We start from the raw sequence: 288,358 nt of genomic DNA, 5'->3' as shown, positions 1-288,358 counted from the left end.
AGCTCTTAAGCAAATATATTTGCTTATTTTTGTCATGGAGTATTTTGAAAAAGTGACCAGTGGAAACAAATCAGATAATTACAACTGCATCTCATTTCCCATTATTAAGAATATGTGGAAAACTTTATATTTTCTACTTTTTTTTTCATTTGGAATGCCAGTCAAACCTGAAACTTAAAAATAGTTTCTATTCCTGTGAAATGTGTTATGTATATATAAGTGACAAAAGAATTCCCCATAGCTTCTGTTGGCCATTAGGTTAAGAAGTCAGCCATTCTCTAACAGCTTTGCTAGAGAGCAGGTTTCTTGATAAGAAAAGAAAGCAAAATAATTGTATTTGCAATGCTCTGTGAGTGACATAGGAAGTGAATTTTTAAGTAGTCATTCATTTTAGCTAAAATAAATGCAATTTGAAATTTTTTGCAAGTCTCCAAATGGTTTTCACTTGTATATTGCATGACTGGTTGTGTAGCTTTTCATGTGTTTGAATTCTGTGTACCTAGAAAGCTGATCAGCTATATAGGGGTTTTTTGTTTTTCATAATGCTTGATATTATAGTAGATCTTTCCTTATGTTAGTTTTTCCATATATGTGTGTACATATACAGGTAAGGAATATACATGCAAACATATATCCATTGTGTGTGTATATTTGTATATATATGCATATCGTGTATGTACTTACATAAAAAATTTTATGGAGGTTGATCATCCAGTGATATTTCTCAGTCTTAAATAATTCAGTTTGGAAGTCATTAACGTATTAGCTATAAATCTCTAGCTATAATTTGTTATTTTCTTAATAAATTCCCAGTTAAATATTTATTATTAAAAATATAAGGATTAGTATAATTTTCCTTTTTTCCTAATTCAGTTTTCCTCTAACAGGAGCAAATTCTTATCAGTTGAATTTGAAATAATGGTAGTTTTTGAAATAAAAGTAGTTCATTATGAGAAATAATTGGCAAGCATCTAAAAAGAAAAATTGCCAGAGTGGCCAAGATGATGGTGTAGAAGGATGCTCATATCTCACCCTCTCCCATGAATACACATAGACATCCACGGATCCATCCAGCCAATCTGAGCACCCACTGAACTTTGACAGAACATTGCCTTCTTCAAAAGACAAAATTCATCACAAATCTGTTAGGAGAAAAGGAAAAAGAAAGAAGAAAAAGGAAATTAGAGTGGGACCAGTCCCATGGGGAGGGAGCAAAGGAGGAATAACGCTCCTGCTCTGGGTCTCCTGCTCTCTAATGCTGAGGTCAGTGGGACGGGGGTGAGGGGGGACTTCGAGGCTTGGATCTGTACGGAATAGCCCTTGACCGACAGAACTAAGTTAAATGGGCACAAAGTTTCCTCGCTACCCCCAGCCCTAGATGCAAACTGGCAGCGATGGGACTGGGACAGGCTGTCCAAGCCGGGCGGAGAACTCAGGCCGGCTGTACAGGGGCAACTTCAGGGGACTGCAGTGTGCTGTGCGCATGGCTGGGAGGGTGTACAGAAAAGAACAGCCTGGGTCCCCCATAAAATAAATAAAAAGAAGCAAAGCAACACTGCTGGCGTGCCCTGGGGGGAGCAGCCACCATAGCCTTTGTCCTCAGACTTCCGGTGCCACTGCTGGTACATCTTCGGGAGAAGAGAGGTGGGGCTCAGCCACAGCCACCATATTCGTGCCTGGCTCCCAGGCAGGGGCGGGGTTGAAACCTGAATCCTTACCCAGGGTCTCTACAACCTCATAGATGACGGGACTGAAATTTATTTATAGAAGGGACCATTCTGCTCTGGTGCCTGTGCCTCTAAGACAAACGAGCAAGGAGCAGAGTTTCGGCATACGGTGGGGGCAAGGGCTGGTGCAGCTGTTTTCGGGGAGCCTGCTTACCGGGCACGGACTCAGCACTGGAAGTGGCACTGTCCAGGGGTGCGAGCTGCCCACGTACCTCACGTGGACACGGCACTGGGAACACTGAATGGGGGCTCGACCCGAGGGCCTCTGTAATGAGTGAGCGGAGTTTGAGCTTGTGCAGCGAGGCGAGGACATGAACCACCACAACCACAGAACAGAAACGAGGCCCCGATCAATAGCCAGGGCAGCCTCTGGCCAACACAACACCGGCCACACCACCAACCAAAGGGATAATAGCCAAAAGGCACTGAAGGAAGACTTGGCAACCATCCATACTTAAAACAGACCTCGCGCCAAAATTATTAGGAGCTTACAGTCTATATGGGAATATATTCTCTTTTTTCCCCTCTTTTTCCTTTTTTGTTTTCTTTTTTAATTTTTAATTTTAATTTTTAATTTTTTAGCCTTTTTACTTTTAATTTAAAAATTTCTTTTCTACTTTTTAACTTAAAAATATTTTTAACTTGTTTTTTCTGTTTTGTTCTGTTATTTGTGGTATTGTTTTTAAATCCTTTTTTCTTTTTAAAACTTTTGAAAAAAATTTAAAAAATTTTAAATTTGCTTTTATCTTAATTTTTTCATTTATTTTATTTTAATTTGCTTTTTAAGTTTTTCCTCTTTTTAAACTTTAAAATAATTCTTAATTAAACATTTTTTTCATGTGTTGTTGTTGGGCTGTAGTTGTTTTGTTTTGTTTTTTGCTTTTCAGTTTTCTGCTTTTTTTTTTTTTTCCCCAGAACTCACTGTCCTGTCTGGGCCTCAGTGTCCCCAGAGGCCCCTGGGAGGGGCCAGGGTTGCTGGTCGGAGGGTCCTAGGGAAATCCAGTACTTTATGAGGCTTAAAATATTTGGGGACTGTGGCCTGGCCTTCACCTAGGGAACCTTCTCCCTTCAGCACCCCTCCACCATCCCCCACACTGTTCCCCTGGAAAAAAAGTACTTTCAAAACTACCTGAAAGTTTTGTGGGTACAGAAACCACAAATTGATTAGCAGAGGAAAGGGAAAAGTGGAAGAAGCAACCGGAAACCATTTCGGGGCCTGTCCCCCTCCAGGCCAAGGTTTCTTCTCCCATGGCAGCTGCTTGGCCCAAAGTCTGCTAGGAAACTGCTACCTGGAGCACTCAGACATGTAAGGAAACAACACAAAAACACAGAAAAACCAGAAAACCCAGATGGGGCAATGATGTGGGGAGATTGCTTGCCTGGGCACCTCAGAAGCCCGCCTCCTCCTGGTAGTAGTAGGGGTATTCTGGGGCCTCCCTTGGGCTGGGGCAGTCACCAGCAGCCGATGGCAGTGCCATTGAATGCTGGGCCTTGCGACAGAATTTGGGGTCATATAACTGTCGGCCCAGGCTGAAGACCTGGCCACTCTGGTTGGCGCCCTGCATGTAGCCCATCTGCAGGGATATGGAGGAATTGTCACGTTTGTCTGTCCCCAGCTTGGTGTCATATATGTGCTGCTGGGTCCCTGGAGCCATCATGCCCACCGGGCTGGCACACTTGTTTGTGCTCATCTGGAGGCTGATGGTTGAGTGGTCCAAGGGTGGCTGGATATGGTTCTTGGGGTCATACCGACACCTCCAGGTGCCATAAACTGTCATGCCCGACTGGCTGGCACATTTGTTGGTGCCCATCTGCAGCCCGATGACGCACTGGTCCGCCTCCAAGGTGGCATTGTTGAAGTTCCGCTCCTGCTTCCCTGAGTATTTGACACCAATGTCCACACCACCCTGCAGCCCCTTCTTCTTGGCCTTCTGGCCAGGGTGAGAAAAGACACCTGCACCTGTGTCATGCTCCTACCCTTTCGAACAGGTAGTTGGCCTCGAACAGGTCCATGGGGTCATGCTGTAGCTGACCATGGCCTTGATGAAGTTGGAGAGGCTTTCTAGCTGGCACTAGTTCTGCATGGAGCAGTTGATCTTGGGGACTGAGCCTGGCTGCAGCTTATTCATGAGTGTGCACAAGATAAGCCCATCCTTTAGACTCTTCTGGAAGTCAGGGCCTGTGAAGAGGCCTGGTGAGTCCCTCAATCCAGCTGAGGAGTTCTGCCTCCTTCTGAGGGTCAGATTTGGACAGGAGCCAGTTCTTGACCTCCTCAGAGAGTCCATAGGAGTGTCCCTTATTGAACTGCATGGAGCTCATGGCTGGCAGGCATGGTGGGCATGGGACAAAATGGGACCAGTCCTTTTTTTTTTTTTTTAGACTCTTAGATTTTTAGATTTAAAAAATGAACTTATTTAACAAGAGAAACAGACTCACAAACATAGAAAACAAATTTATGGTTAGGAAAGGGAAAAGAGGGAGTGTGGTGGGATAAATTGGGAGCTCGGAATTCTTAGATACTAACTACTATCTATAAAATAGATAAACAACAAGGTCCTACTGTATAACACAGGGAATTACATTCATTACCTTGCAATGGCCTATAATGAAAAATAATATGAAAAGGAATATATATATGTACTATTTATATATATATGAATCACTATGCTGTGCACCAGAAATTAACACAACATTGTAAATCAACAATACTTCAATAAAAAAAGAAAGTTTTCCAACATACCCAAAATTCCTAGAAGAAAAACAGTAAATTTAAAGTAAAAAGAATATTTTGAAATAAGCTCATCATCCTTAATAGCCCAAATTGAGACCATACCTTCCAAATGAAAATTTTGTCTAGCCATTATGATTTGCTTTGCTTGCTCCAGATATATTTTTGTATCACAAATTATATACGGATTGAATGTTTGTATGTCCCCACTTCCAATTCACTCAAGTGTGGGTGTATTCACTCAGAGTGGGGTGTATTGCCTATAAGGCAATATTTAGGGTTAAATGAGGTCATAAGATGCCCTAATCTGATAGGCTTGTTGACCTCAATAAAAAGAGACACCAGAGAGCTTGCTCCTTCCACACACACTGAGGAAAGGCCATGTGAGGACACAGACAGAAGGTGGCTGTCTGCGTGCCAGGAAGGACCTCATCAGAAACCAAACGGTCCAGAACCTTGGTCTTAAGACTTGGTCTCCAGAACTGTGAGAAAGTAAATTTCTATTGTTTCATACCTACCCAGTTTATGGTACTTTGTTATGGCAGTCTGAGGAGACTAAGACATATAATCTATAACATTTGCAGTTAATATTTCCCACCACTCTTTTTTTTAATTAAGGTGTAATTGACATACATTATGTTAGTTTTTAGATGTGCAAAGTAATGATTTGATATTTTTATATATTGTGAAATGATCACCACAATAAATCTAGTTAATATCTGTCACCACATGCAATTATATATATATTTTTCTTATTACCACAACACACATTCTTGTTTTGCTGGCTAAATAGTAAATCAGGGGAACAGAAACTGATTCACCTCCCTTGTTCATTTGCTTAAGCTTGTATTACTTAGAAGTAGTAAGCATTTAAATTTCTTGAGTAACATGCCACTTTTTAATAAGTAAATCAAAGTTTCTTTCCTTTTTTTCTCTTTTTATGTATGTTCTTTTGGCAGATTTAATATTGTATTCCTCATCTATTTTAATTATTATAGAAATTAGTGGGAATGTCTATGGCAGTGTGAGAACATCTCTGCCCTTGCTATTTACTAATATTTGGCTATTCCTCTTATCCCTGCTTATCCAGAGTGAGAAGTTAGAAATTCATATTACTCCAAACATAGACCATAGGCAGTGAAATATTAACAATTTTGTGTTCATGGTCCTTGTTAAGATTTTAATGAAAACTAATATCTTTTTACAATAATGGACAAGGGCAAATATATGTATAATTTTATGTGCTCATGGACATCTTGAAGCCCATTCAAAGACTGTCCTGGGTGTTCTTGAATCCCAAGTTAAGAACCTCTATTCTAGGTAATGTAATTAATTCTGTTCATCACCCTAGGTAGGACTTAACCTGAGCTGTCTCGAAAGACTTGGCAGAAGAGAGGTGGTGGGGAGTCACATAATCTGAAATAGCATTTCAATTTCAACATCAATACTTCTTAGGATAAGTGTGAGTTTCTGATATTGTAAATTTTATAGTACTGAGTAAACTAAGAATTTTGTAAGCTCCCTAAAATGGCCTGCAGCTTTCCTGATGGAATTGGCCAAGTAGGTTGCCTGTGATATTTATAAAATCATGTGGGGAATATTTCAAGGCCTGATCACAGACTACACATTAAAATGAGTCATGATGGTGACCTATACTTTGAGCCATGGAGGCAAACAGCCTCAAGGGAAGTCAGAGCTTCTGAAAAGCAGCTTGTACATTCTAATACATGTTATGTTATCCTAATAGAAGTAAGGGAAGAGGAGTGATCAGAGGACTTCTTGAGTTGCATCTCTAACTACGGGAAGACTGTCTCAAATTCTGGTAGGGAGGGATTTTATTTTTCTCATCTTCATGGGCACAACTTACACAGCATTAAAGCTGGAGACCCCTGCTGTACCATGACTTTCCCACTAACTCCGCAAGGGAAGATGAGAAAGCTTATGGTATTTAGTCTCACTTTTTTTTTCAACTAACCATACAAACTCGAATTTATTACGACTTTAGTTTGAATGTAACAAACCAATCCATATGAAAAAGAATAATAATTGAAAATTCTTTCAATGGTACTTCAATTACAGTGAAAGGTCCTAAAGAAGTCCCTCAGTAACCCTCTTTATTATTAGATACTAAAAAGCAAACCCAAACAAAATGATACTTTTCTGTTACTGAAGGGATGCTCTGATGGACAAAAAAATGCATAATGCACAGTATGGATAATAATGCTGCGTGTTTATTGATCATCAAGATATTACTACTCCTTTCAGAAGTTCATCTGATACCAATGCTTTGTAAGTGTGGTATCAGAGGTACCAAATGTTGATGATGCTCTGTGGGTGACAATGTGCTGAGGACACCTTTGATATGTAGGACAAAAGTTTTAAATGCATTCAGAATCGTGGTAAAATATACATTTTTTTTTTTTACAGAGATCAAGGATCTTCTGCTAAATCTTCAGAAATAACAACTTTGATGCTGCACAAGCTGTATTTTCTCATGTGACTGCAACAGAAATCTCAGTTTCTCCTGAGTCCTGTGATATTTATGAATGCAAATAAGAACAGAACTTTCTTTCCTTAATTGCATCCGGTAAATGGTCAGAATGATAGATTGGAAATGTTCTTAGTCAATAAATTCCTTAGACAGAGCCAAACACCATTACATACCACCATTAAACCGTCACTTCCACTTGCCACATATACAATCACCATGACTGTCATTCCTTCCACCACTAAGAAATACTTAAGATCTTCTCTCTATTCATATGTCTTTACTTCCTAGCCTCATTTTTTTCAATAAATATTTGTTGATAGATATCCTTTGGGATTTTACAGTCATGCCAGTTTTGAGATATTCCACCTGTTACTTCGGGCCAGAAATAAAATGATACGTTTCAGAATATTTTCTAAAAGTCCTTGTGAGATTGGCTTGGTGACTGATCAAAAGCGGTTTGACACTGGTTTTGAATCCTGGTTCTGCTAATTGCATGGCCTAAACAATGGAAGCTTTCTGAAACTATGTTTTCATATTTGCAAAAATGGGAGTGATAATGTTTGCAATACCTTTCTCAAAGAATTACTGTATTGACAAAAATCAAGTAACATGTGTGAAGGTACCTGGTAAACTAAAAAGATGCTTTTTAAATAATAATAATATTGTTATTATTTCCATAGATCATAACTCCTTATTTCCATTGACAAAGATTGAATTTACATCTGCCATTTGAGGCATTTTATGTTTGTACAATAGCACAAAAAGTTTCTTTTTACTTTATACTATGTGTCTTTATCTCCATGTAATTTAGCAGAAAAGCAGTGGCTAAAGCAGTCCTTGGTCTAGGGTATGGAACAAATCAGCGGAAAATCTAGGCTTAGAATAAGGCTGCTCTTTAGAGTATATATAGTAACTGTTCACTTTCAATATTTAAAAATTATTATCATATTTCATCAATCAAAATTGACCATTTAAATGAACATTTTTATCTGACCCAGGACTCAGATATTTAAAAATCTTGGTGGGTTATTATCTCTTTGTTTTCTTTCTTTGTTCTTTTGGTCAACATTTTTGGCAGAAATTCAGTTAATTTTAATAATTACTTGGTAGACATGTGTGCCTTTCTGGGTCTCAGGTCTATTATCTATGAACCGAGATTAATACTAATATTTACTTCATAGGTTTCCTGTAAAGATTCAAAGAAGTAATGGAATTAAAATGTTCAGAACTCTCCCAAGGACAAGTAAATACTGATAAAATATTATTTCTTTTGCTTTAGTATCAATCATTCATTCAGAAAATTGGCTTATCACTTGCTATGTGCAAACTGCTGTTCTATGGGTGTAGAATATAAAAATTAATACAATGGACAAGATTCCAGCTCTCATGGAGTATATATTCTAGTTTGAGGAGAGGAGAGACAGATAATAATCAATAAGCATAAAAACAAAGAGAATATGATATTGCTATGGGAAAAGTGTAGAGAAGGGGGAGGGCAATTTATGAGTGCCTCATCAGGAATGAGGGGAATTAGCAAATTTAAACAGAGTAGTCAGAGGGGGAAGGGTATAGCTCAAAGTGGTAGAGCACATGATTAGCATGCATGAGGTCCTGGGTTCAATTCCCAGTACCTCCTCTTAAAAAGTAAATAAATAAACCTAAGTATCTCCCTCCCCCACAAAACAAAATAAGTAAATAAACAGAGTAGTCAGCCTAATGGAGAAAATACAAACAAGGAACAATTTGAAGAAATGCGCTAGCCAAAACACATTTGGTGGAAGAATGTTCTAGATGGAGTGCACAGCCAGTGCAAAGGCCCTAAAAGCCTGTCACATGGAAGAATTTAAAGAGCTCAATGTGACTAGAGTAGAGTGAGTTGTGAGAACAGTGGCAGGGGATGAAGTCAGGGAGAGAACTGAAGACAGACAGTGTAAATCCCTGAAAAGACCTGCACTTTGGAGCAACCGCAAGGTTTCAAGAAAAGGAATAATGCCACCAGGCTTATGTTTTTAACCAGATCACATTGCCTGTTATGTTGAGGACATGCCCCAGGTAGGTGAAGGCAGACACAGGGAGATAAGTTACAAAGCAATCAGAACATCTAATGATGGAAGCTTGGACCAGGAGAGAGCAGCAGGAATGGTGATGAATGTTTAGGTTGTAGATAGATCCTGAAGGTAGAGCCAATAGGATCACCTTACAGAAAATAATTCTTACAATGCCTTACTTCAATTTTTATGCCACCGAAAGCTCCAAGAAGTGATCAGAGACACAAAGATTTTGAAGTTTCCTAAGAAAGGTGGGAATTAACTATAAAGATTAGTTTCAGGTCTCTACAAACAGATTCTATATTGAAAAAAGATTACCATAAAAGAAGGTTTGATTATTTTATGAAGGCTAGAGGGTACTATCATCAAATATTGATTTTATGACCCACAACTTATGCTATTCCCAGAGAGACAAAGCAGAATGTAGGTGCAAACACAAGAAAAGAGGGAAGGGTCTATAGAGCTGAGGCCGTAGATTCTTGGTTTAACTGTAGAATGTAGGAGTAAGCTACTTGGTTGTGAATTCTGTTCTGCTACTTACTAGCTGGAATTCCTTCATATGTAAAATGGAGGTGGTGATAAATTTGGTAAAGAACTCACAAGGTTGTTATAAGGATTAATGAATTATTTTAAGGAAAGGGCTTAGAGTAGTGCCTAGCAGTTAGTGTTATGTAAGTGTTAGGTGTTATGTTTGTCTGGTGGCAGGGCTGGGTTCTCTGTTCTGGTTAGCTCTCGTTGCCATTTTACGGTTCCATGACTCAGCGAGTTTGCAAAAGTGTATGTTTGTTAAGATGTGGGTGATCAGACTGTGAAGGACTGATTCAACTTCAAAAGACTCAAATCAATTCTATTCATAAACCAAAATAACCAATTAATTATTTTCTCTGAAACAGATGCCAAAGGGACCAAATAGACATGTCAGCAAGGACAAAATTCTCTTCCAGAATTTTTATTCCTCCATAGTGATCAAAAAGTAAAGTTAGCTTCTCTTTGAATCATTAAACATTCTTCCTGTATTCTGTTTTTCTCTTTATCTGTTTTAGACCCACCCGGATTTTTTTGTTTTCCTTTGGAGTGCTCCTAAGCATTTATTTTTCTCAATGCAATTAAAAATTTTTATTATGTAATCCACAGGGTTCTTCTGGATTTGGCATTGCTTTGGAAGTTTCAATTATTTTCCTGGGCCAAGAGGAACTCTGTTGAGAAGATAAAATATAGGATTTTAGCAATAATGTTATTCCCTTGGGTGGTGTAAGTAACTAAATTATGTTGCAGGAAAACACATCATTAACTTTTAATAACAGTATTTTCTGGAACAGGAACTCTGGTACACCAAGTTAATGTACTTTAAAATAAATTTAAAACAAAGATATGTGTATACATGCACACTAATAAAATTATGGGGAGTCATTGTAAAAGAAAAATCATTATAAAAGAAAAGCGAGCACCCCAAAGTAAAATTGATTATATTTCTTAGATCATGTTATTAGTACAATTTGAAATAGTGTTCATTGGATCTGATGTTCTGATCCAGTTCCATAAGTTACTCAAAGGTGTAATGTTTGTTTTAAAGACACCACACTCATATCTTACCAATTGTTGGAAATATACAATGTTAGTAACAAAATATTCTTCACACCAATACAGCAGGAAGAATATAGTTTATTATTGGGGAAGCATTGTCAGATTTACATACATGTAGGTTACTATGAAAATGACTACAAACTCTGTACAGAATTGTACAAAAATCTGTAAAGTAGAAGAAAGAACAATAAGAATGTATCTCCCTGAGAGATAAATGGATGTACCTTGGGATTGTCTCCTGTAAAGCCCATGAAAAAATAGTGAATTAAATTTGGAAGTGTGTTTTTACAGGTTCAAAGATCAGAAAGGCCCATGGCCTTGCATTATAAAATCAGAAGTTCAGGCCTCTGATTGGGCCTATTATGTTTATAAGGAGATGCTCTAAGGAGGAGAGGATAGGAAGGCAGCTGCCTTCTTCCTTTTTATCAAAGATAATTTCATCATGTTACCCTTACATGATTCAAAAGAACAACTTTAATAATATTTATTAAGAAACTGAATACCTGAGGGGACTCTATGTAAATATGTATGTATGTATATATATATGTGTATTTATGTACCTTTCTGTCTCTAGTTCTTTTTTCTGCTCATTACTGACTTTAATGACTGGATCAGGAGAAATAAATATAACTAACTTTACAGAGTTTTAATATGAGCAGTGAATATATGGCTAAAATCCCTTTCCATATATTTGAAAGTCATCTGTATGGTGATATCAACTATACCATCTACTGATTAAATTAGGCTCAAAAAAGAATATATATGTGATACCACTTAATTTGTGCAAGAATGACTTAAAATGAAAATTAAAACAAAGTCCTCAACAATTCTTTCCTAAAAGTGTGCTTAAAATTAAAGTTTTGAAATATTAGAATGAAGTAGCAGAATTATCATTATATACATATGGTATGATATTACTGAATACCTGGGAAATCTAGGATAGTTTAATAGGGTAATGAATCACTACTCAAAAATGACCAATTTTTATTAATTAAAAATAACCAGTTAGAAATTTTAATAGAAATGATGAAAAATGCTACTTAAAACAGAAGAACAACTTACTCAACAAATGCATACAAAAACATATGTAGGCCTTATGAGGGAAATATTAAGATCTATTCAGGGGCATCAATATTTGTATAAGGGAGAACTAACTATAACTTATTCTTGGCAAGGAGGGCTCAACACTGTAAAGATAGGACTTAATCCCTAAGTGCAATAAAATTTCAGTGAAAACACCAAAAAAATTTTTTTTGACTAGACAAAGTGTTTCTACAGTTCATCCAGAAATATATATTTATGAGAAGTCAGGAAATTCTGAAAAAGTGAGAAACTTGTGAGTCTTTCACTCTTTTATAATAAAATACACAGTGAAGTCTCAGAAATTAAAGTAATGTGGTACTGCAATAGACATAGATGAGATAATCAGTGGAGCAGGCTTTAAATATAAAAAGCAGTAGATTTAAATGTAAATTAAAACCAAAATTATAGGAAAAATGTATGATGAATTTTTAAGGTAGAATGAAATAAAGAATGTCTATCCAACATATCACTAAAGCCAGATAATATTGGTAGACTTAATTACAAAATATGTCAAAAAATACACCTTTAATAAAATTGCAAGACAAATTCTGAATTGAGAGAAAATAATATTTGCAGCATATCTGACAAAAGATTGATTAATATGCAAAGTGCTCTTATAAGTTGATAGAAAAAAAGAACTCAGAAGACATTCAAGCAAATTGTGGGAAATGTAATCCTAATACTATATTAAAAATCAATTTCACTAATAGAGAAAAGAAAATAAATACAAAATTGATTATCTATATTCCTGCTTACCTGATTAACCAAAATGTAATAATAAAAAATAGCAAAATGATATACAAAACCACTAAATTGTAAAATATCTTGTTGATAAGAATGTTAATACAAACTTTTGAAAAGTGATTTGGAAATATTCATGAAAATTTACATACACCATCATTCAGGAAATAATTTCAAAGAGATACTTAAAATGATTAAATATGTATAGTGTATGAATTTTTGTTGTTTTTAACAGTGAAATATTGCAAACAAGCTTAGTATTCATAAATAATGACTAGTTAAATAGCAATATTAACAATATTTTGTATTTTTGTATTTTAATTTATTTGAATAAATATATTTATCCTGGAATCCTGTGAAGAACATTTAAAGTGACGAGATATATCTGTATTGGTAGTGACATAAAAATAACTCTCTGATACATTGTTTAGCAAAAAAAAGTAACAATTTAGTATTTACAAAATAATCTCACTTACAAAAAATTTTATATGTGTGTGAGTGTAGATGTGTCTGAAGAGAGCCATTTTGAAAGATGAGAGATTTTAATATTTCTTCATTTAATTTTCTTTATTTCAATGATTATTTTTAAAAAACAAATTTAAAATTATAAATAATAATGCTTTAAATGTTTAAAGTTAATTAAGTTAAAAATTTATGTCCAATTGTATCCAGTATTGTTCAGAGTATGGACAGTGGTTACTTTATATGCTGCTTGAGGGAGTATAAACTCTTTTACAATTTTTGAGGCAATATGACAGTATACATCAAAAGTATTAAAGAAAATAAACAAATGGGACCTAATCAAACTTACAAGATTTTGCACGCAATGGAAACCATAAACAAAATTAAAAGACAACCAATGGAATGGGAGAAAATATTCACAAATAATGCAGACAAGGGCTTCATATCCAAAATATTACAAACAGCACATACAACTAAGTAACAAATAACAAACAATCCAATCAAAAACTGGGCAGAAGACATAAACAGACATTTCTCCAAAGAAAACATACAGATGGCCAACAGGCACATGAAAAGATGCTCAACATTGCTAATTATTAGAGAAATACAAATCAAAACTACAATGAGGTATCAGCTCACACCAGTCAGAATAGCCATCATCAACAAATCTACAAATAATAGATGCTGGAGAGGATGTACTGAAAAAGGAAAACTCCTGTGCTGTTGATGTGAATGTAAACTGGTGCAGCCACAATGGGGTGCAGCCACTATGGAGGACAGTATGGAGGTTCCTTAAAAAACTAAAAATATTCTTGACTCCTTTGTCATAGATTAATTGACCAAACATGCGTAGGTTTACTTCTAGACTTCCTATCCTGTTCCATTGATCTATGTATCTTTTTTGTGCAAGTACCACACTGTTTTGATTACTGTAGCTTTGTAGTATAGTCTGAAGACAGAGAGCATTATTCCCCAGTTCTGTTCTTTTTTCTCAAGATTGTGTTGGCTATTCAGGATCTTCTGTGTTTCCATACAAATTTTAACATTTCTTGTTTCAGTTCTGGGAAAAATATCACTGATAATTTGATAGGGCTTGCACTGAATCTGTAGATTGCCATGGGTAGTATGGCTATTTTAACAATATTGATTCTTCCAATCCAAGAACAGCATATATCTTTCCATTTGTGTCATCTTCAATTTCTTTCATCAGGATCTTATAGTTTTCAGAGTACAGGTCTTTTGTCTCCCTAGGTAGGTTTGTTCCTAGGTATTTTATTATTTTTGATGTGATGGTAAATTAGGATTGTTTCCTTAATTTCTTTTTCTGATATTTTGTTGCTAGTGTATAGAAATGCAATTTATTTCTGTGTATTATTTTCATATCTTGCAATCTTACTGAATTCATTGATGAACTCTAGTAGTTTTCTGGTAGTGATTTTAAGATTTTCTAAGTATGATATCATGCCATCTGCAAACAGAATATACAATGGAGGAAAAACAGTCTCTTCAATAAGTGGTACTGGGAAATTGGACAGCTTAGTGTAAAACAATGAAACTAGAACATTCTCTAATACCACATACAAAAATAAACTCAAAATGGATTAAAGACCTAACTGTAAGACCATAAAATTCCTAGAGGAAAACATGGGTATAACACTCTTTGACATAAATTGCAGCAATATTTTTTTCAAACCAGCTCTATTAATGGAAATTAAAGCAAAAATAAACAAATGGGACCTCATTAAACTTAAAAGCTTTTGCACAGCTAAGGATACCATAAACAAGAAGACAACCCACAGAATGGGAGAAAATATTTGCAAATGATGTGACCGATAAGGGACTAATTTCCACAGTATACAAACAGCTCATACAGCTTAATATCAAAAAACAAACAACTCAATCAAAAAATGGGCAGAGGACCTAAAAAGACATTTCTCCAAAGAAGACATCCAGATGGCCAACAGGCACATGAAAAGATGCTCAATATTGCTAATTACCAGAGAAATGCAAATCAAAACTACACTTAACACCAATCAGAATAACCATCATTAAAAAGTCCACAGAAGATAAATGCTGGAGAGAGTGTAGAGAAAAGGGAACTCTCCTACAGTGTTGGTGGGAATGTAGTTTGGTGCAGCCATTGTGGAAAACAGTATGGAGATTCTTTAAAAAGATAAAAATAGAGTTATCCTGTGATCCAGCAATCTCATTCCTGGCCATGGATCCAGAGAAAGCTTAATTTGAAAAGATACATGCACCCCAATGTTCATATCAGCACTATTTACAATAGCCAAGACATGGAAACAACCTAAATGTCCATTGGTAGGTGAATGGATAAAGCAACTGTGGGGTGTACATATATATAATGGAATACCACTCAGCCATAAAAAAGAATGAGATGATGCCATTTGCAGCATCATAGATGGACCTAGAGATTATCATATTAAGTAAAATAAGTCAAACAAAGAAAGACAAATATCATATGATGTCATATATGTGGAATCTAAAAAAATGTGAATTTTATTTACAAACCAGAAATAAACTCATGGACATGGAAAACAAACTGTGGTTACCAGGGGGACGAACTTTGGTTACCAGGGGGGAAAAGAGGGAAGGGATAGATTTGGAGTTTGGGATTAATAAATACACATTACTATATACAAAATAGATAAGCATGGTACTGTATAGCATAGGGAATTATATTCAATTTCTTGTAATGAGCTGTAATGGAAAAGAATCTGAAAAAATATTAATACATATGTATGTATATATATAACTGAATAACTTTGCTATACACCTATCATTGTAAATTGACTACAATTCAATAAAAAAAATAAGAATTATAAAAAGAGACTACACTTTGATAAAAAAAGAAAATGGCGGGGAAAAAAGAAAGAAATCTATAATTTCACTATCCAGAAACAACACTGTTATTTTTTCTGCCCTTTTCTTATATATAGTATTATGTAGTTAAATTTACTATATATAGAACTTGGTTACCATTATGATATAAGTATTTCCCCATATTTATAAACTCTACAAATCCTTATATATATGTGTGTGTGTATGTGTCTGTGTGTGCGTCTGTGTGTGTGTATGTGTTAATTAGAGTAGCATTATTTGTTATGATGAAAAATTATGAAGTTTGATGTATTTTAGATAGGGAATGGTTAAATAGATTATGTTCATCTTGTGGGATTTTGTAGGGCATTTAAAAATTAATGAAGTAGATCCATGTGTGGTGAGATGAAAAGATTGCCCAGAAATATTTACATGATTTACAGAGTAATATAAGTAGTGTGATAAAAAAAAAAACCCCACTAAAAATAGAGTTACCATATGATCCAACAGTCCTACTCCTGGGCATATATTCAAAAAAAGACAAAAAGTTTAATTTGAAAAGATGCATGCACACCAATGTGCATAGCAGCACTATTTACTATAGCCCAAACATAGAAACAATCTAAATGTCTGTCTACAGATTAATGGATAAAGAAGATGTGGTGTATATACAAAGGAATATTACTCAACAATAAAAAAGAATGAAATAATGCCATTTGCAGCAACATAAATGGATGTAGAGGTTATCATACTAAGTGAAGTAAGACAGACACAGAAAGATAAACATCATATGGTATCAGTTATTTGTGGAATCTTAAAAAAAAAAGATATAAATGAACTTATTTACAAAATAGAAACAGACTCAGACATAGAAAACAATCCTGTGGTTATCAAAGGGGAAAGGGCAAGGAGGGATAAATTAGTAGTTTGGGATTAACAGATACAGACTATTTAAATATAGATCAATTAGAAATAGGACCTACTGAATAGCACAGGGTGCTAATTCAGTAACTTGTAATAACCTATAATGGAAAAGAATCTGAAAAAGAATATATATGTGTGTCTATATATGTATATGTATAACTGAATCACTATGCTACATACCTGAAAGTAACAAAATATTGTAAATCCACTATACTTCAATGAATTTTTTAAAATTATTAAAACATGTAAATTCTTGACCCAACAATTCCAAATCTAGGGATTTCTTTTGCAAATAGTCATCTGAAGCTGGTGCTGTCCCTATCATGAATGAGGTTTGAACATAGTAGTGGCTGCAACTTTGAGACATGTTTTGCGCCAGGAAGTTCACCCGAGACCCTACCACATCTGTACTTAGCCCACTTCGTTTACTTTTCCCAGCCTGGCTTTTGGGTTTGCAGTTCCTGAGTTAAGGTACTTGCTAATCAACCCCCCAAAAAAGACAGTTCAATACCAGCTTTTCTACCTGCATGTCTGAGAATCACTGTACTTCTGTTTAGAAGGAGCTTTTTTTTAAAAAAAAATTATGCTTTTTTCTTGATCTCAGATCACTGACTTCTTCTCTGTTGGTTTAATAATCTTATACTGCCTAAATCAATCAGATTTCCTTTTCAGTTTAGAGCCTGGAATTCTGAAGAGAAGAAATGAGTAGCTTCAGTGTTTAGTGTAACTCTCAGTTTATCAAATGTATTGCCTCTGCATGTGGTGAAAGTTCCTGGCTCTCATCATCAGATACTTTCCTAATTACTTTTTTCCAATTCAATTTGATTTGGCTGGAGACCAGATCTATTAACTCTCAATTTCATCAGGAGCTCCAGCAAAATTTTCAGTCTGCCACCGCTTCTCCTTAAGTTATGAGTTTCTGTGCTGGGGATTTTTTCCCCTAAAATAATAACATAGCTCAATTTTTACTGGAAATCTGTCAGATTGCATTAAATAGTACTAGATTAAATTAGCAGTTTCCAATCCTCTTTCTCAAAGCTGTCACAGAGTAGAACCACACAATCTGTTCAGTTGGTTCTAGGGAAGATGTTTTGTCCTGACAAAAGTTTTTTTTTTTCCTTATTCCAGCCTGTCTGGAGATTGAAATTTTTCTTAGGAGGACTGTAAGAGGAACTTAAGGAGAAAGTTTCTTTTTTTTGTTGTTCACATCAGCAACCTCACTTTGTGTTTATTAGTTAGCCCACACTCCATGAGCTTACCTGCCTAGTAGCTCAGCAAAACCAAAACTGTGATTTCTGAACAACAGGTTGCAAAATGGGAACTAATCCAGAGCTCTAGAAAATGAGATGCTTTTAAAAGAAACATGTAAACAATAGAAAGGTCTGATATTTAACCACCAGCCCTGTGAGTTGAGAATTAAACCTTCCAGTTTGATGATGCCCATAATGATGTTTTGAGGAACATCAGATTTACGGTAAAGAATTGGATTTAATGCTGAAGGGGAATTAGAGAAAGAAATAGCTTATTTAACACATAAGGAAACTATACAAAGGAAGTTAAGGAACATGCTAATAGACACACAGGTGGCTAATGGTAGAACCAGGGTAATAATACTAATCCTGTGAATTCGGGTCACCGTGTAAAGAGTGAATCCTGTAAAGCATAAAGCTCCTGTTTTTCAGGAGCCTAAAACCAAGAAGGGATCATGGGACATGCACTGGTGCACACGGACAGGCACACCCTAGAACAAATGCCACGTGAAGACAACAGCCCTCTTTCATCTCAACAAACCTTAGCAGGAGTGTGTTAACTAACAAACTCTAATGTGTTCATCAGAAGTAACCACGGGGAAAGGCGACTAGGCCATTCAAAAGTAAGTGAAAAGCCAACAACTTTGGGAGAATGTTTATTAGCAATACAAGTGATCACTAATTGTGAGGAAAGAGGAACAAAATAACAGATTCAGCATTTGAAAAATGACAGTTTCCGCTTGTTGAGACAGGTAAGTTTGAATGTGAAGCATCCCTACAGATCAGTCTGTGGGCTGAGAGGGGCCTTGAAAGAAGGCAAATTAAGTAAAAGAATGCGGAACACAACAAAAGAAAGGAACCCATCTACAGAGATGAGATCCAGATAAAGTACCTCCAGGATTCTCAGCTGAGGTATTTTGACATTATGAGCATAAAGATGTCCCATCTGATGAACAGAGTGTGTTAGAGAGATATCCCAGTTGCATATTCTCTTCGTAATTCCAGAGAAGAGGCAGCAATGTGAGAACCGCCCCCCCACGCCCCCCCATATGTAATAGGATCCTGCCATTCAAGTGGCGGGTGTAGGACAGAGTCCAGGTCTGGGGAAACAAGGTTGGTAAGAGGAACACAGTGCAGGTTCAGTCTTATAGGAGAATTAGGGTCCTGGGGAGAAGAATTAGATCAACTGTGAATACATCCTTTGACCATATGGATAGAGGTGGACGATGGACCAATTCTAAGGAGTTAATTAGGTGATAGACTGACAATCCAGTATTGGCTCACTGCGGAACAGGTTTTATGATCTTTATATGTACGTACACTGATATATATCACTGATAAAGTCTAGTTTACATGATAATTACAAGTATTAAATAAGATATCAAATGTAAAATGCTTCATGTAGTTACTAGTCCAAAACAGACCTTCAATAAATGTTAGATTGCTCTGAAATAAGGACACATATTGGTCTTCATTAGCCCTAAATTTTAATCAACATGTGCACATTTATCTATAATAGGTTATGTATACTTACTTCTATGTTGTTATTATTAATGTAAATGATGTAGTGAGATGTTTTAGCTCATTGAGATACAAACATGAAATGATTTTACATATTTTAACTATGCAAAAATCTCTCTTTCTGGCTGAGTATTTATTCTCTCACTTAATAAAAAAGTTTGATGTGTTTGTCTTAAAGAAGGAGGTCAGAGTATGGGAAGGGAGGCGGGTTATAAAAAGTCCTGTGGGAGATCATTACTTTTCTTTACAAGCCCTTCTAAAAAAGATTTGAGGGATTACCCATGGTGGTTACCCATGTGCACATATTACTGTGTTTAAAAGGAAAAAAAAAAATTGAATGGTGGCAACTCAGCCACCCTACTCCTGATATGCTGAGCACAAGGAGGGGCTATTAAAAATATTTAACAAATCTTATGGTACTCACTAGTCAATATATGAACCAATATAAACTAAATTTTAAAAATTTTTAATTATTTTCTAGGTGAGCTAAATTCTATATTATAAACACTGTATAAATTAATTTTATTGTATATGTGCTTGTCAATGGAAGTGTTTCAGTGTTTTAACACACCATAGTCCAGCCTGTGAACTACATCATTTGACCCTCATTCAGTTGCTTACTTAGCTTTTTTTCTTGCCAACTGCCTTCTCTACTCTGCTTTCCAGGCTCATCAAAATTGCTTGCATTTCCCTCAACGTGCCATACCTTTCTGCTTTTCTCATACCATTTCCTTTGCCCAGGATAGACTCAGTCTACGTTTCCTGCCTGGGAACTGTCTCATTACCTTTCAAAAGCTCTCGTGCCATTTTATTAATGAATGTAGTCCTGGCTGTTCAGCATTGAGATCTTGGTTTATTCTTATCTTTTTTTCATTGATAACTGAGTCTGTGATATGAAATGTCAGAACACTTCTAAAATAGTTATTGTAAAGCTGGAATCCATGTGCTCAAGCGCTTGGGCACCTTCAGTATGGTTGAGTCTTCACAGCTTGTGTCACGACATGGGTGGTCGTATCAAACACTTGCTCCTTGGTGTAATTTGAGTGTTAATGAATTCTTTGTAAAATATTCAGACAGGGACTTATACTGATCTCTTAACAAAATGTAGCAGATGCTAAGCCAACGTGCAGCCAATAAAACTTCCCTCCCTCTACAGTCTCTGCTGCATGCCCTGCCCCTAACCCCAAGCTGAAAGGATAAATGAGCAAGCAGAACATCTAAGGGACATATGCAAAAAAGCATGTTAAACAAGAGAAGGGTACCACTACTTTGGAAACACAAAGAGCTTCCTTTTTTCAGGAGAAAAAAAGAAATTGTTTTCAGAATGTGACTTATTTTCTGAACAAGATTCAAGCATCTTTGAAGCTAGAAATAAGACTTGTAAAGAAAGAGCAAACTCAGATCAGAAGGCAGGTCTGGGAGATCTGTGAAATGGTGCTAAATTCTCTGACAGGTAATAATTTAACAAATATGCTACTGAGATTTTCCGTGATGACGTTTGTAACACTTCTCCCCCGGGACCTCTTTCTACCAAATGACAAAATAAATATTTCCAATAGTTCTACAACTGCAACCATTTCTAAACATTTGTTTGGGAGTGCATATTAACAATCCTCGATTATACATAATAAAATGGAGGCCAAGCCAAATGGAAGTCTATATGCAAAACACATATTTCTACCATTTTGAGTTACCAAACAAGTTCAGGATTCCTTATTCAACTTACCACAGCCCTTCCTCCATTCCCTTCTCCCCGTCTTATCCTTCACGTGGTGCCAAAGGAAAGGTCTGGAAGCATGGTGATGGAGTGGCTGTTATGGAAAAATCACTCAAGCTTTTATATAGTCTCAAGTCGTGATATCAAATCACGAACGTAAGAGGAGAATGAGTAAATAAGTTTTGTTTTATTTTATCTTCAAGGCAATATTACTTCTTCCTTCAATGCATTGTTCTTCAGAATAAGTTCATATTTTTTCAGGACACAGTTTCACTTGTCATCCTTGGAACAAATATATTCCTGGCCATATTTTGTTTGACTTTTCTAATTATTCCCCTGTAAGAGTACACCTAATTCCTTTTATTCTCTCTGGCTCTGTTGTATAGGTGAAGTATCTTATTTACTACCTTCCTTTTCAAATAACCCATTCTGTTCAGTATTTGTATTTTTTAAATATTGAGCTAAAGGGTCAGCTCATTTCCAGTCTTTCATGGGTTAATTTTGTTCAATTCATTTTCTGAAGTGAGCTTTTTGCAAAGAAGAAATTTATAGATAAGTAATGTTGAGAGGGAAGAAGATTAAATACATTTTGAAAAGTACTATTTTTTTAATGACCACATCCTCTGTGGTGCATTATCAGCATGGGCGAGAATGGCTCCATTCTGCTTCATCGATCTCACTGGAAAGCCCATGTCTCTGTGTATGATCAATCTCACACACAGGGACAGTAAGCACAACATGATAGAAGACCTGAGAGGACCACGTACTCCTCCAAAGGCTTATCTCACTAGTTCACTAACGTTGTCAATTTCTTAGCTAAAAGCTAAGCCTTTAGTTCCAGAAGAACAATTAAATTTTAAATTATAACCTGATAAAAAGAAATGAACAAGCTAAAATGCAAAGGTTAATCTCTTTCATGAGATAAAGTTTTGAGGAGGCGAGGAGAGGCACATGGGTATTCCTGAACTGCAATAATCTCAGCGGCAGCACTTAACACACAATGTAAGAAAAGGGAGTGTGAAGATGCTAGAAACATTTTCTTCACTTTACAGTTTTCTTCTTGGTATGTATGATCTTCAGGATTCATAGCTGTCAAGGCTTAGTCAAAATTCTTTTTTCTTTTTTTTTTTTTGAGTTTATTTTCCGCTTGTTTTAAAACATGTTTCTCTTCTAACCAGAAAGAAACCATGGTAGCTATCTGAGCCCACGTGTCTTTCGCTTTTTCCCCCTCTTTGTTATTTTTTCTTTCTGCCAATAAGAACTCTTTTTCTTCCCGTCAGAGACAAATATTTACCAAGCACTGTGCTAGGTGATGGAGTTTCTAGAAAAAGTAAATAATCTCTAACCACAAGGAATCTAAACAGCATTAATTTATTCAATGCACACAGAGCTTCACATCAAGATTTTCATCCCTTAGTCCTAACTATGAAATTCAGCCCCGGGCTGCCAGGCATTTGAGGAAAACTTCTAACATAAAGACATAGAATATAACAGTCACAGTCAAAGAATTAAAAAGAAAGGATTAAACAACAGAAGAAAGAGTCAACATTATAACTAATATTAACCAGTAGATATGCTACTACATTTGTAAAAAGAAATGGAGGATGACATAGCAAAAAAAAGTCAAAACAAAAACAGGAAAAGAGTGCTTCAATTAAAATTACTATAGCAAAAGTTTTAAAAGTCAATAACATTTTGGCAAATAAATTTGAGGAACACATGTAAACTAGCAGAGAGAAGGTAAGAAACAGAGCATCATCCATGAGGTCATACATCTGAGTAACAGCAATTTCCAAGAGTAAGAAAAATAAACACAGAGGGGTAAAAATTATCAGGGAAACAACACAAGATTATTTCCTAGAACGGAAAGATATGTATTCTCAGAATAGAAGAATTTACCATGGACTCAGACATCAAATGAGAAAAAGACCTATTCCCAGGCATGGCATTGTGAAATATTGAAAGAAATGAACGATTTTTCAGAACTTCCAAGAAAAATTAGGTTATAAAAAGAACAAGGAATAAGGATAGAACCAGTTGTCCTGACAACCACACTGTAAAATCTAGAAGACACTAGAGCAATGTCTTGAAATTATTTTTAAAATGACTTCAAAACCTAGACATTTATATTAAGCTAAACTATCAATCAAATATAAGGGTAGAGGTGGACTAATCAGAGTCTTCAGCAGTGCAAGTTCTCAAAAATTTACCTCTCACTCACCCTTTGTTGGACAGATAATGGAGGATGGACATCATCAAATAAAAGGTGTAAATTAATATAGAGAAAGTCAGGGGACCCATGAAATGGACTACAAAGCAGAGAAAAATAGGTAAAGGGAATTCCTAGGTATTTTGCAAAGAGAATTCCCAGAATGACAGTGGTGCCCAAAGAGCCATCAAAAAATTCGACAGGAAGAAGGCAGCCTCCAGAAGGAATGGATTCAGAATAAAAAAGAATAAGAAGAAATAAGTAGACTGAGAAGGAGCAGGAAGGAGGAGGACAAATACATAGACAGGACCCTTAGATTATCTGGAAAGTTAGGAATTAAATGTGAGTAATAGCCTATTGGAAGGTTTGGGGAGATTTAAGTCAGATATTCAAAGAAGGCTGAGCAAATGAGAAGAAGAAAAAGAAAAAGGAGGAAAAGGAGAGAGGTGGGCGGGAATGGAGGAGAAGCTGCAGCAACAATTATCTACAGGTAAACTGAAAAAAATTGTGCAAGAAAGGGAATGAAATTATACTGCACTACATAACTCAGCAATGAACAGTACTCGCAAAGTGCTACTGAATAGAAATGTAATAAGATGAGTTAAATCTTTAATGGAATGATTGTGAAAGGCAAATAAAAGTATATGTGAGGGGTGATGTACAAGAGTTAAATCCTCATTTAGTAGAGAAAGAAGTCAATAACGAATATTTAAACTTGAGCAGTTACAGAACAGTTTAAGTGTCCTTTTTTAAAATATGGAGGTAGATATCAGGGCAGCTACAAGAGTAGGGAATGGTAGTCCCTGCAGGGCAAATTGTGAAAACCTTTGGAATGCCCCCCAAAATCATCAGGTGATTTCAGTAGAGAATTCTGTATTGTTTAGAACATATTGCTTTGGGTTATGAGATTCTATAGGGTTTGTGTTTTGTTTTGTTTTCTTCTTTTAGCTATCATACAAATCTGTAAGTATAGAAAACATATGGTGATGCAAAGAATTTCTGCTGGTCTATGTATTTATCTGGCTTGGGGATGCTTCTTTATGCTGGCTTCCTCATTAATTAATTAGTTAAATAAAAATCTTTGATATAGATTCATTTTATATCTGAGTAAAAGTCATGATTTTACCACTTTTGAAAAGTATTCTTTACCATCTCTGAGGGTGGTCATTAGTGATGGGCCAGAGTGAAACAGATTTCTCATTTTCATTGCAGGCCTTTGGTACTGTCTGACTTTCTAACTAAGTACACATCATTTTGATAAAAATCACAATTAAATTTTAAAAATAATTTTCCATATCCATCATAGCAATTAAAATACTAAAAATGATAAGAATTGGGTAAAAGGTTTAGCAATCTTTAATGGAGATATTTTATATAATGGATGGAATTAATTAAGTAGAGAGTGAGGCAAGTGAATGAACTTGAGGAAGTCAGAAACATATAGATATTCAGTGCTTCTTAGGAAAAAAAGTATATACTAAGGACACAGTGCCTGATCAGCACCATCAGAAATTCTGCCAAAGTCAACGTTTCAAAACCTCTTATGCATTTTGCCCTTTAGCTTGCTCAAAAGTAAATAGTAACCTCTGAATTAACTTTTTCTTGCTTCATCCTTCTGTAAGAAAACTGTCTTCTTTTCTTCAGCTCTTCTTTGATGTTTCTTTTCCACTTTGGCAAATTGCTTTTCTCATATGCTCTAAATTATATCACCTGTGACCCAGTATCTTCCCATGTGACCCACAGACACTGTCTTAGTTTACTCTTTGTTACTCACCACACAACGTATGTCCCCAGAACACCACCTAGCAATTATCCAGCCAAGGAAACTATGGCCATGAACCACATTAAATGACAATCTCATACCACACAGTAGGATAAAGACATCAACAGGATCTGGTACGAAGTGTGTCATCATTTTGTATATCACGGTGTGTTGTGTACTTTTCAAAGTATCCAGGGCAAGAACTGTAGCTCCTCAGTGAAGCCATGTACAGCACAGCCGTGTACAATTAAGCCATGTATTGTCACATGCTGACAGTATTTGATCAATAATAACTAATTTCATTCACGGCAGAAGTATCCAACATGTTCTCAGCCAAAGGAAAGAAACAAAACAGCATGAACTTCAGTCTCAACTAAAGAATATACTTTATAAATATGGGATTTAAGATTATAATATTTGGCAAATACTACTTAAAAAAAGAGAGAATTTTAAACGTTTTATCTATGTAAAGTAGTTTGTACTTTAGAGATTTTGTTTTTTTTTTTTTAAAGAAGTTGCTTATCTGACAAGTTTGCCAAAGTCCTAGTTAAAAATGTGGATTTCACATTCACTTTCAATGACACCAAAAGATCCAAATCTTTTTCTTTCAGTGCTCAATGGCAGTCATTTTTGAGGTCGGTACTTTCCATTCCAGATAAGCCAGAGAAAGAAAACTCTTGTTTTAAACTTAGCTCTTTAACTCTTGTTAAGTAAGAACAGTCTCTGCATGGAAACTTTGTTTATTAGCAGGAAAAATAAAAGAACCCCAGCGAGAACATTTTATATGGTAAATGGCTGATCTCACAGTCTTTCTAATAGTCTAATTTAGAGTATACTTAACTTCTCTGTTAGCTGCACATCAGCAGTACAAATGAAGGCAGTTAATGAAGACGCTCGAGAAGTTATTACTGTGTAAAACACTGAAATGGAGCTGAGGGCTGGTGCTTATTCAAAAAGCCAAAACACCCTAGCAAGAAAAAAACAGGATTCCTGGAGTTCAAGTTGTGCTTTTTTTCTCCATGCGCAAAAGATTGACCAGCTATAGTAAAAATCCTTTTAACATTTTCTTCCAAAGGAAATGAGTTTTGTATTATCTGTCTAATTCTTTAAGTCCTTTTGCATCCAGAGTCTAATGACCTATTTTCAGTTACTAACCAGTGAAACCTGACATAGTCATATAACAGAAAAGAACAAATCTGACTCCACATTAGATCTGTTTCTTTGGCTCTAACTCTGTTCCCTATTTTCTAGGCTTAGTCTTGCTAGCTCTACATCTTTTGCAAAAGAATGTCGCCTTTAGCCTGAAAAATAAAAGAGAGCCTATTCTCAAGGCTCTGACCTTTAAGGATATTAATACTTTTGTACTTACATAAAGATAACACGTTGCAGAACAGAAAATAGCATTTGTTTTGTTGGAGGTTCTACAGGGGCACCATGACCTGACCCACGTGGACAGCTGCAAGAACAAAGAATTCCTACACCAAGAAGTTTGCAACAGCCAACCACACCCCCTTCCCTTTTTAGTATAAAAGGAGCCTGAATTCTGACTTGAGTAGGATGGTGCTCCAAGACAGTTAGTTTGCCATCTTCTCAGTCTGCCAGCTTTCTGAATAAAGTCACTATTCCTTGCCCCAACACCTCATCTCCCCATGTATTGGCCTATTGTGCGGCGAGCAGAATGAGTTTGGACCCGGTAATAGTCAGTCATAGTAATACCTAACTTAGAGGGTTGTGAGAATTAAATGAATTTCATTACATGAAACAGATTTACACCTGGTAAGTGTTCCATCCATTTTAGTCATCATAATCACAATTGTATTTAATACATGATGTAGTAGATAGTTTATTTTGCATTTTATAATTGTTAGGTATATGGAAAGTTGTGTGTATATATAGTTATTAAGTAGAGCCATGATCAAGGAAGCTACTTATGGCTTGTTTGTTAACATCAATAATTTCTTGCTAACATTAAGATATTGTAAATTGGGAAAATATTGCAGTAAACAAAGAATAACATAAAAGGGTTATGTAAGTTGTTAAGAAATAAAACATGAAAGCTCCAACTGTTCATCTTGGTGAGCTAAACCAAATTTATAAGAGGAAATAATAATAACAACAATAATAAAGTAATAAATGATTATATCTCACAATTAAGCATATAAATGAAGTTACATGCTTAATTTACATAACTTTAGTTAATGAGTTAATGCCTAACATTACTAAAGCCTATTTTAATGATATCCGAGATTGGCAAGGGTGCAGGCAAATTGGTATGTGGGCATTGCTACAAAGAATATAAATTGTCATGACCTTTTAAAAAATAATTTATTAATTCCATTAATGCTTTTATAACTGTTAAGTAATTATACTATAAAAATAAATATGCTAAAGAAAATCATCCAAAATAAAAGTATTTGCATGAATGTGTGTATAGATTGTTTTTAATATTAGAGAAAAATAAGTTAACAGAAATATCTAACTGGAAAATTATTAGTTCATGAAATATTTGCTTGATTTGAGGTTATGTTGTATTAAAAAGAATGATTAAGAAGATTATGTAACATCTTAGAAGTACATTTATTTTATATTATTACAGGAGCAGGTGGGTTACAAAATCATACTATACTATGATTGGAACTAAAAAAAAATACATCTGTGATTATGTAAAGATAAATCTTCTCCCCAGATGAAGCTATTTCATTAGGAAGTTGTATTTTTCAAACATTCTTTACCATTACTGTCATATTAATATTATTTTTAATTTTCACAACAAAGGATAATGAATTTGTAGAGTAGGTAAACACTTCATAAGTATTGACTAAATTTGGATTTTTGATTAAATGTTCCCAAAGTTAGGCACAACTCTAATCAGCAAAAATATTATTTAAAATTATTATTAAATGTTATTTAAAAGCTTTAATGCAGAACTTGCAAAACCAGTGTTAAGAAATATGAGCATGTCCAGGTATGAAGTGGAAATAGTTGCAATTTTGGACATTTTGGGATAAATATGAATTTCCTGACTGACTCAACATTCAGCTATTCTCTGATTCTTTTTTCTATTCAAAAACCTGTTATTGTAGTCAAAAAACCTTGAGGCAGATATTCCCAGACAGCTGAGTGTCAGTGAATTTACCCAAGAAGAGCACAAAAGAAAGATGCAGACATTACTGTTTGTCATTTTCTAGAACTTGCACTGAACAGGGAATAACAATCAATATAAAGATTTCCTATTCTGCCATTCTGGCCACTCCCTCCATATTCTTCTCTTTATAACCATTATTAGATGGCTGTTGGACCTCCTGAATTAACTCTTTATTCTCTTAACATTTTCATATTATTTCTATTTCTTTTTCTTATTTCTCTGTATTTTGGGAGACTTCCTTATCTTTATTTATCAAACACGGTTTAAACCTGAACAATGATTATTCTATTGGTATAGACATTTTAATATAGGAAATTATCTTTTTAATAAGTCTTGTAGGTCATCTGTTTTTTTTTTCACTTAGTCCTGCTCTTTCAAGCTTTTTGTTTTCCCTCCAGTCAGCCATGCTTGGTGCTTTGCATTAATAAATAGAAGACCATAGCCTGGGGTGACTTTACATAGCTTGGGGAGTTTCCTTCTGTATTTATATAGCTCTATTTCCCAAATAGGCCTCTCTTTTAAAAGGAAACTGACTGAGAATCCATATACAGGTGAATTATGTCAAAAGGTAGGCTTCCTTCCTGTAAACATAGGAGTGAAGCAGACAAGCAAGATGGGACATTCCCCTCTGCCTCGTGAGGAAAGCTTTATTATGCTAATTTCATTTTGCATAAAATTGCTTGTTTAATTATTTTTTGTGCTTGTCCAGATTCAATCTTTCATGTATCCTTTTTAGAAATTATAGTAATTTTGAATTTTCTGTTAATATACCTATTTTCTTCATAAAAAGCAATGGTTTAAATTATTTAATTTGTCCCTAAAATCCTACAGTAAAATTATCACTCTCAGAATACCTACCTTCTTATACTTCATTTATTTTTTAATACTTTATTTGTTATTGTATTATTTAATTATTATTTTTTTTAACTTTGGCAGGGGGGAAGGTGATTAGGTTTATTTAATTTTGGAGGAGGTTCATAAGGATTGAACCCAGGACCTCATGCATGCTAAGCATGCTACTCTACCACTTGAGCTATACCTTCCCCCACTACCTTCTTGAAAGAATACATTACTGCATGCAACCTTAAGGTATGAAATAATCCAGTTTGAAAGGACAAGTAGCAGAGGAGAGAGCACTACGCTAGGTTTGTAAAGTCTATATTCCAATCCTGGCTTTGCTTTCTATAGTATAATCAGGGTAAGGTGTAAGCCATTTGAGCCTCAGTGAGAATGAAAAGGAAAGAATGAGATTTGTGCTACCCACATCAGGTAGGATTTCTCTCAATGTCATAAATACAGTGGTGTGTAAGATCACTTGGTAAAGTTCTGCACATGTTTTAATCTTTTATTCAGGAAGTATTTATTCAATGCCTTTTAAGTGCCAAGTCCTCTTTTTGGTGCAATGTTAGGAGTTTCTAAAGAATGAGAGAACACTGATGGGCTAGAGAGATATGTTTTAGGGCTAACTCGAATTTTTTATTGAAAATCAGAAACCTGGACAAATTTGAATGAGAAGAGGAATGAAACTAGGGATTTCAGGTCAGGAAAAACAGAGAGCTAAAATCCCTAGGGATATGAGTGGATTTGGGTTAAGCAAGGAATTATCCAGTGCTCTTTCTCCTCAGATCCCTCTGTTAGACATGTTTTATACCTTTTAACTAAGCATATATATTTGAAGTTCCATGTTCTTCAAGCTACAGGAAAAGCAGGATTGCATATGATTTTCTTACCTAGCTACTAGGGCATTTATATCAAAGTTGATTGATTGACTTTTTTTTTTCCATTTAGAAATTGACTTCCTAATTTTAATGTAATGTAAGATACACACTTTCATTATTAAGTTCTTCATGTGTTTGTGTTCAGCGCTGGTTAACTGGTTAAATCACACTGATCCCTCAATAGCGCTTACAAATTGAAGCCAGCCAAACACTATGCTATCACACTCAAATTTGGATTCCACACTACTGTCAGTGGAGTAGTATTTCCCCAAGGAGGATTTCTATCTCTGGAACTAGCTTCCCACTTTATTTTGACAAAACCCAACACCCATCTGTTTATGCAGTCGCTTGTCTGATCACATGGAAAGGCTGACAAACCAGGCCTGGATAATAGAACTGAAAATCCTTTTTATATTCTCATCTTGGAAATCAACAATATGAACATGCCAAAATAATAAAGTGGTTAGCATATTTATTTTTTGAGTCAGACAATTGAAGTGCAGGTTTAAAATCAAGACATAATCTGTATAAGTTAAAGAGAAGCTTTAGCTTCTTTTGAGTTATAAAAATTATCTAAAAAGAGAGAGGAGGATTTCAAGGGTTGGTAATGCATAAATATGCATTAAAAACTTAAGAAAATACCTTAGCTTTGAAAACTTGTCTACATGGTAGAAACATCCTCCTTCGGCAACATACTCAAAATTTTACTAGTGTGAACTTTTTTTGGCTCTATATCCTTATTCTGTAATCCCAATCTTTTATAAACTGTGGAGTTGGCAAATCATTTTTGTCTCTGTCCCACTCTAACTTTCTCCATTTTTCTTAGTAACGTCAGGGGTGAGTATTGGGAAAAGAAGGACTCAAAAAATGTAAAAGTGGGAATGGTTTGTCAAACTCAAATGCACACTGGAAAGAATTTTAAAACACGACCCTCTTTGAAAATGCATGAAAGTTTAGTAGTGGGGAGCTGAGAGAATTTATCTCTAGATTTGTAATGGGCTATTCATTGTTGAGTAAGAAAGAGCATTTAACTTCTTTAGTCTCCTTAAATAGAAAAAATAAATATCTTTGCAGAAGAAAATTCATTTATTTAAAATATTGGCTGTGATGAGATTTACAACTACAAAGCCTGAAATTGCAATGAACCAAAATCTCTATCTGTGTTTGTCAGTCTGTGGGATATATTAATGTTGCAGTTTGATTACCTGCTCTGTTTTGTTATATATACTTTTGTAAGCTAGAGTCACCAGAGCATACAGAATCTTCTATCTTTGAAGTAAAATATTTAGCTAATGTACATGTTTGATTGAGCAGCTAAATAAACCTAAGTCTTGAGCAATCTACAAATACTCAATGATATATTTTCTACCTTCTTTTTGTTTCAATTTCTTAATTTTCATTTCTTTCAAATAGTTTATATACATATTTCAGCAAGCAGGTATCTTAGATCACAGTAATGGTAACAATTTCCAATGTTATAATGCATTTCTGTGTTATTTACTAAAAAGCTGTCATTTTTGTTTATTTTCTATTTCATGTGTTTCATTTACTTTCATGTTGAACATTTTCTTTTCAAATACAAAATTTCTTATTTTGAGTAATCTTAAAGGGGCAAAACCCACAAAGGGACCAACAAGACCTCCCAGGCAGGTCTTCCCTCTTTTGTGCTTCTGTAAAACGGCTTGCTTCTAGGAAAATGAAACTTACCCCTAAAATTCCATTGTTTCCCAAAAGCTCACTCCTGATTGGTCCATTTCTAACACCTCATTTGCATACGGCACCAACTTAATTGAAACCTAAAACCCCATAAAAGCCTGTGTAAACCTATAGACGGGGTCCAGAGCTTGGAGTGTTAACTCCTCTGAGCCCACTGGTGTAATAAACCTGAGTTCTACAACCCTCTGAGTGTCGCTTGATCTCTCGACGGGATTCAGGTTTTTGTAACAATCTCAGATATCAGCAGCTGTTGCTTTAGAAATGTACTTGGTATGTGGGACTATGAAGTTATATGCTTTCTGTGACTTTTTGATGGATTTGTTCTGGGCTGTTAACTACATGCCTGATTCTCTCCCTCAGTTCTATTAACCTTGACCAAGATAGCCAGTTTGTTAATCAACAGATTTTATTCACGAAGGGAAATCTTTAGCACAAATTCAGATATTCAATAGTCTGCCATGTTAACTCTGTTCTTCTTTAAGGTACATCTTTATGGATGCTTTTGTGAAAAATCGTACTGCGCTTATGACTTCAGTAAATTCCTGTAGTTAAGTTCCCAGAAGCTTGTAGAGCAGGTGCAGGAAAAAAGTGACGCCTCTCTGACTGAAATCGACTCATTTTTCTACATCTCTCTAGTGTAATTTCCCTTGCTATTACTCCTTAAGGAAAAAGAAAAAAATACCATACACAATAATTTCTTAAAAACAGAGGTAGCTTTCTAACGCTTTAAAATGTCTTAGCTATATTAAGTTCAATCAATTTGAACAAACAAGTCATTAGTCTTCTTCTTAATTTGGAATGAATTAAGAGTTTTATTTGTATTCCTTACAGCAGAGTACTCAGTCTGTCAGGCAGAACTCGCTGTGGTGAAAGGCTCTAAAGCTGGTGTGTCCTTTAGAATCACCTTTGGTCCAAATTGTGCTCTATGTTCCCTTAGTTTCAGGGCACAGTGCACAGTGTCTTCAACTATACAATTTACACAATGTAAATTTACTCCTTGGCTTATTCAGAATTATAAGCATTTATAATCTACCAAAGGCTTGGAAAATGGTGTATTCCATTCTTTAAGAATAATCATTATGTAAAAACTCTATACTCGTTCTATAATATAAATAGACAGTAGAACACCCCTCCCCAGCCCTCCCCCAAAGACTATCTGGCTTCAATAACCTAAATATATAAGAAGAGCATCACAAATTAAAATAAATACATCCTAAAAATTACATTGTGAAAAATGTTGTAGTAAATGAAATAATTTCTGATAGATAGCTAGATATATACGTGTATTTTCAGAAATTGTATTTACCTCTAAACTTGTCTATCAACTTAACTTGTTGACTAGGAATAGACAGAATGTTGACTTCCTGAATCAATTAGAATGCTTTTGATAGAAAAATACCTGCAAAAGTATTTAAAAAGTGTAAATTGGGCTCCCTTAATTGGGACTCCGAGACCGGGCTATTTCTGACCCTGGTGGGGCTCCAAGAAGGCATCCGCATTTGCTACCAGCATGGGCGGGGGAGCCAGGCGGGGCCTCAGCATCCAGCACCGGGGCTCCCGGTAGCCGGGAGCGGGCACCGCAGGCCAGTGGCCCGGCTCGCGCGTCCCAGCTGTCGCTCCTCCACCTGCCCTGGAGACAGGAAAGATGAGTGAGTGGAGCTTAAAGTCCAGCCAGCCCTTAGCTTTTTCCAAGCAGGAAAATGACAGCGCTGAGAAGCGAGGGTAGGGCAGGCAGCGCAAGCGGCCTCCGAAGGAGCCCAGCGAAGTGCCAACACCTAAGAGACCTCGGGGGCGACCGAAGGGGAACAAAAACAAGGGTGCTGCCAAGACCCGGAAAACCACCACAATTCCAGGGAGGAAACCAACAGGCAGACCCAAAAAACTTGAGAAGGAGAAAGAAGTGGGCATCGCCGAGGAGTCCTCAGAGGAGCAGCAGTGACCTCACCTCTGTGCCACGGGCTCCGTCGCTGAGGACCAGTTTTGTTCTGGGACTGGACAGCTCCGCTCCGCACCCACGGCCCCCACCCTTCCCCCAGGCCCACGCATCCCCGCCATCCACCTGCACCCTCACCCCCACACTACACCGCACACCAGCTGCTGGGGAGCCCCCGGGGCGGACTGGGAAGCAGCTTCCTTTGATTTCAATTCCCAGCGACCCCGCTCATCCACGCGCCACACCTGCCCCCTGGACAAAGTGGACTTCTCTCTTCACCCCTCCCTGCACTACTGATCCCCACTCCCTCAGCGGTGGGGACATTGCTGGCTGGGCTCTTGGTCTGGGGGTCCATTTTGATCCCTGACTCTTCCCTCTGGCTTCCCATTAAGGGGCCTGGGAGGTCTCCCCCAGCCTTAAAAGGGGCCCAAGCCCCATCTCCTTCTGACACGGCCCACTCCCTCTGTACTAACAGCAGCAGGTGTGGCTCACACCCATTTTTCTTTCCCACCTTGCCTAGTCCCTGCACTAGGCAGGAAGGGAGGCGGGAGGGGTCTAAGCCCCCTAAGCAGGCTCTAGCCCACCTTGCTGTCACCCCAGAGTCTACTACAGTGATGGATGCAGAGCCACCTTTATCCAGGGGAGGCCCAGGGGCCTGGGTTCCCTGTGGCAGCCACTCAAGGTGGGCTGGAGCCATGCCTCCTCCCCATCTGCTTCCACTCTGGGCCTCAGTTTCCCCTTCCCTTACATGGGGCACTAATAACAAGGAGCTAGCCTTGCCCACTCCCACCCTTCTGCTCCTCCCCACCCCCCAAGGTTCTGGTTCCATCTTTCCTCTGGTCACAGGCTACCTCTAGACAGTTGTGTTGTTTTTTGTTCAATAGTTAATTCTTAGATATCTGTCATTGCTGCCGCTACCAGCGCCAAATGTTCATCCTCATTGCATTCTGTTCTGCCCACGTTCCTCCTCCACAGTCCCCTCCTCCTCTTAGAGGAAGGGGCCTAGGGCAAAACAGGCTGGGTTACCGACTACCCCAGTCCCAGGGAAGTTGGGGCCCTGCCCCTAGGATGCTCAGCAGAGTAAGGAGGGGGCCTGTTTTGACTGGCAGGTGTAGGGGTCACCTTCTCTCTCTGTTCTGTCAGGGAGGAGGTAGCCATTATTTGTCTTAGCCTGGGCTCCCTTCTGGTTTCCTTTTTGCAGTTACTTAAATTAAAAAAAAAAAAAAAATCCTTCAAAAAAAAAGTATAAATTGAAAGGAACTAGCTAAAGCGTTTTTCCATGTTGAGAAGTGTTGCAGGCAGAAAGTTCAGAAATGGGCTTTCTAGGTCTAAATTTTGTATCTGTCATCTACTAGGAGTGAGTAAATCAAACTTAGCATATGCCTTATATGTAACAAGTACTTGATCATGCCAACATGCCTTAGATGGTATTCCAGTCAAAACATGTTTGGCATTTATAGCCATACTTATCTGAGAAAAGAGAAGGCTCATATCTTTGTAAACTGAGTACAAACGACCTATTAGATTTGAGGAGTGCTGGGAAAGGATGTCTTTTGAAGCATAATATTCTAGCTGATTTGCCACAGAATTTGAGACCTCCATTTATAGGATTAATTATTTTACACTGACATACTATCTATGAGAGTTATTCGTTAAAATACAGTTATTCCTTTGAGATGAAACACATTAAGGCACATTAATTTTCCATCAGAGAGAGCTGGCTGGCACCGATCAAATCCCTGCAGGAGTGAAAAATAAGATAGGTAAATTAGTTAGGGAAAGAATTAGCAATTGAACTGCCAAAAATCTTCCCAGAGGAAGAAGAAGGAGAAGAAAATATTGGAAGGAAAAAGTAGTGAAGATTAAGTTAAACAGAGTAACCACAACCAAGTTTCATAGAACTGTGTAAACAAAAGTGTTTTTGTGTCATTTTTCTCCTTCAGATTCATGGAAGAGTAGTTGAATTTTCAATACATTTAGAAAGCATGGTTGTATGGTATGGTCTACCTCAAAATATAGATTATATGATATACAAGAAAGTCACTTTGGGGAGCGTTGGTGGTATGGAAAAAAGATAAGACAATTTTTCATGCTCCAGAATAGCAGAACCAGGATATGTGAAGCTCATGAGTTCTATGGGCAGGAAAACAAAGCAAACAACAAACAAAACCAGAGTTGTTTCAAACATGACCTCCAATAACAAGGCACACGGGTGGATAAAATTGCAGGCATTGGTTTATAGCTGAGTTGTTACACAAACAAATCTTTGAATCATCTGCTTCATGGTGATTAATGATCTAATAATCAAGAAAAAAACAGGTTCAGGGATTATGTCAATAGTTTATAATAGATATATAGTTTAATTATATATTATGTCCAATATATACCACTAAGATAATTAATACATTGATTATTTATTTGCAACCCAGGTGCAAAACTATCTAAAGTAGCTTAAGGAAATATCTAAAATGTAATAATCTGAGACTAAGACTGTATTAATATTGCATATAGGAATGCTTAATATAAAGAAGAAAAAGAGAATGTACTTATTTATAGCTTATTAAAACAAAGATCCATGTTGCAATATTAGGCTATAATTTATATTGCATTTCCCTAGAACTTCAACGAGAAAAACAACAAATTCCCATAAAAGTGAAAAATATCAAATGTAAGACTTATAATAGCCCACTTTTGGAGTAATGATCTTTGGGGGAAAAATGTGTTCTAGACTACATCTAAGCAAAACCTCTCTGACCTTGAAATATCTACAAAGAGGAAAGAAATATCTCTTGTCTCTCTCACTGACTGAACATGGGAATGAAGACACCCCAATTCTAAGCCACTACACAGTTCATATATATCAAGCAAACGACCAGGCAAAGTAAGACGTTGGGGAGGGAGACGACTTTATTGGCAACTGAGAGAGGCTTAATAGTAGGGTAAGGTGAAAAGGGCAAACTTTTATCAGTGAGAACCATGTCAGAAATCATTGACTCCCTCAAAATGATTAGTGACAGCTGAAACAACAGACTACTTACAAAATTGTGAGTGGAATTAAGGGAAACTAACGAGAGATGATGAAAAACAGTAGGACTACCCACAGTGGGGGGTTATAGCGTCCCAGAAGGATATTTTGTGCCCCCTCCCAGTGAATAGTTACCCAACGTTCATCACTATTCTGACCTCTGATGTCATAAGTTAATTTTGCCTATTTTGAACTTAACTTAAAGGGAATCACTCAGTATTTCCTCTTGTATCTGGATTCTTTCATCCATGCTGTGTGTAGCAATAGTAATTTAAATTTTTCATCAGTGTGTAATATTTCATTGACACCACAATTTATCCATTTCTCAATTGTAGGCATATTATGAATAAAGCTGCTATAAATATTCTTGTGTATACTTTTGGTGAACTTAAGACATATTTATTCTGTTGCCTATATGCCCACCATGTATATGAGAGTTCCAATTTCCTTTTGAATATTGTTTTTGTCAATTATTTTAATTTTATGAATTCTAGAGGATGTAGTGGCATCTCAAAGTGGTTGAAATATGAATTTTGGTACCACCAAATGACTAATGATATAAAATTGTTCTCATATGCTTTTTGACCATTTGGATATCTTCTTTTGTCATGTGCCTATTCAAGTGTCTTGCCTACTTTTTTTATTGTGTTGTTATTTTTATTCTTATTGATTTGAAAGAGTTCTTTATATATTCTTGATACAAATCCTTTTGTTGGATACATTACCTGTATACGTAAATTCCAGGAAGATATTCTTCTTTTTTCTGTTGTTGTTTGTAGAAGTCTTATGATTTACATTTATGTCTATGATCAATTTCAAATTAATTTTTGATATGGTGTGAGAAAAAGGTCAAGGTTTATATTTTTCCCATACAAATATTTGGTGGTACCATTTAAATAAGACATTGTATGTTGAAGTACATTGTACTCCTTTGTACATTGAAGTGAAGTAGCAAATTTGTCACAATATGTCTGTTTTTGTGCCAATACCATGCTGCTTTTATTATTATAGCTTTGTAGTATTGTCTAAAGTCTGGGAGGGTTATGCTTACAACTTTGTTCTTTTTCCTCAGGATTGTTTTGACCATCCTGGGTCTTTTGTGATTCCATATGAATTTTAAGATTATTTGTTCAAGTTCTGTGAAAAATGTTGTGAATAATTTGATAGGGACCACATTAAATCTATACATTGCTTTGGGTAGTATGACCATTTTAACAATATTAATTCTTCCAATCCAAGAGCATGGGATATCTTTCTATTTCTTTAAATCACCTTCAAATTCCTTTATCAGTGTTTTAGAGTTCTCTGCATAAAAGTCTTTCATCTCCTTGGTCAGATTTATTCCTAAGTATTTAATTTTTTTGATGAGTTTTAAAAGGGATTTTTTTTAACTTTCCCTCTTTGATTTTTCATTGTTAATGTAAAGAAATGCAACATGTTTCTATATGTTAGTCTTGTATACTGCTACCTTGCTGAATTTGTTTATCAGGTCAATTAATCTTCAATAAAGGAGGCAAGACTATGCAATGGAGAAAAAACATTCCCTCTAGCAAAGGATGTTGGGAAAGCTGCACAGCCACATGTAAATCACTGGAGTTAGAACTCACCCTCACACCATATACAAAAATAAACACAAAATCGCCTTAAAATAAAAGACATGACACCATAAAACTCCTTGAAGAGAACATACACAAAACATTCTCTGACATAAGTCATAATAATATTTTCTTAGGTCAGTTTCTCAAGGCAATAGAAATAAAAGCAAAAATGAACAAATGGGACCTAATTAAACTTAAAAGCTTTTGCACAGTAATGGGAACCATAAACAAAATGAAAAGACCATTGATGGAATGGGAGAAAATATTCACAAACAATGTGTTTGACAAGGGTTAAGTCCAAAATATACAAATAGTTCATACAATTCAATAACAAAAAAACAAACCACCCAATCAAAAAATAGACAGAAAACCTAAAGAGACATTCCTCCAAAGAAGACATACAGATGGACAACAGGCACATAAAAAGATGCTCAACATCACTAATTATTAGAGAAATGCAAATCAAAAGTACAATGAGGTACCACCTTACACCAGTCAGAATGGCCATCATTAAAAAGTCTACAAATATCAAATGCTGGAGAGGGTGTTAAAAGAAAAGGAAACCCTCTTACACTGTTGGTAAGGGTGTAAATTGGTGCAGCCACTATGGAAAACAGTATGGAGGTTCCTTAAAAAACTCCAAAAATGGAGTTGCCATAGGATTCAGCAATCCCACTCCTGGGCATATATCCCAAGAAAACTATACTGTGAAAAGATACATGCACCCTAATGTTTATAGCAACACGGTTTACAACAGCCAAGACATGGATGTAACCTAAATGTCCAAAGACACTTAGATAGATAAAGAAGATATGGTGTATATATACACAATGGAATATTACTCAGCCATAAAAAGAATGAAATAATGCCATTTGCAGCAACATGGATGGCCCTGGAGAATGGCATTCTAAGTGAAGTAAGCCAGAAAGATAAAGAAAAATACCATATTATATCACTCATATGTGGAATCTAAAAAAAAAAAGAGAGACAAATGAACTTATTTATAAAACAGAACAGACTCACAGACATAGAAAACAAACTTACGGTTACAAGGGGGAAGGAGGTGGGAAGGGATAAATTGGGGGTTTGAGATTTGCAGATACTGACTGGTATATATAAAATAGATAAACAAGTTTATACTTTATTGCACAGGGAACTATATTCGATATCTTGTAGTAGCTTACAGTGAAAAAGAATATGAAAACGAATATATGTATTTTCATGTATGACTGAAGCATTGTGCTGTACACCAGAAATTGGCACAACTTTGTAAACTGACTATACTTTAATTTAAAAAAAAGTAAAAAAAAAAAAGGTAGATAGAGTTTTCAAAGAATGAAAAGGATGACAGTTTAAAAAGGTATAATACACTTCATTGAATAGGGAAGTTGTCAGTAAAGACTTAAAGAACATTAAGGAGTTAACCATATGCGTACCCCATCCATGCAGAGGAAACCTACCTTAGGCTAGAGTGTTTCTCATCTTTATGAGACTCAATGAAAAAGTGAGCAGTGAGACTCGGACAGAGTGGATGCTGGGGAGAATAGAAAGTAATGGGATAACAGAAGTTAGATTGAAAGCTCTCATCAATAAATGAAGCATATTTCTACAAATCCTGACTCTAAATGGGAGTTTTGAGCTTGTATTCACAATATAATGAGGCCAAGTGAAGTCATCTGATTTCTAAAGCCTCGCCTCAAGAGGCCTTGTCACTTTCACATTGGCTGTCCTGGAACCCTTCCAATGACCAGACCAGGAAAAGAAGTCCAGGCTATCCTACTGGAGAGTCCATGTGTAAAAACACCAAGCAACCCAGCCAACAATCCCGGAGAGTGTCTCCAGGTGGCCACATGAGTCATGTCCATCAAGTCCAGCAGAAAGACTTCCCAGAAGAACCAAGAGACAAGAAAAGGAAAACTGCCATAAATAACCCAATCACCTCCATGGGTTACTGTCAAGGGCCCAGCTGGGTGCTAGCCACTGAGACAGAACAAGTGACTTACCCCTTCAGGAGGTCACAGATTGTAATCTGTAGATCCATGGTCCTATTTTAAGAAAATGCATCCTCATACACTTCTTCTCTTTTTACAGCTGCTGCTGCCGCCAGGACACCTGCTGAAGGGAGAGGAGGATGCTTCTTTTCATCAGGACAGCAGAAATGCAGCATCACATGTCCAGTTGCTTCCATGCTGTTGTTTTCTTATTAACTCCCTCAGGAAACATCTGTTCAGCATTCACTGGGGACCACTCTCTGGGCTAAATGAAATGCTGTAATAAGATGACGCTCATTCTGCTTCTTGCTCTTTTATTCCTTTTCTATGGAAAAGGAATGTTAATGTAAATTCCTAATAGACTAATATTCGGTGCCCTGTGATTTATTTATCTCCTATTCATAGCTGTCAGCCAAGAACTTATTGTTGAACCCCTACTCTGTCAGGCCTATTCCAGGCCCAGCAGAAGAACAGAGAAGGACAATAGATATCACTCTCCTCCAGGGATTTAGAACACAGTTGAAGAAAAAGGATATGATCACTTAAAAGAGACCTTTATTCTTTTTTCTGCTACTCATTTCTGCAAATCCAATTTTTAAAAAGCCATTTTTTTCTCTAAGAAGCTGAGCAAGCAGCAAAAATCTAAAACATTACTTTGCTTTAATATTATTTTATTCTTTCTTGCTGATAATTTTTATTTCATTGGAATTCCAGCAGTGTCAAGTTTTTACCCCCTGCCAACTTAAATTAACCCTTTCCCTCCTCATTGCTGCCTCCTTCAACTTTCTTATTTTCATTGTTTGCTGGTTTTGCAAGCTTAAAGAACATTTTTTTTTTTTTTTTTTGAGCAAGCTGCCAACACTGAATCATACCAGTTCTGAACTTTTGAGAGCAACTGGGTCTTCGTAAATGTTTATTAACAACGGTTTCAACTGAAAAGAAGGGGCTCTTGGTTTTTATTTCTTTTCAGTCTCAGGTTTTCTCCTCATTTGTCTTTAGTCAATTAAATAAACAAGGCTTATTCATATTTATTGCTTTGCTAAGATTAGCAAGATGTTCAGTCATGGGAGTTGCCAGAATCTCACAGAGAATCGCACTTTTCACTTTAAGGCAGCATGGCTTTGTGATGGATGGGCTCCCAAGGCTCTTTTGACTCTGCTTTCTGCAGTTTCTCTTTCCCCAGCCCACTGCATGCTGCTGTTCATCTTGCAAAATGTCTGATATTTTGACAGCTGAGACAAAACGCTTAGAGAGGTGGAGCTAGGGAAAGAGCAACTAGACTGACATGTTCCTACGGATGGGATGATCTAGATACTGACTCGCACATCATTTAGTCCTCATAGTACCTAGATGAAACAGATGTATTTTACAGACGAGGAACTGAGGCTTGAGGAAGTTACATATTCTGGTCAAAGTCACACGATTTCTGGGGAGTAGAGCTTGGATTCAATGCCAGGTGAGCCTGGAATAGCTGTTGGTCCTCCATGTTGGTACAAGTTTCTGCCCACCCCATGGAGCCCTGGTCATGGTGTACCACTGCTGTCTCTCCCCTTTTCTTTCTCTCAGCTGATCTCTGAACTACTCCAGAATGCAGCTGCTGTCTTTTATCTGTCCCAAAAACCTACAATGTTCCCGACACATTGTGAGTGCTCAGTGATATGTACGGAAAGAATAAATGAACAAATGCATCTTCTTGTCCTGACTACTCCAGAGATTGCAACCTTCAAATTGAATAATGCAAAGAAGGCATTGTTAATAACGAAGTACTATACACTGCACAGATTCATGTCGATACTGGTAGCTGTTTTATCTTGTAATAAGCTAAGTAATAGAGAGATTGTATCTTTTGAAAGAAAATACTGTATTCTACTAATCTTTATATCTTCTATATTATCTAGTGGATCTTATTAGCTGGAAACATTTCATGATTCTTAGTTGATTGAATGAATTTATGATGATTTGCAATAGTGAGACATGAAAAAGCCCATCACAGGCTTTTTGTTTTTAAAATATCACTCTAGTAAAAGGGAAAAATACTTGGGAGGAGGTGGGTGTAAACATTACACAGAGACCAGATCAGAAGCTATAGCAGATAAATTATGAAGTCTTGACCCCCAAAGATGTGAAAATATGGTAAATATTCTTTCTATATATCTGTCTACTCTCCCATAGTATACAACAAAAATGTATAGAAATCAAAACAATAACCATGAACATGTCTGGAGGCACTAAATACTTTCCACTTGATCATAAGTGAATTCAGTAATATTTTTTAAATTGAATACCCTAAAAAGACTTTTTGGGAAAAAAAAATAGATACTTTTGTTTCAAAGCTTTTGCAAAAAATTGTGTATCCTAATTAGTGTTCAATTTTGCAATAGTAAGTGGAAATGGCAGATTTTACTTTTCCCTTCAGGACAAAGCTCCTCCGGGGCCCTTCCATCTGCTTCTGCTTTGGTTTAAGGCAGTTTCTCCGTTTCAGTTTGTATATGGTTCTACTTCGATTTCACGTTTCACTTGCCCTGTGTACTAAGAAAATACTAAATATTACAACTGAGAAATTAGATACCATAATGATAGTTTTGCTTCTTGTGTTATCATGGCGTTATAAATGTTGAACATGAGGATCCAGCCAAAAGTCACTTTCCAGGTATTGATGTTACTATTGCTATTAAAGACAGCGCCAAAGTGCTTAGATATCTTTCACAGCAGGCAAATAGATCACTATATGGCTTCAGAACGTCTTCTTGACTATATAACAAGAAATACAGAAGTCTTTTTTAAATACAAAAGTCCCCTAATATTTAGAAGAATTTTTAATATGAACCTGTAAAAGTGAAAAATGTGCCCAAATGCTCCAACTCTTTGCTTCTAGAAATTTGTCTTAAAGGAAAAGATACCATCATGACCAAAACTTCGAGGATAAATGTAAAAAAGAGAGTCAAACAGTAAAGATGGTGGAAAATGAGGGAAAGGGATGAGATTTGACTGTCTTCAACATACACATACTTCTATACTTTCATATAAAAATAATCATTTGTCAGACAAAATAAACTAACAAATGTGTTTGATATGAGTTGATAATTATTTATTTTGTTTCATTTTGTTTTATTCCTGTTGTCTTGCTAGTCATCCACTAGGGAAAAAAGAGGGATCTCTAATTCTTCTATTAAGAAGAATCTTAATTCTTCTTCAAAATCTTCAAAAATCCACAAATGACAAATGCTGGAGAGGCTGTGGAGAAAGGGGAACCCTCCTACACTGCTGGTGGGAATGCAGTTTGGTGCAGCCACTATGGAAAATGGTGTGGAGATTCCTCAAAAGACTAGGAATAGACTTACCATATGACCCAGGAATCCCACTCCTGGGCTTGTATCCAGAAGGAAATCTACTTCAGGATGACACCTGCACCCCAATGTTCATAGCAGCACTATTTACAATAGCCAAAACATGGAAACAGCCTAAATGTCCATCAACAGGTGACTGGATAAAGAAGGTGTGGTATATTTATACAATGGAATACTACTCAGCCATAAAAACCAACAACATAATGCCATTTGCAGCAACATGGATGCTCCTGGAGAATGTCATTCTAAGTGAAGTAAGCCAGAAAGAGAAAGAAAAATACCATATGAGATCGCTCATATGTGGAATCTAAAAAACAAAAACAAAAACAAACAAACAAACAAAAACAAAGCGTAAATAAAGGACAGAAATAGACTCAGACAGAGAATACAGACTTGTGGTTACCAGGGGGGTGGAGGGTGGGAAGGGATAGACTGGGATTTCAAAATTGTAGAATAGACTACACTGTATAGCACAGGGAAATATACACAAAATGTTATGATAACTCACAGAGAAAAAAATGTGACAATGAGTGTGTATATGTCCATGAATAACTGAAAAATTGTGCTGAACAATGGAATTTGACACAACATTGTAAAATGATTATAAATCAATAAAAAATGTTAAAAAAAATAAAGTGAGTCTCTTAAAAAAAAAAAAAAGAAGAATCTCAAAGTTCTAGCCAATATTGATTGAGTAACATTTTCATTTTATTGAAAGAAAACTGATGCTCAGAGTGTTTGAGGCCAATAGTTACACATGACCAGAGCTGGCCATTAATGTACATTTTTTATCATTCCATACATAGCTCTTTACCAAATGTATTTTGCCTTTTGCCTTAAACAGAGACAGAGTAGCATAGTAGAAAAATCACTAATATTATCGAAGATTTTTAAAAATTTAGTCTAGGAGATTGAAAAACCAGCATACACAATAACTTGTACCAAGGCTTGGTTCTCTCCCTGACTAAATGGAAAACTCTGAGAAAGTCTTTTGAATTTTCAGGACCTCAGCTTCTTTGCAGAAGGAGAATGCTTATTGTGACAAAGTACCAGATGAGAAATGAGATCATTTTAAAATGGTGACCTAACTTTAAATGGAACTTGAGATTTTCAAAGCTGACATCCTGTAATCTTCAGTGCATTTTACTATAATACAAATGTGGAGAATACCACTCTAAGTGATAAAGTGCCTGAGACTCCACAGGAATGAAAATTCTTTCTTTCTGTCTTATTTACAACTATTCACTCTTATTTTGAGTAAAAGCCTCCCTCATTTTAGCTGAAACTTGCTAAGGAAAATGTACAGTGAATATATGAAGGAGCAATCACTGGCAAGTCCGCAGCAGCTCAAATTTAACATCCTACAAAATAAACTTATCTTCAGGCCTGCTTAAGCCTTCTATTCCTACTATAATCTATTAAATGTTTTCCCAATGTTCTAAGTTAGAAACCTCAGTAATCTTTTTTTTCACACTTCCCCCACTTCTCAAACGATATACTACCACTATTTTATTAATTTAGTTTTAACTACTCTCTCATATAATAAGTGCATACTTCTCTTTAATATGTCCTCTGCCATGCCATTACCTCCACAGCCATCTAAATTCTCTTTATTTTGTCACTGAAGCTTTAAAGTTGTTCCAACCTTTCTTCTTACCCTGGGCCATTTTCACCATTATGTCCCTTATGCTCTATGCCTGACAAATTAAAATCCACTTTCTCATGATCTAAGAAGACTTTCTCAATCAGATCCTAAATATTTTTTTAGATCTTCACTCTGAAACTCTTAACTTCATCTGCTTGTCTTTCCTTTCCATCATCCACAAACACTGAGTAAATCTTGGTACACTTCTATTTCTGAAAGTCCTATTTTTCCATAACTCTCTGCCTTTGTATATGTTATTTCCATATGTAATGCTCTTCTTTCTTCCCATGTCCTAGGAAATTTTCCTTTTACTTTCCTGACACATAATTCATTTTTCAAAAATTTGAGCTATCATTTGTCTTTATCTCTTCTTTTTGTATTCCATTTCTTTTTTTTAGAGCTCTAAGTCACATTCCATACAATTCACTGTTTTAATGTGTACACTTCAGTGACCTTTAGTATATTCATTAGTTTGTGCAGCCATCACTACTGTCTCATTCCAGAACATTTTTGTCATTCCAAAGAAAAAAACTCCATATCCATTGGCAGTCACTCTCCATTTTCCTCTCTACTCAACCCCTGGCAACCACTAATCTATTTCCAGCTCTATGAATTTACTTATTCTAAACATTTCACATAAGTGAAATCACATATGGTCTTTTGTGTCTAGCTTCTTTCACTTAGCATAGTATTTTCAAGGTTCATCCATGTTGTAGTATGTACTCATACTATACTGCCTTTATGACAAAATAATTGTCATTAATAATATCCATGGATACACCACATTTTGTTTATTCATTAGCTGATGGACAGGGGGTGTTGTTTCTACTTTGCGGTTTTTATGAATAATGCTTGTAATACTGCTTTTCAAATAAATTTAATTTGTTTTATTAATATTATTACAAAGCTTTTATTCTATTCTCTGTTCTTGAGCCCCATCTCCAGAGGAAACCATTTTCAACTCCTAGCTTTTTCTCTGGATATTTACATTAATTTTCCAAAATAAGCTATTTCTTTTTTTTTTTTTTTTTCAGTTTTGGACACAATCTATTGACAGTCTATCTGAGGAGAATTCAGCACTATTCCATCTTATCCATACTTTCATTCCTTTCTCCGTCTTCCAAATTGTTATTTCACATCTTTTAGTTATTTCAGTATCCAGTGTACAAATCACTATGTCATGTAAATATTTCACATGGCCCACCCAACTGGGTTGGCACGTTATTTATGACAATATAAGACTTATCTATAGCATAGATAGCTACCCTATATTAATGTATATGTGTGTGTGTTTGTATATGTGTGTGTGTATGTTCACAGCTGACCCAGTTGGTTTACAAACTGTCTGTTGAAAACTCTCAGGTCATTATAATTCCTTTGCTTTGTTGGTTTTTATTTGTTTTGATTTTTTGTTTTGTTATTCTGTCTGTAATGTTTTTAAGAACTTCTCTATACCCGCCAGAATTCTGAGTAGAAGGTATTAGTGTTTACTTTATTATATTGGCCCCTCTATCATCTAGAAACTCATGTCCTTTAGTTACAGAAATTTTTTTTGTATTATTCCTTGATAATTTTTCTTACCTTTGTTATTCTGATTTTGGATTACTTAAAATTACTTCTTAATTATCTTTTTTTTTTAAGTAGCAAATATCTTGGTATTTGGGGCTCTACTGTCTACGAAAAATCTTTAGAAGTTTTATCAATTTTTTTGGTTTTTTTAAAAAAAGTAAGTTCCCCTCTTCTAAATTTCTTTCAAGCTTTCTTTCTTTGTTTACTTTTTCTCCCAATATTATTGAGATATAATTGACATACAGCACTGCATAAGTTTAAGGTGTACAGCATAAGGACTTAACTTATATATATTGTGAAATAATTACCACAATAATTTAGTTAATACCCATCACTTCATACAGATACAAAAATAAATTAATAAAGAATATTTTTTTCCTTAGAGAATTCTAGAACCTAGTCACTTAGACAACTTTCAGATATACAACAGTATTAACTATAGTCATCATGTTGTGCATTATTTAATTTCTAAATACTTTGTCTTAATCCTTATTCTTCCTCTTACTAGTTTTCTTAAAGAAATAAAATTATGGCTGGTTTCATGAGTGCGTTCTCTTTCTGAGACTTTCTTTTCCTACTTGTTTATCATGTCTATATTTCTGTACTTTTCTCAAATGTTTAGTAATCCTTAGCTGTCCATTCATGACTCACTAAAATAGAAGACATGGGGTAATCTTATCAGTTCCTTTTTTCTCTTGGGAACATTTCTCTTGAGTAATACCATAGTGCAGCTCTAATCTTGACTGATTTGATCTTGATTGTTCTTTGAGTCTGAGGTAGAGCTATCATCTCTGGTTTCACCATTTTCTTGATTATACTTCTTTACCACCTTTTTTGTGGTGGATCTCTTGTTTGACATGTCTTTTTCCTTCTTAGTTTATTCCTGCATGGTACAGAAACTTATGGATCATGCTTCCTGAAAAAGTTTTATGAGAAGTGATATTTTTTGTAATATTAAATGGAATGTTGCATTATGTGCAAAAGATGAAAATAGCTTTTTTTTTCCTGCGTTCACACTTGATGAGTGATTTGTCTGGCTATAAAATTCTAGCTGTTTAAAACCTTGGTTTTTTTCCTGAATCCAGAAAGCAATGATTCATTTTTCTATGAGTTTCCACTATTACTACTAAGAATTCCAAAATCATCCTAATCCTAAATTACTTTTTATGTTAACTACTCTCTCCCAACCTTTGGAAGCTTGTAGAATGATCTATTTGTCTCCTGCATTCTGAAATTTTACTGTTATGTATGTTAGTGTGAGTCTGTTTTCATCATGTGTGTTGATAAGCCTTTTATATCTGGAAAATCATGCCCTTAGATTTCATGAATTTTTCTTAAATTCCTTCATAGGTGATATCTTACCCTAGGTTCCTTCTGCTCTCACTTTCTGGAATCCCTATTGCTCAGATATTTGACATCCTGAGATAATTCTGTAATTTACTTCTATTGAGATTTTTTTTTCTGAATTTGTATTTTTTATTTATATATATATATATATATATATATATATATATATATATATATATATATATATATATATAATTGAAATATAGCCAGTTTACAATGTTGTGTCAGTTTCTGGTGTACAGCACAATACTTCAGTCATATAGGAATGTACATATATTCATTTTCATATTTTTTCACCCAAAGTTACTACAAGAGTTCCCTGTGCTATACACTATAAACTTGTTTATCTATTCTTTATATAGTAGCTAGTATCTGCAAATCTCGAACTCCCAGTTTATCCCTTCCTACCCACTTCATCGCCCTGGTAACCATAAGTTTGTTTTCTATGTCTGTCAGTCTGTTTCTGTTTTGTAAATAAGTTCTTTTTTTTTTTTTTTTTAGGAATCCACATATAAGTGATATCATATGGTATTTTTCTTTCCTTTTCTGGCTTACTTCACTTAGAATGACATTCTCCAGATCCACCCATATTGCTGCAAATGGCATTATTCTATTTTTATGGCTGAGTAGTATTCCATTGTGTAAATATACATATACCACAACTTCTTTATCCAGTATCCATCGATGGACACTTAAGTTGTTTCCATGTCTTGGTTATTGTAAATAGTGCTGCTGTGAACATTGGGGTGCATGTGTCTTTTTGAATTAAGGTTCCGTCTGGATATATGCCCAGGAGTGGGATTGCTGGATCATATGGTAAGTCTATTTTTAGTTTTTTGAGGAATCTCCAAACTGTTTTCCATAATGGCTACACCAAACTGCATTCCCACCAACAGTGTAGGAGGGTTCCTTTTTCTCCACAGCCTCTCCAGTATTTATCATTTGTGCACTTTCAAATGGTGACTAGTCTGACTGGTGTGAGGTGATACCTCATTGTAGTTTTGATTTGCATTTCTCTGATAATTAGCAGTATTAAGCATTTTTCCATGTGCCTATTGGCCTTTCATATGTCTTCATTGGAGAATTACTTGTTTAGGTCTTCTCCCCATTTTTGGATCAGGTTGTTTGTTTTTTCTTATTAAGTAGTATGAGCTGTTTATATGTTCTGGAGATTAAGCCCTTGTCAGTTTCATGTTTTGCAAATATTTTCTCCCATTCTGTAGGCTGTTTTTTTGTTTTCCTTATGGTTTCCTTTGCTGTGCAAAAGCTAGTAAGTTTAACTAGGTCCTGTTTGTTTATTTTTGCTTTTATTTCTATTGCTTGGGTAGACTGCCCTAGGAGAATATTGCTGAGATTTATCTGAATTTATATTTTTAAATTCAAGCAACAACAACAAAAAGAGAGGATATAAGAAGAGTAAAAAATGCAGAAAGGAATAAAATGGAAACCAGAAAGCTAATGGACAAATAGTAATTGATGTAACAATATCTGAGAAAGCTGATTAATAATAAGGGTTGATAAAAGGCAAATCCAATCCAATTTATACTGAATAATTCCCCCCAGGTCTTAGGAATCAGCAGCACTTGGTTTACTTAAAAAGTGAAAACAGAAAATGTGCAGTATGAAGACTATAATAAGGCAAATTGTTTGAAAATTTAAGAAATCATTAAATCCCCAGATCATGTCCCCAAAGTGATTAATGCTGTTGATTTTCACTGTTTTTTTTTTTTTCGTTTCTTTCACATGTATGAGTTCTTTCAAATCTCTCGTTTGCTTGTGTCTTTGTATTGCTTGTTACTACTTACTTGTTTTGATGTCTTTCATATTACTGCCTTCTCAAAAATCTGACGACTACTGATTATAAGCTCATATTTCAGAATGTGGGACTGAACATACTGTTTGGAGGGCTGTGAGTAATAAATGGTTGGGCTTATTATCAACTATATGTTTCACTGTAGGAAGATTAGACTGGCCTGTTTATTTATGGAATCTTGGTGTTAAAGTCTTTTCCATTGGAATGGTCATATTCCCTAAAAATGGCTTTTCTGACATTCTGTATGACAGGCAATAATCACGGCTACCGTTGTACCGGCAGATGTCAGAATCCAGTCTGCACACTTTCTCCTAATCCCACTATTTTTAGTTTCAAAACAAGACTGCTGTTGTGCTTGGTGTAACTGAGTCCAAAAACAAACAACAGGCAAAAACCCTTTACCTCAACAGAAAGAAACTATTCAGTGTTCTTCTGGATTGGGAGAAATCTCCTGGTTGTGTGGTGGTAGGAAAGAGATCTGACCTTTCAGCTGTTTCTTAAATTTTTAACTAATACACTTTATTTAACCCCTCCATTTATATCCTCTTTCAGTAGAGCCTGAGGTAACTATTTTTTAGTCTTTAGGGAATTATCAGCATAAAGCAGGTTGAATTTTAAGGAGTCAGCTTTCTCAGATGTGCTAGTCAGTTACTATTTGCGCATCTGTTTCTCTATTTTTTTTTTTCCTGCTGTCTCCCCTTTTCCTGTTCTCTGATTATAATGTATTTTTTATAAAAAACCAAAACCTTCTGTCTTGGCTTTTTTTTTGAATGGAGTAAAATTAGATTAGTGTGCTTTCAATGAGGCTGTTTATACAGAAGTCGCTGTTGGCTTCCAATATGGATTTTACTGGCTGCTGCCACTTTTCCTCATGGCTTTTCCTAGTTTTCCCTCCATCCCATCCTCTAGGCAATCTCTGAACTGCTTTCTGCCACCACATATTGGTTTGCATTTGCTAGAATTTTGTATAGAGTCACAAAATTTGCACATTCTTTTTGTCTGCGTTCTTTCACTCAACATAATTATTTTAAATTGTCTCCATGTAGTTGCCTTAACAACAGCATAGTCATTTTTAATGCAAAATAGTGTTCCATTGTGTATACTGAAAACATTGCATTCCATTGTAAAAACACAATTATTTATACACTCATTTGTGAATGGACAGTTAGGTTGTTTATAGTTTGGGGCTATTACAAATAAAGCTGCTACAATCATTCATGTACAAATCTTTTTATGGTCATATGCCTTCACATGTTTTATGTAAATTTCTAGGAGTGAAATGAACATATGGTAGGTGTATGTTTAACTTTTAACAAGCTGAAAAGCTGTTTTCCAAAGTTGCTGTATCCTTTTAAATTAGCACCAGAAACAACTTTGCATTTTTGCCAATACTTGCTGTGGTCAGTGACTTCAATTTTAGACATTCTAATATGTATATATCTTATGATGATTAACTTATATTTCCCTAAAGGTTAATGGTATTGAGCATCTTTTAATGAGTTTATCATCTGTATATCTTCTCCCATACTTGTTTGAATATTTTGCTCATTCTTTTATTGTACTGTTTATTTTTCTATTACTGATTTTTTTAAAAGGTTTTCTGAATTGGAATCACACAGTGGTTTTATTTTATTTTATCTTTTTAAATGGAGGTAATGGGGATTGAACTCAAGACTTTGTGCATGCTAAGCGCACACTGTACTGCTTGAGCTACCCCCTCCCCCCATTATTGAATTTTGGAGAGCACTTTTGGCATTCTTGATACAAAATCTTTATCAGGTATATAATTTGCAAATATTATATTTTACTGTGTGTTTTCTTTTTTTGTGTGAGTATATATTTTTTATTGAAGTATAGTCAGTTTACAATGTTGTGTTAATTTCTGGTGTACAGCACAGTGCTTCAGTCAGGCATGAACCTGTGTGCTTTCTTTTTATTCTCTTAGCAATGTCCTCCAACAGAAAAAAAAAAAACATTTTGATGACGTTTTATTCATCAGTTTTTTCCTCCATGGATCATATAATTGATATCATATCTAAAACAACCATGGTTTAACCCAACCTTCCAAAGTTTTTCTGTTTTCTCTGTAATTGTTAGTTTTTAGTCTGTAGACTTTGGTATATATCATTTTGAGTTAATTTGGTATATGTTGTAAAGTAAAAATCTTTTGTTTTTGTTTTGTTTATTGATATCTAGTTTTTCCAGCACATTTTGTTGAAAAGACAAACTTTTATCCACTGAATTGCCTCTGCATGTTTACCAGAAATCAGTTGTCCATATGTGTGGTTGTGTATCTGGAAGTTCTATTCTGTTCCATTGATATAGTTTTCTAGCATGACTACAAATACACTGTCTTGCTTGCTACAATTTTATAATACACCTTGAAATCAAGTAGAATTTGTCTTCCAGCTTACTTCTTTTTTTTTTAAGGTTCATTTTGTTATTCTCAGTGATTTACAATTCTAAATGCATTTTAGAATTATTTAGTCAATTTCTGAAAAAAATCTGATATTTGTACTGTGATTATTGAATTTATAGATCATCTAGAGAATACTGAGGTTTAAGGGACACTGTCTTTTCACCTCGATTGTGGTATATCTCTCCATTTACTTACTTTTCTTTAATTTCTCTGAGGAATATTTGTAATTTCCAGTGTACAAGTCTTTCACATTTTTTGTCAGACTTATCTCTTAGTATTCCATATTTTTAAGTTATTCTAACAGTATGTTAATTCAATTTTTGAATATTTGTCTTGACTGTTTTATTGTATGTAGAAATATGATTAATTTTGCATATTTATCCTCTCTCCTGAAACTGAGGGCTTTTTACTTTCTTCAAGGCAACAGGATGAGGCTTAGGTCTGGACTATGTAAACTGTCAATAATATGCCATTTGGTATAAAATCCTTTGTCTCAAAAAACTTGTAAAATTGTGCCTTGATTTCTAACCAGTAGAACAGTTCTCAGAGCTTTCTGAGACACTCTTCCTGGGTTTTAATCCTCAGATTTGGCTTGAATAAAATTTTCCACTTCTTTCTTAGATAGACTGATTAATTTTTCTATATTAGGGTTATTTTGCTAAAAAAGTAGATGAGATTAGATTTCTCTTGCATGGTGGGGGATATTAGGAGCAACCACTGCCACAATCTTCTTCAACTTCCATTTTATATTCCTATTCTGCTCTGTGCTCCATCCCTGCCTTTTCTTATTTCATTTATTTAAGGAATCTTTTTCCCCTCAATTATTTTCGGAGGTTTCATGTGGGTAATGAGCCATGTCACATGACCATAGTTTGCATGAGAATTGTTAAGCATATTTCTTCATAGCCAGCGAGGATAGTAGTCATGGATTTTTTTCCCCCTTTAAAAACTCCTCTCTCTTACCCTTGTTCTTGATGTTATGTTCTGTGGATTGGCTTTTATATTTCAGAGTATGTGCCTCAGTTTCTATAAGGGTATTTTTGTTAGTCCTTTCTGAAATCTATAGCCAGTGTCAACCATCCCAATGGGATCTGTTTCCTCCACGGTTTTCTTCATGTGCCCACCTGTTCTATTTCTATTCTTTTGGACATGATTTCCAGTGTGGGGAAGGAGGAATAATTTTCTCCTTATCCTTCTAGGTTCTTTGCTGAGACCCTCCCTGTCATAAAAGATTAACAGGAGAAAACCAAATAGTTTAATAACATATGTAACCTCCTATATACATTGGAGATACACAGGAAAACTGGGTAACTCTCAAAGATGTCCTTAAATATCCTTCCCAGCTAAAGACAAAAGAAAGATATTGGGAAGTAGGGGCAGAAAGACCAGTTATAAGAGGTTATCAAGAAAAGCACAGTAAAGAAATGTATAGTAGTTATGTAGTAGAGTTTTGGTCACCCTCTTCCTGGTACAGAAAGGGAGACACCCTTACAAATGGAGATTTCCCTTATAAATGTAAATATTTCATAGGGAAAAAAAAAAAAAACTTTTACTCTGCTTTCAGAGTTTCCCCTGTGTCTGCAATTTCTTAAAAATAACCAGCTTAAGATCATCTTTACACTAAAGAGACACACTTTGGAATGATAAATTCTGCACCCCCTCACCAGCTATTTGTGAATCTGGAGTTTTAGTTGATTTCTTTGTTGATCAAAAAATATAGACTTTTTGTTTGTTTCACATTTCTTTTTTTTAATTATGAATAATTTCCTGGAAGAGAAGGATAAAATGCTAGTGTTTTGTCATCAGATTCAAACTGGAGGTCTAAGCTCTTGCCTTTATAATCTGCCTTATGAAGACTTTGTTGCAGGGATAGCAAACATTTTCTAGGCTTTCGCATTGAGTTTCCCTCTTTGTTTACAGTTTTCTGTTGCCTTTTTCATTCTTTGTGATTTCTCAACTTGCTGTCATGACTCTTGAACAATCAGTTTTGCAAATGCATCCAGCAAATTAGCTTATTTTGTATTGAAACCAGATCTTTGAATTCCTTGAGAGCAGGTTTCCTTTTTGGTCCTTAGCTAATTTGGATTTCAATGTCTATTTTACACTTTTTTTTTTTTTTTTTGATTTGCATTTCTCTGATAATTAGCGATACTGGGCATTTTTCCTGTGCCTGTTGACCATTTGCATTGAAGAATTGTTTATATATATATATATATATATATATATATATATATATATATATATATATATATATTTTCAATCCAGGCAGATTTTGGGGGGGGAGGGGAGGAGGTAATTAGGTTTATTTATTTATTTTTAGAGGAGGTACTGGGGGTTCAACCCAGTACCTTGTACATGCTAGGCATGCACTCTACCACTTGAGCTATACCATCCTCCCTACAGTAGTTGTTCTGTTTTTTAAATTCTATTATATTTTTTCCAGTCTATTTTAATTTCTTTGCTAGAAATAAAGCAGAAGAAAATAAGAACAAAGAGATCCTGCTTTCTCTCTGCCATCTCTTAACACTGTTATCTTCCCCATGTATCATGCTGTCCCTGTCTGAAGAGGAAAAGAACTCTTGACTATAAAACAAGAATTGAGCTTTATTTTTTCTTTTCCTTTAACATTCTTACTTTTTTCCTAAGCACTTACAAATGAAATATACATCTTGAAATTGGCTACCCTAAGCATTTATTCACTTTTAATAAGTGCTAGAATGAATATAATGACTTAATATTTTATACAGAGGATTAAATTTCTCTCTTTATTACAACATTTTTACAGAGGACTTTTCTTTATTAATAGACTTTATTTTTTAGAGCAATTTCAGGTTTACAGCAGAATTGAGCAGAAAATACAGAGTTTGCCCATAGCCCTCCCCACCCACACATATATTCTCTCCTACCCTCAACATCCCTCATCAGCGTGGTATTTTGGTGTAATTGGTGAACCAACATAGACACATTATTATCAACCAAAGTCCATAGACTTTCAATTAGACAATTTTTATCATTCATTCTCTTTACGACATCTTTCACTGTCATCAGGCCTACATCACACTGAGATTCTTTCTGGACATCAACTCCTTAGGAAACACTCTTGAGACTGTATTTCCTGGTGTTAACCACATTTGTGTTTCTCCCTGCAATCTAAACTGTGGGTTCAGACTACCTTAGTCTGAATCATTCATTTGTATCTTTAAAAGGCTACTATGCTTGCTGCTTAATTCATGTTTCTAAAATCATCTGTTGTGTGACAGCTGGTAACATGGGTTGGTAAAAGAAATTTACCAAAGGTTAAATGTAAGAATTGAAGGGAGTTTATTGGGGTGCACTGTCATAGGCAACAGTGGACCACACAGATTGGGGGTGCCTGTGTGAGCCCTGAGGGCCAGTTGTTGGGGTCTTTTATAAGGCAGGGTCACAAGGTGCCTGACTGGCTTGTGCACAAGGCTCTGATGGGTTATAGGTGAGGTAAGAGGTTTAGGGTCCATGAAGGGCAGTGGGGGTCTATGACTCTGGTGAGGTAGGCTTTGCCTGGGGCTATCAGTTTGCTAGTGGATATATACCCAGCAAAGAATGTCAGACATCTGAGAGCCCAGGAATGGGGGTCTTTGGACTTTGAAGGACATCAGTGGGCCCAATATCATCCTTTTCTTGCTGGTAGATGTAGCCAGTGTCCAGATTCTGGTCCCGTCCCAGAAAGAATTCTGAGATGAGATGCAAGGGTTAAGAAAGTAAAGTGAGGATTTATTAAGGGATGGACAGTACACTCTCAAGGGGAGAGCGGGCAGGCGCAGGGGAGCGGCTGCCCCGAGTTTCTTTGGCAAGTTGGTTATATAGAATGTAAAAATGAATGGGAGGAATATTCACTGGGGTGGGAAGGGTTTGGGGTCGTATTCCCTGATTTTTTTCCCATCCCCACTTTCCTGAAGGGAGGAGGGATTTTTGTCCTCAGTTAGTCTGGGTCAGGATGTCATGGCATCAGTGCATGATGGGTACTTCTAATCTGCAAGGCTAATTTTATTGGAATAAGGGCATAATGAGCAAAAAGTTACATTCAGACACTGGAAATTTCTGCCTTTTCTCACCTTTCTTTGTTGGCCTCCAGGCCGCTCATCATGTCAAAAGGTGTGACCACTTATCAGCCCAGAGGTTCCTGCTTTTCTTTCTCTGCCCAATGATCCCTGCTGCTTACATGATGTGTGGCTTCTGCATTTGGCCTGTGCCCCTCTTTTCTGCCCAATTCCTGCCATTTGGTCTGTGTCCCCCTTTCTCTGCTCATATCTAGCTATCTGCCTGCTCTAACAGTTTTGACTCTCAGTCGCTCTTCCTCAAAACGTCTTAATTCTATTCACTTTTCTCTAAATCAGAATTTTAAACTGTAAACCCACCCCTTTCTTAAAACAGAAGTTTAGATGAAGGAAAAATGTGAAACAGCAATATGATATTTTATATATATATACATATATTATTTCAAATAATATTCTTCTTATCTGTGAGCTGGCTTTGACCTATTCTTTCTTTTCAATTTAAGAAAAGGGAGAGAGGATGGCTATCATCTCAACAAGGAGAGCAAAATAGCATAGACGGAAATCCTGAACAGAAAGAGAAGAAAAAGAAAAAAAAAACAAACCAATTTCTAGCCAAGTGATTTGTGATGCTATGGTAGGAAACAGAGATTATTACTGAACACAAGTTTGTGTGCCCAATGCACAGTGAGGCCAAACAAACTCAAACATCGGAGTTTGGAGCAGAGAAAGGTTTATTGCAGGGCTGAGCAAGGAGGACGTGCAGCTCATGCTTGAAAAACCCAAACTCTCCAATGGTTTTAGGGGAAAAGTATTTATAGGCTAAAAAATTTGCGGTGAGGGTTGCCTGGTTGTGTGACTTTCTTCTGATTGTTGGTGAGGTAACCAGCCAGTGTTCCAGGAAACCTTGTTCTCAGCCTGAAGTTGCCATCCTCCACGTGGGTGGTGGTCTTAGTTCCTACGGAAGAACTCAACAATACTGTCTGTTTATCCCTTGAGGAGGAACCAGGACCCTGCCTCAAGGCTGTGCTATTGTTTCTTGACTGTTCCTCCTTTGTCTCTGCATTCTGTCCCTTCCCTGATTAGCAACTGTTTGAATCTGCCCTTTGGAACTCTGAGAAGGTCAAGAAGGCTCAATGGAGCCCATTTCCTGCAAACACGGAATGAGGGATGAAAATAATTTGTGTGAGAGAGGACCCCACAGGGTGCTGCTCTGTCTCACCCTCCACAGTCCAGTGCCATCTAAAAGAGGAGCAAGGGGATAAGGGGGCTCTCTCTCAGACTGAACAGTCATTCAGAGAAAATGTTTTAAACCAGGTAGTTTATTTAAATCGTTAGATTGGATTAAATTCTAAACCTGGTTTGACTGATTTTTTGTGTGTCAAACACTTCTACCCACTAGGTAGGAGTGACTCATGAGAAAGATCAGAGAAGTTTTAGAGAAACAGAGACTATGCAAAAATATATATATAAAGTATGATTTGAATAAATTTGCAACGTCTCTAAAAAGATAATGGCAAAGGTGTTCTGATTAAATCTTTGATAAAAGGTGTATATATTTTCTACATTTTCCAATAAAATAGCTTTTAATTTATATTTAGTTTTAAATTTATATTTACTTTTAAGTATTTATGAAATATTCCAATGAAAACTGAAAAAATATAATATCAGTCTTTGTGTTTTTTACCTTTATTTCCATAACTCAACAATCCTATCTTATACAACCTTCCATCATGCTAGCTTTCTTATTGAGTCCATACTCATTCTGCTCACCACACAACAGGCCAGTAAATTGGGAGATGAAGTGTTGGGGCAAGTAATAGTGACTCTACTTGGAAAACTGGCAGCCCAAGAGGATGGCAGACTAAGGTCTTGGAGAACCATCCTACTCAAGTCAGAATCCAGGCTCCTTTTATACTGAAAAAGGGAAGGGGCTGTGGTTGGTTGTTGCAAACTTCTTGATGTAGGAATTCTTTGTTCTTGCAGCTGTCCATGTGGGTCAGATCATGGTGTCCCTGTAAACTTCCAACAAAACAAATGTTATTTTCCATTCTGCAACTTGTCATCTTTATATAAGTTGGAAAGTGTAAATATCCTTAAAGCTCAGAGCCTTGAGAATAGGCTCTCCTGTATACTTCAAGCTAAAGGTGACATTCTTTTACAAAAGGTGCAGAACTAACAAGACTAAGCCTGGAAAGCAGAGCACAGGGTTAAAGCCAAAGGAACAGATCTACTCTGGAGTCAGTAACTGTTCTTTTTATTACAGCGTTACTTAATTTTTCATTTATTTTACTTTTCAAGTGAAGTGCTGTATTTACTTTGTATTTTTGTGTGTATTAGGAATTTAAAACTGTCCTTATTAATAAGTGTCCTTTTAACTTAATATTTTCATTGAGAGAGTTTTGTTTTGGTTAGCTTACTGGTTACAATTGCACAAGTTTTGAGAAGTCTAGCCCAATCCTATTTTTTTCTTAAGTTCTGTTATTTTTAACATGTGACTTTATGGAATACATGCATGTATGTGTGTCTGTGTTTCAGGAACACTTACATTAGATTATTTGAAAACTACCCATATGTACAATTAGAAAAAGGGAACTAATTAAGTTGGTGGCCATCTCTATTCCTGTCCTCAAAATCAGGACAAAGTAGCAACTCTCCTGCTTAAATCTAGAGTCATTCCAGCTTGTGGTCCACCCCCCTCGCTGAATATTTTTTCTGTTATAAATACGGTGAGTTGTACTCTGTCCTGTCCTTCTGTTCTTTCAAATACATCAATAATTTATTTCATTCTCATTTTGATGAATTGTATTTATTCTACCATCTTCTGTAGCTTACAAAGATCATGCTTAATTATGATGCTATGACTCCACAAACATGACAAATCAAGTTTTGTTTTCTTTGTTCAAATATTTGTAAGATCTTAGCGAATACACAGAAAAAAAATGAACAGATAAAGATGACACAGATACACCTCATGGACACCATATTCCTCTTTGGTTGGCATCACCATAGTCACAGTTTGGGGGCAATAATATTACTTCCTGGTTGTGGAGTCAGACACCTGGATTCAAATACTGGCCCCACCATATCCTGGCTGGTGATTTTAGACTAATTCCTTAGCCTCTTTAACCCTCAGTCATTCTGTCTGAAAAATGGATCATCTCCCTCTTGAGATTACTGTGACATCTACTCATATTAATTGAAATAACTAACATACATAAAACCCTGTGCACATACCTAACACATGTTAAGGATGCAGGATAGCTATTATTAGCATCTTATGAGCTTTTAAATGCATAGCTGGTGGGTGAAATTTCATGAACTTCTGAAGAGTGATTTCACTCCTGGGTAAGCCCCAGAACAGAGTCCTTCTTTAATCTGACAAATAATAGAGCATAAATATATAGATTTGGGTAGTGATTTTCTTTTTGAAAACAGCATAACTTTTAAAAATGTGTTGTCATAGTCATTTAAGTGTTTCTTTCATTACATTTCTAAGAACTCAAAATAGGGTCTCTTGGCTTCATGTTTTTCCCCCTTCATGTTCAATGTTGAGAGTTGATTTCTTTTACTTACTTGCCTTTGGTTAAACATTGTTTTGCCCTCACCTTCACTCTGTCTCTTATAAGCATTTACTGTCACACAGAACGGCTTGCTGTCACACTCATATCAGCAGTCTGAACAGCACTGTGAAAGCAGGAATGGAATTTGGAAAGATTTTGCCATCTTTCACATGTGTTACCAAGGAAACCATCTGTGTGTTAGCTTACAGACAGCTTGGATTTTGTTTTGCATCTTCAGTTCATATGAGAAAAGTAGCAGGGACTCAGATTTCCCAAGAATGCGTCATGAACAGTAGTTTAGCTTTAATTAAAAAAAAAAAAAGTTAGAAATCCCATCAATACCAGAATGCAAGTAGTAGAAGGGCAAGGAGACATTTCAGTAACAACCAAAATTCATTGTTAACCTTGATAAAAATGCATTTCAGATTTCAAGTGCAGCAGTCAGTTTACAGAAAGCAGGGAGCTCATGTTACAACCAAGAGGAGGTGTGACAAATTTATTTTTATTTCCAAAGGATTGTTATCATGAAGATACCGTCAGGTGACAGATGAAAAAAGAGAAGGCTGACTCCTTACCCTGAATTCGCCCCATAGCAATCTTGGAGCCTGGGTTACCTTAGGTTTAAACTGAGCAAAGGGGTATCTTTTCTGTCTACCTCAAGTTAGAAAACGGATGTGAAATACATTGTAAACTGAAGACGCGCACATGTGTGAGGCTTATACTTTCTCAAGATGTTGGGAAAATACAAAGTCAAATTATTTTTAAAGGGGATTAAATTGGGTATTTTAATCTGTATTTTAAGAATGAGAAATAAGTAAGTAATAGGGATTTCTAAGACCAAAGATTTGGTCTTAGATATATATATATAATCTATATATATATCTATATATAATCTACAGATTATAACATTCTCCTAGCTGTAGTTAGTGATTTAATTCTTCACCTGCTATGGATTATCCTAAACACTTCTAACAGTCTCATTTTGTTATTGCCTTGATCAGTTACTCATGTTATATATCTCTTTGGTCTATCATGCCTGGTTCTTAAAATTCTCAATAATATAATCTCTGTCCCTTCAGCCTCGCATCTTTTTCTTTTCAGTATGTATCTTCTGTTCTTAGCACTGTACACTTTATTCTACTCCCAAATCAACTTACAATTATTTCTATTCTATGAACTATGGAATATTCATCTTTTAAGTTTAATATTGACTACACAAGGTAAATAAGGCTGAACATCAAAAGCATCAAAAGAATAAACACAACTAATCTTAGCATGAGGTCAGGGTGTCACAGATATTATCAATATTGGTGTTAAAGCTGATGGTCAAAAGCTGCAAGTGCTTCCTTGGATATATGTCAAGTAGAATGAGGATGGATTTTTCCCAAGTAGTACCTGTAAAAAGTGAACTATCCAAGACTGCGCCAGCCTGGACTCATGAGGAACAGGGTGGGAGAAAAGCTTTTCCAGGATAAGGGTTTATTTACCCAGATATTGCAAAAGGCAGGATTTCAGCTAGTATACTTGTTTAGAAATGTTTATGATAAACTGAAGACTTTTTAAAAACTGAGAATGACTTTTAAAACATTGGTTCAAAGATACAAAGGATATAAACCCCAAAGAAATGTTAAGAAAAGGAGGCTTTTTCTATTGCTTTTTAAATAACCATAACATATTTTGCAAATTTATTTGTAAAATAAGCATAGAAATCTGGACTCTAAAAGTTTAATGTTATTTCCAATGGAATATAATTATCAACCTTGCTTTTATAATTAATTAACAATATAACATTCAGTCTGTGGTCTTAGCACTAGCTAAGTAACAATTTGTATTTTCTTTATCATACCAAGAAAGTTATCAATTCATAGAGACTCTGCGATCTCCCTTCAGCTGATTATTAATGGCACTACTGATAATAGCAGATAATTTGTCTTAAAAATTTGCATGTGAAATTTTGCTTTTCTAGTTGATGTCCAAGAATCATTCTCTCCTTATCTGCCCTAGTTCCTCATTTTGTATTCTAAAGTAGGAACCTCCACGCTTTGAACTAAATGGAAAGAGAATTTCCACCATCCTTTCCAATTTACTCCTCCCTAAAAGAAGAGAAACTTTGGAATTGGAGAAAAACTGAATGTAGAGAATTCTGCCTGTCATTGTTTTCCTTTGCACTTGTCAGCAGGCACAGAGGATATACTTGGCTCAATTTCTGATGCTATGTGGTCAGAGCACTGATATTAAGATCCAGGAACTTCTTCTAGAAATAAATCTTGTGGAGTTTACCTTCCCTCCCTAGTATCTGGTCTATATGAGTGTAAGACATGGAGGACCCACGGTGTCCTCAAGGTATAGAATTGCCATTGTTCAGAAGCCCAATGTGGCCTCATATCTAAATCACATTAGGTATTTTATTTTTTTGTAGTTTGATATCCTTTAGTGCTTAGTTGTAAAATCAAGGATTGTAAGAATTATTCATAGTTTATTTCCCGTTTTATGTATTTAATAATACACATATTTCCCTTCTCTCATTTTTTCTCACAAATTTATACAGGATCAAGCCAGTAATGGTAAAAAAATTTTTTTGACTTTTTAAAAATTAGGTTGTTTTTCTTTATTGAAGTATAGTTGATATACAATATTGTGTTAGTTTCAGGGGTAGAGCATAGAGATTCAGCTTTTTGCAGATTATATTCAATTATAGGTTATTATAGGATAATGGGTTATAATTCCCTGTGCTAGACAGTAATCCTGTTGCTTATCTATTTTGGGTATAGTAGTTTGTATCTGTTATTCCCATACCTCAAATTTGTCCCTCCCCTCTTCTCTCTTTTGGTAACTATAAATTTGTTAATTTTTAATGTCTGTGAGACTATTTCTGCTTCATACATACATTCATTTGAATTATTTTTTAGATTCCACATGTGATATCATATAATATTTGTCTTTCTGTCTGACTTATTTCACTAAGCATAATATTCTCTAGATCCATCCACATTGCTGCAAATGGCAATAGTTTACTCTTTTTATGGCTGAATAATATTCCTTTGTATATAAATACCACATCTTCTTATAAAATGTGAGGGATTTATGATGTCACCTGTAGTGGGAGAAGTATCAATCACACCTTTTCACCTCTAGACCATAACTACAGTGTTATGATCTAGAAAACAATAGTTCTTGGAATCTCCCAGTCTTGCATCTTGCCAACCCTTCTAACATTTTGTAAGCACATTTATTCTTTCTAGTGAATTCCCTTCTGCTTGAAATACTTAACATGTTTTCTGTTTCCTGCATGTAACATGGCTTGATATACCATGACATTAGCTATATGACATTGAAGAGACCACGGTTGTTTCCTTACAGTAAAATGCTAATTGTGATACATTACAAAGGTCTGTGAGGATTACAAGGAATGTATACCAAGTGCTGAGCTCTGGTTAGTACCCAACAAATAACTGGATTTTCCCTAACACTCAATAATTCATTTTTGTTTGACTATAAAGAGCATAACTTTTATAATTGCTCTATTACATTGTAAGATACAGAAGAATACTACAGATGATTATGGTTTTTTGTATTATAGTCATTTCCACAAATTATAATTAAACAACCCTGTGGTTTCCTGGAGTATATTAAGACATTTTCTTTGGGGTTTTTGTCATAATGTCCTGTCCCTATCATGCAATCCTTCCAATTTTCAATCCGATTGAAGAGATTATAGAGCTTCTTATTTTCACAGGAATTACCATTCAACTCTTCTTTGTTTACAAGAAGGTTCTGGCTGAGAGAAAGGGGACATGAAAGCTTATTATGTTATTCATAGATTTGGAATTTTTCCCTCTGGTGATTTATGCAGCATAGATTTGTCACATTAGAGGTAAATGTCATTGAATTTATGCTTTATTTGTGTGTGCATGTGTGTGTATGTTAGATTACATAAGCAGAGAAAGTTTCTAAATATAGTCTCCTGCACTATATTAATGTCTAAAGTTTAAAAATGTAGCTTATTAATCTTTAAAATAACATCTTTGAGGACTTTGAGATCTACTTTCCTCTGTTACAAAGTAAGAAAGAAATAAATCTCACTGCATGCTGCTGTGACCTTTGACAAGTGTCTTGGCTAAATGGTCTTAACCACAGCAGGATTTATTCCCTTCACAGAGGCTTGTGTTGGGTTCACAGAAGTTTCCAGGTAGGAAAAATCACCAAAAATTAATGCCTGAGGTTTACAATAAAAAATGTTTGTCTTTTGATTGTGCTTACTCTGGCTTGTAGTCGTCTACTTGTTGGGCATCCCACCAAGTCAGAGTTAAAGACTAGAGAAATGTTTGGGGGGAAGTGAACTGTGACTAGTTCTAGACCTTGCTTGATTTACAAATTGATGTCAGCTTTATAAACAACCCACCAGAGATTTCAAGAATTTACTTGTAAATATGTTGAGAATCTTCATTTTAGGGAACAATAAAAAAGTCTGTGGCTCAGCTCTTTGAAACACACTGCTGATGAGCTCTAACACGGTACATATTATATGGTCTGAGGATATGACTTGACTCACCCCAGCAGTTACAAAACACGGGTCTCTGAAATCCTGCTCGTTAAAGAACTTATAATCTAACAAAAATTCGAATGCAGTTGAATCATTTATTCATAATAATACTTTGTTTTTGTTTTGGCAGATCTGTAGTTATCATAGTCTTTTTATAAGCATCACAATAGTAAATACAATCCTACAACCAGCATAATTGCTCCTTAAAAGTGAGGGAGTAATTAAGTCATTCCCTGGTAAACAAAAGATGAAAGAGCGTTTTCCTTTTTTAAAATTTGTTTGTTTGTTTTACCACTAGACCTGCCTTGCAAAAAAAAAATAAATAAATAAATAAATGCTGAAGGGAGTCCTGCAGGCTGCGATGAAAGGACACGAGATACCTGCTCAGAATCACATGAAGAAATTAAGATCTCAGTACAGGTATTTACCTAGGCAATGATAAAGGCCAACATTGTTGTAACTTGGCTTTGTAACTCTACTTTTGGTTTTCTACATGATTTAAGAGACTAATACATTTAGAATATGGTTGGTCTGAAAGCCAGTATTATGTAAATTTAATTTGTAACTTTGTTTTCTACAAAAAGTTACTTTTGGTTATTTGAGGCTGATGTGTTAAAATTATATTTCACGTATAGTTTGAATGATTTAATTTTATGTCATCTTCAGCAAATGTAGATTTTCTTTGTGAGAGTCTCATAAATTGTGTGCTACAGCTTCTGCTGAGACCAATGTTAATTTATTAATCTCTGGTTTCCTTCCTCAAAAGTAGTAAACATATAGAATTCACATCATGTGATTTGGGATCGGGGTTTTCATTTCTCCAATGTTATGTTTTTTTCCGTTTATGGATCTGGTAATTGGTGTGTTTCCTGATGTTTCCTTGGATATATGTTTTTTCCTAATCCAATTTCCACACACATTGTAGCCAATAGTGACATCCATTTTTTTTTTCTTTGAAGAGGGTTCAATTCCACTGAACCACCTTATTTGAAGCTGAGACCACAGTTCCTCTTCCATAAGCAAAAATACTCCAATCTATCAACTTTATTCCAGCTTGCACACCTCTTCCCTTTCATCTATAACAATGAGAAAATTCTATTTTATTTTCCTTGTGACTTTGGCTGTGTATTTCACTAATGTATTTTTCTCTTGGAATTCAGTATTTTTCTTGTAGAAATATAATATTTCTAGGCTTTTTTTTTTAAGCAGTACAAAGCAGGAGAAGATTGTAGACCAAGTTTCTCATATATCCATTCCCTTACCCATTTAGTAGTTAACATAGACATTTGTATCATTTTTACTGACTTAAGACTATTTAATTACCTGTATGTGTCCTAATTTATTCAACTAAATTTTTTATTACTTCCAATGTTTCTCTTTCATAAATTTTTTTCTTATAAAATATTTTATTATATAACTTTTTCTTACATTTGTAGAAAAAAATCAAGGGGTATTCGTAAAATAATAACAAAGCCAAAAAGAGCAAAAGGTTATGGAAACTAAGTAACAGTATTTTAAAAATCAATTAAGAAGCTTAGATTCACTGTTTCCCTCTCACTTGCTCCCAGAGACTCAGGTTACTAAAGCAAATAGAAAATATAACATTTTGGATGACCTATCAAAGACAAAGAAATCACATTTCAAATTCAAAACTTCTAGTCTACTAGTTACAGTGACCATGACATAGAATTAAAATAACAAGCTCTTGAAAATTAATCAGACTTATAAGTGTGGAATACTAGGAATTATTAAGCAACAAAGCTATGAACAATTTGAACTTTTACACAGATGTGCTATTGCCCATGGAAACAGATGCTTGATAAAGATATGCGTTCACACTGTACCAACTGAGGTTTGTATCAGCAAGCAGTCTGGCCAAAGAAGATACTTCTTCTGTTTCTGTAATCTACTGACAGAAATCATTCCAAAGTACAGGAGACAAAAGCTCTGATGTAAGCCCTCAGTTCACAAATAATGAATGACATATATCATAAAATAGGCAAATATAGACATAAAACTTGAATTTTCTTGTAGATCCAACCTACCATTCAGGACTCTTAAACTTTAAAAAATAATTAGTCTTTCATAATAGATATCATCAAACTCTACTATCTTTAACCTGATTTTTTGAGGGGTGAGGGAGTTGAATTTTAAAAAGAGAAAGAGAAAATGGAATAAGGGGAGAGTGAAATCATATAAGATATGAGCATATAAAAATGTTACTTCGATTAATGAATATTGGTATTGATATAAAGAAGACAGATAGATTAGATTAAAAGTTTATAAATGTCAATGGGAAAAGAAGAAGTATTCAAGAAATGTTGTTGGGACAAGTAGTCAGCTAATAAATAAGCCTGGTTGCCCTTGTCATCTATTATATCAAAATACATTTTACAGTATTTTAATGTTAAAAAATACAGTACTAGAGAAAGAAAGGGCAATCATCTTTGAGTGGATAAAATCCTTTCCACAGGGGGAAAAAAAAAACTTCATCTATAAAGGAATAAGTTTTTTTTTTAATTGAAAATAAATAGCCAATTACCATAAAGAAAATATTTTAATCTAGAAAAATTATCTGCAACATGTGTAGACAAAGCACAACTTTACTCTGTATATAAAGAACACTTCAAATTAATAATAGCTTCACAAGTTCACATCCAAGAATTTATCCTAGATACACAAACATGGATGTATAAATTCACTGAAACATTGTTTGCAGTAATAAAAATCTGAAATAAATCTAAATGCTGATTAATCGGTAATTATTACATTCTGGTATAGCCAAACAGCCAAGAAAATATGGTACAGGCAAATTATGGTTCACAAGATGCCATAAATGAATGAATGAATACATGAATGAATGAATGAATGATATTTACGTCTATCTATAGATAAAATGTCCAGTATATTCATTAATGAAGGCAAGTTTCAGGGAAAACAAGTATAATATTATCAAATATGTGTATATAGAGGGAAAGAATATCCAAGATGCTTATAAAGAAATAGATTTTATGAAACAATATGAAAGAAACTGCAAATAGTGGATACGCCCAGGGGAGTGCCACTTGAGGAACTGGAGATAGGAGGCAGGGATGTAATGTTCACTTTACATCTATCTGAACTATTTGATTTTATGTAAATAAAAAAAAAAGAAGTTGAAAAACTCTGAAGACTGGCTTGAATTCAAAGAACATACCGAGTTCTTCTGACATTGCTCTATGCTGAAGTCCAGATGTTTTACCTCAGTTCTCACCCCTGGTTGACCATTCTCTTTGGTGTTGGAACTGCTTGGCCATTGATACTGTTGCATTAATGTAGCGTGTTTTTGTAGAGACTGACCCTACTTTTCAAATTTCATTTCTTTATTGTTAAATGCAGCCCAGGCAAACTAATCCAATGGCCTGAGCGTGACCATAGAGTCAGGAAATTAATTCTTGGCAAGAACAGATGAATTCACCCTCAGTACTCAGTACAACCTTCCATTTGCCAGGCATATTATCACTGCTAAGGCTTTGCAAGGACTCTGGATGACAGTCTTATTCAAGGATTGCTGCCCCCTTAGCCAAACTAATAACTGCTTTGTAGCACCCCTTTTGCTGACAGTCAGAACTACAAAATGTTAGACCTGGAAAAGACTTTGAAAATAACTTAGTTCAGTCTTTTCATCTCATATATTAGACATCCAAGCCTCAGCGACAGCCTGGTCACTCAGCCAGGTGAGGACAGAGAGGAAAGATGACTCTTAGTCAAATGCTATTGACGCTGGATAAAATGGTGTTAGAAATCCGGTAATTTTCAAAGATGTAGACAGATAACTACTTTGCCTTTTCCTTCTCCTGGTCTTTATTGACACTTTAACCGAATTCTCTGGATAAAATTTTAATTTTCAGATGATGACTTATAAAAACTGCACAAGCCCCATGCCTTCAGAAAGACCCAGGAATTTCCATTGTTTTTGGCAAGGATTCCTTTGAGGCCTAACAGTCAAGACCAAGAATTCTAGCATCACAGTGTCTAATTGGGACTCTTCTTGCCATAACTGACTAGCTTAAAATCTTGGGAATATTATTTAGTCTCTTGGTACCTCTTGGTGCTTCATATGTAAAATGAGAAAAATAATAATACCTACTTTATATGGTGGTTATGAGAATTAAGTAAAATAATACATGTAAGTGTACAAAAAGTGCCTAATAAATGATTCAATAACTACTAGCTCTTTATGCTCATTAATATTATCATAACCAGTTCTTGGAATTTTTACCTGTTCTCCTATTGTGAGTGTCGGATTCAAATTTTTGTCTGGAGTATTGAAATAACTTCCCAACTTTCTTTCCTGATCACATCTTTCCTCATTTCTTTTTACCATCCCCATGGCCTTCTTGTTTGCTTAACTCTTTTCTACACAATTTTTTAAAAGTAGCCTCAGTTTTCCTCCATCTCTATTGACCCAGCTAAATTAAAAGATATTCTGTGTGCTACTAATCTTCCCATAAATACACACTTGTAATGCATATCACACTTTTCTAAAATGATCAGTTTTCTTCTATCTCCCACAGGAATATACACTCCTTGAGGGTAGGGGTCATACATGATTTATCTTTGTACTAATGCAGTCACAGTGCCTGGCATTTAGTCTGTAAAGAAATCCTAAGGTCAATGTGGCAACGGTGGCAAGAGTTAGGGAGCAATATGCAAGTGAAAGAGAAGTAGGAGCATTCCTTCACTTTAGGGGAGATGTGGGCTTTAATTTCTTAGTATTAGTATTAGTATTGATGGAGGTACTGGGGATTGAACCCAAGACCTCATGCATGTTAAATACACACTCTACCACTGAGCTATACCCTACCCCTGGATTTGATTATTTTAAGGAAGTTAGGTTTCCTTATACTGACATGTTTCCTTACATGAACACTCAAGAAATACATGTTGAGTAAATGCATGCACAGATGAATGAATGACAAAAACTGAGTGCTACTGGGAAAGCTTTGTATCTCTTCGAATACACCATCCCTTTCCCAGGCTGCATATTTCAGATGGACATCCCAGAGGAAGGGCGCAGTTCTAAATCCATTGTAATATAGACTATTATTGTGTCCATTCATAGCCTGTGGAACCAAATGATTCTGATTATCATCATGGATACCTAAAAGGGCTGCTGAATTTTCAATAGTTCCCTCCGGTGAGTGGATGATAGACACTATCTCCTATTGCAACAGTGAAGGAAAACAGCATTTTCTTAGCAGTAAGATACTGTTTTGTTGAGAGTCCTCTTGTTCCCTGTCAATTTTTGCCCCTCCCACACATAAAAATATCAAAACCTGAAAGTTTAGAGATTGTTCTCATTCACCTGAGTTATATATGTCCTATTTATCCACTAAAGAGGCTTAGTAAGATAGTACTTTGATAGAAATTAAGTCTTGCTTTAGATATACGCAGTGGCCAATATGAAGGAGAAAAAAATGACTTACCACTGAGTATGCCATCATAGGTTTTATGTGTTATTAGTACTAGTTTGAAAAAAACTGTTTCTCTTTATGGACATAAATCTCATACTCAGAAACATGAGAGAGCGATAAACATTTTGATGGATTATATTCACTTAAAGGAAAAATACATTATGCAGTTTTTTTTGTTAAAATACTAATACAAATATAATGTTCTACAACACTGACCAAAAAAATTGTAAACCTCTTTTATCTTAAGAATCTATAACTCCCAAGTGTTTGTTAAGAATATATCTGGGTAAGTTAGTTGAAACTTGCTCTCTCCTTCTCCCACCCAAATGATCTTGTTTATTCCCTTATTTTTGACAGTATAATTATCCAAACAATAATAATTATGTGTAATTGATGTTTTAAGATGGATCAAGCCAGGGGGTAGTTTTATGAACTTAATTCTTGTTCTCTGGCATTCCCACCAGGAGGTAAGTTCCATGAGAGCAGGAGAAAAATGTTTTCATTTTTTTTTCTGTTCATTGCTGAATCTCTATTACCTTCAGCAGCTTCATAAAAATAGTAGATTCTCATTAAATACTTGTTTGGTGGATAAATGGCAGCCTTTGATAAAAGGTATAGAAGCTGGGAGGGCAAGAAACAACCAATCCAATAAGGTTTTAAAAAATGCTCCATTACCTATTTAACCCATTGAACAAGGTTAAACAGAAAACAGAGCAAGCAGAGCACACATAATGCTGTTTACACTAATATCTGTACAGTTGTCATTTTATATTATTTATGTCTCTTTTTAGAATATATTATCAGTCCCATACAGGCAAGATTAAAGGAATAAAATTTCATTAAGATGTTTTTAGGAGTATTAAGCAGAATTGTCTGGGAAAATATATTTAATGAACAACCGAGAGCAAGGAATATTTTATAACAGTGGTTCCTGAGAAAAAGCATGCACTTTTGAATGTATAGGGCCTTCAGTTCAGTCTTTTCTGAGTAACTACTCTGGCATTAGACAGAGTCCGGTGTGATGCTGGGATGAACATCAAAAATTATCCTCTACCAGTCCCTTTACGGGAAATTTTTTTTCACCTTTGTTGGATCTCTTTCTTTCTTTCACTTTTCATTCTTTTTATTTCTATTTAATTTAACTTTTTATTTATTTTAGTTATTTTTATTTAATTTACTATTAAAATGATGCAGGACCTTTTGAAGGCATCCCAGAACTTCACAACATTGACGTCTGCAATCAGAGCATTATTTAGATAGATTATTGTGTTTGGAACCCTTCCAAAGCAGAGACTGCATGATAGACACGAAAAATCTCATAGAAAATTGAATTTCAAACTAAAAATATTTCAAACAGAATTATTTTTCATGAGTAATTCATACCAAATGTTAGTGGAGGCTTTTGATTTTTTCTCCCATAATAGTTTATGAGTAAGCCCTCTACGTGTGCAGATGAAAAAAATCAGTGTCACGTGGCTATAGAGGAGATAAATTTAATTGTTACACTAAATTCAGGGCACTATATAAAGTATGCCACATTGTGACAGACCACCCAACCTATGTGGATTCTGAACCTTGAATAGTATTATTCATTTTTTAAAAATTCCATAATGTCTTATTGAGTGTCCTGACTAGGCTCTGTAGCTTAGTAATAAAAAAAAAAAAAAAAAAAAAAAAAAAAAAAAGAGGATATTACAGTACTCTGGGAACACTTGGCAGGGTGTGAAGGGCCAGAGAGACTTTCTCAGCGCAAATGATATCTGAAACAGAGTAGCTAAGGCAATGGAAGAGGCAACAGAAACACGGCCCATTCAGGTAATTAAGAGGTTGAGTGGTGTGTGTGTACCTGTGTTTGAAAAGGAATTAGGGAAGAGGGAAAGGGTAGGTGTCCGCAGCCTTAAGTGAGTAGGTCCTGGGCCAAGCCGAAGTTCACAATAGCTTGCACCTGGTAAGAGGTATATGTACGCATGCGCTAGTAGTATGCGTACGCATTATGAGCACTACGCATGCGCCAGTAGCGTGAGTCGGCATTATGAGCACTACGCATGCGCCAGTAGCATGAGTCGGCATTATGAGCACTACGCATGCGCCAGTAGCATTTTAAAAGGACAAGTGCGTACACCTGAGCGTGCTCACCACCCGCTTGTGCTGCAATGAGGTGGTTGGTGTTTTGCTCCGTGTTGGCTTCTCACGGCTTTTTCCAGTTGGGCAGCTCACCTCCTCGGATTCCCTCTCCAGCCTCCCACGACTGACAGTAGGTAAGATGTGAAGCTGGAGATGTAACCTGGAGCCCACAGGCCATGATAACAAATGCAGCATTTTTTTCCTAAGGGTAGGAGGGAACCCTTGGTAGATTTAAGGAGGGAGAGCAGTATCTTCAGGTTGGTGAAGATGCCAGGCTGCAGTGTGGAGAAAGGCTTGGAGCAACTGAAACAGAAGGGAAGGAAGCAAGTTAAAATGCCGTTGTAGTCATACAAGTCAGAGATAATGATGGAGTCATATAGAGTGGGGCAGTGAAAATGAAAGAGTTGGTGGACTTACAAGGTAAGTAATACGGAATATACAGGATGGATTGAGTGACAAGATGTGGGAGAAAAGAAGGAAGTGATTTCTGGGTTTCTGGATTCAATGTTTATGGTACTGTTTATAGAGCTGATAATTATTTCCTTGATTTTGACAGTGTCAAGAACCAACTTTGTTCTAACTCAGAAAGTCACAGCTTTATGCCTCATTCAGAAGGGGGAAAAAAAAAAACAACAAAACCATGAACAGAGCAGCTTCAGAATATGCCCCTGCCTCTCTTACTAAGTCATTCCTAGAAAGATGGCAGTTCTGAACAATTCTAGTGTATAGCAAGTAAGTAACCTGCACTTTCAATGAACCAACCGGAAGTATGACGTGTATGATAAAGTGGAGTTGACTAAGACAATTAAAAATCAAAGAAAACAAGGCAAATTTTGATGTGAGTGTTTTTATGAACAGCTTTCTGTTTATCTATATATTTCAAACTGGATGTCTCTGGGGAATCTCTTGAAAGAAATTTATATTACCCAGGTATTGAAGCACAGATAAAACTGACTTGAATTTGTGGATTATGATGATTCATAATAGTCAATTAGCCTTAGTATTTCAATAAATAATGAATTATTGGCTTAGCACACAGTTACTTAACAACTTCTAGTTCATTCAAGGATTCTACAATTTGAATGTTGGATTTAAAACTGACTGTTTTCTATAGCCTGAAAAGAAAGTAGGAGAGGTAAGAGGACGGAGATTTGAGCGCAATAGAAATGGATGCATGTCTGTATCAAAAGTCACATACAATATTAGTCATAAAGCTTTTTTCATCATATTCCAAATCTTAAAATAACTCCAGTGCTTATCAGTCAAGAAAAACAAATTGTGATATATATTAATACAATGAAATACTATAAAGAATTGAAAAAAAATTGCCATGCACGAGTACTTGGATAAATCACACAAGCAAGATATTGGATGAAACTAGTAAGACAAATGAGTACAAATTGTGTAATTCCATTTATATAAAAGCCAAAAAAGTCAAGACAGTAGTTACTTTGAGGTGCAGTTTGTGATTTGTGATGGGGCAAAGAGAGGGCCTCTGGTAACATATTTTTTATCGTCATGGTGGCTACATAAATGTGTTTATCTTGTGAAAATTCATCAAGCAATGTGCTTACGATTTTGTACTTTTAAATATATTACACTTTAACTTAAAATTTACATTAAAATATACATTATGATATTTAATGTACTAAAGTGTTAACTTTAAAAATAAAATAGCAGTTTTTTTTTTTTTTTTAACAAGCAACATGAGTTTATTTGGGGATAGTGGAGGGATTATGATCTGGGACAAGCAAATTATGATGAACCATAGGGAAGTCCAGAGAACAAAGGACAGGCGCTTTCATAGAAGAAAAAGGAGGAAGTTGGGAGGGAATGTTTTCTACAAAAGTTCACTGGAAAAGAGTAAGAGTTCAGGGTAGTTGGTGGCTCTGACTGGATGAGAAGCAGTTTCCCACTGGCTGGCTGTTGCTGGGCAAGGAGAAGAATCTCTCTTTCTCCTGCTAGAGTGTGTTAGGTAAGCTGTTTCACTACTGAGATGTGCAAGCAAAGCTGAGTGGTAGTGCATGAGAGCGCCCCCTTCAGGGCTTCCTGACACCATTTTAAATGAGGTTTCCTTTATTCTGACAAAAGGAAGGAGACATTAACTTATGCAGAGATACCCAAGCAGAGCTGTGGAAGATGAGTGGGCTTGAGAATGAAAAAGGATTGGAGTGTGGAAAAGCATGGAGTATGAAATAGAATGATGCATTCTTAGAACAGCATGCACTTTAATCCAAGTTGCTTTTTATGTGGGCAGAACAAGAGGCTGGAAGGATAGGCAATTTCAGTTCAGTGTGTGTCTTGAAGGCCTTGTGTTTCATATGCCTCTGATAACCCAAGTCCCAACCCACTCTCTCAGCCTCACTTCTGATTTCAGCCATGGCTGATGACGCAGGCTTCAGCTTACATTTTGCAGACAATATCTTCCCTCGGGCACGTACTGAATGTCTTTACCTTCTCACCCTGGAAAGGCTCCAATGCCACAGATGCTGGAGTAGCCCATTCTTCAAGCATGTGTGAGCGGTGCAGAGGCATAGGCCACACTAACCAATAGTAGATGGGGGCTCACAGATACACTTCTCCTAGTTAATCCTGGGGTGGATGAAGCCTTCCTTTTGAGCTTCAGAAGTTTAGGGGGCAGGAGGGAGCCCTGTTGCCTCCACTGACTTTGATATCATAGCCTTGTAATAGATTTGCCTCTTTCCATCTCTCAAGTTCCTCACTCCCACTCTGGGAGATTATTACACACACCTCAGACATTGTCTTGGGCTCTGCTTTAGGGGAGAACAGAAACTAAGATTTGTGGATTCTGTCCTGCAAGATAGGAGGAATCCCAGTCAGGAGTGGCTGTGCAGAGCCGTGTGGGAGACTGGGTAACATTGCGGGCAGGGAACTCATTGAGAGATGGTTCGGGTCTTTTAAAAGCTGGATAAATTAGTACATTCTTCTCTAAAGAAATGAGAAATAGGACAAAGGAGTAAAGTGGATGGGTGGTAAAGCATTACCTTTATTTATGACAAAAGATATATTCAAGAACATGACTCACATCTTTAAGCAGATAGGCTTCTCGTTAATGAACCTCAGACTTCAACTGCCCCTCAGCAGTGTTACAGCAGTAAGACTCTCCATTGCAAACAAAGCCCCTCCCCTCCCACCAAGAGGCAGAGCAGGACACCCATGTACAGGTTGGAGAAAAAGAGGTATTGATTCCCAGCAATCTAGGAAATGCAGGAAAGCCAATGTTGAAAAGCAGAATTTGAGCCAAGGCCTTGTGGGTGAGCAGAATTTTGACAGATGTAGGCAGAGGTCCCATGTCAGATAGCTGCTGTATAAGCAATTAAATGCCAAATCAAAGTCATTACTGCAGTTTAGGAAATAGTTACAAGAAATAGATTATCTAATGGAGGATGCAGGTAGGATTTTGAGTAGAAAGTTAAATGGAATTCAGTCTTAACAACCAGTAGATGGAATTCTAATAACTGTAGTCCTCCATGTCTCTTCCTCACAGCCAAATCCGTATTCATTGAATCCTTCTCCCATGCTGCTAAGCAGAGAATGCAAGAATACATTAAAATTATAAGTATTAGCATAGAATTTGCAAGTCTCCTTGTCCTATTATTAATGCATTTGCAAAGTTCTAACCTTCTATGTTCTTGTCCATATTCTGTACAGGTTGGGAATACTTCCTCCAGGGTAGGTAATTAGCACCAGGAAAGGCAGTAATTGCTTGTAAAGCATTGTCATTCTTCTGTACCACAAGCCCTTGTTTACTGTCTCCACATTTACTGTTGCTTACTCACATATGCAGGTACATGAATAGGAAGGTGTATATTCACCCCCCCCCCCGCCACAGGCACAGTCCACTTGGAAATACACAAAGCATACATATAATGCAAAGGTTAGCTATATAGTATAGTCACGGTATAGCTATACAGGATACAGTATAGTTTTTCAATATCTAAAATATAAATTCTTGCCTTTTAAATTTTTAAGGTAGAATGTAGAATCTTTAATTTTGTTTTACTTTGTTTTGTTTGGCATGCTTGGTCAAAGGAAATTTCAGAGCAGAAATAAGACTCTGACATCTGGAGCACACTTTCTCTTGTGACCATTATGAGTCAGGACCTGCGGCTGTCAGATCGTGTCAGAGCTTCCTTAACCTCTTCTCTCCTGCTGCCCAACTGCCCTTTGATCATTTCACTGCTAACTAGCCCTGAATGCAGGTGGAGAGACAGAAGCTGTTGATAGCTATTCACTCCCTTTCATAGCTCTGGAGGAGGGATAAATAAATATGGAACAAGTGAGGTTTGGTGCTGTTTAAAGAACTTACTGATCTCTCTCAGTGTAGATACATTGAAAATCAGGCTTATCTTAAAATACCAAGTTACTAATGGACCATTCTTAGTGATCAGTCTTTTGATTGAACTCACTTTCAATAATTCAATTGATTAGCTACTAAGAGTGAGGTCTTGTGTTGTATGTTAGAGACAGAAGAGTGAATAAGCCTTGTCTGCTTTCTGCTGTCATGCGATTCATGGACAAACCTGAAATACAGACAACAAACAAATTAAAAATATGGTAAGTGAGATGCGTAAGAGCAGGGACACAGGCATTAGGGCACAGATAAGCTCAAAGACACAGAGCCATGGGACTTGGGCTTATTTTCCTCATCTTTCCCACATCATCTGTGTTCTCAGGCAAAGAGAAGAATATTGAGAATATTTGATTGACTTGGAGTAGTGGCTGAGCTCATAACCTTCCTTTTAAAATAGGGTTAGCTGAGAATTTTCACTTGTTGATTAATCTCTCAGAAGGCTCTTTGATAGCTCAGTACATCAAGTTCATTCAATAACCTCCTCCAATCAGGCTATTAAAGGGTCAAGCTTCAGGGTATGTTCCAATTAAAGTAACATTTTGTTGAGATGACCACAGAACAGTGTTTTAAGGACCCTTAGAAATACCATCCCTTTTATTTTAATGATAAAAATTAGGATTAGATATTTAAGCAATATTTTTTTCTAAAATCAGACAGCCGAGGTAGAACCTCAGATCTTTTGACTCAAATATATGGCATGATAATGAGTTACGCTCCTTCTGGTGAAGCGTCCAGCAGCTTTATAACCAGCTTATACAAAAGGCCAAGCACATATATAATCCTTGGGATCTGGATTTCAAATCATTGATTTAAACCTACCATGTATCATCAGAAAATAAATTTAAAAATTAAGAGTACCTATAATTTTTTACCTTTCCAGACTGCCATTTGATGACCTAACTCAGGATTTGAAAACTATGACCATAAAGATTTTGGGGGGGGGGGGTTAGGGATTTAAAACGTTTTTCTTGATGAACCCAAAAGGGTTTCAAGTAACTGTTGCTTTGTTTTCCCAGGGCTCCCCAACTCTCTTTTAAATATTCGGGTGCAGAATTGTTATGTAAGGGCCATATGCCAAATTTGCCCGTTTCTAAATTATAAAGTATGCCTTTTGCTTTTGTAGGAAATAAGATAGTGAAATAATTTTGTCAATTGTAGGTAGATTCAGACTTAAATATTTTTTAAAAGATTTGATAAATTTTTTTTTTGTTTCTTGTCAGAATCATCTTGTGGAAATTTTAAGAACTATCAAACTAGTTCTCTGTCAAAATTACTGAACCATTCTCATAACTTTTATTAATTAACTTATTTTATAAGGCAAGGAAGCTCTCTGAAAGAGGAGTTATTTTAAAGCCAACCCTGATCATATTTCTTCCTTCCACCTTCCTCTTAATTTGTGAGGTTAGTGAGATCCACACTTTAACTAATAGCAAATTTGATCTGTATGAAATCAGCCTCGCTAAATACACTAGGAATGCCCATCATTCTTGTGTCATGGAAATTCAATTAAGTGAATAACTTGTGTGATGAGAAAATCATGATGTTATGGCCACTGTTGCTTTAAAATGAAAAGAGCAAATCTTTAGCTCAGTTTACTTTTGTTCTTTCCATGGTAAGAGCTCAGTAGTCGTCTTTCTCCAGATTTCAGAGATGAGAGTTTTAGGTCTCAGAGAATCTCCAAGGCCCAGGAAGTAAAACAATAGTAGATGATGGGGTTGGAGGTGACTGAATGAAGTATAAAGCAAGCAAAACCCTACCTTCTGACGTTTGAAGGTGTTTCCTCTAAAACTGTTCAGAAGTCTGTGATGGGAATCAGAACGAGTATGTCTTTAAGAAATAATCCTAGTGCAACTATTATATTAGGAGGCTTCCGCGTACTGTGTTAGTACATTTTAATTACAAATAAGTATTTCCATATGGTAGAATAGTTAGCGGAGGTCACCTGAAATTTAACGAAAAATGATTTCATTATGGGGCATTTATCCTACTTTCTATTGGGCAAATCCTTCTGCTTGGTGCCTCCTTACTCTGGTTGTGAAACTTGAACTCTGAGTTGTGAGTGTTGTTAGAATCACATGTGTAGACATCATCTATGAAAAGTGATAAACAGCTCAGGCTTCTTTCTGTTCATTCTCGTTTCCCCTTTCATATGTGCGAAGGAAGCCCTTCTCAGCATTTGTATGCTCATGATGTACCAAGCCTTCCGGCGTCAAAATCACACCTGAAGAACTGATGAAATAAAGCTTTTCAGGAAAAAAAAAGTTCTTGGTACAAACAATTAGGTCAGTAGATTTATAAAATGTGCTCATTAATTCTTAAAGGTCTCATGTCTCTCCTCTCAGTACCTCCCTACATCTTGCAGAATGAAAGGCTTGGCTTATTGTTAAATCATTTTCAGCAGAGCAAATAGAGGAATATTTTGGTGAGAAGGTGGGGTGAGGGTCACAGTAATGGTGAGGAGGGGAAGTTATTTAGAATTGTGTTTATTTTAAGGGAAAAGAACAACTTTGAATCCCTTTGATTTTTATATTTCGATGTCTTGTGGGTCGTCAATACCTAGATTAAGAAATCCAACTCTGAGAGTGATAGAATGTTTGTTTAGGTGACTGAGAAGGCAGGAAGGTTTTCTCAGAAATTCTGTACTCAACGTAAAGAGATGTACACAATTAAGGTAAATTTGAGATTTTCATGAGGACCCTAGCAGCTAATTCTTCTGGGCCTTGCTTCCACCATAGATTGATGATGGGGTTACAGGTGAAACATCCTTTGAATTTAATTGCAGTATGAATGTATTAGGGAATATAGGTAGAACATAATCAGAGAACCTGTTACAAAGCAAAGATTGAGTAATAATCTCTGTAATGGAGGGCTTTTCTGCCTATTTAAGTCAAGATACACTTTCTTGCCTTTTAATGTCAAGAATGGAAAAAAAAAAAGATACTTGTAAAATGTCTTGAGGTTAGCCAGTAAGGATGCTGAAGCATGGGAGCCCCAACTATCCCAAGGGGTAGACCTTGCAGCCCATCTGCAAGGCATACACCTGTAAGCTACCTGTGACCCACTGAGGGCAACACTCTGCACAAGTGTCACTTCTCACAAGCAGAGTTTCATTCTTTTGATGTTTATTAAGTGATACCACATGCACTCAGAGGAAACCAATTTGATCCTCAGCTCTGTTTCTTTATGAGGAAGTGTATCTGACTTGCGCTAATGACATAAGTTAAGCTCCAAGTGAATTTTTATTAGGTATCTTGTCATTTTGTGTCAATTACTGATATAAGTAACACAAAGGCTTAAAATAGTCAAAATACACGCAAGGTGAAAGGACAAGGCATGCTCTTCAGTATGCTCTTCTTTGGCAGTTGCGGTCCTCTGAGAAACAACTACATCAACCTCATCCTTGTGAGAGAAACCTTTTTATGTCCTAAGCTGATGACAAGCCACAGTAATAATAATTTTAAAAAATACATGAGTCCCCCTAATTATTCTCACTAAGCCCAAAGAACAAAATAGCTCGGAGTCCAAAGCTCCTTCGACTGCTGTCCCCTCCCCTCCCCACAACACTCTGAATTCAGTTACCCACCTTTTCTTTTCTCCCTGTTTTATATGCTGGAAGAATTCTGAAAGCAGTGATTGAGTTACCTGATATTCTTTATCTGCAACAGTTACACATTACAGTAACCTGGGAAGTTGTGGAAATTTACCTATTCCAGGTGCCATTAAATCATATTCTCTGGTTTTGGGGAGACAAGATGCCCCAGACAAAATAAAATAGTTTATATATAATATGAGGTGTTGAATATGTTAAAATGCAATGCAAAGACTGGGTTCATAGAAGGTACTGATTATTGTTAGTTGAAGTTCTAAAAGAACATGGTTAGGAGAAGTTGGGGCTTGAGCTAGAATATAGAAAGGATATTTTAGGTGGAAGGCAGAGCCTGATGGAAGGGAAGAGTGCAAACTATGTCTGAGACTCCAGATGAACTCAGATTGGTTGAAAAAGAGTGATGAGGAAAGCCTGGATAGTTTTAGTATTTATCTGGGAAGCAATGGAAATTGGTATTATATAACTGGGTGAAACCAGGTGATGAAGATGCTTGAATAGAAGGCTGAAGGTTCAACCTGGAGTTAACATGGTTTCCGTCAGAGAGGAAGGGAATGGGATCAGAGAGAGAGGGCAGCATCCAAAGCCTCTGAGGTTCTTGGGGAGCCCGGTCATAGTTTCCGCAGCAGGTTTGATGACTTGCAGCTATCATTCTTCTCTCGATATGTATCTTTTCTCATTGCTCATTACCTACTGTCTGAATGTCCCTGGTATCTAGACTGTATGTGCCACTATTGGAATGCACTTGCATTTATGGAATACGTCTCTGGGATTTCTCATTGTACATCCTCTAACAGCAACTCACAAAAGTTAAGTAGTTATTTTTACAGTGGTAATGAGCTATACTCTAGTTACACACTCTGGGGTAAATCACCTAGCCTGTTCAGTCTTGGTTTCCTCATTTATACAACAAAGAGACAAGACTAGGTATTCTCCAATCTGATATACAGAACGAACTAACATCGTATACATTTCTGATGATTATACTCTGCCAAAGGATAAGGTTTGTAACTAAGATTGTTTCTTAACCATCTGTCCCCACTAGGTTTGGGCACACTAGTATTTAGAAAGAATAAGAAAGAATACACCTTCATTTTATCTGATCAAGTCAAAGAAAAATAATTGGTATTTGACAAAAAGGAAAGAATATTGATCTTATTTATTCTTTTTTGAACTGATGAATGAAAGTAAATTAAAAAATTGTAGGTTAATAAACTATACTGGCATGAATATTTAAGACCAGTAAAGGAAATTATCAGATCCCATGTCATTCATATATAAAATTGACAGAGCAAAGAGTTATCCTTTCAAAGATTTTAATATGTACCTAAAAATGGACAATTTAGGATTACATAACTATATAACATTGATGCTGTTAGAGATGTGAATATATATATTTTTTCTTTCAGTAAAATAGTTTCATGCTTATAAAAGTCACCCTAAGTCAACCTGGGACAAAGAGAACAACATACAATAGAAATAAACCAAGTAATAAATAGGGTATAAGTAAGGAAAAATATTATAAAGCAGTTACATTGTTGACACAAAAGAAAAAAGAAGTATAATTTTAAATTATTTAAAGGCAATTCACAATCATTTCCAGGAATTCTGAGAATTTAAGGCCATCTGTTCTAAAGAAATGCTTTAATTTAGACACAACTGTAATTCTTGTCACAAAACTGTAGTTCTTGTAAAAACCGCACATGCAAAAACTCTTTACAATTAATTGTGGACAGGCAGATCAGTATATAGGAGTGAGTTATTTCACAAATGTGTTGTGCACTAAGTCACAAGGTTGTGTATATTTAACTGGGAATTTCACAAAAAAGCCTTCCAGCTTGTGCACCCTGTGTGGCAACTTGGAAAGGTTTCCAAATCAAGAGAGTCAGTATCCCTTTGAATCAAAATATCCTAGACAAGGTATAGTGAAATAAACAGTTGAAAACATCTGCTACATGGTTCATAGCTAAATATTCTGGGTTTTAGTCTTTCTACATAATACTGTAATATAGAGTTGCGACTTTCCACACAAAGTATTTTCTATGCATTTACAGTTCACGATGTTTGACTTTTTATTAGTTCTACTTAGCATTACAAAAGATAAAAACAAACTGTAGTCTAAATTTAGAACCCAAACTTCGTGAAAAATGCGTGTTCTTCCAGGATACACATCTGCTAAGTGTAAGTTCCCATACTTAGCAAACAGCACAGAGGAACTTATTACTAAGCAGATGCAGCTTCATGAGACAGTTCACTTACTGAGAAATATGAAAGCATCCTTCCCTTCCCTTGCTTGCAATTGCATTTGTCCAGACAGTCATTCAAAGAGATATTGCTCTTGTGATTATAACTATTGCGATTTAGAAGACAAAGGATTCAATATTCAAAACTTGTGTTCTTAAGAACAGTTATAAAAGTATTGAAATTTTAAAAGTAGTAGCATGTAAACATTGATACAGAGAGACTGCTTTCCTATACACATAAGCAGTCAAGGACAAGATTTGTGTTAAAAAAGTTTGTGCTTTTTCCCAACAATACATTGGAAATTAGCTGTTTCTGTCCAAAAACATTTAAAGATTCAGAGAGGACATCCATATTTTGCTTCAAGCATTGGAACAATTTTTATGTTGCTCATGCAACAACCATATTTACAGTTTTGGCTAGGAAGATAATTAATTTTGGATCCAAGAAAGCATATTAACTGCTAAAACCAAACTGAGAAAATCATCTCATTCCCTGGTTCATTACAGAGCACCAGGAGCAAAAGCATGGACTCAGCAGTTTTAACCGAAGTGTAGGTGTGTTAGCATTTCAGGGCACAGTCATATTTGAGTCTGCAACACATGGGTAGGTGGTGTGTACGGGGGAGGTGCAGGGGATGGCTTGATTCCTCTGGCCCTCATGTAGGAGAGAAATTGCTCAGGGATCTCAGCTAGGACATCTTTAGCTAATCTAGCCATGCTTAGTATGTGGTTTCCGCTTCTGTCAATATAATCCCTGAACGGCACAAACTGAAACAGAGGAGAAAAGAAAATTACTTAACAGGCATTAGCGTGCTATTTAACAGACACGAAAACTAACACATGTAAACGTTTGGTTGTAGGAGAATCAGAGAAGCCCAGAGTAAGTGTGAGATGCGTAATAATTACTATGCATTTTAAAGAGATTTGATCCATTACAAATAGCTCTAACAGTGACCACATCTTTCTAGTATACACTTTATCTAAAATGGGATGTAACTGTTGTCTATGTTTTTCCCCACAATGATTCCCGTCTCCTGGGCCTGATACACCCATCATATTGTGACATGTGTTCCACAGTTCCGAGTTCTATACCTATGCTGATTCCTAACTGGACGGAGCATTATCCTCCCCAGGGTTCAGTTTCTTGTCCAGTGGAGTTAATACATACGCAATTCAGCTTTCAATGCAGAAATACTACTCAACGCAGGGTCAAAAAAAAAAATGGTGTTACATTGTTAGAGAGTCCTAAACAACATGTAAAGTATTTCCAATTACATTACTAGAACACCAAATCACATGGAAAATGGATATAAAATTTACACAGTTCACATTAGTAGTAACTTGAAATATTCAGTACATTGAGTCTTGCCTCAAAGTTTTTTTTTTTTTTTAATGTCTGTTATTTGAAAAGGAAACAAACAAACAAAACCCCCAAACACCTGAGCATAGGATTTTGGTATACTTCTTATGGGAATATCATCAAATATCATCATTCTTATTTTTATATCACATGAAAATGATTGCCCCATATTTATATAAGCAATCATGTGAGAATCCTTATCAGCTCAATATGGAATGCTCTGACAACAGATTGCCTGATTCCATTCTCATTTACAATGGTTACTGAAGTTAATAAGCAGTGTGCCTTTTGAGGGCATAGGTTCAATTTCCCCGTGGAGACATGATGATTCTTGAAAACAACTTGGGAATGATTGGAACTGTTAAATGTTGTGATAATTTGGAGACAGGTATTTTAGGTCTTGGAGAAAAGGCACAGTGAAGACATTTCAGGAAGTTGAACAGTTTTCAAATATAATATTTAAAGCTTTGAATTATTATTTTTTTTTCTCCAGGAAAACAGTGAGCACACTCTCGTCTTATACTGTAACATAACTTTTAAATTTACTTCGAAAGATTTACTTTTGATTTAAGCAATTACTCAAGATGTGCTTTCAGAAAACAACTGTTATTAGGAAGCAGACTAAAGCAGCCGGGTTGGAACAGATAAAGCAAGTTCAAATGTTAAGAAAGCAATTCACAAGAGTAATACCACTAACGCAGTGAAAGCAGTCTCTTTTAAGAAAAAGAGCAGAAAAGTACTCCTTTCTTTTTTTAAAAAAAAGGCACACTATAGACAGACACATATCATAATTTTACCCTGTCTTGCTACCAGGAGGAAAACTCAGCACAGCTTTTAGAAAAGTGTCAGAGAAAGGTGACAAATCTTTCTCTTACCCCAAAGGTAGCTAAGTAAGGGTGACAAAAAAGTCACAGAGTGAATATCATCTTCAGCTGAGCAGAGAAACGGGGGGCTATGAACTTTGTGAAGTCATATTATCTAACTTGGATAAGATGATGCTTTTAACAAAAAAGCAAAGAGGTGCACACAAAGTTAGGTTTATCTTCTCTCTGAAACTATAATTAGAAAAATGAGAAAATAAGAATCAACATAGTTAAGGATTAATGAGAAAAAGGCACCTGATTTCAGCTGTAGCTTATTTCATTCTTATTTTAAACGACAGTATTTCAAAAATAAACATTTAGTCATGTTGGTATGGTTCGTGTATACATAATTATCATTTAAAGTATTTTTTAGAAGGTAAGTTTTTCAAAAATCTGTAGCTAATACCTACATTTCAGGAGAATGACGGCACTTCTGATAAATAGTTGATCCTTCTTTAGGGAAAGGGGAGCTCTTGCTGTATCTTGTATATTTACTTTTATTTAGGTCTTTACTTTTCTCCTAGACCATGGAAATTAAACTGTCATCTTTTTACCCACTATTTTCACAAACCCTAGAATTAGACTTCCCAGGTTCCAACGCTGGTTCTGCTGCTTATTAGCTGTGTGATCTTACACAAGTTATTTCTACTCTGCCTCAGTTTCCTCTTCTACAAAATGAGGAAATAATAACACCTACTTCATTAGGTTGTTGTGTTAAGTAAGTTAACATATAATTGCTTAAAACAGTGCTTGACTCAATATATACTATATATGAGTTATGATTATTACTGTTCATTGGTTTATGTATTAATATATGAGATGTCAATGAGACTATTTTCTTACTAATCTTTTGTCTACATTCATATCAAACTTTAAATACAAGAAATATTCCTATAATTTAAAAATTTCTTTTAAATTTAGGTACAATATCAGTATTGTAACCTAAAACTGTAATTCCTGGCCTTTTTGTTATTTTTAAACACCTGTTTTTTCCACATTTCCAGCAAATGCTATAAGAAGTGCTAAATTTTTTTTACTGAAATAAAGAAAAATTCATTTTTAAGAATGTTACGAGACTCTGAAATGTCAAAACTAAGATTCATAACCACTGTTCTCACAATACATACAGTCCTACTCATCTTTAAAATGGGTTCATAAATAATAGGTAAGAAAGAAATCTTAGTTTTCAGCCAGGGAGGGAAGTACAGATCTCATTTAACTTACATGTGGTAAATGAGGGCACAGATTCTAATACACCCCTTGAGTATTAAGAAACTTTCCCCTGTGTTAAGAGTCACTGTCGTAGCAAGAGGTATTAACAGGAGGATGCCTCATCCCACATGTGTGTTGAGGGGAGAAAAAAAGATGTTGAGAACTTTCTGCTCACTAACCTAAATTATCTGAACCTTTTCCAAAGGGACATTTATCTCTTCAGTCATAGAACAAGATAATTCCCTAAGTGAGAGATGAAAATGATGACTGACTCTTTGCTTCCTTCACCTCTTATTAAGGTCGAATCTTACACTTTTCATGATAAAATATCCCCTCTTCCTTCTAGGACTATTGCTCACACCCAACTGCAATCACAGTTTTCCACTCAGCTTCCCAGACAACTCTGTTTATGGTCTCTGTTAATCACATCAACATCATTTCTGATCCCTGTACCTGCGGACCTCCTGTTCAAAACAGCACCCACATATTTGTGCATGGATGTTGATCACTTACTGTTACCACAAATTGGACCCTTAAAATGCTCAGGTTAGAGAAATAAACCAATTTTTCCTTTGTGCTAGTTTTATCACATTCATGTGAAGAATACTAATAAATGCATTCTGTTCAGTAGAAATATACCATATCCTTGACACTCTGTGTCTTTCTTTTGGCATCCACCCAGTACTAGGAAAGTGTTCTACACGGCGGGTCTAACAACTAGCGTTGCCTGTTTGTGAAACAAGTTGGAATCAGTTTGGGCAAATGAGCTTTTAGTTGCTGTTCTGCTCAATTCTACGTGAATCCTCCTACTGTGCAGAGCTCCGTTAGAGATTTTCAACTCTAAGCCTTCAAGGTTATTATTCTCCTTTTAATGGAAAATATGATTTAAATATAATTTTAAAGTAAATGATAGGCTGGCAGCAGCTGTATGCAGCCAGAAGAAATGATACTGGCATTATACACAATGGCCAATCTAGAGCACATGGAGGCAAATCAATAGAAAGCCTTTACATATACTGATTTAAGAAAATAACTCATTTAAGGTTTAGAATAACAGCCACAGAATCTCATCCTGTGTACTGTTTATACTACGGTCATATGAGACTGAATCTTGAGGCAATAAATATAATCACATATAAAACTGACTACAGTGTCACATGCCAAGGTACAGCTACACAATGACATAAAAATGACTTCCCAATGGACTATGCCAACATCCTAACTAATAATAATAACTGATACTGATATTAATGCATTTTTTGAGCAACTGGTAGGTGGGAGACCTTCTGTTAAGTGATTCAGTGCAATATCTCGTTTAGTTTTTACCAGCACGTTATCCATATTGTGAACATAACAGAAGAGAAAATCAAAACTTGATAGGTTTTATTAACTTACCCCAAGAACAGATAGTTATAAGTATCACGGACATTATTTGAACCCAAATGGATCTCTTATACATTTACCACTAACAGTGATATGAAAAGGAACATAGATCCTGAATTATAAAAATGGGATCCTGAAAAGGGGAATAGATCCTTAATTATAATTTGGCGTTTTAGGAGAGTTCAGGAGAGGCACCTGCATTATAACAGAAGAGCACAGGTGTTGGAATCAGAACCCTGTTGGTAATTTGGATTTACTGATTTATGACCTAAAGAACTTTGCACAAGTTGTTTAACATTCCATCTTGGGCTTCAGTGTCCTTATTTATAAACTACTATAAGACAAAAAGGCAAAACGTGGCCAGTACTTTTAGGAAGCTATAAAGGGATATGCTAATAAAGTGAAAGAAAGGAGAAATTAGTTCAAGTGCGCAGAGAGAGAGGGCTTTGTGGAAAGCTGTGTACGGTGGGAATTTCAAAATGTAGGGTTTTAATCAGGCCTGTGAGGAGGAAGAGTATTTCAAGTAAAAGCAATAAAAGAAAATAAAAGTAAGAGCTACAGAAATGGGTGATGTAAAGACAATTACTGGTCTTATGTTTGTCTAGACAGTGTGTGTGTGTGTGTGTGTGTGTGTGTGTGTGTGTGTGTGTGTGTGTGTGTGTGTGTGTGTGTGTGTAGCTTAAGAGGAAGATTGGAGTTAGGCCATGTAGACTCTTAAATGCTGTTTAGATTTTAGAATCAAAGATATACAGAATTTTTTTTAAGAATTTTAGACTAAGACATTTTAAGATTAAATCATGATGCTACTTCTTACTAGCTATGTGATTATGGACAAGAGGAATTAAAGTTCATTTTTTCTTTTATAAAATATGGCAATCAAAGTACCCTTCTCATAAAGTCAAGGTGAAGTAATGTTATAACTCTCAGCCTGCCTAGCATACGACAGAGTTAATAAATTATGATATATTATTATACAAAGAAGTTGGATGGCATTTAAGATTTGACTTAATAATGAAACCCCTCTAGTACTCCCCGCTTTTCTGTTAAAACTCAGCTACTTACTATTATTTACAGTCTTAGGCTTTTCTTTGTCCACTTAAGACATTTAGGATTTAATTTGCTGTGTGTTAACTTGATTATCAACATGTAAGAAACCAAAAATAGGGAAAAGGTAAGAGAGCTAAAAAGACCCTATTTTCTGGTAATATTTTAGCCAGCAGTGTTTACAGCTTTGATTACAACGGCTTAGATATTTTCTGGTGGTAGGAAGACTGATAATTTTATTCTTGGCGGGCCCTTGCAATGCCAATGTTATAAATATTCAAGAATATTTCTATTTTTAAAAATAACTTATTTAAAAGTGTCTTAGTGAACGGTAGAACCAGGACAACTGTGGTGGTGGAATGTTTTAAAAATTTTATTCAAGGTGAGAGAAAGTCACCTTGAAAACAATGTGATATGTAAATGATTACCTTGCTTACTATTTTTAAAAGACCAATCACCATTGAGGAAATTTTCCATGAAATTAGAGAAGGGTACATCAGATATCCTTAACTAAATACAGACATTTAAGTCAAGATGTCATTGTCATTTAGAAGGCTGCGATTTCTCTGGGAAGATTTTAGTTCCCTGTTCAGTATTGGTAAAATCTCATGGCTCTTTCAGTTCAACTTTGCATAGTAGAATCCCCTGAGTGTTTAGTTACATCCTCAGGTGTCTTCAAAATCTTTGGGGATCTCGGTGTCACTTAATCGTAGTAGACTGGCCTCAAGATTTTGACTTTCAATGAAAGGAAACATATTGTTATACATGTATATATATGTGTGTGTATGTGTATATATGTATATCATACTGATAAGTAACAAAAGTATTTTCATGTCTCTTACTTCGAGACTCACAACATCATGGAAAGAGCAAAGATAATGGAGAGTCAGGAGGTAATGAAAGAAAGGCTCACAGAGATTTACTGACTTGTTCATGATCCGAGTGACAACATTGTAATTTAACAGATCTGGATCCTATCTCAATATTCTGTCCAATGTAGCACATCCAATTAGAGACTAAATACCTTCATGATCACGAGAATTTTCATTTTATATATAAAATATCTATCAACTGTTGGTTGTCACAAACATAACATATTAGTCCTCCTAAAAGGAAACTTGATGATGTGAGCAATCTTTACCTCCTAAGGGAGAAAGCAGTAGGAGTTTACCCTAAAGCATCATTAACATGAAAGTGTAAGGCATGAAGCTGCCTCTGTTAACTTTGCAAAAATGCCTTCATTGCAGCATAACACATTCTAAAGGACTTCAAATTCATACTACCCTGCAGTAATTTGATTCTTTTGGAAACTGAACCAGACATTACAGAGAAATTTTAGATAAAGTGTAATTACTTGGACCTATAATTATGCTAATTAGGTTAAGGTGAATAATCATGTGTCTAATTATAAAAACAAAACACCATGGGATTCTTAAATAGATGACCACATCACCATGTTCCTTATCTCAGCTGCTTTTAAACTAATTATTCATGTGTGTGTGCTTTTTACTGTACCAAGAACATTAGGTTAAAAGTTTAAATCATATTTAATTATCTTCTTAAAAATTGTTACACAAGCTTCTCCTTTAAAATTTAATTTTGTTGAATGATGAACAATGCTTTTTTAGCTTTATCAAGTTAATCTTTATATTATGCTTACAGATCATTTTATATTATTTTCCCTCTCCCTTTATTTTCATTATTTTTGTTGTATTTTACTGAGTTCTATTTCAGTAATGTATTTTATATATGTTATCTGATTTAATCCTTACAACAGTGCCAGAACACTGAAATTGAGAAATCTTGTCCCAGTTATCACAATGGAAAATTCAGGATTTGAACCAAATTTTGTCAGATTTCAAATTAGATTCTCTTAATGACTGGATTATGGGTGAACATACAGGTTATTCTTTAGGAGATAATATGTAAGTCTATTGTTTGCTCCTTCAAAACTTTTTATATCATGAGCTCAAATAATACCAAGACCTTCCCTTTCCTCTTTGAAAGTATACTTCATAGCCTTTTTTTGCTTTTGCCATCCTAAAAGATACGACGACTCTAAAGTATGCAGAAATTTAGTTGATTTAATTCCTCGCTTTCAGTGATAAATTTTACCTGTATAGGTTACTGATTTTTTTCCTTTCTGTTCATTCCCAGAATAGTAGGGTTTAGTTAAGTATTTTTCTGCATTCTAGCAGAATTATGAATTGTGTGTATATAAATACATATATACACACACATACATATAATCTATTATGTTCATTTTATTGTATTATATATACTGTTACTATATTAATAGTGTTACTTATGTATTTTAGTTTATATATTTATGTATAATTCTATTTCTCTACTTTTCTAACCATAATCCACAGGAGAAATATAAAAGAATCTACATTTTTGGTTTGTTTTTACTAAGTTTACTTACTCTGAATATGTATCAGCTATCTTAAAATATATTGAAGCTTTACTGAGGACCAAATAATAAATGAATAAGCATCATTAAAAAGTCCATTATGTTTCTAGCTTCTAATTTTACGAAAGATCTCAATGATACTTTCTGGCAACAAACAAGTGGGAAGAGACATTTATTAACATCTCTATTTTACATACGGCAAACGTGAAGCATAGGGGAGAGTAACTGGGTGCTTCTTCTAGGCCCTGTTACTTAACATGCATCTCACAGAGAGTCAGCTGACTACATGAAACAGAACCCGAGACTCCTGATTTCCATTTAAGTTGTTCATTTACAAATCAGCGCTGACATGACCTCTTCATAACGAACAAAGGAAATAATTTTCATTAAATTCCTTACCTGCACAATGTCCCTTTCAGCATATTTTCCTCTGGAGGAAACTCTTACATCATCTCCATCCAATTCAACCATTGCTTGAAAATAAAATAGGGTCATTTATTCAGTCCATTTTAGCCATATACTAAAACAATGTAGGCAGTAAGTAAATCAAGAGGTATTGAGTAGCAAGACGTCTTATGTAAAGACAGGAAGCTTGTTGATCCTTTTATCTCCTCAGTGATTTCCTCCACAAAACCTGACTGAATGCACATTTTTACAAATGGAGAAAGCAAGTTAAGACCTCATGTGGCCCCTTGAAATAACAGGAGAGCTGATGCACTGTAGAAGTCTTAAGGCACATCTCCCCATTCTAAAGATTCTCAGCTCTGGGTTATATATATATATATCCATGACTGATTGAGCCAGTGATGCTAATTCATTCAATTTTAATTTTTTCTCTCTAATTTAAGAAACTTGGCCCTAGTCATTACAGAATTGCCATGAACAATCTGAACTTAATTCTCTTTGAAACTACAACAAAGCTAGATAATCATATATATTATCTATAATCTATTTATAAATAAATTTTAAAACAAAGAGGCATTTGCTCTGCCCTTATAGTGAGTGATCAGATGAAGTACAATTTTTCTACACCATTTTTTTTTGTTGTTGGTTAAAAATTTCAACATTACATAGATCAACTGGTATTTGGGAATGCTGTGATATAATGGGACAGCTGGTGATAGAGTAAAGTTATGCTGCAATTAAGAACATTTTCTAGAGTTTAATGTTTCCAGTGAGAACTCACTAAATTACCAATTACATGAGGAATGCTAATTTGTACTTAAAGTGTAATTCTATTACTAATAATTCATTTTGTATACAAATGACATTCACTAGACTCCAGAGAGCCACTTGCAATTAGGTTTGCTTTTTCACCCTCCAAAAAAATCTTAGTCATTCAGAATACAATCCTCACCTTTCCACCTTTTTCTTTAGTGCTTGGATAATGAATTTAGGTTAAAAACATTGTGCTTTTTTTTTTCTATTTTAATTTTTTTATTGAGGTATAATTGACAAATAACATTACATTATTTTTAGGTACACAACATAATGATTCGACATTTATGTATATTGTGAAAAGATCACCACAGTAAGTCTAGTTGACCATACATGGTTACAAATCTTTCTTTCTTGTGATGGGAATTTTTAAGATCTATTTTCTAAGCAGCTTTCAAATATGCAATATGGTATTATTAACTATACTCACCACACTGTACACGACATCCCCAAGACTTACTTATTTTATAACCCATATACCTTTTGATTTCCTGCACCCATTTCACCTCCAACCCTGGCAAGCCTTTGGCAACCACCAATCTGTTCTCTGTATCTATAAGCTTTTTTTTTTTTTTTTAAGACCATGTTTTAAATTCTAGTTTTCTACACATGTTCAGGAATCAATGTCTGGACTGAAACACTGTCAGTACACATAATTTATAGTGAGCCACCATCCAATATTTTTCTTAGATATACAATATATGTCATTACTTATTAAATGTGCATGTTATCAATAATAAGGTAATTAACTTACTCAAAACACAAAAAACCTATTTTTTTCTCTCCTACTTATTAAGGATCTAAATAAGAGAATTTGTAATGCTCAAATATTTTCAATAGGTAATTCCTTTTTGGGGGTCAAGTTTTGCTTTCAAAATTTTCATATTACTTTGAGACATAAATGTACATTGATGGTGACTTGCCAGCAATCACAGAAACTCCTTTAGTATCTAATCTGCTAATAACTCATCATGATTACCCTATACTTTCTCTAAAATGGGAAACAAAAATTAGATGACAATCTGGCCCTCAGCTTCCACAATCCTCTACAATCTCCACTGGTCTTTGTGAGTGTTTCAGTCCAAATAAAGAAAATGACAGTTATTCAGGTAATAATGTATTAGAATGAGATCCTACAAAACGTCTTGCATTTTCCAGCATGTCCTTTGGGTTAAAAAGCTGCAGGGAGCAAGACTGGAGGCTACACTTTTGAGAGCAAGGAGAAAAGAAATGGCATGTAAATGGTGGAAGGGAAATGTTCACCCTTGAGGTTTTCAGATCATCTGGTCCTCAAGGAGCCTGAAATTGTAAGCCCCAGGTCCCCACCAGTACCCACAGCTGGAAAAAAAGATGCATAAGAGACAGACCTGCATACTTTTCCAGCTTTGAGAGACAAAAGAATGTTAGAACCCCTCCCTATTTCTCCCCTTTTCCTGACTTGGATCAAAGTAGGTAACCAGATGCTGCTTTAATTTGACTTTTTGTCTTTTAAGGATAAAGAAATCCTGCTTTGAGAAATCTTGTTTCTTAATGAAGAGGAATGAAAAAAATCAATGAGTGAAAATTATACAGAAAGTTCTAAACTGTTCTTATCAAAATACAGAACTAAGACATTTAAATACTCACTAATCTAATAGTTTATTCATATTTCCTCTCCCTTCAAAGAATGGATGGGAAAATATTGCATTTCTACCCACACGGACTTTCTGGTTAAAAATACATAGAAGTTGGATTCATGTGGTTAACTGATTAAAATCTGAAAGTTTTATTTCAGTAATTTACATGTGTGCTATGTAAACTTATTTATGGTAGATCTGGAAGTGATGAGAAAAAGGCTTTTCTGTTAGGAGAGCAGTACTGGAATGTAAGTCAGAAATTTTCTTCCATCAAGGTGAAATCAGAAAGCAGGTATTGTAGGACCCTCATTCCCCTTTCACAGGTTTTCCAAGGGAAAGTTTCATTTTAATTCCTAGGAGAGAATTCTGTGGGAAGGTAATTTCCCTCTTTGTCTATGGTCTTCGTTCACTTTTCCACTTGAAAAGAGGAGTGATTCACAGGATACCTAAGATTGGGAGATGGAGCTGACCTTGAAGGCAATTTCTCCCTGTGGCACAGTTAATAGGCAAGGCTCCTCCCCTGTACAGAGGAGGCCTGGAAATAAAGGTGAAGTCATTTAATCCTTGCAAGGGGTGGGGGGAGGAAAGCAGTGAGAAGTCTGATTCTGTGCACAGGTTAACTCAGATTCTCCAATTCCACATTACTAGTAATAAAGCTCACATTCTGATCTCTGAGTGATTGCTGCATTTTTTTAAAGTTAATTCAAGAAGTGAGAGAGAAATGATGAATTGAATTATCATGTCTCAAAACACTGATAAACAATTCACTGGGAATAAAAGAATTGAAGAAAATAAATAGGTGTAGCAGTTGTATGAAGGTAGAACCCAAACAGCTGCGCCTACTGCTCTGAATAGAAATATATGACCAGAAATACACACCAGGAAGGGTCAGTGGCTGCGTATTCACACATTATGTGTAAGGGCTCTTGAGGAACAAGTGACTGACAGTGAACTGCCACAGACATCTGGGGGACCTGGGATGAACCTAATGAGAAGTGCATAATTGAGAGGCAAAAGCAAATTAGTAACTCAAGAAGAAATCGTGAGTTATTCTAACCTAGCGATCAGTAAAGTTTGTGAATCACAGTCTATCCCTGCTCGATGCAGATGATCAAGTAAACAAAATGTTAACAAGAAAGATGCGTCTTAGCTTTCCTGACTCCAGAGAGGTATCTCAGACTCATGCCCGATGGACAGTGCAGACAGATGTGTATTTCCAGAGACACAGCAAATATTAGCAGAAGCGGCAGCAGTCACGGCTAAATGACTCTTGCTGTAGAAACTGAAAGACTATAATGATGCAAAGGGTGACCAGCCAAGCACTGAATCAAAGGAAAGTCTCCCCAGGATCAGCAACTTAACTATGTTGTTTTACCTGAGGCTCAGAGATCTGTACTGTCCTGATGGAGAAGGCACTGGTGCTTGAAAAAGAATCACCCTAGTGATGATCATACTACAATTAGCCACCTATGTGCCTAAATTAACCTGTAGCATACCTGTTGACTGAAATTAATGCACAACATAAAAGTTGAGAGTTAAATTTTATTTGGTGAACAATTCTGAGGACTCCAACCCGGGATGACAGGCTCTCAGATGGCTTTGAGGGACTGCTCCGAAAAGGTAGGGGAGGAGCCAGGATCTATAGGAGCTTTACAACAAAGACCTGGTAGTTGGAACAATAAAAGATTACTTGTTAACTAAAGAAAATCAGACATCTCAAGTTAAAGAATTCAGTGCTTTTCTATGTACGGGAGGAAGCAAACATTTGGGCCCACTGAATTCATTCCTTTGACAAGCACCTCGCTATCTAGGGCCAGTATCCTGTCCTTTCTTATTTTGAGTCCCCTCAGAGGGCACCATTGTGAGTGGCTGCAGAGGCCGGGCTGCAGGCTTGTCTTCACTTGGGTGGCGGCAGCCACTGATGACTTGATGGCTTCAGCATTCTTTGTTTACTGATATGGTTTGCAGTATTTTTCGTTCACATACCAAAAGGTGTTTCAAGTATTCTAAAATGATTCTCATTTCTAAAGTGCCAAGCTAAATATGTCATTATCAATGTAAAAACACCTGAGCCAGGTGACTGTTACGTGGTCATGCAGCTGCTGTCTAGCATAGAGGGTCTTTTTTTTTCAAAGGAATTCATCAAGTGATGAGGAACAGACTATCCTTAGAGAAGTTTACCCAGCTCACTAGTTACCTAAACACCCGTCACTCTGCCATTTGAAGAAGGCTTGAGTCCAAATAGAAAATGACCCCCAAAATGAATTTAACATAATTATATAAAGTTTCATTAAATTTCATGTGGTCAGTTGCAGTTTCATTTTACTTTGGTCTTTCATACGACAGAACTTAAATATTTATAAAGACAATGTCTATCAACTAGCCAGGGTTTGAAAATCTATTAAAGTAACAAATTATGCTTGTGTTAATTTTTCTATTTTGCAACCTACTGGTTTATTAATTTAGTGCTCAACCTTAAAAGTTTTTAGTGAACCCAGAGTATGTTTTGCCTTGGAAACAAAAACTCCATGTATCACTCAATGTTAAGAAATATTTTGAGGTACAAACCATCTCTAATGAAATGGAAAGGTACATGTTGAATTAATCTATGCCAGAGAGATAATGTCCTACTCAGAAGACATTCTTTTAATTTGCTCACCTTAATAGACTCCAACATGAGACATCTGCATTTATATCTATATGTACATGGGCATTGTATACAAATCCATATATATGCACACTCACATTCTTCTATGCGAAAAAGAGTGACAGAAACCTAAGTATAGGATAAGTCAGCTTTAAAAGAAACTCCAAGAAATACCATTGAAATTTTGTTACTCACCATCAAATTCTGCTGGTCCAACACCTACTATAATTATTGACATTGGAAGTTTTGAAGCCTTCAAAGAGAATACATAATTAGTTCATAATTAAGAAACTGAATTAAGAAAAGAACTAAGAATTAAGAAGAAAATAATATACCCTGTTTTATTGATATTTTTCTGCAGATACCCATTAAAATGGTTTTGAACATATTTAAAATATAACATGGCTTTGGATAATGTTTTAAAAAAGTACTGAGCACCTGCTTTCACTTTCTTTTCCCAGACAAAATCTTCCTAAGCTGACTCTGGGTACCTTTGGTCTCTTTTTTTCACGTTCTCCCTCCTCTCAAAAATCTTTCAGTTGCTAAAAGGGGGAAAAGGTACTATTATTTGTGAAAAAGTAGTACCCTACTCTATCTCACTCATAGTAAATGAGTGAATGCAATGATAATTACAGAAAGTTATCATTAGTATGATTGAATAATTTTATAGTAAGAATGTGAGCCCCACCAGCAGACAGATGGGACAGGATAGCAACCACATCTTCAGCTGTGAAGGTCACTGAATTATGCATAACTGTTCCTCAGCATATGTCCTGTTAGTTTAAACCTAAATCACTAAGTTTCTATTTTAAAGAACACACTAGTTCCACTGATCAGAACATAAAGGAAATCAAGACAAATTCAATCCAAGTGTGTCTAGTTAAAAACCAATGAAGAAATAAATGTGTAAGCCTTTACCTCTCTTCCTTTTTGTGTTTGGTTTTAAGTATATGTCTATAAACACTTGATTTTTTCCCCACATTTAGCTATTTTTTCTCACACCAAACAGCTAATTATATTTTCCCTGTGCTATTAATAATTATGAGGTATGATAATTCATTCATGTAACCCATTTTTACTAATATCTATCTTGTACCAAACATTGCTAAACCCAAATATAGAAAGGTGAATGGAAACAGATTATAGATTAATTTTTATGGATTATAGTTTAGTAAATATAGATTTTTATAGGGTATAGTCTAATAAAGACAATCAATTAATCATAGAAATAACACATAATTAGGAATTATAATGAAAAGAATGTTTTTTGAATGAATGCTAGTCCCTATCTAGTTCTATAAAAATAGAAATTAGCACAGTTCTGCAACTGAAATGTAAATATTAAATATTATGTACAAATTGTAAGATTGTATCTAAGTACATCAAACTAATAGAGGTAAACAGACTCATGCACATGAAAGTGATGCTATTATCTTATTTATTTTTATTTTTTGAAATAATTTTGTTACAACCTACTTATTTACACTCCTCAGCTTGGCCCTTATGGAGGAGTGGCATAAACGTGTGTGAGTTCCTGGATATGGCTAATAATACAGTCGGCTTCAAAGACATGAGTGTTGTAGTTCACTGTTAAGTCAACTGAAGTAGACTCTGGTCCCTTAAGTAGCACCACGCATACATTTAGCCAGCTGAAGACGGAATGATTCCTACTCACATTAACTATAGACTCCTTAGTTTGAGCCATGTCCGAGATAACCCCATCAGTCACAATCAGGAGCACAAAATACTGGGAGCCATCCTTTACGGAAGCAGCATATCTGAAAGGCAGCAAAAAGGTAAAAAATACCACAGAAAACAAAACAGTTCCTCTCTACATGATAGTTGCAAAACATAACTTTGGTCAACAAACTTTTTAATCATAAGAAAATATTTAAACATATGTTGGGAGACTGTATTATACAAATTCTCAACTACACATTTTTCTGAAACAGCGGATTAGAGTAACAGCAACGTTACTGCACGCTGGCACACAGAAACACCTGGCTGCCTTAGAAATTCATTCACTGCTAAGAGGTGAGCTGGATGGTATGTTAGCACACAGGAATGGACAGAGCTTTGGAATAAACATCTTGACTAAGCAACACATTATGTGTATGATAAATTACATACTTCAGTATAAATTATGTAAGCTATCTGAACTGTATTTTCTCACGTTTAAAATCAAGGTAAGCCAGCTTTGTACTGTTAAAAAAATTGCATGTATGGTACTAAATATATATATACCTAACTGGTAGATTATATGTATAGTAGAGCATATAAAGGATTGATTTTTGTTTTGGAACTAGATACTGTGATGGTTGCACAATATTGTGAACACGCTGAATATCGCTGAACCGTACATTTTAATACGTTTAGGTTTATGTCATGTGAATTTCACCTGAAAAAAAAAAACACAACAGAAGAAACATTCTGGCCTATCTATAGTTCAAGTTCCTACATGTTAAACTGATGAAAGATGAGAAGAAAAATTATAGCAAACAAAAACAAAAACTAGGGATGTAATAAGAACATGTTCCAGTACTTGTTTTCTATCCTCTATTGCAAAATTATCACCAAAGAATACTCAGAAATTTAGAGGGGAATTTTATAACTATGTTATATTTATCTGTTTTTCTATCGCATTCTACATGCTGGCTACCTAGATTATATTCTCAATAGGATCACTTTTTATGACTTCTAGTACATAACTGGCATGCCAGTCATATCTAGTAATGAGCAAGCATTATGGTGCTCTTAGGAGACAGATAGTTAACAAGAAGACTTTGGTCTGCTTTCTGTAAAAATCGAGTAAATCATAGAAAACTTGGGTTCAAGAAAATTTCGATTGATGACCAATGAAGTTCCCTCCCGTACCTGATGGGCTCTAAGTAACCAAGTCTGAACAGCTTGGGGACAAACCAGTAGCATAGTATGTCAGGGCAAAACTTATTTCTTGTAGAACAGAATTGATAACTATATGAAGAAGAGAACTATTTACAACTTTGCCATACACAAGAGAAACTAATCATTGCTCATGCTGTCAATAAAACTGACTGGAAATTTTGTAGGTTGATGAAGAGAATACAGTAAGTGGCATGTTCATACACTGTAGAGCCAGTTCAAAATAGCATGGAACTCATTCCACCACATACAGTCAAAAATGCCCCCACAACATTGAACAAGTGATCTTGGACATTAAGGAATTTATATTAATTTGATGGTCACACAAGCAATGGAAAATCCAAACCAGGTATGAGCCTATTTTCCTATTTTGCACTTAATTTTTTTCTTAAGAAAAGAAGTAGGATAACCTCCCTTAGGAATTCATTTAAAAAAAATTTAAATGCCATTATTTTACAAAAGCATTTCTTACTGACTGCGTCAAAATTGAGGTTTTATCTTTCATGTGATTAAAGGGAGGCTATAAATAATAGTGAGAAAAGCTTCTTTGAGTACAACAGTATGACTTTTCTTACCAAATGATGCCCTTAATGGTGAGAAGTGATATGAAAAGTTGAGAATTATGCAGTCCTATAAAATACCACTTTAAGTGGCTTAACTGATCCTTTTATTTTTTGGTGTTTACTTTTTATTTCTCTTTCAACAGTTCTTGTTACCTATGAAGAAAGGCTCAGTTGTTATTACTATGCCTTTTTTTCCCTGAAGCTTTACTGAGGTATAATTGGTATATAAAAATGCATTGCACATAATTAATATATACAAGTTGCTGAGTTTGGACATATGTATACACTCATGTTATCATCAAAACCACCAAGGTTAATAAACATATCTGTTATCTCCAAAAGTTTCCTTGTGTCCCTTTTTCTGTGTGTGCTTGTAAAGAACATTTATCATGAAATCTACCCTCAAGCAATTTTTAAGTGCACACTATCTCATTGTTAACTAGAGGCACAAAGTTGTACAGCAGAGGTCCAGAATTGACTCATCTTGTATATCTGTAACTTTATACGCACTGAACAACTACTCCACATACCCTTTTCCCCGACTCCCTGGTAACCACCATTCTACTGTCTAACTTCTGTGTTTGACTATGTACTTTAGATGCCTCATCTAAGAGGAATTATGTCTTTCCATGACTGACTTAATTCCATAATATCCTCGAGGTCCATCCATGTTGTTGCAAATGGTAGAATTTCTTTTTTTTTTAAGGCTGAATAATATCTCATTGTATGTATATGCTACATCATATTTATTTTTATAGATTACATTTGTCAGTGTATACTTGTTTGTTTTCTTATCTTGGGTGTTGTGAATAATGCTCCAGACATCTCTTCCCAGTTCTGATTTCAGTTCTTTTCTGTATATACTCAGAAGTGGGACTGCTGGTAACTCAGTGCTTATTTTTGAGGAACCACTTTACTGCTTTTCATAACAGCTATACCAAGTTACATTCCCACCAACAGTGCACAAGGTTTCCAATCCTTCCACATCCTCACCGACACTTGCTATCTTCTGAATTTTTACTATAGCCACCCTGACAGGTGTGAGGTGACAGCTCATTGTGGTTATAAATTTGCATTTCCCTGATGATTAGCGGTGCTGAGCAACGTTACATATACTCACTGGCCATTTGTGTGTTTTCTTTGAAGAAATGTCTGTGCAAGTGGTCTGCTCATTTTAAAAATTGGGTTATTTGCTTTTTGCCATTGAGTTGCAGGAGTTCCTTATATATTCTGGAAATTAACCCATTATCAGGTATATAGTTCACAAATATTTTCTCAAGTTCCATAGGTTGCCTTTTCATTGGTTGACGGTTTTTGCTGTATAGTAACTTTTAAGCTTGATGTAGTCCCAGTTGCCTATTTTTTTTTTTTTTTTGCTTTCGTTGTTTTTGGTGCCATACCCAAGAAATCATGGCCAAGACCAATGTAGAAAATCTTTTCTCCTAAGTTTTCTTCTAGAAGTTTTACAGTTTCAGATTTAGGTTTAAGTCTTTAATTCTTTCTAAGTTAATTTTTATAAGTAGTGTAAGGTTAAGAGTCCAATTTCATTCTTTTGTATGTAGATAATCCAGTTTTCCCAATATAATTTCTGAAGAAATTATCCTTTCCCCATTGTGTATGCTTGGTATCATTTTCAAAGATCAGGTAACCGTAGATGTGTGTTTTTTTTATTCTGTACTCTCTATTTTGTGCCATTGATATATATGCCTATTTTAATGACAGTAGCTTGCTGTTTTGATTATTGTAGCTTTGTATTATATTTTAAAATCAGGCAGTGTTATGCCTCCATCTTTGTTCTTTCTTCCTGCTCAAGATCTGCTTTATTTGAAGTCTTTCGTGGTTCCATATAAATTTTAGAATTATTTTCTCTATTTCTGCAAAAAGTGCTTTTTGGGATTTTGATACGGATTTTACTCTATCTGTAGAACATTTTGGGTAGTATGGACACTTTAACAATATTGATGATAATATTATTATAATAATATGACAATCCATGAACATAGACTGCCTTTCCAGTTGTTTCTGCTTTCATCAACATTTTATAATTTCAGTGTAAAAGCATTTCACTTCCTTGTTTAACTTTATTCCTAAGTATTTTATTCTTTTTGGTGCTATTGAAAATAGAGTTGTTTTCTTAATTTCTCTTTCTTATAGTTAGTTGTTAGTGTATAGAATCAAAAAATTTTTGTTATGTTGATTGTATATCCTGCATACTGAATTCATTAGCTCTAAAAGGTCTTTTTATTTTTGTTTTGGGGTGGGTTTTTTTTTTTTTTTTTTTTTTTGCCTTGGGAGTTTTCTACATTAAAGATCATGTCATCACTTCTTCCTTTATGATTTGGGTGACTTTCATTTCTATTTCTTGCCTAATTGCTCTGGCTAGGACTTCCAGTAGTATGTCGAATTGAAGTTGGAGAATCCTTGTTCTAGATCTTAAAGCTCTGTTTTTTATCATTAAGTATGATATTAGCTGTGGGCCTTCCATAGAAAGCCTTTATTATGTTGATGCAAGTTCCTTCTGTACCTAATTTGTTGATAGTTTTTATCAAGAAAGGGTGTTGAATTCTGTCAAGTGCTTTTTCTGTATCTCTGGAGATGACTATGTGATTTTTGTCTTTCACTCTGTTAATGTGCTGTATCAGTTTTATTGATTTGCATATATTGAACTATCCCAACATTCCAGGGATAAATCCTACTTGGTCATGGTTTATGATTCTTTAATGTGTTCTTGAATTGTCTGCTAATAATTTATTGAGGATTTTTACGTACATGTTCATTAGGGATATTGGTCTGTAGTTTTCTCTTCTTGTGGTGTCTCTGTCTATGTTTGGTAACAGGGTGATACTGGCCTCATGAAATGAGTTTGGAAGTGTTCCCTCTTCTATTTTTTGGGAGGAGTTTGAATAAGAGTTGTATTGATTCTTATTTAAATGATAGGTAAAATTCACCTATGTAGCCATCTGGTCCTGGGTTTTTCTTTGTTGGGAGTTTTTTGATCACTGATTCAATCTCATAAGTTACTGGTCTGTGCAAGCTTTCTTTTTCTTGGATTTATTCTTGGTAGGTTGTAAGTTTTTAGGAGTTTATTCATTTCTCTTAAGTTGTCTGATTTGTTGGAGTCTAATTTTTATAACAATCCCTTATGATATAATTTTTTTTTATTTTTGTGACATCAGTTGTAATGTCTCTTCTTTCATTTCCAATTTTGAGTCATTTTCCCCCTTATTCTAGCTAAAGATTAATAGATTTTATCTTTTCAAAAAAACACAACTCTTAGTTTTGCCAGTATTTTTGTTGTGTTTCTAGTCTCTATTATATTTATTCTGCTCTAATTATCATTTAATTTTAATTATTATTTCCTTTCTTCTGCTAACTTGTCCTTAGTGTATTGTTCTTTTGAGGTGTAAGCTTAAGTCATTTGAGATTTTTCTTCTTTTTAAAAATGTGGTGTTATAATTATAAATTTCCCTCTTAACACTGCTTTTACTGTATCCCATCAGTTTTGGTATATTGTGTTTTCATTTTCATTTTTCTCATGATATTTTCTAATTTCCTGTTTGATTTCTTTTTGACTCAATGTCATTCAAGAGTCAGTTAATTTCCATTTATTTGTGAGTTTTGTGATTTCCTTTTGCTACTGATTTCTGACTTGTTTATTTCCATTGTGGTCAGAAAAGATACTTGGAATGACTTTATTCTTACATTTGTTGAGACTTGTTTTAGGACTTCGTGTGTGATCTGTCCTAGAGAATGTTCCACGTGTGGTTGAAAAGAATGTGTATTCTGCTGCTGTTGAATGTAATGTTCTGTATATGTCAGTTAGGTTCCATTTCGTCTACAGCACTGTTCAAGGTTGTGGTTTCCTTTTTCATTTTCTCCCTGGGTGATCTATGCATTATTGAAAGTGGAGTAGTGAAGTCTTCTAATACTGTTGTGTTGCCATTTCTACCTTCAAATATGTCAATTTAAAAAATATATATATTTAGGTGCTTTGATGCTGAGTTTATACGTATTTATAATTATTATATCATCCTGTTGGATTGAACCTTTAAAAAATTTGTTCTTTTTAATAAAATTGCATTTATTTAAGGTGTACAACATAATTTTATACACACACACACACACAGTGAAATGATTACTACAGTTAAGCTAATTAACATATCATGTCCTCACATAGTTACCATATTTTGGGGGCATACTCAGTGGACCTGAAATATACTCTATTTTAGCAAATTTCCAGCATTCAGGACATTATTTACTATAGTCATCATGAAATAACATGAGATCTCTGAACTGATTCATCCTATGTAATGCAACTTTGTACCCTGTGACCAGTGTCACCCTACTTCCCTTACCTCTCCACGCCTGTTAACCCGTTCTAACTTACTGCTTTGGCTTTAAGAAAATTACATATACATGAGATCATGTAGTTTTTAAACTTCTGTGTCTGGCTTATCTCACCTAGAAAAATCTCCAGGTTTAGCCATGTTGTTGCAAATGGCAGCCTGAATTGTATATATTATTTTATATAGTGATATATATATATCACATAAATTGCCCCTTTTATTATATAATGACCTTCTTTGTCTCTTGTGACAATTTATAACTTAAAGTTTATTTTGTCTGATGTAAGTATAGCCACTCTTGGCTTCTCTCTTTTGGTTACCATTTTCATGGAATATCTTTTTTTCCCCATTGCTTCATTTTCATCCAATGTATGTCCTTAAATCTAAGTTGAGTCTCTCATAGACAGCATATAATTGGGTTTTTCTTTTTTTTTCTATCACTTCAGCCACTTTATGTCTTTTGATTGGTGAATTTAATCCACTTACATTTTGGTTTTCTTTTGATTCACCATAAAGTATACCTAAGAGAAGAGGAGAATATATTCATACTGTTGGGAAAGTTAAAGGTAGAGTCTGAAGCAGATATAGAGAGAAACTCTGAGGTTTGTTGTTTTATCTTAAAAATTCATAGAAATTTTGCATTTTTATTTATGTTAAATATGTACTTGTATTAATGCTTTATGTCTTGACTTTGAAGAAAATTAAGGCTTTAGAAAAAATCTTGAGTTTATTGTGTGGCTCTCACTACTACTAGACACACTAATTTGAAAATAAACCACTTTTTACACAAAAACTACTCAATCTATTTTAGTCTTTGTCCTCATTAGCAGCATAAATCAATCTTTTTAAATAATTATTTTTATGATATTTGCTCTGCATATTGTCATACTGTTGCACTTTGCAAGGAAATCTAAATTTTAAACAAAACAATCTTTTGTAGTACCATTTCTTCTAATTTAGCTTATTTTTGAAAGTATTATATATTTATGATAAAGTAATTAAAATGCTACAGAAATGTATGAAGGAGAAAGTAGAGGCTGCTCATATCCCAGTTTTCTTCAAGGAAGTAACACTAATATATAGACTTGCAGAATCAAATTATTGTTTAAAGCTATTAAAGAAGCTTGCTTCTTCTGTTTTTCTTCAAATATAGGCAATCTATAATTTATATTTTAATGTTATTGTGACAGATCTTAGGGAGAGGTTAACTTTGTCAGGGTTTTGGAGTTTAAATACATTTCTTTGGAGTCTTTCTCAAGTAAGTTTCTGGGGTTTTTATAAAGTTCATAAATGGTTGTGGACTATTCTTTCAGCTCATTATTGGTTCACAGGAAAAGAGGGCAACAAGAAAAGATAAGAAACTGACTCACAGATGTTTTATTTAAGTGGCTTAATTTTGATATACACAGTGAATTGAATCTTCTCAAAATGGGATATATTTAAATATTTTAATACAAAGAAACATAGCAATTTTTATTACTAAGCTGTTATCCAAACTACTTTTGGTAGTGTACTGATGTGGCAAACAGTATTCACCATGACAATTGCATTGAGCATAGTGCCTAAGGTGAAGTGTTCAGTGATGTTTATTGTTTTGATTTTATTATTATTGATCATACAGATGAAGGAGATAAAACATAACACATTCTTTAGGTTAACTTGGAAATTAGTTAATGGAAATTCCTAAACATTAAATGTTATTTCCTGAAAAATGAAAATTAATTTTAGCTGGTTATCTGGATCTTGGAAATTTCTTAATGTCATGGAAAAAAAAATATAACAGTTTAGCTAAGTTAGAAATTGATAGATTCTTCTTAAAGACTGAAATGTGCCCAGCCTCAAAACAAGTAACTGGTTAGGCATAAAGAACAAATGAATAATATTAGGAAATAATAAATATTATTTTAGTCAAGTGAAAAAAAATAGTGAAATTTTATTTTCTTCAATGTGGAAAAGATCTATATGTAACAAGAAAGTAGGATCAAATTATTAAGTGCCCTGATAAATGAATACATAGAATGACATCATAGCCCAGAAGTAGCAGTTTTCTCTGACTTGAAGTGCAGTACATTTTAGAGAATTTGGAGGGAAATGAGGTTGTATGGGTGGGTGGTAATGGAAATTTTTGAATACCAAGCTAGAGTGTTAGAACTTAACACTTGTGACAAAGCATTACAATGGCTGTTGAGTAGAATTTTTACATCATCTGAATTGCTGTTCCTTGGACAGCTCTAGGAAAACGAGACCTGGGAAGGCAGGAAATTAGAGGTGGAGGGTTGGAAAGCCTCAGATCAGCACATAAAGACTTCAAGATTTGCAAATTTGATGCCTTGGGTCTGGACTATTTCACAATACTGTTACCTCATTAATATTATTTCAAAAGTCTTAAATGGATTTTAGTTCTAAAAATGAGCAAGAGCTTAAAATGATTATTCTTAAAAAGAGTAAGAATTAGCAGTCTTCAAAATGCTCAGAGAAAACTATTACAAATAACCATGCTTTTTACCAATATAGCAAACACACCTTTTTAAGAGGAAAAAACCAAGTGAATAAAAATATGGATGTGTATTTGCTTTTGACTTTATAAAAAATTATTTTAATGACAAATGTAACATATACAGAACTCGCTTATTAGACATTTGTTGAATACTTAACTCTTAATGATGGGCATGGTGAAGCACTGTTGAAGAGTGATAAAATGCAAGTGTTTTATATAAAAGCCATACACACTGGAATGGTACCTCACTTGATTTAGAAACAAACAGTTGTCTTAAACTATTTGTTCAAAAACTTTTTGTTCTTGAAAAAAGTAGCTTCTCTTGCAGTTGACAAATTTTTTAGATGATAATTTTGGGTCAGACAGAAATTGTCTTAATAAAAACTTAAATGTAAAATTAAATGTAACTCTCAAAAATTAGAAAAAAGGAGAAAGGTCTTTTCAGATAGATTCATAGTAAGAGACAGATGCATGGAACTTCACATTGTATTAGAAGGAAAAGATGATTCTCCCAAAGTCATATCTTACTGTATTTCTTATTTTCTTTTATCACAAATAACAATAAAGGATTATTAGATCACATATTATTTTCAAGAGTCTGAAAGTGTTAGTTGGCAACTAACCTTACGTTTAAGAATTTTTAAAATGCTGGACAAAACATAAAAAATGGTCATATAACAGTGTGGAGCCTGTAGTTTTAAGTGATACAGAAATGCACCTAGAAATTTTATATCTAAAAGTTTAACTTTTAGCGGAGAGATACAGCAGGACAAAATCTATCAAATTAATTGGTAAGCACTGATGAGAACACTTAATAACTAGCATCAGTTTACAAAAAATAAATTCTATCTTTTTTTTTATCTTTTTATTAAAAAACAGTGATGAGTATAATAGTGTGTAAGAGATAGTAAGAGTCAAGTATAATTTATCTTGCATTAGTATTATTTTTGATTCTCCTTTATTTGACAGCCATCCAAAAAACCAGGAACAGAAAGCACAGGTTAACACTACTTATATGGGCGAATACAATGAGCTAGGATGGATTTTTCAAATGACAGATAATGACCCACTAGTGAATTTTGAAATCGATTTTGTGGGTCAAGATCTTCATTTAAAAAAGTAATAGAAAAATAATAGGATAGAAATAAGAGAAAATATGAGAAAAGGATAAGTATTATTTTATAATCTTTTAGTTGTGTGTGTCCAGAGTGGAGATATAAAATTCGTAATTCAGTACAGATTGTGGATGAAAATATTTGAAAAAACCTGAGCTAAAGGGTCACACTCAGAGGATTTCATCAATGTATCACTGTCTACCTGAGGTGGAGTTCCATGGGAGAGTCCACTGGGGTCAGCTCTGGGTGCAGGGGTATTTTAGCATCTTGTCTATGTCCCAGATAATGAAAAGTAGAACACTTATGATGTCCAACAGGGAGATGGTGAAGTACCAGAACCTTCAAGTAAAGAACTGAGGTTTCATGTTGCCTTTGAATACTGATAAACTGATCCAAATGCAGTATTTTTTTTTTCAAGTTTTGGCTACATATTCAGAAAAAATGAGCCTTATACTTTTTTGACTATCTAAAAATAAAGCAGGATTTCATACGATTTGCAACTGGGTTAACACAAACTGTTTAGGGATTTTAAAACTGGTGTCTAATTTACTTATGCATTCATGAAAAAAATGATAAGCAAGTGTATATAGACTTTTACATTAATTTTTTTTTCTAGAACATGTACTTGAATCATAAGCAATTATGTTCTGATCTCAATACTATGTACTATTTATAGGTAGAGCTCTGGGAATTTATAAAATTAGCTGCTATATTAATTTCAAAGAGGTTAAAATAATGTGCCCTATATATCACTGAAAGGCTTCAGCTGTCTTCATAGAATTCAGTCTCATTATTTCTGTGCTACTATGGAGTATGAGATTAGATATGAATGATTTACATGCAGTTGAGATCATGAAGAATATTGCTCTTAAGGATGCCTTTTCAATGAAAAAAACGTATTTCTTGGTCGAACAAATGCAGATCCTAACATAACCCAGTGTGTTCCATCACTTGAGATTTTCATATAAAGCTCTTACTGAAGTATCAGGGTAGCTCAGTGGAGACTTTCTACTGTGTATCTTCTCCCTCACTTTACTGGAGGTAAATTAGAAGAAAACAACTTTCATTTGTGGAGTCATGCCAACAATAATGTTATGATTTCACTGTAGTCCTGTATACCAGGATATATAACTTATCTACTTCCACTTACCTTGCTACATGATTAATTACAGGAGCAAAGTTGGTTGGCCCATACAGTTGTACAGATTTCAGACTCCTATAATAAGCCTCCATCACACCCTCAATGCCATCACAGTAGGGGTTTTGAGGGTTCCCATTCTGCAAAGTTACAGGCAAAAGAAAGTAAAAAATTAATAGTGAGTGTCTATAAAGATGAACTGAAAAAGAGAATGATACACGTTGAGACTCATAAAGATCTTCCTGGAAGAAAACAAATAGCAAAAAATAATAATAAATTAAGTAGTCAGCAATAGACAATAAAATATTACACTGGTTGTGATATGATGCCATGTGCAATCATTAAAAATAAATCTTATGCAAAAAATGGCAGGAGAAAATTCTAAAAATCTTGAGAACCTGAATATCACAACATTTTACAATGAATAGTGTCTTATTTTTACACAGGGTCTTTGTACATATAGAGATGAACATATAAAAATCTAAAAAGAAGGAAACAAAATATTAATAGTGGCTACCTCTGGGTGGTTATGTAATTGTTGACTTTCATTTCATTGTTTAAACTATTCTATACTTTCCAAATTTTCTGCAGTGATGTATTAAAATCAGAAAAAAATTTTATCAATTCAGTTTTGTTTTATAGAAATGAAAATGTAAAATTATCACCACATGCACATTTTTTGGCCACAATTGATAACCTCACCTAAAGGAGTTAGAGGAAATGTAATTTGATGTGAGAAGCATCCAGACAAGGTAGAAGGAAAAGAATCAAAGAAACATACACATATTGTTCAAGGGAATTGGAGCTTGCCACTCCGCAGGCAAGTACCCACAAGGGCAACTTTAAACCTGGAGACCTAGTCCGGCTTCTCATACCTTGAATGCTCTTGTTATTATTAGGTTGAATGCTCCACGTCCAGATTCTACAAATAAGGCAGTGTTATCTATTCCTCTGTAGCAAATTACGGCCCCCCCCCCCCAATTTATGGCTTAACACAGTAGGCATTTATTGTTTCATACAATGTTTTTAGGTGTCAGGAATCCAGGAGCAGCTTAGCCAGGTGGCTTTTGCTCAGGGTCTCTCAAGACCTTAAGATCAAGAAGCTGACCTGGGCTGCAGTCATCTGAAAACCTACCCAGAGCTAGAGAGCCTGTTTCCAAGAAGGCTCACTCACATGGCCTGCTGGCAGCAGGCCAACATGACCTCTGCACAGGGCTGCTTGAGTGTTCTTGCAACATGGCTGCTAACTTTCCTGGAATAAGTGATCCGGGAAAGAGCAAGCCCCTACCTGCTTATATTGCACAGTATGACTTCTACTTTAATCTATATTTGTTAGAAATGAGTCACCCACTGTAGCCCACACTCAAGGGAAGCAGAATTAGGCTCCCCCTCTGGAAGGGGGAAACATAAAAAATTTATAGATATGTAGAGATATATAAACACTAGGGTCAGTACATGCTTAAACATAGTTAGATGTAATTTTAGCATGTATGCTTTTACCTGAATAATCAAAAGTGACTGATAATTTATGACTTAAATTTGTTGAATTCTATATACTAAGCTTTATATTAAAATATTTACATGCATTATATAATTTTTATACCAACTGTAAAAAAGTAGATCAAATGCTATCATTATCTTCACTAGACAGATGAAGAAACTGAGGCACTGAGAGCTTAAATACTGTGCCCAAAGTCATGCAACACCAGTAACAGAGCCAGTATTTGAACCCACCATAGTCTAGTCTAACCCCAGAGCCCCACCTCAACCACCACTGTGCGACATCCTAAGCATTTTGAAAGACTGAGGATCTTAGGAAACTAACTCTGGTATTACCAACCACTTCAGTTTTGTCACTTGTGAGAGAAGAATTGATGCCCCCTTTGCCCTTTTAATTTTGTCTTTTTCTTCAAACTTTTTTTTTATTAATGAACCCTTATGTAAATTTTTAAAAGCATAAATAATTCTTTATAAAATTGGTCACATGAATTGATTGAAATTAAAACTAAAGGTTTAATATTTAACAGAAAGCAGTAAATGGTTGGTTTTGATGTTAATCTGAGCTGACCTATTTAACCTTCCTTTTAAATAAAATTTTACAGTGTTCTTTTCTCTTACCAAGGCATGAAGCTAATTAAAATTAAAACTCATTATTGATTTTAGGCATATAAAAATGTATTCCATATCTGTCTTAAGGGAACAATTACAAACCACGATAGTTTAGAGTTACTTTTTGATCAGCATTTTAACATTCTGACTGAGGGGGATTTATACTTCTCTAAAACTATGTATTTCCTTTATCCCTCTGGAATTGAAATGATAACAAGGTCACTACTGTCCCTACCATTTCATGTTATCTTGATAGAAAGATTAAAAAAATCTTTTTAAAAACTCATTTCATAAAATAATTATGTGGAGAATTAGTTTTTGCTTGTTAAGACAAATTAAAATAAGTTTATGCGTGGATCTAACACAAAAGTAAAAACACAATGTTCTCGAAAGTAAGTGCATCCAATCTTGTTTATTAATGAAGAGGGCAATCAATACCCTACTTTACATTTCCCTTTTAATTAACAGCCTTTTCCACTCGTGATGAATTGATTTGTAGAGCACACAGAAAGTATAAAGAACAGAATTCCAAATGAGAAATAACCCCACACGCAGACTTAAGTGAGGAGTGTCCAGCTCTCACCCATTTTCCCCTCCATTTGGCTCCCCAAGGGATTGTACTGGGGATTCAGATTCACTTCTGGAAGAGAGGCTTATGGTCTCTGTTGCTCCCCATAGCCCATAACACTTTACAGTGGGGCCAACATGCTGGCAACATGAAGAGAGCTATAAGGAGCTTTACTCTCTGAAATGTATCTGTTGCTGCCCAGAGATTCCTTACCATAGGGAAAAGCTGAGAGAATTCTCTATTTTTATTCAATAAACAAGTATCTATTGAGCTTCTATTTTATGGATGCAGTGTTAAAGACCTTTGGTTATTCTACTGTTAGCATTTAGTTGGAAGAAAAGGTGTACACACAAATGTAAGTATAGATTTCTATAAATGCCAAAATAAGTGAAGAGTATGCAAGTGTTTTTAGATATTTGGTAAATAAACAAGTATATATTGTATAGCACCAGGAAATATATTCAATATCTTGTAGTAGCTTATGGTGAAAAAGAATATGAAAATGAATATATGTATATTCATGTATGACTGAAGAATTGTGCTGTACACCAGAAATTGACACAACATTGTAAACTGACTATACCTCGATAAAAAAAAAAACAGATATTTGGTAGGAGAAATCACATGGACATATGTAGCATTTGTCTCTATTGATCAATGCATAAGACCTTTTAAGGGTCACTGGCCCCAAGCCCATTAGAAATACTTTCTCTAAAGCCCTGCACTTTTGTATTTTTAGTTATAACACTGGAAGGCGTCATCAAGAACCACAGTAAGACATGACATTCATTCCACAACAGGAAGTGCTCAAGTGGTGATACTGGTATTTTTCCTTTCTTTTTCCATTCCCTTTTCTTTTTCCACTACATCTATTCTTACACGTATTTCATACTAAAAGCTGGGGTTTACCTTACACATTTTTGATTGAGTAAAGCTCAGTTTCAAGATTTGTGCTAGCCCCAAAATCACCAACTAGAGATTGTTAACTTTACAAAGGGCCTCCCCTCCCCTGCTAGATGGATGATTATTTGAACTTGGTGTGATTAACAGATTAACGACTGCGACTCTGTATCACAGATTCTTACCCTAGAAAGATGAGGGTTTGTTAACATTGGATAGTACACTAATTGGCAGATTGACAGGGACTGAAGTTTGTCTACTTGCTATTTTTGGCACCTCCAGGTGTGTGTTGCAGTAAATTAGGGTGAAGTTAACATAGAAACCATATGGAATACTATCTCCCTGAAGACCTATTATTTAACCTTTGCCTGCCTTACTTATCCAAGAAAACGGAAGTGCTTTGAAAAAAATGATAGTCATATATTTAGTAGGTAACAGTAAGGCTGACGCATCACCATCATTGTCATCATCATCAACATCATCGTTGTTTTCAACAATTTTAGAAATGATTTTTCACAAATTTAAAGGGGTATGATCTCTATCCTGTAAATACTTGAGTTGGGTTCAAAGAACCATTTAAGATGCAAATAATAAAAAAGTGTCTCCTTTATACAGGTTTAGTTACAGGGAGTGAATGTCGAGGTAGGAAAAGCAGAAAAGGAGAGAATTAGAGGGAGAGAAAAAGGAAAAAAAAATCATACACAAAGGTGAGAAGAAACTATGGAAGGAAAATTAATAAAGCTCATTTATTTCAACATAATGATTCCTTTTCTTAGGCATTAAAATAGTTCATGACCCTTTTCCTGAGGCACTTAAGCCATGAGTCATATTCATGGTTTTATAAGTTTCTGGGAGAATTTAATTCTCTAAGACACAACAAAATCCCAACAGATATTCATTTTATATGACATTTGGGGTTGTAGCATGTGGACGATTTCATAGAAGAAAGAAACCCTCCAGCAACCTTTCCTGAAATTGTGTGGGTGATGGAATATAAAAAACAAGAATAAGTGTAGGAAAAAAAAGGTAAAATACAAGCTCTTAAAATATATTTACGGAAGATGAAGTTTAATCATATAAAAGCTTGTGGAAGTATGTGTGTGTATAAAATATATAATGGTGTTAAGAAAGCACATATCTGAGAGGTAGGATTACAGGTACTTTTATAAAATGTGGTTTAGTAGTGGTTAAGAGCATGGATTCTAAAATAAAACTAATCTGGGTCCAAGTCCTGTCCTCTGGAAACCTGGTTAGCTTCTATGACTCTGACCTAAGTTATACAACTCTTGGGGGTTCTCTTTTCGCTGTATTTAATATGAGTGGCTCTTGATAGAATAGTGTGATGTGACAGTCATGATATAAGTCATGATGTACCTAACACATGAGAATGTTATGAGGATTATGTAAGAAATGAGTATGAAGTACCACACTTGATGCTCAGTAATTACTCATAAATGATTGTATTATTGTTTATTTTTACCTATTTTTCTTGCAGAACTTATAAAAAATCTCATACATTTATAATAAGAATAAGAACAAAATAGATCTGCAAAAATATTGGGCATGGAAGAGTTTACTTTTATAATACATAGGGTAGGGCAGGGAAACATTTCTATTAGGAAAAGCTAAAATTTTCCCAAACATTTTTTTCTACCCTGATTTTTCATCAGAAAATGCAAGTGAAAGTAAGGTTGATTGGGCCTATAAGCACTATCTGTATGAGGTTTATTTTGAAGGTAAAATGCAGTACATTGCTTATTTGTAATCATATAGTATGGAGTAGATCTATGTAACTGAACATTAAATTGAGAAATATTTATTCCAGTCATATCTCCTCTGTTATACTGAAACCATAATTAATTATAGTCATAATTATTGCATCACATTTGAAAAAACTAATTCCAGCCTTTGTATTTGAAAAGAAATGACATTTTAGAAGATGGTAAATTAAGGAGAGCTATGCATTCTTTGATACCCCTCCCACTGAGAGGTGAAGGTTATTTCCCCTACCTTGAAACTGTGCTAAATTTAGTAACTTGCTTGACCAAAAGAATGTAGGAGAAAAAACTTTCTGGGACTTCCAAGGCTATGGCATAAAGAGCCCTGTAGTTTCTGCGCCAGCCTTTTAGAATACTTGCTTTGGGGAAGGTGGCTGCTGTGTAAGAAATCTGACTACCTTGGGACCACTGCACCATGATGAAACTCGTGGTAACCATGTGGACAGGCTGCATGTAGAAAGAAGGGAAGATGTCTAGGCAATCCAGCTAGGATTCAGCTGGGCAACCCTAAGGATTCAGCCATCCTTTGGTATCAAATATAGCAAATGAGCCACCTTAATAGACATATTAGCTCCAGGAGATATGACATGGAGAGGAACTTAAGAGTCTAACCAACAGCCAGAATGAAATCCAGATATATGGCTCCAGTAGAAGAACTCCAGCTATCTCCAGCCAATCAAGCCATCCAAGGTGAGGCGCCATACATCTTAAAGAAACGTACCATCCACCATTGTATTCTGCCCAGTTCTTGACCCACAAATCATGAATACAGTGGAATATATTGGTTTATGTCTCTAAGTTTTAGGGAGGTTTGGTATGCAGAAACAGATAACCAGAATAGAGCCCCTATTTATAAATCAGAGGCACTTCAGGTATATTTACTACTAATCTGTTTAACTGTCTTTTTTTTCCCATTAATCACACACTCCTAAACCAATCATTTACCAAAACTGAGCTGAATGTATAGTCCCAAGAACTTGCTACATGAGTGATCACAACACAAGCAGTGAACTAATAAAAAGATCCAACTTTTTTTTTCCCCCAAAGTATCAATCCTTGCCATGTATTCTTACCAAAGCAAACTCATGAGATATCCTTCCATCTGGAGGCAGTTTTGCACCAAAACCTAAAGCTGGGAACATTTTATCACTGTCATAGTCTTGAACGATTTCTCCCACTGCTTTCAGTGCCATACCATAGGCATTCAGCTGATAAGGATTCATGTAGTGGAGAGAAGTTGGCTGGGCAGGGTTGCCTGATGACAGAAAAAAATATTTCAAACATAAGTGATCAGGCTAAAGATAAAACTTTTGGACAATTTTCTTGATACCTATTTCAGATTGAAATACTAAAAATTATGTTTTTCTGCCTACATTCATAGTATGTTAAATAGTTTCTTTTGGATAGAGATTGACATAGTGATATTTATTACATTAGACCAGACATGTAGAAAGTTTCTCAAATATATGCTAACCATATGCAGATTTTTTCAGAAATGATTTTTCATTGTCAATGCCACAGGCTATTTTTGAGTTTCAGCCTCAAAAGAAGCATAAGAGTATTTTTGTTAATCTTATTTTATTGTAATCTTTTATTTTTAAAAAGTTGGGTGCCTTTAGCTTGAATCTTTATGCCTATAGTCAGAGACCCCAACTGATTTAATGGGCTTCAATAATTCTGAAGCCTTCTTAAAGTTGTCTCACAAACATAAATTGATTATTTGAGCCATATCCTAATTTAATCACTTTAAAAAAAGTAAGAGCATAATGATTTTGAAATTCATGCTAATTAAATATCTAGATCTGAAAAAAATTATTCAGCTTCTAACTAGACATTAAGCTAGGAGCCCAAAGCCTCAAAGTCTTGCCATTTCCAGGACAACAACTATAAAAGCCTGTAATAAATCCTACCACAGTGTTTACTGGGAAGACGAAATAAGATTATGTATGAGGAAGTGATTAAAAATTATAAAGCACCATAGAAATATAAAGTTTAACTACTACTATTATTATCTGGGTCATCCACAAGGTTCTGAATTTTCAATATGCTATGTTGTGGGATATTGTATTTGAATAAAGATGAATTTGAGAGATAAACTAATGTATGTGCTACCACTTAAACACACTGAGATTCACATTCACTTGCCCTAATTATCAGCACAAAGGCAGCCTGAAAGTCCATTTAGTTTTTTAAATGAAAATGGAAATTAAATGGGACTTGTAATAGCTCATAAAGCTCAATCTACATTAAAATATTGCCTGAAGAAGGAAAGCCTCAAGGCATAGGTTTTTTTTGATAGGGGGAAAAAAATAATAATGCCTTGAGATCCAAAGAGTAACAAAATGAAGGAAAGATCTCCCTTTGTTTTATAATGCATATAATAGTACACAGAACATTTTTGGTTTAAAAATAATTCATTGTGTAAATGCATTTGTATTTCCAAAGGGTTACCAGCATTCAAGGGCTGTTTCCACATGACAAAATTTCTAAAATAAGTGTCTTCTGACCAAGATGGGCCTTAATGTTCCCCTCAGCTGGACTAACTTTGAGAAAGGTTTCTCCTGACTATCGGCCCAATAGTCAGGAGAAATTGCAAATTCCTTCTCTGCTCCTTTGAGATGCAAATTTTACTATAATCCTGCCTGCCATGTCTGTCTCAGGGACCTGGGAGCTATCCCTTTGAAATGTAATCATCAAGAAAGACAGAACCTAGTCTCTGTGGGCCAGTAGGAGCCTGAGTGGGAATTAGTTAACATAGCCGGCCTAATTCACACAGGCCAGCTCCCCCTGCAGCATCCCTCAGTCCTTTCCCACTAGTTCACCACAGCACTTAAAAACCCTTTCACCTTTTGTTTTGGAAGAACTGAATTCAGTTTCTCTTTTCTATCTCAATAGCTTTAATCTCTATTGCAAAAGTCCTGAGTGAAGTTTTCCTTAGCTGTTTAACTTACCTGGTGCAATTTTCTTTTGACACTTCTTTCTGAAGTCAGGATTTGGCTTCTTGGTCAAAAGCCCATTGGAGACAGAGCTAAACAATACTACTACTTGGCCAAGTGGTTATTTGACACAACTCTCAAATATAAGAAGATCTGTTACCCAATGGTGGCAATATGCAACTAATTCTATTTCTCTGAGAAAACCACAATTTACAAAGTTAAAAAAAATTCCACTAATATCCCAGCATATCTAAACATGTTAGCCTATCATGCGTAACAGACCTCATCCTACCCGTTCAGAGATGTTCTCTTTCCAGCATCTTCATCCAGCCCAACCTCTTCACTATTCCACTGATATCTTCCTTTCCATCCCTACCTCTCAGTTTGCGATTCTATCCTGAAATTCACTTTCTCCTCCTCGAGCTTGGGTCTCACATGCAGACAATCTTCTTTATTTATTCCAGCCCTTATTAACTGTCTTTTCTCTCCTACTCTTATGCACTTGTGTTCTGCACCACAAAATTCAGCAATTCTTTGAATCTGGGACCATGTTTGTACCACATCTGTATCAGTAGCAATGCATACGAAAAATGAACTTGTAGTAGGTTGATAACATTGGGTTGTCAGCTAGTAACAATAATTATAAGAGCATGAAATCTAACATGAACTTACTTCATATCTCACTTAATCTCTTTTTAATAAACCTACAACATAGGTACTTTTATTACACCCATTTTTCAGATTAAATAACTTGCCCGAATCACACAGTAATAATGGGTCAAACTAGAATATGAATCTTGTTAGATTTTATAGGCCTTACTCTTAGCTAGAATTCTTTGCTTAAGGATTTTGTAGTATTTTAAACCCTGAATACTATCAGACATACCTGATTTTGTTTTAGAGGTATGCTATGCCTTTATTAAAAAAAAAAAAACACACGTGACTAGGCTCATTTTTATATGTTTTATTGAGATATAACTCATACAACTTACAATTAACCCATTTAAAATGTACAATTCAATGATTTTAAGTATATTTACAGATATGTACAATGATCAATGTAGTCAATTTTAGAAGATTTTCATCACCTCACAAAGTGTACCTATTTACTATCATTCCCTATTACTCCATCCAGCCCAGCACTAAACAATGGCTAATCTACTTTTTGTTTCTATTAATTTGCCTATTTTGGACATTTCATGTACATAGAATCACATAATATGTGACGTGCTGTGACTATCATTCACTTAGCACAGTGATTTCAAGGTTCATCTGTGTTGTAACATGTTGAACTTCATATTTCATTCCTGTTTACTGCTGTATAGTACTCCATTGTATGAATATACCACATTTAAAAATCCACTTATCAGTTGATGGACATTTTGGGTGTTTCCAAATTTGGCTATTATGCTGCTATAAACATTCATGTACAAATTTTTGTGTGGACATATGTTTTTATCTCTTTTGCATATGTATCTAGCAGAATTGCTGGGCATATGGTAACTATGTTTATAACAACTTTAAGGACTGCCAAAGAGTATTCCAAAGTGGATGCACCATTTTACATTCTCAGCAGCAGTATATGGGGGTTCCAATTTCTCCATATGCTTGGCAACACTTGTGACCTGACTTTTGGATTATAGTCATCCTAGTAGGTGAAATAGTATCTTACTATGGTTTGGATTTGTGTTTCCTGATATATAAGTATGTCAAGTACCTTTTCCTGTGCTTATTGGTCATTTGTATATCTTTTTTGAATAAATGGAGTATCATTTTAATTGGATTATTTTTATTTTTTGAATTATAAGATTTCTTTATACATTCTAGATATAAGCCCCCTATGAGATATTTGGTTTGCTAATACTTTATCCCCATTCTGGGGTTTGTCTTTCCACTTTGTTAACTGTGTTCTGTGTAGCCTAAAAAAATTGAATTTTGATGTGGTTCAATTTACTTATTATTTGCTCTTGTTGCTTGTGTTAGTTTAGTGTCATATCTAAGAATCAACAGTCAAATCCATGGTCATGAAGGCATATCCCTATGTTTTCTTCTAATATTTCTATAATTTTAACCTCTACATTTAATTTTTGATGTATTTTATATTAATTTTGTATATGATGTTAGCTAAGGATCTAACCTCATTTTTTTGCATGTGGCTATCCAGTTGTCCCAGTACCATTTTTGAATAGACTCTCCTGAATTGTCTTGTTACTCTTCTCAAAATCAGTTAACCTTAGATGTATGGGTTTATTTCTGTAATCTCACTTCTGTTTCATTGATCTATCTATGTCAGCCCCACACTGTCTAGATTACTGTTGCTTTGTAGTAAGTTCAGAAAATGAGGAGTATGAATCTTCCTACTTTGTTCATTTTTTCAAATCTGCTTTGGTTCTTCTGTGTCCTTTAAAATTCCAGACAAATTTTTGGGTCAGGTATTCATTTCTTCAAAAAAAGGCTTTTCAGATTTGATAGAGATTAAAGTGAGTATGTCATTCTCTTTGGAAAATATTGCCATCTTAACAATGTTGAATTTTCTCAACATGTTTCCCACTTATTTAAATCTTTAATTTCTTTCAAAATTTTTTTCAGAATATAATTTAGGGTATAAGTTTTGCATTCACTTTTTAAAATTTATTCCTAAGTACTATATTCCTTTTGATACTATTGTGTGGAATTGTTTTCCTAATTTCATTTCCAGATTGTTCATTGGAAATGTATAGAAAAAGAATTGGTTTTTATATTTTTATCTTCCATCCTTCAATCTTGCTGAACTCATTTATTAGTTCTAATAGATTTTTAGTGGATTCCTTAGGATTTTCTACGTAAAAGAGTATGCCATCTGTAAATAAAAATAGCTTTACCACTTCCTTTCCAATCTAAATGTCTTTTATTCATTTTTTTCTTGCCTAATTGCCTTGGCCTCCAGTACAATGTAAACTAGAAGTGGCAAGAACAGACATCTTTGTTCTAGTTCTCACCTTAAAGGGAACACATCCAGCTTTTCATCCTTAAGTATGATGTTGGCTATAGGTTTTTCATATTTTCTCTTCATAAGGTTAGTAAGTCAATTTCTATTCCTAGTTTAAGAGTTTTTATTATAAAAGTATGTTGGACTTTATCAATTTTTTTTCTATATCAGTTGATATGGCCATGTGGTTTTTACATTTTCTTCTATTGATATTGGTGTATTACATTACTTGATTTTTGAATATTAAGCCAACCTTGCATTCCTGGGATAAACTTTAATTGGTCAGAGTATATTTCTCTTTATATGTTGCTGGATTCAGTTTGCTAGTATTTTGTTAAGAATTGTTATACCAAGAAAGTATATTGATTTTCAGTTTTTCTTATGATGTCTTTGTCTGGTTTTGGATCAGGGTAATACCTCTCAGAATGAGTTGGGAAGTATTCCTTCCACTTCTTTTTTTTTTTTTTTTTTTTTTTTGGAAGATTCTGTAAGACTTGGTATTAATCCCTCTTTAAGTAGAATTCACCGGTGAAGCTATCTGGGTCTGGGTACACATAAAGTTTGTGGATAGTTTTTAAATTACTAATTCAATTTGTTATTACAGGCCTATTCAGATTGTCTATTTTCTTAAGTCATTTTCTTCTCAGTAGTTTGTGTCTTTCTATTGAATAGATTCTAGCTCTTCTAGTTATGTCAATGCTCATCAGTAAATACAAGCTAGTATTTTAATGCAGTTGGATTTTAGGTGTCTATGTTTCATATTTTAATGAATAAAATACACGTGTAAAAATCATCAACTTGAAGCCACAATGTTGGAGAATAAACTTATTGTGTAATCAAAGGTAAGCTGAAGTAGTTTGGTCTCCTCATCTCTATTTCTAACTCTAGTACTAACAAGTCAAAATGTATCAGTTAGTAAAACAATTTTCTGGATCTGAGTTTTCTTATTTGTATGAGGATGATGGTTGGGGTAAGTGATCTCTATGGTGACTTCTTACCTAAAAATTCTATTATTTTGTGAAACATGAGTGAATGAGAAAGAAATGTGAAGTGAAAGGAATATAATTTGAGAGTCATAGCACAATAAACAATTTGAAAAAACCTAGATACAAATATAAACTTATGATAAAATTAAATAATGAGATTCATGTTCTTATGATACATAATAAATAAGTGATTTCACTGATAACTGATAATTGTTCTGTTTGAAACCAAATCACTTCAAAATAAAATTAAAAGTCCACTGTCTGTCTTTTCTTAAAATGTTTGATATACAAATTATGAATATCCATTCATGGGGTGTTATATGATAGTCCCTCTGAGTTAATTAAATAATTTGTTAACATGAGTCATTCTTAAAAATACACAAATAAAAGTAAAGCAAGTTGCAAAAGGTACATGTACTTGAAATACATTTATATAAATTAATACACAGAGAAGTACTATAAAATGAGGATTATAATTACATACACTTCAGAATTATAGTTCTGTATGGAGAAGGGAAGGTAGAAGCAATAGGGCAGGTAGACCATGAACTTAATATATCTAAAATTTTCTTTTTTAAAATATATAAAACAAAAGTGTTAATATTTCAATATTGAATAAATTTGAATGGCACTATTTATGCACTTAATGTTGTATTTCTTATAGTCTCTTGTGTATCTGAACTATTTCATAGTATTAAAAAAAATTATGTAAATTTTATATGAAACACTTCTAAAGTATGTATGTAATGTATATATAGAAAAAAATACCTAAACTCACGAAAATAAATATTTACTTTCTCATGTAACTGCTGATAATTTTTATTATGGGATAGTCATAATACTCACCATTTGATGCTGTAAAATCAATAGCCACTGTGAAATTGATTTGCGTTCTAAAATTAAGTAAATAAGAATCATTAATAATTGAATAATGTCATAAAAAGGAGTTTGATTTCCATTTGTGTTCTATTTTTTACATCAGTAAACTTTTTAATGTTATTACTAGCAACTATGTTATAGCACACACTGTAAAATCAATAGGCATTTTTATAAGCTAAGAACTTGGCAAAATACATTTACAATCATATCACTGTAAAATACAAAATAAAGTGTCAGGTATAAAAACAGCTCCTAGTTGAGAGCAAAATAGCTAAGTGAGGGGCTCATAATAAAGAAATCAAACTGCAAATAATTATTTGCCAGTGTCCAATGAGAACATTTAGTATTCATTTGCTTTCAGAACTATTCTGTAGTCAATGTGAAATTTTTATGCCCTCAAAAGTAAGGCATAGCTAAAATCATGTCTAATAATATCATTCTTTAAACTAATTCTTTCCAACAATCCTGAAAACACGGGATTTTCTTTTGCTTTCTTCAGAACTATTTTAGAAGTATTTTAGATACTGATCTATCCCTTAGTGCTCAGAGCATTACTGTGTATATGTGTGTATTTATAGACATAGATAAATATTTATATAGATGAAATTGGTTATAGAAACTTAAAATTTTCAGCACATGGTAGTTGCCTCAAATTGTTTTACTGGGTTAGCATTTGTTTTTCTTTTCTTCCTGATAGAAACCAAAGAAGTGGCATTCACATTAAAAATTCACTCTTTTGGATACACCTTTGACTCTTTCTGTATGTAATTCCACTTCTTTCTCACCAAAGAAGGCATTAAAAACAAATAAGTGACAAGGATGTGATTACTGGGATAACCTGCTATCATGACTAATTTACAAAATAATTTTAACTGAAAAAGTAAATCATTTGAAAACATATGTACTTTAGACTATTTTTAATAACAAATTACTTTTGACCCACTGTACAACTGACTTAACACTTCAAAGTTTGAGCTGTTGTTTAAATGGTGGTGGTGGTGATAATGATGATGGTGGTGATGATGATAATGGTGATGGTGGTGATGGGTACTATAGTACTGGGTTCCTTGTAGTTCTCTTACTATAAACTATAGTAATATTTCCTTCTTTCTCTAAAAATTCAGCCTGAAAAATCCTTAATATTATCCAGGTGTTGAAACACGTTCACTTTTTTCCCCCTAAAGAATAAACAACCTTTTGTGCTTTACATTAATAAAAACTAATAAAGATTCTCTTTATAGCTATATGGTAATTTTCTTCCTTAGAGCAGAAATTAGGTTTATAGGCTAAGAATATAGGCTAATTTGGAGCATAACACATTTAACACATAAAACTTTTAGAAAAAGAAATCAGTGAAACATTTGGGAGAATATTTTGAGATAATAAACCCCTCTGAGGGATTGAAAAGAACAGTCACCATCAGCACATTGCTTTGTCATTTTAAGCCTAAACACATTCAAACTTGCCTCTCAACCATTACTTAGGTAATGAAACAATTTCAGGGAATGACTTACCCTCCCTTAATATAGTCAAGGAATGAAACTTCTGTTTCTACTAAGAAAGAAAGTAAGGTGACCTGAAAGAAAGAAAAGAATAACAAGGCAGAATTACCTGCTAGTGCTAATGGCAATCCCAAACAGACTTTTTTCTAACAGAAGAAAAAGCATATTGCCTAGCATTTTGAAAATCAATTAAAATATTCCTCCTTATTAAAATTTCCTAGGACTCATTGTTCTTACATTTAAAATTATCAGAAGAAAAGGGATCAAAAAATAAAGTGACTTACATGACCAGTTTACTTCCTTTGAAGAACAACATAAAAATTATCTACAAGGGCATTATGTTACTTCCAATTTTAGATACAAAGGAAATTGAAAGAAAGTTGGAAAACGGTTACAACTAAAAAATCAAAATCAGTGAGCTAAACTGCATAGAAAGAAATGTGTGGTTTTGTCCTGGTATTGTAATGAGGCCATCCAGTATTGTAATGTCTTGCTTTGTAAAAACCTTTAAAGGAAAACTTGGGCGGAACTTGTATTTGCTTCTACCAAGGAGACGTACATTTTAGGATTAAAATTCTCAGTATATTTTTTATCGAAATGGGATGGTTTCGATTTTTAACAATTTTAAAATAAACTTTCATCTTTGCACTTTCCTGTACTGATTTAGTCCAACATTTCCACAGACTTGTAAATTTTAAAGCACTGTAAACAAATACTTTCACATCTCATAAAACAAGTCTTAGTTACATGTATAAAGAATGTAGTATTTCTTAATACAACTTAAACTTTTTCAGGTCTGCTTGATTCTCTCTAGGTTGTTCACTGAATGAAGAATTCGTAACAACTTCATCTTCCCTCAAAGGCCATTCAACCCCTAGGACAGTATGTAGGCTGCTAGGTCGCCACCTCCTATAAGATATTCTCCATTTCAACCATTCCCACAGCAAGTTATTTTTTTTTTAAATATATACCTTCATATTAAAAATCCTAAGTGAAACAGTTCAGTTTTTAGTTGCTTCTAATTGATAGAAAATATATATTTTTATTCACTTATTTGAATCTTTAATGAATAACATAAAATTTGACTTACTGTTCCTGAATTAATGTACTTCTTCTTTTTCCCTTTCTTTTTGGGATTTATCACCTTAAAAAGCAGATAAAACAATTATAGTATCAGGTTTTATACTCAAATATTTAAAAAATGTGTAGTCCAACCTGGTGCCTTCAATTCTTATGTATTCATTCACTTACAAATATCTTTAATATGACTCCTAAGTAGTCAACCAGCCAAAACTTCTCTGCAAAAACTGGAAACAACCTGAATGTCCATCGACAGATGACTGGATAAATAAACTGTGGCATATTTATATAATGGAATACCACTCAGCCATAAAAATAGTAAAATAATGCCATTTGCTGCAAAATGGATGGACCTGGAGATTGTCATTTTATGTAAAGCCAGAAAGAGAAAGAAAAATACCATATGATATCACTCATATATGGAATCTAAAAAAAAAATAGACAAATGAACTTATTTACAGAACAGAAACAGACTCTCAGACATTGAAAGCAAACTTATGGTTACCAGGGGGCAAAGAGGGTAGGAAGGGGTAAATTGGGAGTTCAAGATTTGCAGGTACTATAAATAAAATAGGTAAATAGTAAATTTATACTGTATAGCACAGAGAACTGTATTTAATATCTTATAGTAACTTATAATGAAAAAATATAAAAATATATTGTATGTATATGTATGACAAGCATTGTACTGTACATCAGAAATGGATACATTATAAACTGATTATACTTCAATTAGAAAAAAAAAAAAAGAAGTTACTAGTGATAATCTTCTTTAAAAAAAAGTCTCTTTTCAGTAACATTCTTCTCAATCACTTTATGCATTGACTACCCTATCATATGCATCTTCTTGATGTGAGAGAGACTTTTAATAGTCAAGGTCCCAAATAATAGTGATTGCTTTGTATAAAAACTAGAGTTTTTCTAATAAATAAAATATACCCAAGAGACATAAGTTTTTATTAGATTAAATACACTAACAGAGCAAATCACCCAAATATGGGAATACTTAAGGGCTCCACTTACTGCTTAATAATGGCAGTAATTTCCATTAGACAGGGACCTAGTGGGAGCCACACCCGACCACAAACCTAGTAATATGCTGACTGACTGAGGACCCAGTTGTGCACTCTGAAAAGGAAACTTGGCCCAGGACCACTCTACTGAAGCCAGTCTCATCCACCCACGTAATCCACACTCACCTGAGCCTCTGGTAACAAGCCCACCTACTGCAGACCCCACTGTAGACCTAGTAACAGCCTCAAAACTAGCCCCAAATCAGCACAACTAAAATTCTGGAGGAAGTCCTATCAGCCCAGAATTGCCAGGAGAAGGGCTTTACCTGCCAAACCCGTCTGTAAAGCAGGAGGAGGCTTTGAAAAGATCAGGCATATTGCTGGAGAGCCAGAAGGCCAAGTGCAGGACTGTGTGCATGGCCAGGAAAGACCTTGAGGAAGCCCTCATATCTTTCATCTGTGGCTGACTTTGAGTCTTTATTTAAACAGCAAGGAAAAGCCAGGGTAGAATTTTACACCTGGAGCATATAAGAAGCGTACCAATGTACATAAATCTCTTATCAAATCTTGTGTTGACCACTAGTTAACCAAGCACAGACCCACACAGCAAAGAAAACAGACTTTCCAGAATTACTCCAAGAAAGTCACTACCCACAGCAACAACAAACCCCGGGAAAGCAGGGGATCTGTTATCCCATGTTACTATACTTTAAAAAATTTCCAGCATTCAACAACCACCAAAAATACAAAGCATGCATAAAAAGACAAAAGCATGGCCAATACATAGGGGGAAAAAAAGCAATCAATAGTAACTGTCTTTGGGAACTTGTAGATATGGGATTTATTTAATAAATTCTTTAAATCATCTATTATAATTATGTTTAAAGAACTAAGGAGGCTAGGTATAAAGAAATAAGGTATGAAACAATGTCTTACCAAATAGAAAAATCAATAAGCAGATCAAAATTAAAAAAAAAAGAACCAAATAGAAATTACCAACTTAAAAAGAACAGTAACAAATGAAAAATTTGCTAGAGGGGTTTAATAGAACATTTGGGCTGGCAGAAGAAATAATCAGTGATCTTGAAGATTGGTCAACTGAGATTTTCTAGTTTAAGAAACAAAAAAGAAAAATAAAGAAAAAAAAATGAACAGAGCCTAAGAGACCTGTGGTATATAATCCCGCATTACAACATATAAATACTGAGAGTACCAAAAATAAATGGGAGAGAGAAAAGGGCAGAAAGAATATGTGAAGGAATAATGGCTGAAAATTTCCAAGGCTGCCTCAACAAAACTGAACCCCTTACATGTGTGCGGAAAATGACGTTTCCAATGAATTGGACCAAAAGCTTGCTGTCCACAGAAATTCTAAAACTACTTATACATAATACATAATGGTCTCCCAGATTTTCTTCAGACTGATCTCTTGTATTGAGAATATGAATAATAAGAACACATTTATATTTGAAGTTATGGCACAAATATCCAGGCTGAGTATTTAATAAGGAATAATTGTTACTAAGTTTCTTTGTCATCTCATCAAATGGAATACTGATTATCTCATTAAGCAAGCATTGTTGGATAAGAGAGCTCCATAGAGAAGACACTGTAAGAGCTAAGGAAACTCAAAATAATTGATCTCTGGAGGATTATGTGGTGACTTGGCAGTGAATTAGTTCTAAGCACAAGGAGGACTAGTATGCATGTCTCATTCCTCCTCAGCCTTGAGAGTGTGGAGAGAAAACAGGCATCTATGTAAGTGCAACCTGTCTTCCTTTCATTGTCTGTTCTGAGCTTTAATATTCTGTCCTCAAAAGACTCAGATAGAAAAAGTGATCCATTATGCTTAACTTTGTCTTTCCCTGGGAAGCTTTCTTGGGATGAGTTTGCTGGCCCCTACCCTCCCAATAATATTTCGTAGTCTGCTAAGTATACTATTATATATAGCACCTATCAAGATACTTTAAATATATTTCATGTGTTTGTCTCTCCCATTAGACAGTGAATTTTTCATTCAGCTCTATATCCCCAGAGACTAATACAATGTATGGAATAAATATTTTATTTATAAATTAATAAATGAATGCACAGAATACAGCTGCTTTAGCCTAGTAAGAAGGTGACTGACAGAAGGAGATTCGTCCACTCTTAAAAGAGGTCAATTTTAGTGTTAGTTTCATTATTGACTAAATGCTGAGATATCCTCCTTGACTATCAATGTACATCAAATTTAAAAATGACAGAGAATGTACAGATGATATAGCTCAAGCATTAACAGTGCTAAAACATACCATATGCTTAACACATCCCTGGTAGTTAACTGGCAAAGGTAGTTTTAAGGCAGAAATAACTACTGTGTTTGCTTTAGTAACTTGGATTTCTCTAGTGACTGAATTATACTTTCTCATTCCCTTCAGTCTTCATCTAAACAACAGTTAAGATGCTCTAACACACCAAGCAAAAAACAGCTTGTTATGTAACATCATGCTGACACAACTAAAATGCATATTTTTCTCTTTTTATTAAAAAGGGATTGAGCAGGAGGTTGGTAGGGAGGCAAAACATAAACGCTGAAGCTCAAGAAAAAATAAACTTGCATCCACATTGAATATTTTTAAAGTAAGAAAATATTTCATAAGCAAGAATTTTTAAATCACTCAAAATAGATTCAAAAGACCATGTGACTTGAAGAGAAATACTATCATTTAATCTCAGAAAACAATCTGCTCAATAAATTTAAGATTCTAACATATACTAGCACTTAGTTAACTTTTGGCAATTATCCTTTGCAAAAATCTATACTTTAAAAGCATAAATTGGGGAGGGTATAGCTCAGGGGTAGAGTGTGTGCCTAGAATGCACAAGGTCCTGGGTTCAATCCCCAGTTCCTCCATTAAAATAAATAAATAAACTTAATTACCTTCCCCCAAAAGAAACAAACAAAAACAATAAACAAATAAAAATTAAAAACATAAATTTACTTATTTCAGAGGAAAATAATAAAATTCCTCTTACCTCATACACGTTGAATTGTGACTGCCCTCTAGAAAGTTCCCTATAGCTTGTTGTAAATTCTCCAATGAAATCATGACTAAAATTAAGGGGAAAAATAGAGAGTATTAGCTTTCATACATTTGTTAATTATATTTTAAAACTTTTCAGAAATGTATAGTTTAATCATGAAAAAAAATGCCTGATATTATTATGAACATAATAACATAATTTAAGATGACACATAATTTCATTGTTCTTTAATCCAAAATTATGTATACTCAAAACCACATTTTGTTAGTATTCAAATAATATTGTTATCCCACAAATGTTAATATTTCAAATAGATGTATTAGTTTTAATAACTCATATCTCAAAAGTATTTTATCTTCTATGCTTTCCAAATTATTATTAATTAGGATAAAAGTTTAAGGCACTCAAAAACTTATTATTATCCATATCAATAATCACAAATCAAAGTCTTCAAGTTTTCCTATGACCAGAATGTAATAGGACACTATTTTTAAAAGGGTACCAGACATTCCTATGGATGATAGTCACCAAGCCTTATAATAATAATTTAAAAGTACATTGCTAATACCAAACATGGTTATTCTGAATTTCTTCATCTTAAAGCAATCATCACTGTCTTCTCAGAAGGCAGAACTTCTCAATTTAGGTGGGGAAGGGTAAGGACTGAGAAATAATTTTCATTATGAAATTCTTATCACTGATTACTGAGGCTGACTTATGCAACTGTAAAACACATGTTATGCATTCAGCAGTTTAGAGGGGACTTGTGTTCCACTACTCTGCACTAATTCAATGGCCAACGCTAGGATGTACACATACACTGCTGAGAAATAAAAATGAAATGCTGGTATTTGGTGCCATGGTGAAATGTGATACATCAGGGGAGGAAGATAAAGCTTGTAAGAGCTGAAGTACTATAACAGTCATACAGAATGTCATCGCTATTTGTATCATAGAGTTTCAGTTTGGCCCATTTGCTTTGCAAGTACAAGGTGTTCATTACAATAAAAATGGGTATCTTCCCCAGGCTCCAGGTGGGTTTATGCTTAACTGTGAGTCCCTAAAATCCATACATCTTCCACAGACCTGATGACCAGTTACAAGCAACAAATGGTGGCTAGCCAACCAAACTACTGATTTCTAAAGCTGGGATTTCAAAGAAAAAACTAGCTGCCATCAATTTTAGTAGAGTTTTTTGCAATATAATTTTTTTTAAATTAAGATACAACTCATTTTAGGTATTCAGCCTCCCAGTTCTCTCTTATCTTAAAGACCTTGTGCACATATGACAGTAATCTTTACAGAGCATTCCTCTATTTACCCCAGGGTCACCTTGACCTCTACTAAATTTAACTTTCAGAAGCAGATCCGCACACATGAAAATGGGAAAAGGAAAGAGAACTGAAGACTGTGATAAATACAGTTGTATTTGTGAATCCAAACCCCAGCACTCACTCTTTCAAGTTACACAGGGAAAATGACTAAACAATACTTTGTGCTACCTATTTTTTAAATAAGTAAAACAATTCTCTTTGATCTTGAGAAGTAAAAGCTTACAACCACAGTATCTTTCACAGAAATTTAAAAAACTCTTGAGTTATGAAGATTCTGTCTAGAATCTATCCTGCATTGCTATTTATGTTTCAGATATCATTAAGTCACCGAGAAAACGTTCTATGAAAGCCCATCAAACACAATTTTGATATTGGTGAGTGTGGACAAGCCTTGTGTGTAACGAGCGCGCACCAAACTAGTGACGGGGACCTAATATGGAAGCCTTAGGAGTGACTCAATCATTTAAGCCCTCATGGCAGTTTTCTGACTGTGTAAATCCTACCCGTTTGGTTAATTAAAAAAAAAAAAGTTTTTTAATTCAATGTTTAGCTCTTATTTTTAACACTAAATTCCTGCCACTTGATACTAAGCAAAAATGTGGTCTAGAAAAGTAATATTTACTGGTTTCAATTACTTAACTGAGTAACTACTCAATTACATCTCAAGAACATGTGATACATCCATCTGGATAAAGCCTGCCCAGCAGAGTGACAAATCTGGACTGAAGTGCAATGGTCAGGTTTACTGAACTGCACAATAACGTGCCCGTGTTGAAGTCATGGCGGAACTTTCTAAGAAGCCATTCTTGGACAGTTAGTTTAGTTCTGTTTTGTTCTTGTTGAATTTGTTGCTCTACAGAGTTGAGTGATTAACAACGGCGTACAATTTCTTTGGTCTCCATGCTAGGAATCTGTGCTGCTCATTTGTATTTCCTATTCTGAAAAGACCCTGTTTATCATGAAATGGAGATATTGCCCTCTGAGGCTGGTTATTTGGGAGCTTAAGCCAAATCTGTGACCCATCTCTAGCAGGGTATGTCTTCACGATGTGTTGTCCTCTGCAAACTTTTAGGATATTTCACTCTTATTTCCCCTGTGCTTCAATTTCCTCACACAGTTTAGTTCGCTATGTCTTATTATATGCTTTCCTATAAGCTTTCTTGGATCCTTTTCAGAACAGGACAAAACATACGTAAGTAAAAGAATGAATAAATACTTATCCCTCCTTCTGAATCTTGTTCAAGATGATTATTTTGAATAAAACAGTTTGCATGTCATACAAATGCAATGTTATCCTTGGGTGGCAGGGAAGAAAATGTATTAAGTGAGTCACAAATTACATTTTAGGCTCCAAGATAACATTTTTGTGAGATAAAGAAAACACATCATTGTAGCTATTCCAATCCAGAGAAATGAATCATCAAGAAGTGAGGATTTGTCTAAAAATAATAATAATAATAATGACATAAATGAACTACTTATTATTTATAACTAAGATGACTGGTTTCTTGAATACGTGTAAGCACATTTGACTGTCCCATATGACTGGATTACCGCATTCTGTTGATTCTTATTTTGTGGTTGGCTTTATTCCTTTGATAACTATCTAAGTTTAAAAAGCTAAAGCTCTAATCTGTTCTTAGAAACAATAATCAGTACATACATGTAAACTAAAAAAATGCAGTGTACTGTATATATGTACTTACATGCAATATAATGTGTCTGTGCAGTGAAACTGTAAAAATTCTACCTAATAAAACTGAAAAACGAAAGAAAGTTTACTAGAAAACAAACAAAAAAAAGAAGTGAGGATTTGTCAAAAGATCATAAACATAAGGCAGTGAGTGGTAACAGCGATAAAATAGCCAAGTCTAGATAAAAAGTGCTTTGTCTCAAGAATACATCTGAAGAATCTGGGTGGACAAGTGAATAAATCCTCACATCAGTTTTGTTACGATCCCTTGAAATGCATGGAAATTTTTGTGGTTTTCTTTTGTAACCTGTTGTTCTTCAAATACTATATATTAAATTACAGACAAGGACTTCAAAGAAATTATTGAAGGTGGTTTTCACTGATTTACCCTTATAATTATCTTTTTCCCCTATCATTAACTACTGCTAGATTCTACTAAGATTAAAAGAAAATTAATTCACTTTAACATTTTTATCTGTTCATGATTGTCAGTACTATAATATTAAAACAATTCTCACTATACAGAGAAATATGATGGAAAGTACCTTGATAATAAATCACAACCAACAATTTCCTTGTAAATCAATAATACTGTTTTGGTATTTCCTTTAAGTTTAATTGTAATTAAAATAATTATTCTATGTTATAAGTTTCAAGCATTCTGACTGCATTTACAAAGTAAAGTTTATTTATTCCAGGATGGTTGATCTGATCTGTGTCTGTTTACAGCTCTAATTTTTTCCCCCAAATTTTTATAATTGATACATGCTATTTAAAATCAGAGGAAATAAACATATTGAGAGTAAGTTTATTAATATTATAGGTAGTAATTTGGGTCAAAAATACCTTGAGTAAAGTGACTAACTTTTTGAATAAAATCTGAATATTATGATAATTTCTATCCTCTATTAATAGTGGAAAATGGGTATTATGTATATTCACACTTACATCTGAAACCTGTAGGATATTACTTACTTGACAATCATGTCCATCCTCCCCTACTTTTGACATCTTTTCCTGTATCTCTGATCTTTTAATCTACTGTTCAGCTATTTTCTCCTCTAAGAAATCTTTCCTGCTGTATGCCCTTCCCCTCTGCTTTCAAAAAAACCCAACTGTATCATCACACTTCCTACACTGTATAATATTTATTGTTTATATATCTCCCATCTTAGCTTTTATAATATACTTGAAGGTAAGGAAAATGATCAATTCATCTCAGTATTCTCAGCACCTACTTCAGTGCCTGGTAACCAGTGGGCATTACCGAAAGATTAATATCCTAGTCATGCTGTAATTTTACCTTGCCAGTCATATTCACAATTTTGCCTCATACGAATTATACTTAATCCAAAAGCATGGAACAAGTGCCAAATATATTAGCCGTTGCTACTCTATTTCCTTGAAACAACTCTGAGGGTTGTGCCGACAGCTGTTATTTTCCCACAGAAATGCACCCACCTAATTACAGCAAAGACATAGAGAAAAGAGAGAGAGACGATTGCCTTTTCTTGGCACTTCCAATGACCTTCCTAAAGGCCACCCTGCCTTGGGCACAATGGATGATGCTTCTTTTCCTTGTAGTCATGACACTAATTTTGCACCTGTGTACAAATGGCAAATACGTACTGAGTCTATCTCACCACTTTTTCTATCATCACGCTGTTTTAAGTCAGTCAGTCACTTTGAGGTCCTTATGTCTTCACCTAAAAATTGGAGGCAGTGCCTATTTACTGTTTCGAAAATAAACCCAGATAATTCATTTGAATTCTTCCTGTGAAAGGTGTTTAATTCCTTATAAAAGGCATTACTAAAATACATTTTTTCCCCGATTATTAGGAATATGACTTTAGACATCCATGTAGTTTTAAAGAAGCTTTAAGCAAAATAAGGCCTGTGAAGATGTGATAGGCTTATGAATTGATATTTTGGAGTTACACATACATCCGTGGCTTGTTCCAGTCTGGTGTAAGAATGCTTAATTCATTAGGCATACCACTCCTTTGGAGTATACCAGAGTGTGATGTTTCAGGTGTGCATTAAATGATGTATCAAATGATGATCTGTGAACAAAACTGTACATTAAAGATAATGTCTGTAACTGGGATGCTGAAAAGACATCAGCACAAAAATTGGCATGATTTTTCCGATAGGAACAACAGCCCCAGATATTGTCTCCTCCATCTTTATTTCAACCTAATGATTTCCACATTCCTCTATCTTGTCTAATGCATTCCAGTCCTAGCAAGCAGAGCAAGATTTTGAAAACAGCAAGAAAATGAGCAGTCGCAGAAATGATAAATGCTTGTAATTGAAATGTTGTTATGGTGACCTTAATTCAATGGATAGGTTGCAAACATTTTTACTGTTTAAACCTGTATCTGTAGAAGAGCAGCAGTGTTTTTCTAGAGGTGACTGAGACCAAGGCACTAATTTCATAATTCAAGTAAAATACACCGAGGTACTTGTGATCTCCCATGATCCCCACAAAAAGTCTTTATAAGTACAGAAAACAACATACCAGCTGTCCTGATTTTGCTTCCCCCCCCACCCCATTTTTCTTCTAGTCAAAGTTTTTGACTTGGACACAACTTTTCAGCATCTAGGAATGTTTTTACTAATTTATGCCAGCCTTCACTGATTCTTAAAGAAAGCAGTTGTATTTTTAAATTTCAACAAATCAAGTCTTTTTCTCCTTCTAACTTCCTCAAATCCTGATGGAGAACATAGTTTCCTTTAAAAAGTCCAGAAATATGGCTTCTAAATATTCCTAGATTATGAGTTGGTCTGTATTTAAATCTACAGAGCTATCATGACTCTTAAATAAATGCCCCAGTAAACACAGATTATAAGCACATCCTCACAGAAGTAGTTTTTCTTCATAAAGTCTTAATTTATGTTTTTACTGGTAGAAATTATTATACATACATATATATATAAATGTATACGATTAGAAGTGATCATTTATCTCCAGTTTTGTTGAAATTTTAAGTAATTTCAGAAGGGTCGTGCTTTCTTTGCTCCGTCTGTAGATTACAACACTTCTGATCCTCCAAGAAGCAAACAGATACAATCACTCTTAAATATGAACAATTCAGCAGGCAAAATAGGCTAATTTGATCAGTCCTACTCGTATCTGTTCCTTGATCTATTTCTAATACAGACAGAATTTTTAAAAGATATAAATACCATATATATTAAGTCTTATTTTCTTTTTGAATATAAATATATATAAAATTCTATATAATATAGAATATTATACCTACATAATCATACATTTCAGTAAGTCTATATTTCACCTATTATTACTTAATACTTTAACTTTTCACTTATATTTTAATCTACACAAAGATTGACAAACTACATTTTCTAAGATAAAGACAACCTTTTTAACGTGGTTTAGAAATAGCAAATGATACATACTATAATAAAGGAAATATTCTAGATGATGATTTATCATATTTAAGCCAAAACTGAATGCCTAAACAGCTATTCCAATTAAAAAAATACATGGCATACACTTATTTTAAAAGTGTATTTATGATGTCAGATTATTTAAATTGCATGTGTATCTATTAGACATAACGTAAATTTTAGCTATAAAGTCTAGCTTTTTAAATATAATTAACAATTAATTTCTTTTCTATTGCCTCTAATAAGCTTAATGCACCAAAATACTATCAAGCAAAATCTCCTCATTCAAATTAAAATTTGCCTAATCAAATAAAAAGTCTATCATATCTAAGGCCAAAAATTCTTTATATAAAATAACTTTGATCTAGCAATAGTTTCACAAATGTAATTTAATCCATTATAAGGTAGGATGGAGTTTCCTTAGCTATACAGAGTCTTTGGATATTTTTCTAGGATTACATGAATTAGAAAGTTAATGAAGTAGTGTCTAAAGTTAAAATCTTCTCCAACTTCTGGATTTTTAAACATTTATGTTTATTCATACCACATACTTTTCCTCTATAATTTCAAAGTGATTGAATTCTGATTTTTAGCCTGAACACTGATCTCTAGAAATGAAAGTCTGTGTGATTCAGTATCCTGTTTCTAAAATTTAAATTATCAATGAGTGTTATTATTTTCAGACTAATGAGAATTAATAAGAATAATCAGTACTACTATAATAAAAAAAGCAAAACAAAAGAAGAAATAGAATCAACATAAGATAATAATAAATTTAATATTGGCCAAAGGATCAAAATTAAAAAGGAATAGGATATTAAATCTCTATTCTTGTCTCTTGTTCTTTCTTTGTCATTGGTTTACAGCCAAATAATTGCAATTCAAAATAATCTCTTCCTTTCAAACATATTAATAACAGATACTTTCATTCAAAACTTTAAAAAAAAGCACATATACACTAGTCACCAGAACGTTCAATTCACAGTTTAAAAAATTTTTATTTTAGCTATGCATCATATGCTTTTATAAATTGTTTGTTTATATACTGGTATAGTTTTGGGATAGTGCTCATAAATTAGTACTTATTTATAGATTGCTTATTCACTCATATTTGCCTGAGTTCTATCTGCTCATCTAGCTAGATTTGCTATTATATTGCTAGCTTTGTTTATTCTCTGTAACCGTTAACTAACATTGTATGTCTTTAAGAGACAATAACATCATCTTAACTTGTCTTGCTTTCTCACAGTGATTAAGACAGGAACATAGGGAAGGGGAGGGTATAGCTCAAGCGGTAGAGTGCATGCTTATCACGCATGAGGTCCTGGGTTCAATTCCCAGTACCTCCTCTAAAAATAAATAAGTAAATAAGCCTAATTACACCCCCCTCCCCCACCAAAAAAAAAGACTGGAACACAGGGGACCCTAACACCTCTCTAACCAAGGTGCACATTTTAATAGGAAAACAGAAGGGAAAAAGTGTGACAGGAGTAATTCTGTCTGTCTCATGCACACACATGCGCACACACACACACACGCACACACACACACATACAACTCCCAGCGTGAAATGCACACTACAATCCACTAATAGGGTTAGAGGGTTAGGGATCTTCTCAAAGGTGAACATTCCCTTCTTTGCCTCTGGCATATCTTCTCCATTCTATGTGCAGGGACACCTTTTCCTATAGTCCTGCCAGAGTTGCCCACAGACATCGTAAGTGTTCTAGTTCCCTTGCCATCCTTACTTGTGGAGCCGGCTACCAATTTCCATGCTCTCTCTGGCCACCAGTCTCCATACTGTCCATTATCTTCCTGACAGACTGAGGGACTCCAAAAAAGGCAACAGGGACCAACTGCAAATGGTAAGTCACAAAGAGGAAAAGATTCAAGTAAATTCGCTATTGAAATTCTTTCAAACCTATGGGGGAAAATGCATTTTGGAGAGTTTGCTTTGATCAGTGCCAAGGTTTTAGATTTAATAGACTTACCAGCTTAAAAAAAAAAAAGTGTGTTTACTTAGTACAAAACTATGAATTATTGATCTTGTAGCTTTTAGTTAACATGTATAAACAATTAAGAAAATCAAGTCATACAAACTGTCAAGTCTTACAAACTGCCTAGATTATTCATCTCAAATAAAACCAAGTAATTCACAAAATTTATTTTTACTTTGTGCTATGTAAATCAGGCATTGTTAGTAAAAAATGTACATGTTATGAATTTAAAAGATAATCATCCCACTTTGGCAAAATTTCACATTTAAAGCTGACAAGAGTTTACTATAATCCTTGACATAGATTTTATGTGGTAGCTCATAACGTGCAGATTTGAAAGAATTTCAGCCATAGAGAGTTGTGTGCTTATTTTTATATTAAAATATTTTGAATTAATAGAAAATAATTACTACCATTCATGATTTATAGGACATTTTTGAAAACCTGTCATTACTCTTTCCACTCCTCTCAATGAATATTATATTCTTACATTACTTATGGAGAAACAAACTTTTTAGGTATTTTGAGAGGCTTTAGTAATTACATGTTTTTGATCGGTATAACTTTGATGATAATGGTTTTAATAATGAAAAAATCTTCAAAGTATTAAAATATGGAAATAACACACTTCATAATAGTTGTTTTGTTAGAAGCTTGAGTAAATTAATATATATTTTACCTATTGAGGCTCCAGGAGACTATGAAGCAAAATTTAGAATACCCAAGTTTCCAAGAGATACATATATCTAAGATATTAATCAACACTAAAAGTAGTGAGTGAGTTAGGATTGAGGCTGCTTAGATGGGGAGCACCTATTTGTAAAAGTTCTTCTTCTTTAATAATAAGCATAGTAGAAAGTTTGTCCTTAAAACCCATCCTAAGTATCTGTGAATTTCCTAGTGGAAGTAAAAGAAATATCTATCTGTCCATACAACCCAATAAAAATAATATTTGTCTACTGATTCAAACCTTTGGGTTCTCTCTGGGTGAGTCATTAGGTTTCCTGGCAAAATTTTTTCACCCCTCAAAAATCACAGAATACATTTTCTTGTTCACTTCAAAAAAAAGTTGAGTTGATTAACTTCAGTTGTTCTGAACAGAATACCAGAATTTGTTCTGGGTTCTTGGAAGAAAGGTACTATCTTAGAAAATGCCCATAAATGCAGTTCTAGTTTCAATATATGTTAAAATTAATTTGTGAGGTTAAAATATAAATTTATAATATACAGGTTCCATTGGCTTGTTTGTTTATAAACTATGCTCTAATATATACAAATATATTAGCATTTAATCTAAAGTACATATATGGTCGACTCTATATATTAAGTATCTTATTCCATACATTGAGGAAAAATAACAAAGTACTGTTTAGAGAGCAATAACTTCAAATGGGCATTGTTAACGTGTGAAGATTTAAATATAAGAATTATCTTTCTGTAGATCTAAATAAACATTCCCATTGTGAATTCACTTTATTTTTATTTATTTATTTTTTGAATTCACTTTAAACGTAAGTCATCGGGGAAAACAGCACATTAGAAAATTCTTCTCTTGTTTGTATGTTTATTCTGTTCTATGTATAAAATTACAAGTTGCGGCCAAAAAAATATAAATTAACAAGTATTGTATCTCTGCTCCTGAGTCATAATCACAGAATAATACTAGTAAGCCAAGCAACCTAAGTAGCATAAAACATAAATATTCATGTACTTTCATATGTTTATAAAGTTTTATTTCAAGTGTTTATCAATCTCAAGATTTGGTTTATGGAAAAGGTTGCTAATAATTCTACAATACCACTTAACACAGCATATACAATTGCAATTAGTGCATGCCATTTGTATTATAAATATATGTATAGTTAACTTGAAAGCTTTAAATTCACGATCTGGATTATTTTGACTTCCTTAGAAACATTATATAATACATATTAATTATAGGAGAAATTGTAATACAAAACCAGTCTAGTTCTTTTTAAGGACCTTATTTGCTAGTCAGATTATAGGTTACTGAGTACTCCCTCTAACTGAAACTTAATGCCAAACAATTACGTTTATAATCAGTTTAAATATACACACAGAATAAATAAGAAAAATCCAAAAGAATAGCTTATTCACAGATATTCTTTGATTGTGTCAAATTCAGTGGAATGCCAAAGATGTAAATTTTATGTGGTGTTAGCATAATATTAAAATGTTGCTAATTTTTATTAACAATAAATCTTAATGTGGACTAAAATATCTGGTTTAAACTATAATGCAGAAATAACTTTAAATATTATGAAATACTGTACATACAAAAGAAAGTTGTGCAGTCCATTTCTAATGAAATCGATTAATTGAAGCAATTACTTAGATAATACAAATATATAATTACCTGTATATTTTAAATAAAAACTATTTTGAAATTTTTATTTTGCATCTTCAACTTGCATGTAGGATGCAAATTAGAGATTATGAGACCAAAAACTACGCACCCAAGCAGGTTGAAAATAAGAATATCATAACTGAACATGTGTTTAAATTCAAAAATAGAGTACAAATGCTTGATAGAGGAGAGCAGCAAAGCAAACTTTAGGATATAAAATATCATTTAGGGAGCTCAGCACCATCGTCTGGTTAAAACATTTTAAAAATAAATGTATAATACAAAGCTCTCAAATATACTTGAATATTTACCAAAGCTAAATTTTCACCGGCAGTGGCAACATTGTGTCTTCATTTCCCTTCATATCAGTGACTATAAAATTTTCCTTTTAAATGTGATTTGACTATAACAGGAGTAAATGGCTAAAATACTATTTTTGTCTTGTTTTAACTCTCTCTGGTTATGTCTGCTATAGTTACCATCAAATGCTAAAAGAACGTGTATTTCAAAGGAGAGATTCTGGACTTCTGAATACCATGTTCCATTTTTCCTCTATTAAGATGATGGGAAATCAAAGTGGCGCTTAGAAAGGCAGTTGTCAGAGGAATAAAGAGTAGTTTGTTTTGAAAGCTATGACTACTTAACAGTCATATAAAATGGGCAATTCATTTCCACAATCTGAGCCTTAATTTTCACATTCTACAAAGGGCAAAGAACAATCATAGTATTCCTCATGGGTTTTTTTGTTTGTTTGCTTGTTTTTAGAATTGAGAGGGAATGTGTAGAATTGCTTGGAATATTAAATTAAATTTAACACTTTTATAATGAATAATTATGAAATTGGATTATCAAACTATTCTATAACAGCAAATTATATAACAAAAAAACACACCACAGTACTCTTTCCCATTCAAATTCTGTCTCTCTCTCTCTCTCTCCTATCTCTCTTTCTGACTAGCCAGTTTCAATGGAATATTAAAATTATTACAAAGTAAATATATTTGGCAAATTCATGTCTGTTGTGAACTTCTCACTTGCTAAATTTTAATAAACCATTTTCCCAGGACTTATTTATTGCTAAGCTTAGTTTTATGTGTATTTGGAACACTCACAGTTGATTGACAAATATTACAGAGCTACACAGCACATGTGTTAACATAAAATCTCAAAGTGTCTTGGTGTTTAGAATCACAGAGAAAACAGTGGGTGACCATCACATATCACTAATCAACCTACTGTATAAAGGACAAGCATTATTACTAACATCACTCACAACCAGAAGTGTCATTTAACTGGAATAACTTTATGGTCCAGCTCCACAGTAATTTCTCCCAAAACTCTCATGAAGCAATCACATATACTTGTTTTGTCTTAAATAAATTTTTTTAAGTAGAAGAGTCTCCAACTTACTCCTTTAATTTATATTCCAGTATCTAATTCTCCAGTCTCATATTTCCAATAGCCTGATACGCATCTCCAGAGTGATACATAATTTTAAAGAGAGGAATTGAGGGTGGGAAAGAAGAAAGGAAATATAATGAATGGCAAAATCTTTAGCAACACATTCCTGGGAGAGATAAAGAGAAGCGGGGTGAAACCTAGGCGGGGTGAAACCTATCTGAATCTGTTAGGGAGAGAGAGCTGAGCCATGTGTAAGAAACACAGCAGAATTACGCTGATGTCATCTGAAATACTTTCATTCCTCTGGCATGAGGTCAAAAGGAGTTTTAGTATTATCTGATTGAGACCATCAGATAATCCTGAAACTAATCAGATAATACCAAAATAGGCTTACATTTGGTGTCTCTTCATCAAAACTAAGCAAAAGCTAATATTAGAATTTTAAATTCACCACTTGGTTCCAAAACCAAGTCCATCATATCCACCTCTACCTCCACAAACTGACAAGTTAGCAACTCCCTATTTCCATCAACAATACGCATTCTTTGTCACTACATTCAGAATTTAAGAACTGTGTTTTACTTCAGTCTTCAACTAAAACTATTCAGCTGCTACAAACTCATAAGATTCCACTTATTTAAGACTGGCCCTAGTATCTCTAGCCTCACTTGACGTGGAGAACTGAAACGCTCACAAACCATGTACATAATCTTGGGCTAGAAACTTAACCTCAATACATTTATCAACAAAATTGGGTTAGTAGTCATGGATACTATGAGGATTCTTGCAAGGATCAAATGGAAAACTATGTGAAAAAGCACACACTACAATGCTCTAATCATATTCAAAACGTAATTTAGTTGTTTCTCATGGAAATGTTGTTCTAAATAGAACACTGCATTTACTGGGTTCACAATATCCCTTCTTTTAAAATTCCTACCCTCCTTTCAGATGAATCATGTATTATACTGGGTCATGAACACATCTAGGCTACTTTCACCCAGCTCTAAACTTACCCTTCTCTGAAACAGAATGGCCACGCTCTGTCTAGTATTTTTCTCCCAGGATTGTACCATTCATTCTGAAGGACCACATTCTTCTTTAATTCACGGGCTAATGGATTTTTTAATACCCCTGCAGTAACTAGTATAGTGACTGGCACTTAACAGATGCTCAGAAATTTTTGTTTGGTTTAACAGTATTGATCTTCTGTTCTGACTTCAGAAAAAAAAAAAAAGAAACAGTTTTACAACCTGAGGGGTTTTTTTTGGTTTTGGTTTTGGTTTTTTAATTTTCCTATTCCAGAGTGAGTTTCTAAAATGATTTTTCCACCCAAATCTGCATCAGCATGACCTGGAGAGTTTTTTCAAACAACAAACATTTAGGCTGCACCCCAAGCTTCTTGAAACAGAATCTGGGGAAGTGATATTTTAAGAAAAGATCTCCAGGGGATTCTCATGTAAGCTTTCAGTTGAGACCACTGTCATAAATGGTCCACAATGTGTCTGGCAATAAGAAAATTTCAATATGTTTTGATCTTGAATACAGAAAATGATCAAGGTTTTTTCTGTTTCACAGAATGGATATGTAATTTAAGGTCATCACAGAGATATGGAAAATATTCTTAAATATGAGCAAAAAGAAAGACCTTTTAAATATGGATTAAAAATCTTTGAAGATATAGATTGTTAAAACTACCTGAAGTCACAAATATATAAATCAATGTAATATTTTATCCAGTAAATTGATGGTCAAAAAAGATTACCATGAATGAAGAGAAGAGGTGAGGCTTTTTTTTGTCTTTTCTTCCTTGGAAACCTCAACATATTTCTGATACATACTATAATATAAATAAGCTGTATTTTTTCACATTATTTTATTTTTACAAAATTATAAACTGTAAGATAGGTCACAGTATACCATAAAATAACAAAAATGATAAAAACACTGCTGAGTTGCTTCGGAGTTGAATAACTGAATCTCTTCTGTACACAACTGTCAATCTCTCAAAATGCTACTAAAAACTCTGCTTTCTTTCCTCATTCTTTGGCCAAAAGAATCCTTAAAGAAGCCATTCTTCAATGTTTTGAATATAACAGAAACAGGAAGTTTTTTATTTTAAGGACAAACACTAAGGATACTTGGAGATCCTAAGATACATAGGAACTTGAGTCAAAATGATCAGCAATAAAACAGGTACTATTTCATGTTTTATGAGGAATAAAGTAACTATTAAAAGTTTCCTCTTTGTTATCGCTCAACTTTAAAACAAGATCTAGACTCCTACATAGGGGAAGTCCTACAGATTGACTTTAAATACGCTTTAGATATTTTTGTCTCATGAACTAGTAAGATAAAAGGACAAAATGTATTCATTAAATCAGTGAGAAAAAATTTAATATATAGTTACTATAAAGATGAATTGGAAACTTGGAACAAATGGGTAATCTGGGAGCCAGTCTAACTTTTGTCAGCTCATTTACGTTTAACTCTAAGCATCCACCCTTGGAATGTAAGCATTCCACTTATCTGATCTTCCCAAGATTCTCTGAAGCAACCAGATTTCCTGGATTTAATTTAGAAAATACTAGATTCTAACTCAGTAAAAAGACATCACATTGGGAGGAGGGTATAGCTCAAGTGGTAGAGCACATGCTTAGCATACACAAGGTCCTGGGTTCAATCCCCAGGACCACCTGTAAAAAAAAATAAACAAACCATATTACCTCCCCCCCACCAAAATAACAAAAAACAAAACAAAATGAATAAAAATAAAATATATATTAAAAAAGACACATTTTCTATTGACAGCTAATCAAATTACTATTACTAATATTTGTAGCTACTGCCAAAGATTTTCTAGATAGACTCCTTTGTTATGTATCCTCCATTGTGCATCTGTCTCAGAGGTAAATTCTCTGCTTGTTGACTTAATCACCTCTCAACCCCACAGATAAACAGGTATGGATTGGATTAGGAATTGAGCTATCTAGAAACATTGTAGAAGTAGAGTTGGTATGTCAAATTTACTTTTTATAATGTTGATATTTCTAGACCTTCAGTTGATATCTTTTCTTAAGAGTTCATGGTAAATTTTTTGAAAATACAGAAATGCATAAAAAATTAAAAAGGTATTTAATCACACTATCCATAGATAACCTTGCTGATGGTTAGTGTATATTTTCTACTTACATATTTTAAGTACATTTTCCAGATACAGTATATAAAGCTGCACTGGCCAATAAGGGAGACATTAATGAAATGCAGGCATTGATTATTTGAAAATATGGCTACCAGAAGCTGGAGTAGCCTACCAGTGGACTGGCATCAGCCTTGGGCCCTTTAGGCCTTGCAGGCAGCTGCCTCAAACCCAGCCCTGCATATTAGTGTGGGCAGGCACAAGCTCCAGCCCCTCCAAAGGCCTTGCAGCTAGATGCCCTGAGACTGGGCCTCGCCAATTAGTGGGCCCAAACTAGCCATGGGCCTTCTGAGGTCCCTCATCCAGTGGACCAGGACCCAGCCCCCATCACCAGCAGCTAGAACAAGCCCTGGGAACTCACAGGCCACAGAGCCACCAATATTGGAACCCAGCCCCACCCAGCAACAGGTTATTTACTAGTCATGACATAAGGCAGGGCCTGATAGCCAACCAGGACAGCAGTCAGCCCTGCCTACCAGAATTCCCACAGTAGCTGGCACTGATACAATAGAAGGGCCCACACTGCTCACATAGGGGGCACCCCTAGAGCATATATCCCTGGTGACCAGAGCTAAGTATGCCACTGGGCATACTTCAACAAAAGCCACTTCTCCAAGATTGAGAAACATAACCAACCTACCTATACCTAAACATAGAAATTAACAAAGAGAATTAGGCAAAATGAAGAGATAGAAGAATATATTCCAAATGAAGGAACAAGATAAAGCCTCAGAAAAAGAAATAAATGAACTGGAAATAAGAAATGTATCCCCAAAATGTTCAAGGTAATGATCATAAAGACCCTCAAAAATTTGGGAGAAGAAAGTATGAACACAGTGAGAAGATTAATAAAGAATCGGAAAATATAATGAAGAACCAAACAGAGTTGGAGAATTCAATAATTAAAATTAAAAAAAAATCACTAGAAGGATTCAGTGGTAGATTAGATGATAAAGAGGGACAAATTAGCAAACTGGAAGAATAAATAGTGAAAATCACCCAAGCTGAACAGAAAAAAAGAAAACAAAAGATTTAAAAAAAAAAATGAGAACAATTTAAGGGATTATTGGAACACCATCAAGTACACTAACATTCACATTATATACAGGGTCCAGGAGAACAAGAGAGAGATAAAGGCAGAGAACTGAACTGAAGAAAACAATAGCCAAAAACTTCCCTAACTTAAAGAAGTAAACAGATATCCAGAACCTAGAGGCACAGAGAGTCCCAAACAAGATGAACCCAAAGAGGTCCACACCAAGACACATTGTAATTAAAATGGCAAAAACTGATGATAAGGAGAGACTCTTAAAAGCAGCAAAAGAAAAGCGACTAGTAGCATACAGGGGAACTCCATAAAAACTATCAACCGACTTTTTAGAAGAAACTTGGCAGGAAGGGAGTGGAATGGTATATTTAAAGTGATAAAAGGAAGAAAATTACAACCAAGTATACACCTTGCAAGGATATCATTCAAATTTGAAGGAGAGATGAAGAGTTCCACAGGCAAGCAAAGCTAAAAAAGAGTGCAGTAGAACTAAATTGGTTTTATGAGGAATGTTGAAGGAACTTACCTAAGTTCAAAAGAAAAGACCACAACTAGAAATATGAAAATTAGGAAGGGAAAAAAATCTCATTGGTAAAGGCACACATATGGTCAAGGTAGTAAATCAGGCATTTATAAAGTTAGTAGGAAGATTAAAGGATAAAAGTAGTGAAATCAGCTATACCCAAAATAAGCAGTGAAGAGATAAAAAGATGTAAAGTATGACTTCAAAAATATTAAACATGGCAGGGAGGAATAAAATGAAGTTGTTAGAAAGCATCTGAACTTAAGAAATTATCAATTTAAAATAATCATAAATAAATATATGATCACAAACAAAAAACGTAATAAATGCATATATACAAAAGAAAAAAATTCAAATATAAAATTAAAGATAGTCATGAAATCACAACAAAAAAGAGAGCAAAAGAAAAAGGAAGAAGCAAAAAAGAACAACAAAAACATCCAGAAAACAATGAACAAAATGGAAATAAGTACATACCAACCAATAATTACTTTAAATGTAAGTGAACTAAACGCTCCAATCAAAGGATACAGAGTCTGTTAACTCTGTGCCCACTTTGGGGAGAGTTTTTAATCAAAAATCAAGGCTGAATTATGTCAAAATCTTTTCTGCATTTATTGAGATGATCACATTGTATTTATTTTTCAATTTGTTCATGTGATGTATCACATGGATTGTCTTGCAAATATTGAAAAATCCTTGCATCCTTGGAATAAGTCCCACATGATTGTGGTCTATGATCCTTTTATTGTATTGTTGGATTTGTTTTGCTAATATTTGTTGAGGGTTTTTTCATCTATGTTCATCAGTGATATTAGCCTGTAATTTTCTTTTGTTGTGGTATCTTTGGTTTTGGTATCAGGGTGAAGTGCCTTGTAGATGAGTTTGGAAGTGTTCTTTCCTCTGAAAATATTTGAAATAGTTTGAGTAGGATGGGTGTTGACTTTTCTCTAAATGTTTGGTGGAATTCAGCTGTGAAGCCATCTAGTCCTGGACTTTTGTTTGTTGGGAGGTTTTTAATTGCTGATTCAATTTCATTACTGGTAATTGGTCTATTCATATTGTCTATTTCTTCTTGGTTTAGTCTTGGCAAACTGTACCTTTCTAAGAAATTGTCCATTTCTCCTGCGTTGTTGTTTTTGTTGGCATATAGTTGCTCATAGCATCCTCTTATGATCCCTTGTATTTCTGTGGTGTCACTTGTAACTTCTTTTTCATTTCTGATTTTGTTAATTTGGGCCCTCTCCCTTTTTTTTTTTTTTTTTTTGCTGAGTCTAACTAAAGGCTTATCAATTTTGTTTATCTTTTCAAAGAACCAGCTTTTAGTTCATTGATCTTTTCTATTTTTTTTCAGTCTTTATTTCATTTATTTTTGCTCTAATCTTTATGATTTCTTTTCTTCTACTAATTAGGGGTTTGTTTGTTCTTCTTTCTCCAGCTACCTTAGGTGTAAGGTTAGGTTGTTTACCTGAGATTTTTCTTGTTTTCTGAAGTAGGCTTGTATCACTATAAACTTCCCTCTGAGAACCGCCTTTGCTGCATCCCAGAGGTTTTAGATTGTTGCGTTTTTGTTTTCATTTGTCTCAAAGTATTTCTAACCTAAGATCACACCAATTCTTGAAGTTTTTAATCTGTGAATATCATTGTCACCTCAATTGTCTGAGGTACCTTAGCAAGTAAAACAAAGTATAAGCATGTAACACTGTCAAGCATTTTTCACTTGAATTTTTGACTGAAATATTCTTTAGACTGAAACATCAGATTATGTCATTGGTTTCCTATGGTTAAGTTTATAGACAAAATAATCCTGATGTCTGATCGGTTTTTCCTCACTTTATAATGGGACAACTCTAAACCTGTACTAAATGCAGACAAATAAAAGTGATTTTAAAAAAACCCACTGATACAAAGTTATTTATATGCATATTATATAGTCTTTGTATAGTATACTAACAGAAACCTCAATCAAATTGAGTCAGGAGACCATCAGAGGGCGCTCTCTCACTCTGCAACAATAGGTGAACCCAAAGGAAGAAGAAGGACTCCTCTTCCTTCCTGGCAAGGACTCAGACAATGAAAAGCCACAGACTCTTTGTTTACTACAGCCCTCCCAACTTCCTTTTTTTCCCCCTCTCTATAAAAAGCAGCTCCTTCCCTTGCCCTGCAGGGACTTGCACGTGGTTTGTTTGCCCTGGTTACAGATCCCAAATTGCAATTCTCCATTGATTCCCCAAAAAATGCATCTTTGCTGGAGAAATATCTGGCAGTTTGTTCCAGGTCAACAATTTCATTAAACTCTACATGGTGTTTTCCAATATGATAGCTGCCAAACAGATGTTGCTACAGGGCCCTTGAAATGTAGCCAGTCTCGATAGAGATGTGTCATAAGCATAAAGTACATTCCAGATTTCAAAGACATAGTATAAAAAATTTAAAATTTCTCCTTAATAATTTTTATATTGCTTCCATAATAAAATGGATAACATTTTGCATATATGAGTAAATAAACTATTTTATTACATCAATTTCACTGGTTTATTTTTACTTTTTAATGTTGCCACTAGAAAATTTTAAATTACACATATGACTCATATTTCTACTGAACGAAGCTAGTCTAAGTGTCAAAAAGGATAAAATCCACCAAGGAAACACTCTTCTCTAAAAATAGGAATCAAAAGCACTCAATTTAGATATACAATTAAATAAGGATACACGTGTAGGATTTATGACAAATATTAAAGGTGACAGAAAGACAAGCAAAGGACAGAACAATCTCTGCTGATAATTACAGTGGATCATATAATACAGTGAATATCACGTTATGTCCATTCCAGTTCAAGTAAACATCTACACTGGAAAATTATGCCAAATAAAAAAAAAATGAATGTAAAAATACAGTAACAATTATGTTAACATACCACCCACAACCACAAGGTAGAATATCAACTTGTGTAACACTCTGGATTATTTTATACCTTTTAAGCATCATTTTTATAGGAAACTATATTGCCTTTCAAATTTCATATATTTAGTCAAAAGGGTTATCAACATTATTTAATGATGATTTTAATCTTCCTTTTTATATGTCACTCATAAAAACGATAATTTTGCTTACATTAAAAAGGCTGTTTTAGTGTATATGGAGTATATAGAATGCTACATTAAATATTTTATATTAAAATATAGAGATACATTTTATATTAATGAAAGTGCATTTTACCCCAACATTAAAAAGTTATTTGACCACTTATAAAATTACAATGCACTCCTCTCGTTATTCTACTAATCATAAATTCATTTCCAAGGAATATTTAAAGTTCTGTCTCACAATCTTTTCCCTCCCAACTACACCCCTTTATTGTCAGAGTTTGAACTCCTCAGGCTTTTTTGAACATGCTGTTAATGATGGTATAATCGACCACTGCTAACTTTTCCCTCAAACAATTAATGATCCAATGACAACATGAGCTTATAGAATCCCATATCTAAATATTTCCTTTGCTGCTAAATTCACGTCTCCAAGAGTAAAGCATTATTTTTAATTGAAAAAAAGTTCCCAAAGTTAATGCCCCCAATGCATCATTCTTTGAACTGCATTTCATAAATGGGCACTCGCTTTCACTTGCTTTTGCTCTCACTCTAGTTCTCATTCATAAATATGGGACAGTGCTTTTATACATTTCACTGGCCTTTTTGACGTGTTAGCATTCTTTGAAAATCTATACTCATTCATCTCTACCGAACTACCAAACTTCTGGTTACACGAAACTTTTATCTAGGAATGATTCATCCATTTTTCAGATGATATGTAAGATAAGGTACAGGCAGACCTTGAAAGTGTTGTTAGTTTGGTGCCGGACCAACACAGTAAAGTGAATAAAGCAATAAAGTCAGTCACACAATTTTTTTTTGGTTTTGCAGTGCATGCAAAAGTTAGAGATCACATGCTGGGCCACAAAACAAGGCTCTATAAATTTAAGAAGAGTGAAATCATATCAAGCATATTCTATAACCACAACAGTATCAGACTATAAATTGACAAGAAAAACACTGCAAAAAACACAAACATGTGAAGGCTAAACAATATGCTACTAAGCAATCAATGGGTCGCTGAAAAAAATCAGAAAGGAAATAAAAAAAGCCGAGAGACAAATAAAAATGGAAGCACAACAATCCAAAATTTATGGGATGCAGCAAAAGCAATTCTAAGTGGGAAGTTCATAATGATACAAGCCTACCTCAGGAAACAAGAAAATCTCAAATAAAGAATCAAAACCTACACATAAGAAACTTATAAAAAAGAACAAAGAAAACCTAAAGGGGGTAGAAGGAGAAAATAATTAATATTAGAGCAGAAATATATGAAATAGAGACTAAAAAAAGAGAATAGATCAAAAAATTAAAAGCTAGTTCTTTGAAACAATAAACATATTAAAAAATGTTTTGCCAGCCTCATCAAGAAGAAAAGAAAGAGGGCCTAAATAAATAAAATCAGAAATGAAAAAGGAAAAGTTAACTGACAGAAATACAAAAGATCACAAGAGAATACTAAAAACAATTACACACCAATAAAATGAACAACCTAACATAAAATAGACAATCAAGAAGAAATAGAGAAATTCCTAGAAATGTACACTCTCCTAAGACTAAATCAAGAAGAAATTTTTAAAAAGAACAGATTAATTACCAGTAGTGAAAATGAATATGTAATTTAAAAAACTCCCAACAAACAAAAGTCCAGGACCAGATGGATTCACAAATCAATTCTACCACCATTTAAAGAAGCATTAATCCTTATTCCTCCTCAATTTATTCCAAAAACTTTAAGAGGAAGGTATGCTTCCGTGTGGCCAGAATCGCCATGATACCAAAACCAAGCAAGATACCACAAAAAAGAAAATTACAGGCCAGTATCAGTGATGAACAGAGATGCAAAAATCTTCAAAAAAAATCAACAAACTGAATTCAAAATATATTAAAAGGATCATATATCTTAATCAAGTAGGATTTATCCCAAGGATGCAAGGATGATTCATAATCTGCAAATCAACCAATGTGGCGCACCACAATAAGAAACTGAAGAATGAAAACTATGTGATCATCTCAATTAGAGTCAGTAAAAGCTAGTAACAAATTCAACATCCATTTATGATAAAAACTCTCACCAAAGTTGGTATATAGGAAACACACTTCAACATAATAAAGGTCATATATGACAAGACCACAGCCAACATCATTCTCAATGAAGAAAGCTTTTCCTCTAGAGGACCTTCATTAATTATCTTGCAAGAACATCTGGATAACTTGCTGTAGCTTCTCTATCAGCACTTGCTGCTTCACCTGTACTTCTATGTTATGGACAAGAGTTTCTCTCCTTAAACCTCATGAACCAAACCGCTAGCTTCAAATTTTTGCTTCTGCAGTTTCTTGACCTCTCTCAGCCTCCACAGATTTAACATAGCTGGGGCCTTGCTCTGGATTAGCCTTTGGCTTAAGGGAATGTCGTGGCTGGTTTGGTCTTCTAACCAGGCCACTCCCATTTTCTCCGTATCAGCAATAAGGCTGTTTTGCTTCATCATTTGTTGCATTCCCCGGAGTAGCACTTGTCATTTCCTTCAAGAACTTTGCCTTCACAACTTGGCCAACTGTTTGGCACAAGAAGCCTAGCTTTCACAGCCTATCTTGTCTTGGCTTTCGACTAAGCTTAATCATTTCTAGCTTTTGATTTAAAGTGAGAGATGTATGACTCTTCCTCTCACATAAACACTTAGAGGCCACTGTAGGGATATTAATTGACCTAATTTCTATATTGTTGTGCCTCAGGGATTAAAGAGGCCTGAGGAGAGGGAGAGAGATGGGGGAACGAACAGCTGGTTGCAACAGTTAGCACACATGCATTTATTAATTTTGTGGCACCGCAAAACAACAGCAACATCACAGATTTGTATGACAAATGTAATAATAATGAAAAAGTTTGATGTTTTGCAAAAATTACCAAAATGAGACACAGAAACTAGAAGTGAGCAATGCTGTTGGAAAAATGGTGCCTACAGACTTGCTCGCCATAGGGTTGCCAGAGACATTTATAAAAGACACAGTATCTGTGAAATGCAGTCATGCAAAGCACAATAAAACGAGCTATGCCTGTGTTAACATACTTACGTTAAAAGGTTTCTCAAATAGCTCTTGCATTATTCGTAACTACCACATTATCAATCACCAAAGAATCACAGAGTAAGATGTGATTACTCATCTTAGATGAGTAAACTCTGTGTCCAGGTTGAAGGTTTTTATTTGCATGCCAGAATTTACAACTATAATTCTACAGAAGTATAGTGCACTAGTTATGAGTTTACTGTTGGAAGCATAATGCTAGTGTTCAGGTCCCGGCTCCACCATTTATTCATTGTGTGACCTTAGGCATATTACCTCTTTGCCTATGCTTCTTCATCTGTAAGATGGTATTAATATTGTATCTATCTCTTATTGTGAAAATTAAATGAGGAACAACATGAAAAATGCTTAGAGAATACCTGACATTCAATAAATCATATCCTGTCTTCTATCTGAATTATTTCACTTATATGTTGAATATAAAAAGCAAACAACAAAATAAATGTTTTCTTAATTTTGTGTATTATTATATACATGAAACTAGTATGTTATAAACTAATGTTACCTTAAAAATCAATTTTAAAAATGTCAATGACAACAAAGAAAATTTTTAATTTTTAAAATATATCATAACCTGGATAGGAATACTCAAAACTCCAGCATCAAAAGAAAGGCTAATTAAATTCCAATGTAATTATGATCCTCAGATCTATTCAAAAATTTTGTGGCTTAGAAGTAGACTGGAGACAAGAGGAGAGTCATAAAGACTCACTTTCAAAGAAAAACATCTACAACTTTTGCAAATTTAGTACTGAATTAGCATGGAATTAGATAAAACATGAATTTAAGCCCCTCATTTCAAAATTGTCAAATTAAAACCATTTTCCCAGTTTCCTTCAATTACTAGGGAAAGGCTACCACTTTTGCCCATTCTCAATAAAAATTTAAAGTAGTATGTATATGCTATAGGGCGTAAAGCCTTACTTAACTTAGATTTGCTTTTTTTCTTTTTCTATTTATCCTGACAGGCATAATTCATTTTCTCAGTGGTTGAAGCTTTAATGAACCAATGGAGCATAAGGCCCTATGGGAAAGCATAGGTTTTCTACTGACATTTCTACAGAATGCATGCAGAATTCTTGTAAAAGACACTTAATTAATTAACGTGGCAGAAATGTAAAGAACAGTGTTATAGCATGGATTGTCTCAAAAAGTAAACAGCAAACAGTGTTAAGACGCTTTAGCACAGTCATGTTTGGAATATAATTTGAAGACCGAAGTCAATTACTTTGTGATTGCAGAACTGCAGGCTAGTATCTCCACCCCTCTCTTCATCGTCCTTATCAATCTTTGAAAAGGAGATAATACTGATAGGGCCAAATTCCAGGACATCAATTAGACCATGTGTGCAAGTAAGTGTACGGGCAAATGTCACATGCATGCTTTGGTGTGGCTCTCGAGTTAGGCATTTTTCTACCCAGGTAAGCAGAAGAAATAAGAGGAGGTGTCTCCTGACTTAGTCAGATTTGTTCTTGTGTTAACAGTAGTGCTCAGTTATCTAAACACTCTCTAGAATCTTTTCGGGTTTGGCTGCTGGCTTATATAAAATGCAGCGGGAATGCCCTTGCTTACATCTTGAGCTTCAACTTCAAGCTTTAGCTCCACTTTCCAGCGAGCTCTAGGCTGAAGTGTGGAACACTAGCCAGGTCAAATCAAGTGCCCTTTGCTTCCCTGCTTGTCATTCTCTTTTGGCATCTGTAGATTCAGTCCCTTCAGGAACCACCTGAAGAAACAGTTTATCTAGAGAAGAGTGAGATTTGAGCATTTCTGAGTCCCCTGACTTAACATCACTTAAAAACACTTTGATATCAATCCTATTTAAAACAGTAGAAACAGTGGGAAAATACTTAAGAAGAAGAGAAAAAGTAGTGTGGGCTCCCTCTTTTATTCTTTAACAAATGTTATGGTGTGCAGAGGGGCCCATGATTTTGGAGCTCTGAACAACTATTTGTATTGGCAGTCACCAGACATAATTCTAGAGTTTGGTTTTGGGTTTGTTTGTGGGGTATGTTGTCTGTTTTTGGAGAAGGGGAGCTCAGGTGTGTTCCCATGAATGATTTGGGGTTGAAAGGTTATAGGAATCTTCAGAGAAATTATGAGATAAAGAAATTTCAGAATCACTACTCTATAGCTATAAACTAGACATCTGTAAGTTGCACACAAAGAGAAATCAAGTGTAAGCTGAAAACTTTTACTTATGTTATCCAAAAGAAGGAAGATCTCTATTTTATTCCGCAAGTTGAAAAAAATTACTCATTCTTAAAATCTTATGTGAACACCTCAATAACACAGAAAATCAAGACAAAAAACATGAAATCTGAAAATACAAATTTGAAAATGTGGTCCTTTCAGTATGCTTGCTTCTTAAACTGTATTAAGTTTGAAAAGCCAAAATAAAAGAAAAGACAATGTCTTACCTCCCATCTCGATCCCAGTCATACACCTCTACTTTGATTGTTCTGTCCATGAGGAAAACATACACACAGAGTAGTTACTTACAAGATCAAAACAACATATGATTGAAAATTTTTAAATAAGTTGTAGATTTCCTTAGATAAAATACCATATGCTTTCAGGTTTTACAAAACAGTTTAAAGTCGATTTTGCTAATTTTATTACCATAATTCTATTTATATCTTAAAATAGATTAATAAAATCATTCAGAGTTTTAATTCTTTAAACAGAGTAGGAAAATATGTGGGAAAAGCTCCTAAATGGGGAGGTACAGAGCTACTCCTCCACTCTTGAAAACCATTGTCATAGAGAAGTATTTCTCAAACTCAGTATAGATCAGAATCACTTGGAGGGCTTGTCAAAACACGAGTTGTTGGCCTTCATGCCCAGAGTTCCTGGTTCAATAGGCCTCAGTTGGGGCCCAAGAACTTGAATTTCTACCAGGCTCACCAGGTAATGCTGATGCCGCTAACCAGGAACTATATCATAAGAACCACTTTCTCTGAAGAATGAGTCCAACTAAACAAAGTTATATTATTAAATAAAAAAGTGACACTCAAGTAGCATAATAAATCTTAAAGTAAATTTAATGACATATTGATAATCAATAGTTCTTTCTATTTATTAGTTAATAGAATAAACTCTCATTTTTCTAGTATACAAGTAATACAATAAATAAAATATCTTTGGGGTTATTATGTAAAATTATATTATAATCTTACAATAAACTTTCATAAGAACGAAAACAACTTTGATATTAAGAAATCTTCAGGTATATTTTGGGAAGATCTTCAGGACCACGTCACCTACCTACTTGTAGAACACCAGAATCTCCCTGTTCTGCATCTACAGAACTTTTATAATTCAGCAACAATGATAACATTAATGTCAAATGGGATTCTCAGGAATATATCAGGATTGCTAATACATGTAGTTATAATCTTATTATCTCTTGTATATTTACTTATTCCTCTCTATAAAGATAATACCAAATAAAAACCTTGAGGCACTGAAAATCCTGGAATGACTTTCGGATAATATGTTAAAACAAACTAATATTCAATAGACCTGTAGCATTTTGCACATTTTGATTCTTGACAAATCAAATCAGTTAAACCAAACATTAATTAGTCAAATTTTCCCTCTTCCTAAATCATTGTGGATTAAAAAAAAGTTATCAAAAAATTTCTGAATAAACCATCCATGCTTTTGTAAATGCACATTTACATTGGTAAATAAGCCAACTTATTTAAAATAGATGCTACTTAGATTTACTGGATACCAAATATACAGTGAATATTCAAAACTCTCCAAAAAGTTGTCAATTATCTTACCTGTCACAATCGCCATTACATAAAGCTCTGACTGAGATCTTGAATGCTTGCCACACAGGATTTAGAGTGTTTTTGACAACTTCTGTTTTGTGGCAAATTGTGAAACTGTTTAAAAAAAAGTTTTCAGTTATTTTCATGCTTCAATTATAATATATTGTTTTAGTAGTCACTTTTCTCTGTTTTTTTTTTTTTGTGCAGAATAAATGTTGCCAGTCCTTCCATTGCTGCTCCATCAATCAATAAAAAGAGATTTGTAGTTTGAAACTTGAAAAATTAGCTCATCATAACATACAGCAATGAGATTTTGTAGTGTTTACTAAAAATGATCTTCTGTGAATCCAGTAAATCCTAAAGCGGCTTTGTAAATAAGCCCTGTAACAACTGGGGTGACGTACTGCTACAGTGAAAAGCATCCATGGGTCACTAAGAAGATGAAGTCATCATGAGCCCTGAGGAGGAGAGTTTTTTTGGAGCACTAGGAGCAAAAATCTGGTTGGAACAGGTTTAAGCCAGAAAAGAGAAACTGAAGCAGTATGTATAAACAACATATTTGAGGAGTTTAGCTATAAGGGAAAAAGAGAAATAGGGGATAGCTTAAGGGAAAAGATCAGTCAAGAGAAAGTTTTGTTTCTTTGTTACTTCTAAATTTTTTTTCAAGATGAAAGAAGGAACAGCAAGGTTGTATGCTAAAGGATAAAATTCAGTAGACAGGAAACAATTTGTGATGCATGGGAGAAAGGGGATAAAGGCTAGAGGGATATTCTGAAGTAGATGGACAAGGAAGGGATGGAGGGAAGCAGTGGACGGGTTGGCCTTGGGGGCACAGATGGCCATTTTGCAGAACACTGGGGAAGGCAGAGCGCAGGGGTAGATGCTCTGATGGAATCTTGAGAAAGTTCAATTGCTTCCATTTTCCTATTAAATAAGAAATAAGATAACCAGCAAAGAAGGAAAAGGGCAGATGTGCTGAAATGTCTGAGAGAGAAAGTTGATGGATTAAGGAAAAGGAGTAGGATTCCTGGGGAGCCCCAGGGAACCTATTTAAGATTTAAGACATAATAAATTTATAGTGAGGGTACTCAATATGTGGTTCTTCTTCTATCTAAACTGTTGACTCTATACGTCTAAAGGATTCCTAGAGGGAAGGAAGGTAGCAACTCTAATGAGAGGTAGAATCCATGAAGCCTGAAAGTCTGTTTTCTGACTCAAATTCTGGTATTGTTTCCACTAAACCATTCAGTCTCCAGGCATCAATCAGGTCCTGGAAACATTCTTGCCTAATGCAAATTTACGCAGCAGTTCATAAGCTATACAATGTCTTAAATGATCTTAGTTAGAATATTACTGAAACTCAGCCTTCACTAAAACCTTAGTCATGAAGTGTTCTAAATACAGGGATCCTTCCAACGGTCATGAACATGAGAAAATTACATAGCAACCATAGTGAATACACTGTAACTAAAACCTCACAAGAAAATATTCTCATTTTGAAAGGACTTTGAGTCCATTTTCCTTTTCTCAGGCAAGAAGGGCCTCTCTCCATTAAAAGATCAGGTAGAAACATAAGATAAAGGGATGAAGTATTCATTTTAAGATTTATGGCATTAGTGCCATAACTTTCCTGATAGTACCCTTGCCTCTATTAAAAAAAAACTCATGTTACTAAATTGACAAAGCTCAAGAGATATGTGTGTGTATATACATATATCTGTGATCAAATGCTCTCAAAGCTAACTCACCTGAAGCAATTTAGCAACCACTGGGGGCAAAGACATTAAAGCAAAGATAGAGGACAGAGAAGACTCTAAAAGGTTAATCAAAATATCTAACACAAAGGAAAGATAAGTAAAGGAGATAAGAGAGAAGTAGACAGGAGAATAACAGGGGGAATCAAATGAGAAAAAGCAGAAGCACACAAAAATGGATAAGAAAAATTCAGAGGGATAGAAGTATGTGTATTGTTATTAGAAACAGGCACCTGCCTCTCTTCATAATACAACACATTCTTAAAGATTTAAAAGGGGGCTTTCTCTTCTTCTCTTGTATCATATTCTAATATATACCAATCTCTGGCAGGGTGATAGATACAGATAGCTAGATGGATGATAGATGGTAAATAATAGATAGACAGATATCCAGATAGGTAGCTAGAGGATAGATTAGATGGATAGACACATAGACAGAGAGAGAGCAACCAATGAAACAACCATCTTCAAACCAACATGCCCAACAACTTACTGACTTTTAAGACATTTTGCTTATAATTAAATCAAATTTCAGTTATATTCCTAGTATCATCAGTCATAGTAATTAAACACTCTGAAACTTCTCTTAAGAAACTGATGACTCATCTTAGTGAGTTACTTATGTTAGGTAGTCATCTGTCTTCTACTGATCATTCTCATTTGTAATGTAAGATCTCACTAGTAATTCCAGCACTAGTGTAACTATTGAAAATTCTGACAGGAGTCTGATGTACCTCTTTTGAATATTTTGGAGTATTGCTATATAAATATTAAATATAAGGGTACATGTATACATGTATTACAAATAGTATTGTAAGAAAAATATTTACTAAATAACCTATAATAAAATACTTTAAATGAAGCTAATTACTAAAACACAGCTGTTCCAAAGGAAAATTAATACCTAATTATGCATATAGGTCAAGTAACTAAATAAATGTGAAAGCAGTAAAATATGAATTTATAATCATATATTATGGATTTTCATTAACACATCTAGTAGAAATTAAGTTGTATTCTTTCTGATAATATAAGCCTCAAACACATCAGGCAATAAGTAAATTTTTAAGTAGCTCCATTGTGAAATACACGTTAAAAATAAAGCTAAAGTCTTGGCAGTTAAAAGTAGAGACTTACACATAAAAAGTGAGGAGTAAAAGAACGTTTACTAATTCAAAACTCATTAAAAGTATGTATATTAACACATTGACACATATGCCCTAAAATGTATATTTGGATCTAGCTGATAAACCATTTCCTCTGTGTAAGTACAAGTGGAAAATTTTCTGAAATGAGATTCACCAAATTTTAGCAATAGTTGTTTTTAAATGATTTGAGATTGTTGGATTAGTTACTTAATATTTATATTTCATTTAATTAATAAGTTAATACTATTTTTATAAGCATAGTAAAATTTTAATATATCTGTCACCAGTAGCATTAAATATGTGAGAGACTGAAATTCTATTAATTGTACAACTAATCTTTATAAGTAAAGAAAACTAGTAAGAATAAGAATAGAAAATCCAGGAAACAAGTCATTCAGACAAGAGGAGATGTAAGAACTTTACAATTAACTAAATTTTGAGGAGAAAGGGCCTGAGAAAATATTTGAAGAGGTAACAGCTGAAAACTTCCCTAAGCTGGAAAAAGAAATAGTCCCCCAAGTCCAGGAAGAGCAGAGTCCCATACCAGATTAACTCTCCCTAAGAGGAACACACTTAGACACATTGTAATTAAAATGACAAAATTAAATATAAAGAGAAAATATTAAAAGAATCAAGGGAAAAGCAACAAGTAGCATATAACAAATAGCAAGTTTCTTTGGAACTCCTTCAAGACTATCAGCTGATTTTTCAGCAGAACCTTTTCAAGCCAGAAGGGAGGGGCATGATATATTTAAAGTGATGAAAGGGAAAAAGCTACAACCAAGAATACTCTACCCAGCAAGGTTCTTATTCAGATTTCATGGAGAAATCTAAAGTTTTACAGACAAGGAAAAGCTAAAAGAATTCAGCACCATCAAACAAGCTTTACAACAAATGCTAAAGGAACTTCTCTAGTGGGAAAAGAAAAGGCCACAACTAGAAACAGGAAAATTACAAAATGGAAAAGCTCACCAGAAAAGGTAAACATACAGTAAAGGTAGGACATCATCCACACACAAAGTAGTAGGAAAGTTAAAAGACAAAAGCAGTAGAATCATCTGCATCAACAATAAGCTGTTAAGGGATACATAAAACAATTAAATATAAAATACGACATGAAAAACAGTAATTGTGAAGGAAGAGAGTATAAGTGCAGGGTATTCAGAACGCATGTGAAATGAATAGATTGTCAACTTAAAGCAACAGGCTGCAATACCAAAGCATCACAGTAATTGCAAAATAAAAACCTATAATAGATATATAAAGAAAAAGGAACCCAACCTTAACAATAGTCACCAAATCACAACAGAAGAGAACAGAAGAAAGGGGGAAAAATTGCCCTAGGAAAACAAATGTGAAACATTAACAAAATAGCAATAAGTACATATTGATAATTACTTTAAGTGTAAATGGACTAAATGCTCCAACCAAAAGGCACAGACTGAACAAATGGATACAAAAACAAAACATGTATTTGCTGCCTAGAAGAGACTCACTTCAGATCTAGAGACACATACAGACTGAAAGTGAGGGGATAGGACAGGTTTCCACAAAAATGGAAACCAAAAGAAAATTGGAGTAGCAATACTTGTATCAGACAAAATGGACATTAAAATAAAGACTGTTACAAGAGACAAAGGACACTACATAATGATCAAGAGATCAATCCAAGAAGAAGGTATAGAAATTGTAAATATATATGCATCCAACATAGGAGCACCTCAATATATAAGGGAAATGTTAACAGACATAAAGGAAGAAATTGACAGTAACACACTAATAGCAGGGGACTTTAATACCCCACTGACATCAATGGAAAGATCATCCAGACAGAAAATCAGTAAGGAAGCATTGGCCTTATATGACACATTAGATCAGATGAACTTAATTGCTATTTATAGGGCATTCCATCTGAAAACAGCAGAACACACACATTCTTTTCAACTGCATATGGAATATTCTCTAGGATAAATTATATGCTAGGTCACAAAGAAAGCCTTGGTAAATTTAAGAAATCTGAAGTCATATCAAGCATCTTTTATAACCACAACACTATGAAATTAGAAATTAACTATGAGAAAAAAATGGAAAAAAACACAAACACATGGAGGCTGAACAATATGCTACTAAACAACCAATGGATCACAAAATATTTCAAAGGAGTAATCCAAAAATACGTAGAGATAAATCAAAATGAAAATACAACAATCCAAACATACAGGATGCAGTAAAAGCAGTTCTAACAATAAAATTTACAGTGATACAGGCTTACCTCAGGGAACAAGAAGAAAATCTCAAATAAGCAATTATAGAAAGAAGAATGAACAAAACCCAAAGCTTTTGTTAGTAGGAGGAAAGAAATCATAAAGATAAGAGTAGAGATAAATGAAATAGAGAATAAAAAGAAATAGAAAAGGTCAATGAAACTAAAATCTGGTTCTTTGAAAAGATAAACAAAATTGATAAACATTTAGCCAGATTCATCAAAAAAAAAAAAAAAAAAAAAAAAAGAGAGGGCCCAAATCAATAAAATTAGAAACAAAAAAGGAGAAGTTACAACCCACACCACAGAAATACAAAAAGTCATAAGAGGTTACTATGAGCAATCATACACCAATTGACAACTTCTTAAACAATCTCCCAAGACTGAACCAGGAAGGAACAATCAGAAGAAACCAATTACCAGTACTGATATTTAAAAAATCATTAAAAAAAACACCTCACAACAAACAGAAGTCCAGGATCAGATGGCTTCATAGGCGAATTCTACCAAACATTTAAAGAAGAGTTAATATCTATCCTTCTGAAACTATTCCAAAACACAGTAGAGGTGGGAACACTTCCAGAGTCATTCTATGGGACCACCATCACCCAAAACCAGACAAAGATATCACCAAAGTCAAACAAAGATGTCACAAAAAAAGGAAAATTAAAGGCCATTATCTCTGATAAATACAGATTAAAAAATCGTCAACAAATGCTAGCTCCAATGGTACATTAAAAGGATCACATACCACCATCAAGTGGGATTTATCCCCAGGATGCAAGGATTTTTCAATATCTGGAAATCAATCAATGTGAAACATTACATTAACAAATTAAAGAATAAAAACCATATTATTATCTCAATAGATGCAGAAAAAGCTTTTCATAAAATTCAATATCCATTTATGAGAAAAACATCCCAGAAACTGGGCATAGAGGGAATGTACCTCAACATAATAAAGGCCATGTATGACAAACCTACAGCTAACATCATACTCAATGGCATAAAGCAGAAAGCATTTCCTCAAAGATCAGGAACAAGATAAGGATGCACACTCTTACCTCTTTTATTCAACATAGTTTTGGAAGTACCAGCCAAAGCAATCAGAAAAGAAAAGAAATAAAAGGAATCCAAATTGGAAAAGAAGTAAAGCAGTCATTGTTTGCAAATGACATAATACCACACACAGAAAATCCCAACGACACTACCAGAAAGCTAACAGAGCAAATCACTGAATTCAGTAAAATTGCAGGATACAAGATTAATATACAAAAATCTGTTGCATTTCTATACACTAATAATGAAATATCAAAGGAGAAGTGAAGAATCCCATTTACTATTGCATAAAAAGAAAAAAATACCTAAGAATAAACCTACCTAAGAAGGCAAAAGATTTGTACTCTGAAAACTGTAAGACATTAATAAAGGAACTGAACTCAACACAAACAGATGGAAAGATACACCACATTCATGAACTGGAAGAATCATTATTGTTAAAATGGCCACACTACACAAGGCAATATACAGATTCAATGTAATTTCTATCAAATTACCAAAGGCATTTTTCACAGAACTGGACAAATAATTTTAATATTTTTATGGAAACACAAAAGACCTGGAATAGCCAAAGCACTCTTGAGAAAGAAGAACAGAGCTGGAGGAATCAAGCTCCCTGACTTCAGACTATAGTCCAGAGCTACAGTAATAAAAACAGTATGGAATTAACACAAAACAGACACATAGGTCAATGGCACAGGATAGAAAGGCCAGAAATCAACCCACATGCCCTTATACACTGTTGGTGAGAATGTAAATTGATGCAGCCACCATGAAGAACAATATGGAGGTTCCTTAAAAAGCTAAAAATAGAGTTACCATATGATCTAGCAATCCCACTCTTGCACATATACCCTGAGAAAACTCCAATTCAAAAAGAAATGTGCACCCCAATGTTCACAGAACACTATTTACAATAGCCAAGACATGGCAGCAACTTAAATGTCCATCAACAGATGACTGGATAAAGAAGTGGTGGTATGTGTATATATACGACAGAATACTACTTAGCCATAAAACAGAATGAAATAATTCCATTTGCAGCAACATGGATGAACCCAGAGATTATAATATAAAGTGAGGTAAATCACGCTGAGAAAAACAAATATCATGATATCACTTATATGTAGAATCTAAAAAAATGGTATAAATGAACTTATTTACAAACCAGTAATAGACTCACAGATATAGAAAACAAACTATGGTTACCAAAGGGGAAAAGGGGGTAGTAATAAATTAGGAGTTTGGGCTTAACCCATACACATTACTATCTATATAAAATAGATAAACAACAAGGACCTATTGTATATTGCACAAGGAACTATATTCAATATATTGTAATAATAACCAATAATGTAAAATATCTGAAAAAGTATATATATATATATATATATACTTTTATATATATATTTTATATATATATAAAAACTGAATCACTTGCTACACCTGAAACTAACAAAACATTGTAAAGCAACTATACTTCAATGAAAAAATTTTTTTGGAACTATTCTTTAGTTTTTTTTTTTTTCGATCTTTGAAATGACTGGCAAATACAATTATTTTCTTCACGGCCCAATATTTTTCACATGGATAAAAATTTACTCTTCAGATGCAAATGCTACTCTAACAGTTTTACCACTGAAATAGAAAGTAAGTATGCAAAATCCAGTAACACGATGCCATAACAAAAATAACCAACAATTGACTAGTAGCTGCATCAACAAAAATCATACAATATGTAAAGCATCAATTTATATTGCTCAGTGTATTCACTTTAAATAGCAAACTTTCTACTTTATGCACCATTTTATACTTACTACATAACATTAACATGTATAATTTCATTTATGAGTGTAGCAGTAGTGACAGGTTATTTTTTTTTACATTCCATTCCCTTAAGTTTCGATCTATTCTATTGCCCTAATTTTCAGTCTCCAAGTGACATTTTCTCTTTAGCTAATATTTTATTTTGCATACCTAAGGAAAACTAAAAAGGAAACATACTATAAGATATAACAACAATAATAATAATATCAGCTAACATAATTCTTCTTATGTGTTAGGCAAGCTTCTAAATGTTTTTTTGTTGGTAACTCCTTTAATACTCTCACCAGCCCTGTGAGGTAACTATGATTATTAGCTCATTTTGTAGATCAGGAAACTTAGTCTCATGAGTTTAAAAACTTGGCTATGGTCCCATAGTTATTAAGTATCAGGGTAACGGTTTAAATCTAGGTAGCAGACCTTTAGCTTATATTTTTAACCACTAAACTTTTCCATGAATATTGAAAGTCCAATAAGAATCACAGAAAACAATAATAAAATGTATCTAGTGGTAGAGTCATATGTATTAAATTATACTATACACAAGGGAATACTACTTAGCCATAAAAAAGAGTGAATTTTTCCCATTTGCAACAACATGGATGGACTTGGAGGGTATTATGCTACATGAAATAAATCAGATAGAGAAAGACAAATATTGTATGATATTACTTATATGTGGAACCTAAAAAATACAACAAACTAGTGAATATAACAAAAAAGAAACAGACTCATGGATGTAAGGAACAAACTAGTGGTTACCAGTGGGGAGAGGGAAGGGGGAGGAGCAATATTGGGGTAGGGGATTAAGAGGTACAAACTGTTATGTATAAAACAAGCTACAAGGATATACTGTACAAAGCAAGGAATTTAGCCAATATTTTATAATAACTATAAATAGGGTATAACCTTTAAAAACTGTGAATCACTATCTTGTACACCTGTAATTTATATAATACTGTACATCAACTGTACTTCAATAAAAAAATAAAATTAAAAATTCTACTCTATAATACATTTGCAAACCATATAGAAACCAGCCTAATCAAAACTGATAAAATATCCAAATATCCAAATGTTTCTATGAAGCTGAAAATCAGTATTTTAAGTATCAAACAAAACATATAAAATGCTTATAAAGTTACACATTCTTATTGAGATGAAAAAATGAAATCAATTTTTGAGTATCTTTATATTCTACTGTTTATCAATTTAATTAAGCTTCTCTGAGAAAAAAGTGATATCATACTTATCATAGACTTAAAATGCATAAGAGATAAATCTACCTGCCATCTTCATTACTTCGATAAAATACAAGAAAAGGATCTGATTTTCCAAAGAAGTCCTTCTTGTCCAATTTGTTTGCACAAAACTGCATCAGAACAGCATCCTACAAACAAAATTAATAAAACAGCTCAAAATCTGGGTTATAAATAACTAGAAACTGCAGATCACAAGCAAGATTTGACAAGAAAACAAATTTGCCATTTTAATGCAAATGACCAAATGTGTGAGAATCCCAGAAAACATAAAATTGCTTTTTTTAAGGACTGTTAAGACTAAAAAATTGACTCCTGGAAGTTTTTGTTCTAGTCACAGAAATATTACTTACTAAAATTCTTTAACATTTTCCACCCCAGAAAAGTGCTATTAAGCTAGATAAATCTAGGTACCCAATATTATAAAACAAGATCTCCATTCATATCTTTAGTAACTTAGGTACACATTTCTAGAAGATAAGTGTTTTTTTTTTTTTAATTTCCTCAGGAAATATTTATTGGGCATCTACTACTAATCTACCATGTGTTAGATGTTGAGATGTATTAGATGATTAAATAAAGACATATCTGGACTGACAATAGTTTACTATCTAAAGGGAAAAATGTTCCTTCTTAATTAAACACAAATGCACTGCAATTTCTCAATAGCTACATTATAAAATAATTTATAATATATTGGGCTTCAAAAAACGTAAAGGATGTTCATTTTCACCTGCAATTTAAACCATTCATTTGGATGTTAATTATTATGGCAAGCCAATCCTTTTTATCAATTTATATACTCAACTACTCATAATCTACATGGTTTAGATTGAAGGTAAACAAGAGGAGGTGTCATAAAACAAGGAAGTTAAACCCTATTCAATGATGATAAGCATTTTAAAGGGTATAAAACTATAGAATAATTTAAAAATGAAAATCAAGATTTTGGGTTTGTTTGGTTTTTTAACTGAAAGAAGATGCTAGCAATTTTGCAAAGAGGAGGGAGGTCAAAGTAATACAGATTAAATCAAGAGGTTACAGTTTTAAATATTACTTGGAGAAAATGTTAATAGTGACTAAAAAGGCACTCTTTTTCACCACTTCAGTTTGCAGAGTTCAGCAATACTTATTAAGCATCCCCATAAAATTCTCCTTATTTCCTTTTAGTAATTCTAGAACACCATTCAAAAGATAATGCTATCTTTTTTTCACATTCATTACTATACTTACTTAGCAAATATTTTTCAAGCAATACTTAGGCTAGAATCTGGGAATAGAGAGATGCCTTCAGAGAAGTTCATAGCCCCAGATTTCTGGTTTTCAAAAGCGTTGGTATAGTGTTATTCTACTTTGTTATTTAACATATAGATATGATCACTTCCACCAGTTGAACACTCACAATAGGGCAGGAAATACAGAAATGAAATCCTGGAAATTTCAAGAAATGAAATGTAATAATAATGAAAACGTTTGATATTTTGCAAAAATTACCAAAATGTGACACAGTGACCAGAAGTGAGCAATGTTGTTGGAAAGTGGTGCTGATAGACCTGCTTGCCACAGAGTTGCCACAAACCTTCAATTTGTAAAAACTGCATCATATGCATTGTGCAATAATGTGAAGCACAGTAAAACGAGGTATGCCTGTACAACGACTTTGAGCAGTTTACAAACACAGAATTCAAAGCTCTAAAAACATAACCTGACTCAGCTGAATAGTGAGAGAGATAATACTGAAATTTAGGTGTCCTGATTCTAAAGTTTCTGCTCAAGTTGACAATTGGCAAGGTGTTTTCAAGAAAATAAGTGTCAATTTGTATATTGTCAAATGTGAAATAAAATTATTTCATTACAAATTCTAAGTGATAATATGCCTGTTATTTTTAAAATGCGATAAAATGCACATTTAAAATGCATTGTCTCTTCTTAAGTAACCATGATCATTGCTTTGAATACATGTTTCTTCTATTACACTAGCACAGTTATATTATTTCAAGGTGTATACATCTTAATAATCACACTGATTATCTATGTCTGTAGCTACGAATCAGAATGTAGGATACATAAGTGAAGTTAGATCAAAGTTCAAACAATTTAAAAATATTAGATATATAATGTCTAAGTGTGGGAAGCATGTAAATAATAATTATTATTAATAAGTAACATTAAAATATAATTCCAGATGTTTTAAAAGCTTTATTACCATGAAGAGTGGCAAAAATGCCTCTATATCACTAAGTAACAATTCCACTTAATTCTCATGGCAGCTTTAGAATCTTCCTGTTCTTCCAAACAAAGCAACAGAATTGAAAGCAGACGATGTTTAAGATGCTGCCTGCCAATACTCAGTCTATGCCCTTGATATTTTGGTTCTATTTCAAAATAGAACTAATAATAATGTATTCATTAGCATATGTATACAAAATCATCTTAATGTCAAGATTTTGACAAAATAGCATATTAATGTCACCACAAAGAACACATATGGTATTGACCTTAAACTTCTTTCTGTTTTTCCTCCTTCATTATACAAATCACAGATTATCACATACATATACATATTCAGAGACAAGAAGTATGAAAGACGATTAGATCACCAAATCACATCTATAAATAGCAATGTTCTAAAATTAATGAATATGTACTCTTATTATGCTCTTGGTTGGAGTGGTAGCTGCTTCCTTCTACAAATGTGGGCTTCTCAAACCAACATGAGACCGTACATAAATTCTTAATTAATTCAATCAGAAATACAGAAGTATGTTATACAAAATGGTTACAGTCAAGTGACTAGAAATATTCCTCCAGAATCACGCACAAAATCCTCAGAATTTTTGTAAGAACTGAATTGATTGGTAGAATTGACAATTACTGACATTAATATCCCCAAAATGATATTACCATTAGGTTTTGAGTTAATAGTTTCCATTCATTTAAAAAATTGTTAAAATAACTGATTATTCTGTTTGGACTATGGAATGTAGTCTCTCTGGTTAAAATACTAAGTTTCTAATATGATATTTTATGGATTATAAAATTATATAATACAGTTTTAATTATTTTTGCTAAAATTACTCAAGAATTAATAATTTAAGTATACTTTGAGAAATATCATTTCAAAGAAGTATTGGAAATACTTTTTAATCCAAAGAAATATTTACTTACCCTGCAACAGTTTAATTCCTCTGCTGTAAGTATGATTGTACCACATTTCTTCCCTGGAATTCCTCTAAAACAACAAAAAACATACTTATATACAATAACAGTCTATATTAATATTATATAATATAAGCTAATATTATATATTTTATTTGTATATAACCAAACAAAAAGCATACTACTAATAGGTGGGCTCTTTCTAACAAAATATATTCCCAGTTTCAAACTTGAGTTTATTCTATAGATCCATATTTACTGATAAAATTAAACTTTGATCACTTTCAACATGTCAATCCTTTGTCCAAGAATTTTCAATGGCTTTATATTGTCTATCATATGTAATTAACATAATATAATGTAATATGTATAATATAACTAATATAACTTTCTCCCATGACTTCTAAAATTTCTATTATGTGATTAAAACGTATTCCTGATCTTGGTTTTCAATATTTCTTTCTTCTTTCATCAACATGGTTACTTATTTGTGCTTATTTTTTCTTTGTGCCTATTTCCACACCCTGACATAGTGTGTTAAACTGTTCCCTATTGTGCCTCAAACTTTCTCTATCCCCAGATGAAGTTTTGCTTGTTCCAGGAAACCTCATCCCAGTCAACCTCACATGAAATTTAGCCTTCTCTATAATCCTATTGAATTTAAAGTCAGTGCCATAGACTTAGCATTTAATTATTCCCAAATGGTTACAATCACATATTTTTACCTTCTTTTTCCAAGCTGATTATAAACTCTGTAACAGCAAAATTCATGATATAAACCTCTTGTAAACCAACAGATTTAAATATCTATACATAACAGGCACTCAATATATAAGGAAGATACATAATACATAAGCAAAATTAAGCAAAGCAAACTCCCACCCAATTTTCTTTCTACACATCTATGAAATAATATGCTCATGTATCTTCTAGCTGACACCAAGAACAAAATGCACTAAGGAAAATGCAAGATATGCCCATGGTTCCCTATTTTACATGAGAGGATACAGAGATAAGTCAATAAGAATCTATCTAAATGCCCACTGACAGATGACTGGATAAAGAAGTTGTGGTCTATTTACACAACAGAATACTACTCAGCCATAAAAATAATAAAATAATGCCTGGAGAATGTCATTCTAAATGAAGTAAGCCAGAAAGAGAAAGAAAAATACCATATGATATCACTTATATGTGGAATCCAAAAAGAAAAAAAAAAAAGAAAAAAAAGATGAACTTATTTACAAAACAGAAATAGACTTACAGACACAGAAAACAAATTTATGGTTACTAGGGAGGGAAGGGGGATGGATAATTTGGGAGATCGAGATTTGCAGATACTAACATACATAAAATAGATAAACAACAAGTTCATACTGTATAGCACAGGGAGCTATATTCAGTATTTTGTAGTAACTTATGGTGAAATAAAATACAAAAACTAATATATGTATATTCATGTATGACTGAAGCATTATGCTGTACACCAGAAATTGACAGAACACTGTGAACTGACTGTACTTCAATAAATATATATATATACACACACACATACAAGAAAAAAAAATGGAACTGTGTATTTCAAAATACATACATCACCAATAAAAATGAAGTCAGGAAGAGTCAAAAAAAAAAAAGAATCCTCCAAAGAGTAATCCTAACACTGTAAAGGTATACTTCATCTTTCTTTTGTCCTATCACGAATTATAGTTCAGACTCTTCTGTTTCTCCTGGGAACTAAAAGTTGTGGAATTAGAGCCAAACAAGTATTGCTATCCTCAAGAATATGATTCATCTCCAATAATCCATGCAAGCTTATATGCACCATTTTCTCTAAGTCTTCATAACTAAGAGAACAATGAATATATGTATCCCTGAACATTTTTTCTCAGAATATTACATGCTTTGTTTTTAGCATCCCCCCATCATCATTAATGAGTTAGTTTTCCTAATCCAGTTCTTGTTTTTCTTTTTTCTATTTGTGAATCACAAAGTTATACTTTCAGCATTATGGCAAATTAAAACACCCTGACTGAACACCTACCTGAAAATACTTTAAAACGCAGAATAAAATTTGCAGAAAAGTCTTTATAAATACTTTGATAACCCGGCAAGAAAATAAGGACCAATCAGAAACTGAAGCTGGAAAGCCAGAAAGACAAGCAGAGGTAAACTCCGGAGAGTTTAATTGTAGAATTGTTTTTATGGCTCCTCAGGGCATAAAGATGAGAGACAAAAAAAGGTAAGGGGGGGACTCACAAGGTGAAGAATTCAACAAATAAACAATTCACAGCATAAAGCTTGGATCACAATGACTATAGTCTCTGAGTGTAGCATGAATTAGATACAAACATTCACTTTGGAAGGGCCTACAAAATAAATCCATGCCTTAGAATGTGGTGATTTATGAAAGATAAAGTGTCTTCTAATAATTCAGACCTTAACCAAACTCCCTGCCTTAATTTTCACTACCTGGGTAGTTATAAAATTCAAACCAAGAATTCAATTTAATTCAAGTGATCACATTTACTAGGTAAATGCAAAACCTTTCTGGAAGAATTTCAAGCTACATCTCAAATATCCTCACATTAAAAGTTAAAAATATATATAAGCTCATTTTGAAATATTACAAAACCCTAAACAAAAAAAAAGTACTATGTTTTAGGGTCTCCAGAAAGAAGGAGGCAGAAGAATTTAACACAGACTTAGAACACTGAAAATATTATGCATAACATACAAAATGTAAGTATGTATAATATACCTAAAATGTAAAGAGAAGAATGGAAATACGAGTAACTAGCAAAGAACAATAAAAATAATCAAGAGTATTTGGAAAAAAAAATACAGAACTTCTAGAAATAACAGAGAAATAGAAAACTCAGTAGATGGATTTAACAGCAGATTAGACACAGCAGAATAATTAATGAACTAAAAGAAGGATGTAAAGAAATTATCCATAATGCAGCAGAGAGAGGCAGATGCAGGAACTATCATAAAGAGGTTTAGAGACACGAAGGCAAGGGTAAAAGTTTTAATATACATCTTATTGAAGGTTCAGAATGAGAAGAATCAATAGAGGAGACACACTATTTGAAGAGAAACTGGCTGGGAAACCTCTAGAACTATTGAAAAACATCAATTTCCAGATTCAAAAAGTCCAATAAATTTCAAGCAGCACAAATAAAGATAAATGTATACCTATACACGTGTTAGAGACATGTCAAAACACCTGAGAGGAAAGGGCGTATCTTGAAAGGAACCAGACAGAAAAGACAGATGACCTATGAAGATAAGAATGTTAAATTAAGAGCTGACTATTCAGAAGAATCACTGGAAGCTGAAAGACAATGGAAAAAATATCTTCAATGGATTTGAAAGAAAATAACTGTCTCTCTAGGATTGTGTACAGTATATCTCTTTTAAGAACAAGTATGAGATAGTTATTTTTAAACAGAAAAGAATTGAGTGAATCTGTAGCCAAGCACCCTTGCTTAAGGAATTTCTAAAGGATGGACTTCAAACTAAAGGAGAATGATCAAACATGGTAAGTCTGAGGCGAAAGAAGAAACAATCAGGGAAGTGGTGAATATGAAAAAAATCTTAATAAACATTGACTTAAAATCTTAATAAATATTACTGATAATAGATCAATAATAGTAATATTAAAAACTAAAATAACAAATACAAATGATAATGACAGCACTGATTAGGTGGGTGAGAATTTAAGGTCTTTTGATGTTCTTTTATTATCCAGGAAGAAAATAAGCAATGCTTTAACATGAATAGAATTTAATAAGCTAAATAAATATATATTAAAATTCCTAGGAAACTACAATTTTTGAGGACTTTACAGGTTAGAAAAGGAAGATTGTGGCATGGTGCTTTAAAAACATGACCAATTCAAAAGGAATTAAAGGACAAAAGAGTGCCGTAGATGAGAAACACTTCGTAAGTGATGGAAATAAATCCAGAGGAATAGTTACAAAAGCACATGTTCATGAACTAAATTCTACTGATTAAAAGCAAAGATTGTCATTTTATATAAAAGAATTCATACATAGCTATTTACACTAGACATTAAAATTTAAGAATTTAGAAAATTCAAAAGAAAAGAATGGAAAGATGTACTAACGGGTAAGGAAAAAAAAAACCTAACCTTAATGAAAACCAGTGTACCTCCATTAATAGCACACACGTGGAGTTTAAATTTAAAAAGATTGCTAGAAATCATTACTGTGTAATAACAAAAGGTACAATTAATTAGGAAGAATTAATAATCTCAAAAATGTATGCATCTAACCTTATAGCTAGCTAAACAGTAATAACAAAGTTTTGTATATAAATTATGTCCACATTTATTTAATTCCCAGCTGACATCTTTTATAAAAATTTAAATTAAAATCATTAACAGGTAACAACTGTACCATGGTGCTGTTTGTAATTTTTTCATAAGCATTGCCTATACCTTATTTCAAATCCTGTTTTCAGCCTCAGAATTGGTTGTCGTTTGTTGTTGGGGATCTGATTTGCCAACTACCATGCAGATACTGATAGTTGGGATTTTGTATTTGCAAACTACAGAAGTAACACGTACAGATATCTCTATATGAGCATCATGGTACAGAAGTAAGAGTTATCTATTTGTCTAGTTTCTAACTATAATGAAATGCTCAGCCAATTTAAACATGTTACAGCTGCCAATAATTTCCCCCCTTTTTAGATGAAGTTTATAATTGTTATAACCAAAATTTACTGAGCACTTACTTTTCCCTTTGCTTGGGCATCCCTTAAATGGGGGAGAATCTAAGAGGCCTTTCAGAGTCAGAAGCACCATATATCAGTGATGTTTAACTGTGAAAAGACAGTGTGCATCCCTAGAATTGGTGAGATCCAGGATTGGTGAAACACATCTTAGAACTGATGAGTAGACAGTATTCTGGGGGATTCTGCCAGAGAGACAAAAATAATGACAAGTGCCCACTACATCATACAGCAGATAATAGGGCAGACGACATGATTCCAAACCCCCTCTAATTTGTTTCTGTCTATGTTAGATTTAAGAAAATGGAAGACCACAGGTCTCAGACTTTCTTCCAGCTTGGGGTCTACATTTAAACTGGCTCCCACCTGAACAAGGTGGAATGAGGGGGAGTCAGTGCCTCTGCGGGAAAGCTGGAAAGGCCTTGGTTTTTCCAGTGGCAGCAGTGGCAGGGCCCCCGCTTCTGGCACGGGCTGTAGTGCTGAGAGGCAGGGCACTGTTTGCTTTCCCCTGGCTGAGGTGGTTGTCCTCAAACCTGCAGTCAGGGCAGTGGCTCCTTCATTCCATTCCCCATCTTCCTCATTGTGGTGGAAGTGCTAACTTGGTGGACCAGTTCTGCTGAGTAACCCAGCACCTACTCATGATTTTTTAAAACTTAAGTACTGTTGATTCATAATGTTGTGTTAGTTTCTGGTGTACAGCTTAGTGATTCAGTTATACATGCATCTATATATTCTTTTTCACTATGGGTTACTACAAAATATTGAATATAGTTCCTGTGCTATACAGTAGGACCCAGGTGTTGATCTGTTTTATGTATAGTAGTTTGTTTCTGCTAATCCCAAACTCCTAATTTATCCTTCCCCCCGTTTCCACTTTGGTAAACTTTGTTTTCTATGCTGTGAGTCTGTTTCTGTTTTTTACTTACATCCATTTGAATTATTTTTTAGATTCCACATATAAGTGGTATCATATGATATTTATCTTTCCCTATCTGACTCACTTCACTTAGTATGATCATCTCTAGGTCCATCCATGTTGCCGCAAATGGCATTATATCATTACTTTTATGTCTGAGTAATATTCCATTGTGTGTGTATACACACACACACACACACACACACACACACACACACACACACACACATATCACCACATCTTTATCCAATCATCTGTCAACGGACATTTAGGTTGCTTCCATGTCTTGTCTATTGTAAGTAGTGCTGCTATGGACACTGAGATGCAAGTATCGTTCTGAATTAGAGTTCCCACTGGAGTGAGAATGCTGAATCATATGATGACTCTATTTTTAGTTTTGAAAGGGACCTCTATATTGTTTTCCATAATGGTTGCACCAAATTACATTCCTACCAGCAGTGTCAGAGGGTTCCCTTTTCCCCACACCATCTCTATCATTTATTGTTTGTAGACTTTAATAATGTCCAGCCTGACTGGTGTGAGGTGATACCTCACTGTAGTTTTGATTTTCATTTCTCTGATAATTAGCAGTACTGAGCATCTTTTCATGGGCCTATTAACCATGTGTATGTCTTTTTAGAAGAAATGTCTATTTAGGTCTTCTGCTTATTTTTTGATTGGGTTGTTTGTTTTTCAGTTAATGAGTTGAATGAGCTGTTTGTATATTCTGGAAATTAAGCCCTTATCAGTTATATCATTTACAAATATTTTCTCCCAGTTATTTTGTTTATGTAGGTCCCATTTATTTTTGCTTCTATTTCTACTGTCTTGGTAGACTGCACTAGGAGAACATCGCTAAGATTTATGTCAGAGAATGTTTGTCTGTTTTTTTCTAGGAGGTTTATAGTATCTTGTCTTATATTTAAGTCTTTAAGCCATTTTAACTTTATTTTTGTGTATGATGTGAGGGAGAGTTTTAACTTCACTGATTTATATGCAGCTGTCCAGTTTTCCCAACAGCACTTGCTGAAGAGACTGTCTTTTCTCCATTGTATATTCTTGCCTCCTTTGTCACAGATTAATTGACCATAGATCTGTGGGTTTATTTCTGGGATTTCTATCCTGTTCCATTGATCCATGGTTTTTTTTGCACCAACACCATGCTGTGTTGATGACTGTACCTCTGCAGAATCACCTGAAGTCTGGGAGGGTTATTCCTCCAGCTTCATTCTTTTTCTTCAATATTGCTTTGGCAATTCTGGGTCTTTTGCGATTCTGTATAGATTTTAGGATTATTTGTTACAGTTCTTTGAAAAATGCCCTGGATAATTTGATAGGGATTGTATTAAACCTGTAGATTGCTTTTGGTAGTATGGCAGTTCTAAGAATATTTATTCTTCCAATCCAAGAGCACAGGATATCCTTCCATTTCTTTGAATCATCTTCAATTTTCTATATCAGTGTTTTATAGTCCTCAGAGTATATATTTTTCACCTCCTTGGTCAAGTTCATTCCTAAGTATTTTTTCAGGAGATTTTAAAGGAGACTTTACTTTTTTACTTTCCTTTTCTGATATTTCGTTGTTAGTGTAAAGAAATGCAACAAATTTCTATATGTTAATCTTGTATTGAGCTACCTTGCTGAATTCATTCATCAAGTCTAGTAGTTTTTTGTGTGGAGTCTTTAGGGTTTTCTATATACGGTATCATGTCATCTGCTATAGTGACCATTTTACCTTTTCTCTTCCAATTTGGGTTCCTTTAATTTCTTTTTTTCTTGTCTGATTGCTATGGCTAGGACTTCCAATACTATGTTGCATAGAATTGGTGAGAGAAAGCATCCTTGTCTTGTTCCATATTTTAGCAAGAAGGCTTTCAACTTTTCGTGGTTGAGTATTATGTTGGTTGTGGGTTTGTCATAAATAGCTTTTACTATATTGAGATATATTCCCTCTATACCCACTTTGGTTAGAATTTTTATCATGAATGGATGTTGAATTTTATCAAATGCTTTTTCTACACCTATTGAGATGATCATGTGATTTTTGTCCTTTCTTTTGTTGATGTGGTGTATCACATTGATTGATCTGCATATGTTGAACCATCCTTTTTAAATTGCTGTTGGATTCAGTTTGCTAATATTCTGTTGAGAACAGATGTTTACACTCTAGGTGAACACCAACATCTACAACACAAGGACAAAATGACCCATCTACTCCTAGAGCTTACTTATCAGTCATAGCCCAAAAATGGATTATCATCTCCTTTTCAAAATATGGTACATCCATCTGCCTAGTTACCTGTGCAAGAAATCTGAAAGTCATTCTTGAAATCTTCTGCTTCAACCAAGACTATTGATTTATCACCAATCTTTATAAAATCAGCTTTCAAAATGTATTTTTAATCTGCCCATTTCTCATTATCTTAGTCCAACTACTTGTCTTCTCCAAAGTAGATTATTTCATCAATAATTAAATTACTGATAATTCTGTTAACTACCCACAACTATTTTCCACAGAAAAGTGAATGAACCTCTATGAATAAAAATCATGAATTTTCCCACTGCAATGTGATAAAATTCATAAATACTAAAAATGGCCTATTTTCTGGTCTAAATCTGTACTATAATTTTCATAGAATATGATTTTTCATTTAATGAATAGATGGTAAACTTCATGAGGGAGGGAGGAGATTATTAGGGGATTTGATTTAAGAAATCTTTCCTAAAAGATACTGAATATTTAAGAAAAATGGAAATATTAATAATTATAACCGAATGTTTATTAAATTCCAGTGTTCTCCATGACAAATGTATTATATTAAGCATTGCTATTTCTTGCAACAATCTTAAAGTATATTATTTACATCTTTCAGATGAGGAAACTGGATCTCAGGAACTTAAAGTAATTTGCTCAAATTATATACCTAATCAATTATGAAAATCAGGTCTGACTACCCCCAAAGGCTATGTATTATCAACTCTATTACAGTGGCTATCTGTTTATCTGTAGGCTAAATTCTTCATATTAAAAATGGGATCCACAGTTATAGTATATAGATGTACAAATTTTATAATATTACATAGAAAATTAGTAACAGAGTTGGGACTTAAAACATCAAATTCTGATTCCCAGCTCAATATTCTTTCTAATAAAATAAACCTGAGAGTATAACAGTGTCAGTCTAATTTTCAGGGAATTTAATAAAGTCAAGAAGATTTTGAAGGTCATAATTTCCGCCAAATTTGATTATATTTTTACATGCAAAAGTTGCACACTAAAGACATGCACTGCTTTAGTGTAAAATCTGTATGTTTCTCACTGTTAAGACTAACCATTCTCCTATCCTTTCTCCTTCTCTTCCTTCCATGCTGATTCTTTATCTTTACATGCACTCACATCTTAGCAGAGCTTTCAGGATAAAGCCACATTTGAGTCAAATCTTTAAGCCAACCTTTTAAGGTTCTGCTTTAAGCCAACCTTTTAAGGTTCTGCTTTAAGCCCGATTCTTCTATTTGGATCTTCTGCATTATTCCCAAGCTTCCTTTATGCTTTATTCCTCTCCTAACACTTCTTTTGTTGAACTTTACCACCCACTGGGCTTTACCCATGAACCTTATGTCAGAGTTGGGATTCCTGTATCCATCAGACAACTACAAACCTGTCTTCCAATTATCACCCGTTTCAGAGTTCCTGTCCCTGTACTCGTCACACCTGTCAGGACACTCACTAGTCCCTCTTGGATCCCTCCCTTTATCCTCTACTCATTACTTAGTGCCTAGATCACAAGTTGCTACAGTCAGCCTACAAAGAACATAACCTTTTCCCACAGCCAAAACAGCTGCTGGTTCAATTATCCCAGGGTTCCACTCCTCCCCAGAGTAAGGATCTTTCTAATCACAACCAGTCCCTACCTCCTTGCTCCATCTTTTTATTTGGAACCTGTCCAGTCTAGAAGAGAGTAACAGGAACAAACAGGTGTATTACATGATGAACATAATAAATGCTTTCCTCCCAGAGGAGAGATCGCAATCTTTCTTAAAGTGGTGCTGACTCTAGCATTTTGGAAGGCTTAGCTGAACCCATCACTGAGATCTCTAAAGATAGACGATGCTCTCTCAGAACATCACGAAGAAAATTGGATACAATCTCACAGCATGAGAAAACACACTGCTGAGTGAGTATAATGCTAAATAATAACGGGACGACCTAAAGAGAGGAGCTGATGAGTCATAGGAAGACACAGTAAATGTTGCAGGCAAATTAAGTAGCAAAAGACTTATTTTAGAAAGGTTCAGGGAAAAGACCAAAGTGTAGGATGGAATTAAAATATGGCAAATGTGTTTGCTCAAAACTTGAATCCAACAGAAAAGATTGTTGGAAATTGTGAAACCCTCGAGCTGCTATTAAAAAGTAAATTAAAAATTCTTGAACATCAGTTTCAAAAATTTCACACAAGTTTCTACAAAATATTATAAAATACGTGTATTCTCATAAAAATGAGAAAATCTATTTTTTTAAACTGACAGCAGTAACTGCAAGTACAAAAAATTAAAGATGAGTTTCAATTCAAATTCTGATTATTTAACAGGGAATGAGGCTATGTACAAGAAACCATTTTTCCTTTGTAATAAACATAACTTAGTTTTCAAAGGCCTAATTAAAAAGAAGTAAGAAATGATATTTGCTTTAAATCTCCAAATTTTACAGTTAACATCATTTTTAAAAGACCACCTCTGAGGATATATAACACAACTGCAATGAAGAGGCTAGCAGACATTCTACTGAGTACCTTAACTGAAATTCATTTAAACTAGGGCCATTTAAAGAGAAAAAACCAAGGGACTATTTTGAATCACTTAGAATATAAATGGGACACTAACAGGAAAATAAGTATCCAATACAAATTTAATAAATAAGCACTAGATCACTTGGATAATGCTATTTAAGATATACAACATTTGGGACACAGAAAGACTTTTACAGTCACTTTGAGTCAATTCTGTTAATTGCGGTTGGATTATCTGTCTCTGTCCTGTGCTACAATTTGAAAGCCTATACCTATTTAGATAGAAAAAACTGCCTAACTGTTTAACAAGATTGCCAAAGGTAATGGCTGCAGGAGAGTGTACGGATTCTATTTCTATCTCCACCCATGAAGAACAGACATTGCGAAATGATCATGTTTAGTGATCATCCCACACTATTATCTTTGCCCTAAACAACTAAATCCTGGCCAGGATAGAGTCACAAGGGAGGAGAGGGGTGGGAGAAAGCAAAAGGGACTGAAAAATAGACGTAAGAGCTGCATGTTAAATACATACTATTTGCCCAGTATGTACTTATCATTTCTGCCAGGCTTTCATATATTCCACTATTTTTCTATTTTATGTGATAAGTAAGAAACCTTTAGAATGTGTGTTTGTCATGAAACTTCCCGTCAGAGAAGAAAACACTTCCCTGACCTTGCATCATCTCCAGTACCCAACCTGTCTCCACCCTTTCTTCCAAAGCCATTCCTTCCTCCACTGAAATACTGTATCTTCCAACCTTCCCATCTCTCCCTACCAGTTGCCTATTAGATTGGTTCAAAAAAATCAGGTACATGGAAAAAGATGCCACTGAGCAGGGGCTAGCAGGAATAAGTGTGGAATCTGAATGCATCCATGGAGGGGACCAGCTGCTATGAAGGGCCACTTCGATGTTATGAGCAGATACAGCATCCACACAAGCAACATTTCACTGTCTTTGTCAATCCAACCTTGCTTTTTCAAGCAAAAAGTATGAATGGTTTAGATTGCTTTTCACTTGAAGTTGAGATACAGAGGTAAAATGCCATGTGGACAGAAGCTGCATCTTCTCTCAAAGCATGGCCCAGCGGACCCAGTTCAATGCCCATGTTTCCCTTTCTCTAGAGATGTGCCTCTCTCATGGCTAAAGATCTTAATAAAAGCCAGTCTTTTTCTCAAGCAAGAGGGTGAGTGACTATAAAATGTTTGTTGTTGTTACTGCTTTCCAATCCAGTGTCCACCTGGGTTGGAGTAACTGCCCAGGTGAGAGCACATGATTATATTACCTGATCCTTTGATAATAAATCCAAAATACTCTTCTACGAGCAAGCTAGATGCATTCAATTTTACTGTCCTATTTTTGATTAATCTCCTGAGAACTCTCTCATCTCTTTCCTCTGCTCTCTTTACCTCAAATAATCTAATTTAATTTACTCATGTAATAGACCAACATTTTGCAATTCTGAGTTTGTTCTTTGCTTCTTTCTTCTGGAGCCAATCTCTGCTATACCCAAGCCCTACATTTCATTACCCATTTAGTACTAACCTGTGCCTAGCTAAACTTACTGAGAAAAATCAAAAAATCTCCCACTGCTCAAATAATAAGCCCATCTTCAAACCCTTTTCTTAATGTTTATTTGCCTGGTAAGATTGCCCAGTGAAGTCAAAGGCTGAAAAAAGTTTAGTTACATATGCATTAAAAAACTGAATGAATTATATCATTTTCAAGAAGATAGATGTAATATCAACACTTTTAATAAACTTGCCTGAATTACAAAATATCCTATAGATGAAGCCAAGCATGTAGTTGCAATAGCTCCATGTTATCTGAAAAAGTTCCCAAGGCTTTGCCTCGTTTGTGCCACCCTAGCCTCAGCAAGAGCTTAGAAAAATAAAAATCTAAAGAGCATTCCATCCTTTCTGATTATGTAAAATGATTATGACTCAACTGCTAGCAGAGACACCCCACATTAGCATATTCTGCCAATCATGACTCCAGGAATCTTCACCTTGTAGCATGAATTTGTTTCTGTTGGTCTTGTCTAGTAAGATTTGTTGAATTAGCTGAATAAGGACCACATCTTATACTACATTCCTTTTACCACATATTCCAGGCAATATAATACCAAGTCTTTAACATGTTTCAAGACTAATGTAATGCTGATTTTCCACTGGGAAAGTCTATGTAATTTAAGACTTTCCTGAAATAACAGTTATGATTTCCTTTTGTGGAGAAAATAACATCAGATAAAAATTTTTTAATAAAATTATCAATTTAAAAATATGAGTGTTATGAAAGTTCCATAAAAATCTCTATCCTGTGGCTCTGAAATTAAAAAAGGCTGTATTTTAAAGGCCTTTGTTTCCTCTCCAAGAATAATAAAGGCATCTTTAAAAGTGGCATTGCATACATAATATTGATTCTTTTTTCAGCATAAAAAAAGGGAGGGCTTGAGTAACCTTCTAAGAATGATTATGGGCCTGAGTCACTAGACTAAGACAATGCAGTAAGAATTATGTATACTTACTAAAACATTTGTATTTGCTCTATAGATTACTTATCACTGATTTATCAAAGTGAACACAAATATATTTCAACCATAAACTTCCAAACCCTACAATAACATAAAAAAAAAAATCACATGAAAAGAATGTTAAAAAGGTAGTTGGTATGCAAAAGTTTTCAAAATGACAGTCAGAATTTTGTAAGAAAACCAATTTAAATGAAAAAAGTTAGAATTCATAGACCTATTAGCTTAAGAATAGACTAAGCATAAAGTTTCATTTTGTACAGGGAATGGGAGAATGATGCTTTAGCCATTTCAAGTGTTTGATGTTAAAGGTGAATAGATTTGCAGAGTTTTGACTTACTTATTTTGTGAATTTGAGATTCTTAAAAGCTTGGTGAAGACAGAGACTTTACAACATTCCAAACCCTTAGACAGTGTGGTTTGCTCATATTCTTCCAGATCTTTTAATTTTTAAAAACAGTTAAAAAAAAAACAGTTTTTGAATCCAAAAAATCAAAATTAGGGAGTGGGAAAGAAGAGGGGCGAGGAGAGGAAAGAATTAGGGAAAATGTCTTGAGTTTGTTTTCTGCCTTATATGGAACTAGAGAAGGCAGGATCATCCCACGCAATTGATCTGAAAATTAAACACGATCCCCATAATTGAAGGTGAATACGGAAAATGTAATTCTTAGTGAGCACCTTCTCTTAGCAGTAACATACTTCTTGCCTTCTACCAGACCAATTTTGTAGTAAAATTTATTAAAATCTCAATCACCAAAAATACATTTATTAAACATATGGTATAAAAGGTGGTACTATATATAGTCCCTGGCCGAAAGGAGTAAAATCTCTACTGTAAAAAGTACTAAAGCTAAGAAATAATAGTACAACCAAAAGGAAAACAGTGTACTTCCTTGTGTAAATCTGCTCACTTTATTTTGTGAACATTCTGCAGCATGGCATATGATGGCTGAAATATAAATTATCCTTTACAAACATGTCAAAATTATTTTGGGGAAGAAAAGACTCAAGATTTTACAACATTCTTTTGGTCTACAACTACATATTCATCAATTCAAAACTGCCAATATAGAAAATGAAGAGTTAATATTTCATTGTCTAAATTTAAAAGTACTTACACTATTGGCTTTTCCAGGCGACTTCCCTGTGAACCAACAATCTCCCCCAGTGTACAAAGCACTTGTCCCAGGAAGTCCTAAAACAGATAAAAGGAATAAAGCTCATACATTCCCAAACTGTCTTAACACTATGTGTTTTGGACACCATATTTGAATTGTTTCCATTGCTGAAATACTGAATTCTCTAACTTCCAATAAAAAATAAGCTCAAAATGCACTAATTTCAGCATGTGATTGACCCCTAAGTTTACACAGCCTTTTATCCTTCTAATGACTAAGCTGGCTTGTTATTGTGAGTATTCATAGACATTGCGTTTATTTTCTTTAGCTTTTTAAAAATGGAAATGAAAATGGAAAAAAAAAAAGTTCCAGGATTTGAATCCCCAATTGGCTTGACTTGAGATGTCTCTGAACTACTACACTTCTGGTTGAGAAGGCAAATCATGAAAGCACAGAGCCGTGGTGGCTAACGCGACCAATTCTACTCCCAGACAGGCAGTGCAATATCATGGCTACAATTCGGTCCCAGAGTCACACTGCCAGGCATCTGTAACAGTAACACCACTGACCACTTGTGACTGAGGTCATTATTAAGCTCTCCAGTTTCCTCATCTCTAACATGTAGTAACCCCCTTGTAAAGTTATTTTGAGGGTTCAATGAATTATTACATAAGCTAATATTAGCATATATTAAGTGACCAAAAATGGGTTAAGTATAACACATTATAAAGTTATTAACACATCACTAGGTGATTCTTATTTTCAAGACTCAGGATAACCTTGCAAAATGAGAAGTCTGCTACGACTACCAAACTTTACACACAGACAAACTAATCATCTGGAAGGTTCTTTCTTTCATGTTTTGAGCAGTCAGGACTAACCCAGATATTTGGATTCAAGGTTGAAATACTGCCTATGAATTTAAATATCATAAACACAGTGCAACTTCACATGTCAATAAAATAAGGGTTCCGACGCCATCTGGATATGTGGGTCAAGAAAACATAGAGGTGGTTCAGGGAGAGACACATTCTCCAGTAATAGCCTGTGTGGAATCATATTCCAAGCTGTCCTAAAGAAGAAAGTGGGCGATCTCCCTAAATTGTACCGTGAACTGGCCCAGGAGAAGCACTAAAAAGGGTAGGCAGAGGAATGACAGCAAACAAAATGTTATTTTAAGTGTTACTAAATAACATTCGTAAATGCCTAACAAACCAGAAAAGTAAAAACTACGTTATTCAGGGGAGGCTGCTCTAAGCCTCATGAGAGGACAAAGACTGCTGTAGACGAGGACTGTGAAAGGAGTATTTTTTCCAAAGGAAGTAAGTGTTGAGAGCCAGGTAGGAATCAGATGATGGAAAGCCAGGCATTTGGAACATTTCAGTGCTAGAGAACAGATCAGAGTTACAGGCAAGAATGCAATGAGAAAGGAGCAGAACTCAAACAAAAGGCAGAAACAGAGATGAAGAACCAAGACTGAAGGGACCTCTTGGCCAAGCAGGAAAAAAAAAAAAAATTGCCTTAGGATAATCAGAAGCAACTGGCAGCCTTTCGGCAACTCAGAGATACCATTAGAACAGTGAATTCAGAAGATTACTCAGGTACCAATTCGCAGGTTGGACTGAGTGGAGAAAAATCTGGATGCCAGATTCATCAGAAGGCTATAATAGTTAATAAGAAGGTAAGTGTTAAGAGCCAAGCTAAAGTTGTAGCAAATGGTTGGGAACAGTGACAGAAAAGTGACAGGATTTGGTGCAAGCTGTATTGCACATGTGGGGGACAGCAGGGGGAATTGAGAGATGGAGACACAGAAAATAAATCTAGATTTGGAACTTGATGGCTGGCAGAATGGCAATATCCTCATAAAACTGCAAATCATCTAAAATTTTGCTTTCAACTAGGTAAAAAGTCCTTAAGGTAAAGCCTTGACATCTTTAAATCAAATATCCTTAAAAATAACATGTCTTTCCCAATGTCCTAACAGACTTCACAGAGATGTTTACGGATTTTTTTTTTTAAACAAAACATGTTTTTCTAAGTTTCATAGCACACAGAGCTTAATAAATATTTGGAATATATCATTGCTCTTCTGAGTCAGTAAAACATGGGAATTCTAGAACTCTTTTCTAAGTATATGCTCAGACTGCATATTAAATGGATTTGGCCAATGGAGTAACAAGTCTCAGTAAAAGCTGTTCACTGTCATAATGACTCAAAGAAACAAAACATATATACTGAGCATTCCACATTAGAGTAGAAACTTATGAACAGAGAACACACACATATAATTACTGCTGAACAAAAAGGAAATTAAAATAATAAAATCAATAAAATGTGCACCAAAAAGACATGGTGTGCATCTACACACATTATCTCAACTGCTCCTTGTGTGGGAAAGCTCTACTGAATCCATTTTTGGGGTCAATAGTCCACATTTCCTATGCATTTTACATAATACTAGTAATGTAATTAGTGTCTTCTAGAGGATATTTTGAGATAATTATTCTCTAGTTAGATAAAGATAGAAACGAAAGCTAACTACAATAGAAACTGCTTTATTGTTTCTTATTATAGCTGTATTACAGTTGCATTGTTTCTTATTATAGTTGTATTATAGTTGCATTGTTTCTTATTATAGTTGTATTGTTTCAGTACGACTGCTGTATTCCAGTTAGTGAGTCATTATAATTAGGTCACAAAAGACGTTCCGGTAATAAATCCAGGCACCTTTCTACAGCTCTTAACACACACATAGACCAAATCCAGTTTAGAGCGGCTGGCATTTGAGAAATGCTTCAATTTATTCAATCATATTACCTATTGGGCTTTCCAAAAGCTGACCAGGAGCTCAATAAACATTTGTTAAATATGTTCATTAGTATTTTATAATCTAAATAATACACAGATAGAACTTAGTTTTGAAATGTTTCAATCTTTATAAATCATATTGTTAGTAAATAATATGCATTTACCACTATTTTATTTATTTTTAAATTTTTATTTATTGTTTTATTTTGGTGGGGGGTGGGTGGGAGGAGGTAATTAGGTTTGTTTATTTTTAGGGAGGTACTGGGGACTGAACCCAGGTCCTCGTGCGTGCTAAGCATGCACTCTACTGCTTCAGCTATACCCTCCCCCCCACCACTCTTTAAGTGTCCAAATATTACTCTAAATCCACTACGCTGGTAATAAAACTGGAAGGCTTTGCACTGAGCAGTGGAGCAGACAAGAAAAAACGGTGAGCATAGCAATACAAAGCATTTTAATAACAATATGTTTCACACAGGCAATTAAAAAAAAAGAATTTATCAGCAATCTAGAAGGAGTTTTGGATTATTCGCATAACAATCTAAACCTAGTTTTATTACTAGCATAACTCAGCTCAAAATCCAAGGCAGCGCTGCTGTGCTATCAGCTTCCAGCTGATTACTACGCAAACACATTCATATTTCTCTTCTCTTCATTGTTATATTCAGAGGACTGTCTTAATCTCTTAAGGGAGGACTAAGTATTATAATGTATGCAAAACACTTAGAACAAATGCTTGGAACACAGTGTCTAATAAATCTGTGCCTCCTTTCTCCTCCCTACCTTCCTGGGCTTAAAAGAATATGACTATATCCTCAAAACTTCCCCCTTGCCACTAGATTCCAGTACCAGAGATGCTCTAATTATCTGAATGAAGTAATTTCTATCCTATTACACAGCCAACCAGTGCATGTAGATTATCATTAGTATCATCATAAACAATTTTGTAAGCCTTCAATAGGGTGTCTTCCTTATCCTAAAAGGTCTACAAAGATAGTTTTTAAATGGCTTTTCTGTTTTATAAAATGACTAATGAGCATCAAAACTATAATGTTTCTGATTAATAGATAACTTACATTAAAAGATAAGCAGGCTACATAGAAAAAGGAAGTTATTATTGAAAAGGCATCAGAGGATCACCTGGAGAGATCTTCTCATACACAGGGCAGTCAGGCAAGGCCTCTAAGTAGATGACAATCAAGAAGAAATCTCAGTAATACGAGAGAGAGACCCACGTGAGTACTTGGGACGAAAGCATTCCAGGTATGAGAAATAGTGAGAATGAAGTCCCTGAGGAAAGAAGATACTTGGGGTGTTTAAGAAAAAGCAGGAGGGCCAGTGGGGCTAGCGTAGAAAGAGCAAGGGAGAGAATGGAAGGAGAGGAGGGAGCCAAGGGCCCATGATGGATTGTGAATTCTATCTTAAGTGTGGAGGGAAGCCACACTTATGTGTGGAGAATTAATTTGAACTGGAAAGTGATATGTCCTGATCAGCCTTTTAAAATGATAATTCTGCCTAAATCTTTTCCCATCCAAATTTATAAACGCTGCTCCCTCAAGGCCCTATCCTATTCTTTCCTCCATTTATATTTGCTTATTGGGTTCCAACTTTATAGGCTGACTAGTCCCAAGTCTCTAGACATGGCCTAGTCAACATCTCTAGTTGAACGCGTACTAGGGTCTGAAACAGCATAAACTTGCCTGGACCACTGAGTTCTCTATCCTCAGTCCCACCACCTCAATCCCCTTCCCCCAATACACTCCACTGGCAGTCAACTGTATCATCATTTATCCAGTTACTCACCAATAACTGAGGCCTCATCCCAGCTCCAGCCTGTATCTTCACACCTGTCATCCACTTCATCAGCTAATGGGGTTAGATCACCAAAATACATTCCAAATCTGACCACTTCCTACCACTTCAAGGGCCACATACCCACCAAATATTGTTTACCCAGCTAAATTACCACAAACTTATAACTTGTCTCTGTTGGTTCACAACTGCAGGAATTCCCTGGGTGAAACCTGAAACTGGCTCCCTGTACAAAGAGGGCAAAGAAAGACTGAAGAAAGAGGCAGACAGACCACACTAGACTGGTAGGTGACAGGTTTAATAGACAAGGGAACCTACATACAAGGCTTGTCTTGGGTGGCCTTAAGATCAGTAGATCTCAGAGCCCACACCAGAATCTTCAAAGTATATGGAGAGGCCTTCGCAGGGTTGAGTCATGTGATCAGTCCAGATGGTCTCAATGTCTACCTTACTCTCTTAAGCCTGTGCCCTTGAAGCAGCTCCACTCACAGGAACAGTGGGCAGAACACACATTTCAGTGACGGGAGGCGTGGGGGTATAAGGAGACCCTGATGGCCCAGATCCACCCAGCTCGTGGGGTCACCCAGTGGTCACGTCCTCCCAGTGTCCGCCTCCAACAGTCTCCAGAACTCCAGACTTGCTTCCCAACCCCATAATCCATTTCACTGCCAGTTATTTAAAAGTTTAAGTCAGATTGCATCATCTTCCAGTGAAATACACACACACACAAAAAAAAAAATTCAAGTTTTTTTTAACCATGGCCTACAAGTCTCCACATCATCCTGAATCCTGTCTACCTTTCCAAACGATTCCCTTCCTCTCTCCGCATCATTCACAACACTACATACGGTAGCTATCTTTCAGTCACACTAAGATTCTGAATTCTCTCCTGACTCGAGGTCTGTATATTACTGCTCCTTTTGCCTGGAATGCTCTTCCCTTAGATTTTTTAATAGCGCCCTCCTTTTTTTTGCTAAGTACACCCAGGATAAGGACTGGAGCATACGTATCCTGTTGCCTGGTTGAGGGACACCCAAGCTTTTAGCTAATGACCTTCTCTTCATCCGTCACCCTCTCTCAGTATCAAAATCTTATTAACATAAATGCTACAAAGAAGTAAGTTACCTTCGTCATTTATTGCTTTTGATTTTATTGAAGAAATCTGTACACTCCATCTCCCCAGCTCCAAATTATAAGCTGTTTTAGGTTACGGCTCGTTTGTCTTTTCATTGCTCTATTTCTCAGCACTAGAACAGTGCCTGGAATATACAGGTTCAATCCCCAGTACCATCATTAAAAAAACAAAAAACAAAAAAACCTGATTACCTCCCTCTACCAACACAAACAAACCAACCAACCCCCAAATCCAAGGTACAGTTCTATATTATATCTCCATTTTCCTTGATAGTATCAAAATTTAAGAATTTGACCCAAGATCCTTAACTACTAGAAACTAAATAAAATAACCCTGAAAAGGGGTTCTTTCAAAATTGTCACAAATGAGAATGAAAAAAAAAGATTTGATTATTGTTAACTCAAGGAGTCTCTCTTGCTACCAAATCCCTTCTGCGAAAGGTAGGCACCTGTATCCCACGGGCAGGCCCAGGCACTTGGCAGCACTTCCTAAAAGGTTCCAGTGTGCATTTCACTTCATAGAATTGGCAGGCTGACTGCCACACTTTTAAAGAATTGCCTCCTCAGGGAATAGACCTAATTTGTTTATCGGTTTCTCTCATCTTTCAAATGCCTCCTGAATTCCTTTTGGGTTGAATGAGTTATATACTCCTTTACCTAACAGCTGCACTAAGGATGCTTTCAAATAAGAAAGGGCTTTTGTTGTTTGTTGCTAATTTCTAACAGAAATTCAAGGCAGTTCTCTCTAGTAACTCTTGTAACCATTCAAAAACACATTTCCTCCTTCTTTTGACACGCTTCAACGACTTATAAGCTCGGGCACTTACGAACTAATTTGTGCTGCTTATTTCAGAAATATAACACAGAGAGTAAGGTGAGAATACAATAAAATGGGTGATGAGATAAAACTACAGAAACTACAGGAAGCTATGCAATTCTTCAGGAGAAAAGTGACGAGAACTAAGGCAGTAACAGTAAGAAAGCAAAGAAGAAGACAGAAGAGAAACAATTCTTTGTTCAAATGAACAGGATCTGGTGACTCACTAGATGTAGTATGTGAGACAGAAAGAAGGTAGCAAAGACTGACCCTGAAATACAAAGGAAAGGAGATATTAAGCAATTTCACTTGAGAGACTTAGTGCTCAGTTTCCATTCAGGCAAGGAAATGGAGTAAGATTCATAAAGAAGTAACAACTGAACAAGAAACATGAGTTCCAAAGGGGTGACTGTCTGTGACTGACGCAGGGCTGTTGGACCTTTCCAAGACCTCCTCCGGGTAGGGGCGATCACTGTTCTCCAAGGGCATCACTCTGGCCTTGAGCGGAATATGCCAGGTGAAACACAATCTCTTGAGTCCCTGTTTTTGATGGAAGTGGATTTAATGTGTTTAAAATTAAAAACAATTTGATTGTCAGTTCCTTTTTAAAGGTCTCTAGACCCCCTGTGTTATGCTGTTAAATGAGCCAATATTATGTGTGTTGTTGAGTACTGATTTTTATTCAGTTGTTCAAGAACTAAGCGTTAACCTTTTTTAAAGGAATCATTTCAGAAATTTGAAATGTTTTTGTCATAACAAGGACCAGGAAAATTGCATGAAATTTTTCTAAGTAAGTGTGCTGTGTTGACGATAATTCTCAAGAAGATAATACAGGCGGGAGGGACAGAATTGGGATGGAAAAGATAGTACATTTTCACATTTTCAATGTATTTGAATTTTAGGCTTCTGCAGAATACCTACAGGCAACCTCTAACAAGCAGTTAGAAATACGTATTTGCTGAGGTGTATAGAGAGAGAGACTCACGGGAATCATCAGAGTAAGACATGAAAATGATTCTCTCCCCCAAAGAAAGCTTATACAATGAGATGAGATGAAATTGAAAATAAAGCCATAAGGAAACACTGATGTTAAGGAACAGCAGGAGAAAGACACTCTAAAAAATAATAGGTAATGAGTAAACCAAGAAGTAACCAAAGAAGCAGGGAAGAAGTCAGGGGGAGGTTAAGTATGTTAAGAACAGAGTCGTCAATCTTGTCCAAAATAATGGGGAGGTCAAGTAAGGTAAAGAATAAAGAGAGGCTACTACATTTTGATCTAACCTATGTCAGAATAGTTTAATGAAACGGAGTTAAACAGAAATGAAAACCAAAATACAGTAAAGAAATTCAAGGGGGAATAAAAGGAAATTTATGATAGGACTCAGGCTGGTCTGTAAAGAATTATGGTGATGAGAAGATAGTAAAAGAGATATAATGAGGGTAAAGCAGAGTCAAGATAAGAATTTGTACCATGAGGGAGACATGAAACTTTACTTATAGAAAAAAAGCTATTCTACAGAAGAAAAATATTTGAACAGATATGTACAATCATGTCTTCTATAAGACAAATCTCTTATATAAAAATATTTAGTCATTACTGATTATTGAAGGAAGATATAGTCATGTTTGAGGGACCTTCCTTTCCCATATACTATTCTCTGCCTTGAACGCAAGGCAACTACGATGGTAAGGACCATGTTACCATCTTCACACTCACCCTCAGTGCATTCAATCCCATGAAAATGTCCTTAAATTCCCAGTTATTATGCCCTCTGAAGACTAGTTTAAACTGAAAAAAACAGAAATTATATTCAGAGAGTGTGGGGCACCTGAAAGTCTACGTCCATTCAGGGTTAGGGCAGTCATTTTCCCTAGTACATGAGGGTAGATCAACAGAGAAACTTGGTCTTCAGAGAGAACAGAAGCTCAGAAAAAAAGCCATAGTGCAAAGAATATGTAGCCTTATGGGGGTGAGGGTGGGGAAAGAAACAGAAAAAATGGATGTCTCAGTCCAACCCACCATGCGTCTTTGTAGCTGCAGTTTCCATAAGTTACATGTCACATTTATGAGATGCTCCTAAACTCCTTCAATAAACCACCTACATGTGAGAACAGTGAATGCATTTTCTTTCCTTGCATCTAGCTAATTTTGACTAGAAAATGTGGTTCCTTTTCTGAGTCTTCCAGTGAAACTTGGAAAACTTCCAAAGCTATGTGCAAATAAGTTTTAAACGTCCAGCCACGTGCTATAAATTTTATCACGAGGAGCAGAAAGGTTGCATGGCAACTGCAATGAACTTTACTTATGGGAAGGAATGAGCTTATTACAGCAATGTTTTCAGATTGTGCAAAAGTCAATCAGACAGACAGTCCTTTGAATCTTTCTTTAAATGATTTTGCACTATGCTTCATAACAAAAATAAATATCTGGTTTCCCCAAGTCAGTCTCTTAGCTTGGGATCACCTTTTACATCTTCTCTCTCTCTTCTCTGAACTGTGTCATTCCTTGTTGGCAAACAACACAGGAAGATAGATAGATAGATAGACAGACAGACAGACAGATAGATAGATACCCATCTATTCCAGTTAACAGCTGACAAAAATGGAGAAGTGGAACGTCTCATCCTCCTGAGCCTCTGGGCATGAACATTAGTCCAGCTGACCCCTCAACCCTGGCACAGCTACCAACTCTACATTTGCATACTCAGGTTTCACTTGAAATCTAGTTAAACCCCTTTCAGAATGCTCTTTTCCAGCTCTTTCTATTAGATCTGGCATAACCGCAAACCCACAGGACAATAAACAGTTGATGGAACCACCAGTGCTCAGCCAAGAAACTCTCACTCTCATCCCTCCCTTCCTTCCACTGCCTCTTTATCTGCCTAGCTCTGACACCCCTGCTGTTCCTGAACTGGAAACTTTCCCCAGGTCATGGTTGTTGCCTGGTGAGTAAAGCTCTTAAGGAAAGGCAGATGGGAGGATCAAGACCCAAAAGGCAATAAAGAAATAGTAAGTGACTTATGGATGGTCTCTGTGTCTCTGTTGCTCATCCTGTACACTCAGAAACTGGCACATTGCCTGGAATGAGAAGGTACTTAGAATACATTGTTGAACAAATGAGCTACAATGACAGCAGAACAGCAAACCACTCTGCCTATACCCTCCTGCTTCTCATCCTCTCAGAAGTAAAGACTTCCAAAAAGACATGGGCTCACCATCTTATCTTGCTTAATCTGATCCAACTTCAAACATTATAGGGAACTGACACCATTTCTTCAAACAAAACAAAACACCCCAAAATAACAAATGAGTAAGATTAAGCCATTTCACATACTGAAGGTATCTTTCTTTGAATAAGCTCCTCCAAATGTTATTCTAGAGTTCTTTAAAACAAGTTATTTATTTTCTATAACAATTACATAACTTGTAGACATATAACTTTAATAATAACAAATCAATATAAGTATCAATCAGATCATGATATTATAATGTATGTTATGCAATCATCATAAAGAAACGTAAAAATATGAACTTACATGTTTGGATAAGTTGGAACTCTTTGAATCAACATCATATCTAGAAGAATAAAATATATAATTCAAATTATTTCCATAAAATAAAGCTAGAAAAAGTGTCAGCATTTCCTCTAAAATACACATAATATAAAAAATGAATCATAATCATATGAATAAGGAGAAAAATTTAGCAAATTTAGAAATTTCTCATAATCTGTTGCCTATATGCCAATGGCAAAATTCACAATCCCTGGGTTTTTTTTTTTTTCCTACAACCTTCTAGTCCTAATATTTTCATAGTCATCAGTTCTTCTGCTTGATAAGACAAATTTAAATTTCCCTTTTCTGTGAATCAGTAGATTCCTAATACTATTTCCTAAAAACTGAAAATTCCTCTCCTTTGAATAACATTAAAAAAAAAAAGTGCTGATAACAGGCTGTCATTTGTGTGCTTTATAATTCTTATTTAATATCATAAATGCTCTTACTCACTTTGAAATTTGGCTAAAGTAATGACACATTATTTTCCCCAATCATAGGACTTGGGGAAACCATGTATTTTACGGAAAGAGAAATTTATATAGGACTATTTTATGTCCTATTTTTGACCAGTTGGTACCAGAAATAAATAATTTCTTGGAGAAATCCTGCAAAAACATCACTCACCATCACTTTAGCCCCTTGTAAAGAATTTTAGAAACAGAAATATTGCTAAGTCAAAACAATCTCAATTTGCTGAATTCTTGGAATAGGAAGATATCTGTCTTGGTTTCAGTCTTTCTACCAAATCACATTCTTTTCCCATTTCTTGTGCAAAGCTTCCCCCCAAAAATTAACTGCCTTTTTTTAAAGGTTGATTAAAGTCTTCCTTTTCACATAACAAGAATGTTTTCACAGAGAAACAAAGCACCTCAATCCAAAAAAAAAAAGCAAAGAAACAGAGTTCACTGAGTACACTGATGCTGGGCAGAGAGGTGCACTTAATCCCTAGCAAAGAATGTTTACCACAAACTGGCTTTGAAACTGTGTGATGCAAAACCTGCCTCAGAGAATTACAAAGTGCTCTCTTTCACATCAGGGCATTCTGATCACTCTCAATAGCTGCAAACTAGAATTTTGAATCAGCAAATTGCCAACATCTACTGAAGGCCCACAAATATTAATACAAAAAATATTTCTTATTCAAGAAATTTTTTCTCATCCAAGACAATTTTTCAAGAGATTAAAATTAGCAACTGTAGAAATATCAAAGGTGAAACATTAACTCTGCTGGCTCCTTCACAGGTGTCAGTCCTGGCAAATGTTTTCTGAAATGGGCTTGGTGTGGACTGGGGAGAAATAACATGGCATAATCATAGTCCAGTTAAAAAAGCAAAAAGAAAAGAGTTTATGTTTTCATCACAAAGAGTTTAAGTATCATCAAATACAGTCCCATTTCATTGTCTTTAACAAAGCTTTTTTTTCCCCCCAGGAAAAAACAATCCATATTCTGGCATCCTGGATACTTCTTTTTTTTTAACAAAACTTTTTTTATGCTATTATCTTAAAAACAGGTAATTTACAGCTTCCTGAAGGCTTTAGATAATATGCTGGATTATAATGCATTCAAAATCACCATGATTTTTCTTTTAATGGAATTTTCATTCCAACTTTTCTAGAAGTATCAAGACTACTCTTGTTCTCACCCTCACAGGTCCAGAACATAAACACTACATCTGCATTTAAAATATATTTGCTGGGGGGGAGGTGTGTGTGTGAGTGTGGGTGTGTGTGTGTTTACGAGCACCATCACGTAAGTAAGAGATAGTGTATTGGCAAAGCAGAAGTTCAGTGATTTACCCCTGGGACGGTGCATTTGTGCCTCTATTTACTAACAGCAATTTTGTAAGCCACTCCATCCTGCGGCTGAAATCTTATTAACAGAATACTAAATTAGCAGTAACTGATCTGGGTGGCTCCTAAGGATTATGTTTTCTAATAGAAGGTAACAGAGGTTGACTGGAATTTTTCCTTTATTTCTGGAATTCCCACTAAGGCCCAAAGCTGAAAACAAAATATGCTAAGTTTCTCCTCGAGCTTAGCTCAGAGTTGCCAACGAGTCACTCCCATTGGGGTCAGACCCTTCTCCACAAAGCTTACTCACAAAGTGACAGGCTGTTCCCTACCTATTGTAGGGCAGGACGAGGTTCTTTCTACTCCCCAAAGGCAGGTGAAGGGGAGCTCCAAGATCTGGGGTGCTTGTGAGAAGGAGGGGTCAGAATCTGGTTCCCCCTCAGCTATAGAACCTGCCTGTAGGTCCACCCCAGGGCTGCCAGTGGAAGACAATGTCAGCTGACAGTGCTAGGAAGTGCCTTCCGAGAGCAGAGGAACCAGGAACAATGTCCTATTTAGTCCCTCCTGCACAATGAGGAAGACAGGCAGTGTGCGGGACATGTGTCCCCTGAGGCCAGTAGCCTCTAAGGTCTAGGTTTTCCAAAAGATAAGAGACTCGAGTATCTGCCTCCCAACCCCCCTTTCCTTTCTGCTCTTGCACCTCCCTTCTCTCCTGCAAGGAGCTGGGTCAGTAGTTCCAGCTAAGGGGAGAGAAAGTCAAGAGTCAGGATTAAGTTTGAGATTAAAGTTTCAAAGTGAATAGTATATAACTGTCAACAAAAGTGAGATGGTTCTAATAAATACAAGTGACTGAGAAGCCATGGGGTTAGACGTGGTATTGTTAAGGGAGCCCTTCGCCAATGGGAAAAACTGGAACTGACAGCGTTGGGACAATTATTGGAAGAAATAAAACAAGTTATTTTCTCCCAAGGTGTTGAGAGTCTTCAAAAATAGATTGTAATGACATTTTACATTCGATAATTATCACCATTTGACTTATCAAGGAGGAAAATTAATTTGCTAGGTAAGTCAAATCTAGAATTGTAACTCCCTTCGTGGAGTCCTAGTCTAAATGGAAAAACAAAAGCGAAGAGAGTTACATCTGATTTCTCCTATTTTCCAGCACATACTACATAGTGATACAGCCACCTACACTTCTTGCCCAAGCACGTTTTTGTACAACTGTTTTGTCTCTAATAAATTTCTCAACTGTGACCACAAAGTGATTTATAAGATACCAATATTATTAGAGGTGTGATAATTATAACAAAATAAATAAATGCAAGAGTTTATGACCTTATCTATGATATACACATAGCATGATGACAGAAACCCTGTCTCAAATCAAAAGGCAGGAGAATTTAAAGACTCATAGCTGATAATGTCATCTTAAAACTATCTGAGGCATATCACCATATCGGCAATTGTGGATTAATCAGAACGTACAGGAACTGGGGCCAGTGCTACCAGGAATCAGGAATACACATTCATTCTCTCTCTGATTACAATTCTCCATCAGCATTGAAAGTTAAATTAAAAAAACCTCCTGAAAGCCATTTCTCAAACTTTCCATTCTCTACAATTATTTAGATACTGTATTTTCAAAGCTTCTTTTTTTCACTGTTTTTTTAGAATTTCGTAAAAATCAATACACAGATGAAATTAAAAAAAAAATCCTGAACACCATTTACATCTATCTGTTGGCCAATTTAGGCTACTGTATTCTTCAGCATTGCTGTTCCCTCAGAGACATGTTATTGTAAGTCTGTTCGAATATTAGTAGTAGTTCTCTGAGTGATGTGGGTTGGGGTTACAGGTGATTTTATTGCTCTACTTTATCCTTTCCTCATTTTCCAGATTTTCTACAACGAACGTTTTTCCTAGGAATAACACATTGCTAAGGCAAAATTTAAAAACTAATCATAGTTAGGTATAATGGATAAATAGATACTCATAACTAGAGACCAATTACACTATTTTCCACACTTATTTTGATTAATATGGTAGAAAAACCATAATGTTAAAATAAGAAAACAAGCCTGCTCTCACAGGTTTTATGAGATATTCACATAAACAGGAAGTCAGAAGGAATTATTTCAAGTGATATCAAAAATACTACATAAACTAAGAGCATATACTTATTACTTTTCTTGATAATCTTCTCCAGGTATCCCTTTCTCATTTTTATTATTTGGAAAGAGGTTTCAAGGAAATAAAAACCAAATGGAGCATAATAAATTTTGTTTGATAAATATAATAAATACTTAAAACTCCTATAGTTCTTGAAGGAAAAAGGCTGGTATAAGATTCCCCTTTTTTAAACAGAAACACTGCAGGTTATTTTATTCCACACATTTTAGAGGAAAATGAGAAAGACTATTAACAGTAGCGAACTTTTGCTTTTATATTAGGAGGCAAATTATAGCTTTTTCAAATAAGATACCAATAGCCTTTATTCTCAAAAATATTTATAAACTGTTATAGCATGGCGCACTTCATTGCTTTCAGCCATTTAAAATAAGACTTTTTTTTTCCTTTTCTCAAATTAAGTTTCATTTTTTTTTAATTGACTTATAGTCAGTTTACAATGCTGTGTCAATTTCTGGTGGACAGCACAATTCTTCAGTCATACATGAAAATACATATATATTCATATATATATATTTAGCGTCTTGATAATTCAACAATCACCACAGTTTACCTCTGCGGAACAAAAACTAAACAATTAATAATAATATATGCAGACTGCCTCTGTAGAGTTTTTTGTGGACAGGGAGCTGAATTTAATGATAATATTTTAATATGCCTAACTCAAAATAACAAGAATCTTAAAAATTCTAGCTTTAGCATTCTGAGTCTTAGAAATATGAGTATGTGAAGAGATCAAGGGAGCCAGTGAGACAGAGATCCATGTACTACACAGAGAAGCAGCTGAGAGAAACTTAAAGATCTGAGAAGTGTCAGCCACGGGAACATATGCGAATCACCTTGGAATACACGAGAATTGTAAGAAACCCACTGAGGCAGGGGATGGTTGGAAAGAATGTCCATATGTACTGCCCAGCACTTCTACATGGTTAAACTATTTGCTTCTATTTTCAATAAACAGGTATCAGAAAACCTACAAAATGCAAAGAAAGCAGTGCTGGGGACAGTGCTCAGGCCACACTCTAAATAGAATTAATCTGGTTTCCTGCTGATAAAATCTAGTATCTACTGCAATCTCAGGACCCAGCCTTATGTTATGAATATTGCCTTTCAAAAATCATTTTTTAAAATGTAAATTTGTCTGGAACTTACAAGTCAAAACGAAGATTCTCTCTTTCTTCAAAAAAGTAGTCCAGAATAAATTTTCTTACAAAATCAGGATTTAAAGTATTATCAATTACTTCAGTCCTTCCAAACTGTTGAGAAAAAGAGAGAGAGGTTAGAATCAAGCCTTGCATAGTGTAATACTTAGTATATTAACACGGTTCCTTGAAAACCTACGCAATAAATATCCAAATGACTTGATAAAATAAAGCCCTTCAGAAAAAATTTCAGAGAGCACATCATCCCTCTTTGTCACTCAGGGAATTCAGAAAATGAGCCCTGAGTTCATTCAAATTTACCAGAAAAGCAGCTTCTGAAAATTCATATAACCACCATAGTACTTCCTCCACTCTTCTCCCCGCTGGAAAGCCAAATCCCTTTCCAATCAAAAGACGTTATTTCTACCTTAAATTTAAATTTATCACGAATATTCTTTCTAACCTAGTGTTACAACTAGATCGAGCAACACATACTCTTACAACCAGAGGACTCGGTTATTAGCATTGTGTGTTCGTATTCAGTTCAGAACCCAGCAGACCTCTACACAGAACAGTTTATTAGCCATGCCCTGGGGAGAGCGTTCTCATCCTGTATTATACACTTTAATCATTGGTTTTTGTTTTGTTCTAATTCTAATAGTATCTAGGTAGCCAAAACGAGACCTACGATTCTCGCCTGTTTCCTTAGCTACTATATTACACTTGTGCTTAGGAAAAAATGTTTCTCCATTTTGAGGGGAAGTGGAAACCAAAAACCAAAACTCCCCATCTAGAAATTCCTTCCTTTCAATGAGAAGGAAGTCATTTCAATGAGAAGGCACTGCTTCCAAAGACAGAGCAGAAATATAAACTTGGTATCTCTTTTTGGAGTTGGCTTACATTCTTCCTACTGACACAGAATTCTAAAGAGGGAATTTTAACCTTTCGTTCTGAAAGAGCATTATGCCTGCTGTCTTATCAGAGAACCAACTTTTATTAAAAGTTCAAGGGAAAACTATCTTCTTACCAGGAATAAGTGAACTACTGATCCACCAAAAAATGAAGGTCATGAGCTTATATAAATTGTAATAAAACTAGGATACAAAATATTGATGACAAGAGATTTACTATGGCTATTACTATTTATCCCAAAAAGAACTAGTTTGCAGAAGCTTATGCATTGGACAACGTTTTATATCTTGGACCAGTATCACACAGACAGATCATAAGCCAGGTAATTAATTCAAGATTTCAAAAATATTGAATATTTACTTTAAACAATAGTGATAATTACAGGCACCATTTACTGAGCACTTTACTTTGTTCTAAGCGCTTTTCACACATTACTTTAAATCCTCACCATAATCCCACAGGGTAGGTACTATTATGTTAGTCCTACTTGGAGGTGAGGAAATTGAGGTAGAGGGTCCCAGACTATGTCACTTTGGCTACAAAATCTACATTCATTCTTTCTAGGTGTGGATGAAAATGCTGCCTGCCATCTCAGTAAACAAAGGATGTTGCAGCCTTCAAGCCACTATAGCTGTCCCTGAGAGAACTCAGCATGGAGACAAAGGGGCTGCCCATGGCCACTGCAGTCACCCCCAAAGGTGCACCCTGAGGGGACTCAGGATGGGAAAGAATAGGACACTGGCCCTAGACAGCTAAGGTGCATATCAAAGGAATGATTTCAATAAGCCCAGACTCTTGTATCTTCCCATATATAGAAAAGTGCTAAGTTCATTAATTTGAGATATTTGGGGGTTTTTAAATTAACTAATCTTTTGATGTTCTGACTTACTTGGTCTTTGTTGCAAAAATCTCTATATATCCCTGGCTCCTCCCTTACCTCTTTCTAGCAGTACCTCAGAGCCATCTGAAAGGCTGCCTTCTGGACTCGAAGTCCTCAGAAAGACTGCCGAATAAAACATAATCCTCAGCTTTCAGGCTATGCATTTTTTTCAGTCGACATAGGACTCTCCAGTATTTCAGCCTAGAACATATTAGGCTCTGAGAAGATTCAACAATGGATCTTTCCATGATTCCTAATTTTAAGGAACTGAGAATAAGAGCATGCAGCAAATAACACAGTCTAGCAGTACCCACACCCCACTCCCCCTAAAAAGCTGTGTAGCGGTCAAGGAGTACAAATCTGAACCAGGGAGAGCCTGAGCTCTCCCAGCCTTTCTACAGCCTGGAGGGAAAATAGTTTCTAGACCAAAGCAGAGAGCATCAAACTAGCAAATGTACAACACTCTCAAAGAGAAACTCAGCCAGTACCCAGATTCCCCAGCACCTCAATCACTCTTGTGGATTTTAACCCAAACGCCACTCAGAGGGAAGAAGATGGTGTGAAATTCTCCAGGGTAAGGTCCACTGAGTTGCAAGCCAGAAATTCCCCAGGGCCTGTGAGCCATTAAAATAGCCACAAGATGTTTCTTAGGGAACAATGGTTTGTCAGCAGTATGTGCGTGTGGCTGAGTATACTCCGTTATCTCAAGTGAAGATTAACAAGTGGCCACTAAAACTTTTAGCGATTCATCTATAAATCATGAACATCTATTATAACATGCCTTCAGACACACAGCGCTGAAATTGATTTTGATGATGTCACCGGTAACCTTCATATTGCTAAATCAGGTAGTCACTTGTTGGCCCTCATCACACCACACTGCTCAGCAGCATTTGACAGCTGTCTATGCCTTCCTTTCTGACGCTGTTGTTTTTGGCTTTTTGACACCATACTCCCCTGTTTCTCTCTTCTTCCTAGATTCTCAGACATACCATCTCTCATCATCACAACACAATTCCAGGCCCTCATCATCTGTCCATCTTCACTCTTCTATTAGGTTACTTAATCTATTATTTGGCTTTAAACCCCATCTACACGATGATAACTTCCAAATGCTATGTCAGCCCAGATATCCTCTGAGACTCATGCAAACAACCATCTTTTTGACTTATATGTATATGGTTATCTTACAGGAACATCAGAATTATCATCTAAAGTTTAAATATTTATTTTACAACACGAACACCACTCCAACCCTGGTCCTTACCAAGTCTACCCTTGGTCAATAAATGATACCACCATCTACTTCATTCCTTAGGCCATAAATGAGAGTCATCCTTTGCAACTCCTTTTTAACCCACCAGCCCTATTCATCACCAGCTCATAAACTGTCAGTTTCAACTTCAACACACATCTCACAGCTGTGCACTTCTCTCCCTGTCTCTTGTCACCAGCTTAATTCAAGCCTTTCATCTTTCTCATGGACGACCTCGAGAGCCTTCTACCTCTCATCTCTGCTTACTCTTGCTCCTCCTCCAAGTCATCCTCCATGTAACATCCAGAGTCATCTTTTGAAAAATGTAAACACAGTCCTGCAATGTTAACACCCTAAAAATCATTAATGGCTCCCCATAGTACTTTGAATAAAACCTCTTTTCTTTGGTCTACAAGACCTGGCCCCTGTCTACCTCTTAAACTTCATCATGGGCCAATATCCCCCCTTTCTCTTTGCCCCAGCCAGCTGGTCTTCTTTTAGATCACTTTACACATCAAACCCTTCCCATTCTATGGCCCTTTTACCTGCCATTTCTTCTTCCTGGAATGCTCTTAATACCGCTCTTGCATGGCTGACTTTTTTATTCTTTAAGCCCCTGGCTCTAAATATCTAATCTAAAGTAGGTCCTCCCAACCCTACAACTACACTCCTTCATAGCACCTGTTTTTTCCCCTTCATAAAACTTATATTTTGGAATTACACTTTTGTCTGTTTTGTATCTCCCTTACTAGACAATAAGATCCAAGAAGGCACAGGACACTGTAACTGCTTAATTATATAATGGTTTAAAGGGTTTTTCTCATGCTCTGGCTGACCAGGGTTGAGCAGGAGAGGAGGGAGGCTTGGGTTGTCCACCCAACCCCCTCCTGGTGCTGCATGAGGGGACCATGCTCAGTGCCCTGTTTTTGCCCCTAGTGCCCTGCTTTTGACCCCAGTGCCCTCCTCTGGACCCCAACACCTCAAAAATAGCAGTTGGGTGTTCCATGCATCTTGTTGTTCATAACTCACCCCAACCTCACATATCCACTATTGTTTTGGGCCCCTTGCAATTTCCTTGTATCCTGTTGTTCAAGCTGCAGGCTTCAGCCTGCAGCAGGAGGTCCCAGGCCTTAGCCTGCTTAAAAGGTCAAAAGCATTTATCAACCTGACTTTAAACTGCACAAGTTTTTCTCTGGAGCTCTTTTCCATGAAGTCCCTCCCTAGGCATCCTTTGTTCTAGGTACAAGAATGTTGAGAGTCCCAAGCCAGAGGTGAACTTCATACCCAGCAGAGGGAAGGGGACCACTCCACTTGCAAAAACAAGAACAACTTTGCAACAAAGTGCTCCCCTGTATGCAATCTGTATGGAAACTAGCTCCACCCCCTTGAACTTTTACTATAAAAGCCCCTGTCTTCTCTCCCCAGCAGGCTCACCATCTTAGAGGCATTAGCCCACTGCGACCTCCTTTGCCTGGCAAAGAAATAAAGCTGCCTTTTCTACCTGATCCAAAACTCTGTCCTTGAGTCTTAATTCAGTAAGCAGGGTAAGGATGCCACATTTTAGAAACACACACATATATCAAATCATTATGTTTTACACTTTAAACTTATACACTGTTAAACATCACTTACATCTCAATAAAGCTGGAAAATTTTTAAAAATGAATAAAATAAGAGCAGAACAGGAAAAAATAGTTGAAGAGATCAAAATTATTCTTTTTTTTTTCAGCTAACAATCAGAAAAGTTGTGTTGAAAGTATGCTTCTTGTTCCATTGGTCATAAAATCTCGATAGAGCTAACAGACTTCAACTTAGCCTTATAAACATAGGCAAATTACATTAAGTCAAAGCTTGTAAGTATCTATGGTCAGAAATATTTGTAAAACTATTTTACGCCCTTTACTAAAAAGAAAAATTTCAAGGCCAATCTACAGTTCTGTTTCTAAAACTGGTATGGCTGATGCTGGGAATCCAAATGAATGTAACAGAATATTTTCCTTAAAGATGCATAATATATTGTTGCCAAAACAATAATGCCCTAAGACTGACTATTCCTTCCATAAAGAATACTGGTTTTACGAAGTTCTTTCAACTTCAACCACATGCTATATAATTTCTCATTAACTGTCTTCTGTTACACTCCCCTCAATCTATCATAGTGGGAAAGTCATGATACATATAGTTAAAACTCTTCAAATGTCTCCTAGAGGAATGTAATCTCTATAGACTGAATGTTCCACAGTATACTGTAATTAAAATCTCTTTTATAAAAGAGAAAATAAAACCAAACCCCCCTAAAAAATAAAAAGAGAAAAAAAACCCAAAAAAACGTCTAGTTGCTCTGCAGCATGTATCCAATATTGAAGACAGTGTCAACAGCCATACAGAGCTGTCAATGGTTTAGCAACAATGATTGCCTAAAGACCGTGGGGAGTTTCCTTTCTCCTGTATCAATAACGTTAGATGTTTCACTCCAAAATTTCTATAGAACAAAAAGAGAGAATGAAATGTGTATACCCTAAGTTTTAAGAGGCAAATAGCATGTTGTCAATGGATGCTATAATTCAAATTCCAAAATATGTAGTAAAAGTTACAATAAAAAGCAGCAGAATAAGGATTGGACTCTCACAACTAGTTAGCATGCCCCATAAATGTTCTCATAAGAAAAATGTGGTCTTTGTACTAAACTATTTAAAAGGATTCTTGCAATTCATAAATTCTGAAACAACAGTCATTAAGTGTGTACCCTATTTGAAGGTATCCTCAAATTTATCCTCTTAACAACAAGTACTTGAGCACCTTCTAAGAACAAAAGCCCTATGCTAAATGCTGTAGCCTAGGATCTGGAACTTTAAGGAGCCCTGAATTAAGAAGTGAAGTTAACAAATAAAAGAAAATAAGTTCACAATAAAAGTCTTTGATTGTTTAATGATATAAAGTAGAAAGTGACAAGGACCATAAGAAAGATACACAAGTTATGGGGTTTCAAAGGTGCAAAGAGGAAATTCTAGTTGGGAGGGCTAGAAAAGACCTTTTAGGGGGGGAGGGTATAGCTCAAGTGGTAGAGCACATGCTTAGCCTTCATGAGGTCCTGGGTTCAATCCCCAGTACCTCCTCTCAGAATAAATCAATGAATAAACCTAAATACTCCCCCCCAAAAACTGGCCTTTAGCAAAATTAAAAAATAATATTAATAAAGAAAAGAAAAGAAAAGACCTTTTACCAGTAGGTAAAACTAACATTTAAACTGAGCTATGAAAGATTTTCTCATCCTTTCTGAATGTGTGTGTTTATATATTATACATATATTATTCAGTATAGATATGAATAAATATTAAAACAGCTCCATGTCAATGGAATGGTGCAGGACAGAGACAATGTCAAACTGTATTAATCAGCATTTGGCAGTAGATTTGCCTCCAAAGCGCAATCACTATGGGGTATAAACAACTTCAGCTTCCTTTCATTACATACTGACAGATGGAATCCAGAACCAATTCAATAATTTGAACGTTTAAAAGTAACTCACAAAATAGATGATCTATATAGATAACTAAAATTTAACTCAAAGGAGTTAACTGCAACATTTTCAGTACCTCTCAAAGTCAAGTGAGTGTGCATCCTTAGGGATATGACTTTGCTATTTCCATTTGCCACTAAGAGGCTTTCCATATTTTCATAGTTCCTGGCACCCAAGTATCATTTCTAGCTCCAAAATTATTATGCACTGAAACATCATTTTAGTTTTAAAATTACTTTGATAATTCACAATCTTTAGACAGAATTTATTGAAGATATGCAAGTAATTCTAATAGTGTCAGATATAATTGTAAACTTGCAGACTTCAACTACAGATTAATTTTAAATAATTTTTCTATCACTTTATTTGGAGTGTTTGTTTCAATATATTTTAAGCTCATTTTTCTTTTTTATTCCACCTTACTATCTAAAAGTAATTCATCCCAGAACATAAAATCATGTGGTTAGTTAATATATACGTTTCCAGAATACATTTAAATTCAAATACAAACACAATATTATTGACATAGTATTGATACCTAAATCAGTAAATGAATTGTATAGACACACTGAAGTTGCTGGTAAAACTCTTCAATTAAATTATATCCTCTTGAGGTAAAAATACTGTCTATTTTAAACTTTTTCCACCACTGTAGCTGCATGATAGGCACCCAATGAACTTAGGTCAAAATGATAAATGGATGAATATATCTAAAATTATTAATAAAGTATCTATAAAGTTGTTTTACTTATCTAATTCCAAATACCCTAAGAGTAATTATCAGAGAGGTCCTTACTATTATTTTGTAAAATAATGTTCAATACTTAAAAGATAATGGGACAAACTGATAAAATGTGCGAAACACTTTTATGAACTCCTATAGCATCATAAAATCACAGACTTGCAAGTAATTAATGCTAACCAAGTCTAACTTTTTTTTCCTGATGACTCAGTCCAGCCCCTGTTTGAATACAGGATATCCGCTACAGTTCTAATTCCAGGATACTGTTCTAGGAAACCCATTCCATTCTACTGCAGGATACTTGAAATGTTAAAATGTTACAAAAGTCTCCCTCACTGTGAACTAAATAATGCCTGTTTGTCTCTTCAACGTTTGAGCCAAACTTTTTGCTTCCTCCTTTTTTGTTTCAACATCAAGTAACTATACCCCTATTTCTAAATCAAAATACTTTTAAGAATTTGAAGACAATTATTATGACTATTCAGAGTCTTTGCATTTTTCAAGTTAAACATCCCTTCATTCCTATGGCATGGTGTCCATCTCTTTCTTCAAGATGGTAGCTGTCAAGTATATACTTGGCATTTCAATGGTCTCAAATGTAGAACTGAAAAGTAATAATCTAGATTTGCTCCCACCAGAGCAAAATAGAGGAGTATTTGATTGTATCACATGAATTGCCAAACTCAACCATTTTTGACCTACAAAAAATGACAACTTCATGTAGCCCAACATAATAGCATTATCTTCCTTGAGGTTAAGCACTGCACATCCATCAATGCATCCACAGATTGCACTAGCTTTTTAGCAGGTATGTAACACCGCATATTAGGTCTGAGGCCAAGTAAATCTCATAGGTCATTTTCTCATCAACTGCTGGGCTTGTGCAATGAATTTTACAGAATATTATAATGCAGGGATTTACTTACCTGCCACTTACTAGTTCCATTATCCTTACAAAGCATTTTGATTCCTTAGACTACCAATGTAGCCTTCATCAGATAGTGCTTTCTATGCACCAGTCACATGTAGTCATGGTTAAAATGTAATCCTCACAACAGCTGTGTGAGCTAGAATCATCGGCCTAATTCCCAACATTTCAGATGAGGAAACAGTCACTAAGAGGTCAAGCGAACTCCCTTAACCACTGTATCAAACTGGCTCTCAAAATTTAAAAACTGACTTTTCTCAAATGGTTTTGTGGGGATTTAATAATATACGTATAGTGCATTTCATTTTTTTCACCCCTTTCCTTATCCACCTAGTTCAATTAAATGCTAAATACAGTGGAAATTACCAGCAAAATGCTGTCTCTTGCATCTGGCACTTCCTTTCTATTCTTCCAGACCATTCTCTAGTTCTTAACACTTTAAACTCTTTTGAAATACTATATATTGAAATTGCTTCTTAACTGGTATCTCCGCATCTTCATCAATCTTTTCCCTGACCACTCCATATAATTCTCTGTCCTATTTCTCAATTTCTACTTTGCTTTTATACCCATCTGATGTATTATTCCCTCTTACTTATACATTCTACCCCTTCAAAGAGAAAAAAATAAATAAGTAAAATACTGTTTCCTGATTTATGTTATTATGCCATTTTCTCTAAATAGTACACCTCCTATTTGTTTTTCATTCAAAGCCAAGCTTAAGAAAATATGAATAAAGCCCCAAAGATCAACTTATAGAATTCCTTTCCATTAATAAAACCAGAATGTGATGGTTAGGATCAGATAAGGATTCTGCAAATCAGGGACCGTGGAGCCACATGTCCTGGGTGAAAATCCCCATTCTGTTATTTACAACTGGGTAATTTTGTTCAAGTCACTTAGGTTTTCTGTGCTTTAGTTTCCTCATATATAAAATAAGGATTATAATGGCATCTACCTCTGAAGGCTGTTGTGCAAACTAAATTAGTCAATATTCCAAAGAGCTTCAAACAGTAGTCATGATTATTAGGAAAGACTTTATAAATTAAAAAAAGAAATGCATATCTCATTGGTTAGGCAGTAGGAAAGCCTCATCGTTAGGGATCTGTATTGGCTGAGATGCCAGGTCCTGTACCTTATGTATATTTATCTCAGTTCCTTTCTTAGTCCCTCAAGTAATATTATTTTCTGAGCACTCCTGGTAAAGGCTCATCTCCATCTGGCCTGATGCCTGTCGTCCATCAACAGTTCCACTGGACTGTCCCAGGCCTTCGAGAAAGGTCACCTAAAGTGAGTAACAGGAGTCAGCACGTCTCTTAGGAAAATAATCAAAGGAATAATTAGAGTAACATGTGAGAATGGGGCAAGGACTGAGATTGGAGAATGTTGTAACAAGAAAGACAAAGGATATAATAGGTCTGAATAAAAGAGTGGCTCATCTAAGTTTATTTTATGAACAAAAAGTCATAGCACTGAACAACAAATTCAGTAAGAAAGCTTTGGGAGAAAAAAATCCAGGATCACTGAAAAGATTGCAGTTTGATGTTTTGGCTGTTGATGTTATTAGCTAAATGTGGAGCAAAGAAGAAGCAGGCACAGAGTAAAGATGATGGATTTACATTTGGAAATCTAGAATTTGAGATAAATATTGAATAACCATATGGAAATGTAAAGAAGCAATTAGCTATGAGAAACTGGTGCTCAGTAGCCCACCGACCCATTATCAGTACAATTTTTGAATTGGTTTATTCTCCCAGGTTTGAGAATAAATTATAATGATCTTATTATTCTCACCTTCCCTTTCACAGTTTAGACACCTTGGTACAAAGGGTGGCTGCAGACTAATCTGTGGCAACAAATAGCACACATCTCACCAGGGAAATCTTGCCAGAATCTGTAACCTCATTAAAACAATGCACTAACTTCCTGGAATAGCCAGCAACTACAAGCAGAGAGAAATGCCTTTTATTTTCATATGTTCCCGTCCCCTCCAGTGATCACCCTTCCATCTGAATGTGGAGATATTCTAGAAAATAAGTTAAATAAAATAATAATTCTGGAGAAGATCAGCAAGGTGGCAGAGTGGAAAGGCCCTGAGCTCACCTCCTCTCAGGAGCACACTAAAATCACAACTATTTACAGAGCAACTATCGATGAAAAAGACCAGAACCTACCAGAAAAGATCTTCTACAACGAAATACATGAAGAAGGAACCACAATAAGTTGGGTAGAAGGGGTTGGACTCACGATACAGTCACAGTCCCATACCCCAGGATGGGTGACCCACAAACTGGAGAATAATTACATTGCACAGGTTGTCCCACATGAATGAGAGTTCTGAACCCCACATCAGGCTCCCAAGCCTGGGGGTCCTGCACCAGGAAGATGGGCCCTCAGAGCATTTGGCTTTGAAGACCAGCAGGGCTTAATTTGGGGGAAGTCTCAAAGCACTGGGGGAAATAGAGACTCCACTCTTAAAGGGTGCACAAAAAAATCTAACATGGTCTGGAAGACAGGGCAAAAGCAGTAATTTGACAGAAGTGTGGGCAAGAACTACTTACCGGTCTTGGAGAGTAACTCAGAGAGGCATGAGCCAACTGCAGATCACTCTGGGGACAAAGACTCTGATGGCAGCCATTCTTATATGGGCCCTTCTACCACAAGGAAACTGCTGCCGGTGGGCACCGTCATGAAAGCCTCCATCTAGCTCATTAGCACTAATAGCTGGGCATACCCCAACGCCTACAGGCACCACTGCTGGGAAGCCTCAGGCCAAGCAATTAACTGGGCGGGGACACAGGCACCACCCATCCACAGACAGGCTACTTAAGGAACTCCGGAGCACACACTGGGCTTGAGACATGGCCCTGCCCACCACAGGGCCCAGGATACCCTCCACCCACCAGTGGGCATGCAACAGTCCCAGCACCCCCTGGGCCTGGGCTCTGCCCTTCAGGAAGCCTGCCCTAGCCGCTAGACCAGCCTCACCCACCAGGGGGCAGACACCAGATGCAGGTAAACCACAATCTCACAGCCTGCGAACCCAGCTTGCCCCAAGCAGGCTAGACGCCACCATGAGAGCAGGTGGGCCTGGCCTTTGCCCAAACTGCAGGCCCACGAAGCTTCAAGACAACATAGACCCTGTACTCAAACGTGTCAGGAACCAGGACTCCCAACCTATGGGAGCCCTGGGCCCTGCAACCAGACCTGCCTCTACCAGCCAGGAGTCTGGCAACTAACTCCAGGCCCTGGCATCACAAACACCAGCAACAGCTGGAGTCTTCTGAACCCTGACTCCACCCACCTGTGAGCCACCACTAAGCCAGGGCCCCTGGGGTTTTTCAGTCCCACCAACCAACAGCCAGTAGACTCCACACAAGGCAAGGCATTGCAACCAACTGAACCAAAAGCCAACCTAGACTACCGGACTGCCCACATAAGTGGATCACAACAAAAGGACCCACTCAGCCCTCTTTGGGGGAACCCCTAGAGCGTACAGCTTGGGTGACAAGGGGGGAATGTGCTGCTGGACACACAGGACATCTGTTACAGAAGGCCACTTCTCCAAGGTCCTAAAACATAACTAACCTACAAGACACATAAAAATACACCTTAGGCAAAATGAGGAGACAGAAGAACATGCTCCAGATGATGGAACAAGATAAAACCCCAGAAAAAGGACTAAGCGAAATACAGATAGGCAATCTATTCAAAAAAGATTTCAGGCTAGTGATGTTAAAGATGATCAAAGAATTTAGGAGAAAAATGGATGCACAGAGCAAAAAGTTAGAACTTTTAAACAAAGAGTTAGAAAATATAAAGAACAATCAAAAGAATTTTAAAAATGAGGACAGTTTAAAAGACCTCTGGGACAACATCAGACACTAATATTCACATTAAATGGGTCCCAGAAGGATAAGGAGGCTGAGAACATATTTCAAGACATAATAGCTGAAAACTTCCCTAACCTGAGAAAAGACACAGTCATCTAAGTACAGGAAGCACAGAGAATGTCATTCAAGATTAACCCAAAGAGGAACACATCAAAACACATTGTAACTAGTATGACAAAAATTAGAGATAAATATTAAAAGAAGGATGGAAAAGCAACAAATAACATACAAGAGAACTCCCATAACGCTATCAGCTGATTTTTCAGTAGAAACTGAGGCCAGAAGGGAGTGGCTTGATACATTTAAAGTGATGAAAGGGAAAAACCTATAACCAAGATTACCCTACCCAGAAAGGCTCTTGTTCTGACTTGATGGAGACATTGAAAGCTTTACAGATTCAGCATCACCAAACCAGCTTTATGAGAAATAGTAAAGGAACTTCTCTAGGCAAAAAAAGAGCCAAAACAAGAAACATAAAAATTATGAAATGAAAAATCTCATGGATAAAGGCAAACACACAGCAAAGGTGGGAAATCATCCACACACAAAGCTAGTAGAAAGGTTAACAGATGAAAGTAGTAAAATCATCCATAGTTACAATAAGCAGTGAAGTGATACAGAAAACAATTAGATGTAAAATGTGGTATCAAAAACAGTAATCATGAAGGGAAGAGAGTATAAATGCAAGGCATTTAAAATGCATTTGAAATTAAGACATCAGCAACTTAAAACAAGCATTTACATATATATATACACATATATATATGTATACATATCTGTATAAAAACCTCATGGTAATCACAAACCAAAAACATACTAATACACACAAAATAAAAAGGAACCCAAATATGATGCCAAACATAGTCATTAAATCACAAGAAAACAGAACAAAAGAAGAAGAAAAGAAAAAAAAGACCTACAAAAATAAACCAATCAACAAAATAGCAATAAGAATATACATATCAATAACTACCTTAAATGTAAATGGACTAAATGCTCCAAACAAAAGACATATAGTGGCCAAATGGATACAAAAACAAGACCTGTATATACACCACCTATAAGAGACTCATTTCAGATCTAAAGACACACACAGACTAAAGTGAGGGGATGCAAAAAGAAAGCCATTCAAATGGAAATCAAAAGAAAGTGTGGAATTAGCAACATTTATATCAGATAAAACAGACTGTAAAGCAATGACGGTCACAAGGACACCACATAATGATCAAGGGATCAATCCAAGATATAATTGTAAATATATATGCACTCAACATAGGCACACTTAAATACATTAAGCAAATATTAACAGACATAAAAGGAAAAATCAACAGTAACACAATAATAGTAGGGGGATTTTAACACCCCACTTACATCAAGGGACAGATCATCCAGATGGAAAATTAATAAAGAAACATTGGCCTTAAATGACACATTAGACCAGATGGACTAAACTGACATATAAAGGGCATGCCATCCACATCTAGTCCACACTATGAGACTAGAAATAAACCAGAAGAAAAAAAACTGCAAAAAACACAAATACAAGGTGCCTAAACAATATGCTACTAAACAATTAATGGATCACTTAAGCAATCAAAGAGGAAATCAAAAAATACCTAGAGATAAATGAAAATGAAAACATGATGATCTAAAACACATGGGATGCAGCAAAAACAATTTCAAGAGGGAAGTTTATAGTAATACAAGCATAACTCAGGATTCAAGAAAAAATTCAAAAAAACAACTTAACCTAACGCCTAAAGCAACTGGATAAAGAACAAACAAAACCCAAAATTAGTAGAAGGAAAGAAATCATAAAGAGCAGAAAAGAAAGAAATGAAATAGAGACTAAAAAAAAAAAGAAAGAAAGAAAGAAAGAAAAAGAAAAAGAAAAAAAAATCAATGAAACTGGTTCTTTGAAAAGAGAACCAAAATCATTAAACATTTAGCCAGACTCATCAAGAAAAAAGGGAGAGGGCCCAAATCAGTAAAATCAGAAATGAAATAGGAGATGTTACAACTGACACCACAGAAATAAAAGGATCGGAAGAGACTATTACAAATAACTATATGCCAATAAAATGGAAACCTAGAGGAAATGGACACATTCTTAGAAACATACAATCTCCCCAAACTGAACCAGATAGAAAGAGAAAATATGAACAAACAATTTACCAGTAATAAAATTGAATCAGTAATTAAAATACTCCCAATAAACAAAAGTCCAGGACTAGATACTTCCACAGGTGAATTCTACCAAACAGTTAGAAGAGAGTTAACACCGTGGATGGACTTGGAGGGGGTTATGCTAAGTGAAATAAGTCAGACAGAGAAGAAAAATACTGTATGATATCATTTATATGTAGAGTCTAAAAAATACAACAAACTAGAGAATATAACATAAAAGAAATAGACTCGCAGATACAGAGAACAAACTAGTGATTATCAGAGGGGAGTGGGGGGAGGGGCAACATAGGGGTACGGAGGTAAGAGGTACAAACTATTATGTATAAAATAAGCTTCAAGGATGTATTATACAACACAGGTAATACAGCCTCTACCTTATAATAACTATAAAAGGAGAATCACCTTTAAAACTCATGACTCAGTATACTGCACACTTGTAACATATAATATTGTACATCAACTATATTGCAATATAAATAAATAAAATAATTTACCATGAAAAATTATAATTCTGCCTCCATGATTTTACTCCATTCAACCATATTATTTGTATTAGGAAACTGGGTTTCTACTTTATTCTCAAGTAACATTACTGTCAAAAGCAGGTGATAACTGATATCAAGCATCACACTTCTTAAAACCCTTTAAAGCAGTATTTTATAGAATCATTGGTTGACCTCAAAAAGTGAGACTAAATCCAGACTTCAATTATGTCAGAATTGGAACACATTAAATTTATGTAAGACTTAGGAAAATGCAAATTTCAAGGCTAGATAATTCCATAGAAAGATCATAAATGAGCCAAACACTGAGGATTATTAAAAACAAAACACAAAGATTGCTTTCATCAAATTGAAATGAAATAAAATGAAAAAGAAATTCAATCTTCAGATTGAAGAAGACTTAAAGTAACTGAAAACAGGGAAGTATCATCTTGAGCACATTGTAACTTATACCATGTCTTCCAGCACAGTGGTATTTTTAAAAATTTCAATACTTACCTCTCTCCATTCTTTATTTCCAACTCCTTGTACATATAAGACACAAACTACAAAAGATGAAACAAAAAATATATCTGAACATTTTTTACAAACATCAGATATAAATGTATAGAATTTATTTTTTCAGGTGTCCAAAAGCTACATTAAAATTAATTCCTAATTCCTAACCTTACTCTGGCAAGAACATTGTTAATAAATCATGACATGATTAAAAATTCTTTTAAAGAAGCAAAAAACTGTATCAGGTCTTTAGAATTTAACATATATACAGTTTGGCACAAAAAAATATGATTATTTGCTAATGCCTTTATCTACATTACACTACAGATATAGATAATTTTTAACTATATTTAAACAGTTTGAAATATTTCAGTATGCTACTAGCCGTAAGTCAAGCTCTTCCTAGGACACCTACAACACAAAGCCATCACAGAAAGGACAATCTGGAGCAAATCATACTGTACACTTACTAACTGTAACTCCTACCCTCAATATTTGTAAATAAGTAAGAATTCCTGTCAACCACGAAAGTAAGTTGCAAAAAGAGAGATTAAGAATTTGGGGTAAAGATTAAGGGATGAAAAATACCCCAGCCATTTGTCAAATGAGCCATAGGAATTTTTAATATCCACAAATTGTAATGCCTTTTCTCCACTGACTACCTCAAGAATTTTTCTGTCATCTTACGAAAACTTTCTCCTGTAATTAAACTACAAAGGTTCACACATTTGTAGATACGAAGAGCCTCCAGATATCAATTTCTAAATATTACAAGATTTGGACTCATTACTTGATTTATACATTAATTCTGCCATTTTCTAATTTAAACTGCCTTTCATTTTACAAGTCATCTCCAATTTTCAATATGTAATTAGGAATCAAAAAATTCAGGTCATTCGAGATGTTGTATATTTCACTTAGTTGTGCATGCCTTTATATCCTGCATTTATTCATAACGAAGGAACATTATTACTCTGTGACAGGATCACTTAAAACTATGGCCCATTACAGGTATCTCTCAAATAAAATTTTTACCATATGGCTATACAGTGAGGTTTTAATTTCAAAGTGAACTGTCCTACATTGCAGTCATCTGCCTTTTCATCTCATTCTCAAAATGCTGAGCAATTCTCTCCCATTAGCCAGAGTACTGCCCAGGTAGATGAATAGAACACAGGGCCTGAGACCATACCCCTTCTTGCTTTCTAGGCTTTAAAACAAACTCTTAAATTAGGAACTCTGATATTCATACAATTTTTTTTTGCAGAATCAAGTGAGTAAAATAGGGAAACTGTTTCAAAAAGCAAGTAATAGATACTTACTTGGATCCGATTTAGAAAACGTGTCTCTGTCAAGGAGATTTCTGTCGAATAAAAGAGAAAATGTTAGACGAATGTAACAGTAGAATATTTATATAAATATATAAAGTATATAAATGTGCATATATACAGTTGACCCTTGAACAATGTGGAGTTGGACACTGATCCTCCTCAGTTGAAAATCCACGTATAACTTTATAGTTGGCTCTTTACATACTCGTGTCCTTCATATCCTCAGTTCTACATCCAGTGGATCCAACTAGACACAGATCTTGTAGTGCTGTAGTATTTACGGTTTTAAAAAGAAATGAGGACAGTTTAAAAGACCTCTGGGACAACATCAAAGACACTAATAATTCACATTAAATGGGTCCCAGAAGGAGAAAGAGGCTGAGAACATATTTGAAGACATAATAGCTGAAAACTTTCCTAACTTGAGAAAAGACAGTGTAAGTGGACGTGTGCAGTTCAAACCCATTTTGTTCAAGGGTCTGCTGTATTACATATATGTAACATGTTCATGTATTATATATGTACACGACTAAATAAAATTTTGCTAAAGATCTGCTTGTACTTATTCAAACTGAACATCACTGGAGGTCCAGAAGCAGAGGGATAAAGAATGGACAGATAACAAGACTTTCCACATTACAAGATTAAAATCTCTTTGAGAGAATTAACTGTTTTAAGTTTCTTTTCATCCCTTCATTAATTAGTATATAGACGCTCAGAAATGTTTCCTGAATTGAACTGTCAATTGTTACTAATCCAAAATTGTTTGGGATTCAGAGCACATGATCAAATCAATCCATACAATTAGAAGGCAACAGCAAAGTACCATCTCTTGGCACGTGTGTGACATCAACCCTGAAAAGAGTTTTATGTTGTTATTGTGGTTTGGGAATCTAAGATGAAAGTACAGATCCTTTTTGAAAGTTTTTTTTTTTTTCAAAAGTGGAAAAGATTAAAAAGACCATTGTTAGCATTATTTTTTTCTTGTTTACAGGTATTTCCACATCTACAAGATAATAAAAATGGAAAATCAGAAAGTGTGAAAGTCTGGATTCCCCTAATGTTGGGGTGTCCTGTTACTTTCAAAGATACTAACACAGTCCTGTACTTTATGCTCATAACAGGAACCCTGAGTAATCAAAGAAAAGTTAAGTTCAGTATGTTCTAATTAATAAGGCAGTCAATTAATTAGAAAAATTTCTATCTAAAACTTTCTTTTTCTAAAAAGTGACAATTTGAAGTTATTTCCTTGTTTGAAAACTTTGGCTATCTGGAATGACAGCCTGAAAGTTCCAAAAGTTAAATGTGTGCTTCATTTCCATCCTCCATTAACTGGTAATAATTTATAATAGTTAAATTACATTTTTATGTTTAATACTTAAAATAAAATCTCATGTTTAACCAGTCCTATTCTCCTACCAGTACAACCAGTCATGTGCTTTTATCTGTTCCATGCTTGGTATCTGAAAGGCCTTTTTTTATATCAACCTGATAGCCTTTTGTATTTCAGATTCTCAAAAAATGACTGCTTCCATGGAATCACTAAACACTGAGAAAATAAAAGCATAGTCAACTGTGAGGTCATGGGGTTGGGAAGCCGGGGCAGGCAGGCAGGCAAGGAGGAGGGCTCCAGCCCAAGAAAAGGAGAAACAATGAAGAGAAAAAAAAAAAAAACAATGGGAAGAGCCTGTGGCTACCTGACCCTGGGAGGGGATTTCAGCAAAGAAAAAAAACACACAGTCAACCGAACAACACAGGTAAAAAAAAAAAAAAAAAAAAAAAAGAGAGACTATGTCTCCAAATATTTCTAGAAAGAAAAGGAAATATCACACATGTTAATATATTTGGCATTGAGCTGGCTTCAAAGATCACTAGTCAGAAATCAAATTAAAATAATCCTTCTGTCCCCTAACCAGACACTGCAACTCCAGCAATGATTGGCAAACAGTAATTTAAAACATTTCCATTTGAGAAATTACTGTAATATATATTTATAAAGGTAGCTCTCCACTTAAATGGAAATTCTCCAATCCTTTCTATGTGTCTAGTTTTGCTTATAAAGTATCTTTAAAAAAATGTAATTCAGCTCTTTCTTTCAGAGTTCATAAAAATCAAGGAGAGATGACAGTGGAAGAAATTATACAGTGCTTGAGACTCAAAAACTATGTTATACACATTTAAAAGAATATAATGTGATTTTGGTGCCTTCTGTATCTTAAAAAACCCTCCAATCTTTAACCACAAATATAAAATAACAGATTTCTATCAACAACAAAGATGAATATTCTTAATCATAAACTTTACTGGCCACATCATTTCTGCTAGCCATTATGGTCCATAATACAGTGTTAAGGTCAAAAACAAACAGAAGAGCTTAGATCCTTTATATGATGAGAAAAAACTCCATAAACTCTTCATAATTCAGTCCCTGAAATTTGCAATTTCACTTTCTCATTACTGCTTCACAATGAATTTCAGCTATTCTTTGATCATATGAATAAAATAGAATAGACTCTCTCAGACTAGATTTAATTCCCAAAAGAATACTTTACTCAAAGATATATGATTTTAAAAGTTTTGAAAAGGCAATATTCTTAAGTGATACACTGCAAAAAACCAGTGATTATCAAAATGCATCATAAAGTTTGGAAGATGATAGGAATGCAAGATGTTTACTTTCTTAACATCCCATTAGAAACAAAGCACTTTCTCATTAAGTTAAATGAAAGATATTACTGCAAAGGCTGTTTTACAAAAAAAAAAAAAAAAAAGAAAGAAAAAGAAAGAAACTAAGCTGAGGCTCAGAGAAATTGAGTAAATGAATAAGAGCATATAGCCCAGGACAGAATAATTCAATGCAGTCAGCCTTCTGAATCTGAGTTCCTTAAAATGCTACATTGTCTGAGACGCCCAGGAGAAACAACTTGTTTTCCTATCGCTGTGGGAAATGGGGAAGGCATCCTATTATACTTACTGGTTGAGCCACTAGAGGATAACATAGAATAAATTCCTGTTCAGAGACTATGAAGAGAGATGCTGTGTATGCAATGTACCAAGAGAACCAGGATGGGAGGCCAAACATAACTGTACTTAGTCACATAAGCAGCTTTTTGCAGGAAAGAGATCTCTGTAGGAGATCCTTTTTGTCTTGTCACTAACCTTAAACCAGGCACCCCTAGGTTACACTCATCTCAGGCCCTAGCACAACTTTCAAATCTTTTTTTAAATATATATAAGTTGTCACAGTAAGTTAACAAGCCTACACAACATGCCTCCACACAAGGGGAGAGGGTGATGACTCTGACTCCTAGCTCACAATTAACTGAAATGACTTCTCCTTTTCCCTTGAATATATATATATTTTATTGAAGTATGGTCAGTTTGTAATGTTTTGTCAATTTCTGGTGTACAGCACAATACTTCAGTCATATAAGAACACACATATATTCATTTTCATATTCTCTTTCACCATAAATTACTACAAGATATTTAATATAGTTCCCTGTGCTATACAGTATAAATTTGTTGTTTATTTTTTATATATTAGTTAGTGTCTGCAAATATCGAACTCCCAATTTATCCCTTCCCACCCCCTTCCCCTCATTGGTAACCATAAGTTTGTTTTCTTTGTCTGTGAGTCTGTTGATCCCACAATATCTTGCTCAACATGTTGGTTCTTCCCTAGATCAAAGAAGTAGAAATTAGGAATAAGTAATTAACAGATAACCAGATCTCTTCCCTAGCCTCCCCTTCAGTAATCTCATGAACAAACTTTGTGAATAAGATAGCATCTAAAAAGTCACAGTAAGTTAACAAGCCTACACGACATGCCTCCACACAAGGGGAGAGGGTGATGACTCTGACTCCTAGCTCACAATTAACTGAAATGACTTCTCCTTTTCCCTTGAAAACATTCATGGCTGAACTGAATCTTCAGAGTTGGTTTTCGCAGACACCAAGTCCACCATCTCCATCAGATTACTGGCATTCTGATTAAAAGCAACTTTCCTTTCTACCAACATTTGTCTCTCTCAAATATTGATCTCTGAGTGGTGAGCAGCCAAACTTGAGTTGGGTAACAGTCATAGAAAAATCTTTGTTATCTATATGAGGCACTTAAAAAAAATTAACACACACACACCACGCCTCATTGGTTTTTATATAGGACAGCTACTCTTCCCTCCATGGGGTTGTCATTTGCTTGAGTTAGGATGCCTACATTGAGTTAGGATGCCTATCATTATGCCTACAATTTTACAATGTGATGTTGAGCTTGAATGCTAAGTTAAAAATCCTGACCATGCCTTTCTATTCTGTATATCTTGATATAACTAAAACAAGGAAGAGAGCAAATACCTGAAAAGAAATGATAGAAAAATACAGTGTATGAGTTAGAAAACTAACCTGAAGAAATAACCTAATCAAAAATTTAATCTGTGTTGACAGGATAAAGAAGTTGTGGTATATTTATACAATGGAATACTACTCAGTCATTAAAAATGATAAAATAATGCCATTTACAGCAACGTGGATGGCCCTGGAGAATGTCATTCTAAGTGAAGTAAGCCAGAAAGAGAAAGAAAAATACCATGTGATATTACTCATATGTGGAATCTTAAAAAAAAAAAAAAAAAAAAAGACAAATGAACGTATATATAAAACAGAAACAGACTCACAGACATAGAATACAGACCAGACTCTGGTTGCCAGGGGAGGAGGATGGGAATGGATAAACTGGGAGTTCAAGATTTGCAGATACCAACTGGTATATATAAAATAGTTAAACAAGTTTACACTATAGCACAGGGAAATATATTCAATATCTCGTAGTAGCTTATGGTGAAAAAGAATATGAAAATGAATATATGTATATTCATGTATGACTGAAGAATTGCACTGTACACCATAAATTGACATAACATTGTAAACTCACTATACCTAAATAAAAAAAAATTAATCTATGACTTGCATGAGTTGTTCTAGTAACTCATCTCAAATTCCAGTTAAAATGTCTGGACTTAAAAGTATAATTAAAATAACATAACTGAAGCTGAGACCCAATAAGTTAAGCTCTTATCTGTATGAAGAAGAAATACTAGGTTAACGAAAGAGGCATATTCTGCATGAAGCCTAAATGGGAGTAGATAAGCAAGAATTTAGTAGCAGCTTTCCAAGTTCATCCAAGAGAAAAGCTTCCCTGACTCCCCCTTCATTTATCAATGAGGATTATTATTCAATAATAATAATAACCAATCAATCAATTGAATAATAATCTTCATTGATATTAGTCCCTTAAAACAGAGACAAATGAGTCAAGCTACCTTCTGTTGATGACAATAGTCAGTTAGCTCACCTGACAACCCTGCTGACTCTGATTTTATGCTCAACAAGTTACTTTCCAATTTTAAGGTAGCTACTCATATAGCTATTAGCACAGAACTGTGCTGAGTGGCCAAGATGAATATAACAGTTTTATTGACCATTACAGTTTTTATTCTCAATTGGCATTCCAAGGCCCACATGAAACAGCCAGATAGCTTCTTAACATGACATCTCAGGCTTGTCTTTCTCTAACTGGGAAATGGCAATTCCCTTGGAACTTCAGTGCAATTCTGCAGGTATTTTTCATGCAAATACTCCATGCCCAAGCCCTGACTAAGCACTAAACACTAACTAATTAGACATGTTCCCTAATTTCAAGAAGCCTGAATTTTCCTAAGAGACAAGCTCACAGAAACAACTAAATAGTAATATTGGATGATATATAAAATAACTGTTTATTAGGAGAAGGAACAGTCACCTAAAAATAGTCAAATTAATTCAGCTACAACTAAAAAAAAAAAAAAAAAAAAAAAAAAACCAAAACCAAGGAATCGGATATAATAGTTAGCTCTTAACTGAATTATTTTTTAAATATACTAGAAAAAAATAATTTATAGATATGTCTATATAATTAAAATAGTCTAAACAAATGTATATCTTGAAATAAATATCTTATTTTCAAAAAGCTTAAGTATCCTTTTCTGCTAATTTATATAACGAAATTTTATTAGTGGAAAATTAAAACTTCTAATTCTTCACATGCACGAATGAGCATAATAACATGAGCTAATGATCTATTAAGGTAAAAGTGGTTTGCAAGGGAGTTAACCTACAAGTTACAGGCCTGCTGCTAACGCTTTCCTACTCAGTAAACGAAATCACCGAATAATATTCACTGATACTATAGTAAATACTGAATTTTTAAAATCCTTTAAAGGGGAAGCAAATATCATTATCCTAACACAAATGCAAATCGAAAAAGAAAATAACTTGATATACATATTATGAATTTTAAAGTTAATAGTTTCAGAACAAAGCCAATTTTACTATTTGTGACTTTTTAGACTAAAAAAAAAAGACAATATACTTGTTAGAGGGAGTAAGTCCTTCAAATTGAAGGTATGAAGTGAGTTCCAAAAAGCACTGCTACTTGTGGCCAGCAGAACTCAGATACACTCTTAGATGGAAAGACGCTCTGCTTCTGTGCCTGAGTGGAATTATTCTATTTAATTTTTAGTAAGAACAAAAACATAGCTTATAAGTAGAGCCAAACAAAAATTGTTCTGTTTAATTTTCCATAGGAACAAAAATACAGCCTATAAATAGAGCCAAACAAGGCTTTATCATTTGACAAACACAATCTAGCATAAATTTTCCACGTGTGGACAGAGAACCACATTTCGGCATAAATACAACCTTCCTCTGAAAATTGTTCTGTATCTATAAACAGAATGACTCTGGGTTTAATTAAAATTTAGGAGATCATTAGAGGCCTTTTATTTACCTGTTATCCATTATGGTCTCAGGATCACTGACCACCTGCAAGGTCTTTACTAAATATGGCTTTCGGCAGCCACAGAACATAGGATGCACATAGGAAAAGATTCAACGTTCAGCTGACTAAATGAACGGTTTTTGCATCCAACAAAAGCATTAGGTTTTTCACTTTATGTACGATGACGTGTTTTATTATAGAAAAAAAAGAGCAGAAGAGGAAGGTGGCATGTTGGACCTTTTGCCCTAATAAGTAACCCATTAGTTGAAAAAACCTGAGAGAGACTGCTTTACTGGAATTGTAAACATGCCCCTTGCCACTGGGCCCTTATCTTGGGAATTATATTGTCTTAAGGAATTGAATTACCTAATAACTATTGCGTAAAGGACATTGTCCTACAAAGCCATAATATAAGTATATTTAAATGCCTATAACACACAAAATGGTTTTCAGAGATTTTTTTTTAAGACAAGGAAATCAAAACTTTTTTTGTGCCTCTGAAAGGAAATGTATCCAATCTTTGGAAGTGACTTGAATGCAATATTTAATTATCTCTGACTCATGTATCATTATTTTCATTCATTGAGCAAATATTATAGCTGGAAATCTAGCATGCAAATTTAAGAAAAAATGTTTTTCCCAAACCTACAATTTCTATGGCAAAGGGGAAACACTGTGCACAGAAAAAGTAAAACTTTAGAAATGAAAGAAATCACGTTATTTTGAAACTGAAACCTACTAAAAAGCCAAAGTTAGCTAGAATCTAAGACACCAAGTAATTTTGAAGGATAGGATCACTGGAAAGTACTTAACAAGATTATCAGCTTTCAAGACAGTAAGAAGAGACTTTCAGATTTGAAGTTGTACAAATAGACTAAAATTTCAGCTCAACAGCAACCTTTCATAGTCTGAGTATACAAGTAAAATTTTGTCGTGTGTGATACACATTATTCCACGAAAGCTAGAAATAAAATGAACTTTAAGTTATTTTTCAGTTTTCCCTGTAATTAGTTATTTTAAAGTATTTATTTACTAGTACTGTTGAGCTGAAAAGGTCAGTGATAAAAATACAATTTCAACCTTTGCATGATATGAATTTGGTTTAGATACTAGAAGAAATTTGAGGGGAAGATGATTAATAATTAAAGCTTTTGTTTCTCTTACATTCACCTACTATTGGCATTCTTGAAAATTATTTAAAAGGAAACCAGGGCCTTTTCCCAATCTTAACATATCAGAGCTCTGTTTGCCTGAGCCAAGGTAAATTAGAAGAATCCACTGAAAGTAACATAAGGTTAACTCAGGGTGTTAACAAGCTTTTAGGGAAAAGAGTAGGTTTTACAAAACCCAATTCCTGATTTCAGCTAAAGAAGAGAAACATAATGTTTATGTTAAAAATGGGAAGGATAAAATAGACTGAAAACAGAGTATGAGTCCTTCTTAAAAACCTAAAACTCAGGTACAAAACTAATCTCATTGTATTCTCCCCAAGCTTGATCTCCTATTTCAGTTAAGTGGCAACCATGGAAGGGCCAAAAATTGACCGCCCCCTGCCCCAAACATATTAGGTCCTAATCTCTGGATCCTATAACATGACTTTATCTGGGGGAAAACAGCTCTGTGCAGATGTGACTGAATGATGGGTCTTGAGATGAGTTTATCCTGCATTATCTGAGTGGGCTCCAAACGCAAGCTTTATCCTTGTAAGAAGGTAGCAAAGGGACATTTGACATAAACAGGAGAGAGCAGTGTGAATAGAGCAGAGGGAGATTTATAGATTCTGGCCTGGAAGACCCAAGTGATGCAGCCACAAGCCAGGGCATGCCAGGAGCCATGAGAAGCTGGAAAAGGGCGAGGAATGGCTTCTCCACTAGAGCCCCTAGAGTAAAAGCAGCCCTGCCAACATCTTGGTTTCGGCCAAGTGACACTGCTTTTACCCATCTAGCCGCCAGGACTGTGAGAATAAATGTCCTGTCCTTTTAAGCCAACAAGATTGTGCTAATTTGTTACAACAGCCACAGGAAACTAATGCAGCAACAAGGTTCAAACCCCCACTCTTCCAAGCAAGGCTTCAATCATCCTTCCTCTCCCTCATCTCTGCTGATGCTCCCCCTACCTTGGCTTCTGCTTCCAAGTCCCAACTTCTTCCTGGATCTTAGAGCTCTTAACTGGTCTTCCTGCCTCCTAGTTCATCCACCAAGATGCCTTCGAGAGGCAGTTCTCTACAATAAAACCTGGCCAAGTAGCTCTCTTGCATAAAACCCATTACCTACAGAAACTCCAAAGTCCTTTACAGAGCACTAAATACCTGCCACATTCAGACCCCGGCTTTATCTCCAGCTGCACCTCTATCCATATTCCATTTCAAAGACTCTGCTCTAGACATTTCAAATTTTTTGCAGTCCCTTGCACTAATATTGCCTCGTTTCAGTACTACTGTTTTTCCCTGAAATTTCCTCACAAACCTCATTCCTGCTGGGAAATACGACCTCCTCTTTCAGCCTTTCTTCATCGCTGTCCCCTAGGAAGGTAGAAGTGATTATTCTTTCCCTCTGTTCCATTATACCCAAACCAAACCTATATCATAAATGCCTTGCTTACTATTAATTTCCTGATTCAGGTGCCAGACACTGTACTGAGCACTTTAAATCTTTTCATTTAACCCTCATCATTATCCTATGAAGTAGCAATTATTATCAGAATTCATTTTCCAAATGAGAGAGTAAAATTCAGAGAGGTTGAATAAAATGGACAAAGTCATAGAAATGCTAAATGCTTGAGATGCATTTTTGTGAACTTTTGATTGAATTATTATTTTGATTTTTGACTTCCGGTTTTTGTATCGGTTACTGAGAATAAAATGAAATGAATGGCAAATAATGGTATCACTCATCATCACTTTGAAAGCTCCAGGGAATGTTATAAAATGAAAATGAGACATAGTATTAGAAAGAGAAAAATTTAATTATCATTATGTGCAGAAGATTTAATTTTGTACCTAGGAAAAAAATAAGAGAATTAATTAATGAAATCTTTCAAAATTAACAAGATAATTCAGTAAAGTGATTAGTGGCATGATGAATACTATAATCACCATGTATTACATATAATGAATACTAAAGGGCAGAAATTTTCCTGGGTATCAATTGCTAATAATTGTCCTATCCAATTAGGACGTTATCATAGTTAATCTGTTTGGTCAAGTATGTGAGAGCTATGCAACTCTCAACATCACTTTACCCTTTCATGGTCAAGTGCTGTGACCATGAAAGCAAGTCTCAGACCAAATTCTGCCAAAGACGCATTCATTAGCAAGTGAGACTCAAAACAGCCATGCAATACATTCTACAAGTTTAATCAAGTTCCAGCTCTCTGTGCTTTCAGGCATTCAGAACAGCACCTTAAGGCAGATGTGACAATATTGTGTTGGTAAGATTCATCTAACCTTCTGGCCAATGGTAGAGAATCCTCTGAAACATTCTGTGCTCATGATCCAAGGGACCCTTAAGCCTAGAGCACTAGTCCAAGTGGTATGATCACAAGATTCTCTAGGGACAGGTGAATGCTCTGTTCACTTAAACAATGTTTCTATTTCTAGCCAATCTGCACATATTTTTATAACAGCTTTACTCAGATATAATTCCCATACCAGAAAATTCACCCTTTTAAAGTGCCCAATTCAGTGTTTTATAGTATATTTGAAGAGTTATGCAACTATCACCACTATCCAGTTTTAGAAGTTTCACTACCACCACACCCTGGGAAAAAAAAACTCCACTCATTAATAGTAGTCACTCCATATTGTACCTCCTCCAGCCTTTGGTAAAGACTAATGTACTTCCTGTCTTTATGCATCTGCCTATTCTGGATATTTCATATAAATGGAATTATACAACTATGGCCTTTTGTGACTAATATCTTTCACTTAGCATAATGTCTTTAAGGTTCATCTGTGTCATAGCAAGTATCAGTACTTTATTCATTTTTATGGCCAAATAATATCCAAAAAAAATGGATATACCCCATTTTGTTCATTGAATGACATATATTTGAGTTCTTTCCATTTCTTTGGTTATTATCAATAATGCTGCCTTACGCATTTCCACACAGGTTTTAGTGTAAACACATGATTTCAGTTCTCTTGAATGAGGAGTCAAATACCTAGGAGTGAAATTTCTGGCCCATAGAGCAACTCTACTGTTAACATTTGCAGAAACTTTCAAACTGTTTTTCAAAGCTCATGCACCATTTTACATTCCCGTGAAGAATGTATGAGGATTCCAACTTCTCCATATCCTCTCAAGTACTTATAATGGTCTATCTATTTTATTATAATCATGTAATGGTTTGAAGAGGTCAATCCACCTATCTGATAACCATATGCATCACTAGATTTAAAAAATAAAGTCATTTCTGACATCCACAGTAATTACAAAATCCTCTGATCAAGGATGCTGATCAAGGATAAAAATCATAGAACAGTTCAGAGTAGGCACTTCTGAAGTATGGGCTCCTGGTTAGATTTCAAATACTAATACATCACATCCTAAATATGTGGTCCTGATTAAGATACATCAGATTTTATTCTATGATCTAACACACACATCTAAATGACACTGTCTCTGCTGAAATATCTTAAAGTAAATGATAGAAAATATAACATCAATCAGAATCAATTTTTAAAAAAAGAAGAAAATGTAAGATACTACTTTTAAAATCTTGGCATAAAAGCTACTTTCTAAGTTTTACACAAAGCCCAGAGGAAAAAAAATTAACTTATTTGATAATGAATTTGCTTTAAACTTCTATATAAGAATGATACAATAATAAAAGTTAAAACACATTCGTTACATATACAATAAATGATAGCTAAAACATTAAAGCTATAAATATACAAAGCATTCTCTAAATTAATGAGAAAAAATATGAACACTCCAAAGGAAAAATAAGCTACATAAATGAGTAGGCATTTTACAAGAGAAGAAATAGTCATTGAACATATTAAAGAAGTTCATCCCCAATGGTAAGCAATGACATACAAATAAAATTTTAAAAAACTGTTCTCCTGTGACATAGATAAATACTAGCTGAATTAATTAGGGTCCATTTAGTTTTAAGTGACACAAAAGAAGGAAATTTATAATGAAAATACAGGGATGTTTATGGAACCCTGAGTCAGGAACATAACTGACCCTTGCGGAAGAATGAAAACAAAGGCAGAACCATGAAGACCTGGTAAATCAGCAGAGACCAGCACCACACGGCAATAAGCAAGGCTACAGGGACAACAGACAGCAAAACCACATGCCAGTCCCTGCAGCAAAAGGACATTACTGGTCAGATCAAGATGGAGGAATAAGAAGTGAAGCTCACTCCCCTCAATGAGTACATCAAAAATACATCCACATGCGGAACAATTTACATGGAAATCTAACTGGTAACTGACACACGAACTCCTATGCAACCAAAGTGGCAAGGAAGATTTCCATGTAACCAGGTAGGAGGGGAAAGAAGCATAAAGTCAGGACCTCTGGCCCTGAGAGGAATCTGAAAGGAAGAAAAGGTCCACGCAGTGGACCCTCACCCTGGGGAGTGATAGGGTCAAGCCACAAATTGCTTGTCCCAGTCCTGGGGTCCTACGGGGAGGAGACAAGCCCCCTTGGTTGCCGGGAGAACCATTTAGAGAGACATAAGAGCTGGAAAAGCCTAGACTCTACCCACAAGGACTGTACCCTATGCAGCTGGACAACAATCAGGGCAGAGAGTAAACACTGGTGGCTGCTGACTTACCCACACTCCCCAGTCAGAGTGGGGTGAACACCCCAGCCTTTCTCACTCCTCACTACAGGTTGGCATGAGATCTGGGCCAGCCGTGCCCTAGGAAAAGACTCAGTCTAGCTGTACAGAGACAGCCCAGGGGGGCTAAGATGTGGTCCAGGTGCAGCAGCAGTGGCCATTGTCAGCATTTATTGAGATACCATGACCCTCACACCATGATTCTTCTTCTAGCCAAGAGAGCACTCTAGTCCCACCCATTCCATGCCACAGCCTTCACACTGGATATGTGGCAGGTAAGTCCTAGGGGAAGACTGCCACAAAGGCAGCCCAGACCTCTGGTAGCAGTGCAGCCACCTCAATTTCCTGCAGCCACAATGTCCTGACCCCCAAGCCCAGACTAGCGAATGCTCTAGACCCACCTACTCCAATGCCACTCAAGAAGCCTGATCAGCCTGACCCTCAGGGCTTCTACTGCAACAACTGCAGAGCAGACCCCACCCCTGACAGGGCAGCAACAGCCAGGAAGCAGAAAGGAAATCCCACCTCATACCTTTTACACTGACTCTAGCTCCTCCAAAACGAACCATAGCCCCTGTAGAGGTGCCAGTGGCCAGGAAAGATGTGGCTAGCATCCATATCAAAACCAACCAACACACCAAAGACACTGGACACACGCATGTCTACACAGGGATGCTCCCACATAAAAACACCCTTTCAAGATCACAATAGATAACTGCTTCTCCTAAATTCAGAGACAGAGAAAGTTAAATAAAATGAAAAGGAGAGGAACTACTGTCAATTGAAACAGCAAAATAAAACCCTTGAAAAAATAAATAATGAAACACAGATAACCCATCTACCAGAAAATGAAGTCAAAAAGTTGGCAATAAAAATGCTACTAACTGAACTTAAAAAAAAAAAGATTATCAATATAAATAAAGATCATAGTAACAAGGAACTAGAAACTATAAAGATGACCCAACCAAAAATAGATACTTTAATTTCTGAGATAAAAGGTAACCTAGAAGCAATGAATAGCCAATTGGCACAGAAGAAATGTATAAGTAATCTGGAACACAGAATACTGGGAATCACCCAATCAGAAAAGCAAGTAGAAAGACAAATGAAGAAAATCAAAAGCAACATATGTGATCTATGAGATAATAATAAAATGTGCCAAACTATGCATAATAGGGGTTCCAGAAGGAGAAGAGAAAGAGAAGGGGATCAAAAATGTATTTGAAGAAATTATGGCTGAAAACTTCCCAAACCTAAAGAAGGAAACAGATATCCATGTCCAGGAACCACAGAGGGTCCCAAACAAGATCAACCCAAACAGACCCACACCAAGACGTATCATAAATAGAATGAAAAAAGTTAAAGACAGAGAATTCTGAAGGCAGCAAGAGAAAAGCAATCATATACAAGAGACCCCCATAAGGCTAATTTCTCTGCAGAAAATTTGCAGGTCAGAAGGGAGTGGCATTATACAGCCAAAGTTCTGAAAGGGAAAATTCTGCAACCTAGGATACTCTACCAGTAAGATTATCTTTTAGAAAAGAAGGAGAGATAAAGAATTTCTCAGACAAGCAAAAACTAAAAAAATTCAGCAATACTAAACCTACCTTAGAAGAAATCTAGAATCTATAAGAAAGGGAAAATCTGAATAGGAAAGGCAAATATATAATAAGGACTGAACAACACTTATATGAGCCAGTATATAGGATGAAAAAACAAAACAAAATAAAAATTGTAAAAGCAACCATACCTACAATAAACAGTAAAGGAATAAGCATGGAGGTGTAAAATACAACATCAAAAACATAAAATGTAGAAAAGAGGAGTGAAAAATATAGGTCTTTTGAAATGTGTCTCAACCTAAATGATTATTAGTTTAAAGCAAGTACATATAATTGTAAGAAAAGATACATGAACCTCACGGTAACCACAAATCCAAAACCTGTAATAGATTCACAAAAACCAAAAAGAAAGGAACTTAACCATATTATAAAAGAAAAAATCATGAAACCACAATGGGAAAACAGAAAGAAGAGGAAATGAGCAAAGAACTAAAAGATAACTGGGAAACAAGGAATAAAAATGGCAATAAGTATATACCTATCCGTAATTACTTTAAGTGTCAGTGGACTAAATGCTCCAATCAAAAAACAGAGTGGATTACTGGATTGAAATATTAAAAGAACCTACAATATGCTGCTACTTAAAAGAAACTCACTTCAGGGTGAAAGGAACACACAGAATAAAAGTGAGGGGATGGGTGAAAGAAAACACACAAAATAAAAGTGAGGGGAATGGATAAAGATATTTCATGGAAATGGAAATGGCAAGAAAGAAGAGGTAGCAATATTCATATCAAACAAAATAGACTTTGAAATAAAGACCATCTTTAAAGAAAGACAAGGAAGGACATTGTATAATGACAAAGAGATCAATATAAGAAAAGAAAATGACACTCAATCACATAGATGCACCCAGTACAGGAGCACCTACATATAAAAAGCAAATATTAACAGATATATAAAGGGAGAAATCAACAATAATACAGTAATAGTAGGAGACTTTAACTCACCACTGACATCGGTGGACAGATCATCCAGATAGAAAATCAGTAAGGTAACAGAGGTCCTTAATGACACAATAGAACAGTCAGACTTAATGACATCTACAGGACACTACATTGAAAAGAAGCAGAATACACATTCTTGCCAAGTGTGCATGAAACATTCTCCAGGATAGACCACATACTGGGTCACAAAACAATCCTCATCATATTTAAAAGGACAGAAATTATATCAAACATCTTTCCTGACCACAATGATACGAAACTAAAAATTAACTACAGAAAGAAAAACCAGAAAAAAACAAAACATATGGAGACTAAACAACCTGCTACTAAAAAACCAATGGGTCAATGATGAAATCAGAAAATACCTTGAGACAAATGAAATGAAAACATTACTTTATAAAATTTGTGGAATGTAGCAAAAGCAGTTCTGAGAGGAAAGTTCACAGCAATGCAGGCCTTCTTCAAGAAACAAGAAAAATCTCAAATGAGCAACCTAACCTACCACCTGAAAGAATTAGAAAGAGAAGAACAAAGCACAAAGTCAGAAGAAGGAAATAATAAAGATCAGAGAAGAAACAAATATAATAAAGATCAAAAAACAACAGAAAAGATCAATAAAACCAAGAACTGGTTTTTTGAAAAGATTAAGAAAAAAAAAACTGACAAATCTCTCACGAGGCTAAGATGTGGAGAAAAGTGAACCCTCCCGTACTCTTGGTGGGAATGTAAATTGGTGTAGCTACTGTGGAAAACAGTATGGTGATTCCTTAAAAAAGTAAAAATAGAACTGCCATATGATCCAGCAATTCCACTCCTGGATATATAGCTGGAAAAATTAAAAACTCTAAATCAAAAGGATACATGCACCCCAATGTTCATAGCACTATTATTTACAATAGCAAAGACATGGAAGCAATCTAAGTGCCCACGAACAGACAATTGACTTATGGAGATGTACTATATATATGCATATATGCATATATACATATACATATACACACACACACACACATACATGTATATAAATATAAATATTACTCAGCCATAAAAAAGAATGAAATATTGCCATTTGCAGCAACATAGATAGACTTAGAGAATATTATGCTTAGTAAAGTCAGACAGAGAAAGGCAAATAATATATGATACCATTTATATGTGGAATCTAAAAAATAATACAAATAAACCTCTATACAAAACAGAAACAAACTCACAGACATAGAAAACAAACATATGGTTATCAAACAGGATGGGGGGTACAAATTAGGAGTATGGGATTAAGAAATATAAACTACTATATATAAAGCAGGTAAGCAACAAGAGTTTACTGTTTAGCACAAGGAACTGTATCTAGTATCTTGTAATAACCTATAATTGGAATATAACCTGCAAAAAAAAAAAAAAACCTGAATCACCATGCTCTACACCTGAAACTAACACAATATTGTATATCAACTGTACTTCATTTTTTTTTTTAAAGGGTATTACTGCAACTTCCCAGGGGCATGTCAACATCAACATTTTCACAACAGCAGTGCGGGCTCTGTGGAGGCAGCAGAGAAAGTCAGAAAGGTTTACTGGGATGGCAGCTGAGTTTATTCACTTGGAGAGGTGCGCCTGAGTTCGTGCTCTCCGAGCTGGGGGCACAACGCTTGCAGAGAGAAAGTAAGGTTCAAGAATTAATATTTTGAGTGGAAAATCCCAAGAAAATCCTGGACTTCCATCTTGTCTAAATGATCATAGCATGGATATTAATGGATACATGTCATATATACACACATAAATATATACACACACAAATGCACAGAGGGGTTATCAGTTGGTATGATCTATCACTGGGAGGAATTTGGGGTGATTAGGATGGTCTTTGTTTTTTTCAGTGCTATTAGGTTTTTATAATGAGCATGAGCACTTTTCTAAAAATTAAAGATTTGTTTTTTGAGAGTATTGACTGCCCTCATGATGAGCCCCACTGTTTTCCAACTATTTCTGCTGAATGCCACTACAAAAATAAGAGTTCTTGCTAAGTGACAGGGAACGTCCATCCTCACTTATAAACCAAACATGGAGAGATTAATTTATCTGAACTCTCATGGTTGGTACCATATGGAGCTGCTGTTTAAATACAGATCTTTCCATCTCTAAACTTGTGCTCTGCCCCTTGACACATTACACCATTTCCCTAATTACATGACAACACTTGAGATCGTGCATTGTCATTTTTGTCAGTCCTTCCTCCTACTTACTGTAAAAGCAGTAGCCACTTTTAGTTCACTTGCCAACAGCTAGCTAGGCAATAAGCTTGTACATATTTTAAACAATGAGCTAGATTAGTAGTCTTTCAGAGTTTATTACTTTTCCCGGAGTCAATGCATGAAGAATGTTTGTAGGTGATAACCAGCTGTCCAAAACCTAAGAGCTGATGACTGTGACAGGTCCACAAATCACCGCCAAGCAGAAAGCTTAAGACTAGCAGTACTCTGCCCAACATCAGCTGAGATGTTGCTGCCTTTCAAGCACCACTCCCAAAATATGTTGGTCACATGACTAGGTTTTTTTTTTAGCTCTTTGTTTCTTTGCCTATTAGTTGTTAAGCAATATATTGTTTCTATGTGGGGGAAAAAGTAATGTATCTTCAGGCTTACCATGTCAAAAGAAAATCTTTATCGATGTGCAAATCTGTCTTTAGTCAGCTCTAAGATTTATCAATCAATACACTGGCTAATTCCAATATGAAAAATAATATGCTTATAAAGGTAGGACTAGGTTGGCAGAATTTTGTTTTGTTTCGTCCTCTAGGTTTTAAACAGTGTCTTTTGTAATTCCTTGGGATCACAGATCACTGAACAAATCAAACGTCCTTAAGAGCAATCCAAGCTTTCCAGAATCCACAACAGAATTTCAACAGAAGAAGGAATTAATCTGGAAAGGAAATCTGTAAGCATAAATGGCCAGCTAAGATAGGGAGACTGAAATTTCTTCTCTAATATGCACTTGTTACCCTGTCACAGATGATTAGACAAGGAATTTACCCCCACTCAAAAAGAGTTATGTAGGTCTAAAAAAAGACAAAAGAAAAGAAAAGCTCACTAGCAACTACGAACCCATGCTACATGTGGTTCTACCATTCCTAAAAATTAAGCTAAGTGGACTAGGCACAGGTGATTATTCAGCCATGCCACCTTCGTCCAGGCTTCATACAATTGATTTGTTTTTTAATCAAATGATACACTCTTTCCTGCATTTATACCTTCTAGTCCATGGTCCCCATTCATCTGGGATTCTCTACTTTCCTTCCTACTTTACATCAGATAACTAATTATCCAGCACTTTCTGTATACAAAACATTGTACTAGATACAAAGCAAAAGGTGACTAAGACACAGCTCCTGTCCAATAGAAATTTATAATTTAATCATTATCTGATACTCTTTCAAATGTTTATTCAACAAGGACTAAGTTCCTAAGTGACAGAAAAAGAATTTTTTTTTTTTTTTTGTTGGAGACTGCGATATGAACACATGGGCTCCTGGCTCTTGTTATTTCTATTTCATTAAGGGGACAGATTTGTAAACAAACATGTGCAGTGAAATGTGAAGTGTATATAATACATTCATTATTGATCACAGAACAGGAGGGACAGTCAGATCTGTCTGAAGGATCAGGAAAAGTCTCCACAGTGAGAGCGATGGTTAATTATCAGTTGAGTCTATAAAATGAAATTAGCAAAGTGAGGCAGAACTACTCCCAAAAGAACCAAGGTGTGAGCATCACGGCTGTCTTAGGAAATGCAAGTGATCTGAAATGGTTTCGAGTTTAGGGGAGATTTTAGAGAGGCCAGTGGGGAGCAAGAGGGTGGTAGGCCATGAGAGGAAGAAGTTTGGCTGGGAAACGAAGTCAGTGTTTGGAAGATCTAGATGGACTTACTACACCAGCAGTGAACGGGTTTGATGCAGGAGAGAACAGTATGATGGTATTTGCTCACGTTGAACAGGCTTCTAGCAGCCCCAGTGTACAGCATTCATGGCAGGGAGGAGTTGGCCAATGCAAGATGTGAGGTTGGAGGAGTCAAGGAAGTTGTGCTATGGCTTCTGCAGGGTCCGAAGTAGGGGGGTCAGCTGTGTGAAAGAGACAATGCAGACGCAGAAGAGGTAGGATGTCAGGGCTTGAGGCTTACCTGGCAGTAATTGCCCAGGGCAGTGGGGACAAAGAGAAAATGGTGGGGAGGGCTTATTCCCCTGTAGGGTAAGAAACTGGAATTCTCAGGAGTGGCCATATGTAATTTTAAAAATCTCTGAAGTAATTCTAATGATTATAGCCCTCTATTCGAATAGTGAGTTTAAACCATGACTGTAAAAAGAAACTGATCCAACCACATAATAATTCAATTTTTTTAAACCACAGCATTTTATATGTGTGCCGAAATGTTCATCAATCATCATTATCACCAGCATCAGCACCATGTGTTAAACTATTTCATCCACTTATTGCTCTCATTGAAACAAAGTGCCTTTATAATTTGGAGTTTTTTTCTAATTTATAGTCAGAGCCACTATTGAGGTCAGTGTCTCTGGAAAGATTTGATGTAATCAGGCAGGATCTAACATTTTAGGTTAAATATAATCAACTGAGCACTTGGATACTTCAGCTATGCTTAGAAGCACTTGGGAAATCCAACAAAAGTTTATAACCAGATTAAGTGTAAGAAATGATGTGACTGATGGATAGCGACTTGACTTAAGTAAACATGCTCATTTTTTGACTTGTGCACATGAAAACAAGTTCTTGGAGTTTTTTTGTTTGTTTGTTTCCTTTTCCCATAGAAAATGTTGTTTCCTCTTCCGTCTCCCCATTCTCAATACTTTTTTTAGCTGATTTTAGACTTTTCAAAAGATTGTTTTGCCACTTTGTGGCAGAAAATTAAAATTGACGGAAATCTATTGAGTCTTGAAGAGGCCAGGCCACCAAACAGCTGTTCTTACCCTGCAGTATACCCAAATGAAATCACCACAGCTTGTTGCATTTTATCAGTTCACCAAGTCATTTATTAGAAACATTTTTCCTCTGGACAAAATCTTCCTTGGTCAAAGACATGCTCATTTACTTTCCTACTTAGATGTGTTATATAGAATATCATACATATGAATTCTACTACTTTTCTCTTTACTGCATGTTCTTATCCCAATTTAAATAAGCAAATCCTTATTTAGAAATTACTGTCTCCTTCTAAAGCTAGCTTTGCTCTGCTTAGAGACAAAGTAAGTTCATTTGAAATTATTTGTTTTTCATTTCTTTAAAACTTTATAGGATGTTTCATATAAACTAAGATTAATTACATTTTTACTAAATTGTACTGGTAAAATGAGTCATTTGAATGCTCTCGTGTATATATAAATGAGTATTTTTAAGAGTGTAGACATACAAAAATCCTGGGTATCCAAACTCACTCTTCCAATCTGTCCATCAGGCAACAAACATTTATTGAAAACCTGCTATATGTAAAGCACACAGGTTTCGTGAAAATCAACGATAAAAGAAATACGCACTCTTAAAGTTGGTAGGGGAGACAGACAAGCAATAACCTAAACAATTATAAGTCAGAATGAAATAAAAGTATAAGAAATGTGGTGTGGGGGGAGGGTATAGCTCAAGTAGAGCACATGCTTAACATGCATAGTGTCCTGGGTTCAATCCCCAGTACCTCCTCTAAAAGTGAATAAATAAACCTAATTTACCACCCCACCCCAAAATAAATAAAGATAAAATTTAAAGAAAAAAAAAGAAATGTGGTGTGGGAACTCAAAGGAAGGAACAATTAATTCCATTTGTGGGAATTTAGTAAAACATGAGTTGCTGTCAGTCATATCTTGACAACTAAAGTTAGGCACAGAAATTGATGTGTTTCAGCCTGAAGGGTAGTACCACCAATGGTGGGAAGTGAGAGCACACACAGGAGATTTGGAGATTAGCAAGTACTCCACACTGGCGACAGTCCACGTCTGAGACATGACTGGAAGGGGTCATGTACCCAGGATCAGGAAAGATCCTGAACACCACGTTAAGGGGCTTCAATTCCATTTTGTAAGCAAAAGGGAAACACTGAAAGTTTCTGCAAAATGGAAAAAAAAAATCACACAATTCAACCCTTGTTTAGGAAGCTAACTACACAACATGAGAAGAATAGACCAAAAATATGAATTCTTGAGTCACAGAGAATAATTCAGAAAATACCTGAATAGTCTAGGGGAAAGTGACAACTTCCTGAACAAGAAGGGTGGCCGCAGGAATGGAAAGGGAAGGGACAAATACTCTGGAGAGCTGAACAGACAAGTCTCAGTGACTGATCAGTCAGTTAAGTCAAGGGTTACAATAAAAAAGTAACAGTTTACAAACCACACAGTACTGGTTTACTTTATTTCAAACGTCAACTATTGCACCCTTACTCACAAAGCTCAGATGTTCCCTAAATATACTTCCAGGTACTACTTCCCGCAGGCAGCACTTAGCAACAACTCATCAGTTAACACAAGATTTAACCCATTTGCCCTCTGCACTCTAAGCCCTATATTTGCCATAGAAATATAAATGGGGGGGGGGGGGTAACGTATTACAAAAGTAAATTGCAAGAAATGTAGAGACATCTGTTAATATCAAACACGTTCATTTTCAGGATGAGGAAAGCTAGCTATGGAGACCCCTGTTGAGAGGAAAAACGGGAACAGCAACAGCAGAATTTGAAATCCCTTCGGGAGAATATTAAGTTAAATGAGGACTCTGAAGTAGGAAGCCGGTGGCATCATTCTAAGTCTACCTTAATATTCCTCTAAAAACTCAAACACTAAAATTAGAGCCTAGGTTTTCAAATGGGCATTGATGACCACAAGATTCCCTTAAATCAGAGCATGTTTACATTTTATTTCAAGGTCCTGCTTCTAGTGTCATAGAGTTATCAGGCTCCAAGTGACATCCCAGATCGGCCTGGACCAAGGATTCAACCTTCCATAGGAACTAATATCCACAGTAGTGATGGGATTGTCAAAGGTCACAGAGCCAGTGTCAGAAGCAGAATGAAAGCTCGGGGTTTCCACTACACTTGCCGATATATTCCATGAGGAAACAAGTCATATGAATGACATTCAAATGACAATATGACTTCAGCGAAACAAAGAAACTGAAACCATTTAACTTAAATTATATAAGACAAATCTTGAGTTGAAATCAATCATCTTTTAGCTTGTATATTTCAAACTTCACTCCAAGTATATTTTTAAATCCGCTAACTTAAATTACCAATTGAGAGAAGCATTCACTAATACTTACTATTGATTAATCCTCCTTTTCCCAATGCCTACAAAATGGCTTTGGATGAAACCACTGGCATAAAAATCAATTGCAGTCACCTTTCTTAATATTTCTGCTGCCAGAATTCATTTGAAAGTTGAGATATCAAGATAAATGAGAAAAATAAGCTATGTCCAAAACAGTAGGTAACTGAGATGAGCTTAGAAAATAAAGTTATTATTCTGATACAGTCCTCAGGTATTGCTCAGTTTTACTCACTTTTTCTCTATTAGCTCTCTCTCTCTCTTAAATTATTTGCTTTATAGCTGGGAAACATGAAAACCTACTGAAGACATTAAAGAAGAATGATTGAGCTTTCAATTACCTAGAAAACCACAAATAATATGATATTCCCTTTACAGTTTAGATTTAAAAAAAAAAGTTTGTAAGAATGCCCACAGAGTTATACACATTGAGAAGAGGCAATAATAAGGCTGTGCAGGCAGTAGGAAACACATTTCTCAAAATGATTCTAAACTATTCCACTATTCTTCCAAGACTATGCTAACTAAGGCTGAGAAATATGTTGGTTTCAACCAGTTATGGCAATCAGAATCACATCTGGTTCGTTACACTCTCTAACATTCAAGGTCATTCTTAATAAACGAATACATTACTTGTTACTTATACATAGTATACATTTATTATATATACATACATACACACACACATATATATATGCACACACACAGAGAACAGCTAATTAGCAAAGTAAAAAATACTGACTTTATAAACTCATGACATAACTCAGTCACAATATTGTGGTAACATTTTCAATGTTTAAGTAATCATTATATTTACGTGAAATTCTGAAGAACATACTTATTGTGAAAGGAAACCCTGGAATTTATTATTGAAAAACTAGCAAGTTAAAAAGTGACTTCCACATTATTAAGAAAGCAGTGGATTGAAATGATAGGGCCTGAGGTATATTCTCAACTCCAGTGGTAAATATAAATGTCACATAGTCAATTCAATTAATTTTCCTCTATTTTTTTCATTTGTCCAGTCCATCACCTTTCTCCAGCATTTAGTTTTCGTCTCACCCTGCCCGTTGATTTCTAGGTTAAACAGTCCTCTCATGACTTACTTCCCATAGCTTAATTAGGTATCTCAGCAGTGGAAAAAAAAAAAGTAAGAATCATTACTTGGCAAATAAACATCCAATTGTCAAAGTTCATGCCACTCATCTGAATTGTTCTGCCCACAGTCTCACCAATTGGTGATTTAAAAAAGAGTCCATATTGCCCTTTGTGATAGCATTGACAGTCACCTATTCTAATAGTATGTATCTCCTAGCTTTGTAATTTCTCTTCAGTCACCAACTCGTAGATACCGATAGGAAAGAGCTCCACCCTTAGAGTCTAAAATAACTTACAAAAGAGTAACAGAATATGGCTAGTGGTCAGACATACACTTAAGAATTAAACATACCTGGAGCAGGATCTCAGCCTCCCCCACCAGATGTGCAACTTAGGCCAAATTACTTAACCTCTCTCTAAAATTCAACCTCCTCCCACGTAAAACAAGACATAACATTCCCTGTTTTATGTAATTATTGTGAGGACTGAGTAAATTAGCACATGTTAAGTGCTTTACACGTTGTCTCACACAGATTTAGATTTTGATATTAATATAAATATAATATATAGCAAATGTCCAAAGCTTTCATGTTTCTTGGCCTCATTAATACAGCTTATACCTGAATAGCTTTGCTGTCTAGTAAATAGAAGTATTTCCCAGGGACTATTCAATGATATTTTGTTCCTTCAGAGTTTCAGGAAATTTTCTGATAATTCCCTCAGAATATTTGGAGTATTACTCTTTACAGAAAACACTCAATGAAAGGCATCATGATTTGAAAAAGAATGCCTGATAGCCAATGTCCCTGGCTGAAGAGGCATTAATAGTTGTCGCTAGCTTGAAACTATCACGGCATTATATGTCAGGCAGTGAACAATGGCCTTTGGGGCAAGGCAGCTTTTAAATACATCTCATTTTATTATTGGCAATGAATGCTTACCCACCTTTAGCCTGTGTTGTCATCTCCTTGGATGTCTGTTTTATCACACGTCTGACGCAAAAGAGCTATCTAAATAAATGTCAGCTCATTGATTTTATTAGTCAGATGCAAGAATGCGCTTCCATTCTAAAACTTGGTTGTTAAACGCCCCCTCCTATCTGACAAATCTATTAGGTCCACATGTCTGATTGTGCATTTTGAGGTGGGGGGCTGTGGGGCGAAAAATCTGTAGAAACTGAGTGTGCATTTCCCAATCTACACCCTTCTGACCATTGTTTACTTCCTCTCTCCTATAGGTATTTTTAGGTACTTAGGTGCTGCACCTGGACTATAATGTATGGTCTTTACCATGCCGCTTTGTGACCGTCACTTTCCAATTCACATTTCTGTGACTTCCCAAATTGCCTGTAATTAAAGTACAGAGGTCCTTTCCACTACACTGCTTGTTTGCCCACACGGCAATATACTGATGAGAAACTGTGATGACCAACACTTACTGAGTGCTTTTCTTATGACCAGCATGGTGCTGGGCACTCTATAGACTTGACTTCATTTACTCCCCCAATAATCCTATACATTTGTTTTTTAAGTCATTTACTGATTAGAAAATGAGATTCCGAAAGTTGAAATAAGTTACCCAAAATAACATTGCAAAAAGGGGTAAAAAGGGGGGATTTAAAGACATCTGTCTGACTCCTAATTTCATTTTCTTGCTGCTATACTCTACTGCCCCGAATTCTCATTAATCTTTAAATGCATCTTTCTCGTGGGAATGGAAGTATTTAGAAAGGTGCAGCCAGAAGTTGAGAACTTGATTCTGTTTATTTAAAGAGGAATTGGGGGGGAATAACCAAAACAAGCTGTGAAAATCCCCTTGAGAAGATAGCTTATCAATAAATTCAGCTCTATAAAACTATTCCCAGGAAAAAAGAATCATAGATGCACTCAAGTGTTTGGAAATAAGAATGCTCATCTGAACAGTTAACTCTTTGAAATAAATTTTGGAAGATGGCCTAGAGATGTCCAAATAGCCTCAGTGAGAGCACAGCCAGCCCTGAGCCAAAGGTCACATGCCGCTGGCATACACCGGGAGAAAACAGAGGACGGGTGGCTGGACTGGTTACTTGGATTAGGGCTCAGGTGAAGCTGACCTAATGGGAGATGCCCATCTCCTCCAGTACACTGCTGCTCCGTGAAGAATCGCAAGACCTCATTAGAGAATTGGGAATGAGATATGCTATACATGCAGAGATCTTTAGGGGCCAGATGAAGGACTACCTACCCCGGTTATGAAGGACTGCATCTTACAGTGTGTCACCTTAGTATCTGTCCTGGCACCTGTGGTCAGTAACGCAATAGCTCTGGTAGCTGCCATCACAGCAGATCTCAGTGAAACAGGGTCTGCCACTGAGAAAATAGGTAGACAAAAACAGAGAGAGAGAGAGACAAAGGAAAATCAAACACAGGGTGGAGAAAAATCAGGGACAGGACCTATCCAGCTGTCATGCAAACAGCTTTGGCAGCATTTAGCATTGGCAGGAACCCCAAAGGAAGACATTGTTAAACAGCCTAACTCAGGGCTGTTATCTTTGTGGAAAGGGCTAACGAAAGCCAAACAGTCCACTCTGTCCACTGACCGTAATCCTGTGACAATATGTCCCAGGGTCCCACTGCTAGAAGTAGAATCCCAGGGGTGGATCCCCCCCCTTCCACAGAACAACTAGGGGTTGGGCCAATATTGCCCTCTGCTGAGTAACGTGGGAGGTGCCCAGAGGCCCCTTGTGGAACTGACAATTCATAGATCCCACATAAATAAACAGTCTTAGCACTGGTAGGTACCAGAGCTGAGTGTCCCTTTCTGCTTGACAACCCCTCTAAATCTGAGGGACAAACATGGGCTATGTACAGGTATGGGGGCCGAACTATTCGAGTGAGACAAACCAGCTTATACTTTTAAACTGGCTGTGTGCCCCCACCTGTTCCTCATATATTTACCCCATACCAGAGTATATACCAGGGGTTTATGTTTCACGAGACCTAGATTTGACCACCACTACTGGGAAGTTGTGATGAAACCCCTTGTAGGTGGGCCATGTAACGTGAACTCCTGTCCATTTATCCTGCCAGGTTAATTTCAAACAGCACAGGCTGCCTGGAGGCTGTGAAAAAATCACTGCTACCGTTAAAGAACTGGACAAGGTGAGAGTCGCTAGACCTGCCCGTAAAGAGCCTCACAGGACTGTTGACTAAAGAGAACTGAATAAGGTGGTTCCTCCCATCCATGTGGAGGGCCCCCAATATTGCTACTATTTTGGAATATCTCTCCTCTGCACTGAAACCTTTCCACTCTGTGCTCCACTTGTTTCATGCCCTTTTTTTTTTTTTTTTTAAGCATTCCTTTGGGTGTTATTCTCAAGATCAGTTTGCCTTCACCTGGGATGGGAGGCAATGGGCCTTTCAGATCTGGTCTCAGGGTTATTGACAGTCTCGCCGTTTGTCATAGTTTGGTCACTCAGGACCTAGAAATCTGGCAAAAGTCCCACCCTGAGTTGCAATTATTCATTAGACTGATGGCTGACATTGTGTTAACCTGTGATGACCTGTCCCTGCTCTCCCAAGCTGCTGCCTCTTTACAAACACACTTACATGACTGAGGGTGGGGGGGGGGGGAACACTGACAAGATCCAGGGTCCTAAGCAGTCAGTGACGTTCCTGGGAGTTATCTGGGCGGGTAAGACAAAAGTTATGCCAGCCGTGGTTACTGAAAAAATCCAAACCTTGCCCACTCCAGATTTGATCAAGGAATCACAATCCTTTCTGGGGTTACTAAGCTGCTGTCACCCTTTCATACCTCATTTGGCACAAATAACATGGCCCCTATACTCTCTGGATAAAAAGGGACAGAAATGTGATTGGGACAGCCCCCATCAGGAAGCCTCCAAGAAGCCCCAAATTGTAGCAAGACAGGTTGAGGCCCTGGGGATACTTAAACCAGAAGCTGCCTGTGAATTGGATGTTAGCTCGTACCTGGAAGCTTTTGGCTGGGGGCTTGTGGCAAAGGCAGGGAGGGAAATGCATTCCCCTAGGATTTTGGTCTCAGTTGTGGAAGGGACCCCAAGTATGGTATTATCCTGTTAAGAACAGCTCCTTGTAGTCTAGCTGGCCCAGCAGCGAACAGAAAGCCTCACCATGGACTTACAAGTGTCTGTTCGAACTTCCCTCCCAGTAAGTGGACAGATAAAAGACACACTCCTCAAAGCGCCTGTGCCCAAGTGATAAGCACCCTGCAAAGTGGCACGCACAGCTGCAACAAGGTAATGTGTGCAATTCAAGCCTCCCATCCGAGGAATGACATGCTTTCCTTGGGCCAGTGTCTTATGTGGATCCAGACATGGCCCCTCAGACACCACCTGTCACTCCCCTTCTCAGCCAAGTCAAAGAGGGAAGCAGGACCCCACCCCCTTCCCCGAGACATGGTTCACCAATCACAGAGTCAAGGCAATGCCCTGACTTGGTGTGCTTGGTTCGCCTGGATTCTAATGTCATTTGGTTTGAAGAAGGCACGAAGCGCAGCAGTCAATGGGCTGAACTCAAGGTGGAATAGATTGTGTTCACTCGGGAATCTATGCCCCTCTCCACAGCCACAGACAGCTGGGCTGACCATGGAAAGGACCGACCATGTGGATGCCACAGCTGCATCAGGAAAGCTGGAGTATCTTGGGACAGCCACTGTGGGGAGCTGAGCTGCGGAGGGACGTTGGGGATGCGCACACACAACCCCATGCTGCCATCGAGGTATGGAGCATCTCTGTATGTTCTCCAGCTACGCTGCTGGGGAACCACAAAGCAGATGCCCTAGCCAAGGAAGAAGCTGTCCTGGAAGGGGTACAGACTCCCTACATGTGGCAGAGTGGCTTCACTGAAAATCAGGACACTGGCCCCAAAACTACCTGGGAGACAGCCAAGATGTCGTACCTCCCCATTAAACACAGTGACTGGCAGGCAGTTGATAAGAGACTGCCCCCAGTGAAACCTGTGGCAACGACCCCTGAGACATACTCCCGGTCACATCGGATGAGCCACTAGCCCAGTGGCCAGATAGCAAGGGGACTTTATCAGCCCCCTGCCCTTATCAGCAGGACACAAGTGTGCGCTGACCTGTGTGGACAGAGAGATCTGACTGATACAAGCCTTTCCCAGGAAAAGTGCAAATCAAGCAGCCACTATTAGGAGTTTGATCAAGTTGGAAAGTATGTACTGGATCCCCATTCCCACAGATGGCAACCCAGGGACCCATTCCACCAGACATGACCTACAAGAATGGGCTGGAGCCCATGAGATTTTATGGACCTTCATCTGCTGTATAACCCAACAACTGCAGGGTTAGTAGAAAGAATAAACAGGGTACTGAAAGAGACATTGAAGAAGCTTTCTCCAGACCCGTCTTTAAGGGGATATTCTCTATGACTATTAGGGGCCGTCCAGCTATTAAACTCTGTAGGCACAGCAGGCTATAACAGAAAAGAACAAATCTGACCCCATATTGGATCTGTTCCTTTGGCTTTAACCCTGTGCCTGTTTTCTAGGCTTAGTCTTGCTAGTTCTGCACCTTTTGTAAAAGAATGTTGCCTTTAGCCTGAAATAGACAAGAGAGCCTATTCTCAAGGCTCTGGCCTTTAAGGATGTTAACACTTTCACACTCCTATAAAGATAAGCTGCAGAATAGAAAATAACGTTTGTTTTGTGGGAGGTTTTACAGAGGCACCATGACCTGACCCAGGTGGGCAGCTGCAAGAACAAAGGATTCCAAGAACAAAGAAATCCTACACCAAGAAGTTTGCAACCACCAACCACACCCCTTCCCCTTTTTAGTATAAAAGGAGCCTGAATTCTGACTTGGGTGAGATGGTTCTCCAAGACATTAGTCTGCCACCCTCTCGGTCTGCCAGCTTTCTGAATAAAGTTGCTATTCCTTGCCCGACACCTCATCTTCTGATTTATTGGCCTGCCGTGTGGCAAGCAGAATGAGTTTGGACTCGGTAACAAGGCCACACATCTGCTAATAAGAGACCAACTGGGCCCGCTCTGCCAACTAGGGCCTGAAAGGTACAGGTCTTAGAAGGAGGACTGAAACCCATCCAGTGGGATGTTGGTCTTGTCCCAGCAGTGCCACAGAACCTCCCACTGGGCGGGCTGTCTTAAACTAGAGGTCTAAATGGTATGTCCCCCTCCCAGGTGGCTTGGCATTCTTACACCGTAGAGGGGAGGGCTAGGCCCTGGCACACTACTTCTTCAACCTTTCTAAGTGAAGGTCGAGCCACAGTCAAGGTGATCTCCCCCATAGAAATTAGACGGAGGACTGAAGCAGAGTTTCTGTTAAGGGCCCCTGCTGAAGCCTGCACATGTATCTCCCTATTCAGTTCTGATGTAAAGGGCCCAAAAGTGCCAAAGCTCCATCCTGGCACATGGAGACCAAGCTGCTACGGTGTAGTTTCTGGATGAAGATTTGCCTTTGTTGGTACCTTTAAAAGACTTACCACCCTTGGCCTTCTCCTTCGAGGATTAGTGCCACCTCCCTCCACTAATGTGCTCCTTTGCTGGGACATTGCCTGGCTGACGTCCATAACCGCTCTGGCTCCATTTCGCTAGCTCCATCTTAGGCTGGGAGACCTTTCCAAGTGACTGAGTCTCAGCCTAACTCACAAAGGAAAGTCCAGGCCATCTGAGTTCCCTGTTACTGTCACCCTTGCCCTCACCTGATAGAAAAGCTGTAAGAGTGCCTTTTGCTGAAGCAGATGGTTAATAGTAATGAGACGTCCCCGAAGGTGGGGGCTGGGGAGTGACCCCAGCTCCAGCCCGTGTGGACCTGCTGGGTAGTCAGATTCTGTTTTTAATATTGGCCCCTTTAAGTCCTCCTGCACCCCTTTCAGCAATGTGCAAATCCCTCTGGACCCTCCGTCTGTCCGATCCTTCCTGCCTATATGTACGTTACTCACAATAAACTTCATTAGTTGCACTTTATGGAGTTGCCTTCCATCTCGAAGTTCCTTCTCAGTTCAGAGAATATTATTCACTATCTCTGTTTCTCAACAAAGAGAAACGAACCAGATGCTTATAGTTTGATGAAATAGTGGGTGATTTCTATTTTGTGTTTATATCCATTTGTAATTACTGAGTGCATAATTAATACAACAAGCAGTGTTTTAACTCATAGTGCACTGCCTTATGTAACCTTCAAAACAAACATAGAGGTAGGGGTTATTATTATCCCCACTCTACAAATGAGGAAATTGAGGAACAAAGAGATTAAGTGACTTTCCAAGGTTTCACAACTAGTGAGTGGTAAAGCTGGTCTAGTTCCACACCCACGCTCTTCAAGGCTAAACAAAACTGGCTCTAAAAAGCAAGTGTTACTATTATAAAACAGGCTAACAACTGAATAGAACTCCTTTGAGAGAAATTGTTTTCCTTCTCTGCCTTGAGCAAACTCAAATAAGGAATACAGGCTTCTGACTGTTACACCACAAACATCACACCTAAAAGATCACAGCTGTTAGCACCTTCTCCCATGGGGCCCTGCTTTGTGAATTGCTTCCAGACACACATTCTCCACATCCCGGGGCTGTTCTGAACGCCCCAAATGCTAAATAAAATAAAATAAAATAAAATACGCAGGACAGACAAAACCATTGATAGAACCAGTAACATAAGTAAAGCTTTTCTCTGCTAAGATATACCTGGGCAACTTCCATGCTGAGACTTCAAAATCATTGTCCCAAAATGCCCCTGCAACACATTTCTCTGAAACGCTGGGGTTAAGACAAATCCAGAAAAGCACTGTATGGTGATGACAGTTTTGAACCACAGGACCTCAGGAACTGGAGAGCCAGAAGTATATACAGGCCGATAGGTCTGTGCCATAACTTGCCCCTGGGTTGACTTGTCATAGGCCACATTAGCAGGCCTCTAAACAGGCATTCTAATTTCCCTGGCTTAAAGTAACTTTGTAGTTTATCAGCATCACTTGAAAACCTAATTACAGACTAACATCAAACATTTCGACCAACTAAAGAAGGATAGTGTGTCAAAGAAATAAACCCATGTGGACTAGGGGGGAGCCGCCAACTGCTTCAACACTTTTGATTCTCTTTCACCACAGACAGATTCAGAACAGCCTAGGTATCTGTTTCAAACCGGGCCACTCCCCACTAAGCCAATCAGAGTCTGTCTACTGGAATCTGAATCTGCTTTCCCCAGTGGTCAATTCATCAATAAAAGAGCTGGAACTGTAACATGTAAACTTGCCAAGTATATGCCACTAATGGATGAAGAAACAAACAAAAAAGTCTTCAACGTAAGAGGAAAAAAAAGATGTGGAGAGGACCACGTGGAAAAGAGAAGAAAGTAAAAAGTGCACAAAGTTTTAATCATCTTATTGTTTCATTCACAGTACACTTCAGGCTGCTAAAACCTGTCATGGATTATAAGATTACATAACCCCACTTATTACAATAAGTAAAATCAGAGATACAGCCATTTCTAATAGTGACAATCTAACAGCAGCAATAATATTCCTCTGCATATGCTTCATCTTTCACAAAAGGCCTGTAAACAGTAATGGGCAGGTATGTTTAACAACGGTTTTCCCCTAAAACGTTGAAGGCATGTGTGTGTCATGTGTACGTAATTTACTATAAATCTTACTGATAGAAAACTTGTGGTGCTGAGCACACAATTTCTAAATGATAAATATATAATACTTTTATTGTAAATTCTGTAGTTGTCTTAAATGTGGACAACAACAAAACAATAAATCAAACCCTGATCTGCAGTGTTTGCCGCTTCCTGTGGTATAAATATTCTGACCAAGGCCAATTTCAAGCTACCAATGTGATGTCACTGAACAGGTACTGAGATGAGATGAGATGAGCACATGACTGCACAATATTTTATCACCACACAGATTAAAAAAATAAAGTACAGATGATAGTAAAGAGTCCAAATAATAGTAAAATGCAGTTCCTAAAATAATTAGGAAGTAATAACTTTTGAGTATGTCTTAACTTCATTTTGAATATAATTTATTTGATTTTCAGTTTATATAACTTATTTTTTTCTTACTTAAAACAAGTCAGATTTACACAATGTAGAAATGATAAGGTTATAACTTGTTAACAAATACCATTAAATCAGATCCTAATAACCCAGTTGAGATACTCAGTTCATAAAATTTCAACTTATATGTTTAAGGGTCATGTCTATAGTGTAAAATGAGACACAACTACGTTTCCTTTACCAGGAGCTGAACATATAATACAAAGTAAGGAAGGAAATTAACATTTGCCAGGTGACTTCTATGTGCCAGATACATATATGAAAAAGACTTTTTTTGCACATACACATTATATTGCATGTAAATACATATATACAGTATACTGCACATTTTTTCATTTACATATATGTACTGATTATTGTTTCTAAGAATAGATTAGAGCTTTAGTTTTTTAAACTTACATAGTTATCAAAGGCATAAAGCCAACTACAAAGAATGAATAGAATGCAGTAATCCAATTATAAAGGGCAGTCAAATGTGCTTACACATATTTGAGAAATCAGTCACCTTAGTGTCTATCACTTAGTTTTTAATAATCACTTTATTTAACCACTGGCACACAAATTCCCACCCCAATCCCATGTAAGCCAGCTCCAGCGTGCCACTGAAAAGTATCTTCATAACACCTTACTGAGGCATTTACTCGTCAAATTAGTAGATTAAAATTTTTTCTGTACACCAGAAATTGACACAACATTGTAAACTGACTATACCTCAATAAAAACATAATAAAAATTTTTTTAAATTAAAATTTAAAAAAAATTTAGTGTATAGGTAAATGGTAAAATAAATAAATAAATGAATAAAACCTGGCACAAAATTTCCAAGACAATTCATAAGCCTTGTGTAGTATGAGGTGTGTCAGAAGCCAGCCGGTGTCAGCAGAGCCAGCATGCTGGAGGGGGGGATGGTACAAGTTGAGAAAGGGTTACTAAAGGCACTGTCCAAAGCTGAGAGAAACTTATGTCTACTACCCATGATGATGGGTTCAGAATGGATTTATTTATAGATTTGTTCATTCCACCCATACTTTTTTTTTTAATTTTAGTGTATATAAACAGCACATGGTAAACTTGTTCAAAGTGCAGGTTCCTGGGCCTCTGTCTCAGAGACTCTCATTCAATAGATCTGGTGTGGGGCCTAGGAATCTGTATTTTAATGGGCAAACCCCTCTCCCAGTGCCCAATGATTCATTCAGAGAATGACAGCAACCAGCATTTATTGATTACATATTCCATGCCAAGCTCAAAGGCCTGGACATGACAGGGACAAAACTTGTCCTTAAGGAGAATACATAGAACAAGAATTATAACTATGATACTAGTTTCTACCAGCTGCTTTGAGAATACAGCAAAATCCAACTTGAGAGAAGATGATGTTTGATTTGAGCTTGAAGAAGGAGCACAGGTTAATCAAGGGCAGGGGAAGGAGGAAGGGACATAAAGGGCAGAGAGAGCAGCATGTGCACAGCCACACAGGCAAAGGGAGTCTGGCCTAAGAGGACTGCAGCACCTGCTCTGGGGCTGCCCCTCTCATTAGCGTTCTGTAGCTGCATTTATCTGGCACCAATGTTGGCATCTAGTAAGCATATACGTGTTGCTACGTTCAGTCACAGAGTTCAGGTGAGGGAGCGGTAGGGAATTAAGCCAGAGAGTTATGGCCAGGCCAGGAAGTGTGTTTTAGAATTCCCAGCACAAGAGTGGGATTGTTGGATCATAAGGTAAGTCTATTTTTAGTTTTTGGAGGCATCTCAATACTGTTTTCCATAATGGCTGCACCAAACTACATTCCCACCAACAGTCTATGACTGGGACGTTGTGCTGGACACCAGAGACTTACACACTGTAACTGACTATACTTCAATTAAAAAAAAATTAGATACTACCTGGAAGTAGTTTAGACGCTATAAAGTGTTGTATAAATGTACTGATTTCTAATAATTCTCTCTAATGTGGGAAGCAGTGATAATACTAAAGTAATTAATAAATGGTTTACAATACAAAAAAAAAAAAAAAAGAATTCCTAGCACAAAGTAGGCACTCAATACTTCTCTACTTCATATTCTTCCTTTCACAATAGTTTTTTTTTTTTATTGAGGTAGAAATGTTGTGTCAGTTTCTGGTGTACAGCACAATGCTTCAGTCATACATGAATACACATATATTCATTTTCATATTCTTTTTCACCATAAGCTATTACAAGATACTGAATATAGTTCCCTGTGCTATACAGTATAAACTTATTTATCTATTTTATATATGTCTTTTTTTTAGATTTTTTAGATTCCACATATGAGTGATATCATATAGTATTTGTCTTTCTCTTTCTGGCTTACTTCACTAAGAATGACATTCCCCAGTGCCATCCATGTTGCTGCAAATGGCCGAGTAATATTCCCCTGTATAAATATACCACAACTTCTTTGTCCAGTCATCTGTCGATGGACATTTAGGTTAGATTTTAAAATTAGTTGTAAAACCATTATAAGATTATTGCTTTGAAAAGACTCATCTGTGATAGCTAACCTACAAAGTCTAGGAATATAGAATGCTCTCCCTGCTTTTATACTTGATAAGCTGATTTCTCAATCAGAGAAAATGACAAAAACCCTCAAAACAGTGTGTGAGAAACAATGCAACCAACCGGGGAAAATGGATGATTACTGTATATTATTTTTCCCATTGGTTTTACCTCATTCTATATTAATCTGTTTTCAACATAAAATGGGAATGCTATAAATGCATTTTTCTTCTAAGCTGTATCATTTCAATGGAAGACGTTTTAATTAGGTAACCCAATAACTTCAAAATCTGTTAATTAATATAATAAGAACATCACAAGAGCTAAATAATGAGTAGAAAGTAAATCAAAGAGTAGGAGCCTGTCTCTACGTAAATATAGCCAGAAAAGTGTACTTGTCACTCTAACACACCAAGTTTGTAGCCCTACAAAAACTCCATGTATACTGGCCTTTCTCTAATACAAACTATCGTAATCTGTCTTGTCTCCCCTCAAGCTCCATCTCCTCTTTGTAGTATATTCCAAGTATTCTGTTTCACACTGATCTCTTCCCTTCTTATGCATGAAACTCATCTTTGGATTAAGTCCTACATTATCACATGTTATATATTATATTTATCTCCTAACCAGATTTTACATCTTCAGACAACTCTTGCATTTCTCATGGAGTACAGCATGGTGCTAAACATATAAAAGACGCTCAAACACTTCCTTCTTTGAATAAGCTGAACAATTTCCATGAATTACATTTAGCATCAAGCTTTAATTGCTGATTTTCTCACCTCCCTCAAAATGAAGATGAAAATGTCATAAGGCTTTTAAAAAGTCTTCGATGGGGCACAAGGAAAGGAGATTATCAGCAAATTATCAGGGGTCTTCCAAATAAAGAAGCAAGGTAGGGAGGAGGGTGTAGCTCAAGTGGTAGAGCACAGGCTTAGCATACACAAGGTCCTGGGTTCAATTTCCAGTACCTCCTCTAAAAATAAATAAATAAACCTAACTACCCCCCCACACACACACACAAAAGCAAGGCAATTCCTTGCTCAGCTTGCCCATAGTAAGACCAAGGAGCCTACAACCGTGCCTTGTTGCTCAGTGAAATCTCCACAAACAACCTAGAAAATATGCTCTTTATACAACCAGAGAAGGAGGAAAAAGGGAACAGGTATTCCGAGGCTGCCTCTATCCCTGGCTTCTTTAACCAATTACCAATTTACTGAAGTTCAGAAGAGAAGGACTATTTACAGAATTCCACAGCTGAATCATACATAATACATTTAATCAATAAATACATTTCCAATATCATAATAGGTAACACTTCTAACACCATTTGTGTCATACATTGTGTTAGCACTTTTCAGATCTTATTCAACTCTGATAACACCCTATATAAGATAAATATCATAATTATCTTCATTTTAGATATCGGAAAACTTAGATTAAGTAAAGATTTGCTCCAAGGTAACAATATAAGTAAGTCACAAAGTCAGAATCTATAACCAGGTCTCTTACGCCAAAGCCCAAAAGCACCAACATCTATCATTACAAGATTCAATTATCAACAATATAGTACTGTAAGTACTTGGGTTCTCTTTCAGAATTTTTTTTTAATTTGAAAAATTGAACGTTAAAAACAAGATACCAAATCAATGGTATTTAACAAGGCTAGAAAAAGCGGATCTCCAGGTTCTGAGGTAGCAAGCTGAAACCAACTAACCGGCTCAAAGCCAACTGACTTCAGGACTCTCAGCAGGCCCACAGCAAAGAGAATCAAGGAGGGAAAAAAAGAGTGGTTAAATGTGGACCCTACTGGCAGAAAGACCAGTTAAGGTATAATTTCCCCATCATCCCTAAACAGCTTATGAGAAACTGAGATTTAATTTACATTTATATTTATTCCACCTACAGGCCACATGCCATTCAGACTTGCAGGATGTTTAGCAGAGGATAAGAACTCTAGAAAATGCTGTGAATGTAGGGCTTCGAGCTATGCATTATCTGAATATATATATATCCCTCTAGCATCCAAAGCCAACTTCAGAGAAAAGGAAAAGGCCTAGAAATGAATGTCTAAAAGGAATTTTCCATACAACTTCACTTGTTCAATTGACAGAAAGAAATCTCAGGCAACACGCAAAGCAGCAACCAAAATAATGTTAGCTTAATGTTAGCTATCACTATCAGCATGAATGATCTTACAGTCTGCGGTCAACCTTAAGAGGAAGCAATCATGGGATATAGTTTCAGAGTTAAAGTCTATCCCCTAAGACCTCTTTGCGGGGCGGGGAGGGGGGTGAAATCCTTGAATTTCCACCAAACAAAAAAAAACATTCCCTCGGCTTTTAGGCTTTGTCTTGTGACAATGAAAAATTAAATACCCTCGGGTTGATAGCATTTTAAGCTTCGGGCTTATTTACATCGAAGACTACCCACGTTTATTAGATTCCTTCAAGGCAAGTTTTGCTAAGAAAAGGAAGCGGAGTATCTAAGACCATTAAAAACAAGTGAAATGTGGAGAGGTAAGAAATTTCCACTGAGAAAGATCAAAGTATGCAAACAACGGGATGGGCTCGAGTTAATATTAAAATTCGCGAGTTCACTCTCTCTTCTGTTGCCCTTTTCAATTTTGTCCACCCATCTTCTCAAAAATCTTGTGCGATAGCAATTATGCCGATTTAAAGGGTAACTGACCCAAAGAACGGCAGGCAAAGGAGTTTGAAATGCATAGTCCCTGAGCAGAGAGTGTCGGTTGTTATAGGCGCTCAGTGTATCCACTTGCAGGCGGAAATTCCTGACTTCCCAGATTTTAGGTAAAGCTGCAGCCGTAAACTCCACCTACCAGGCCAAAGGCAAAAAGCCCGGAGGAGGGGGTGGGGGAAGCAAGCCGGACAGCTCCAGGAAGTGGGTGGGGAGGAAGCTGCCCTGTTTGGAGCCAGAGGTGCAGACCGCAGGTTTGCACACGCCTAGCAGAGCGAGTCCTGGGCCACTGCGCGCAGCGATCACGAGCGCTTTTGGCAACGCTGTCCCCTTCGATTCCCGTCATCACCCAACCATACAGCTCGGGTTTGGGACGTGAAAAAGGGCTTGTAAAGTGGGCGGCGGCCGGGGTTCCCGCCGCTGAGTCACACAGCCCAGCCAACTTTTACAGTATTCCCCAGAAAAAAATAGTCTCAGTCCCGTAGCCCACCCACCACTCGCTTCCAGTTCCCGCTCTCCGCTCTGTTATTCGACCTGGGGGTGACTCGAGACACAGTTGGGCTGTTTCCCACTCATCGTGCAACTTCTCACCCGCGCAAAGCCTAGGGGTACCCCCGAGCGAGCGTCTTGCCAAGCGCCACCAACCGAGGAGATGGGGAGGCAGGAAGAGGGAGGGGAAGGGCTGCGTCCTCACCTGCAGGACACGGACACCTCCACCCGGGTGGCTGGGATGGCCGCACTCAGCTGGTTTAAATCCCCGAGGCCCGCAGTGCTGGTGTAGCGGCTGTCCATCCTGGGGGTAGGCGTCCTGGACTTGTTAGGCGCCCAAATCCAGAGCTCCGGCAGACTGAGGGCTCCGAGCCCAGCCCCCGAAAGACGGGGTTAGGGTTTGAGGGTGGAGGCAGACGAAGGAGGCGGAGGCAGCCAACGGGAAGGGGGAGGGAGAGGAGAGGCGGCCCTCCCCGCAGAGCAGCGAGGGAACGGCGAGCCAGGCGCGCTGAAGCTGAAGCTGCTGGGGAAGTGGTGCGTGGGGCTCCCGGCTTCCCTGCCCCCTCCTTGAAGACAGCGGCCCCAGCTGGGGACACTCCGTGATCCTTTCCTGGCTCTGGGCGTCAGGCTCCGCGGAGCCAGCGGGCAGGCTGGCGGGGCGGGCAGCATCAGACCCAGACCCCAGCCGTCTAGGAGAGCAAGCCCTGGCCGGCTTTACAAGAGGTTTGTGTTTTCTCTCCGCCTCTACACACCCACACCTTTTCCTAAGTCCCGCCTCGTAAGTCCAGCCCTTCCCATCCCGCGCCGATCCTCACCTCACCCTCAGAGTCCACGGAGCTCCCTCCCACTATGCCCTCAGGCAGACGAGCCGGGTCGTCGCTTCTGGACTGTCCACCCTCGGCCACTTAAGGGTTGGGGACGGACTTGAAGACGATCTCCAATCTTTTGTAAGCAGTGGTAAAGTAAAGGCGAGAGCAGGGTGGGCTTAGAGTGAAGGGAAAATATTATTTGGTATTTAAGGGAGCCATCTGGTTTCCCTCTTCCCGCAGTTCTTCGGAACATGGGGGTCTCGTGGTGACAATCCTATCGTCCGGGCTCTTCTGCGCCCCCTCGTTTCCAATTGCATGGAAAGTACGCTTTAAAATCTGGAAGTTACAACCGAATAACGCAGCTTCCTCACTTCGACTCCCACCGGGCAAAAACCTGAATGAACCTGGACGGACAAAGGCAGAACGGAGCCGGAGTGAGCGCCACGTTTGGGAAACCGGATTCTGGGGCAGCTAGACATGTATCAGGATGCAGAAGCTGCGCAAGCCATGGGAGGTAACTCGCCACTCTCCTCTGCGCCAGCTTTATTACCAGCACCTTCCCTCCTGCCTCACCCGAGCGCCTGCGGGTCCCCGGGCGCTCGCCGCCAGGGGGAGACAGAGAACCGGCTGCGGAGCATCGCAAAGCAGGAGTTGGGGTGCTGGGAGCAGTGTTGAGTATTCACCCTCCTTTAACGCGCCAAGCACTGAGTTGCCACATCACAAGATTAACTCAGGGAGAAACCGTTTTGGTGACTGAGAACCTGCCCTACGTTGTAACAGTAACAATATACTTGGAGCCACCTGCCTAGAAAATCAGTTACAGCTGACGACGATTGAGGCTTCCCGCTGCCAGATTTCCTTCCTGTGTTCCATTCTTGGTTTCCTTTCTTATCTCCCCGCCCACCACTTGTCACCCCTTAAGTCCAGAGGTTCTCTGTTTCGCTTTTCCTTTTCCTATCAAAGATTAAACTGTAGTTTATTATTATTTGGAAATGTCCAGACATTTCTATTATGCTGCCCAAAATTAGTTTTGGAGGAAGAGACCCAAGTATATTTTTTAAGCCAACCATGTTCTTACAGAAAACTACTGAAGAAATAAAAGTTGAGAACTTTAAAATAATACTCCACCCATAGCACCAGTAAAGGTGGTCTTAATTTTTTCACTTTATTGAGCTATAATTGGTATATAAGTAACTGCACATATTTAATCAGTTGATAAATTTTGATGCATATATGTGGGGGGGAGCCATCCCCACAAAGTAATGACCCATTCCATCACCCTGAACGTTTTCTCATGTCTTTTATAGCCCCTCCTTTCACCACCAGAAACAACCCTCCAGACAACCACTGATCTTTATACCAACTGTAGATAAGTTTATATTTTCTATAAATATACATGTGTGTGTGTATATGTTGTATGGAATCATTCATGTACTATTTTTGTGTGTTTTTTCCACTGAGCAAAATTCTTTTGAGATTCATCCATGTTGGTGAGTGAATCAATTCTTTTCATCCCTGATTAGTATTCCTTTTATAGATATGCCACAAATGATATATCCATTTACACAGTGGTGGACATTTAAGTTGTTTCCAGGTTTGGGCGATTACAAATAAAGCTGCTATGTTTAAGAATAAAAGAAAAAACATTAGAAAGATAGACACCCAGAAACCACAGCTATGTGCATAGAAAAAAATTACTGGAAGGAAATACATTCTAATTCTAATGTTATCTCTGGGTGGTGGGAAAACAGGTGATTTTCATTTTCTTCTGTATGTTTTTATGCATTATTGAAAATTCTATTATAACTAGAAGTGATGCTTTTTTGGTTTGCATTAAAAACTTTGTTTAACCATGCAGGTTTTATATATATATGTATATATATATATACACACATACACACACATACACACATACGTGTGTGTGTATATATACACATACATATACATATACACACAATTAAAAGAAGAGAATAAAATGAGAAAAAAAAATCTGCTACGGACATTCATATATAAGTCTTTATGTGGGCATATGCTTTCATTACCTTTAGGTAAGTACCTAGGAGCGAAATCGCTAGGTCATATGAAATGTGAATGTTTAACTTTTTAAGAAACTATAAGATTTGTTTTCCAAAATAGTTTTACTCTTTTCCACTTCCACAGCATGATATGACTTCCAGTTGCTTCACCTTCTACTAATGCTTGTTATTGTTCGCCTCTTAAATTTTAGCCAGTCTAATAGGTGTAGTATAGGGGTGGGTTAATGACTAATAATGTCATTGTGGGTATCATTATGGGTTAATGACCAATTACACTGAGAATATTTTCATGTGCTTATTTGTTATCTGTATATCTTTCTTTGGTGAAGTATCTGTTCAGATATTTTGCTCATTTTTATTGGGTTGTTACTTTATTATTCCTGAGTTTTGAGAGTTCTTCATATATTCTGTATACAAGTTCTTTATCATATACAATTTACAAAGTAATTTCTTGTGTTTTCATTTTAACTGTCTATTGAGGAGCAAAAGTTTCTAATTTTGATGAATCCAGTTATTCAGCTTTATCTATTTAATGATCACAATGTTGGTGTTGAATCAAAGAAATCTTGCCTAATCCAAGGTCACAAAAATCATCTCCTATGTTTTCTTCTAGAAGTTTTATAGTTTCAGGTTTTACATTTAGGATTGATTTTGAGTTTTATTTTTTAATCAAAGTTATCTTTTTGCACATTATATCAAGTTTTTCTAGCATCATTTGTTAAAAAAGTTCTCCATTGACTTTATCTTTGCACTTTTGTTAAAAATGAATTCACCATTCATTATGGATATAATGAATATATATTCATGTTTGGATTCTATCCAACTCCACTGGCCTTTTTGTTTTTCTTTAAACCAATACCACAGAGTCTTGATACCTACAGCTTTGTAATAACTCTTGAAATCAGATAATGTAACTTCTCCAACTTTGAAATTTTAAAAATTGTTTTCTCGTTTTTAATTCTTCACATTTCCATAAAAATTTTAGACATCAGCTGGACAATATCTACAAAAAAAATCTTACTGAGATTTGGATTGTGATTGCATTGATTCTATAGACCAATTAGAAAAGGGTTGACATCTTACCAAAATTAGTCTTCTGCTACATGAACATTATATATCTTTCCATGTATTTAGGTCTTCTTTAATGTCTATCAGCAGTGGACTGATGTCCTCAAAGGAAAATGAAATTTGGAGACACATGCAGGCAGGGAAGAAAGCCATGTGAAGACAGAGACAGAGATTGGAATTACACTGCCACAGACCAAGGGACACCAGAGTTTGCTGGCAGCCACCAGAAGCTAGAGAAAAAAGGAGGATTCGTCTCTAGAGCCCTTGGGGGAGAGTATGGACCTATCAACTACCTCAATTCGAAAACTCAGAGAGAATCATTTCTTTTGTTTTTTTAAGGCACCCAGTTTGTAGCAATTTGTTACAGCAGCCCTAGGAAAATGAATGCATAACGATAACACTCATGTTTTTCCATTTTGCTGATTTTTTTTCAAGTTCAATACTTGTAAGTTCATCATACTGAAGTATTAGCTTTCAATGACAAAACTCTTCAAGGGTATTTAAATTCTCTGCTAATATGTCTGCACAATACATAGAAAACTCACGGCTACCCTATTGGATGGTACATACTATGGAACGTTTCCTTCCCCCTAGGTAGCATTCTATTGGACGATGCTGACAGTCTGTTTTACTTCCTAAATATCTCTGAAATCTATTCCAGTTTCACTTCCCTTCTACCACTACCATTAGTTCAACTGACTATCATCTTTCACCTGGGATAAAGCAACATTCTCCTACCTTATCTCCCTGTTTCCAGTCATGCCCTTCTCCAACCTGCTCCCCATTATGCAGCTAGAATGCACTTTATAAAACATTAATCTGGTCTTGTCAAATTCCTGGAAGAATCCCTCCCACCATTCTCTTTGCCTGGAATATTCCTCTGTGTGTCTTTCCCTAGCTAACACTTATTCTTCAGGTCCCAAGTTAGATGTCACTTCTTGACAAAGCCTTCTGAAATATCTCTGAACCTCAGTATTCTTATTTTTAAAGTAATCATCTATGATACACAGTTGGTAAAAGTTAAAGATAATGTATATAACTTATTTAATGCTTAGCCCTTAAAATGAGAGCAGCGATAATGCTTATGGTGATGATAATTATTTGGTGATGATGGTTTAAGCTCTCTAGCTCTATTTTCTCATATAAGCTACCCAAAGTGGCATTCCAAGAAGAGCCACCTGTCTGCCGAGTAATAATTTTAAATTACTTATATAGGTCATAGGACTAAAGGGTATCCACCTTCACATTAATTCAATCACATGGCCGTCCCTAATCCATTCTAACCTACTATGCACCTGTCCTCCTTAAAGTTTGAAACATATCTATATGCGCACACACACACATCTTAACTCCATCCTTACCTAGCCAAACTCCTGTTCATCCCTCATGCCCTGTCAAAAATGTCACTTCCTTATGGATGTGTCCAATAAATATGTTTGCATTGCTTTTAAATAACTAATCTGACAGGACAACTTACTTTATGCATAGAAAAGAGACAAAGATGAAATTCTAAGATTCTTTTACCTAACAAGGAAAAATGGCAGTTTACATATCTTCCAGAGTTATGGATGTTCATCTGAATATATTATCCAGTGACAATTAGTGAACGTTAAGAACTTTCAGAGAATAAACTCTACTTTCCTTGAAATCTTTGAAATGTCTTTTAAAGGTATCTGAATTAAGATTTTACAAGAACATATTTTCATGGTTACTAAACACAGGGTAGGTCTTACTTTTCATAAATGTTTTCAGCCCCAAAATGTAACTAAAGTTTCTTCAAGTAGATTTTCACTAAATCTGATCATTCAGAGAGTTTGATTGTTCAAGACTGCTGGAAGAAATCCATTTTCATGAATGAATCAGAAAGGACAGGCCTGAAGAATTCTCTAAATATTGAAAGAATATAGGAAAGAAAACATTTTTCTTATTAAAAGATTATGAAGTGTAAAATATGTTGCTTCCACAGGAGACTTCTTAAATGCAAAAAAAAAAAAAAAAGAGAGAGAGACTAGGTCATAGTACCTCTTACCTCTGACTATCATAATTAGAGTAATTATTGTGTCACAAATTTCTTAATGCCCATTGCCCCCACTAGACTTCGAGTTTCAAGAACATAAGGACCATCTATCTTCTGCACTAATTACCCCCTGTGCCCAGCATACTGACTGATGTCAGTCAGGTGCTGTGTGGCTAGCATCTGTCGAAAATGGTGAAATTTGCTTTGAGACTCTGAGTTCAGGTGAGAGCTGAGCACTCAGACATTTGGAGCTAGGTGAGGTAACAGGACTGTTGAGGTTGGAGTCAATAGTATAGAGTTACAGTTGAGGTCAAGCATTTGGGTCAACACTTCCAGGGAAAAAGAAGAAAGGAATGAAAATAAAAATCAAGTTGGATGAGTATCCACCCTGGAGAAAACAAGACAAAGAAGGGCCCCACCAAGGAAATGGGTCAGGAAGAAGCACTTGAACAAACAGGAGAGAAAAAAACCAAGATAAAGACACTAAGGACAAGGCAGAAGAGGCTTTCAAGGAGAAAGAAGCCAACAGGATCATTGCAACAGATGCTCCAGAGACCAGCTTGTTTTGTTCTGGCTGTGGGCTTGTCTCGTTCCCTTTCTGGGGCAGTAACCAATATTACAGGATCCCCTAAAGATTTTCAGTTATGATTCCAGGTCTATTTTTCAGATTCTTCTGCTGAAATGCTCCTCTGTCCCCACTTTAATGCCTTGAGCTTGAAGTCCACTCCACTCCAGAAGTCATCAGTGCAAAAAATAGGTATCAAGTAAACAGTTGCTTTGCTGAGGACCTCACACAGGAAGAACCCCCTCTGGCATTTCATGGCCATAATGTGTAAAGAACTAATGCCTAATTTTCAAACCTGATTTAGATCTCCCCTAGAGGAGGGCAGATAAACAGTAATTAGTATGTGGTCAGAGACTACTCTGGTTTCTCTCCTGCTTGGACAATTAGAATGTGTAACCATGCAAAAAAAATTAAAGTTTTGTTGGAAACTGGAGAGACACAGAGAAAAATTAAGAATCTTGAGTATTTGATAATAGTGAAATTAACATTTTGGGGAAAACCCAGCCTTTTGATATATTTTAAAATAGTTATTTTAATGAGAAAATGCTAAAATTTTTGTAGGAACGTTCCCTAACTGCCCAAGAGATTTAAGTGAATTTTGTAATTCACAAAACTCTTTTTCATAGTTTGATAATTGCTGTTAAATTTACCATGATTTGTCACAGTAGATGGAATATTTTCTATTCAAGTTCAAATAATTAAATCATTGTGTTTCTCAAGTGAGACTCTTAGAATGTTGTAAGGTTAATAGAAATAAATTTGGGGTTTTAATTTTTATATGTTCAGGAAAAGTTTGCATAGGCACTGAGAGTGATAATTTTGATTTTAAAAAAAGGACTTGAGTTATTTATTCTATGAAAATGTGTTGTAGTTTAGTTTCTGCTCTAATAAAAGATAATTTATGGCATTTATTAGGTTTTTCCTTAGTTAAAATTCATCTACCAAGAGCTGTCCAAGGAACAATTATCTTTAAGTTGAACATAACATCTTCCTGTTTTTCCCTGTTGATATTGAGGCACCAAACCCCCAGAGATACATTTCCCAAACAGCACTGATGCTGTTAAAGAGATTCATAGTAGGAAATAGTTCTGCTGAGACCTACACATTTAATTGTCAGCAGTCAAGTTTTTGTGTTAGATGGTCTTGTTTTGCAAATACAGACTGTAAAGTAAAGTAAAATATTAGGCCACTTAAGTCAAATCAGCTTATTTGCATCACGTCCCAGTGTCTTTTCAAATGCTGTTCTGGTCAGTCCATGTCATTAAAAATTACCTAGGTGAATTAGGAGATTTGAATCTTAAAGTCCCACATTTAACTCAGCAATAGTTTTCTAATGAAGAGTTTGAAACTTCCTTTTAAAACACTATTTTACGGTATGAAAGTTTCAAACACATTTTACAAACTCAGTGTGTAAGTGTTACACTCTGAAAGTTATTTTATCTTTTAGAAAGCAATCAAGTAGAAGGGGAGCAGCCAAGATGGCAGAGAAGAAGGATGCTCTTAGCTCACCCTCTCCCATGAATACACCGAGAGAGACATCCAGGGACCCACCCATTCACTCAGAACACCTGCTGGACTCTGACAGAACATCGCCTTCTTCAAAAGACAAAATTCCTCATAAATTTGGTAGGAGAAAAGAAGGAGAAGGAAAAGGGGAAGAGGAAGAAGCAAACAGAAATTAGTGCAGGACTTGTCCAGTGGGGAGGGAGCAGAAAAGGAGAAATAGTGCTCTTATGCTGGGACTCCCCCATCCAACGGAGAGGTCAGTGGGGACCAAGGGGGAACTTCTGACGCTTGGTCTGTGCACAGCAGCCACTGGCCAACAGAACTAACAGAAACAGGAACAAAGGGTCCCTGCGATCCCAGCCCTAGACACAAGCCAGCCAGGGTGGGTCGGGACTTGCTGCCCCAGCCTGCTGGAGAGTTGAGGACGACTGGACAGAGGCAGCCTCAGGGGACTGGAGTGTGCTGTGTGTCATGGCTGGGAGTGTATACAGAACAGAATAGCCTGGGGCTCCCCACTCCCCAAAAAAAGAAAAAACAACAATGTGATACCCACACACACATACACACACACATTGAGGGGGTGGGGGAACACAATGCTGCTGGGCCATCGGCTTTGCCTCTGCAGGCCCACTGCAGGATCGCTGGCACTTTCTCAGGAGAAGACAGGTGGGCCTTGGCCATAGTCACCGTATTCACTGGTGTGTCGCTCCCAGGTGGAGGTGGCACTGAAACCTGAATCATTACCCAGGGGCTCCGCAACTTCACAGGCGGGACTGAGATTTGTTTACAGCCCCAGGTAGAGGGGACCGTTTTGCTCCACGGGTGCCTTTGTGGATCTGCGCCTCTAAGACAAACGAGCAAGGAGCAGAGCTCTGGCACACAGCAGGGGAGGGCTGGTGCAGCTCTGCGAGCCTGCCTACCATGCATGGACACGGCGCTGGGGGGCTGTGCTGATCTGGTGGCATGACTGCATGGTCACTGCAGGGCTGGGGGCCTTGCCGGTGCAGGTTTCTAAGACAAATGAGTGGTGTTCCCACAGCAACGCCTGTGTAGGAGCAGCGTTTGGTGTTGTGGACAGCACTGACCCAACAGTGCACCGTGATCCAGGTATGACACCCAGAAGTTGGCAGAACAGCACTGGTAGCTCTAAGGGCAGAGAACCTAGGGGACACCAGAGCAGCATACTGACACTCCCACGGCTAAAGCAGGGACAAGGGCAGAGTCAACAAAGAGCACTTAAAGCACTCCAACCGCCCCCCACCACACACCAAACTCAGAAGTGGGTCTGGAAGGCTCCATTCCAACAAAAGGGGAACAGACTGGGCCCCCTGTCAGGGCTGTGACAACCACAGAACAAAACAGAGGCCCTGCTCAACAACCAGAGCAGATTCTGATCACAACACTGGCTACACCCCAATCAAAGGGATCAGACCAAACACACATGGAAGATGTGGCAACCATCCATACTGAAAACAGCCCTCGTGACAAAATTATTAGAGGCACACAGTCTACACAGGAATGCATCCTCTTAAAAACAAAAACAAAACAGCCCTCCAAGACTACAGTAGATGACTGATACTCCATAATGCACAGTGCCAGAGAAGTATGAGTACAATGGAGAAGCAGAAGAACTACTCCCAATGAAAAGAACAAGAGAAATCCCTTGAAAGAATAATCAATCAAATGGATCTTGTACCTAGGACACTGTTTGTGGGATTGTAAATTAGTGCAGCCACAATGGAGAACATAAGAAGTTTCCTCAAAAAGCTAAAAATAGAACTCCCATATGATCCAGCATTTCCAGTGCTGGGTATGTAGCTGAAGAAAATAAAAACACTGTTTCCAAAAGAGACATGCACTTCAATGTTCATAGCAGCACTGTTTACAACAGCCAAGATATGGAAGCAACCTTAGCACCATCAACAGATAAAGAAAATGTGATACACACACACACACACAATCGAATATTACTCAGCCATAAGAATGAAATTCTGCCATTTGCAACAGTTTGGATGGACCTAGAGAGCATTACGCTTAGTGAAATGTCAGATAGAGAAAGACAGTATTGTATGTTATCACTTGTATGTGGAATTAAAAAAAAAAAAAGATTACATATAACAAGACAAAGAGACTCACAGATACAGAAAACAAACTACTAGATACCAGTGTGGATGGAGATTGGGGAGGAACAATATAGGGGAACAGGATTAAGAGATACAAACTATTAAATATAAGATAAGCATAAAAGGTATATTGCAGAGCACAGGGAAATATAGCATTATCTTGCAATAATTTTTAAGAGGAGCATAATCTATATAATTCTGAATCACTATGCTGTATAGCTGAAACTAATATAATTCTGTGAATCAATCATATTTCAATTTAACAATATTAATAAGATACCAAATAAATAAAAACATTTAATTTGACCAGTTATTTAAAAAAACGTTAAACATACAGTGACCACATGACTCAGCCATTCTACTACTAGGTATGTTCCCAAGATACATAAATAAAGCATGTGTCCATACAAAGATTTATGTGTGAATATTCCTAGGAGCTTTATTTGTAACAGCCAAAAATCAGAAACAAAACAAGAATGAATAAGCACATTATGGTATATCCATTCAATGGAATACTTCCTAGCCAACAAGAAAAATATAAGCAAACCCAACTTGTCTTCCATTTTAGATCCCATGGAGGGGTTCCTCTATACCTGTAAGACTTTACTTTCGCTCTGGGAAGGGTAATTTTCAATGATTCCATTAAACATACAGTTCTGACACAAGTATTTTATAATTGTCCTGTTTCAGTTATAATACTGTTTCCTGAACAAAGAAATTTTATTGCATTGCCATATCTGTTAATAGAAATTTTATTACAGAAAATTAAGGTAGAGTCACTGTTATGATCCTGAAGTTTTATTGCAAATTGCTTATAGGATGGAAATTCTTTCTTCCAAAGTAGTTTTTACTTTAATACTGCTTTGGAGTTCAGCTTTTTTAAAAACTTTGTTCTGTTTACAGTTTCATTCAATGGCCGAATGTTTTCTTTTGCTCTAGTACACATTGTGGCTGAGGAAGTTATTTGCTTGTTAGCCTGTGCTGCATGCAATAGAAACAATGAATTATTGATACAGGCAACAATGTGAATGAGTCTCAAAATAATTATGCTTGGTGAAGGAAGCCAAAACGAAAGATTGCATACTGTATGATTCTATTAATACAAACTTTTAGAAAATGTAAACTAGCCCACAGTGAAGTACAGCAGATCACTGGTTGCCTAGGAACCAGGAGGTGGGCTGGGGGTAAGAAGAGGCAAGAGGGAGAGAGTACAAAGGGACACAAAGAAATTTGGGGAGGAGATGGATATGTTCATAATCTTGATTGTGGTCCTGGCTTCATGGTTGTATATAAATGTCAAAACTTGTCAAATTGAACATTTTAACTATGTATACTTTATTGTATGTCAATAATACCTCAATAAAGCTGTTTTATAAATGCATATACTATTTGACCTGGCAGTACCAATTCAGAAATCTATTATTCAGAAATATTTGCAAGTGTGTGAAATTATATTTCACCAAGGCAATTTATTGCACCACAGTTATCATACCTAAGGACTGAAAACAAATTAAATGTTCATCAGTAGGAACTTGATAAATACACAATGTTTCCTAACTGAATATTAGGTAGGCATAATAAAAAGGAAGTTCATTGTCTGCTAGTATGGAATAATATCTAATACATCAAGTAATAAACAGATACAGAACAGTGTGTATATCATGCTCACTTTTGTATTTAAAAACTGAAACATGCATTATATTTACATGTACATATATATATAATCTGTATTTAAAAAAAAAATCTTTGGAAGAATCCACATAAAATTGGTACTAGTCATTTGTCCCTAGCCCAGAATGTAGGTGATTTAGAGACAAAAATATGAGAGAGACTTTTCATGGTATACACCCTAGGCTTTCCTTGAATTTTGTGTATTTCTTTTTCAGCGCCACTTCTGTCTAATTCTTTATCTAGCCACTGCATTTCATCCCCTTTAAAATATTTTTTGCTTCTTGTTATATTGCATACCACAACTAAAATGCAAAGGGCTGAAAATTAACAGAACTTTGATTAATACTGCTTCAAAATATATTAGCAGTATTTCTCCTGCATACCTTCACCTAGTGAAGCAAATCTTTTGATGTACATAGACTCTAGCTAAATGAAGTAGTAGGAGACCCAAGAGGACAAATGACATCATCAATAACAGAGACACCCCAAGAAGATTTAGGCCTCTTAAAAACTCAGTAAAATGGAGGAAGTCTTCATGGCACCAGAAAATTACATCTTCCAACACTTAGATATAATGACTATTATTGGACCTTGTCACTCAGTTAAAGAAAGATAGCTTTTAGCCCCAAATCTTTGTTATAATAAACATATTTAGCTGAAACTTTTAATTACTTAAATATTTAATAAATGTTTCTTAGATTTTTGGGGAAATAGTCAAGCAATTTCATTGTACCAACGATTATTATTTTTCTGCTCTTGACTGGCATCCTCTTCAGCTCCACTGACCACAAAAGCAAGTTGCTCGGAGGTACGTTCTCTAACTTCCCTTCTAGCCATTTCTTTCTTTCTGACTCCTTCTGTTTCCTTTTCATAAATTATTAGTGTCACACTGTGCCACAGGGATTTAAACAGCCTATGGAATACTCTGTATTTTGGATGTAGTAATAGCTGTCCATAGGGTAGAGGGTAATAACTATGATTCACATTCATTCTATCTTGTGTATATAGGATTGCAAAGCCTTATGTATCTCTAACAGGAAATTTTAAAATTAGTATAAGTAAACTCATGCTTATCCCAGTAATGTCAATAGACATAAAATAAAGATTAAATTTAACTTGAGTGTTAGCTGATTCCATGTATATTTTAGAATGGCTTATCTTTAATAGGGGCCATTAAAAGCATCTTCCATTAAATCTCAGATTTCACTGTTTATGGTGGTAGCGGTAGCAGTGTTGGTGTGCTTGTTTTAAGAAGCATTTCTAGTATGATTCACTATATTAGCTAGTTCTGATTGCTAAGATTACTAAGATGGACAACTACATTGGGTTTATAAAATTTTTAAAAATGTGTACCTTCTCCTTTTTGAAAACAGTACTAACACTGAAAGAATCACAGATTGGAAGGACACAATTTTTTTTATTCTTTTCAAAGGACTTCATCCTGTCACTTTGTTTTTATCATGGCTAAAGCCCCAAATAGTAAGGTATTGTGTAATCTCAATAGTGGGAATGTTAGATACTTCATTTTGAACCCTTTGCATAAACCTGCTTTTTTTTCCCACTTATGTGGTGTTTCCATGACTCCAGCATTTGCACTAAATGTCAAAGTTCCAGATGGCTAACAACCATGTGAAAGGTTCACATAAACAGACTCACTTAAGGAAGCAAGCAGTTGTATATTGTCCAATACACACACAGTCAGTCGGGTGGGGAAAATCTCTTTTTTTTAATTTAGAAGTTCAAATGAGTCCTCTTTCTGTTCCTTGAAACTGATCTGTACCCTGTCCTTCAATAATTGAAAAAACAAAACATGTCTTCACCTAAAACACAATGGATAACAAAAAATAATGAAGCCAGCTTCCCAAAGACTGTGCCTGTCTGTAAGTTAGATGACAGTGACCCAAGGCATCTGATTCCTGTGCTCAGGACTTGTCACACAATCATTTATGGTAAATACGTATTAAATAAATTACTAACGGGAGATAATTTTTTGTTGTGAGGAAAAAACAAGGAGGCAATATATTTTAATCCAGAGAGTTTTCAAAATCTAGAATTTTAATCATAAAGGTGGTGTGTTTCCCTTTGTACATATATATTATAGGCTACTGAATGGGCTTTTAGAGTGTACAAATTAAGCATTTCAGACTCTTGAATGAAATTTACTATGTCAAAAAACTTCTTAGGCAATGAAAGCCAAAATTGAAGTATATTAAATAGTATTAATAGCTAACATTATTTAATCCTCACCAAAACCTTGTAAAGTAGGTATTATTTAAAATAAGCACTACTTATCCCTTTTTTCAGGTAAGAAAATTGAGACTCAGAGAGGCTTAGTAACTTACCTAGATGTGTTGCGGAAAAACGCGTTACAGCTCAGTTGTGACAGCAACCTGGACCCGGCAAAGAGACCAAGCAGCACTCCAACAGTTGGAGAACTCAGGTTTACTACAGCAGCGGGCCCACAGAACTTAACACTTCAAGCTCCAGACCCCGTCTGTAGGTTTACACACACCTTTTATAGGCTGCCAGTTTTACACTTTGCAACATCATATGCAAATACAGTAGAACAGAAGTTGACCAACCAGGAACAAGCTTTGTAGAAATAGACCAATCAGGAATGAGCTCCATGCAAATGAAGTACTACAAATGGACCAATCAGAAGTTAGCAAAGTGGACCAATCAGAAGTGAGAGTAATAACCAATCAGGAGTGAAGGAAATGACCAATCAGAAGTGAGCTCAGGGAACCAATAGAATTCTAGGTGTAAGTTAGCCGCTTTAGAGGCAAAAAGTGAGGTAGAGCCTTTGGGCCAGGGAACCGGACAGTGCTGGGCGGAGAGCAGCGTCCCTGCCTAGGGGTCCTGCAGGGCTTTTTATGAGGCTTCCCGCCTCAGATGAAATATCTAAAGTGGCAGGTGGCTTCAATCAAATAATTCCAAAGGTTGCATTCTTCTCACTGTAGTACGTTATCTTCCCTTCCCTCTTAGTTAACTTGTTCTTCCTCTGAACTCCCATGGCACTTATTATATTGCTCATAATCATTTAGCTTTGCTGATGCTGTATGTTTTGTGTGTCATGTTACCTGTTTCCTATTCTGTTAATTTCCATTCTCATTTTCATTATGCTCTGTCATATTTTTTTGCCTCTACTCTACTCTGTTTACATATTTCTGACTTTAGTTTAATGCTTAGTTTATTACTTATCTGTTTTGTATTATAGTAAATGATTTAAAGCTATAAATTTCCCTATAGCACTGCTTTAGCTGTATCCCACAAGTTTGGGTATATAGTACTTTTATAACTTTTATAAATTTTATTTTCAATTCATCTGTAACCAGTTAACTTTTTAGGAGTCTATCTCTTGTTTCTCCAAAGAGTCTTTCTTTTAAGTTTTTATTATTGATTAATGATTTAATTGCAGTGTTGTCGGATAACATGGTTTATGTGATAACAGTTCAGGCTTTGTGAAGACTTCTTTTATGAAGGGTTTTGTCATTTCAAGGGGTTGTCCATAACTCTTGGAACAACATCATAAGAGGCCTTGATAAGCCATTAAGTCTGTATCCCACATAGGATACCTCAGTGGATAGATAAATTGATAAGTCTTCTCCTAAGGAGTATTTCTATAACTCGGCTGAAAAATTCCCCTTTAGTACATCTGCTTTGGTGGAAAGGGAGATTCAGTAAATAAAAAAAAAAAACAACATCAAAGTTAGAGGAAGTAGATTTCAGTTCAAATATGTAACTAATGTTATTGCTTTACAAATTAAATCAACAGGCACTGAAAGTCTGATTTGAGGTTTATGATGCAATATAATATCTCTTTAAGAACAGGAAAAAAAAAAAAAAAAAGACCAACTAATCAACAAACAAAAAACTGGCCACTCCCAAGAGGTTTTGCTTTGTCAAAATATGTCCCCACTTTTCAGGCTCTGACTCATGTTTGTCGCATAACGGGAATATCCCCAGATCAAACTGTCTGACGGGCAAGTGTCACATGCCTGCCTGCTAGTGAGCACAAATAATCAGTAACCACATTATCTGCCAGCGCCTTTTCTTCCTGCTATTGTGAACGGCTATGACTGATCAGACTCACATTTTTAAATTACGTTTGTTCTCCTAAAGATATTTTCCCCTTTCTTCTACTTAAACTCTTACTTAAGTTGAATAGAAATAAGATTCTTTTTTAAAAACCAATTAATGATACTTCCTCTTCCTTTATGTTTCCCCAAACTATAGTTCAACTATTTTATATCAAATTAATTTTAAATTCTAAAGAAGCAATTAAATCTACAGTATGATCATGTAAATTGATGAATTAACTGCAGAAAAATTAAATTTCTTTTTGTAGGTCATTTAGAGTGGAACAGAAATGTATCATGTGATAGCCAAGGACCCTAAAAAAGGATGGACCTCAAGGGGCCAATGAATCCTATAAAATGATGTACAAAATATTGTTTTTGCTAGTGCTTTTTCTAAGGAGAGGTAAAGCTTTTCTTACTAAATTATGTAGGACAAGGAGAACATAAATTAAAAAAATGATATAGTAGTAAACATATTTTCTTTAAATTACTCTAAATCCTGATACCAACTGTTTGGACACCTCCTCTTGCTCACTTCCAGTGCCTCTTTAAAATGTTACTCTTTATTATCTTTCACTGAATGATTTTATTTTAGAACCAAGTTAATTTCAAGAAACATGAAGTATTTAGCATTTTACAACCATAAGTAATTCTTATTAATGCCTTTTGTAAAAACTATATAGTAGTTTAACTGTTTTTAACTGGTGTTTAATTTAGCCATCTCTAAATTTCTAAGCACACAGCATTTAATTAGAGATCTTTTTTCCAGTTTTATTTAGAATAGTTTTCTTGTTTTTTGCTCTCTCACACTGAGCCAAAATCCTGATTAAAAATAGGTTTTTATACACCACATTTAGGGCCAAAAAAAAAAAAGGAAATTGAGAGGACCCTCCAACAGGAACCCCCCCCCCCACAAAAAATAGCATTAAGAAAATTTATATCAAAAGTAGAAAAAAGCCAGTCTCATTTTAGGGAAGTAACTTTGAGTACACCTAAATGATAATTTTTCTTAATGCTATAAGAGACAGGTTCTTTGTAGGTTTAATGTAAATATGGGAAGGAAAGTCTAAGGCTTACATTCAAAGGAAGAATGCAATCAGGGGAAAATGAAGAAATCCTTGTTGTCAGGATGTTGCCAAGTCCATATATTTTCTTCTCACCGCAAGACATGTCAGTAAATTAGGAGACAAGGTGTTGGGGCAAGGAATAACAAATTTATTTGGAAAGCCAGCAGATCAAGAAGATGGGGAACTAATGTCCTAGAAAACTATCTTACTGAAGTCAAATTCAGGCTCCTTTTATACTAAAAATGGAGGGGGTGTGGTTAGTTGTTGCAAATTTCTTGGTGTCAGAAACCTTTGTTCTTGCAGCTGTCCAAGTAGGTCAGGTTCCTGTAAACCTCCAAGAGGACAAACATTATTCTCTGTTCTGCAACTTTTTATTTCTATACGAATGGACAAGTGTTATACCCTTAAAGGTCAGAGCCTTGAGAATGGGCTCTCCTGTATATTTCAGACTATGGGCAACATTCTTTTACAAAAAGTGCAGAACCAGCATGACCAAGCAGAGGAAACAGAGCACAGGGTTAGAGCTAAAGGAACAGATTCAGTATGGAGTCAGATTTGTTCTTCCCTGTTATAAAAATTGACAAAACCTCTCCCTGACCTCACGTACACTTCTCTATCAGAGGAAGGCTCTAAATCAACAGATCTTATCAGTCAGATTACTTAATTCCAAAGCAACCAAAGCGGCCTCTGGTTCATTTCAGCAGGAAATTAGTTAGTTAATTAATTAATTAACTAGCTAATTGGATATTGAATAGCTCCCAGGATCACTAAGAGCACAAGAGAACCAGCCTCAAAGGCAGTGAAGTTAGAAACAAGGCCCGTAAATCACATCTTAAAACAGGTTTGATGAGTACACCATTACCTCTACCAATAAGTATTAGATATTGCCCTTGTGTTGCTGCTCTTACTAGCATCAGCTAATCAATACTGCCACTAGTACTACTTGATTATTGTCCCTGGAAAATTGACCTGCATGTGGCACCATGGCCCGAATTGCCATCTTGCTACCATTGTCAACAGCTCTTCCACCTCTCCTGCCACGTCTTCACCATTGTCACTACCACCTTTACCACCTACAGCATTGCCACCACTAGCAAGGAGAGAATATTCCAGTTTTTGTGGAGAAACTGGGTCAAGAGAAAGACCTTGTTCTCCTGATGCAAACTAGGTAATGAGTATTCAGAGTTTATTAGCATTTACATTGAGAAATAAGCTATGTCTCCCACCCAAACTCACAAAATGAGAACAATCCAAATGTAGAAAGGAATAATGGCAGTGAGCAGGCAGAAGTATCCAGTGAGGTCCTTTTCCTATTAAACCTTCTAAATATGTATTTGGATGCATACATCTACATGCGTAATTACATATAACACGCCATAACTATGCCTTGCACACTTATTAGTTACCTCATCTCGTTTCAGGAGTGCTAGAAAATGCCCATGACTTTTCTTATTCCAACATAATTCTGTCTCAATAATCTTTAAAGTATGGACTAATATGTAATGAGAGAGAGAGAAAGGAAAGAAAGAAAGGAAGGGAGGAATGAAGGAAGGAAGGAAGAAAGGAAGGAAGGAAGGAAGGAAGGAAGGAAGGAAGGAAGGAAGGAAGGAAGGAAGGAAGAGAAGGGAAAGAAAGAGAAAGAAAAAACAAAAAAGAAAAAGGAGAAAGAAAATAGTAATTAGTTTGCTCTGTGTGTGTGTGTGTGTGTGTGTGTGTAGACACATGATCCTTCAAGAAGAAGAAATATGTATTTTCTTTGTATCTACAACTGGTTATAAGGCTATTGTTGGTGTTTATGACCTCGATAGCTCATTAACCATCCCATTTACTCATTCCCTTTCCTTCAGCCAATACCTAATCTGGCCTGGGTTCTTTGCCTAAGTTTTTGTTTGTTTGTTTGTTTTTTGTTTTACCTAATCCACACCTTGGAAGTCGTGCCTCTGTAGAGTTGCTTTTTATTCCATTTAATGGACATGGATGTATCAGACACCTTCTGGGTTCTGTCTGTACACTTTTTTGTCCCCATTGTGTAGTAGTAAATCTGTTCCCTTTTGAGAGTCAGGCTAAATCACCCAAGCCAAATGAATATTTTTGTCTCTTTTTACCTGGCAATAGGAACATAAAATTGCCTGGCAGAAATCTCAGCTTCCAATTCAATGGAGCTGTTATAGTATCTCCAAGGAAAGCATGTCCCTGGTTATATTCAAACCCATGAACAAGAATGCAGTGCCATATAATAAGAAACAAATACTATGAATATGAAAGGAAATGCACCATACAATGAATTCAGAACAGATAAACCATCCTGTAAGACAGCACTTCAATCTCACAAGAATTTGACTCCCAGTTGTAACTGAGTCTTCTACTCTTATAAGACAAACTTCTTTTCAATGTTAGGATATATGGCAAACCCAGGAAATCCCATGCAAATCGGCTCATTGTACTGCAATTATATACCTTATGAATACTGGCTGAGTGAATAGCCTCAAAAAGTCAGATAGTAATCATCTGTCCAGCTGGTAGACACAGATCCTAATTTAACAGAACCATTACTGCCTTGACTAGTTGAAAGCATTCTTGCCTTAAGTGCTAATATATCCAAACCTGAATCACTGTCCTAGAATACCATGTAACATGCTTCTATCCACTGAAATTATCTTTATCGTTATGAAGTAGAAGTGAGAGACACAGAGAAAGGAATCAAACATGAATGGATTCAAACTTTTGGATCTCAGCTTTGTGCTTTCACGATGCTATGTAAGCCCCAAGAAAATTGAATGCTCACCTAGGGAGCAAGGACGGGAAGAGAATACCAAATACTGATTGAGTTTACCCTAAATTGGCAAGAATAAATTTCTACTACTGATTAGAACAGGGATTTAAGACTGGGAGTAAGTTCAGTTTGGGGGGGATTTGAATCTCACAGAATGAAAAATCTGTCCCTTATTTGCATCAGCAGTTTAGAATGATATGCCTTCTTAACAAATTTCCTCCTGTCATGCTCTTATATATTCAGTCAGTTGCAAATACCATATTTAAATGATCAACAATTTAAAATCTCCCTGTACATACGAGGGCAATATTTAACTCTCCCTAGACTGTATTGATTTCTGGAGACCAGGGACCATGTCTTATTCACTTCTCTATTTCCTCTCAGCACCTTTGATAATACTCTCAGCATAAAATAAATTCAGAAGTGTTTAATGAAAGAATAAATAAAAGAAGGAAGAAACACACCAGCAGACTGATTCTGTTAGTAGTGCAGTAACGACAGTAATGAGTTGTTCCACTTTCCCCGTTATCTTACCCACATGCTCTTACTCAGGGAAAATCAATTTCACTAGAATTGACATTTCTAGAGTTAAACTAAAAGTCAGTAGACTCCCTTTCTCTTCAGTTTCTAAGTCATACATCCATTGTTTTAAGTCTGGGATTTCGACCAGAAAATGTAACCCTATGGACCACTTGGCTGAAAAAGTTAATATTGCAAGTCTAGTGTTCTGAAATGGTACCCAAGAGATCCATAAATCCTAAAGCCAGGGACCACTCACTGCCTGTCTTCCTTACAAAATGAAATGCAATTTCTTATTTTCTACTTTGATTTTTGGCATTAAGCAGTTCTGTGTAACTATGCCTAAAATTAGATAGGAAGAAAGAGCCTTGTTCCAAGACTTGCTTTTCTTACAACATGATGACTTGAAAAGTTTTATTCACTGTGGCCTTTTATACAGTTCCTACCAAGTAATTGTAGGAAATAACGCAAGACATTTTCTCTAGCTGAAAGGCAGAAAACATTAACACAGAGGGTTTACATGGAAAAATATGTCTTTAGAAAAATATATTTCCTATTATGTTTCATGTTATGACACTTGCTCCAGAGGACCCCACGCAATTGACTAAAGGAATCCAACAAATAAGGAGGAAATTGAGCTAAACTTAATTTTTAAGTCAAAAGAGGTACTTTTACGTGAACACATGTTTCTATAGTAACGCACTAAGCAGGAGTTAGAGAAATATTATGTAAGTGCCATAGTGGTAGCTGTAGATGCCAAGGTATTATCAAAAATAATAGACTCAAAATACTGAATTCTCACCTACCTTAACACACAAAGGCCTTTCCCCCCAGAGCCTGTAAGCAACCTACAATTGTCCAGAATAAGCAGACACAGAACATTTAAGAATAGGAGAAGTTGGTCTTTAAAGTTGCATTGTTCTAGGTTTCAGTGGTGTAATTGAACTCAAGTACCACAGGATGTAAATATCAATCACTCCTCCACAGCCTCCTTCTTTGTTTCCATTGGAAGTCATTAATTAACACATCTTGAAGATCTTTCATGACTCAGAATCTAAGGAGAGCCCTAAAAACTATTATTTATTGGAAGGGGTAGAAAAATCTAGCAATTTTCATAGCAAGAAGAATTAGTAATCCATCCATCAGTGGAAAAAAAAAATCTAACAAGCAATAATTTTAAGTCTTGCCATTATGAACTATAAATTTATGACAAAAATCAGCCTATAATATTAGCAGAAAAGTATTACTTCTTTAGTCATGAGATTACCATTTTCAAAAATTATCTCTAAGGTATAGATAAATTCAAGTATGAGAGTATCTCCATGAAACCCAAAACCCTAACATTTGTCTTTGTACCAGGATCTTGAGAGAGAGATCAAAGCAGGAGAGCCATGTTAGGAATCCTCTGCCTGAAGTTTGTAAGCAATTTATAAATATTAGCTGTTAGATTACCTTCAGGGCAATTTCAGCATCTCTCTAATCTCCATGGGCTTGTACCGTTTCCTTCACCTGAATTGCCTACGTCCATTTACCAAAATCGTATCATCCTTTTATGTCCCACCTCAAATGCCACGGCCTCCATATCTTCCCCAGTGTCTAATACAGACCTAGACACAAACACATTTTAGAAATGTACTCTCAGCTCTTCTAACACTTTACATCTTACATAGCAGTTATCATGTATTCTGTCTTCTAATTATTTGAATAATATCTTAAAGCCTTCTTCCAGATCAGGAGCTATCAAACTTTACAGCATGGATTAAGTATCATCTGGGTCACTTGCAAAAGATTCAAATTGTCACTTCCACAAATTGTGGATCAGGTGTTCTGTGCTGGGGCATTGGAATCTTCCCTTTCAACATATTTACTCTGTTCTAAGCTTTATTCACCTTGGTGACGTCCAAATCTTCTTCACCCATAGCCAAGTCACAAGCGTCTCTCTTAAAAAAAACATTTTGGTTATATTCCGGTATTTTAGAAAATTTTCCCACGTTCCCCATTCTACCATTTATCATTATTGTCATATTTGAATATTAGTACGACCAAATAGGCTGTTGTTAGTAAGATCAAATAAACCTTCAAACATCAGTAACTTAGAACAAAATTTTATTTCTCCCTCACATCACGTATCTGCACAAATCGGGTGTCCCACCTCTATATTTTAGCCATTCGCTATGAAACATATGACCTACAAGTTCTTTTTGGTATGGACGTATATCACTTCTCAGATATCAGTAGCTAGAACTAAACACGTGGCCCCAAATTTACTGCAAGGGAGGTAAGGAAGTATAGAATATTTTGTTTGCACTAAGAATTCCTGCCCAAATTGAAATGTCAATCACTTGGTTTTTAATAATGTCCTACAGCTCAAGATGTCCAAAGGAAGATTTACCAGCATGATAATCGTTAACAGCTGTAATTCCCTGAGTATTTACTACGTTATTCTGTAGGTGCAATGCAAGACTACCTTAATTCTTACACAACACATGAGGTGGATATTATTAGCTGTGATTTTTGAAAGGCACTGAAATGTAGCAAGGGTTGGTGATATAATCTGCCCTACTGTGTGAATTTTGTAAATTGTGGATCCAGCTTTCGAACTAAGCCTGTATCTTTGAATTTCATTCTCTTAAAGGAATGCTTTACATTTCCTTGAAAACCACCTACTCAAAGTAATTTTTGTAAGCCACAATTATTACTCCCTATTGATTGTAGACTACAGTTTAAAATGTCTTAGCATCGCACATAAAGCCTTTCCTTTTTTTAACTCTCTGGCCTACTCTATCATAATCACATCACTTTCACAACTTTAATTCATCTGTACTAAGCAATGTGCATTTTCATACTAGTCCTGAGGGTTTTTTTTCCCTCACTTTAAGCCCTCTTGCTGCTATATTCCTTGTCTTACCTAGCTAATTCTCACCTGTATGTCAGATCTTACCTTAGAAATTACACTTATTAAAAAATATAAAAACATGAAAAAAAAGACTTGTGAAAATTTGGGAAAAATCACCATTGTGGAAGAGAATCATTGAATTCAGTCAACAAAACAGCATCTGAGGTGGGGAAATGAATGAGCAGAATATTACATTAAAACATGTTAAACTATAAATAATGTACTGAAAGAAATTTTGAAAGTTATTATAGCCATAACACATCGATGAATTTTTAGGAAAAAAAGAGTTTGTGTAAATCCTAAAATACGATTGTTAAAACATTAAAAATTCAACAAATGGACATAGTAGCAGTATAAATACAGCTAAAGATTACATTATTGAGCCATGATGTAAAGAAATTCCCTCAGAATAAAGCTTAAAACGTAACTTCAATTTTGCTGTACCATTTTAAAAGTAACAAGTTTCCTGTATCATTGTATATCCAGTTAGTTTGCACTTAACCATTGTCTTTTAGTGTTTTCTTTAGTTTATTAAACCAGGAAACAAAACAGGCATACTTAGTTTTCTAATAAACCTCTTAGATCTCTTATATTCTCAAGTTTTCCCCTCCACATTTTTTCTTGTGATTTTTTTTTTTTTTTCCTGGAGAGATGTTATTGTATCTTAAAGAATTATGCTGTTTGTCATGTAGAGTTTATCACAGTCTTTGTTTTGCTGAGTACATCTCTACTTTATCTATTAACATGTTTTTCTGTCCCCTGTATTTCTTAGAAGTTGGTAGTCAGATCTAGTGACTCATTCCCTCATCAAATATTTGGTTGCTCTGAGGTACAGGAAAGACATGATAGCTGATTTTTTTCCTTTGTTTGTCAGTTTTGCAAACAATGAGTCCCTTAGCAACTCCAAAGTTAACGAATGATTTTTAGTGCTACTATAAACATCTAGATTTAAACATATTCTTGTTTAAAGTCATTACAGATACAACTTCAATCGGTAACCACTTTTTCTCACCTCTGGCCTAGGATCCTGTTCAGCTTGGGCTCTTGAGTCCTTTTTGACGCGACTCTAGTAGTCTTTGACAGCTTCTTGCTTTGTGGTATGAAAAATGTTTTAGGTTCATCTTATACATTTCCTTATTCCAGAACTAGAATAAGCATTGGTGAGAACTATCTAATAGCTCTGGGAATAAACCCATTAAATTTGACTGAAAAGCATAAAAGAAGCTTCAACTAAATATTTTACTTTTGCCAATAAATTATAACCAAAATTCTGATATTATTCTATAAATTCAATGCAATTATGCTGAAATACCAGCAGGGATTTGGGATTTTAAAGTTTGAAAGAATAGGAAATATGCATGAATAACCAAATCTTTGGAAAATTGTTTACAAAATGTATGTTACTTATATGATTTTATCATATATTACTAATTTTATGTATTTGATATGTACCAATAATATGTTAAAATACGTGAAAGACTCTGCTAATTAAAGAAAACAAAAATACTGCTTTGCCAGAAGAATTGGTAAAAAGGAAAAAAATGTTTTAATGGAAATAGAGTTTATGATAAAACTGACAATTCAAATCAATAAGAAAAGCATATTATCTAATTTACCTATTAAATTGCTGCTAAGAGAATAAACAATCAAGCTGGAAAAAATTTCCACACCATATTCAAAAAAATTTCAAATGGACTATAAGTCCTCACACCATATTCAAAAAAAATTTCAAATGGACTGTAAGTCAAAATATATAAAACAAGTCTGTAATACTACTAGAAGAAAATAAAAAAATCAAAGTACACATATACATTTTTTAAAATGTTGATGTTTAGGAGGGCTTTCCTAGCAAGAAACAATATTATATATGCTAGAAAATTACACAAAAATCAAACCTTATCTATATCAAAGGATTCCACAATCAAAATTAAAGACAAGCAAAGGACTGAAAGAGAATATCTGAATTAATATAATGGAAAATAATATCAGTTGTATAGAAAGAATGTCTATAAAAAATTCTTTTAAATAGAAAATAATAGAAAAATTTACAAAAGAACTAGATACAGTCCATAAATCTGTAAAAAATTCAAACTCTCTAGGAATCAGAAAAATACATATATTACTACTTTTCATACAAAAATTGAGTTAAATTAAATAGATTGATAATAGCTATTATTACCACGGAAATGGGGAAATGGTCCCTGAAACTGCTATTGAGATAGTAATTTTATAGCCTTTTCGAGGGAAAGTTAGTACTGAGTATAATTTTAAAGAAAATCATTAACCCAGTAATTCTACTTTTAGGAACTTATCCTACAGATATAGGCATGTAGCCTACAAAAATACATTCAGGTGCAACAAAGTTACATGTACAGCATAGGCACCACAGTACTGTTTGCCATGCAAACACTGGAAACAACTTAAATATCTAACAGTAAGGGAATAAATTATAGTGCATCTATACTATTTATTAAAATAAATTGTTAGAGAGAATGAAGAGATCTATACAAGCTTGCAGAGAATTATGTGCTAATGATTACAGTTAAAGAGAAAAAGCAAACCACAGGAGAAATATATAGACATAGAGATATAAATAAACCCAGAGAAAAATCTGAATGGATACACACTAAACTGTAAACAAGAAGAATATTTTGTGGAGAAGTAAGATTTCCTTTCTAGCTCTTTATGCTTACGAAGCTTCCCCCCCACCCTCCACAAATAGTATATATCTATTTCTTGAATAAGAAAAAAATTTTTTTTCCTCATGATAAAATTGCTCTGAGGTGACACTTAACAATTATTTTTCAGCTTCAATTTGGCCAAGACTGAAGGTAGAAGGTGTATACTTTATAATTTAAAATTAGTCAAACATTGTATGCAAAAAATTTTTTGATGAAAATTTAAAAGTAAAAGAAATGAGTTCTATGTCCCCATAAGATTCTGCCCTGTTCACCCATATTTACTCTCAAGGAGATCGACATCCACATCAGATTCTTTTGAGAGTGCAAGGAAAGGAAAGGACCCTTTTTTCCAGTGAGAAAAATACAAAAGAACACACACACACACACACATAGATATTTCTTGCAGGGATATGAGTTTAATAATCTCCATTCTAGAAACTGCTAGTTTGGAAATTACTGTGCCTTGGGCAAGTCACTTAATCTCTCCTAGCTTCCATTTCCTCTATAGTAAGAGAAACAAAGAGAGGCAGAGAAAGAAATAAAAGAAGAAGGAGGAAAGGGAGGAGGAAAAAAAAGAAAGAAACTTACTTATTTCCCTCAGAAATTTTTAATATTTGGAGCTTATTATGACATTTTTAATATATAAAAATACATAAAAAATACTCTAATATAACTCCATGTACCTGTCACCTATTTTCTGTATTTACATACTCAAAGCTGATTTTGTTTCATCTATATCCTAACTCCCTTCCACCCATCTCCCAGATTATTTTGAAGCAGATCCCAGACATCATACTCCGCCTAGAAATACTGCAGCATGTAATTCTGAAAGATAAGGATTCAAGTTTAAAAACATAATCACAAACACAAGATCCCACCTAAAAAGCTAACCACAGATCCTCATTTTTATTAAATATTAAATCAGAATTCGCATATCCCTGACAGTTTTGTTTTTCACATGTTTCTGTTTATTTTATTGACTTAAATCTAAATAAAGACCACACACTGCAATTTTTTGGTATATAGGTTACATTTATTTTAATGTAGAATTCCCTTCCCCCCATCAACCCCTCCAACTTTGCAATTTATTTATAGTAGAAACTATGCTGTCTGTCTTATAAGTTCCCCACAGTCTTATTTATTGATTACGTCTCTGTTGTGTCAATTACCATGTTCCTCTGTTCCCTGTATTTTCTGTAAACTGATGATTAGATCAAAAGGCTTGATCAGACTCAGATTCAACTGTTTGGAAAAACTACTATATACATAGTGCTATTTGCTATTATCAGGAGCTGCATAGTTTCTGGTTGTCTGCCTTGTGATTTAGGTCACCTTTCATGTTCACTGCCTAGACTCTTAGACATGTGCAGTTTTGGAAAGATTTTAAGCGTTTATGTTGTAAAGTTTGTTCTCACAAGTTCACAGACTTGGTATCAGTTTCTCTATTTTACTGAGGAAACATCTATGGCTCAGATGTGGGAATAACAGAACCAAGATGAACCTAAACAACTTTATCCATCTCACCAAAATGCCAAAAAGATTGTTACCCAATTTCCACTCTATTCTTCCATACACATGTTTATTTTTCTTTTTAGAAAAATTAGAAAAAAAAATTTGTTTGCATTTATTTAGGTATGAGGAATTTTATACCTCATTGCCAAACTAATTTGCTGGTGGCGGGGGTGGGGGGGTAGGAGCAGAGAGGACAGGTATATCCTGTCTTACTTGGGAGCAAAGATGCACAGGTAATTTCGGTTGTGCATATGTGTGTGTTTATTCTTATATCCCTTCATGCCACATGTATCAATCACAACAATAAGTGTAAGTAAGAGATAAGAAAAAAGGAAGCAAAATATCCTCCAATTGTGTCTATTTCATTGTAGCTTCAAGGAAAGACAGGGCAAAGTTATAGAGTCTTTAAAGACTAAGAGCAAATATTCATGGTATAGTAGTAAAAAAAATAAATAATACTTTTTCCAAATTAAACTATGTTGGAACTAACACATAGAGACTCAGATCTACCATTTATTAGGACAGAATGACCAAGAATTTTCTTGCTGGTTTATTAGAGGAACAAACACTAGAGTTTCTAGTGTCCGAGTGTCATAGAAACTAAGTGACAACAGTGGTGACATTTTAGCTAGAAAAGCCCTGCAATATGGCTGGACATTGTTTCTGGCTGGTTTGCTTCTCTGCCTTACCAGAAGATTCTGTGACCTATCCAATATCTTTTTTTTTTTTTAATTGAAGTACTGTCAGTTACAATGTATCAATTTCTGGTGCACAGCACAACGTCTCAGTCATGTGTATACATACATATATTCATTTTCATAGTCTCTTTCTTTAAAGGTTATTATAAGATATTGAACATAGTTCCCTGTGCTATGCAGAAGAAACTTCTTAAAAAATCTTTTTTATACATAATGGCTAACTATGATCTCATCTACAAAACAGAAAGACTTACAGACATAGTAAACAATCTTATGGTTACCCAATATTGTTTAAGTAAATTCTTTCTCTGTGGAGGTGGTAAAAGTAGATTGTGTTTGGAACAAACAGGCAAACAAAAACCCTGACTGAATTCTTATATAGAACATAGTAGGAAATTACAAATGCTTGGGAATATTTAAAGTAGAGATTAGTCCATATCTGAACAAGTACTCCCTGTAAGTACAGGAAGATTGGAAGGACAAAATCATCAATACAGAATACATTTTCAGGCTAAGGAAGAATGAGTCAAAGATTTACTACCTCTGTCGACAAGTGCAGTTACTAAGCTAGCATCACAGCCAGTGTTACCATGCCCAATGAGTGGAGAAGAGTAAGGGCTAAATGAGAAGTGCAGATCTGAGTTTAAATCATGATCTGAAACATTTATTTACTGTGAAACCTTTGAAAAATTGCTTAATCTCTTTTAGTCAATTTTCCCGTCTTTCAAGTGGGATAATTATCTTGACTTGCAGAATCATTAGGAAGATTTAATGAGAAAATAGAAGTGCCTATCACAGTGTTTGATACTCAATTTGCAAACAAAGGAGACTGACAAGGGCTTAATTTCCAGAGTATACAAACAGCTCATACAACTCCATAACAAAAAAGCCAAACAACCCAGTCTAAAAGTGGGCAGAAGGCTTAAACAGATATTTTTCCATGAAGACATACAAATCGCCAATGGCACATGAAAAAATGCTCAATATTGCGAATTACCAGGTAAATGCAAATCAGTACTACAGTGAAGCATTACCTCATACCAGTCAGAATAGACATTACTAAAAAGTCCACAAATGATAAATGCTAAATATGGCGTGGGGAAAAGGGAACCATCGTACGCTATTGGTGGAAATGTAGTTTGGTGCAGCTATTATAGAAAACAATATGGAGATTCCATATTGACTAAAGACTAAAAATAAACTTACCATATGATCCAGCAATCCCACTTCTGGGCATATACCCAGATGGAACATTAATTCAAAAAGATACATGCACCCCAATGTTCATAGTAACACTATTTACAATAGCCAAGACATGGAAACAACCTAAATGTCTATGGAGAGATGCTCAGATAAAGAAATTGTGGTATTTATATATACAATGGAATACTACTCAGCCATAAAAAAGAATAAAATACTGCCATTTGCAGCAACATGGTTGGACCTGGAGATTGTCATTCTAAGTGAAGTAAGCCAGAAAGAGAAAAAAAATATGATACCACTTATATGTGATATCTAAAAAAATGACACAAATGATCTTATTTACAAAACAAAAAGACTCACAGGCTTAGAAAACAAACTTATGGTTACCAGGAGAGAAAGCAGGGAGTGGAGGAGTAAATTGGGAGTTCGAGATTTGCAGATGCTAACTACTATATATAAAATACGTAAACAACAAGGTCCTACTGTATAATGTAGGGAACTATATTCAATACCTCGTAATAGCCTATAATGAAAAAATAATATGAAAAGGAATATATACGTATAACTATGTCACTATGCTGTAAACCAGAAATTAACACAGCATTGCAAACTGACTATACTTCAGTAAAAACAATAAATAAATAGAATAACATAAAACCAAAACCAAAACAAAACAAGCAAACAAAAAATTTGTGTTCTATACATATGAATTTCTTTATTCCATTTTCCTTTGCTCACTGCAAGACCGCAATCTTAAAATCTGACATACACTTAAGTGATAAAACTCTTATTAAAAGAATATGAAAATGAATATATGTTTATTCATGTATGACTGAAGCATTGTGCTGTACACCAGAAACTGACACAGCATAGTAAACTGACTACTTCAATAAAAAATTTTTTTAAATTTTAGAAACAAATTTTATTCATTGCAGTATGTTATTTCTTTTAATTTTAAAAATCTAGAATGAATTCATCATATTTTATAAGAACATAGAAATATCTCCAGCTGGAAACTTAACCATTCACTGTTTCAATTCTGATTAATCAGCAAATTATATAAACACTAGAAATAGTTCTTTTTTGCATTAGGTGGTTTAATTCCTAATCTGAGTAATGTGATCAGATCATGATAATAATCAACATATTCTTACCAACTCTACGGCAAATATATTCTAACTGCTAAAGGAACAGTTCTAACTAATTTTGTGAATCTAATTGAAACCCAATAGCATAAGTCAATAACACCAACGAAATACAGACATCTTCTACACGATATCTTCCCAGTTAATGCTTTAAAAAAAAAAAAAGACCTTTTTTTGGAAATAGTTTGACTCCCAAGGAATTGCAAAAAAAAAAAAAAGGTATGGAGTTTTCATCTACGTTTCACCCTGCTTTCTCACAGAAAACATCTTATATAAACACAACACATTGTCAAAACCAGGAAATTGATGTTGGTGCAATGCTATCAACTCAACTACAGATCATATTCCTATTTCATCAGTTTGTAACTGCTTGTTAGTATTTAGTACCCAAGTGTATAGAGTGCGGCTAATATCAATTAATGTTTTATTGGACAATGATTATAAAAAAAGAAGTATGTTAATTTCCTGGAAACTCAATACAATATATTTTTAAAGGGGATGTGCAAGAACACTGTAATTCCACAATTGGGTGCACTGTCAGACACATGTGTTAGAAAACCATCCTCAGTAAATTTTGAAATTTTGAAAACCATACTAAGTGAATGTACATTTAAACTCTTCTCCATTCCAACTTTCAAGTTCCGAGCTTCCATCTTTCTCTGTAAGTGAAGTGTAGTACAGGCTATTTCCTTGTTTTTAATTGTCATTGTTGTCTGATTCATTTATAACTAATTAATTTTTGTTATAAACCAACTGGGTTGGGTTTTTTTTTTCCCCTGTGAGTTTACCATGGTATTTCTTGCACGTCCTACATGTTACTGCTTGAAAAGCAACTGCAGTTTTTTTTTTAAGCCAATCACTGGTGATCAAGAAGTTATGTATTAAGTATTGTAGATCCTAACACTACAGTGATCCTAACATTACTGTATTTACTGGGTTTGAGTTTAATTCTGGAAATTTGCTGAAGGATTGGGAATGATGTATAATTCAGTGTAATTTTCCTCTTTCAAAATAATGGGTTATAGGCTCTTGGTTAGGGTTCTTACACAAAACTTATGAGTTGCAGCCATGGGTTACTGACATTAAGCGAGAGATGCCAGTATATAGATTTAGTATCAGAGAGTCCATAAGGTGGATTAGTCAATGGAATGGGATAGTCCAACTATCCCACTGGGTAAACAAGATCATCTACAAATTTTAATATGATTGAAGAAACATAGGGGGAGGGTCTGGCTCAGTGGTAGAGCGCATGCCTAGCATGCACGAAGTCATGGGTTCGATCCCCAGTACGTCTGTTAAATTAAAAAATAACAATAAATAAACCTAATTACACTCCCCCCAAAAGAAACAGTCGTAGTCAATATTAAAGGGAAAATTAGCTAACTATCTGAAAAAAAATTTTTTTAAACATCTTACCTCATCATTCTTGTTTCTACTTATTCTCTTCCCTTTCCTGGAAATTCCATTTTTCCTACTAACTTTCAACAACCTACTCTTCACTCAAAGAATGATTCAACTGGGGCACAGGCCAAAAACAGGAAACCATACATCATGTAAGCACCAGGGGTCCCTGGGCAGAGAAAGAAAAGCAGAAACCGCTGAGCTGATAAATGATCACACCTTTTGGGGTGATGAGCAGCCTGGAAACTGACAAAGAAAAGTGGGAAAAGACAGGAATCTCCAGTGTCTGAATGTAACCTTTTGCTCATTATGACTTCATTTCAATAAAATTATCCTTGCAGATTAGAAGTTCCCACCATGCACCGATGCCATGACACTTCTGATTCAGGCTAAATAAGGACAAAAATCCACCCTCCCTTTGGGAAGGTGGAGTTGGGATGAAAATCAGGGGATAGACCCCAGACCTTTCCTCCCCTAATGAATATTCAGCCCATTCATTTTTACACCCTATGTAACCAACTTGCCAAAGAAACTCGGGGCAGCCGCTCCCCTGCGCCTGCCCGCTCTCCCCTTGAGAGTGTACTATGCATCCCTTAATAAACCCCCACTTTACTTTCTTAACCACTATGTCTTCTCTCTGAATTCTTTCTGGGATGGGACAAGAACCCAGACACTCATTACATTTACCAGAAACGGTAGTACTGAACACTCTGGCTCTAAGACTGAGTCAAGTTGAGGGAGATTTAGTTCCTGTGATCTGAAGCAATCCTCCCTGATTTGCTACTGAGGAGGAATTTCTAAGTGATAGAAAAATGGCACTGGGTCTGTTGCAAAGGGGCTACAACATGAGTCACACTTTCTTTTTATTTGGGAATACTTGATAGCAGATAGTCCCTACATGGGGAATCCTGGGCACACTCTCATCTCTTCTCCTGTCTCTATTTAATTCCAATAGTGCTATTATTGATCCCCTTTCTTCCTGAAGGTCTCATGACTTCTCCCAATACAGATATGATCCTTTATACAAGGCCTAAGACATACATTCCTCACTGCTGTAGGTAAGCAAGTTTTCTCCATTTTTGTGCATCTTTGCATTCTCCATTTGACAAATCCTATTTCTGCTCTGTTACTAATTATGTCTACGAAGTTGTAAATAAATTACCTTTATTATTTCTGCAATAAGATACTGGTCATGGCAGTGTTGTATTTGTGTTTGATGCTAAGACATAAATCAAGACTCAGAGGAGAAAAAAGTTTTTATTCATAGATTATTCTGATTCCATGGGTGTCTTTGTCTGGTAACATTTAAATCAAAGGGTTCAAATTTAAATATGGTCATGTATTTTTTTAAATGATATTTTTCCCTCAAGAAAATTCTAATCAAGTTATCATCCGTTATAACTGTTGGATAACAGACACAACTTTAAAAAAAAAAAAAAAAAAAAGCTCAAGCTAAATGTTGAGAATTATGTTTTATTCAGCAGATTTTCTGAGGACTTAAACCCAGAAGACAGCCTCTCAGATTGCTCTGAGGGGCTGCTCCAAAGAGGTATGGGAGGAGCCAGGATATATAGAGTTTTGCAACAAAAACCAGGTAGTTGGAACATCCAAATATTACTGTTAATTAGAGAAAACATCTCAAGTTAATAAACAGACATCTCAAGTTAATACATTTATCATGTATGGGAGTACGCAAGAGTCTGGGCTCATTGAAGTCCTTCCTTGATGTGCCCCTTAGCTGTCTAGGGCCAGTGTCTTGTTCTTTCCCATCCTGAGTTCCCTCAGGATGTACCACTGGGGATGGCTGCAGGGGCTGAGGTTTTGGTGGCTGCAACATCCTTTGTTTGCTGATATGGCAGGCAACATTTTTCATCCACATAACATTCAGCTTAAAATTTATGCTTCAAAATTTGCAATCAGGGAATTTTGCTCAGAAATTGGCAGCTAGAGGACATAAATGTGCAGTTATCTCATCTGATTATCCATCTTTTCAACAGAGATCAACAAATTTTTATAAGTTATCCGCATATTAATAATTCCATCTGCTCAGTATCACCTTTGTACTTTTCGGTTAGTGTCGGTTATGAGAGCTATTTCAAAGCTCCCTATTTACTGATAAAATCTGTGTGGGAGGAATCTGGCATCTTTGTGTATGTGTGTGTGGAATCTGATTAATATAAATCACCTGTTATTCAAGAAATAATAGAGACTTGAAATGTTTTCCCATTTTCTAAATTTGTTTCCTTCAAATAAATTCAATATTTTTTAGGCTTTGCCAGAAAATTGTCAAAAAATTCCTTTCTAGCAATTTGTTTTTCCCAAACGAAGGTACAGTGGGAATACTTGTGTTAGAGCAGGCAGATAGCTAGAGATGAGCAAAGAAAGGGCGACACAGGCCAAATGGCAAGAATTGGGCAGAAATGAGGGGCACAGGCCAAATGCAGGAAACCACACATCATGTAAGCACCAGGGGTCCCTGGGCAGAGAAAGAAAAGTGGGAATCTCTGGGCTGATAAGTGGTCACACATTTTGGGGTGATAAGTGACCCGGAGGCCAACAAAGAAAGGTGGGAAAAAGCAGGAATCTCCAGTGTCTGAATGTAACCTTTTGCTCATTATGCCCTCACTTCATGCACCAATGCCATGACACTTCTGATCCAGACTAAATAAGAATCAAAAATCCCTCCTCCCTTTGGGAAGGTGGAGTTGGGATGAAAATCAGGGAATATGACCCCAGACCCTTCCCTCCCCAATGACTATTCTGCCCATTCATTTTTACACCCTATGTAACCAACTTGCCAAAGAAACTCGAGGCAGCCGCTGACCTGAGCCTGCCTGCTCTCCCCTTGAGGGTATACAATCCATCCTTTAATATATCCTCACTTTACTTTTTTAACCACTATGATTTGTCTCTGAATTCTTTTTGGGACAGAACAAGAATCTGGAACACCGTTTACATCTACTGGCAACACTGGGATTTGAATTAATTGGCCACAGTGCTTAATCTTAAATATTATGAAATGCAGCACTAACTAGTCCTTCTGCTGAATATCCAAAATTCAGTTATGTTTATCTTAGGACATCCCATTGAAGAGGTTGTTTAATTCTATACAAAAAAAAAAAAAGGATGAGAAGTTTATCTTTCTAGGAGAGGGTCAAGATTTATTCATTTGCAGATACCTCTTGCCTTCCCTCTCCTCTACCAATACCGATCAGGTCTGTCTCAGCCCACTCAGCGTCCCCTCCATCAGGGAGAGTTCTAGGAGATAGCAGCTGCTGGGTTTTGCAGTGCAAATTATGGAGAATGAGCAGGGGAAATCTAGAGGACTGGGTGGTAGGGGAGGAGAAGAAGGGAGCCGCTTGCCTCTTGCCGGGCTGTGAAGAGCTGAAGGAGCCGGGGAAGAAGAATTCAACACGTTTAACCCGCAGTTCACCTGCAAGGTGTGACAGCATCAGAGTTTAGGAAAAACTATTGTAGATCAGAAACTGTACCTTTTAATAGAATCTGAAAGATGGGAATATTTTAGAATTTGATTAGAATTGGTTAGTGCATTGTTTTATAGAATAGTAGATTAGAACTCAATTTCAAAAATACTTGATTTCTTTGACAATCTTAGGCTACTTTCATAGAAGTATAGGGGAACTCTCTGCCCTCTGGTGCTCTGCCCTACAAATTCTGTCTTGCCCTCCAGGCATCCAAACTCTGTCTCCTGACTTGGGTAGCCAGCTGGGCTGTGCTGGAGCCCCTTCTGTGAGCCCAGGCCTGGAAGCTCTGTCCTGCGGGAAGCTAGAGTACCCCTAAAGCTCACCTCCCTTTTTTTTTTTTAACCATCTCTCAGGGATCACTGCTCTGAACTGCCTGTTGTCCACTGCCTGAAAACTGTTGTTTCATATATTTTGTCTTTTTTTTTTTTTTTTAAGTTATTTAAGGTAGGAGAGTTAATACAATAATCCTTCATGTCCAAAAGCATGCAATCTGTTTTGCTTACTTTCAGAAGACAGGAATGCCTTCAGTGCAATGTTAATCTGATTTAAAATGATTTCCTCAGAGGCAACGTTTACTGGAATCAAATGACTGACTCATTACTACATTATCAGGCTTGTTCTGTGCTAGAGTTCTTCACCAGGATGCTGCTTTGAGCATACCAAGAGGACACCTTTGATTATCTTTCGAAATTCTATTCTTCATAATAATTCCCTTTGTGTTTTATTTATATGTTCATACCTACATTATCTTTTTAAGGGACTTCACAAGTTAAAAGTACATAGTATTTATTTAGTCCCAGACTTTATGACTGAATATCTGCATTTGTGTGTGTCTGTGTGGGAGAGGAAGTGTGTATTTCTACACCCCCACATACACACAAAGACATACATAGTTACACACTCCTGGACCATGAACAACATGTAATTCATTTTAATGTTTGTCTAGTGAATTTTTTTTTCCGAAGTGTCTACATTGTGGGG

At 35.6% G+C, this 288,358-nt stretch overlaps 1 protein-coding gene, 1 long non-coding RNA gene, 2 other non-coding genes and 1 pseudogene across 7 annotated transcripts; 3 read left to right on the top strand and 2 right to left on the bottom strand.

The window, feature by feature from the left end:
* Positions 1-3,052: 3,052 nt before the first annotated feature.
* On the bottom strand, positions 3,053-4,046 carry LOC102509755 (annotated as a pseudogene).
* A 62,983-nt stretch (positions 4,047-67,029) lies between these two features.
* CPNE8 (copine 8) lies at positions 67,030-252,810 on the bottom strand. 4 transcript variants are annotated; one of them, XM_032493309.1, is made up of 20 exons: positions 252,329-252,810; positions 213,754-213,794; positions 212,432-212,478; positions 197,124-197,227; positions 191,973-192,012; positions 181,866-181,942; positions 167,761-167,824; positions 164,620-164,723; positions 155,295-155,399; positions 153,924-153,965; positions 128,347-128,422; positions 124,326-124,379; positions 123,248-123,309; positions 121,701-121,747; positions 115,038-115,219; positions 108,622-108,749; positions 97,725-97,827; positions 96,245-96,302; positions 90,968-91,041; positions 67,030-72,374 (listed from the first exon to the last, which is right to left on the bottom strand). In XM_032493309.1, the coding sequence occupies exons 1-20, from the start codon at positions 252,424-252,426 to the stop codon at positions 72,303-72,305; spliced, it is 1,578 nt and encodes a 525-aa protein (XP_032349200.1). In that variant the 5' UTR covers positions 252,427-252,810; the 3' UTR covers positions 67,030-72,302. The 4 variants fall into 4 exon arrangements, with proteins under 4 accessions (XP_032349200.1, XP_006184292.2, XP_032349202.1 ...); XM_006184230.3 differs by lacking the exon at positions 67,030-72,374 and adding an exon at positions 81,183-83,061 and having other exon boundaries at positions 252,329-252,807; XM_032493310.1 differs by lacking the exons at positions 67,030-72,374; positions 90,968-91,041 and adding an exon at positions 82,891-83,061 and having other exon boundaries at positions 252,329-252,809.
* On the top strand, positions 128,153-128,224 carry TRNAS-AGA. Its single transcript has one exon. It is a non-coding gene; the product is annotated as a tRNA-Ser (tRNA).
* TRNAD-AUC lies at positions 136,073-136,145 on the top strand. The gene has a single exon. It is a non-coding gene; the product is annotated as a tRNA-Asp (tRNA).
* On the top strand, positions 192,639-211,295 carry LOC116667655. Its single transcript, XR_004324595.1, has 3 exons — positions 192,639-192,713; positions 199,256-199,257; positions 211,285-211,295. It is a non-coding gene; the product is annotated as an uncharacterized LOC116667655 (long non-coding RNA).
* Positions 252,811-288,358: the final 35,548 nt, after the last annotated feature.

This window comes from Camelus ferus, chromosome 12 (genome assembly GCF_009834535.1).
Source record: "Camelus ferus isolate YT-003-E chromosome 12, BCGSAC_Cfer_1.0, whole genome shotgun sequence".
NCBI classification, from domain to species: Eukaryota; Metazoa; Chordata; class Mammalia; order Artiodactyla; family Camelidae; genus Camelus; species Camelus ferus.
Note: the sequence above shows the minus strand (reverse complement) of the source record. Positions and strands in the feature narration are given on the sequence as shown.

Bases quoted from the DNA above. Each gene is read 5' to 3' on its own strand.
- CPNE8 (XM_006184230.3), bottom strand. From the start codon at position 252,426: ATGGACAGCCGCTACACCAGCACTGCGGGCCTCGGGGATTTAAACCAG. The intron at 197,228-212,431 runs GTAAGTATTGAA...TTTTCTCAACAG, and splicing joins GAAATAAAGAATGGAGAGAG to TTTGGAAGGACTGAAGTAAT. The intron at 123,310-124,325 runs GTAAGTCAAATT...TCTTTCTTTCAG, and splicing joins AGTACATTAATTCAGGAACA to GTCACCTTACTTTCTTTCTT.